The sequence below is a fragment of the Pleurodeles waltl genome, chromosome 2_2, assembly GCF_031143425.1.
Source record: "Pleurodeles waltl isolate 20211129_DDA chromosome 2_2, aPleWal1.hap1.20221129, whole genome shotgun sequence".
In the NCBI taxonomy this organism is placed as follows: Eukaryota; Metazoa; Chordata; class Amphibia; order Caudata; family Salamandridae; genus Pleurodeles; species Pleurodeles waltl.
In genome coordinates, this window is record NC_090439.1 from 828,278,051 (window position 1) to 828,560,900 (window position 282,850).

Sequence of the window (282,850 nt, forward strand, 5' to 3'; positions counted from 1 at the left end):
ATGCCACCTCAGAAGGAAGCAGTATAATGCAAATCAGTCTTGGTCCTCCTCCAATAGGAACAGTACAGCCTAAACTGCAAATCTCTGACTGGGTACACAAGCGACCCATAACCAGTTTCAGTCTATGTGGGCCTTGTCAGTAGTGCGTAGCTTGACTCCTATGGCACAATGAGCATGTGAATGTCGCCGGGACATATCCCTTGACTTAAAGAGTGACAGTGAGGAAATCAATAAAGTGGTGATGGATTGCTTAAATAAATCTTACCAAATGGTAAATACTTTGGGTCGCCATCCAATTCATTATTTTTTGCCCAATATGCAACCTCAGACAAAAAACAGCCAAATGAAAATCACTCTTGTACCTGCTCCATTAGGAGCAGTCCATCCTCAACTGCCTATTCAACAGCTATTTAGTGCCAGTGACATTTGCAATTCACATTTGTTGTGCCTGCATTTGGTATCTCAGTATGCGGTGTATGTGATGCTCCTTGAGCTGTTTCTACAACCAGTGTTTTGGTTGGTTTCTCTTTTGTGATGTGTATTGAAGATGGTGCTGCTGCACTTCACAGAAAGTTGGAATGGGAAACCCCACTTTAAACAAATAAATTATTTGCAGAGCTCATAGTGATCTTTTCCACCTTGCTGCATGTATTTATGGTAGACTGTGCCATATCTTGAAAACTTAGGGGGTCATTATGAACACAGCGGAAACAACTGCCGTGTTCATGCTGGCGGTCAAAACACTGACCGCCAGCGACCCTGCAACCCCGCCAGCCACATTATGAACCTTTCTGAGAGCCGGCGGGCAGCAACATTGTTTCCGCCCGCCGGCTCTCAGAAAGGCTTGGCCGGGACATTGACGGCAGCTGCATGGGCAGTGCAGGGGCATCCCCTCCGGCAGCCAAAAGGCTGGTGGCAAATGAAACATTATCCGCAGGGTAGCGCCGCTACCCTGGCAGGTGGTGTTTCATCCCGCCACCTGGCAGCCTGATGGCGGGAGCCTGGCGATGGGTGACGGCTGCCTCTGGCGGCTGTCACCCTGTTTATTATATGGCAGTTCGGCCCGCCATGCCGGCTGGCGGCTTCAGCGGCCACTGCCGGCATGGCGGGCCAAACCGCCATGATCATAATGAGGGCCTTAATATGTTGCATTCGTGGATGCACTAGGTTTGCCTCATTCCAGGACTCTAAAGTATGGACTCTTTAGCTTTGGGAAAATTGAATAATAATTGAGTCGTTTCACACTCTGTTAAACTATGTAAACACTTCGGTTGAGGTTCGAGGATATCTTCAGAATCTGGGTACAGGATCTGGGTGTTGCAGCAAGCTTCTTGTTCTTTGTTGTCATAGGTGCCCGATGGTTGTAAAGTGTGTTCTATCTGGAACTATTCTAAAAGTCCTTGGATCAAGTTCAGAATGCCATTTGTGCTAACAAATCCACAATACTAGTTCACATTATTGGATTTCTGAGTTCACTGTATTTACAAAGATATATTTTGCACCTGTAACTCCTTTTACTTTTGGGGAATATTATTGCATGCTTGTGTAATATTTTGTAGGATTATATACTTCTGTGTGTGTGAGTGTTGTGTTTGTAAATTACACAAAAGGGGAGTGGAGTGCATTACAAGGTGTAGTACATCTGAAAGGTTTTTGAATTCATCATTTTCTCCAAACATTGTGGTGGTGTAGAAGAAGTGGTTTGTCAATAGAAAAATATTTTCCTTGAGGACAAAAAGGAGAAAAAAAGGGCTGATGCAAAAAGTTACTGCCACTTGAAAATGTGCAATTGCAAATTGCATAAACTTTGCACCATGCACAAAATGTGTTACTCATTGTTGGACCTGGCCCACTCTGCAGTGTCACTGCCAGACTGTTTACCTCTCTCCCCCTACTTTTTGCTTAATTTGTTTTTGTTGGTTTTAGGACTCTGTGCATTTTACCACTGCTAGCCAGTGCTAAAGTGCTTGGCTTGTGCTTGCTCTTCTTCAATGCATGGCAATATTGGCTTACCTCCATTTGGCATGTACAATCTACTTTTAAGTCCCTAGACAAGTGTCACTATATGTGCCCAGGGCTTATAAATGAAATGCTACTAGTCGGACTGCGGGCACCTGTTGTGCCACCCACTTAAGTAGCACTTAAAACATGATCTGCCATTGTACAGCCTGTGTATTCAGCTTAAACTGCCATTTTGACTAGGCAAAATAAACCTTTTGCCAGGCCCAATCCTTTCTTTTTATCACATAAGTCACCCCTAGGCCCTGGACAGCCTGGAGGGCAGGTTGCAATGCATTTGAAAAGTAGGACATGTATTTTTAATTTTTACATGTCTGGTAGTGAAAAATTCTTGATTTCATTTTTCACTATTGCAAGACCTATCTCTACCATGGGATTGCAAAGGAGTTGCTGTATTACATTTTATAAGTGTAATGTCGAAATGGAATGAAATAACTCCTTCAAATTTGGAGTCTCTGGGATCCCAATTTAAAATCCTAACTTATGCCGAAGTTGAATTTTAAATTGCAACTCTGAAAATGCCACTTTTAGAAAGTTGGCATTTACTTGCCTTAGCCATTTGGTGCCTGCAGGGTGTCTCTGGTCACATGGTTGGGTGTTGTTAGCATTTGGGGTTTGTGCAGTCCACCTGGACAGCCACACAAAATGGGAATTTAGGTGTATCTGGATGGGCCATCCCAGGCAGTATGGGAGGGAGGAGCTGGACACAGCCTCACTTAAACCTGAATAGGCTGTGTCCTGTCCACACGCAAAGGACCTAATGACATTGTCACTCCAGCAAGGTTGGAGTCAGGGCAGGGAAGTCAGAGAATTCCTTGCACTTCAAAGCCACTACCTAGAAGTTTCTCCCACCTTTCAGAACAATGGCACCAGAGTATAAATACTGGACCTGAAATAACACCACTTCTATACACTTCTGGACCTGTGGGTACTCCTCCAGGAAGAAGGATTACTGTGCTGCTGAAGGACGGCCACTCAGCTGAATTGCACGCTGCTGGACTCCTACTTTGCTGTGCTGACCTGCTGCCTGCTCACCTCTTGCCTGGGTAGAAGGACTGGACCTGTAGCTCTTGAATCTAGGACCTGGAGTGACTTCCAGGGCTAGTTGTCTGGCCTCCTGATCTGAAATCTAAGGAAATAGAACACTTCAAACAACCCTCCTTCTGCACCTGGACCCTGCCAACTGTGAGTCTACCCTGCCAAGAGGGGCTACCCCAGTCTTGGACTCTTGGAAGTGAGCTTAAGGTGCTTTCCCGCAGAACTGATGCATCCTTGCTGCTGAGTGATGCTCTCCTGAGCAGAACCGATGCATCTCCTCAGCTGAGAAGCTCATTCCTGGGCAGAACTGACGCATGACTGCTGTTGCATGAATTGGACCGATTGCAAAAGACTCGCATTGCCACCACATCCCTCATCTTCAGTTCAACACATCACCTCTGGAATCAACTCTGCACTATGCTTCCCTTGAGCAGATCCTCGAATCTCTTGTCAACGGCAGCCCTACCACTCTTCAGAATTGATGCATCACCTCGACTACAAAGCGCATCCCTGACTCCAGCATTTGTATCAACAACCCCATTGACGATATTCTTGATGTCTGTGCAACAGCACCTTGCCCCTTCGAACCGCTGCATCACTTTGGCTGTGTGATGCATTTTTGATGCAGATCCACAAAATGCTCCGCAACCAGGATTTAAGGTACTTTGTTCAGTGGATCTTGTTGGGTTCCTGTTGCTGGCCTGTGCTCCATTGTGGTTGACCTGAATTTGTGACTTTGTCCCAGTTTGGTGCAACCAGATATCCTGAGTAACGCTTTGTGTTTTTTGGCACTATTTTGACTTTACAATTCAATATCCCTAGTTATACTAATTGGATTTTTGTCATTTGGGTTGTATTTTATTTATTAAAATCTACTCTATTTCTTCAGCTCTGTTTTGGGCTCCTTATGTGGTGTGTTTTTACTGTGTTGCTGATGAAGCGAAGTGTGCACAAATACTTTACACGTTGCCTTTAAGGTAAGTCTGTCTGCTCTGTGCCAAGCTACCAGGGGGTTGAATAAAGGTTCATTTAGGGTTTGCTAGTTCCTCATCCGGACAAGGACTGTGGTTACTGCTTGTCCAGGGCTCACACCCAGTCAACCAACAACACAATTTCTTACACTGATAATAATCAAACACCATGAATGTGCAACAGTGCTTAGGTGTACATGCTATCATCTGCAGAATGTTGCTGATTTTTGGGGGATGTCTTTGTACCACAGAATCATGTAGAAGCTGGATGTTTTGTCACAATACATAAGCACATTGCTACATGGCAGTCCAAATGTACTCCCACAATGTCCATATTATGGCATTATCGCCCGAACTTGGAATTAATTCACAGATAGTACCTGTAAGGAAATGGGTTATAAATTGTGAAGGATCTGAAACTTCCCAAGTAATAAAATGTCAACTTTGTCAGTTTTGGGAACCAAGTACCCCATTGTGTCACTTAAATCTCTCAGGGTAGCGAAGCAGAAGAGTGCAAGCCTATTCGGGGGCGTGAGGCCTAGTAGCTCCAGCTCAATGGTATGCAACAACAATCAATAAATAATTGTCCAGTCAGTGCTTTTTCTTATGAAAAGGACTTTATTAGACACACACTACTAAATACTATGCATTAATTTATACATATCTACAAACAGACAGCTGTAAATACCTTTGGCGGCACCCACAGAACAGTTGCCATCACAACAAACCAAACCCATAAATACAGTACACCTACACATATACATTGACACAGTATCAATGCAATTATAAAATGTCAGATGTACTGGCTTTGTTGAGGTGTCACCACAATGAGAAAAATAGAAATATGATGTTTAAACCCAATGAAAATCACATGCATGACATCATCTGATAGTATAATCTCTCGATGGCATTGATTAATATGTATCATGACTCACTGGTCATGCAAGCATCTTCCAAAAGTCATTCTGTATTCTATAACATGAGACATTACACTGGTACCACTGCGGCTGTACGACCAATCAGCACACTCCAGGGCCTTTGTACAAAAGCACAACCCCTGAGAGTGTTTAAAAACATCTCCTGGGTCCATGGATTTTGCCACCTGGGAGGCTTGGCTCATTTTCCCAAGAAAAGAAAACTGTGAAACATTTCCTCAAACAAACCACAGGATTCTACACCTGCACTAACTGCTCAATATGTAAACTGGGCACATCAAAATCTAAAGAAATTGCCTTCAATGAACAACACTTTACTATACATGATATAATCAACTGAGAGAGCACCAATACAGTCTATCTCATTACCTGCCCCTGCTTCAAGATGTACATAGGCAGTACTACTAGAGCACTTAAACTGGGAATACAGGAACATTATCTAAATATACAAAAGGACAATGTAAGACTCCCATTGGTTGAACACTTTGTCAAATGTCACCCTTTTACACGTACTTTTAAATGTTGTGGTATACAGAAACTCAAACAACATCCTCTGGGAGGGGACCTCGAATTAAAACTATGACAATATGAAAGTACTCTTATTATCCGATTTGACACAGTTCAATGTGGTCTCAACAAAGATGCAGAATGGTATTATTGGCTTCTTTGAATATTTGAAAGACTTGAATATGTGACAATTGACTCAGTCAATGTTTATCTATTATCTATGTTCACCTGTCATTTGAATTGTTTAATGTTTGAACAGGATGGATCTAACATTACACCAGGACTAGCACAAAGTATAATCTCTTAAACATACATAAAGATTGTGAGAATTATCACTCTTTCTCACTTAGACATAAAATCTCCAACATTAGAATTGGGATGGCTTAGGAGGGTCAGTTACCATAGCTGTAGACCTTCCCAATCACAACACTGATTAGTGTTTATAAATTCTTGACTCACAGCCCCACCTAAAATCTATGCAGGCAAACCTTGCAACCTTCCAACATCCATCACCCCCAGATCCTCCTTTTACCCCACCACTGTCTGTCCATGTATTCACCCCCCTACCCATGACACCGCGACCATTTCCGGCTCACCGAGCAATCATGACAACGATGCTCCACCCATCTTGCAGGCACATTGCCCACCAAACCTAGAGCTGCTGTCTAGGCCCGCAAGCATCTCCTTGATCAGGATCAGGACAAGGCTTGTTCCAACAGAGGAACATCACCAACCACCACAAGCCTCACGGGCAAACATTGGCATCAACCCATCCCTGCTCCCCCAGCCACATCTGCCAAACCAACCCCTGACAGCCAACTTCAAAAACCCCGGGCATTTAGGCAGGAAAACTCAGTCACAATCTGGGGTACGACTTGTCTCATGGAACGTGGCAGGTCTGAAATCTATTCTTCCCCTTCCATCCTTCTCCTCATTTATTGACGAACATGACATATGTCTCCTACAGGAAACATGGTCACTCGACCCACTCTTCCGAACAGGCTACTCAAATTTCCACATCCCCGCTGTGGCCAGCACGAGAGGCAGGCCCTCAGGGGGTCTGACCATCTGGATCAAAACATCGCTTAGCTGCCATATATCACAGCTACCTACCGCCTCTCCCGACCTGTTAGGCCTTCGTCTATCCTTTGGGCCTGACTCTGTGGTGAACATCTTTAATATCTACGCTCGAGGGGTCAGGGGGGGTCAAGTCTCCAAAACCCTCTGCGCCCTCGTAGCCCTCTTACAAAATTATCCCCGCCATCATAAAACCATTGTGGCTGGAGACTTCAACGTCACATTCGAACCCCTTGACTGGGACGATCTCAGGTCCACCCGCGAGGAAGATCAATTCTGGTCTATCCCCGCCCTGTCCATTCCACCCATCAAAAGGTGGACGTCGGTTGCGATTCAGGTAAAATCATTGACCATGGAGTTTGGACTCAGGGCGCTAAATGGCAGAACTAATTCAGACACCAACGGTAGTCACACATACAACAAAACGAACCACACCAGCAGAATCGATTATTGCCTATTCGATATAAGATTATGGCCTCTAGTCATCGATATGACAATCATCGAACGGACCGAAAGTGATCACAACCCTCTCTCTGTCCACACATTAGCCCTAGGTAACCTCCCAGCCACGTCTAACCCCGCAGCAGTAGCACCCGAGGGTATTAACCTGGCCAACAACAAAAGACACCTAAAATGGGACAATATTGTGGCCTGGCCCGCACTCATCAATGCTGCCAACAACACCCTAAAATCCACACTAAGGGACCTAGAGACATGTTCTGCAATACCCCACCAGGATATTAGCTCAATCCACACCTCCTGCTTTAGGGATATCGCAACCCACTTCTCAGCACCCCCAGCCCACGACGACAAACGACCCAAAGCCAGGCACCGCTGGTTCAACAAAACGTGCCGGTCCCTAAACAAGCGCCTAGTTCAAGCCATTAAATCCAAGGACCCCATCGCCATCCGCGTAGCTAGGAAGTCCTATAAATCTGCAATATGCATAGCCAAGCGTGATCAAGATAGCAAATGGTGGACATCACTCAGCGACGCTGTGCGCGAGAGAAATTATAGTCTGTTCTGGTCCCTGGCAGCGCGAGGCCCAGAAACCAGTGGTTTGGACATCACAACCAATATTGCCCCAAGAGACTGGATAGCCCACTTTAGTAGTCTGTACTCCCCTGATCATGATAGCCCCACCTCTGTTTGTACGGGCCCCCTCCTACTTCACTCATTAGCACCAACCACCGCAGCACCCCTGTTGTTCTCCCAAAGTGATATAACTTATTCTCTAAGCACTCTAAAACGCGGCAGGGCCCCTGGTTCAGACTGCGTCCCTGCAGACCTATTCTCAACAGACCTAGCATCCTGGTCAAGATATCTCACCATTCTAGCTAACGCAATAGCATCTGGGGCGCCAATTCCCGACTCTTGGAAAGCGGCCATTGTTATTCCAATCTTTAAAAAGGGCGACAGATCTCTTCCCTGTAACTATAGACCCATTAGTCTAATTGACTGTGTCCAAAAAGTCTTCTGCCACTGCCTCCTAGGGAAGATAGAAGAATGGATAATTGACCACGATATCCTTAGCCCCCTCCAAGCCGGTTTCCGAAAGAAGATTTCCACCACTGATCAAGCCCTCAGATTCCTATTATTATATTGGAAAACAGTGTTCATCGGTAAAGGCAGCCTTTATGTAGCTTTCGTGGACCTCAAATCTGCTTTTGACCTAGTACCTCGCAACAAACTGTGGGTCACTCTCTCTCGGATGGGAATCCCGGAACACATCCTTGCCATTTTGATACGACTCCACGAGGACAACTACGCACAAGTCAGGTGGGGCAACAAGGGCCAACTTACCGATAGAATCCACGTCTCTAGGGGTGTGCGGCAAGGTTGCGTACTTGCCCCGACCCTCTTTTCCCTGTACATCAACGAAATTGTCCCCTCCCTCCTCAGACTGCAGGCTGACGCACCTTCACTTGGCACACAAAAAATCCCAGTCTTACTCTTTGCCGATGACACTCTTTTGATATCTAAGACCCCTAGTGGTCTAAGGAAACTCCTTGCGTGCTTCGAGCATTTCTGTTCATCCCAGGGACTCGAAATCAACGCAACGAAAACCAAACTAATGACCCTTAATCCCCACAGATCTTTCAAAGGGAAATTTACTTTAGAGGGCTCCTCACTCGAGAAGGTGGTCATTTTCCGCTACCTGGGCATAACACTCACTGACAACATGTCCTGGAAGCCACACATAGGAAAACAAGCCCTTAAATTAAGACAAACAACTGGGGCTCTACTAAAAAATTTCCACCTCTCACACACAAAACCAATTCGCCCAGTATTACAGTTATACGAAGCCCAGGCAGTTTCCTCAGCGCTCTACGGGGCTGAACTTTGGGGTTATAGCAAAACCCAAGACCTAACCTCCGCTGAAAACAACTTCTTAAGAAACCTTGTGTCCCTTCCGCTAAGCACCCCACTGTTCCCTCTTTTCAAGGACCTCGGCATCAAACGCATTGGTCACAAAGCCCGCCTGCAACCTCTGCTGTACTGGCGACGTCTCTGGACCACTCCGGAACTTGTCATCTTCACCGAAGCTCTACAGGTCATCCTAAAAGCCGACCACCTGCACAGAATCCCCTGGCTACGATCCATCAAGGATTTACTTCACTCTATCGGGCTCGATGATCTCTGGAACTCACCAGCCACGTCAGTCTTTCCCTCGAAAAGCGAACTAAAGAAACTTTACTGGCAAAGGGCCAACAACGAAGACACTCGGGCTGCACTCCACACTACATTATCTTGTGACTTTGCCAACCTAAAAGAGTCATGCAAGTACGAAACTTTTTGGGACCTAATCACGGCCCCAAGGGAAAGGAAACTGTACTTCCAGCTCCGCATTGGAACACTCCCATTAAGACTTTTCACCAGCAGCTGGTCACACAACGAATCCACCGCATGCCCTGCTTGCAAAGCCCCCGTCGAGAATCTCCCTCACCTCCTTTTTGCATGCCCCGCGTATACTGCCCCCCGTAGGAAATGGCTGGCCCCGGCATGCAGACTACTGGGAGCACGCTGCTCTGCGCTAGCTCTGCGAATCCTTAGATCAGACACCAGGCCAACGCTAGTGATCGCTATCGCCAAATTCCTCGGAGCTAGTTGGCTTATTAGAGGGAAAACTCTCCTGGACAAAGACTCCAAATAAGACTGTCCCAACATCCTGCACAGTGCATTTCACATCATTTCATTTTATCTAATTTCATTCCATTTTATTCTATCTCATTTTTATTCCATTTTAATTTTTATTTATATTTTACTCCCTTTGATCACCATAATTACCTGCAATTTTATTTTATCATGTGCATTTATTTGTATTTATTACTGCTCGCGCTTTTTTGGCTCTTGTAGCCGCAATAAAGCTTCTTTGAATTGTTTATAAATTCAATATCCCATAAAATCTTTAAGGCAACCATGTCAACATCTAGTTCATGCTGTGAACTGTAACAGTTATCTTATGTAGGTAAATCTCTACAATCTCTATACCGCTGAGCCTCTACATTTTGAATCTTCATGTCTACAACTCATAATAATATGACGGATCACCACAACAGATGTGAACAAAGAAATAGTCGACTTAATCAAGCATTTAATACAACAGGTGCTAGCTTAAATTGGTCGAATGCTTTAAAATTGTCCTCTACCAAAAATACCTTTCAAGGTCCTGGAACGAGCCGTCAAAAAATAAACTTCCAAATGGTGGGAGGCAGCCTCACTAAAGAAATGTGTTTAACATGACCTTATACCAAGAGGCCTCAGAATTCTGATCTTTCCACCTGTTGAAACCACTTCCCAAGAGAGGCTCAAACAATGGGAAGCCAACTTACAGACAGCCTCAAACAACATGTTATGACAATTGATTGAAATAGCACAAGAGGAATTTTAAAAATACAGGGATGAAGTGGACACACTTAACAAACAAATTGAAGAAGCAAACTGGGGTGAAATCGCCAAGAAAATGACCATATTCTTAACAAAATCATAGATGAATATGAAGAAGGCATAATCCAAAGGAAAAAATAGAATATTTCACTGAGATCTTGCTCACTATCATCTTGGTAGAGTCTATACTTTTAGCAAGAAATATGACAACATCAAGACATCTAACTCATCCACAGAATCACATAGCTAATCTGAGACACTACCATCATCAGAGATAGAATCTCAAGAGGAAACAGGTACACGCCAAACATCAAGACCAGGAGTAGATTTTTACAAAGGAGTAAAAAGACATTGTACAGGCACATCTCAAGACAATCGCACAAGACCACCAAGTTCCACAATCCCAGAACTCAGTAATTCTGGCATACAGACATGGGCTCGCAGCAAAGAAGCCAGGAACAAAACTTAAACAAGGATTTGATTGTCAACCTATCTGACAAAGCTCTCTCTAAACCTCAAACTGAGATCTTAACAAAGGGTCTTTCTTTTTTTGCCACACCCGAAATTGGTACCTAGTCCAAACAAAAATAGACCTGTTAAAATTGACCAGAAAATTAAAACTCCAATCTTTTTTTGCCACCCAGATACGTAACAAAACTCACCCCCACAACAACTTACTACGAGTGATATCACGGTTCAAGACCTAGCAACTATAGAATTACTTAGCAACCTCTCTAGTACCGAGGAGCATGAACAATCATTGACTGAGATAGCTTTGGAACTCAATATTGACATATCAAATACCAAACAATCTACATTACCAATAAAATCTACTTTTACACCCATATTACCATCAGGCAACACTATGGACCCTTTCTTCACAGCTATGATGGAGGACCTCGATCCGGAAAATAAAAAATACATAAGAAAACAAAAATATCTTCCCCTGAATACCAACTTCAAAGAAAGGCAGACAATATGTGAACTACAAACAGATAATGAAATTTGGATTAAGGAAGCAGATAAAGGGGGCAACATTGACATTCCCAACAAAAGGGACTATGTTTAAGAGGCGTATCAACAAATCAACGATACCACATGCGAACAAAAACTTACACACAATCCAACACAGGAGGTTCAAGAAAAACCAGAGGAAATTCTTACCCTGGAAGAGTGGAAATTTCTATTTATCAAACACCCCATTACACCCCCCTTATATCTTCTTCTGAAAATACATAAGGTAGACCGATCATCTCATGCATCAACTCAATTTGCTCAAATTTGTTTTTTTTTATAGATTCTGAACTACAACCCTTTATGAAGAATTTACCTTCCTACAGTAAAAATACAAAGGACATGTTAGAAATGGGGATTCTGGTTGGCTAGGGTATGCACATAAGCCAGGCAGAATCCACCGACTCTAGTCAGGGCAAGGGAGTTACACATCCAAGATAACCCCTGCTCATCCCCTTGGTAGCTTGGCACCGGCAGTCAGGCCTATCCAGAGGCTATGTGTAAAGCGTTTGCAGAACACACACAACTCATGTGACGCACTATCCCCACCACAAAGGAAAGGCAACACCAATTTACATGAAAATATACTGTATTGTACACAATGCAAATATTAGACCAAACACAACATGTCAGTAATACCCTGCTACTCAGCAGTTGTCAGAACGTTACACAATAGTTACTCTGCAGAACCAGCATTTGTCACACATAACACACAGGTTACTTATTATTCTGCAACATAAGCATTAGTCAGGAATTGTAGGAAAGTACCATCTTGCCTGGCATGTTAAACCCATTTTTCACTGTATATATGTTGTTTTAGTTGTATGTGTCACTGGGACCCTGTTCACCAGGGCCCCAGTGCTCATAAGTGTGCCTGAATGTGTTACCTGCGTAGTGACTAACTGTCTCACTGAGGCTCTGCTAATCAGAACCTCAGTGGTTATGCTCTCTCATTTCTTTCCAAATTGTCACTAACAGGCTAGTGACTAATTTTACCAATTTACATTGGCTTACTGGAACAGCCTTATAATTCCCTAGTATATGGTACTGAGGTACCCAGGGTATTGGGGTTCCAGGAGATCCCTATGGGCTGCAGCATTTCTTTTGCCACCCATAGGGAGCTCTGACAATTCTTACACAGGCCTGCCACTGCAGCCTGAGTGAAATAACGTCCACGTTATTTCCCAGCCATTTTACACTGCACTTAAGTAACTTATAAGTCACCTATATGTCTAACCTTTACCTGGTAAAGGTTAGGTGCAAAGTTACTTAGTGTGAGGGCACCCTGGCACTAGCCAAGGTGCCCCCACATTGTTCAGGGCCAATTCCCCGGACTTTGTGAGTGCGGGGACACCATTACACGCGTGCACTACATATAGGTCACTACCTATATGTAGCTTCACAATGGTAACTCCGAATATGGCCATGTAACTTGTCTATGATCATGGAATTGCCCCCTCTATACCATCCTGGCATAGTTGGCACAATCCCATGATCCCAGTGGTCTGTAGCACAGACCCTGGTACTGCCAAACTGCCCTTCCTGGGGTTTCACTGCAGCTGCTGCCAACCCCTCAGACAGGCATCTGCCCTCCTGGGGTCCAGCCAGGCCTGGCCCAGGATGGCAGAACAAAGGACTTCCTCTGAGAGAGGGTGTTACACCCTCTCCCTTTGGAAAATGGTGTGAAGGCAGGGGAGGAGTAGCCTCCCCCAGCCTCTGGAAATGCTTTCTTGGGCACAGATGTGCCCAATTCTGCATAAGCCAGTCTACACCGGTTCAGGGGACCCCTTAGCCCTGCTCTGGCGCGAAACTGGACAAAGGAAAGGGGAGTGACCACTCCCCTGACCTGCACCTCCCCTGGGAGGTGTCCAGAGCTCCTCCAGTGTGCTCCAGACCTCTGCCATCTTGGAAACAGAGGTGCTGCTGGCACACTGGACTGCTCTGAGTGGCAAGTGCCACCAGGTGACGTCAGAGACTCCTTCTGATAGGCTCCTTCAGGTGTTGCTAGCCTATCCTCTCTCCTAAGTAGCCAAACCCTCTTTTCTGGCTATTTAGGGTCTCTGTCTCTGGGGAAACTTTAGATAACGAATGCAAGAGCTCAGCCGAGTTCCTCTGCATCTCTCTCTTCACCTTCTGATAAGGAATCGACTGCTGACCGCGCTGGAAGCCTGCAAAACTGCAACATAGTAGCAAAGATGACTACTGCAACTCTGTAACGCTGATCCTGCCGCCTTCTCGACTGTTTTCCTGGTGGTGCATGCTGTGGGGGTAGTCTGCCTCCTCTCTGCACTAGAAGCTCCGAAGAAATCTCCTGTGGGTCGACGGAATCTTCCCCCTGCAACCGCAGGCACCAAAAAGCTGCATTACCGGTCCCTTGGGTCTCCTCTCAGCACGACGAGCGAGGTCCCTCGAATCCAGCAACTCTGTCCAAGTGACCCCCACAGTCCAGTGACTCTTCAGTCCAAGTTTGGTGGAGGTAAGTCCTTGCCTCACCTCGCTAGACTGCATTGCTGGGAACCGCGACTTTTGCAGCTACTCCGGCCCCAGTGCACTTCCGGCAGAAATCCTTTGTGCACAGCCAAGCCTGGGTCCACGGCACTCTAACCTGCATTGCACGACTTTCTAAGTTGGTCTCCGGCGACGTGGGACTCCTTTGTGTAACTTCGGGTGAGCACCGTTTCATGCATCCTTGTAGTGCCTGTTTCTGGCACTTCTCCGGGTGCTACCTGCTGCTAAGAGGGCTTCTTGTCTTGCTCCACGTCCCCTCTACCACCTGGTCCAATTTGCGACCTCCTGGTCCCTCCTGGGCCACAGCATCATCCAAAAACGCTAACCGCATGATTTGCAGCTAGCAAGGCTTGTTGGTGTTCTTTCGGCGGGAAAACACTTCTGCACAACTCTCCACGGCAAGAGGGATCCGTCCACCAAAGGGGAAGTCTCTAGCCTTTTTTATTCCTGCAGAAACCTCAGCTTCTTCTGTCCAGTCGAAGCTTCTTTGCATCCACAGCTGGCATTTCCTGGGCATATGCCCATCTCCGACTTGCTTGTGATTTTTGGACTTGGTCCCCTTGTTCCACAGGTACCCTAGATTGGAAATCCATCGTTGTTGCATTGTTGGTTTGTGTCTTTCCTGCATTATTCCTCTAACACGACTTCTTTGTCCTTAGGGGAACTTTAGTGCACTTTGCACTCACTTTTCAGGGTCTTTGGGAGGGTTATTTTTCTAACTCTCACTATTTTCTAATAGTCCCAGCGACCCTCTACAAGGTCACATAGGTTTGGGGTCCATTCGTGATTCGCATTCCACTTTTGGAGTATATGGTTTGTGTTGCCCCTATCCCTATGTGTCCCCATTGCATCCTATTGTAACTATACATTGTTTGCACTGTTTTCTAAGACTATACTGCATATTTTTGCTATTGTGTATATATATCTTGTGTATATTTCCTATCCTCTCACTGAGGGTACACTCTAAGATACTTTGGCATATTGTCATAAAAATAAAGTACCTTTATTTTTAGTATAACTGTGTATTGTGTTTTCTTATGATATTGTGCATATGACACTAAGTGGTACTGTAGTAGCTTCACACGTCTCCTAGTTCAGCCTAAGCTGCTCTGCTAAGCTACCATTATCTATCAGCCTAAGCTGCTAGACACCCTATACACTAATAAGGGATAACTGGGCCTGGTGCCAGGTGCAAGTACCCCTTGGTACTCACTACAAGCCAGTCCAGCCTCCTACATTGGTTGTGCAGCGGTGGGATAAGTGCTTTGAGACTACTTACCACTCTTGTCATTGTACTTTTCATAAGAGAAAAATATACAAAACAAGTTCAGTGTATATACACATAGCCAAAAAGTTTTGCATTTCCTCTTTTCACTCTTTTCTAAGTGCTGAAAAGTACTTCTAAACTTTCTAAAAAGTTCTAAAAAGTTTTAAAAGTTTTTTTTCTCTGTCTTTCTAAAAGCTCTGACAAACTTTTTTCTCTTTTTCTATCACTTTAACTCTCTCTAAAAATGTCTGGCACAGGCCAAAATGTTGATCTGTCCAAACTTGCATATGACCACCTTAGCTGGAAAGGAGCAAGGAGTCTCTGTGTAGAGAGAGGTTTGAGTGTAGGGAAGAATCCTTCCTTGGAACTGTTACTTAACATGCTTAGAGAACAGGATAAGGCTAGAAGTGCCCCATCTGTAGAAAAAGTAGCTAATGGTTCCCAATCTGATCCAGGGACTCCCCCAGGAAAAGATTCAGGAAAGAAACTCCCTAGCCTGCCCATTACTAGACAGTCTAGCATAGTTGGTAATGATGGAGAGCCACACCATACAAATAGTGTTGTCTCACATCATAGCAAAAGCATTTATTCTCACCACAGTGGTACTGATGTTTCTGTTAGCCAAGCTGTTAGGGTGCCCTCTGTAAGGGACAGGTCTCCTTCTGTCCATTCTCACCATACTTCTGTTTCAAGACATGTCCCTCCCACCCACCCTGATGACAGATTGTTAGAAAGGGAGCTCAATAGATTAAGAGTGGAACAAACCAGACTGAAGCTCAAGAAGCAACAGCTGGATTTGGATAGACAGACTTTAGAAGTAGAGAAGGAGAGACAGAAACTGGGTTTAGAAACCCATGGTGGCAGCAGCAGTATTCCCCATAGTCATCCTGCAAAAGAGCATGATTCCAGGAATCTGCATAACATAGTTCCCCCTTATAAGGAGGGGGATGACATTAACAAGTGGTTTGCTGCACTTGAGAGGGCCTGTGTTGTACAGGATGTCCCTCAAAGGCAGTGGGCTGCTATCCTATGGCTATCATTTAGTGGAAAAGGTAGGGATAGGCTCCTTACTGTGAAAGAAAGTGATGCCAATAATTTTACAGTTCTTAAGAATGCACTCCTGGATGGTTATGGCTTAACCACTGAACAGTACAGGATAAAGTTCAGAGAGACCAAAAAGGAGTCTTCACAAGACTGGGTTGATTTCATTGACCATTCAGTGAAGGCCTTGGAGGGGTGGTTACATGGCAGTAAAGTTACTGATTATGACAGCCTGTATAACTTGATCCTGAGAGAGCATATTCTTAATAATTGTGTGTCTGATTTGTTGCACCAGTACTTGGTGGACTCTGATCTGACCTCTCCCCAAGAATTGGGAAAGAAGGCAGACAAATGGGTCAGAACAAGGGTGAACAGAAAAGTTCATACAGGGGGTGACAAAGATGGCAACAAAAAGAAGGATGGTAAGTCTTCTGACAAGGGTGGGGACAAATCTAAAAATGAGTCTTCATCAGGCCCACAAAAACACTCTGGTGGGGGTGGTGGGCCCAAATCCTCCTTTAATCAAAACAAAGAAAGGAAACCATGGTGCTATTTATGTAAAGTAAAAGGCCATTGGACAACAGATCCCAGTTGTCCAAAGAAAAGCACCAAGCCTCCTACCACTACAACCCCTACTGCTACCCCTAGTGTCCCTACTAATAGCAGTGGTGGTGGGAGCAAACCTACTAATAGCCAATCCAAGGGAGTAGCTGGGCTCACTATTGGTAACTTAGTTGGGGTTGGCCTTGTTAGGGTGGCCACAGAGGCTGTGTTAGTCTCTGAGGGGGCTATTGATTTAGCCACCTTAGTTGCTTGTCCCCTTAATATGGATAAGTACAAGCAGCTACCCCTAATAAATGGTGTTGAGGTTCAGGCCTACAGGGACACTGGTGCCAGTGTGACTATGGTCATAGAGAAACTGGTCCACCCTGAACAACACCTACTTGGTCAACAGTACCAAGTAACCGATGCTCACAACAACACACTTAGCCACCCCATGGCTGTTGTTAATCTCAACTGGGGGGGCGTTACTGGTCCAAAGAAAGTTGTGGTAGCCACAGATTTACCTGTAGACTGTCTACTAGGAAATGATTTGGAGACATCAGCTTGGTCAGATGTGGAGTTGGAGGCCCATGCAGCAATGCTGGGCATCCCAGGGCATATTTTTGCTTTGACAAGGGCTCAGGCCAAAAAGCAAAAAGGACAGGGAAGCTTGGATCCTGGAACAATGGACCAAGTGCTCCCTAAAGCTAGGGCTAGTAGAAGCAAACCACTTCCTACTATCCCTCCCTCTACAGTGGATTCAACTTCTGAGGAAGAAGAATTTCCTCCCTGTGCAGAACCTACACCAGAGGAGCTTGAAGCAGACACTGCTGAGCTTTTGGGTGAAGGGGGGCCTGCCAGGGAGGAGCTGAGTGTGGCACAGCAAACCTGTCCCACATTAGAGGGTCTGAGACAGCAAGCTGTCAAACAGGCTAATGGGGATGTTAGTGACTCTCACAGAGTTTACTGGGAGGACAATCTCTTGTACACTGAGGCAAGGGATCCTAAACCTGGAGCTGCCAGGAGATTAGTGATCCCTCAGGAGTACAGAAAGTTCCTCCTAACTCTTGCTCACGACATTCCCCTAGCTGGACACCTGGGACAAATGAAAACTTGGGACAGACTTGTTCCCTTGTTTCATTGGCCTAGGATGTCTGAGGACACAAAAGAATTTTGTAAGTCCTGTGAAACCTGTCAAGCCAGTGGCAAGACAGGTGGCACCCCAAAGGCACCCCTTATCCCACTGCCTGTGGTTGGGATTCCCTTTGAAAGGGTAGGGCTTGACATAGTTGGCCCCCTTGACCCTCCTACTGCTTCAGGCAATAGGTTTATCTTTGTGGTAGTGGACCATGCCACAAGATATCCTGAAGCTATTCCTTTAAGGACCACTACAGCACCTGCAGTGGCAAAAGCCCTCCTGGGAATATTTTCCAGGGTGGGCTTCCCAAAGGAAGTAGTATCAGACAGGGGAAGCAATTTCATGTCTGCATACTTAAAGGCCATGTGGAAGGAGTGTGGTGTAACTTACAAGTTCACTACACCCTATCATCCACAAACAAATGGACTGGTAGAGAGATTTAACAAAACTCTCAAAGGCATGATTATGGGTCTCCCTGAAAAACTCCGCAGGAGATGGGATATCCTTCTACCATGCCTCCTTTTTGCCTACAGGGAGGTACCCCAGAAAGGAGTGGGCTTCAGCCCCTTTGAACTTCTTTTTGGACACCCTGTTAGGGGTCCACTCACACTTGTAAAGGAGGGTTGGGAACAACCTTTAAAAGCTCCTAAGCAAGATATTGTGGACTATGGCCCTCATTCTGACCCTGGCGGTCTTTTCGCAAGACCGCCGAGTTACCGCCGCGGTGAAGACCACCGACCGCGGCGGTATGCCGCTGTGCGCATTCTGACCGCTGGGAGCGTTCCGCCGGAAAACCGCCAGCAGCCACACTGGCGGTCGGCGGGAAAGTGGAGACTGGTCAACCTCCACCGCCACGCCAGCAGAACACCGCCCACAGAATTACGACCCACATTTCTGTGTGGCGGTCTTCTGTTGGCGGTCTTCTGTTGGCGGTCACCTCCCCATGGCTCCTGACACCTCCCGGAGGACCAACGCACAAGGTAAGTTGATCGTCCGTGAGGGGAGGGGGTGGGGGGGTGTTGTGTGATGTGTGCGTGCATGGGGGTGTGCGTGTGAGTGTGTAGAGGGGGTGTGTGAGTGCGTGCATGCGGGCGGGGAGTGCTGCTGTGCCTATGGGCAATGTGTGTAGTTCGGCGGGTGCGCATGTCGGCATGTATGTGTGCGGGTATGTGTCCCCGTTGTGTATGTGTGTGTGTAGGGGGTGTGTATATGTGCATGTTGGGGGTGTGTGCATGTCGGGGTGCGTGTATGTGCATGTCGGGGTGGGGGTGGGGAGGGGGTTCGTACCACCTCTGGGGGGTGGCAGGGGGGTGGAGGGTGTGGGGGGAGGACTCGGGGGGGCACTGGGGGGTGGGGGAGACCCCTATCAGTGCCAGGGAAGGAATTCCCTGGCCCGATAGTGCCTACCGCCATGGTTCGCATGGCGGTTCCCGACCGCCAGAAACCGCAGCGGTAATCAGGGTCATGATACCGTTGGCGGTCTTAAGTCGACCGCCGGACCGGAGTGCGCAGACTCCAGCACGTCGGTCATGACCGCCGTGGCTGTCGGAGTGGGGAAGTGGCGGTTGGTCGCGGCGGTGACCGCCGCGGTCAGAATGCCATTTTTAATACCGCCGGTCTGTTCGCGGTCCGACCGCCGCCTCTCCGCCGACCGCCAAGGTCAGAATGAGGGCCTATGTACTTGGCCTCAGATCAAGGATGGCTGAGTAAATGAAAAAGGCCAGTAAAAACCTTCAGGCCAGCCAAGAGCTCCAGAAGCAATGGCATGATCAGAAGGCTGTTTTGGTTCAGTACCAACCAGGGCAGAAAGTGTGGGTTTTGGAGCCTGTGGCCCCAAGAGCACTCCAAGATAAATGGAGTGGTCCCCACACAATTGTTGAAAAGAAGGGAGAAGTCACCTATTTAGTTGACTTAGGCACTGCCAGAAGTCCCCTTAGGGTGCTCCATGTCAATCGCCTGAAACCCTACTATGACAGGGCTGATCTCACCCTGCTCATGGCAACTGATGAGGGACAGGAAGAAGACAGTGATCCTCTACCTGATCTCTTCTCTTCCACAGAACAAGATGCTCTTGTGGAAGGTGTAGTTTTGGCTGATTGTCTTACTGCTGAGCAGAAAGACCATTGCATAAATCTCCTAGATCAATTCTCTGAACTCTTCTCTACTGTGCCAGGTACCACTTCTTGGTGTGAGCACACTATAGATACTGGAGACAGTTTACCTGTCAAAAGTAAGATCTATAGGCAGCCTGACCATGTCAGGGACTGCATAAAGCAAGAGGTGCAGAAAATGTTAGAACTAGGAGTGGTTGAGCACTCTGAAAGTCCATGGGCTTCTCCTGTGGTACTTGTACCAAAACCCCATTCCAAAGATGGAAAGAAGGAAATGCGGTTTTGTGTAGACTATAGAGGTCTCAACCTGGTAACCAAAACTGATGCTCACCCTATACCCAGGGCAGATGAGCTGATAGATACACTGGCATCTGCCAAGTATCTAAGCACTTTTGATTTGACTGCAGGGTATTGGCAGATCAAATTATCAGAAGATGCTAAACCTAAAACTGCATTTTCAACCATTGGAGGACATTACCAGTTCACTGTAATGCCTTTTGGATTGAAAAATGCACCTGCCACTTTTCAGAGGTTGGTGAACACAGTCCTGCAAGGGCTGGAAGCTTTCAGTGCAGCATATTTGGACGATATAGCTGTCTTTAGCTCCAGCTGGGATGATCACCTGGTCCACCTATGGAAAGTTTTGGAGGCCCTGCAAAAGGCAGGCCTCACTATCAAGGCTTCAAAGTGCCAGATAGGGCAGGGGAAGGTGGTTTATCTGGGACACCTTGTTGGTGGGAAACAGATTGCGCCACTACAGGGGAAAATCCAAACAATTATTTATTGGGTTCCCCCTACCACTCAGACTCAGGTGAGAGCCTTCCTAGGCCTCACTGGGTATTACAGGAGGTTCATTAAGAACTATGGCCCTCATTCTGACCCTGGCGGTCGGTGATAAAGCGGCGGCCAAGCCGCCAACAGGCCGGCGGTCTAAAATATGCAATTCTGACCCTGGCGGGAACCGCCAACACAGCCCGCCAACTTAACACTCCGACCGCCACAGCGGTACAAACAAACAGCGCGGCGGTTCCCGCCAACAGCCCGGCGGCAGACAAAGTACCGCCCACCCTATTACGACCCACCAATCTGCCACCTTTTCCGGGGCGGGAGCACCGCCGATAAGAACACGGCGGAAACAGACTACGAACGGGAAAACGCTCACCTCTACGCACTCCACGCGAGATTCCGGCAGTATGGAGCCAGAGTTGCAGGTCATCCCCGCACTCCTATTCCTGCTCATATACCAGGAGCACGCCCGGCGGCGCGGAAGACATCGGTGAGTACGGCACCTACGACACAGGGGAGGGAAAAGATTACCGGCACACACCCACCCACCCACACCCACTACAACACACACATCAATGCATTCCCACAGATCACTGTCACAACCCACAAACCACCCCCCTCCGAAATAATGCAAAGACCAAAAGAAGAGATCATAAACGGGCAGATATATTGAAATATGGACACCAGTAATCCCAATAAATAACTAAACTATGTACAAAATATATACAGCTACTAAATGTAGTCCAACCACTGTCCGTGGACCACAGGGGTCCTGAGCAAAGGGGCAAGGCCCAGTCCCACGACAAGAACTCCACGGAGAGAACACTGCAGGGGCATCAGAACGAAAATAGGACAGGCACCTCAGGGGGAAGGGAAGGGGGGGCACCTCAGCCACTTGAGTACACGACGCCAGATCCACGAGGGGACTCCATGACCACTGGGCCATCCTGGGGAGAGCAAAGCCACAGTCCATACAGTCCATACAGTGGGTGGCCTGCCCACTGGCCATCCTGGGGAGAGCAAAGCCACAGTCCAAACAGTCCATACAGTGGGTGGCCTGCCCACTGGCCCATCCTGGGGAGAGCAAAGCCACAGTCCATACAGTCCATACAGTGGGTGGCCTGCCCACTGGGCCATCCTGGGGAGAGCAAAGCCACAGTCCATACAGTCCATACAGTGGGTGGCCTGCCCACTGGGCCATCCTGGGGAGAGCAAAGCCACAGTCCATACAGTCCATACAGTGGGTGGCCTGCCCACTGGGCCATCCTGGGGAGAGCAAAGCCACAGTCCATACAGTCCATACAGTGGGTGGCCTGCCCACTGGGCCATCCTGGGGAGAGCAAAGCCACAGTCCATACAGTCCATACAGTGGGTGGCCTGCCCACTGGGCCATCCTGGGGAGAGCAAAGCCACAGTCCATACAGTCCATACAGTGGGTGGCCTGCCCACTGGCCCATCCTGGGGAGAGCAAAGCCACAGTCCATACAGTCCATACAGTGGGTGGCCTTCCCACTGGGCCATCCTGGGGAGAGCAAAGCCACAGTCCATACAGTCCATACAGTGGGTGGCCTGCCCACTGGGCCATCCTGGGGAGAGCAAAGCCACAGTCCATACAGTCCATACAGTGGGTGGCCTGCCCACTGGGCCATCCTGGGGAGAGCAAAGCCACAGTCCATACAGTCCATACAGTGGGTGGCCTGCCCACTGGGCCATCCTGGGGAGAGCAAAGCCACAGTCCATACAGTCCATAACAGACCCCACTGCCACTGGAGGAGGCAAGTTGGCCAGAGGACATCCTGCAGCCCTTCCCGAGATAGATCCTGCCCTGCCACGTCTGCCAAAGCGCCAGCGGTTCTTGCCCTGAAGGGCCCAGTTCAGCGGTTCTTGAGACGGCGGGGCCCAGCGGAGCGGTGCTTGAGACGGCGGGGCCCAGCGGAGCGGTGCTTGAGACGGCGGGGCCCAGTTCAGCGGTTCTTGCCCTGAAGGGCCCAGTTCAGCGGTTCTTGAGACGGCGGGGCCCAGCGGAGCGGTGCTTGAGACGGCGGGGCCCAGTTCAGCGGTTCTTGCCCTGAAGGGCCCAGTTCAGCGGTTCTTGAGACGGCGGGTTCCAGTTCAGCGGTTCTTGCCCTGAAGGGCCCAGTTCAGCGGTTCTTGAGACGGCGGGGCCCAGCGGAGCGGTGCTTGAGACGGCGGGGCCCAGCGGAGCGGTGCTTGAGACGGCGGGGCCCAGCGGAGCGGTGCTTGAGACGGCGGGGCCCAGTTCAGCGGTTCTTGCCCTGAAGGGCCCAGTTCAGCGGTTCTTGAGACGGCGGGGCCCAGCGGAGCGGTGCTTGAGACGGCGGGGCCCAGTTCAGCGGTTCTTGCCCTGAAGGGCCCAGTTCAGCGGTTCTTGAGACGGCGGCCGGTCTATGGCCAACTGCTAATTGCCTGGTGGTGCCCTCCTGGGCAGCGGGGATGGTGCTCCTTCACTGCCCACCTGGGCTGTGGGTGGTGGGGCCCTCCTGGCCAGCTGGGCTGGGTCCTCCCTGGGCAGCGGCTATGGGGGTGGTGGGCTCTCCCGGGGCAGCTGTGCCGGTTCCTCCAGGGGCAGCGGCTATGGGGGTTGTGGGCTCCTCCTGGGCAGCAGGCCTGCTGCCTGACCTCTCCGACTTGCTGCCCTTGCCCTCCTTAGTCGTCGGCCTGTGGCCCTTGCCTCCCTTTGGAGCTGTGGCTGGTGACTGTCTCTGGGTGGTGTCTGGGGGGGATGTAGAAGGCGGGCTCCTGCGGCGACCCTTCCGCCTTCTGCTCCTCTTCCCAGGGGGTGGGCTGGCTGTCCCCTTGCTGCTGGGCGAAGACCCAGACATGCGGGCTGGCGGGCTCCAATACCCCTGCACCCTTGTCAAGGGGGCTGCAGGGCTGGTGGTGGCTGAGGTGCTCTTCTTACCCCGACGAGAAGGAGGGGGGGGCTCAGGGTCAGGAAAGAAGTTAGTAGTGGCGAGGAAGAGCTTCTTGGGACAATGGAGAGTGGTAGGTACAGTGGGAATGGGAGTGGAGGGAGAGGATGTGGTTGTAGGTGAGTCACGTTTGCTGTCTTTGGGTGCAGGTGCAGGAGGGATAGGCTGTCGTGAGGTGGATGGCTGTTGGGTGGGTGGGTGGCTGCGTTTGTGTGGTGTGGAAGAGGGGGTGACAGACACAGTGGGAGAGGACACAGGGGACGTGTAAATGGCAGTGGGGGTGGTGACTGCACATGTGCGGACTGGAGTGGAGGGTGTGCTGGTGATGGAAACACTGGCTGATGGTGAGGTGAATGGAGGTGTGAGTGTAGACGTCACAGGGAGGGAGGAGGGAGACGAGGAGGTGGGGGTCACAGAGGTGGTAGTGACTGTTGGCATGTCTGCATCGGAATGTTGCGTGTGTGAATGTCTGCGTGATCTGTGGTGCTTATGTTTGGATGAGCTTCTCTTGGGTGTTGAGGTGTGTGCAGGCTGGTCTGATGGTGTGGGTGGGACAGGCAGAGGAACAGGAGACTGGGAGGAGGGAGTTAGTAGAGGCAGGCAGGAGACAGGGACAATGGCTGCCGTCAGTGCTGAGGCCAGAGCCTGGAACGATCGCTGATGGGCAGCCTGACCCGAATGAATGCCCTCCAGGTACGCATTGCTGCGATGAACCTCCCTCTCCACCCCCTGGATGGCATTCAAAAGGGTAGTCTGCCCAACAATGAGCGTCCTCACGAGGTCAATGAGCTCCGCACTGAGGGCAGCGGGGGTAACAGGGGCAGGGCCTGAGGTGCCTGGGGCGAAGGAGATGCCCGGCTTCCTGGCAGAGCGGGCACGGGGCGAACGCTGAGGGGCTGCTGGGAGGGCGGAGATGGTGCGCTGGGTGGTGGCTGTACCTGTAATGGCGGGGGGCACGGATGGTGCCACCCCCGCAAGGGAGCCCCCTTCCGAGGACGTGTCCGTGTCGCTGCAGGCTCCAGTCGTCCCCGTCGTGGAGCTCCCCTCGCCCTCCGTCTCACTGGTCCAGTCTGACTCTGTGGCATGGCCCTCCTGGGCCATGTGAGATGCAGCTCCCTCCTGCCCCGATGCCACTTCTCCTCCGCCTGATGATGCTGATGCACACAAGCACAGAAAGACAAACAAAAAGGGGGGGGGAGAGAGAAATAAAGGGATGTTGAGTACATGGATCTCCGGTACAGTTAGCGGACATGACAGACACAGATGCCCCCTGCACTAAGTTGCGCACTTGGGGTCCGCTACGCATTCCGTGGAACATGCCCTACACGCCTAGAGTTGACAACTGCACCCATGGATGACACGGCCCAGGGATGGCTGTACTGACAAACTACTGAGGGTGGTGGCTGGGGACACAGGGGCTTACGGGGGTGCCCAGCCTACAGATATCGCCCTGGCCTAGGGGGACCCCCAGCCCTCCTCCCCCACCCAGACACCTCCACTGCGCGACAACAGAGTAGATAATGCTTGTACTCACCCCCTTGTGTCTGCTGTGCTGCCCTCACGCGCCCATCCAATTCAGGGTAGGCCACCGCCAGGATCCGGAACATCAGGGGGCTCAGTTGACGGCAGGCACCCCGCCTACGTTGGGAGGCCATCCCCAGCAGAGACTCGGCGGTCTTCTTGGTCCCGCGGCGGATGTCCTCCCACCTCTTGCGGCAGTGGGTGCCCCGTCGATGGTGGACCCCCAGGGTCCGGACTTCCTTGGCGATGGCACGCCAAATCCCGATCTTCTCATGGGCGCGGACCTATGTGACACGTACAGGGAGGGAGAAATACCACGTTCAAGTTTCTCAGCATTTTCCTTTCCAGTGGCCCAACGCCCCCCATCCCCGCCAGGCCCCCCGCCATGCCCCCCGCCAGGCCCAACATGCCCCCCATCCCCGCCAGGCCCCCCGCCATGCCCCCCGCCAGGCCCAACATGCCCCCCATCCCCGCCATGCCCCCCGCCAGGCCCAACATGCCCCCATCCCCGCCAGGCCCCCCGCCAGGCCCAACATGCCCCCCATCCCCGCCATGCCCCCCGCCAGGCCCAACATGCCCCCCATCCCCGCCAGGCCCCCCGCCATGCCCCCCGCCAGGCCCAACATGCCCCCCATCCCCGCCATGCCCCCCGCCAGGCCCAACATGCCCCCCATCCCCGCCAGGCCCCCCGGCAGGCCCCGCGCCATGCCCCCCGCCAGGCCCAACATGCCCCCCATCCCCGCCATGCCCCCCGCCAGGCCCAACATGCCCCCCATCCCCGCCAGGCCCCCCGCCATGCCCCCCGCCAGGCCCAACATGCCCCCCATCCCCGCCATGCCCCCCGCCAGGCCCAACATGCCCCCCATCACCGCCAGGCCCCCCGCCATGCCCCCGCCAGGCCCAACATGCCCCCCATCCCCGCCATGCCCCCCGCCAGGCCCAACATGCCCCCCATCCCCGCCAGGCCCCCCGCCATGCCCCCCGCCAGGCCCAACATGCCCCCCATCACCGCCAGGCCCCCCGCCAGGCCCCCAAGCCAGCCAGTGTCCCCAAATCCAGATTGAATTAAACTCACTTGTTGGTCTGGAGGACCGTAGAGTAGCGCATACTGGGGGAGGACCCCATCCACGAGTTTCTCCAACTCCTCTCCAGTGAAGGCAGGGGCCCTTTCCCCAGGTGCAGCAGCCATTGTCCCTTCCAGACCGAGGTCACAGCAACACTTGCAGTATAGGTCCTCTCCTGTGAAAGTTCAAGTCGCAAGTGGATAAGTAGATAGAAAATGGCGGTGACGTCCGCGGCGGTGCGTACCGCGGCGGTGCGTCCCGCCACCGCCGGCGCCCTTCGCCATTGGCTCCTGAAACCCATAGGCTTCAATGTTAACCAATGCGGCTTTGCGCCGCGGTCTTCGCCCGCCGCCCGCCGCGGTGTGCCACGCCAGCGCATTGACCTCACATCCCATTGTCACACTTCACAGGTCAGGCAGCCGCCATTTCCAGGGCCCACATGGCTCAATTTCAACTGCGTCACACAGGCCTAGGCCTTGCATAGCCACTCAGACACGCCATTCACTGCATAGAGAATCGTTTACTGTGCTAGCTGTGAGTACGTACCTGTGGGTTGCTTGACTGTGTGCTCCATGTTGTCCTTCCTAGGCACCGTCCGCTGGGTTGGGCGAGGAGACGGATGAATCCTCCCGTGTACCGACCGCTGGTGGACCTGTCGACAATGGAAGAACGCCACATTATCCTGACCTACCGTCTTAACCGTGCCACTATCCATGAACTGTGTGCCCAGCTGGAGCCCGACCTGATGTCCCCCATCCGCCAACCCACAGGGATTCCCCCTCTGGTGCAGGTCATGTCAGTACTCCATTTCTTGGCAAGTGGGTCATTTCAGACAACCGTGGGAATTGCTTCCGGGATGTCTCAGCCCATGTTTTCGAAGGTGTTATCCAGAGTGTTGTCTGCCCTGATGAAATCCGTGAGGAACTACATCATTTTCCCTGAGGTGGGCGAATTGGCTACAGTGAAGGGTCATTTCTACGCCCTTGGACATATTCCCAACGTAATTGGTGCCATTGATGGGACCCATGTGGCTTTGGTTCCCCCAAGAGACAGGGAGCAGGTGTACAGGAACAGAAAAAATTACCATTCAATGAACATCCAGGTGGTGTGTTTGGCTGACCAGTACATCTCGCATGTAAATGCCAAATTCCCAGGGTCAGTGCATGACGCCTACATCCTCAGGAATAGCAGCATCCCTTACGTGATGGAACAGCTACAGAGACACCGTGTATGGCTAGTGGGGGACTCTGGGTACCCCAACCTGTCGTGGCTACTGACCCCAGTAAGGAATCCCCGGACCAGGGCAGAGGAACGGTACAATGAGGCCCATGGGCGTACTAGGAGGGTGATCGAACGCACCTTTGGCCTCCTAAAGGCCAGGTTTAGGTGCCTGCATATGACAGGTGGATCCCTAATGTACTCACCTAAGAAGGTGTGTCACATCATCGTGGCCTGCTGCATGCTTCACAACCTGGCTTTGCGTCGCCAGGTGCCTTTCCTGCAGGAGGATGGTCGAGACGGTGGTGTTGTGGCAGCGGTGGAACCTGTGGAGAGTGACGAGGAGGAAGACGACGGGGCTGAAACAGACAACAGGACAGAATCATTGAACAGTACTTCCAATAGGACACAGGTAACATTTCAAAGATAATTTAGTAAATTTTAACTACTCTCCTGCATCTCTGCTGCCTGTCTATTTGCCCCAGTGTATGATGACTGAGTTTTGGCTTTTCCCTCCCTATTTCAGATCTGGGGTCCCAACTACGAGTCCTGTGCTTCGTTTCCCCATGGACTACAGCTTTGTGGCAGCTGTTTGTTGACTTCACCATGTACAAGGACATATTTGCACTGTCATGTCAATTACAATCTATTGAAATCACAGCCAGACTCCAGATTTTTTGGTGCAAAATAGGTGTTTATTTAAGTGCTCAAAATGGGATGGGTGGTTTCAAGTGGGTGGGGGCTATGGTGAAGGAATGTCCATGGCAGAGTCCAGAGTAACAGTCACACAGGTGCATTGTCCAGAGGCCTGTGGAGAGATGGAGCATGGGCAGTTCAAGGATGGACAGGGTGACAATGTGGGACAGTGGGATGACATCAGGTGGTATCCATTGCTGGCGGGGGTCTTGACATCCTACTCTGTCTTCTTGCGAGATCTCAGGGCCCTCTTGCGGGGTGGTTCTTCTCCTGCAGGAGGTGGGGGTCTGGTGGGCTGCTGCTGTGCAGGGGCCTCCTGTCCACTAGCGCCGGCGGAGGTGGATGGCTGTTCATGGTCCAGGCTAGTGGCAGGGGCCCTTGGGTGTTGTTCAGTGTCCGCCCTGCTGTTTACGAGGTCCTGCAGCAGCCCTACCATGGTAACCAGGGTGGTGTTGATGGCTCTGATGTCCTCCCTGTACCCCCGATAGTGTTCCTCCTGCAGCGCCTGGATCTCCTGGAACCGGGCCAGTACCGTCGCCATCGTCTCCTGGGAGCGGTTGTATGCTCCCATGATGGTGGTGAGGACCTCGTGGAGAGTGGGTTCCCTGGGCCTCTCCTCCCCCCCCTGTCGCACAGCTGCCCGCCGAGTTGCCCTGTTTCCCTGGGCCTCTGCCCCCTGGCCGGTGTGCCCACTACCACTGCCCCCAGGTCCCTGTTGTTGTTGGGGTGGTGGGTTATCCTGGGTGCCCTGTAGTGGTAGACACACCGCAGATTGACGCGCCCTGGAGACAGAGGCATGGGCCCGCTGGGTGGGAGCTGTGCTGGTGTTCCCAGAGGGGTTTGGGTCTGTAGTGGCCTGGGCCTGTGTGAGGGGAACCGACTGTCCAGAGGTCCCCGATGGTCCGGGCTGGTCATCGGTGTCCAGGTCGACAGAGCTGCTGTCATCGCTGACGGCCTCTTGGGTGGGGGGTGTGGAGAATTCTGGCCCCTCCGCCGCGGTGTGTTGACGGTCGGGTCCTGCAGGGGATAGAGGTATGGTTATAGTTTCAATGTGTGGCATATGGGTGTATCTGTGGGTTCTCGTGTCCCCAAGTGCTGGCATTCGTGTGTGGGGGCTTTGGTGAGGGTGGCTTGTGGGGGGGATGTGTATATGCATTGGGCATGCTTTGGTGATGGGTGTCCATGCTTAGTGGACGCATGCAGGCCTAAGTTTTGGGATGTGTGGGTTGTGATGGTGAGACATTGGCGGGGAATAGGTGTGCTGGGGGTGGGGGTGAGGATGGTGGTGGGGGTGAGGATGGTGGTGGGGGTGAGGATGGGGGTGGGGGTGAGGGTGGGGTTCGAGGATGGGGGTGAGGTTTGGGGTCTGATTTGGCATGCAGGTGGGGGGGAAGCAGCATTGAAGCTTCAACTTACCAGTATCCATTCCTCCGCCGACTCCTGCGAGGCCGTCAGGATGCAGGATGTTCAAGACTTCCTCCTCCCATGATGTGAATTGTGGGGGTTGAGGTGGGGGTCCTCCGCCAGTCTTCTGCACGGCGATGTTGTGCCTGGATACCATGGAACGCACCTTCCCCCGTAGGTCGTTCCATCGCTTCCTGATGTCTTCCCGATTTCTGGGGTGCTGTCCCACTGCGTTCACCCTGTCGACAATCCTCTGCCATAGCTCCGTCCTCCGGGCAATGCTGGTGTATTGTATCTGTGTGCCGAACAGCTGGGGCTCTACCCAAACGATTTCCTCCACCATGACCCTGAGTTCTTCGTCTGTGAAGCGGGGTTGTCTTTGGGGTGCCATGGGGTGGTGTGTATGATGTGTGGGGTGGAGTATGTGTATTTAAGTGAGTTGAGTGCGGTGGTGTGTGTTGTTTGGTGTGTGGATAGTGTGTGGGTGATGGTGTTGAGTGGCTGTGGTTGTTATTTTTTGGATGCTGGTGTCTCGCTCTTGCCTTCTTTCCGAATTTTTTAGCGTAGGGGTTTGTGGGTGATGTGTGTGTGTGTTTTATATTGTATTGTGTGTGTGGGAGTGGTGTGTGTATGTGTATCAGGTGTGTGGGATTCAAATCGTCCAATGTGGCTGAGTTTTGTTCGTTTGTGTGTATTCTGACCGCGGCGGTGTGTCCCGCCAATGGAATACCGCGTTTGAATGACCGCCGCGTGGATTCGTGGGTCGTAATGGGATGGGCGTATTTCTGTTGGCGTGGCGGTGGAGGTTTGGTCACCTCCACCTTTCCGCCGACCGCTGGTCTGGCGGTCTGTTGTGGCGGTCGGATTTTCGGAGGTTTGCCTTCTGCGGGTCAGAATGACCGTGGCGGGTTTCCGCGACCGCGGCGGGATTATGGAGGATTTCTGACCGGCGGTAGGCGCCTTTTACCGCCGAGGTCAGAATGACCACCTATGGCTCCATTGCAGCCCCTCTTAATGACCTCACATCCAAGAAAATGCCTAAAAAGGTATTATGGACAGCAAACTGTCAGAAAGCTTTTGAGGAGCTGAAGCAGGCCATGTGCTCTGCACCTGTCCTGAAAAGCCCTTGTTACTCTAAAAAATTCTATGTCCAAACTGATGCATCTGAATTAGGAGTAGGGGCAGTCCTATCACAACTTAATTCTGAGGGTCAGGATCAACCTGTTGCTTTTATTAGTAGGAGGTTGACCCCTAGAGAAAAGCGTTGGTCTGCCATAGAGAGGGAGGCCTTTGCTGTGGTCTGGGCTCTGAAGAAGTTGAGGCCATACCTGTTTGGCACTCACTTCATTGTTCAGACAGACCACAAACCTCTACTTTGGCTAAAACAAATGAAAGGTGAAAATCCTAAATTGTTGAGGTGGTCCATATCCCTACAGGGAATGGACTATACAGTGGAACATAGACCTGGGAGTAGCCACTCCAATGCAGATGGACTCTCCAGATATTTCCACTTAGACAATGAAGACTCATCAGGTCATGGCTAGTCTTATTGTCCTTCGTTTGGGGGGGGGGGGTTGTGTAGGAAAGTACCATCTTGCCTGGCATGTTACCCCCATTTTTCACTGTATATATGTTGTTTTAGTTGTATGTGTCACTGGGACCCTGTTCACCAGGGCCCCAGTGCTCATAAGTGTGCCTGAATGTGTTACCTGTGTAGTGACTAAGGGCCTGATTACAACTTTGGAGGACGGTGTTAAACCGTCCCAAATGTGACGGATATACCACCTACCGTATTACGAGTTCCATAGGATATAATGGACTCGTAATACGGTAGGTGGTATATCCGCCACTTTTGGGACGGTTTAACACCGTCCTCCAAAGTTGTAATCAGGCCCTAACTGTCTCACTGAGGCTCTGCTAATCAGAACCTCAGTGGTTATGCTCTCTCATTTCTTTCCAAATTGTCACTAACAGGCTAGTGACTAATTTTACCAATTTACATTGGCTTACTGGAACAGCCTTATAATTCCCTAGTATATGGTACTGAGGTACCCAGGGTATTGGGGTTCCAGGAGATCCCTATGGGCTGCAGCATTTCTTTTGCCACCCATAGGGAGCTCTGACAATTCTTACACAGGCCTGCCACTGCAGCCTGAGTGAAATAACGTCCATGTTATTTCACAGCCATTTTACACTGCACTTAAGTAACTTATAAGTCACCTATATGTCTAACCTTTACCTGGTAAAGGTTAGGTGCAAAGTTACTTAGTGTGAGGGCACCCTGGCACTAGCCAAGGTGCCCCCACATTGTTCAGGGCCAATTCCCCGGACTTTGTGAGTGCGGGGACACCATTACACGCGTGCACTACATATAGGTCACTACCTATATGTAGCTTCATAATGGTAACTCCGAATATGGCCATGTAACATGTCTATGATCATGGAATTGCCCCCTCTATACCATCCTGGCATAGTTGGCACAATCCCATGATCCCAGTGGTCTGTAGCACAGACCCTGGTACTGCCAAACTGCCCTTCCTGGGGTTTCACTGCAGCTGCTGCTGCTGCCAACCCCTCAGACAGGCATCTGCCCTCCTGGGGTCCAGCCAGGCCTGGCCCAGGATGGCAGAACAAAGGACTTCCTCTGAGAGAGGGTGTTACACCCTCTCCCTTTGGAAAATGGTGTGAAGGCAGGGGAGGAGTAGCCTCCCCCAGCCTCTGGAAATGCTTTCTTGGGCACAGATGTGCCCAATTCTGCATAAGCCAGTCTACACCGGTTCAGGGGACCCCTTAGCCCTGCTCTGGCGCGAAACTGGACAAAGGAAAGGGGAGTGACCACTCCCCTGACCTCCCCTGGGAGGTGTCCAGAGCTCCTCCAGTGTGCTCCAGACCTCTGCCATCTTGGAAACAGAGGTGCTGCTGGCACACTGGACTGCTCTGAGTGGCCAGTGCCACCAGGTGACGTCAGAGACTCCTTCTGATAGGCTCCTTCAGGTGTTGCTAGCCTATCCTCTCTCCTAAGTAGCCAAACCCTCTTTTCTGGCTATTTAGGGTCTCTGTCTCTGGGGAAACTTTAGATAACGAATGCAAGAGCTCAGCCGAGTTCCTCTGCATCTCTCTCTTCACCTTCTGCCAAGGAATCGACTGCTGACCGCGCTGGAAGCCTGCAAAACTGCAACATAGTAGCAAAGACGACTACTGCAACTCTGTAACGCTGATCCTGCCGCCTTCTCGACTGTTTTCCTGGTGGTGCATGCTGTGGGGGTAGTCTGCCTCCTCTCTGCACTAGAAGCTCCGAAGAAATTTCCCGTGGGTCGACGGAATCTTCCCCCTGCAACCGCAAGCACCAAAAAGCTGCATTACCGGTCCCTTGGGTCTCCTCTCAGCACAACAAGCGAGGTCCCTCGAATCCAGCAACTCTGTCCAAGTGACCCCCACAGTACAGTGACTCTTCAGTCCAAGTTTGGTGGAGGTAAGTCCTTGCCTCACCTCGCTAGACTGCATTGCTGGGAACCGCAACTTTTGCAGCTACTCCGGCCCCTTTGCACTTCCGGCGGAAATCCTTTGTGCACAGCCAAGCCTGGGTCCACGGCACTCTAACCTGCATTGCACGACTTTCTAAGTTGGTCTCCGGCGACGTGGGACTCCTTTGTGTAACTTCGGGTGAGCACCGTTTCACGCATCCTCGTAGTGCCTGTTTCTGGCACTTCTCCGGGTGCTACCTGCTGCTAAGAGGGCTCCTTGTCTTGCTCGACGTCCCCTCTACCTCCTGGTCCAATTTGCGACCTCCTGGTCCCTCCTGGGCCACAGCAGCATCCAAAAACGCTAACCGCACAATTTGCAGCTAGCAAGGCTTGTTGGCGTTCTTTCGGCAGGAAAACACTTCTGCACGACTCTCCACGGCGAGAGGGATCCGTCCACCAAAGGGGAAGTCTCTAGCCCTTTTCGTTCCTGCAGAAACCTCAGCTTCTTCTGTCCAGTTGAAGCTTCTTTGCATTCACAGCTGGCATTTCCTGGGCATATGCCCATCTCCGACTTGCTTGTGACTTTTGGACTTGGTCCCCTTGTTCCACAGGTACCCTAGATTGGAAATCCATCGTTGTTGCATTGTTGGTTTGTGTCTTTCCTGCATTATTCCTCTAACATGACTTCTTTGTCCTTAGGGGAACTTTAGTGCACTTTGCACTCACTTTTCAGGGTCTTGGGGAGGGTTATTTTTCTAACTCTCACTATTTTCTAATAGTCCCAGCGACCCTCTACAAGGTCACATAGGTTTGGGGTCCATTCGTGATTCGCATTCCACTTTTGGAGTATATGGTTTGTGTTGCCACTATCCCTATGTGTCCCCATTGCATCCTATTGTAACTATACATTGTTTGCACTGTTTTCTAAGACTATACTGCATATTTTTGCTATTGTGTATATATATCTTGTGTATATTTCCTATCCTCTCACTGAGGGTACACTCTAAGATACTTTGGCATATTGTCATAAAAATAAAGTACCTTTATTTTTAGTATAACTGTGTATTGTGTTTTCTTATGATATTGTGCATATGACACTAAGTGGTACTGTAGTAGCTTCACACGTCTCCTAGTTCAGCCTAAGCTGCTCTGCTAAGCTACCATTATCTATCAGCCTAAGCTGCTAGACACCCTATACACTAATAAGGGATAACTGGGCCTGGTGCAAGGTGCAAGTACCCCTTGGTACTCACTACAAGCCAGTCCAGCCCCCTACAGGAATCACATTACAAAATAAATGCACTTGTCATGAAAGTATCATCAATGCCTTTACCAAGAGCATTATAAAACACATGGCAAGTCATAAGAATACATCAGCAAAGAATACCCATAAAAGGAACATTAGCAACCATGTTTGAAACACCTCATAAAAATAGGCAGTTTAACATTTAGACCATTAATGTCCATATAAGGAATAGTTAGAAATGTTTGTGTCTCTTTAAAAGTACCTGTATTCTGATGAAGAGGCACTCCCAGTGCCAAGAAGAATAAAAGGGGGCCCCCAGGACTCAATGCGCTCACTCTAGGGGCCAGGCTGATGATTGGGGGAAGAGAAGGGTGACACGCACCCCCTCCGGTTTTATAACAGACCCCTACTGGGGCCCGTGATCTCTGTGGGCCCCCCTGGGCCTCAACTGGCCCTCCAGTGGGGGGGGGCAAAGTCAGCGAACAACAATTGAGGCAACCAATTGGGGGCCTCAACAGACTCTTGCCGGCCCCCATAACACAAGGGAGGAGCATACGGTACAGGATGCCTCCGGCGAGGCTTCCACCCGGCCCGTGTCCTCGAGAGATTGCTCAGGGCTCTGCTGGGGCAGGTGGAGCCTCCAACGAGGCTTCCTTCCCCCCTGCCTGTCCTAGCAACCAGAGATAAGGGTCTCGGGTGGGGCGGGGTGCCTCCAATGAGGCTTTCTTCCCCGCCCGACGTCTTCTGCTTCCAAGAGGCCTGCCCAGGCCGCAGTGGTGTGCAGGCCCCAAAGTAGGTGCCTGCTTGTGCCCTGGGGCGCTCCTCAGAGTGCACTTTGCCCCAGGGGCATGGTAGGAGCACTCTCACTCCTTTTCCTCAATGGATGGTGCCCCAGGGGTCCCAGTAACAGCGCGTCACTCGTGCTCAGATAAAACAGCCTAGGTCACGGTGGTAAAGTTTTTTTTAAGGTAACAGCAACTCGCTTGCAAGCGCTGGGGCAATTCCAGAAGCCCGGGTCACAGCAGTGATTCTGGCAGCAGAAAAGTGCTTTCAAGCGCTGGGGCGATAAAGCAAGGTGCATCACCAAGCGCACGGGCACCACCAAGGACACGCTTTGAAGCACAAAATGCACCATCAATGAAGCACTTTCAAAGTGTATCAGGGAAAAATGGCAAAGCATTCTCCAGGTGCTCTGGACATGTTGCAGGGGTCCAGGGCCACAGCACCCAGCCCCTGGGGGACATCAATAAGAGAAAAGGAGCACAGGCGGCAGGACACAGCTGCAGGCCAGCGCAAGGGGAATGCAGGCAGATGGCAGTCTCTCCTAGTGACCCAGCAGGTCACAGGTCAGCAGAGCAGCAGCAGTCCATGGTGGTTCCTGGTAAGACCCTCCAGGATTCTGTGTCTAGTTCAAGGTAAGTTCCAAAGTGTCTCCAAATTGTGGGGAAAACTCCCCTGTACTTATACTCAGTTTTACAGTGTGTTTACAAAGAAAGGGGAGAGGAGGTTCCAACCAGTTACAACTGGTTCTAAGAGTACCCCCTCTCCTCCAAACATCAGTTGAGGGTAAACGGCCCTATTGTGTGAGGCCAGGGCACAGCCTTTACAAATGCAGGTGTGCCCCGCCTCTCCCTTCCTTCAGCCCAGGGGGACTATTCAGTATGCACGTGTACCTCTGTGACACCTCCACCCTCCCTGTGTACAGGCTGTCTGAAAAGTATGCACAAAGCCCATCTGTCACTCTGCCCAGACGTGGAGTCATAAGCACAGATAAATGCTCACTTTCTAGAAGTGGCATTTCTGTAATCGTAATAAAAATCCACTTACACCAGTAAGCAGCATTTCTCACCACGAGTACAAGCATACCAAACATGCCTACGTTACCCCCCATAAATCGGACAATACCCCCTAGACATAAGGTAGGGCATTTCCAATGGATCCTATGAGAAGGCAGCACTCACAGCAGTGTGAAACCAAATAGGCTGTTTGTCACCACCAGGACAGGCCATGCTACTAGGCACATGCCCTGCCTTCTACATACATAGCACCCTGACCATAGGGCTAGCTGAGGACTACCTTAGGGGTGACTTACATGAAGTAAAAGGGGAGTTCTGGGCCTGGCAAGTAAATTTAGATGCCAGGTTCCTGTGGCAGAAAACTGCACTCTCAGGCCCTGTGCTAGCAGGCCTGATACAGGTTTGAAAGGTTACTTCAGTGGGTGGCGCAAGCAGTGCTGTAGGCCCACTAGTAGAATTTAATTTACAGGCTCTGGGCACAGAGATACCACTTTACAAGGGACTTGCAGGTAAATTAAATATGCCAAATAGGTATAAGCCAATCATACCAACTTTAGAAGGGAGAGAACCTGCACTTTAGAACTGATCTGCAGTGATAAAGTGTTCAGAGTCATAGACCAAACAGCGAGAGGTCAGAACAAATAGGAGGAAGGAGGCAAAAAGTCAGGGGATGAACCTGTCACAAGGGCCAGATGTAAGAGACTGGCCTGGTTTGTAATGGGTACCTAAGGTACTTACAGCTTGTACCAGGTCCAGCTATCTACATTTCACTTATTAGTGAAATGTAGGCAGTGTTCTAGCAGCTTAGGCTGTCGTGAGGTAGCTGTAGCAGAGCAGCTTAGGTTGAACTAGGCGACATGCAAAGCTCCTGCAATACCACTATAGTTAGACAGTACTTATACACAATAAAAGACAATACTCAGTGTTACCAAAAATAAAGGTACTTTATTTTAGTGACAAAAGGCCAAAAACATCTTAGAGGCAATACTCCTTCTGGAGGTAAGTACTATACACAATATATACACTAGTAACCAAAATCAGGTAAGTAAAGTCATAGAATAGTGCAAACAGTAGAACATACATTAGATTGCAATGGGATTAGGGGCAACACAAACCATATACTAAAATAGTGGAATGTGAATAAAAAATTCCCCCCTAGGCAAGTGTAGTGTGTAGGGGGTGCTGGGAGTGTAGGGAAACACCAAAGGTAAGTAAATTACCCCACCCCGAAGCCCAGGAAAGGAGGAGTAAAGTACAGCAAGTTTCCTCAGGACCCACTACAAGTTGTGATAAGAGATTTAGCAAGAACCAAGCAAGACTGCAAGCAACAAGCGATGGTTTCCTGGACCTGAAGACCTGTGGAGAGAGGAGACCAAGTCCAGAAGTAGAAGAAGAGTCCAGGAAGGACAGGAGCCCCTGACAAACTAGAAGAAGGTGCAAAAGTGGATTCTCCGGTCAGAAGAAAAGTACAGAAGAGCACCAAAGAAGATGGCTGCGGGTTCCTGCTTGGTGCAGGTGATGTCCTACGTCGGGTTGTTGGATGTAGGTTGTTTGCTTTGCTGGATTCTGCCAGCAAGCCTTGGTTCAAGCAAGTATGTGGTTTGCTTTAAAAAGGAGCTGCCTGGACCCAGGAGGGACCTGGAGGTCTCAACTCAGACTGAGGAGACAGAGGAGGCTCTCAGCACTTCAGAGAGCCCTCAGAAGACCAGGCAGTATCCACAGGAGTCCCAGAACATGGGCACAAAGAAGATGAAAAGTGCAGTCATCGCAGCACTACACTGGAAGGTCCCATGTCACCTCAGGGAGCTGTGCGGAGCAGAATGGAGTGCTGGGGACCTGGGCTATGCTGTGCACGAAGGACTCTTGGAAGAAGTGCAAAGGAGCCCAAGGAGCTGCAGAAGATGCAGTGCACAGGGGTACTGTCGCAGCACAGGGAGGCAAGCTCTTACCTCCACCAAATTTGGACAGCTGGACTTTTGGACAGTCTGGGTCACTTTGGTCCACCACCTGTGTTCCAGGGAGCACACTCATCGTCAGGAGAGGAGTCCCAGAGTATCGGTTATCATCGCAGAAGGGTGCCTGCAGAAGCAGGGAAGTGACTCCGTCACTCCACAGGAGATTCCATCGGTTCTTCTGGTGCAGGGTGAAGACAGTCCTCAGAGTATGCACACCTTAGAAACTGTTGCAAAAGCTGGCTGGAGCTGAAGTTGCAGGACATAGGAGTCATCCTGGATACTTTGTTGAAGTTACAGTGGTTGTTGGAGCAGTCTGCGGTTGATCCGACAGTCAGAAGCTGAAGCAGAGGATGCAGAGGAGTCCTGGAGGAATCTTGCAAACTGAATCTGAGGAAACACCCAGAGGAGAGACCCTAAACAGCCCTGAGAGGGGGATTGGCTACCAACCCATGTATACACCTATCAGGAGGGGTCTCTGACGTCACCTGCTGGCGCTGGCCACTCAGAGGTCTCCAGAGGGTCCCCACACCTTGGAATCCAAGATGGCTTACACCAGGGACACTCTGGAGGAGCTCTGGGCACCACCCTTTCCTTTGTCCAGTTTTGTGCCAGAGAAGGGACTGGGGGTCCCTAAATTTGGTGTAGACTGGCTTATGGATGGAGGGCACCATCTGTGTCCTTCAAAGCATTTCCAGAGGCTCTGGGAGGCTACCCCTCCCAAGCCTGTAACACCTATTTCCAAAGGGAGAGGGTGTGACACCCTCCTACCAAAGGAAATGCATTGTTCTGCCTTCCTGGGATTGAGCTGCTCAGTCCCCAGGAGGACTGTCTGTGAGGCTGCAGCAGCTGGAGCTGCAGTGGAAACCTCAGAGAGCTGGTTTGGCAGTACTGGGGGTCCATGGTGGAGCCTCCAGGGTGCATGGGATTGCCCCCCCCCAATACCGGATTTGGATTGGGGGAACAATTCCATGATCTTAGACACCTTACACGGCCATATTCGGAGTTACCATTGTGAAGCTACATATATGTATTGACATATATGTAGTGCACACTTATAATGGTATCTCAGCACTCACGAAGTCTGGGGAATTGGCCCTGGACAAAGTGGGGGCACCTGTGCTAGTGCAAGGGTGCCCTCATACACAGTAACTTTGCACCTAGCCTTCAGCAAATAAAGGTTATAAATATAGGTGACTTATAAGTTACCTTAGTGCAGTGAAAATGGCTGTGAAATAGTGTGTGCACTATTTCACTCAGGCTGCAGTGGCAGTCCTGATGAGAGGTTTGTATGAGCTCCTTATGGGCATCAAAAGAAATGCTGCAGCCTATATGGATCTCCTGGAACCCCAATGCCCTGGGTACCTAGGTACCATATACTAGGGACTTATAAGGGGGTTCCAGAATTGCAATATGGATTCACTAAAGTGTAGTGACAAATTTGGTAAGTAGAGAGAGCATAAGCACTGGAGTTCTGGTTAGCAGAACTTCAGTGGCACAGTTAAGCATTCAGACAACACACATAGGCCACAAACTATGAGCACTGGGGCCCTGGCTAGCAGGATTCCAGTGAGACTGGCAAAACATTCTGACAAACAGGCAGACATTGGGAGTAACGTGCCAAGAAAGATGGTACTTTCCAACACCTGGTCCAACAGGACACCCTTTGGAAACTTTAAAGTATCGATTGACAACCAGATTATATACTTGTAACTATAGATGTGGTCAGCCTCTACACCTCAATTAAACATCAAGATGGCATCGAAGCAGCCCAGGGATGTTTATCCACCAGATCAGTACACTTTCTCAAAAGAAATGAAATGATTATAACAATGCTGGCCTTCTGTCTCAAAAAGAGCTTTTTCCTCTTCAAAGGCGACTACTAACTTCAGCTACAAGGAACCGCGATGGGAGCTCGCTTTGCTCCTCCGTATGCATGCATCTTCATGGGAGAAGTAGAAAGACACTGGCTTTGGAATGAAACCGAGGAGGGCTTCTCACAACACCTGATCTTCTGGGGCAGATATATATATACGATATTCTCCTTACCTGGCAAGGCCAAGAATCCCTCCTTCAACAATTCTTAACCACTCTCACACCCAACAAGTGGGGTATTGAAGTGACCTATCAAATTTCAAGGAACGCTCATGAATACTTGGATCTCATACTCTATAGAGATCAGAACCGGTTGCATATCCGGTTCCATAGAAAAACAACAGCAGCCACCTCTATTCTTCATGCAACCAGTTGCCACCCACAAAATACAATACGCAATATTCCAGCAGGGGAATTTAGATGGGCCAGACGTAACTGCAGTAATACAGAGGACTATGAGACAGCGGCATTAGAAATTTCAGCACATCTATCCAAAAGAGTGTACTACACATCTGGACTGAACATACCAAACAGCACTTTGCTAAAATTGACCACAATGATATTTTGAACAAGGGAAAATCTATTACTAATCAGACACCTCTATGTTTCATCACCAAATTCTCCAATGGCCAGCAATATATCAGCAAATTGCTCCACAAACATTAGTATCTCCTTACTAAAAAGCCCTCAATGCACAGAATATCCAATCAGTCCCACGGATGGGCTTTAAAAGAGCAACAAATCTTAGAGAGAAAACTGTGAAACATTTCTTGAAACAAACCACAGGATTCTACACCTGACCTAACTGTTCAATATGTAAACTGAGCAAATCAAAATCTAAACAAATTGCCTTCACTTTACTATACGTGATTTCATAAACTGTGAGAGCACCAATACAGTCTATCTCATTACTTGCCCCTGTAACAAGACGTACATAGGCACTACTGCTAGAGCACTGAAACTGAGAATACAGAAACATTATCTAAATATACAAAAGGACAATGTAAGACTCCATTTGGATGAACACTATGTCAAATGTCACCCTTTCACACGTACTTTTAAATTTTGTGGTATACAGCAAGTCAAACAACATCCTCTGGGAGGGGACCTTGAATTAAAACTACGACAATGTGAAAGTACTCTTATTATCCAATTTGACACAGTTCGACGTGGTCTCAACGAAGATGCAGAATGGCATCATTGACTTCTTTGAAAATGTGAAAGACTTGAATATGTGACGATTAACTCACTCAAAGTTTATCTATTATCTATGTTTGCCTGTCATTTAAATTGTTTAATGTTTGAACAGGATGGATTTAACATTACACCAGGACTAGCACAAAGTATAATATTTTCAACACACATTAAGATTGTGAGAATTATCACTCTTTCTCACTTAGACATAAAATCTCCAACATTAGAATTGGGATGGCTTAGGAGGGTCAGTTACCATAGCTGTAGACCTTCCCAATCACAACACTGATCAGTACTTATAAATTCAATATCCCATAATATATTTAAGGTATCCATGTCAACATCTAGTTCATGCTGTGAACTTTAAGATTTATCTTATGCAGGTACATTTCTATACTAGTTACTAATATTTTAGGAGCTACCCCAACATTGACACAACTATTAATATAAATGTTCATGAACATTTTACCAGCTTCTGTTATAATTAAGAAATGGTATCCTAATTTTTTCACAAGGCACATATTTGTATTCCAATTTGGCTGTTATAGTCACTAATACAGGCTACAATGCCCAGTCAGCCCAAACTTTTCATCCGCCATAGACAAGAATCTTGTAAATATGGCTGCGATTATAACGCCTCTCTACCTCACTACCCCTGGGGGTTATAATACTAACATTTCTAATTTACTAATCCCGTTCATAAACAATCTTGACATTTCAATAAATTACAGGGCTGACATATATATCAATTTAACGGTGATTACGGACACCGTTGGCAATCACAATGTTCAGTGAGCAGGAACACTTTATCCGAAATACACAAGTTACTTTGTAAATATGGCCGCGATTACCACGTCTTCTTCTGTCTGTCTCTCAGGACGATAATAATAAAAGAAGGACAACATTTGGGAACCAAACAAATATGACACTGGCATGAGACGGAGCAGCGCACCGAGGGATTCAGCCCGGGACATCTAGGCCCATATTTATACTTTTTGACGCTAAACTGCGCTAACGCAGTTTAGCGTCAAAAAGTTTTGCGCCGGCTAACGCCATTCTGGAGCGCCATGCGGGCGCCGTATTTATTGAATGGCGTTAGCCGGCGCAAGCAGACCGGCGCTGCCTGGTGTGCGCGAGAAAAACCACGTACACCAGGCAGCGCCGGCGTAGGGGGAAAATGGCGCATGGGCGTCTTAAAATGGGGCAAGTCAGGTTTCGTCGAAAAAATCGTCTTAACCCGACTTGCGCCATTTTTTAACGACGCCCATCCCCCATCAACATGACTCCTATCATTGTAAAGATAGGAGTCATGCCCCCTTGCCCAATGGCCATGCCCAGGGGACTTCTGTCCCCTGGGCATGGTCATTGGGCATAGTGGCATGTAGGGGGGCACAAATCAGGCCCCCCTATGCCAAAAAAAATTATTAAAAAAAAATAAAAAAATACTTACCTGAATGTCCCTGGGGTGGGTCCCTCCAGCCTTGGGTGTCCTCCTGGGGTGGGCAAGGGTGGCAGGGGGGGTCCCTGGGGGCAGGGGAGGGCACTCTGGGCTCATTTTGAGCCCACTTGTCCCTTAACGCCATGCCTGACCCAGGCGTTAAAAAGCGGCGCAAATGCGCCGTTTTTAGCCACGCCCACTCCCGGGCGTCTCTTTTGCCCGGGAGTATAAATACCACGTAAAGGCCTGGGAGTCATTTTTTAGACGGGAACGCCTCCCTTGCATATCATTAACGCAAGGAAGGGGTTCACGCTAAAAAATGACGCACATTCCGGGAACTTTGGCGCTATTCGCCTCTGACGCCATAGTATAAATATGGCGTTAGTTGGCGTTAGTTTAGCGTCGAATTTGCGTCGAAAAAAACGACGCAAATTCGGCGCAAACGGAGTATAAATACGGCCCCTAGTGTCTCCGCTAACAGGCAAGTAAGTGGCCCGATTACAAAGGGCCCTGAGCATCAAACGTTCCACAAGCTCCTTTCCTAACACGGACTGAATAAGCAGTCTGTGTCATACAAGTTGTAGTCTGTTTTTGATATTTATCAAAACGCCCTAGTTAATGAAACAACTTGTTCAACTGGCCTCTTCCTTAACCTATGTGAGCGGCAGCTAAAATACGACCTTAAGAGAAATCTTGTCATCTGTCCTGACTCAAACCAAACTATTCACTAAACTAAACACCACTCTTATCTTTACTAATAAAAGGATTTATCATGCAGTAATTGCTGTTAACAATCATTCCCTCCTGAGCTATAAGCCTGTCCCTAACTTTCTGTGTATGTTTGACTGGCTACTCTCGAAACTTCCTTTATAATGTACTTCACACTTGCGATTGATTTAAATTATGGGATCCACAAGATCTTTTTAAGAGTTGTCGTGAACATATCAATATGTACAGGTTTTCTCTCTTGGGACTATATCAGTCTGAAGTATTATGCATATATCTAAACATGACATTTCTGTAACTCCTAAAAATGTACACAACAGTTTTGCTTACCCCTGCTTAATACTGGCTACACTATTGTCTATGACTAGATATACAAATGAACATGTTATTATCATTCAATTACATACTTACCTGTAATATGATTAGTCCTACAATACCATTATTAATACCATATTTTAAATATTATTGTTTTAAACAGATTGAATATAATGACCAACCAATAAGTGTTCTTAAAATGGATTTACTTTGATGACGCCTATTAGGTATGACTGGTTCATTTGTGTCACCTACCGGTAATATAATAAAATATCACAAAAATAATTCTGTAATATTGCACCCACAAGGAAATAGGTCACTAACCATCCTTCGCCAGCATCTGTTTTACTAATCCATAGCACGTGCATGTTTTATCCATAATTAGTCAAGTAAATCACCATTTTGACTAGAATTCATCATACCAGAGTCATCGACAATATGGGTTGGAAAGTCTCTCCTTTTTCTTGAAATTAGTGGATTGTATTCCTCACAAAGTGGTATTCTCAACTACACCTTCCCTTTTTATATAACTGCACCGAATTCACTGGGTACCTCAAGGCATTCTTTCTTTCTATATCACACCCAAGAATTTGATTGAAATATAAATTTTAGTCCTTATAATAGCTTCCTCACAAACTGAATCTTTACTACCTATATCTTGCAGCCCTAAAAAGCCTTAGGTTGATTCAACAAAGTGGGGGAAACACGTGTCGGCTCTTTTGTCTAAAATGTCTACACCCTAAGTTTGAAATTGACATTTAAAATAACCTTAGACCTTAAGGCTCTTCATTCAGTTGTCTACAATTTCTGTTGAAAATGGACTTTGATACATAACCTTGAATTCACCAAGTGGGTTTTCAATCTTTTATCACTTGGGACAACCGATGTGAGGCATTTTCTTGTGGGCTGCTGCACTACATAGACCTCTCCAAGCACACTCTCGTCAAAAAGTAAAAATACATACAGGGAGATTAAATTGGAGGAACCCATTTCCAAAGGTACCTCAAGGTAATAGGATATATTGACCTGACCTGGAGCTGTTGTGTGATGTCCACTACTAGCAAAATACAGACACTGGCATTATGGTGTAAATTCTTGATATACCTTAGTTACCTATGACATGATGATCTATCCGTGGTCTTGAAGATCCTTGCATACTGGTGGTAGTTTTTGCCATTTTGTGAGCCTCTATTGTATGATAATAACGTATCACTCCAGTTGTAATTCCTGGCACTGGAATAATGGTGTAATTGCTGGTATATTATAGGGATCTAAAGCATAAGAATGCACCTTTAGTGTCTTGATGGCCATTGAACAAAGGTGGCTATTCCTGGTGTATTGTGGGAAGAGATTTGCTAAGATGGTGATATGTGGGCATATATTGTAGAATTTGTATATGATTGGCAGTACTACACCTAAATGTTTGAGGAAGATGGCAAATTAATGTGTCGGCATCCAACAAGCATTTATCAAAAATAAAGAGATAATATTAGAGGTCGACAGTAGATTTTTCCACGATATTATACGCTTTTGTCTTGGGAAGTTGTTTTTGTTTTTCCAATAATGAATAGTTTGTAATAAATAGCAACATGTCTGTTTTCATAAACTGGTGAACTAAAGTGTACAAACCAAATTGTTGTATTTCAAAAATACATCTAAAGCGAGTATTTGAGTGAGAGACACAACTACCGTCTGAGACCTTACACTATAAATGAGACGTAACTTGTCTGCTCTCAGAACTTTTAAAATCTCAGTTACCGGATTGAAATCACTGTTCTATTAACATTTAAAATCTGTCTTGGTCGCCTGTCCACTGTCTGATGTTGTACAGTCTGATCACTGTTTTCCACCCCAGTCCTTCCAAAGATATCGCTGGGCATAATTTATGATTCAAAATCCACCTAAGTGAAGCAAGATGGAATAATGAAAGGAAGTGAAACGGCATATAATAGATGCTCTATGTTTGACTTTTCATCCTTGGCGTGGTCTCCCTTGCCTTTTTGCCTCTGTTCCCCAGGTTGTTGATGTGTGCTGGACTCTGATTTTACTGTTTTTGTTACTCTGGGCACTTTACCACTGCTAACCAGTGCTAAAGTGCAAGTGCTCCTGTTTAAAATGTGTACGTAATTGGTCCTCCATGATTGGCATATTTGTTTTACTGTTAAGAACACTTTATCCGAAATACACAAGTTACTTTGTAAATATGGCCGCGATTACCACGTCTTCTTCTGTCTGTCTCTCAGGACGATAATAATAAAAGAAGGACAACATTTGGGAACCAAACTAATATGACACTGGCATGAGACGGAGCAGCGCACCGAGGGATTCAGCCCGGGACATCTAGTGTCTCTGCTAACAGGCAAGTAAGCGGCCCGATTACAAAGGGCCCTGAGCATCTAACGTTCCACAAGCTCCTTTCCTAACACGGACTGAATAAGCAGTCTGTGTCATACAAGTTGTAGTCTGTTTTTGATATTTATCAAAACGCCCTAGTTAATGAAACAACTTGTTCAACTGGCCTCTTCCTTAACCTAAGTGAGCGGCAGCTAAAATACGACCTTAAGAGAAATCTTGTCATCTGTCCTGACTCAAACCAAACTATTCACTAAACTAAACACCACTCTTATCTTTACTAATAAAAGGATTTATCATGCAGTAATTGCTGTTAACAATCATTCCCTCCTGAGCTATAAGCCTGTCCCTAACTTTCTGTGTATGTTTGACTGGCTACTCTCGAAACTTCCTTTATAATGTACTTCACACTTGCGATTGATTTAAATTATGGGATCCACAAGATCTTTTTAAGAGTTGTCGTGAACATATCAATATGTACAGGTTTTCTCTCTTGGGACTATATCAGTCTGAAGTATTATGCATATATCTAAACATGACATTTCTGTAACTCCTAAAAATGTACACAACAGTTTTGCTTACCCCTGATTAATACTGGCTACACTATTGTCTATGACTAGATATACAAATGAACATGTTATTATCATTCAATGACATACTTACCTGTAATATGATTAGTCCTACAATACCATTATTAATACCATATTTTAAATATTATTGTTTTAAACAGATTGAATATAATGACCAACCAATAAGTGTTCTTAAAATGGATTTACTTTGATGACGCCTATTAGGTATGACTGGTTCATTTGTGTCACCTACCGGTAATATAATAAAATATCACAAAAATAATTCTGTAATATTGCACCCACAAGGAAATAGGTCACTAACCATCCTTCGCCAGCATCTGTTTTACTAATCCATAGCACGTGCATGTTTTATCCATAATTAGTCAAGTAAATCACCATTTTGACTAGAATTCATCATACCAGAGTCATCGACAATATGGGTTGGAAAGTCTCTCCTTTTTCTTGGAATTAGTGGATTGTATTCCTCACAAAGTGGTATTCTCAACTACACCTTCCCTTTTTATATAACTTCACCGAATTCACTGGGTACCTCAAGGCATTCTTTCTTTCTATATCACACCCAAGAATTTGATTGAAATATACATTTTAGTCCTTATAATAGCTTCCTCACAAACTGAATCTTTACTACCTATATCTTGCAGCCCTAAAAAGCCCCAGGTTGGTTCAACAAAGAGGGGGAAACACGTGTCGGCTCTTTTGTCTAAAATGTCTACACCCTAAGTTTGAAATTGACATTTAAAATAACCTTAGACCTTAAGGCTCTTCATTCAGTTGTCTACAATTTCTGTTGAAAATGGACTTTGATACATAACCTTGAATTCACCAAGTGGGTTTTCAATCTTTTATCACTTGGGACAACCGATGTGAGGCATTTTCTTGTGGGCTGCTGCACTACATAGACCTCTCCAAGCACACTCTCGTCAAAAAGTAAAAATACATACAGGGAGATTAAATTGGAGGAACCCATTTCCAAAGGTACCTCAAGGTAATAGGATATATTGACCTGACCTGGAGCTGTTGTGTGATGTCCACTACTAGCAAAATACAGACACTGGCATTATGGTGTAAATTCTTGATATACCTTAGTTACCTATGACATGATGATCTATCCGTGGTCTTGAAGATCCTTGCATACTGGTGGTAGTTTTTGCCATTTTGTGAGCCTCTATTGTATGATAATAACGTATCACTCCAGTTGTAATTCCTGGCACTGGAATAATGGTGTAATTGCTGGTATATTATAGGGATCTAAAGCATAAGAATGCACCTTTAGTGTCTTGATGGCCATTGAACAAAGGTGGCTATTCCTGGTGTATTGTGGGAAGAGATTTGCTAAGATGGTGATATGTGGGCATATATTGTAGAATTTGTATATGATTGGCAGTACTACACCTAAATGTTTGAGGAAGATGGCAAATTAATGTGTCGGCATCCAACAAGCATTTATCAAAAATAAAGAGATAATATTAGAGGTCGACAATAGATTTTTCCACGATATTATACGCTTTTGTCTTGGGAAGTTGTTTTTGTTTTTCCAATAATGAATAGTTTGTAATAAATAGCAACATGTCTGTTTTCATAAACTGGTGAACTAAAGTGTACAAACCAAATTGTTGTATTTCAAAAATACATCTAAAGCGAGTATTTGAGTGAGAGACACAACTACCGTCTGAGACCTTACACTATAAAATGAGACGTAACTTGTCTGCTCTCAGAACTTTTAAAATCTCAGTTACCGGATTGAAATCACTGTTCTATTAACATTTAAAATCTGTCTTGGTCGCCTGTCCACTGTCTGATGTTGTACAGTCTGATCACTGTTTTCCACCCCAGTCCTTCCAAAGATATCGCTGGGCATAATTTATGATTCAAAATCCACCTAAGTGAAGCAAGATGGAATAATGAAAGGAAGTGAAACGGCATATAATAGATGCTCTATGTTTGACTTTTCATCCTTGGCGTGGTCTCCCTTGCCTTTTTGCCTCTGTTCCCCAGGTTGTTGATGTGTGCTGGACTCTGATTTTACTGTTTTTGTTACTCTGGGCACTTTACCACTGCAAACCAGTGCTAAAGTGCAAGTGCTCCTGTTTAAAATGTGTACGTAATTGGTCCTCCATGATTGGCATATTTGTTTTACTGTTAAGTCCCTAGTAAAGTGCACTAGAGGTGCCCAGGGCCTGTAAATAAAATGTTACTAGTGGGCCTGCAGTACTAGTTGTGCCACCCACACAAGAAACCCTGTAATCATGTCTCAGACCTGCCACTGCAGTGTCTGTAAGTGTATTTTTACACTGTAAATTCGACTTGGCAAGTGTACCCACTTGCCAGGCCTAAACCTTCCCTTTTCTTACATGTAAGGCACCCCTAAGGTAGGCCCTAGGTAGCCCAAAGGGCAGGGTGCAGTGTATGGATAAGGTAGGACATATAGTAATGTGGTTTATATGTCCTGACAGTGAAATACTGCCAATTTCGTTTTTCACTGTTGCAAGGCCTGTCTCTCTCATAGGATAATATGGGGGCTACCTTTAAATATGATTAAAGTGTAGATTCCCCTAGAGAGTAGATGGACATGTGGAGTTTGGGGTCCCTGAACTCACAATTAAAAAATCATCTTTTAGTAAAGTTGATTTTAAGATTGTGCGTTTGAAAATGCCATTTTTAGAAAGTGAGCATTTTCTTACTTAAACCATTCTGTGACTCTGCCTTGTTTGTGGATTCCCTGTCTGGGTCAGTTTGACAGTTGGGTTGTTTTTCACCTCGCACTAGACAGTGACACAAAGGGGGCTGGGGTGTAACCTGCATTTCCTGATTAGCCATCTCTGCTAGGAGGGAGGGGTGGAGTGGTCACTCTCATCTGAAAGGACTGTGCCTGCCTCTGACAATGCCGGCTCCAACCCCCTGCTGTGTGTCTGAGGCCTTGCCTGGGCAAGGCAGGATTTCACAAGTAGGTGTGAGTCCCCTTTGAAGAAAGGTGACTTCAAAGACTAAAATGAGTATAAGAAGGGCACCCCGCCGGTTTACCACTGCCCGTTGGAATCCTCCAAGGCGGCGCAGCTTGCTGCGCCGCCAAGGGGATTCCGACCCCCCCTACCGCCATCCAGTTCCCGGCGGTCCGCCCGCCGGGAACCGGATGGCGGTAGGGGGGGTCGCGGGGCATGGGCATGGGCCCCTGGCATGGGCACTGCAGGGGCCCCCGTAAGAGGGCCCCTACAAGTATTTCACTGTCTGCTTGGCAGACAGTGAAATACGCGACGGGTGCAACAGCACCCGTCGCACCTTCCCACTCCGCCGGCTCGATTACGAGCCGGCATCCTCGTGGGAAGGGAGTTTTTCCCTGGGCTGGCGGGCGGTCTTTTGGCGACCGCCCGCCAGCCCAGGGGAAACCTCAAAATACCCACCGCGGTCTTCCGACCGCGGTACGGTATTTTGGCGGCTCCCGCCGGGCGCGCGGTGACCGCGTCCGGCGGGAGTCAGAATGACCCCCTTTGTGTGCCTTCCATCTTGTGAAGAAGGGCTTGAGTTAGAGCTTGCCTCCTGTTGTTTGAAGTCTCAGGGACAGCAAAGAATTCTCTCTGCCAGCACCTGGGGTCTCTGGAGAGACTCCTGCTCTGACAAGTGGTGCCCTATCCAGTCCCTGGGCCCTTGAAAGAAAAGCTGGTGGAAATCCAAGGAAATCGACTTCGGACAACTCCGGACCGATGCCGCTGCTGAATCCGGTGAAGCCACCTGCACCCGACGCCGTGCCCTCGCTGGAACGCGCCGCTCTTTGCAGGCCCGACGCTGCTGCAGCCCCGCTGAAGTCCGCGACTCCGTGGAAGTCGCCGCACCACGTCGTGACTGACGCCGCTCGAAGTGCAGGGATTCAACGTTTCGCACAAACGCCGCGATCCCCGACTTCGCACATCGGCTTGTTTTCACTCTTCACCAAAGGTACTGTACTTGGGGGTGTACACGACTCCGTGTCCGGCGCCGCTGGTGTCGGTTTGTTGGGAATGACTCCGTCACGACGCCGTGTTAACATCTCATCGAAGCATTTTTGTTTATAAGCGCTATTTTTGAGTTTAATCTTTAAAAATTCATAACTTGACTTGTGTATGTTGGATTTTTGTCGTTTTGGTCTTGTTTTGTTTAGATAAATATTTCCTATTTTTCTAACCTGGTGTTGTGTCATTTTGTAGTGTTTTCATTAAGTTACTGTGTGTGTTGGTACAAATACTTTACACCTAGCACTCTGAGGTTAAGCCTACTGCTCTGCCAAGCTACCAAGGGGTAAGCAGGGGTTAGCTGAGGGTGATTCTCTTTTACCCTGACTAGAGTGAGTGTCCTTGCTTGAACAGGGGGTAACCTGACTGTCAACCAAAGAACCCATTTCTAACACTCTATGTTGCCAACTTTTTTCCAAACATTTGGGGCGGTAGAACCTCCAACTCTCCACTAGAGGATTAAGCTTGCTTGGCCAACCAATACATATATTATTTCATGAGTGACAACTTTTACCTTTGTAGAAAATGTATGTCAAATTTTACATAAAAATGCACTACTTTTTCCTATTTATTAGATTTTCTAGGACGTGAACATCCAAGCCTCCTGTATGAAGTCAGGCTTCACGCTTGGTTTGCTCAGTCAAATTTGTTGTGGATATATTTGCCCCGAAACATTCACAGATCACAAAGCTGATACCAATGTCCATACCATATGGACCTCTTTCTACTTCTGAAAGTCAGTGAAACAATAGGAGCACTTCGACTCCGCGCGTTGCCTTGCCAAGTCCCTGCTTATTGCACATGCACGGAGTTGCCTGGATTTCATGCCTTCCTTTCTTTCAATCTAATGTGAAAATCTTATAGATTTGACAAAGAAATATATTTCGACATCTGTACGAGAGACACAGAGCGAGGGTACTCTGTAAAGACATCTTTATGCACACGGAGTGATAAAAGATAGGCAACATTCTTCACAGCATCACTTGCGATTTAATCTCAAGAATCAAAAAGGGGACACTCAAAGAAATTCGTAGTAACATTCGTTTTGAGGTGCTCTAATAATCAAACATCAACCATCGTCATCAGGTGCCTCAGTTTGTCCTATTGGACGACTTCCTAAATAGCCTTAGTATAGGAAGGTGGTGCCTCTCCTGGGGGGGAAGCCGCACACGCCGCTGCCGGTGGATTCGCATTCACGTGTGGCACTGGTATTTCATAAGGTGTTCCCATGCCTTGTCCTGCTGGTATCCCTTGGATCACACCTTGTGTAGCTGGCATCATTTGGGTCACGGGCATGCCTTGGACTACTGGTATCCACATTGTTTGTGCTGTATGGAATCTTGGGTCCTGTGGGTTAGCATTTTGTATTATAAACACGGGCTGCAAAAAAAATAGGTATGTTTATTTTTATTAGTTAGACTGCAGAGAGATCCCCGACATTAAAAATTGCAGACCAGTAAAAGCTGGGCCAGCTGTGGCGCCTGGAGCCTCGCTGTTTTGTTGGAGTCCTTCCAGTGGCGTCCTTCTCCACGGATTCACTGACTACCAACCTCCAACAGGGACCCTCATCTATCCACAGCCCCTCTCTCATGCATTTAATTTGTTTTATAGCGCTGCTCATATCAGTGTGAGGTGTCGGAGCAGTTTATATCTCACACGCATTATACAGAGACAATGAATCATAGGTGTTACATAGCACAATGAGGATCACGAGGTGTAGTAATCAGGTCATCCATACCAGTAGGCAGTATTTTTAAGAGTGTTTGGTCTCGGGAAGCACAAACTCAGGATTAAAACGTACCACAGTGGTTGTTGCCTTTACTGATAAGAATGCATTTTTAAACAAACAGATCAATTTTAGCAACATTAGAATAATCGTAGCCTGAGAAAACAAAACAAACAGCCATCTACCTAAAATACAGTTCTGTTATCTACAAGGTATACGCTCTTTTCAACAGGCATATTACCCTCTGCACTACTTTATGATGAGGTAAAACTGCAAGTAGACAAAGCTCATATCTCTCTCCAACAAGAAAATGAATCACCAGTTATCTTGATAATTTTATCGTTGCCTGAAAACTGCTGGACACACAAGGAACTCTTAAACCCATGCATTGTTTCTAAACACAGCGTCTCCCAAGCTCAGCGCCTGGGGCAGCTGCAACAGTCGCCTGTCCCTAAAGCCGGCCTTGCGTAAAAGGTTGCAATACTGCACGGAGTTATATTAAATTTGCTGCAGTTCATTGGGCTCATATGTATTTTTATATAATAGATATTTAGTTTGATTCATGCAGGAGGTTTAAGGATGTGCATTCTTACCAAGCAAATCAAATGAAGGGAGTGGGAACTGTTCGAGCTATACAATAAAACCCAACAACAGGTGAGTATGAGATCATGGTGCTTTTTTATAGATCAGTTTTGTACAGTGGGTTTAGAATAGGCTGGAGCTCATCCTGAGGAGTACAGATTTATTGCTTGTGTATGTGCATGAGTGTGAAATTTTTAGTAAGCCACAGGAAGGCCCAGTCTACCCTGTCAAAGGCTGTTTCTGCATCAAAGGAGAAGAAAATCACTAGAATACCCTTGAGGAATTACCACTTGATGGTTATAATGTGCCTGGCGGCCCTGTATAATTCCACTCTGGTCAGAATGTACAAGAGTGGGTAGCATGTCATTGAAGCATGTGGCCAAGATTTTTGTAAACTGTTTCAAATCTAGGTGGTATTGCCACTACTGGGTGTTTCTAATCTGAACTTTCGTAACTTTTAAATAATTGATGCGTTAATTCTTTTATACACACATGGTGTAGGCATTCCGTTATCTTACAGGAATATGATATATGGTCAGTTGGAATAATGTAATTGGTTTATGAGTATATATCCATTCTTATTCTCTACAGCTTTGAGAAAGTCACATGATGACGAAACACGTGTTGGCTGTCCGACTGTCAATCAATAAACTTACATGAAGAAGTGTATCAGAAATGAATGAGAATGCAAATTTACAACAAAGAAGATTTTAATTGCAAGAAGGACTAGTCTTGGACTTATATGACCTCAAGACCATTGGTTGTCTCTTTGGACTGAGTAGTGTGGGTATGTTGTATACCATGTATCTTTCAATACATGCTTTGAATACATACCTTGGGGTAATAAAGTAGCACCAATGGTAGGAGTACGAAAATAAGTTTGTCCTACCTTTATACTGTTGGACACTTGTAGGAGGAGTATTTGAATTGCCACTACTACCCTTGTTCGGGTCAGAGACCCAGTTTATAGACCCAAAGATACCTTTGATGTGGGGGACACTTCAAAGAGTGGTTTTGAAGTGCACAAGTTCACCGTTAAGTACAGGTCTGTCTGCCAGGGTCCCAGTACGGTGTTTGGAGTCCAATGTGTGAAGGCAGGCCACTAGCCTTTGAAATGTAAGTTTCAGGCCTTCCTCCCTTCCAGCCCAGGAAGACCCATTCAGTATGCAGGTGAGTGCAGGTGTGACTGAATGTTCTGTGTTTGTCTGGGTGAAATGCAAAAGGTAGAATGCAACCAGCCCAGCCCAGACGTTGATTGGAGACAGGCTGTAAGGCACAGATGGATTTTAAGTGCAGAGAAATACTCACTTTCTAAAAGTGGCATTTCTAAAATAGTAATATAAAATCCAACCTCACCAATAAGCAGGTTTTTGAATTAACATTCTGGCTATACTATATATGACCTGGTTACCCTTTTCCGATCAGAATCTACCACTCAAACAGTATATGAGAGTAGCCCTAATGCTATCCTATGAAAGGAGCAGGCCTCACAGTAGTGGAAAACAAATTTAGGGATTTTCCACTACCAAGACATATAAAACACATGTGCATGTCCTGCCTTTTACCTACATAGCATCCTGCCCTATGGATTACCTAGGGCCTACCTTAGGGGTGAATTATATGTAGAAAAAGGGGAGTTTAAGGCTTGGCAAGTACTTTTAAATGCCAAGTCGAAGTGGCAGTGAAACTGCACACACAGGCCTGGCAATGGCAGGCCTGATGGTTAAGGCGCTACTTATGTGGGTGGCACAAGTAGTGCTATAGGTCCACTAGTAGCATTTAATTTATGGGCCCTAGGCACATGTAGTGCATGTTACTAGGGATTTAGTAATCAAATATGCCAATTGGGAATGAACCTATGTTACCATGTTTAAGGGGGAGAGCGTATGCACTTTAGCAATGGTAAAATGTGCAGAGTCCTAAAACCAGCAAAAACAGTGTCCGGAAAGTAGAGGGAGGCAGGCAAAAAGTTGGGGGATGACCACCCCAAGGCTGTCAGGTCTAACATGTGTCCCCCCTGCTGAAAGTGGGGAGAGCTACCCAACCCTTTGGGAGCTCTCATCGCTAAGACAGAAGAATCTGGAGAGACCATCAGCATTGGCGTTGTCAGTCCCTGGGCGATGCTTCACCATAAAGTCCATCCCCTGTAGGGAAGTGGACCATCTCAAGAGTTTAGAATGTTCGCCCCATATCTCCATGAGCCATTTGAGGGGCCTGTGGTCTGTCTGAACCCAGAAGTGAGCTCCAAACAGGTATGGTCTCAGCTTCCTCAGTTCCCAGACCACAGCAAATTCTTCTCTTTCAATGGCACTCCATCACTGTTCATGTGGTAATAGCCTTCTGCTAATAAAGGCTACTGGTTGGTGTAGGCCCTCCTCATTCAGCTGTGCTAGAACCACCCCTGTGCCATGCTCTAAAGCATCTGTCTGCACAATGAACTCCTTGGAATAGTCTGGGTCCCTGAGCATGGGTGCCATGCACATAGCTTCCTTTTGAGAGTCAAAGTCTTTTTGACAAGCCTCTGTCCAATTCCCCAACCTAGGTTGCTTTTTGGATGTTAGTTCTTTTAAGGGGTCCACTATGGTGCCATAACCCTTAACAAACCTTTGGTAGTACCAAGTGAGGCCTAAAAAGGTTCTCACTTCTGTTTGGGCTCTAGGCAGTTACCAGGCTGACATTATCTCAATCTTGGCATGGAGGGGCTGCACCTTGTCACCAACTACAAGGTGTCCCAAGTACACCATGGAATCCTTCCCAATCTGGCACTTTCTGGCCTTGATTGTCAGGCCTGCCTGTTGCATGGCCTGGCGCACCGCTTGCAGGTGGAGCAGGTGTTCCTCCCAGCTGGATCTGTAGACGACAATGTCGTCTAGATAGCACACAACACATCCTTGTCAGCTAGGAACCCGTTAAACAACCATTGGAAGCTATTTTTCAACTCAAAGAGCATTACTCTGAACTGGTAATGTCCCTCAGGAGTGGAAAAAGCAGATGTATCTTTGACCCCTTCAGTCAAGGCGATCTACCAGTACCCTGATGGAAGATCAAAAGTACTAAGGAATTTGGAAGCGCCTAGCCTGTCTACGAGCTCATCAGCTCGGGGGATGGGATGAGCATCTGTCTTTGTGACAGAATTGAGTCCCTGTTAGTCCATGCAGAACCTAAGTTCTGGCTTAGCATCGAGTGTGGCAGCCTTGGGTACCAGCACCACAGGGCTGGACCAGGTACTGCTGGACTTCTCAATCACCCCAAGAGCCAGTATCTTGCCAACTTCCTCCTTGATGCTGGCCTTCAGCCTGTCTGACAACCTGTAACTTTTGTTCTTTACAGGGGGACTGTCTCCCGTGTCAATGTCATGGACACACATGTGTGAGTCCAGGGATGAGGGAAAACAGGGAGGAATACTGCTCCAGTAACTGATAGCAGTCCCCTCACTGTTCCAGGGTAAGGGAGTCAGAGAGATTGACACCCTCCACTGAACCATCACATTTCCTTGGCTCCCCCTCCTCCCCCACACCTTCATCTGTCACCAGAAGCATGCTGACCTCAGTCCTCTCAAAATGAGGCTTATGTCGTTCACATGGAGCACCCTTAGAGGTTCCTAGGGGACTGGAGGTCCACTAAGAAAGTGGCCTCCCCCTTCCGCTCCTTGGTCTCAAATGGGCCAGTCCAGCGGCCCTGAAGAGCTCTAGGCTCTACTGGCTCCATTACCCAAACCTTGTCTCCAGGCTGAAATGCCACCAGGGTGGCCTTCTGTTCGTACCAGCGTTTCATCACCTCTTAACTGGCCTCGAGGTTGCTCCTGACCTTTTTCCAGAAGCTTTGCATCTGGTTGCAGAGGGCCAGCATGTAGCTGACCACATCCTGAGGGGGTGCCTTGGGAGATTTCTCCCACCCCTCTTTTGCAATGCTTTAGGGTCCCCTGACAGGGTACCCATAGAGAAGTTCAAAGTGGCTGAACCATACCCCATTCTGGGGTACCTCTCTGTAAGCAAAGAGAAGGCATGGCAAGAGGAGATCCCACTTATGCCTCGGGCTTCAAGGAGGCCTGTGATCATGCCTTTCAAGGTCTTGTTAAATCTCTCCACAAGACCACTGGATTGAGGATGATAGGATGTGGTGAACTTATAGGTCACCCCACACGCATCCCACATGGACTTTATGTATGCAGACATGAAGTTTCAGCCTCTGTCAGACACAATCTCCTTTGGGAATCCCATAGGGGTAAATATCCCCATCAGAGTTCTAGTCACCACCAGTGCAGTCACCGTCCTCAGAGGGATTGCCTCTGGGTAGCGGGTGGCATGGTCCACCAAAACCAGGATAAACCTGTTGCTTAGGGCAGTTTTGGGGTCCAATGACGTTGATGCCCCCCCCCTTTCAAAAGGGGTGCTAACGATGGGGAGTGGGACCAGGGGGACCTTGACCCTTTTTCCTATCTCCCCAATGGCCTGGCAGGTGGGACAGGACCTACAAAATGCATCTGAGGCCGTCCACACTGGGGGCCCAAAAAAGTGGGTGACAAGCTGGGCAAAGGTCTTGTCTTGCCCTAAATGTCCTGCCAGGGGAATGTCGTGACCCAGGCCCACTAAGAAGGCCAGGTAACACTGCGGGACCACCAGCAGACATGCTGGTACCATAGGCTCACTTTAAAGGGGACCATTCTCCCAATATATAAGGTGATCACCAGAGGCTTCACCTGCTGCTTGAGCTGAGGCCTGTTGCCTCAAACACTCAAGAGTGGGGCACTCTTTCTGCGCCTTGCAGAATTCTTCCCTGGAGGGCCCACCCTCAACTTGCCAGCCAGTAAGCTCAGGCAGGTCACCTAGGGCAGCAATGTCCTCCCCAGTTGGCTCAGGGGCCTCCTTCTCAGGGACCCCGTTAACCACCGCGGGAACTTCTGGGCCCGGTGTCCCACGCCCCTTGCCCCTCTTCTTGGCAGCTGTCTGGACCATTCCTCCAGTCTCCAGACGCCCTTGAGTCTCCTCCTGGGCAGCCATGGACCTTGTGGTCAAGCAGACCCACTCAGGCAATCCCAACATTTCCAAGTGAGACCTTAGCACTACCTCCTTCCAGGTAGTGTGCTCAAGGTCATTGAATAGACAATCTACAGGCATGGCAGGACTCACAGCTACTTTTAGAGTACCAGAGACCTCCCCCCCACTCAAAGGTAACCAGAGCTACCGGTGGGTGGCTCTCACGATTATCTGCGACTATGACTTGGTGGAATGTGTTTGGGAGGACCTGCTCTGCCGACACCAGCTGCCCCTGACAGTAGTCATGTTGGCTCCTGTGTCACGCAGAGACTCCACCCATTACCCATTGATGGTGACCCACTGCCTATACTTGGAAGCATTTGCAGGCATCTAGGCTTTTGTCACCATCCCTGCATCCCCCAGAGACACTATGGTTACCTCTATCTGTTCCCCAAAACAAACTGGGAATACCTCCTCCCCGAGCGCTACACTTGCCAACCCAGGTGTCTGCCCTCCAGTGGGGGACTGTGCCCACTTGGGACACTTGGAGTCACCCTTAGAGTGACCATACTTGGAGCACTCTGCACATTGGGGTACAAACCTCCCTGTCTTATGGTCAAGGAACCCTTTCCTCTTGGAATCAGACTTGGAATGATTACCACTATTCCCTTGGGAATTATTTTGGGGGCCTTTTGAGAACTCCTTATTTTTAAGTTTTTCTCCCTCCACCCTTCTTCTGATGAGAAATCTGACCACCTTTGTGCGTGTCCCCCCCAGATACCTTTTGGGACACTCTGGTGCTAGCCCAGAGGTCTGCCTCCTCAGCAAGCTTCCTGGGATCAGTCAGCTTATTGTCAATCAGGTGCTGGTGCATCTCTGTAAAGCAAATACTGAGCATATGATATCTCAGGATCAAACTATAAACCACATAATCACTTACTTTACTGCCCGCACCCATCCATGCAGTGCCTTGCTAGAAAAATCTAAAACACTACCCAAGTTTGGTTGGAGAGTTTGGTACTGTCCCTGAATTTCTAGCGATACTTTTCAGGGGTCAGTCCAAACTTGGCAAATAAAATAGCTTTTCTGAGTGGGTATGTGTTCTGGTACTTAACTTCTAAGGTGAGAAGTGTGTCCCTCCCAATGATCGGTACATGTTTCCACAAGCCCGCCCCCCCATTACTCTTCAGGAACCACATGACCCCTTATTGGAACTTCATAGGCAGCAAACCATTTGCCAATGTCATCTCCCACCACATAACTTGGCACCACATCTCTATGTATACAAACCTCTTTGTCTCCAGCAGGTCCTGTATGTATGCTACCACCATCACTACTGGATTCAGTCTGCTTAGACTTGAGCTCCAGCTCTTATAGACTCAGTTCATGAGCCAAGGTGAGTTTCTTTTCAGCCAAGGCTCTCTCAGCCTCTCTTTCTGCTCTCCTTGCTCTGCTCTCCTCCATTTTTAATCTGGCCAACTGCAGTTGAAACTCTCTCTCCTCCCTCCTTTCCTCTGCGGTCAGGCCGTGACTTGAGTCACTGCTCCCTGGTTTAACAGGGGGCACAGATCCAGGGGTGTCATCCCCCACTGCTATTGGCAAATCCTCCTGAGAGCCATCCTCTGGCTCTTCCACCTCAACATTATCTTGTGAACGGGCTTCTGCCTAGGCCATCAGCGCCTTTTAGTACTCCTCCTTCTTGGAGGCTCTGCCGGTAGGTACTCCCATCCCCTTGCAGAACCCTTTCAGCTTGTTGACAGTGTATGCCTCCAGCTTAGCTAGGTCAAACTCTCCTGCTCCTCCTTGAGATCCAGCCAGAGACATGTTGTTTAGGATTAGATTAAAATGTCAAGGAAGAACAATTGCAGCAAAAAGAGAACAAATCAAATGGACCTTTATCTGTGGGTAGGTAGTGTACACGTGGCTATTGTATGTCACTGCACAAACACAAGTCCTACTCTCACTGCTGATCACCAATGTTAGAAATGGGGTCTCTAGTTGGCAGAGGTATACACCCTTATCCAAGTAGGGACTCATATCCTAGTCAGGGTAAGTCACACACAATCCAAATTATCCTGTGCCCACCCTCTGGTAGCTTGGCCCTGAGCAGTCAGGCTTAGAAGGCAATGTGTAAAGTATTTGTGAAAAAAATGATACAGTAACACAGTGAAAACACCACAAAAATATACCACACAGGTTTAGAAAAATATATGATATTTATCTGGTTAAAATAAGGTCAAATGATAAAGATTAAAAAAAAACAGGTTGAGACATCACTTTTGATGATCAACAGTTATCTCTTCATTACACTGGTTTGCGCCAAAAGCAGAGGAGGAGATGCATTGAAAAATAAGGTGTGCGTCGGATTTTCCGATGCGGCACAGACGATGCATCGTTTCTTTTCATGCTGCAAGAGGCTTAGGGGGTCATTCAGACCTTGGCGGACGGCGGAGGCCGTCCACCAAGGTACCGCCGACAAATGACCGCACCGCGGTCAAAAGACCGCGGCGGCGATTCAAACATTTCCGCTGGGCCGGCGGGCGCTCTCCAAAAGAGCGCCCGCCGGCCCAGCGGAAATGCCCCTGCAACGTGGACGCCGGCTCAGAATTGAGCCGGCGTAGTTGCAGGGGTGCGACGGGTGCAGTTGCACCCGTCGCGTATTTCAGTGCCTGCAAAGCAGACACTGAAATACTTTGTGGGGCCCTCTTACGGGGGCCCCTGCAGTGCGGGTTTCCCGCCATGAACAGGATGGCGGTAGGGGGTGTCTGAATCCCCATGGCGGCGGAGCGCGCTCCGCCGCCATGGAGGATTCAATGGGGCAGCGGTAAACCGGCGGGAGACCGCCGGTTTACCCTTTCTGACCGCGGCTGAACCGCCGCGGTCAGAATGCCCTTGGGAGCACCGCCAGCCTGTTGGCGGTGCTCCCGTGGTCGGTGACCCTGGCGGTCACCGGCCGCCAGGGTCAGAATGACCCCCTTAGTGTTGTTTCTTGGTGCGCAGTCTTGGTTCCTCACTGCGATGCAGGGATCTTTTCGATGCCCAGGGACGATGCAGGGAAATCCTGGTCACGTTGGAAGAAGTCACAGGTGTTCCATTGATTCGGTAGGGCGATGCGTCAAATGTTCTGTCGCAAGACAGATGCTGCATCACATCTTCACCCGGGAAGTCGGGCTACTTCGTTCCAGTTCGGCTGTGTCGCAAAACAGCTGTGAGGCGTTTCCGGCAGGCGGTGAGTTGATTCTCGGCACACAAGGATTCCCCTGAAGAGATGAAGTCTTTTTGGCCCTGAGACTTCAGAAAACAGGAGGCAAGGTCAATACAAGCCCTTGGAGAGCACTTCTCAGCAAAATCAGAGGGCAGCAGGGCAGCGGTCCTTCACAGCAAAGCAGTCCAGATGAGTCCATTGGGCAGCCAGGCAGTTTCTCTTGACAGGTTACAGGTTCAGGTCCAGAATCTGGTGGGGTGAGAGACCCAGTTTATATACCCAAGGATGCCTCTAAAGTGGGGGAGACTTCAAAGAGGGGTTTTGAAGTGCACAAGTTCCCCTTTCAGTACAGGTCTGTCTGCCAGGGTCCCAGTAGGCTGTTTGGCAGTCCATTGTGTGAAGACAGGCCACTAGCGTTTGAAATGTAAGTTTCTGGCCCTCCATCCTTGCATGCCAGGAAGACCCAATCAGTATGCAGATGACTGCAGGTGGGACTGAGTGTCCTTTGTTTGTGGTTATCTGGATAAAATGCACAAGGAAGCTGTCAACCAGCCCAGACGTTGATTGTTGACTGGCTGTAAGGCACAGATGGATTTAAAGTGCAGAGAAATGCTCACTTTTTAAAAGTGCCATTTCTAAAATAGTAATATAAAATCCAACCTCACAAATAAGCACGATTTTGTATTACCATTCTGGGCATACTAAATATCACCTGACTCCTTCCAATGCTGGCTTAATTGTTAGAAAAACACATTAATGAAGAACTTGCTACTTTCTTGGTGGCACACGACCTACTGGACATCTCTCAACATATATTCAGCAACTTCATAGCACTGACTCCACCTTACTGGTCACCACTGATATTATAAGAAAACAGGTAGATCAAAAGGAATACACTATGCTGATTCTATGAGATCTATCAGCTGCATTCAACACCAAATCGCCCCAAATTCTGATACACCGCCTATCCCAGGCAGGTCTGAGGGGCTCAGCTCTGAGCTTGCTGGAGACGTTTCTCCAGGCGAGCATACTGTCAGTTAAGTGTGGGGATTTCTGCTCAGCCCTTTACAAACTCCCTTGTGGGGTTCCCCGGGGATTGTCTCTGAGTTCGACCCTTTTTAATTAGTTCAGTCTTTTGATTTCCAGGTGTCCTCATATGCTGATGACACCCAAATCACTGTTACTATGCAAGATAGCACTGACATCACAGCTGACAGGTTTCAAACCTTTATGAGAGAATTCAATAAGTGGATGAACCAGAATTGGTTAAAACCGAATGGGGACAAAAGTGAAGTCATAGTCTTTGGCACAAACCCTCCATTTGGAACCTCAACTGGTAGCCTGAGACTTGTGGGTCCCTACCAACTCCAACAGCTGCTGTTAGGAATCTTGGAGTTAACTGTGATTCAGCATTTACCTTTAATGCCCAGGTAAACAAAATCACAAACACATGCATCTGGCTGATTAAAATTCTTAAGAAAGTCCTGCCTTTTATCCCACAGGAACGTAGAGTGATGGTAGTCCTGGCCCTCATTATGTCCAGATTGCACTGTTGCAATGCCTTCTACCTGAACATCACCCAACATTCTCTAAATTAGCTACAACTTGTTCAAAACTCGGCTGCTCGATTGGTGCTTGGGATACCCAGGTCCGCCTCCAGTAAGGAGGGCATTAGGGAACTGCACTGGCTTACAATTAAGAAACATATCACCTTCAAGACTCTGTGCTTGGTGCACAAAGCTCTTCACTCCCAGGGCTCTGAATACCTATTAAACCCAATCAACTGGTACATACCAAGTTGCTCACAATGAGCATTAAATCTTAGATTAGCGAAGATTCCGAAGACCCATAAAGTTAAATTGGGAGATAGGGCCTTCTCAACAGCAGCCGCTAAACTATGGAACTCCCTTCCAAATGAGATTAGAGCAATCACATCTGTGTTTCTTTTCATAAGCAACTCAAGACGTGGCTATTTTCCCTCTAGATCTATGATAGCTTTGACTCCATTTACCCGCGTAGTGCTTCGATACCTATGGTCTGAATGTGACCCACAGAAACATAAATACAAATACAAATACCTGGCTACCCCTTTCTGATCAGAATCTACCGCTCAAACAGTATATGAGGGTAGCCCTAATGCTACCCCATGAAAGGATCAGGCCTCACAGTAGTGGAAAACTAATTTAGGAGTTTTCCACTACCAGGACATATAAAACACATATGTACACGTCTTGCCTTTTACCCACAAAGTTCCCTGCCCTATGGGTTACCTAGGGCCTACCTTAGGGGTGACTTATATGTAGAAAAAGGGGAGTTTTAGGATTGGCAAGTACTTTTAAATGCCAAGTCAAAGCGGCAGTGAAACTGCACACACAGTTCTGGCAATGGCAGGCCTGAGACATGGTTGAGGGACTACTTATGTGGGTGGCACAAGCAGTGCTACAGGCCCACTAGTAGCATTTAATTTACAGGCCATGAGCACATGTAGTGCACTTTACTAGAGATTTACAAGTAAATCAAATATGCCAACTGGCAATAAACCAATGTTACCATGTTCAAGGGAGCGAGCATATGCACTTTAGCACTGGTTAGCAGTGGTAAAGTGCACAGGGTCCTAAAACCAGCAAAAACAGTGTCAGAAAAGTGGAGTGAGGCAGGCAAAAAGTTGGGGCATGACCTCCTTAAGGCTGTCGGGTCTAACACCTCTTAAATGTTAAAGTCAGATTTTAAGTCAAAACTCTGAAAATGCAGCTTTAAGAAACTTTTCATTTTCGCGTCCTTACTTTGTGGAGCCTTCTGTCAGTGTTCTGGTTCGCATCACCGTGCTGTTAGACTTTTTGTATTCCTTTCTGACAGAAAAACGACATGACTTAGGTGTAGCCAGGATGGGCCATCCTGACAAGATGGGTTGGGGCAGAGCTGTTCCCTCCACACTTACAGGTCAGTAGGGGCTACCTCCAGCATACACAAGGAAGCCTAACACTAGTATTTTGTCGCCCTAGACTTCTTGGAAGCTTAGCAGAGAAAGGAAGGCTTATTTGAGAACCAGATGTGGAGGTAGCCTAGAAGTTTCTCCTACTTCAGGCTGGTACCAGGCATAAATATTGGACCCTCTGAACAACTTTTCAGTATATTCTTGGACCTGCTGACATTACAGAGGAAGAACTGCCTTGTTCCCCAGAGGACTGCCCTGATGCTTGAGGCCTGCCCTGCTTCTCACAGGACTGTCCTGCTTCTTCCGGAGGATTGTCCTGCTGACTAAAGCTTGCTGTGTTTCCCAGCGGACTGTCCTGCCTTGTTCCCCAGAGGACTTCCCTGCTGCTTAAGGCTTCCCTTCTCTCTTCAAACCAGGCTACCTGAGGACTCCAAGGGTCAGTTGGATGATCTCTTGTTCTGAACTCCAGGTAGCTCCAGAGGCCTCCATGCAAATGCACAGCTGGCCTGCTGCAATTGTGACCAGCAACTGGACCTGCCTGAGCCCTGCTGGATTTAGTTCCTGATTCCCAAAAGGTGCCTCTTCAGCCTGCTGCAACTTGACCAGCAGCTGGACCTGTGTGAGCGATGCTGGATTTAGTTCCTGATCCCCAAAAGATGACTCTTCAGGTTGTAGACCCTTAGCTGGCATCAGTGGAGCTCCTCCTGTTTAGGAAAGGAGAAATCCTGAAATTGTGTGTTGTCTGGAACTATAAACAGGCCTGTTCATGGCAGTACTCTGCCACCTATGATAACCACCAATGCAAAGCTTCAGTGAACCCCACTCTTCATGCTACAGCGACCACCAATGACAACTACAAACACAAGATCTGACTTTGCGCTACAGCAATAGCAGCCAGCTTTGACTGCCAACGCAAAGCTCCAGCAAGGACCTTCCACAATGCCCGACCAGATCTTTGCACTATAGTGATGACAGTGATGACCATCCACAATGACAGGCCTGTTTTTTGAGAAACGGTGATAACCATCCATTTCAGCTCCTCCCAGCCTCCTTCACTGCCTAAATCGGTGACTTTCCGCTGTCTGGCATAACCAGATGACTACGAGGGGCACTGTTAGACTTGTCAACTCTTGGTGTGGTTTCCACTGTCTTTTGGCTTCTGACCTCCTGTTTTTGATCCTGTGCTGATTTTCATATTTACTGGCATTATGACTCTGGGCACTTTACCGCTGCTGACCAGTGCTAAAATGCTAGTGCTCTGTGTCTAAATGCTATTGGTGATTGGTTTATCCATGTTTAGCATACATGATTTACGAGTAAGTCCCTAGTATAGTGCATCATGTGAGCGCATGGCCTGTAAATCAAATTCTACTAGTGGGCCTAAACACTGATTGTGCCACTCACAGGAGTAGCCCCATAAAATGTTTCAGACCTGCCACTGCAGTGTCTGTGTGTGGAGTTTTGACTGCCAGTTCGACCTGGCAAGTGCACCCCCTTGCCAGGCCCAAACCTTCCCTTTTTCTACATGTATGTCACCCCTAAGGAAAGCCCAAGCAGCCCCATGTCAGAGTGCAGTATATTTAAAAGGTAGAACCTGTACTGGTATGTTTTACATGCCCTGATAGGATGATGTAGGAGGGACTGCTGCTCTGCCTGTTGCTTTGCTGTGCTGGCCTGCTGCTTCTGTCTTGAGAGTGAAAGGACTGGATTTTGCTTTTTACAACCTGCTTCCAAAGGTTGTCCAAGGGCTTAGAATAAGCTTATCTCCTGTTAAGAAGCCTTAAGGACATCAAAGACTTAATCTACCAGCACCTGAGCTCTCTTGCTCAGAGCCCTGACTCACCAATTGGTGCCAAATCTAGTTCCTGGGCCCTTGGGACTGAGTTCTGGTGAAAGCAAGAAGAAGCTGAGTACATCGACTCCAGAGTGACTTAGGAACAGGAGCCGCTGTCTGACTCTGCGCCGCTGCCTGCACAAGGCTGATGCTGCTTCAGCGCCTATGAGTACCGCCACAGCATGAGTCTTGAGTGCCGGGTCCCCAACATCTGGGACACCCGACTCCACAGCAGCACCTGTGGCCCTATGCTGTGATCACGACACTACGAAGTCGATGCCTTGTGTCTTGACCAGTTGGATTCATTGACCCCCCCCAGATCGTAAGGAACTGATGCCTCGCCACCAATGCCACATCACCTCTCCTGCAACCGTAAGGAATGGATGGCTCACCTCCACTGCCTCGCAGTAAGGAACCAATGTCTCACCTCCCCGGTAGCACTAAGAAAACAATGCTGCATCGGTTCCAGTGATGTCTCACCTCCCCAACTCCATGCAATGTCTTTGTTTCCACATTGTTTACGCAGGTACTGTGCCTGGGGTCCCTGCAACTCTGTGACAGGTCCACACTGCCTTGTGAGTGGTGCCAGGCAGTTGGGATTGACTCCGTCACTTTACTGAGATTTAGCCCCTCGTTATGACGCTGGCGGTCAGCTGACCACCATGCCGGAGATGGCGGTAGTACAGCCACCAGGCTGGCAGTGAAGACCGACATATTATGAACACGGCGGTGATCCCTCCCATATACAGCCAATGGACCGCTTGAACCACCATCACGAAAAGCCTGGCGGAAACTACCAATATAAAAGGAGACACTCACCTACAGGGACACAGAGGAGACCGCAGGTGCCATGGAAGCCGAACTGGAAGTCCTGCCATGATGGGAGTCCAGGGGCAGCAACGTAGGAAATGACAACCATGAGTAAAGCAGCCTAGCACGCAAGGGAGGGAGGGGAGAGTGACACACCCACATGCACAACACACACCATACACCCATACCACACATGGAGAACAATCCGCTGAAAAATACAACATCCATATAAGCCATAATAAAAGAAAGTCACAACAAATACCTGTGAGGCAACCACTGTATTCAGCCAGGAATATCACCCACAACTATACACAACAGGTAAAAAAAGGGCTATTGGCCAGTCCAAAAGTGTCAAAGCCACTACACAGGGCAATGTGAGAGGTCCAACTTGACTTCTGACAGCCAAGGTGACTCCACTGGGCAGGGACATCAGTGTTGGAGGCAGGCACATCAGGGGGCTGGGTGTGGGGGGTTTACTTTGAAGGGAGGGTCCTTAGACCTGCGTTTGCTTTCTCCTCTATTTGGGGGCAAGGGAGAGGGTCCAGAGCTGGGGGTCGGACTGGCTGCCCTGTGTCACGGAGTGGAAGCCTTCTTCACGGGGATGGGACATTGGAAACACTACAGGGGCCATAGGAGGACTGGGAGCTGGAGGGATTGGACTGGGGGAGCGGGACCTTTCATTTATGGACAAGGCAGGCAAGGAAAAGTTTCTCAGGTACAGTGGGGTAGACTGCAGGAGGAGATGTAGGTGTGTCATAGGATGTGTAGGTGTGCTGGCATGGGTTGTAGGTGCATGCAAAGTGCACATGTGTGAGGTGGACGACTGCAGAGTGTCTGAGTGGGAGGAGGGTGGGAAGAGAGGGAGGGAGAGGACAAACAGGTCGTGTGCATGTATGTTGGGGTGGTGTCTGCAAGTGAGGTGGGTGTGCTGTATGTGGTTGTGATGGTGGTGTGGTGACTGTGCATGTGGTGAATGGGGTGCTAGTCTGCATGTCTGCTGTTGTGGTGACTGTGCGCAAGGCTGAAAAGGTGGCAGGATCTGGGACTGCGGGTGCAGTGCTTATAGGTGTGAGTGCTGATGTGACTGTGATGGAGGAGGTGGAGGGGGAGACAGTGGAGGCAGTGGCTGTTGTGTGTACTTCTGTGTTTTGGCTGTGTGTATGCTTGTGGTGTGATCTGTGATGCTTGTGCTTGTCTTTGCGAGTCTTGTCTGTTGTTTTGAGTGCATGTTCATCTGAATGTGTGCTTGGGGTGGGTGGGCGAGAGCGCTCGGGGACTGGGTACAGGTAGTTAGAGGGGGGACGGAAGAGCTAGGACATTGGCAGCCGTCAAAGAGGAAGCCAGAGCCTGAAACAATCTCTGTAGGCCAGCCAAGCCAACGTGAACGCCCTCCAGGTAGGCATTGCATTGCTGCATCTAGGATGCCAGCCCCTGGATGGCATTCACTATAGTTGACTGCCCTACAGAGATGGATCTCAGGAGGTCAATAGCCTCCTCAGTGAGGGCAGCAGGGTTGACTCTGGCAGGGGCTGAGGTGCCTGGGACGAAGGAGACGCCCACTCTCCTGGGTAAGCTGGCACGGGCAACGGGGTGGGGACTACTGGGAGGGCGGTGATGGAACAGGGGTGGTGGAAGATGATGCAGCCGGGGTGGTCCCAGAGGGGTCTGCCACCACCAGGGAGCTCCCATCGGAGGAGGAATCAGAGTCAGTAGTATCAGCTTCTGCCTCCCCTGTGGTGCTGCCCTCTCCCTCCAGCCCACTGGTTCGCTCAGCATCAGTGGACACTGCCTCCTGGGTCCCATGGCTGCAGCTCCCCAAAGTCGCTGGTGCCCCTGCTCCTTCGCCAGATTATGCTAATCCATGCAAGGACAGGAAAAGAAAAAGGGGGAGGGTGGGGGAGAAAGAAAGGGAACACAGGGTCAATAACAGCAATAATAGCACATATGGCAAACACATCAGAATAACTCACTGGTAATTAACCCTATGACAACCACAATACCACACCATTGCCTGGGATCAACAACTGTAAAGAACTCAGAAGAAACTATCATCTGCACACCTACTGTGACTCACTAATTCATGTCTGCCTGTTGACAAAGGCACAGCTACACTTACTCCGTTATAGCGTTTGCACAACTTGCAATTGCCAGGTCACACCACATAGACAGTGGACATCAGACCATCACTCCAACAGTGGTGAGTCAGGATGTAGGCCCTTACATAAGCAGAAATCTCAGGAAATGACTGATAATAACTGTACATGACACTCACTATAGCAAGGCAGAGCTATAAAATAATACCTACAACGGCATTCTGAGGCATACACTGACTATTACCTTGGCATCCAAAAGTCATGGCAGGCATTAGGAAGCAAATGTATACAGTGAATACTCACCCCCTTGTGGCTGCTGTTCTGCCCTCAAGCGCCCCATCCAACTCTGCGTCGGCCACCACCAGTATGCAGGCTATTGGGGGTCAGGGTCCAACGGGCATTCCTCCCTTGTTGGGAGGATATCCCCAGCTGGGCCTCCGCGGTCTTCTGGGACCAGCGTCTCAGGTCCTCCCACTGTCTTCTGCAGTGGGTGCTCCACCGTCTATGGACCCCCAGGGTCCTCACGTCCTTGACGATGGCACGCCATAACCCCTTCTTCTGATGGGCGCTGACCTGCCTAGGAAACACAGACAGAAGGACACCATTGACTGCACACTACATACAGTTACAGCACTGGACTACATACTACATTGACCCAACAATCATCTTACACATCACTCGTACCTCTGTGTCCACACTGCTTGCAGCAAACAACACTTCCTAAAGGGCACACTGCATGCACACACATCCATCAACATACAGCCATGTTGCAAAATTACCTAAAAGGTGCTCACCTGTTCATCTGTAGGCCCATACAACTGTCCATACCGGGGTAGGACCCCATCCACAAGCTTCTCCAGTTCTTTGGATGTTAGGTCTGGCACCCTATCCACTGTAGCACGGGCCATTGTGGGTTCCAGGACACAGAAGCTCACGCAGTGGAGTTCTTGATAGGGTGTCAAGTGACAGGGGCTCCTGAAAATGACGGTCACGCACATACCACATACCGGTAATCACTGTCACTGCCGTCGGTGATCATCATTGACCCCTGTGCTCCATAGACTTCATTGTTAACAAATGAGGAGTTGCACAGCGGTTCAGACCGCCCTCCGCCATGACATCTAAAGCCGGCGGCTGACGTTTCCTGAGGATTGTAATCATGGTAGTCAAAAAAATGGGCATCATCGGCTATGTTCCCTCCAGGCTGTGCGCCTGCGCGCACGCGCACCCTGCTACACTGAAGTGCCCAGAGTCCTTCATAGAGCGCACAGGTCACGTCACAAACCAGGAGAGTCTTTGTTGTAGCCGCACATCTTTTACAATAGCGCATGAAAACTATTATGTCGCTTGGGGATAAAGGAACCCAGCTGGGAAGGAGATCTACATACAATTAGCCTGGAGGAGGTGAATATGCATTAGTCTTCACGGGTCTTCTGAGAGATTGAAAAGGATTTCTCACTAACACCACTTCATTCACAGATAGCCTGGGGCTGCTTTTCTGATGTGTGCTTTTCCATTGCCCATCAACCCCACCCACAGCACTCCTGAGGTGTGCAACCCTAAATGTTTTGCTTAAGGGAACAAAGCACAGAGAGAGAGAAAACAGGTGGGCGTTTGGAATAGCGCTTAATGGCCAGAAAGCCATTCTAAAAATAAATAGCAAACCTGACAATGCGTTCTCCTACTGCCCAAAGCTTCCCTGTTTCAGAACATATTATATTATTACATTGAGACACATTTATCAAAAGTGAAAGTTATTAGAAGTGAAGTTTTAAAACATGAACTTTGACACACTTAGGACTTGGGCTCTGACTCTGTGCAAGAGGCAGGTCAGTATCTTGTGTAACCAGTTTGTGGTCCATATTCTTCCTACACTTTGAGCAACATAGTGGTGGGCGAGTCAACAAATTAACAAGGATAGCAGAGTCCAGCCAAGGGTGGGCTCATACAATAGACACTATGGTCGTCATTACAACTTTGGCAGTAAGTACCACCTACCGCCACAGCAATGGCCGCCAAAAGACTGTCGCCGTGGCTAACATCTGTCCACCATTATATGACCACAGCGGGATTTCCGCCACAAGCAGGGCGGAAATCTGGCTCTGGCCATGTTGGCGGACAGTGTTAAGGTGGTGCTGCTACCAACAGCAGTGCCATGCCAGTAGACCGTCCTCAGCCGTATTATGAAAAATGCTGGCGTGCGCTGCTGCCGGTAGCAGTGCCCCGTCCCGTCCCCTGCCAGAAGACCCCCTGGATTCAGGTAAGTCGGGTTTCCGACAGGGAAGGGGAGTGAGGGGTGTTGTGTGTGTGGGGAGGGTGTGCATGAATGTGTGAGTGTGTGCATGCATGCGACTGAGTGTGTAGTATTGCTTGCGTCTGTTTGCACATGTGTGAGACTGCGTGTATGAATGCAAATGTGAATGCGTGTCTGCATGTGAGTTTGGATGTGTGTATAGATGTGTGAATGAATGAATGCATGTGTGTATGACTGCATGTATGCCTGTGTGAGTGAGTGTGTGAATGCGTGGTGTGTGCCTGCGAGTGTGCGTGAATGGGGGAGTTTTGTAAAGGGGGAGCGTGGATGGAGGGGGAGGTGGTGGATGTCTGGGGAGTGTTGGGGGGTGGGCTCCTACCAGTGACAGGGAAGGAATTCATGCCATGGCGGTAGGCAGGGTTGTAATGCTGCCACCGGAACAATAGCGGCCGCCGGGTCGGAGATTGTTATCTCCAGCCCGGCAGCTGCTACTGCCATGGCAGTCGGTGTGGTACATTGGCGGGTTGGCTTCAGCCTACCCGCCAATGTCATAATGTGGCGGTGTGTACCACCAGCCTGTTGGCAGTACTACCACCACATCTGCACCGACCACCGGGGTCATAATGACCCCGAAAGTCAGAATGGGATAAGGTGTCTTTCTTTAACACATGGAAGTGTTCCACCTTTGTCAGGGCCAGTGGAATTATGCAGCAAGGGAGGGTCAAATTATGTGGCAGGTTTGAGTAAACTATATACCAGGAAAAGGTAAATTATGTGATAGTATTACTTAATTGTTTTGTCATTTTTTAAGCTCTTTAGCACTATCTGTGCATTAGTTGACCTCTTAGGTAACAATTTAACACCCAAATGCAGCAATAAGCTACAGACAGATGACCAGTCAACCTTTGCAAAGGGTCTTCCACTTTGAAACAAAATGTGTCTCAGCGATTTTAATAACTTTTGAACAGTTTGAGCTGAAAACTTTTTTTTTGTTAAAAACTACAGATTATGCATCAGATGATGGATCATCTGGCAAATGCAGCAAATCTACATCTATGCGTAAATCACTGCTGCTGCACAAGTTGCAGAACTCTAGTGGCCCTGTTCTTAGTGCATCAGATTGGTTTTACAGTATTTATTAAAAGTGAGTTTTTAAACATGCACTGAGAAACTTTTCTGCCCCGCCCTGATGACAATGCAATTAGCATACAAGGAGACAAGTCAGTTGTCATGTGTTCTTTATACATGGACTAGATTCTTATTATAAGTAGAGCAACATTTTAAGTTATTAATTCAAGAGGCTTTTGTACAGAGCACACCCTGAATGGACATATTCAAAAGTGTTCTTTTATGTTATGATGAACAAAAAAGACGTTTGCTGAAATAAAATATTTACCTTTGATCACAGCATTAGGAAAACCAGGGTAGCTGTGATTGATCCCAGATTTTCCAGTTTCACACTGCAACCTGACTACTAGATCCGTATCTCTGACATCAAAAGTTAATACTTTGTCATTCTTGGAAGATGAGATTATGGAGTATAGGACAAGCAGAATCCACTTTTAAATTTGCCATGTTTACACAGCACATATCTTGAACCTTACCCAAGGACATAAGCATTTTCGTCAGAACAGAAACCGCCTGCTAAAAACTTTTTTTTTTTTCAGCACAGTGAAATTGTCAAAGATTTGAACCCTGTTTCCCTTGTGACATGGCAGGCAGCTATAGCTACGAGGCCACATTGCCTCCTGCAGCTGTTTGGCTCATTTTGGGCTTGAGGGTCCAAGAGAACCTCAAGCTGAGCCAGAGCTAGGCACCTGGATCAAGCTTTCAGTGACGTACCCACCTAATAGGGCAAATAGGGAAGCTGAGATTGAGCCCAGGATTTCTAGATCCACATTGCGCAGTTCAGCCACAAGATGGATGTATCTTCCTCTTGCCTGCTTTACAGTAGGGTACTGCTTTATTTTTAACTCTTGGTGCATGAGGTTAGAGCATTTTGGCAGGCAGAAACCACATAAAAGTATGGCTCATTTTTGGCACCAAAGTCCAAGAGGACCTTGAGCTGAACCAAAGCCTGTCATCAGGCTTGAACCTGATTTGAGCTTTCAGTGGCTTCTGCCTCAGATCACAAAGTACTAGCCTACCGCAGTCTGCAGAGGGGAGACAGATTGTATAAATATGTGGTTCAGCTTTGGGCCAGAGAATTCAGAAGCCACATAGAAGGGGTTTCTTAAGTGAGGTAAAGAAATCACAGAGAGATGTCTGTGCCTGTGCTTTCTTTTGCAGGGTGCTCTGTTGTATTGGGTATTATGGAGACTTTGTGGCAGGCTAGTGCCTTTCCTAAGTCCAGTAGTCATGGTTGGGATATATCAGTCAATGGTCTGATACACTGTCAGACTTAGCCTCACATGTGACTGTCTCATCCCCGGCACTTCTGGCCTTTAAAACATGCCTGTGGTACACGTAACCTTGGCTGTGCCGCACACAGAGGAATAAAATTAGAGGGAATATTGGTCATTGGTACTGATGGTACACACCAAGGCAATTTCTACATGTCAACATATTACATTTGATGAGAGAATCTGGCTTTCCAAAGAAAGTTCATACCAGTGCACTGCTTGCAGAAGAGTAGTTCACAAAAAATGTAAAATGTGATGGTAGTTATCACGTTCCACCATTGCGAAGACATCTGTGTATCAGTACACAGATCAATGAGAATGTCTGGTATCAGAAGTCAGTTTGCATGTAGAGTTCACCAGAGCAGATCCCAATCATTGGTTGCCTGCAATGTATGAGACAGCTCCAATTACTGTGATGTTGTATGTTCCTATCATTTCTGCTACCACACACTTGTGATGTTTTTGTGTACAGATATCAGCCACTGCAGAGGAGGAGGCATGCACCCATGTACAGACCCCTAGTTGACTTGGCTACAGTGGAGGAACGGCATATACTACTCACCTATCGTCTGGACAGGGCCACAATCACTGAACTGTGTCAACAATTTGAGCCAAATCTTACTCCTGCTCTTCGTAGTCCTACTGCTATTCCTCCTACAGTACAGATGCTGTCAGTGCGTCACTTCCTGCCCAGTGGATCATTTCAGGTGACCGTGGGCTTGGCTGCAGGTATGTCCCAGTCAATGTTTTCTAATGTGCTGAGTAGAAAGTCAATAGGACACATTCCACATGTAACTGGGGCCATTGACGGGATCCATATTGCTTTGGTCACTCCCAGGACAAATGAGCAGGTGTTCCAAAATAGGAAGAGTTGCCATTCTATAAATGTGCAGATGGTTGCTTTGTTGATCAATATATTTCCCACGTTACTGCCAAGTTTCCAGGATCTGTACATGATGCCTACGTTATGGGGAACAGCAGTGTCCCACAGATGATGGCACAACCACAGAGAGAGAGAGAGTCTGATGCATTGGTGAACAATGTATGTCACAGTATATTACCTGGAGTTGTCCTCTGTGCTATTGTACACATGTAATGTGAGTTTCTCACTATTTCCAGATGACTCCAGCTACCCAAACCTAATCTGGCTGTTGACACCAGTGAGCAATCCATGGACAGGGGCATAGAATCAATACAATGAGGCACATTGACGGACCAGAAGAGTCATCGAAAGAACTTTTGGACTAAGAAAGCCAGCTTCAGGTGCCTCTATATTTCAGGTGGATCCCTACTCTACTCCAATGGAAGAGACTGCCAAATAGTAGTGGCCTGCTGCATGCTTCACAATTTGGCCCTCAGACAGCATGTGCCATTCCTGCAGGAGGAGGGGGGAGACAATGCACCTGTGGCAGCAAAGGAAACTGAAGACAGTGATGGAGATGGGGAGGAGGAGGATGTGGACAACAGGACACATCTTATACACCAGTATTTAAATGACAGTGAGGTAAGACTGTAGTTCTGTCCATACCACCATGTCAATGAAGAGCTGTGTGGCAGCTATGATGTTCCAAGCTCAAACGTGTGTAATCTGTACCCTGACACTGTTCCATCTGTGATAAGTTGTGCCAGTGGTATGATGATTAGAAAAGGCTGATTGAGCCTATGCACTGTGTCTGCTGTTTAGCAGTTTCAGATACATGCCCACGTCAAACTATGTCCTCATTCCATACAGTACTTTGCATTTGTTGCTGGGTAGTGTGAGTTTCAATGTGCTTACACAATGGCTCTGTGACTTCATTGTCCCTGACAGTTTGGCCTGGATGAGGTATACCAGAGGAGGGATTGGCATACTGACAACATGGCATGGAGAAAACTGTGGTATCTTGTCTGCTGCCATTACATCAATTGCTTCTTGTCACTACTAGTTTATGGTGTCAATTGCAGTGCAAAATATTAAGTTGATGTGACCAGATGAAATATGACTGTTATGTCACAGGGGCTCATGTTGCTTTCCTTCCCTTTACTGATCATTTTTATGTGACAAATGGGTTCTCTTTTTTTAGATGTTGGTGTGGTCACTACAGTGAAATCATGGAATCGCCAACAGGCTGTTTTCACACAGTTTGGTGGATGATGACTTGTGGCAAGCACACTGGTAATGTGTATCCCAAGCTGACTGTATATTGGATGGATTCACACTTTACATTACATTTGCCTAGGATTATAAGGGCGAAGACATTGCATATTGATAATATAAAAGTACAAAACCTTCAGTTGTGTATAAGTGTGTTTACTGAGATTAGAAATATGAAGGGATAGTGCAATAGAGTGGGGTGATGGTAGACAAAATCTTCAGTGTAGTGGCCCAGTTAGATTGTTGAACAGGTCCAGTATCCATGGGGCTGGGGGACAAAGGAGCAGTGGCAGTTCAAAGTGCACAAGGTGTCTCATTGGCACACAAGGGAGACATGTTGGCAAGCCTCACTTCCTGACAGTGTTTTTGGTCTTGGCTACAGTCTCTGGAGGATGTCTGGTTCGCAGGGAACATTTGTGGAGTGGTTCTTCTGCTGCAGAGGGAGGGGTGCTGGTGGTCCGTGAGTCCTGAGGAAGGGCCTCCAGTCCATTAGCTGCAGCAGATGTGGAGGGCTGGTCAGTACACTGGCTAGTGTAAGGGGCCGGCTGGTGTGTTCTGGACTCACGCATGATGGTGGCAATTTCACTAAGCACCCCAGCAATGGAGGCCATTGTGGCATTGTGGGCCTGCAACTGTTGCATGACCTCCTGGTGGTGTCCTCCTGCAGCCTCTGGTTCTCCAGCAAGATGGTAAGTACCTGGCCCATCCTTTCCTGGGATTTCTGGTATGCTCCCAGGACATGTGACAGTGCCCCCTGGGCAGTCGTTTCCCTGGGTTGGGCCACCCCTTGGGGCACAAATATCCTCCCACTTGCCCTGACCCCTTTTGCCTGTGTCCTATGAACTGTGTGCCCACTCCCACTGACACCAGGGCCTTCTTTGTCTTGCCTGGGAGGTGTTGACTCCAGTCCCTGTACAGGTGGGCACACTGTTGATTGACATGTCCTGGGGACAGAGTTTTGGGGACATTGGGTGGCTGCTGTTGTCCTGGAGTCCATTGTGGGGTGCTCTGGGGTGGACTTGGTGTTGCTGGTGGTGTCTGACTGACCATTGGTACCAAATGAGCCAGTGAGATCTTCCTGATCCAGACATCCAGAGTAGCTGTAATCCCTGGGGCCTTCTTATGGTGGAATATTGGGTTGTTGTGGCACATGCAGCCAGCTGACATTGGCTGTGATGCCTTTGGAAATGTATGATAGTTGTATACTTAATTCTCAGATACATACTCAGCATTTGTTGGTTTGCCTGTGGGATGGGTAACGGTTTTCCACCTTTTGTTTGTGATTGGTGATGTATTGAGGGATTGGTAGTGCTTCATGCTGACCATGCATCACTCAGGCATGTGACTGATGACCTTGGAGAAGTGTGCTTTCAGTGAGTTGGGCATGTAGGGGAAAATTGTTGAGGGTGGTTATAGGGGTAGTTCTAGGTTTGGGATGGAGTGGGTTTAATGGAGATAGAGTGACGGGGAGACATCCCATGCAGGTGTACAAGGTGGTAGGGTAGTAATGGTAACTTACCAGTGTCCAGCCCTCCAGTTATTCCAGTTAGACCCTTGGATGCAGGACAGCCAAGACTTTGTCCTCCCATGTTGTCAACTGTGGGGGAGGTGGTGGGGGTCCACTGCCAGTCTTCATGATGGCACCGTCCCCTGTAGGTCATTCCACTTCTTTCTTATGTCATCTCTTGTGCATGGATAGGTTCCAACTGAGTTAATCTTGTCCATGATTCTCTGCCATAGCTCCATCTTCCTAATGATTTCCTCTACCATGACCTGCAACCCCTCATCAGTGAAACAGGGGTTCTTTTGTGGGGACATGCCAATTGTGTGATCAGTGTAATGTGTGTGTTTTGCAGAGGGTGGTATGTTTAGTGGGGGCGTAGGGTGTGTGAGAATGTGAGATGCCATGACGTACTGATTGAGTGCAGTGGTATTGTGTGTGTTTAGTGTAGTGGTATGATGTGTGATGCATGTAGGGTGTATAGGTGGTTGCGGTTTGTGTGTGCAGTTCTGGTGATATGTGGGCTGGCAACGTATTGCAGATTTTTGGCTTCTGCAAAGAATTGTAGGTTGTGTGGGCATGTGTTTTATAGTGCTGTTGGTGGGTGTGTATGGTGTGTATGTGTATCAGGTGTGGGGTTTTCAATTTGGCCTATGTTGGCTTCTGTTGTTGTGGAGTGTTCCCACTGCCAATGAGCTGCCACCGTTGAGGGACTGCTGTGGATGTATTTTGAAGGCCGGTTTCCTGTGGGTGTGTCGGTTTGGGTGGGGTGACCGACTCTCTCCCGCCTTTGTTGGCTCTGGAGATGTTGAACTTATGGCGGCTTTCGGGCAGTTTTGTCGCTGTGGCTCATGATACGGTGGGCGGATTGCCGCCTCCGCAGCAGTCTTTTGTCAGCCGTCACCATGGCAGTCTTCGTTAATGACCGCCAAAGTCATAATGAGGGTTTTAATCTTTAAAATGTGTATCTTTGTTTTTGTATGTTAGACTTTTGCCATTTTGGTCTTGTTTTACTGAGATAAATATTGGCTATTTTTCAAAACTGGTGTGGAGTTGTTTTGCGGTGTTTTCACTGTGTTACTGTGTGTGTACAAATACATTACACATTGCCTCTAAGATAAGCCTGACTCCTTGTGCCAAGCTACTAAGGGGGTGAGTAGGGGATATCGTATTTGTGTGACTTTCTTACCCTGACTAGAATGCGGGTCCCTACTTGGACAGGGTGCAAACCACTGTCAAATAGAGACCCTATTCCTAACAGGCACTTTGTGTTTTTAGGTGCTATTTGGACCTAAATGTTTGTAATTGTATATCTCATTTTTTTGCAACTTTTTTCTCATTTCATGTATTATAATCTACTCTATTTTTCTACATTAGTATGGGATTTTTATTGTGTGGTGTTTTCACTTTATTGCTGTTTATGTGTTGCACAAATATTTTACACTTTGCCTTTAAGTTACGCCTGACAGCTTCGTGCCCAGCTACCAGAGGAGTAAGCAGAGGTTAGAAATGAGTGACTTTTGTGGTTTTCCCTGACAAGGATTGTGCTTGTTTCCTGAATGGGGCTTTCAACACCCTCAACCAATAACACAATTTGTTACATTGGTGTGCAGGGGTGATTTTGTGTAATGCTAAAATCCCATATATATATTCTGACATCAGATTCACCCTCCTAAAATTCTCCTTGATTGGCTTATTTTGCTTTTTGAACTTCCCTTTTGCCTTACTTTGTGTGCCTGTGACTCTACCTGCAAACATGGAGTTTGAGCTTGAACCTATGGCTGAGCTCAAGGCATTCTACACAGAGGTGGGGCTTCCAGTAAGCATGAGTTTCAAGATGCAGGAGTGCCATAAGGCCCACCAGTTACAGTCTATAACAAGAGCGGAAAGAGGAGGAAGGTGTAGATGAGCAGAAGGAGGAAGTGACTGAGGAGGAGGGAAAAACCTCCGGAACATGGCCACAGAAGAGAAAGTGGGAACACAAAGGAGTGAGATTCCCTGCCAGATGCAGAGCAGGCAGCAACATCTCTTCTGGCAACGCGTCTCAGGATGAGCTGGGGGACAGGAGGGCTGAGAGTGAGTTCAGGCTACAGTTGGCTAAGCTAAAAATGGAAGCAGCCAGGGAGGAGGGTGTTGCAAAAAAGGCTGCTGAGGAGAATGACGCCCAGAGGACCTTGGAAAATAGGAAGTTGATCTTGACTCTTAAAGTGAGTCTTAAGGAGCTGTACCTTAAAGTAAGACAAGCAACAGAGCTCAGCAGTAATAGTGGAACTTTTATTACAGTGCCTAATGAAGGAAGGAGGGTGCATATTCCCAAGGACATGCTGCCTAACTTTGTCGTGGGGATGATATTTGTAAATGGCATGAGGCCAAAGACGGTGCCCTGGAGATGAACAGGGTCCCTGAGGAGGACTGGAGAGGCAGTGTTTAGAGGCATAATCCAGTGAAGGAAATCATGCATTGTTGATCCTGGGGGACAGGATGAGGTATCTCCTCATGAAGGATACCCTTGTCAGGAAGTGTAGTGTCACATCTGAAAACTATAGGCAGAAATGTAAGGACAGCCAAAAGATGCCCCAATAGTGGTGGGTGGATTTTTTGGATTACTTGTGCAGAGCCTGGATAGCTGGGTGAGGAACAGTGATGTGATTACAAGGGGCTGTACAATGTGATTGCCAGAGAGCCCATGTTGTAGAGAGCTGCCACAACACCTGGTTGATAGCATGTTTACTGACCACGGAGGCTTCCTAAGAAGGCAGACAGCTGGCTCAGCACCAGGGTCCATAAGAAGGAATGACACCAAGAAGGGTGGCTCAGGTTCCCCACAGAAGAGTGAGGGGAAGGTCAAATGTGAAACAGGCGCCCTACAGAACAGGTTGGGGAAAAGGATTTCAATGGACTTTCTAAGCAACACACAGGAGGAGGTTTTGGTGGGTGTTGGCCCAAGGTGCCCCATTTCCATCCACAGTGGTTTAATCGTTCTGAGTTAGGACACAAGAAGGGGAACTCTTTCCTAAGAAACCACCAAATGGTGGGATCTCAACGGGGTGTGGCCATTGTGGCTTTACGGGTTGGTAGTACCAAGGAGCAGAGGGTAGAACATGCCCTGGTGTCCTTTGCTGTGAGGCAGAGTCCAAAGTTAAGCTTGTGATCCCTGAGGGTGGGAGTTGTCACTTTCATTAGGTCAGAGTTCATGGCACTTGTCACTGCTCTAAGGGATACTAGTGCCAGCCAGATCATGGTGGTGGAAAGGCTGGTTTCCCCAGATCAGTATACCGCCCAGGTGTAGAGGTTCACTCAGGCGCAGGACTTTTTCTGCCCTTTGGCCCTGTGTCCCATGAATGGGATGAGGAGGTGACCTAGAGAGTTATTCCCCGGATGCCCATTGACTGCATTCTGGGAAATTAGTTCCCACCAGTTTTGGAACAGCTGGGAGGGGTGGCCACCCAGGGTGCTTTAAAGGCTCAGGTTTCTGGGGGTACCACTCCCAAACAGAGGATATGGGGCCCAGAGGGCTGAGGGTGGAAATGCTCACCCCTCATATCTGTTCAGCCCCAAGGGTACAGATCCCGGGCTGGTTTACCAGTCCCAGGATACCACCCCTGGACCAGCGGGATGTAGAATGGATGTAGGTTGTCTAACACTTGGGGCAGCCTGACTGCTTTGTGCCCAATTACCAGTTACCAGTGGGGTATGCACAGATTAATTTAGTGACTTTTGTTGTTCACCCTGACAAGGACTCTGTTGTTACCTGAGTGGGTCTTCCACCCTCTTCAACCAATAGCCCAATTTCTTATAGGCACATCACTCTATTCATGTAATAATCATGCTTATATGAAACCTATTTTTATATGGAATAAAATGTTCATAAACTCAATGTTGTGCAGAACAATTAATTTATGATTTTAGTTGCATAACACCTCACAATATAGCAATCAGATATATTGTCATGATTCCTTTTGATGCTAAAAAGGTCAAAGCATCATCACAAATAATCCTACAATAATGTTGTTACAGCAATTACCACCAACGGTCAACATGATTTACTCACTGCCATTGTCCCCATAAAATATATCAAATCTATTCTTGTGATGCCCACAATCATTTGTTTCCAAGCTATTCAGGGTGTTCTTACAGAAGAACTGTGTGTCTGTTGACTGGTGCAGGCACATGGAAAGTTGTTTCGTGCCCACAGAAGTTAAAAGACAAAATAATGTGTTTGTATCACATGGTACAGTGCATGGTACACACATCCTTTGAGAGCCCAAGACTTTTGTAGTAACACGTGTTACACTGTAAATATTTGCTTTTCTTTGTTATTCTATGGTCTATGAGCCCAATTCAAGACATCAAGATTAGGACACTTATGCCCTCAATGTGACTTTGGCGGTCTATAACGTAGGTCGGCGGTGCAGTGGAGGCTGCTCCGCTTGCACCGCCACATCATCACAACGCCGCCACGCCTATTACAAATTGGTAATAGGCGTGGTGGTGTTGTGGTGACAGGGCGCTGGCAGCGGAGCAGGCCCCAAGACGACCACTGTAAAAAGGTGAGTGCCCGTCCGATAGGGGCGGGGTGATGAGTGGTGTGTGCGTGGATGGGGGGGTGCGTTTGTGTGATTAAAGGGGGGTGGGGTTTGTGTGCACGTATGTGTGTGATTGTGGGTGTCTGTATGAGTGCGTGAACGCATTATTGCATATGTGTGTGTGTTGTGCATGCATGCTTCGATGAAGTGGGGTTGGGGGGGTTCTCTAGGGACTTGGGGGGGCCCGTGGCTGTGTGGGGGAGGGCTGGGGGATTTGTATACTGGTGACAGGAATGTAAATTCCTGTTGCCAGTATCCTTTCCGCCAGGGATTTCCTGGCGGGATTGCCGCCATGAAATCCCTGGCAAAAAGGAAGCTCCAAATAACGTTGGCGGTCTATGGTGGACCGCCGGGGCAAAGGTGGTCCACCTTCGCCTGGGCGGTCTGACTGTCCTGGTGGTATAGAAGGTGAACTGGCTGCTTTGCAGCCTGTTCACTGCTGTGGTCATAATCTGGTGGTCCAGCACCGCCATGCCGTCGGCGGTGTTACTGCCACTGCCAACGTGACGGAGCTGGATCGCCAATGTCATAATGCAGGCCTTAGTGGCACACAAATAAAAAGCCTCCAAAATGCTCTTTTGTGTCTTGTTGGAGCAGCCAGGAATAGTCATAAGAAAGGAGATAAACCCTAGAGGGGCGCAGCCTGCAAACAACACAATACCTTCCACACTGGAACCTAACCACAACATTTTAATGTACTATACACACTCTGCAATTTATCATCAGTGATCCACAGCTGCTTAAATATCTACATTATCACTGTAATGCTCATTTACGTCAGCCAGCACCATCGGAAAGGCTTTTACTTCAACAACATTCATTTAAAGAAAATAGCACTCAGGACTCTCTATTGAATACAGAATGTGAGCACTCTACTTTTTGAGGAGAACGTGTAGTAAAGCTACAGTAGATCATTGGGGGAGTCAACCAATAGAGTGCTGCTGGTGCTGGAAGTATGTTTCACTCAGAATATCAGACTTTTTCCAGACATGGCTGAGGATGACTTTTGAGAACATATAGAAAGTGTATCCTCATTTTAGCTTTTCTAAAATGCTAACCATCATTTCTATGACATAATGAAACCCCTAATCGTTTCATTTACTGCAGTTTCCTCCATAAGAAATGCTTCAAATTCCACAGCCCTCACTCCAGCCACATGGAGTTCCAGTGTGCCTGACATTGGTCATGAATATAGAATGTTGACACTCTAGTTTGTTATTAGTACTCTGTGGTGAAGCTGCAGTAGCACGCCAGGGAATCAAATCATAGACTGCTGCTGCTGTTGGAAGCTAAAAGATAAAAACGATGGATTAAACCCAGATCTTTGTGACTGGGGGTGAATGTCTGCATTTTTCAGCATTCTGTCCATCATCTGTTCTTTCTGCTTTTGTCCCCCTAAGTGGGAAGAGTATGCTCAGACCTGAGTCCCATGCTCACTATCCAAATGGATTCAAGCTAGCCTTGCTGTTGAGGGGTGCTATCTTGAAACCAGTCCCAGGATGCCTGTTTCTGGTCCACGGACGACCTGGCTTGGCAGTTTGGGCTGGACTGTTCCCAAGCGAACAGGATCAAAACTGATTTGCACATGGGTAGGTCCAAACTGGGGTGGCGTGGTGGATAAAAAATGATGGATTAAACCCAGGTCTTTGTGACTGGGGGTTAATGTTTGCATTGTTCATCATTCTGTCCATCATCTTTACTTTTTGCTCTGTCACCCTAAGTGGGAAGTGTATGCCCAGAAGTGGGTCCCGTGCTCACTGCACCACTGGATTCAAGCTAGCCTAGCTGATAAGGGGTGATACCCCAAAATCAGTCCCAGGATGCTTGTTTCCAGGCCAGGGAGAACCTGGCTTGGCAGTTCGGGCTGGACTGTTCCCATGTAGAACAGGATCAAGACTGATTTACATATGGCTGGGTCCAAACTTGGGTGGCGCGGGGGTCGAAAAACAATGGATTAAACCCAGATCTTTGTGACTGGGGTGAATGTTTGCACTGTTCAGCATTCTGTCCATCATCTGTTCTTTTTGCTGCTTTTGGAAGCATACATTTTACACAGCATATCAGAATTGTTTTCTCATTTGACTTAGGAACATATTTGTGAATTTATAGAAAGTATTTCTTTAGCTTCTGAACCATCTTCCACACCTTCCACAAGAAAATAGTGAGAGAAAAATGCTTCTCTTAAACATGGTTCATCAAATTCCAGCAGACTATCAGCATTTTTCACAGGGTAAAAACGCCTTAAACTCACCACAATTCCTAAAATTAGTTTGATGCCACCAATAAATGATTTATATTGCTATTAAAATCTGCCATCATGATTTATCTTGTTCATTTTTGTGACCCTCATATCCAGACATTCACTGCAATGGATTTCAGTGGGCCAAAAAACGGCAGAGCCTTATCATCCAAAAAAAAACAGCATGAATGCTTCTTGTAATGTTCCACCTTAGAAGGGCCAGGAAAAATACACCATCCAGCAAAAAATGCTGTGCGTTTCATGACAAATTTTAAGAATATGATTTACGGCAGCAAAGTTACCAGGCATTAAAAGGAGGCAGATCATTATATATAATGGGCCTCAATGCGCTTTGCAGGATTAGCGTCAACATTTTTGACTCTAATCTTTAAAGGTGCCAAACTAGCATCAAAAATGTTGATGCTGGTACTCTAACTACTGTCATGGTGCGCCATATCTTAAAAATGGCGCACATATGGTGGCGTTAGGGGGGGTGCTAAGGGCCACAAGAAAAGTGGCGCTGCACTGGATGCAGCACCACTTTTCTTAAATCTGCCCCTAAGTGAAACTTGCATTTGCTCCAGACTTTGAAAATGCAGTTACTACCAACTTGCAATGAGGCATGATTTTCCATGAAATTTGTTCGGCAAAAAGTAATAACATGACCAGAACATTAGCAAAAACAAATTTTGTCACAATACTTGACGTTCATTGAACAATGCTATAATCGGTTTAAAAAAACACAGCTCCTACGCGATCTAACCGGTACTTGTCTTACTTACACCAGGACGTTTTTGCGCTTCTTACAACTTCATGAATGAAACAACCATATTGATATTGCTATTTCATTTTGTTATACTCAATTAAAATTTGTATCATAAGACTAACTGACCCATTTCTAGTTTTACTTACAAATATATACAACACACTTAGGATACAACGCTGGGATAACATTACTGTTACAGATCTTTACCTGTGCTGACTGTAGTTCTTCCTGTGAGCAGCAGGCACAGCAGGAGCACCCAGAGTAGCAGCAGCATTCACGGTTGCTGATAGATTTACATCCAAAAGCAGAGGTGGAAATTGAGACACAAAACTCCAATATCGAGAGGATCAGAAGTGCAGCCAAAATTCCTTTCTGCTAGCGCTAGAAGAGAATATTGTACAGGAAAGCAAAATGTAGTTATGTCATTCTCAAATATTGAATTAAATTTTGGCGTTTAAAAAAATAATAATCGGGAAACAATAATGTGGTAACCTGAAAAAAAAGAAAATTTGGCACCTCACAGATTGCATATAACAATTACTATACACAAAGAAACAACTCTTTAAGTATCCCAAGGTCACATTTAACCCTGCCTATGGTATGTTGGTTAATCTAAACGTCAGATTTTCACCTTCTTGAAGAATTTAGGAAGAGAGGAGGAGATTCTGATGTGGAGTGGGAGCCCATGACATGCTTTAGGATTGATACATGAAAGCGTCCATGCCCCTGATCTGGTTCTGTGTATGCGTGGTTTGTGTGCAAGAAGAAGTCCTGAGAAGCAGAGTTGTCTGGGTGGTTTTCCAGAAGAAGATGCAACAGTTCAGGTAGCTGGGGCCTAATTTTCAGAGTGCCTTGAATGTGTGTGAGCGGAGTTCAAAATGAGCGTGTGGGTATCAGGAGCGACTGGAACTCCTGGATATGTGGTATGATGTAAGTTATCTGTGGGAAGCTGAAGATGAGTCTGGCTGACAAGTTCTGAATGGTTTGTAGTCTTCTAGTGAGTTTCTTGGTGATCATGGCATAGAGCATGGTCCCATAATCCAACTAGCTAGTGACATGGGTGTGAGTGACAGTTTTTCTATTGTTACTTGGGAGCCAATTAAATACCTTCCTTGGCTTCTTTAGGGTGTGGAAGCAGAGACGGCGTTGACTTGTGTGGTCATACCAACTTTGCTGTTGATAATTATCTGAAGTTCTTGGCATGGGTGCAGGCTGTGTGCCCAAGTTTGTCCAACTACCAGCTGGAGTCCCTTAGTCAGGTGCTTAATCTGAAAATCAGTACTTCTGTCTTGGAATTATTAAACTTGAGACAGTCTGCCTCTCAAGTAATGCTTAGCAAAGAGACAATCTCCTAAGAGTCATAGTCCGTAAGAGCCAAGCTTTTCCAATTTTACCCATTGTATACATCCATATACGAGGGAAGGTCTCAATCAGCATTGCCAGCGGCTCAACATAGATAATACATAGGATTTTGGAAAGTGTAGATGCCTAAGGTACAAACAATAAACATCTCAGCAAAGTAAAATGGAGGAAGGGCTATAGTTTAATTTTGTCTAATGATGAAAGATTAAACCAGTTCAGTACTGAAGCAGACAGACCAACCTGTACTGAACCAGACAAAACCAACCCCTTTGAGACCACTGAACAAAATATTATGAACATGAACACCTGTATCAAAGGCCACAAATGATGTAGTAGAAGCAGGTTGGTTGGAATGCCAAAGTTATATCATCACTGATAATGAGGATCTTGGTTTCATGAAGGCATGATTTATAATTCCTAAGTTAAATCTTAAATAACAATTGCGCTTCTTCAGAATAGCCTGTTTCACATCTTCACTCTGCCTGTCTGGTTTCAAAGTAGGCTTTCCTGAGCATGGGGTATACCACTGAATAGCGTATTGTTTAGTAGATGAAGACTATGGTATCTTGGGACATGTTGGTCCTGGTGTTTCATCACATCTCCTATGCAGTTTCTATGGGAAATTACTTATACTAAATCAAACAAAGATACATCCACACAAAGCTTTCTCCGCATAATACATCTTTTTTGAGACAAGAAGGGGGCTTCTGAGACTGTTTAATTACAGGGCTGACCCCTTCAGAATTCATAAAGTGATGATCAGTCCAGGTGATTCGAAGACTCAGAGCTATTGATTATTTGTGGATGTCACAAAAACAAAACTAAGGACGTGCCCAGCTTTATGGTTGTAATAGGTAACCTACTTAATTAGGCTGAAAGGAGCCAGCTATTGCAAGACTTGCAAGTAGTAGTATCTAAGAAGTCACCCTCGTGGAATTTGAATTCACCTCTGTCAATACTCTTGGTTATAGGGTCACCCTACCACCCAATCTAAGAAATGTGCATGACAATAAGTGAGGATTATTGTCAGGAAGCTGTGTTATGGTACTCCCTACATAAGCTCATTTCCCTCTTAAATCCATAGCAACTAGGCTACTGAGTGAACACATGCAGAGCACACCTCCTAGATGACACTTGGCAAACAAACAGAAAAACACATCTGCACAGGTGAGAAACCTCCTGACAAGCCAAAGTGGCAATCACTTGAAAGATGTTGCATCAATCGGAAAATAGAAGTAAATGTAATTAAAAGCATTGGGGGGGGCTTGGGCAAACCGGAGAGCTCCCTAATCGTCAGCTGCCTCAGAGTGACAGCCCTGACTGCATGAGACAGTGCATGCTTCTAAATAGGTGTTTGTGGCCCCACATCCCCAGCAACTAGACTGCTTACTGAGCTCTTTGCAGAGGATGTGACCAAGACACTGTTCAAAGAAGAATTAGAAAGACACCTCAGCTCAGGTGAAACAATTCGAAGAGATGAAGTCCCACCAGAGTGTAATAAAGTCAACATCAATTTAGGGATGTTGCATAGCCAAAAAATATAAGTAAAAGTAAGTAGTTTCTATGGAGAGCTGGAAAGTTCCATACTGAGTAGACGGGAGAAATAGAGATATAGGTTGAGGCCCTTTGAGACACTTCCAGAATGCCTATATGTTTGCTTCTGAAGCATGCATGCCAGGAGCACCTTTGAGTAGTACATTGGCCAAGACACATGAAGAGAGAATGAGACAGGTGCTTAATCAATCAACTATTAGCCAATGCCTTCCAAAAACTGTTGTGATGGGGCTACTATACTCTATAGTAATAAAAAGGTGTTTTGTGTGCTGGAAGTAGCTTCTTGTCTACCTCTTTATATGCACTCTCGTCTTCCCTTATTTCATTTTTTTTTTTTACAGTTTCTGGGTCTGTGTGCTCATACCTGCTGCCTCTGCTCGTTTCCTATGGGCAAAATATCTTCCCATGAAAGAGGTCTGAGTGGCCTCTATTTGCAGGAGCAGAGCATGCAATCCAGGCCAAAAAAGCCATATAGTCTTTCTAGCTGAATCTCAGCGTTGTCTAAGTCTTGTTCTGAGTCTGTCAGAGGTGGAAGAGTGAGACTTGAAAGCCACAGAAGTCAGCAGAGTCATTTGGATGATGCAGTGATACCACTGGTGGGGCAAAGAGAAAAGCAGGGGCACCGTGATTTTGACTTAGTTGGCACCTTGTATGACATTGACACAAAGGTGCCAATAAAGAAGTGGTTCGGTCCAGTGCAAATTGAGGCATCAAATTGGAGAAGCGTCTCTACTCTACTTTTCCAGCTGCTGCTCTGGACTAGACAAGGACATTCAAGCACCAATGCCTAAACTTCCTTCTCCAGCTATTACTACCATCAACTGCTAGCCACCACAGCCAGACAAGGACATTCAGGCACCAATGGCTAAACTTCCTTCTACAGCTATTACCACCATCAAATGGTAGCCACCACAGCCAGACAAGGACATTCAGGCACCAATTGCTAAACTTCCTTCTCCAGCTTTTACCATCATCAACCGCTAGCCACCACAGCCCTGAGCCCCTAATACTACAAGATTTTGATCTTTCCTAAACAATTTCCTGGGTTTGCCCATAATCAAGTTCTCAGCACCTCTGCCTCCAAACAAGTACTACCACCAGGTACTTGGAGAGATACATTCCATTGCATATTACCACCCCAGACACTGTGCCCCATATGATTACCACTCTGTTAACATTGAAAAAGTTGAAGTTGATCTGTACCATGGTAGGTTCAAATAAAATTGCATCACTATTTTAAAATTCACCCATCATGAACTCTCCATCAATCCTGACTGAAAATAGCCAGCAGACAAATGCACAAACTGGAAACTTGGCTCAATCCCTCAGGTAGACGCAGCGACACCACAATGGTTCCAGGAGATTGGCCCCAATAAATCACATATGGTTGGAGGTGTGTGCACATTCTCATTTAGTCAGATGCCACATGAAGTTAGGAACACTCAGCCAATCAGAACACAGCACGCACAGTAACAAGCCTCAACCACGTGCCTCTCATGACAGACATCTGGACACGTTACCAACTGGACCTCATTGTGTCCTTGTGTTGGAAAATGGGTTATTGGTAAGGGCAGGTAAGTACCTACACTTAGCAATAGCCCACTAACCTCTACTTAGGTCCGGTTAGGTCTCAGTAAATTAAACCCAGCTCAACCCTTGGTAGCTTGGCAACGAGCGACAAGGCTTAACTTAGGAGACAGAGTGTAAAGCATTAAAATATCACAAAACAGTAATTAAATAAAACACAGGAAACAGTTTAAAAATCCAAAATCAATTTATAAAAATAGGAAATATTTTTAGCTTTAAAATGACACCAAAACAAATAAAATCGGATAAGGGGAACCGGAAATATGAATTTTTAAAGAATTATTGCTTTCTAGCGCATAGAAACAAAAAGTGCCAATCTGGTCATCTGGTCCCACCTCGACCGGGTCAAAGTCAAAGTTTAAGGCCGACCACGATGGAGCCCGGCTCGGCTACAGCCCGCGGGAGGCCTCGGTCAAAAGTTTACCTTAGTACTTAGTCATTTTTCTGAAGATTTTCTTCAGCGGGACGAACCTACCAGTACAATCTGACCTCCTGGAACTCTTCCTCGGATACGCGTCAGGGGAGCCCTCGGAGGAGATTTTTACCTTCGGACTTAGTTGTTTTTTCGAGGTGAAAATCCTTTCGACTGGGGAAAACCGGAATCTTGATCCAACGTCCTTGGAGCCCTCCTCGGATATGCTGGCTAGGAGGTCCCGGTCAACTTCCTACGTTTGGACTTAGGTGGTCATTCTAACCCTGGCGGTAAAAACTGCCAGGGCGAATGACCGCGGTAGCACCGCCAACAGGCTGGCAGTGCACCGTTAGGCATTCTGACCGCGGCGGTTCAGCCGCGGCCAGAAACGGAAAGTCGGCGGTGTACCGCCGACTTCCCGCCGACTTCCCGCTGCCCTTGAGAATCCTCCATGGCGGCGGAGCGCGCTCCGCCGCCATGGGGATTCTGACACCCCCTACCGCCATCCTGTTCCTGGCGGGTCTCCCGCCAGGAACAGGATGGCGGTAGGGGGTGCCGCGGGCCCCCATAAGAGGGCCCCAAAAAGAATTCAGTGTCTGCCTAGCAGACACTGAAATTCGCGACGGGTGCTACTGCACCCGTCGCACTCCAGCAACTCCGCCGGCTCCATTCGGAGCCGGCTTCATCGTTGCTGGGTCTTTCCCGCTGTGCTGGCGGGCGGCCTTTTGGAGGTCACCCGCCAGCACAGCGGGAAAGCCAGAATGGCCGCCGCGCTCTTGTGACCGCGGTGCGGTCATTTGGCGGTAACCGCATGGCGGGCGGCGACCGCCGCCCGCCGCGGTTAGAATCACCGCCTTAGTCTCTTTATTTGGAGATTTTCTTCACCGGGAGGAACCTGCAAGTCAGGACGGGACGTGGTTGAGGAAAGCCGGCTAGAGTTGCCGCTGTGGGTCAGTCCCTCAATGGAACTTTTTTTCAAAAGTTCTTCAAACTTTTCCAAACTTCTGGATCTTCTTCCAGATGTTCTTTTAAGGTTCTTTTGAGGTCCACAGCTCACCCCAAGGTTCCAGGAGCTCTAAGATGCTCCTTGGGGGTGTGGACTACAACTCCCAGAATGCACCTGGTGCAAACACCTTTTTGGCCACTGGACAGTGGTCAGCTGGTTGGGTTCTTCAGGAGTTGGTTCAGGGGACTCTGGTTAGCAAGTTTTCACCCTTAGCAAACAGGGAGTCCCTCCTTGAACCAGTTGAAGCCAGGCATAGTCCTTCTTGTGGTGAAGCCCAAGTGTGCAGCTGGTGCAGTCCTTCAGAGTGCAGGGTCCAGGTGAAGGCCAGGGGTCCAGCAGGGCAGTCCTTCTTCTCCTGTAGTTCTTCCTTGTTGGAATCTGATGGGGATCTGAGGTGTGGGTGCATGTCTGCCAGTTTTATCCCTGCTCCTGGGTTAAAAATATGGGGGTCCTGGTTCTCCAATCAGGTGCAGGGTCCTTCCCCCTGTTATGACCACTTCCTGGGAAATGTGGCAAAAATCAATCCCAGGGATCAACATTCCTTAAAAGTCCATCATGGCTGAAAGTGATTTTTGGAGGTGACAGCTGGCTGACCCCACCCACTGGTGTGGCTAAAAATCCTAAACACACCCCTCTCCTGCCCTCTCCTAATCTAATCAAGGGGGCACCTAATTGGCTGGGTTTGCAGGATGTGAGGGTGTTGCTGGGTTGCTCCAAATGTCCTTCTCTGCCTTTAAAGACAAGTTTGGCAGCCTTCCCCCTTCCTGCTTTCCCATCTGCTGAGGGGAGATCTCCTCCCCCAGGCACATCTCTTTGTGTGGAGCCAGGCAACTTCACACCTCATCAATGCAGCCTGGCCAGGCTGCCAGAGGCTGGCCAATCAGAGCCAAGCACCAAAAACACTGCAGAGCTGAAGTTGGCAACTTTGCAGGTAAAGTTTAAAACTCTTTACCTGAACAAGTTATATTAAATCCAACAATTTGAAATTGTGGGGTTTATTATAACAACTAAATTGATACCAAACGTCTGGTATCTGTTACTTAAGGTGATTTTTAAAATTAAAATAAAGTCTCCCCATTCTAGCCTATGGAGGCCATTCACTACAATGAGGGAAAAAACAAATTTGGCTGTTTACCGCACCAGGGCTTATACAACTATTTTTATAAGGTCCCTGCTTATAGTTACATGGCACCCAGCCCTAGGGGCACATAGGGCACACCTTAGGGGTGACTTATATGTAAAAATAAGGTAGTTTAAGACTTTGGAACTACTTTTAATTCCAAAGTCGAATTTGCATGTAAAGTTTTATTTAAAAGCAGCCAGCAAGGCAGGCCTGCTTTTAAAATGACACTGGGCACCTCAGCAGTGCACCTATAGGGGCACTACCTATGCTGGGGTCCCTAAACCTCCATGCCCTACCATATATTAGGGACTTATAGGTAGGTCAATTTTGCCAATTATAATTAGCCTAATTTGCATATCCACTTTACACAGAGCACTGGCCCTGGGACTGGTAAGCAGTACTCACCAAGGCCTGGGATCTCAACACCTACCAGGTCGAGCAGGTCTGGCCTGCAGTCGATATCTGTCCTGTGATGTGTCAGCTTCTGGGTGGTGCGTTGGACCTTGGTGGCGGCCCTGATCAACCAGTGCATCCAAGCCCAGTGCTGCAGACACTCCTGCAGGAGGTAACCACTGCCAGGCCTGCCGCCTGCTGCCAGCATGGAGGGAGGGTGGTGCTGCACTTAAAAAAACAGTGCTGCCATCTCACCCTCGCTGAAGATCGGCTGGGGCTGCACCCCTTTACGGTGGCACTGCCCACAAGGCAGGTGGCCAGTGTTGCCCCGCTGCTCTTCCATGGTACTGGGTGGGTAGGGTAGGAGAAAAGAAACAGGAGGAAAAGGAAGAAAGAAATGAGGCAAAAATAAACAAAAATACAAAAAGTCACAGAAAATGCCATCCCCGTAAAAATAATGAGACATATAAAGACATCTTAATACAATAAAAAAATAGGGGCAGATCAAGTGTGGGGTGGAGAATTACAAAGATTGAGGACAGATTGAAGTTGAGTGCCTAGCACCATAAACAGTGAAAAACAAGATGGCCACGCCCATGCGAACCGTGCAGTGCAGTTCTTGCACAATTTTGATCGCACGTAGATACCTTACATTGCATTTGACATAAAATGCAACATGAACGGACCCAACGGAGAACTCAGCCCGCTAGTGGAACTCCATGTAGTGCGGCAGAGTTTATTAGCCACTTCGCAGAGTTCCGCTTAGCGCGGCTCCGTGCATTCCACCCAGGCCTACCCAAATTTATAGAAAGGTAAAACCCCCAATGTGAAGCATCCATTTCATGAACACCCCCAAAATTTGCTATACCAAAACTCATAAAAAGGGCCAATGAGACAAAATTAGGGATTCAAGCCTTTATTTGCGTTCAAGAAGCTCAGGGCTGCTGTACATGTATTGTCGATCGTGTATCCTCATTACAGTCTGCCATTGAGGTTGCCTGCGCGAGCCTAGGCCCCACTCTACTGCTGATTCTCCAGGGCAGGGTTGGCTGGCCGCACCCCAGTGGGAAGGCAGTCTGACAAGGGGGGGCAGGACTGCAGGGTGGCCGTAGTGTTTAATTAAACCAACTGTTTCTGTTTTGCCAAACGCCTCTTGTCTTTTGTTTTTTTCAAGGTAAATTCACATTGGAGCAACAACTCTACAGTTTGTTAAGCAACTGTGAAGCTTTGCTCACTTTACTTTGCCTTCAATCACCAATTAGATGCTCAATAAACAGTTGCAGTTGTTTAACAAAGGGTAATATTAGATAGGGTGACATCACCATTTTTATACATGTCACATGACATTACTTGGGTCAATTGAGGTAGCCCTCTTCATGACTTTTGTACATTACCGTCTATTAGCTCCAGTCCAAGTGTTATCGTACCAGAATGCAAAGATCAAACCTAGGCTGAGATGCTATTCTTGTATAGAACGGGGTCATTTGAGAGCTTCGGTGATGTCATTTTATGAACAGTTTGGCACTTACATCAAGATATCTGACAGCAGTATTTAATTCAGTCATGTTCCTGACAGTGCACTGAAGTACTTTCCTCTCTCAATTTAGAAGGTTTGAGCTAGCCATGCCTGACCTAGCACAATTGGGAATGTCTGAAGGTGCAATGCATGTTTGACACGTATGGAAAGCAACTTGCAGCGCTCACAAGTGTCAAAATTGCATTGCTGACTAGTCTAGCCACAAGTTTTTTCTATCCTTTTTTGTATTTTTCTTCCTAAATTCATGATGAGATGGACAATACTACAAATACTACAATTCAAAGTGAAACCAAAAGTGGATAAGCAATTCACACGAAATCAGCTTGTATGTGAAGGACAACAGACATGTTTGAACACAAAAGAGTGTGGCAGAGAAACTGCAGGTCAGTAGATGGTCTTGATAAACTCATTTGTAATGCTAAAACTATTCATTTGATAACTATTATTAACTCCCACCTGCATACAGAGATAACAAGTCTCAGATTGATGTTGCACTAGGTATTTTGTATGGCTGACATTGTCTGGATTATATGACACCTTCACAGGTTCCTAGAAAGACAATGGCATGTGGAATCTAGGTCAGCAGTGCAACATGTGTAATATGACCCATGTTTTTTTTATACTAGGAGAATCATCATTGTTCATGAGCCATGACTCAGGGATGAATTAATTCAAGTTTATACGTCAATGAAACTCATTCTTGGATATAGTTTCTGGGTTTACAGCATAAAACTACTAGAACACTCAATATATGCATTTTATTTTGAATAAATTCTCAGTAGACCTGTTCAGAATACATATAATTGCTGACATTATATTGGGTTTACTGCACCAAAGCAGAGAGAGCACAGGAGGAAAAGGAGCAGAAGTAGGAATAAAATGTTAAGAGATGGAATCACATCTGCCATTCCACACGATAACAGATAAGCAGATGTTTTAAAACAGACAAGTAAACATGAAGTGACACTAATTCAGATCTAGACAATGAAACAACTGAAGACACAAAGCAAGCAATACTCATGTGCGAAAGCAGAACAATTGCGTGTTATATACCCCATTTGAACAAAATGACATTAGCAACGATTGTACAACCAACCTCAGGTGACAAAGAAAATAAAATATAATTACCACAGTGGTTGTTGAGACTGTAGGACATGGCCGGGGATTGGTATAATTCCAATCGTAAGAGCTGTAAAAGCTGGAACAGGAATAATAAAAATATGGTGGGGCAGCTAAGTCAAACGAATATATAATGAATGCAGTTCCTGCTACAATTGCACTGACAATGTTCATCCCCAAACTACCTCTCACCTAGAAATCAGAAAATTGAATGCGATTAATGTCAAATCAATTACTGTTAAAAGATACCAAATGGCCACCTGTCTAGTTTTGACCATATCTCAGTAATGAAAAATTGGGTTGTTGGTTGAGTAAGGGTGTTAACCCTGCTTAAGCAACAGTCTCAATCCCTGTCAGGGCGACCACTAAAGTCACTAAATTAACCTGTGTTTAAACCTCTGTTAACTTGGCACAAAAGCAGTGAGGTTTAACTTAGAGGCAATGTGTAGAGTATTTATGCAGCACACAACCAGCAATAAAGTGAAGACAGAACACAAGAAAAAGACCACACCAATTTTAAAAAATAGAATACATTTCAATAAATTTTAAGACACCAAAACAACAAAAATTTAATTAGTAGAACCGGAGTTAAGATAAACTAGCACCTAGTAAACTAAAGTGCCAACAGCGGACACCTCAACATGTGAGAGCAGACCAAAGGCGACAACTATGGCAGAACGTGATGAAGCGCAGGTCAGATACAAAGAGTGGACTAGACCATTCAGTGTTTACCTTCGGACTTAAAAGAAATTTCAAGAAAAATGGCCTGAGAAGGTCTGGGGAAGGGGTGTCCTCATCGAGGATCTGCTAGACAAAGTCGCAGTGAGGATTTCTGTGGTCGGACTAGGACCCAATTTAGGTTTCAGAGGACAGCCCATGGGTTTGCCATGGGGATGGAGAAAATAATTATGACCCCCATGGTGAGGAGGCTGCCTACCTAATTTATAAATGATTGCCAAGGAGGCAGTAATTTTGTTTGCTACAGGGCTGCATCGAAAGGAACCAAACAGTAAAATGCATTGGCAGGAACCATTGTAACAGTGGTTCCTGCCAAAGCCTTTATAAATGACTTCCTCCTTTACGGTCATTTATAAATTCAGTAGGATGCCTCTCCACTATGGAAAGGAGAAAAAAGTAATGCTCCCTTGCTATTAGAGTCTTCTCCCAGGGTGAGGGGAGCTTTATAACCATTTTACTGTTCCTTACCGCCAGGTGTGACATGATGGTATGGAATAGTAAGAAATGGCTACATGTGCATCCATCTAAGTTGGGCCGACAAACATGTAGCCATTTCTCCAATAACCCTTACTGTCAAGAGCCACCAGATAAGTTTGGTCATGGTGGAGACAGATTGGCCAAACTTAAGGTCCATCGCAATTAAATTTGGCAGATGGAACAGTATATTGGCAGGGAAGGAACTCAGCTGCTGTTCAGCAAAGAATTCTATTCACCAATATACAAATTAGTCCCTTAGTCTCTTTTTCAGAAGTTGAAAATCTCCAGTGAGACCAGACTGGAGGATGTAGCCAAGGAGAGGTCCACTATGCCAGATACCCCTTTGAAAAGACCGCTAAACAAGATTTGCTGCTGCATAAAACAGCGTGGAGGTTGATTCCGTGAAGTCAGCCGGCGGGTGATGCATCTTGGGTGGACAGACTAGCAGCTTGGTCCCAGTCTCCTCTTTTTTGTCAGAGCAGGCTTTAGCCAACATTTTTATAAGTCTTAAGTTTTGGAATTTCGCTATCTGGGCACCTTTAGCACCACCGCCAAGGGTCCAGGACTGGAGGGGCACCATTTGGGGGCGGCGGGGTTAGGACTCACTCACACTGGATCCAGGTGCAGGCTCAAGATGTTTGGAGCATTTTCTGTCTCTAAAACTCTGATCTGGATGTCAGCCAAGTAGCCCTTCGAGTTACTCTGATAGTTCTGGGTTCAAGAAACTGAACAGGGCTCAAATAGGAGGACAGGCCTCTTAAAGGTCAAGGGAGGCTCCAGGCAGCAAAACAGTCCTTCCAGGTGCAGCAAAGCAGTCGTCTGGTGTACACAGCACACAGCAAGCCAAAGCAGTAGGCAGTCCTCTGAGAGTACTTCTGCAGGTCCAGAAATTGAACTGAAAAGTGGGTATAAGGGTTTATTCCTGATGCCACCGTACCAAGTAGGAGAAGTTTATAGAGAATTCTGCTCCTGCCTGTCTGCATGAACAATGCAGAGGTTACAAGTTCTTTGTGTGAAGGCAGAGCAGCCCATTCAGTTGCAAGCGGGCCTGGGCCAAGCTCTGCCCATCCCATCCTGCCAGCGATGGCCCTTCCAGGCACACTTAACCGCTCTAGTGTGTGGCTGTCTGGGAAGAATAAACTGCGTCGAACTGCCATTTACACCCAGTCATGTGACCCAGGAACAGGTTGCATGCACGCACATGTTTACCTGTTCACAATCAAAAGTTACCACATATTAAATGTACTACGGCAACCCAATGTTATCCCATGGGAGCGGTAGGCCTCACAGTAGTGAATAAGTAACCTTTCAATTACAATGCACCCTGCCCTATGATCTACCCTGGGGCTAACTTAGGGGTGACTTACATGCAATAAAATGGGAGTTCAAAATTTAGCAAGGGGTTATATTGCCAAGTCGAACTGGCAGTTTAAAACTGCATAACTGGGACATCTTTTAAAGGGCTTCTTAAGTGGGTGGCACAATAGGTTCTGCAGGCTCACTAGTAGCATTTAGTTTACAGACCCTGGGTACAAAGTATATCACTTTACTAGGGACTTATAAATTACATTAAATATGCTAATCAGGTGTAAACCAATTGTCCCATGTTTAAGGAGTAAGCACAAACACGTTAGCACTGGTTAGCATTGGTAAAGTGCAAATAATCCTTAAAGTCAACAAAAACAAATTCAGCAAAATGGGAGGGCAAAGGAAAACGGTGTGGGGAAGACCACTCTAAGACTGACAGGTCTAACACCAGTGATGCTAAAATTGCATTTCCTGGTTGTTTTACAGCCCACACCCGCCTTTCTCATAGTATTACTTACTGTGTACTTTAGTTCTAGATTTCATGTTTGAGGTCAAGTTACAGGCTTGCATCTTGCAATTTTTTTGTTATGTAAAGGTGGAATACTTTTTTGCCATATCCATTATTACTGCTTTTCTCCATCTTGGACCTGACATCCTTGGTGTGGTATTCCTCCAAGCATGTTGCCCTCACTGCTATTTTTCTGAAAATGCTTGTGCTCTCTCCTTCAAACATGGTAAAACTGGCATACACCTAATTGCTACGTTTATTTAACTTTACGTCCCTAGTACATGATACTACCTGTATTGAATGATGCTATGTCTCGCAAACCAATGCCATGTAAACCTTGCACCAAGGACATAGGGTAAAACTCCCAGTGGGTCGGACTTTGTCCTATGCACAGCCTGCGCTTTGTCACAGCCAGCCTGAACCTTTGACTTTGTCTCAATCCAGCGCAACTACATAACCATAATTGGTGCTTTCTACTTCTTGGCACTATTTGTGCTTAAACTGTTAATATTCAATATCTGTGGTCCTACTGGTTGGATTTTTGTCATTCTGGTATCATTTTATGTACTAAAAGTTGCTCTAATTTTCTAAATTGGTTCAGGACTTTTCTTGTGTTTTTACTTTATTTTTCTTTTGAGTGCTGCCTAACTATTGCACTTGGCCTCTAAGTTAAGCATGATTGCCTAGTGTCAAAGGTTAAGCACTAGAAGGTTATGCAGAAGAAAATGTAGTGACGTTTGTGGTTCATCCTGACAAGGGTTGTGGTTGCTGCCAGAGTGGGGCTTCCACCCCCCTCAACCAATAACCCAAGTTCTTACATTCTGGTATTGGGTATTGAGTTAGTTATAAATGGGTGTTTGTATTAGACATATTTATCTGTCTCTGCCATTCAATCAGTCAGAAGAAGAAAGGTTAATTAGCCCTGACTGGCAATATCTTATGTTGCTTTGATCCACATGTGTGGTGTATTCGCTGTCAAATACTGCTCCAAACGTGTGTCCGTATTCACAAAACATCATACAACGGTTTCAAAACATTTCATGCTGGAAAGTAACTCACTCAGCTTCAGATCTACTGCTACATTATACATAATCGTACATTTCATCTGTGATCCCCAAAGCGTCTTGTTCCTCTCCCCTTTGTTTTTCATTTTTCATGAGGGACTGGATTTGTAAAGTAGTACCAGGCTGCTGACTTATTTTCCGTGCTGAAGTGCACCTGTTTGTCACTTTATTTATTTTTTAAAATTTACTGTTCTATCCTCCAATAATAAAGGCCTTAGGCCCGTATTTATACTTTTTGACGCTAAACTGCGCTAACGCAGTTTAGCGTCAAAAAGTTTAGCGCCGGCTAACGCCATTCTGAAGCGCCATGCGGGCGCCGTATTTATTGAATGGCGTTAGCCGGCGCTAGCAGACCGGCGCTGCCTGGTGTGCGTGGAAAAATACCACGTACACCAGGCAGCGCCGGCGTTGGGGAAAATGGCGTTAGGGCGTCTTAAAATGGTGCAAGTCAGGTTGACGCAAAAAAATCGCCTCCACCCGATTTGCGCCATTTTTAACGACGCCCAGAAGCCATTTACATGACTCCTGTCTTAGTAAAGACAGGAGTCATGCCCCCTTGCCCAATGGCCATGCCCAGGGGACTTATGTCCCCTGGGCATGATCATTGGGCATTGAGGCATGTAGGGGGGCACAAATCAGGCCCCCCATGCCAAAAAAAAAAAAAAAAAAAAAAAAAAAAAAAAAAATCATACTTACCTGAATGTCCCTGGGATGGGTCCCTCCATCCTTGGGTGTCCTCCTGGGGTGGGGAAGGGTGGCAGGGAGGGTCCCTGGGGGCATGGGAGGGCAGCTGTGGGCTCATTTTGAGCCCACAGGTCCCTTAACGCCTGCCCTGACCCAGGCATTAAAAAGAGGCGCAAATGCGGGGTTTTTTGCCCCGCCCACTCCCGGCCGTGATTTCTGCCCGGGAGTATAAATATGACGCATTTGTGTCGCAGTCATTTTTTGGGATGGGAACGCCTACCTTGCATCTCATTAACGCAAGGAAGACGTTTACGCAAAAAAATGATGCTCTTTCCTCATACTTTGGCGCTAGACGCGTCTAACGCCAAAGTATAAATATGGCGTTAGTTTTGCGCCGAATTTGCGTCGAAAAAAACGACGCAAATTTGGCGCAAACGGAGTATAAATATGCCCCTTAATGCATTATGACACACGCAAGTTGCTTGCTTTGGAATTATCATCTACAGTTTACCGTTTTTGACCACTGCTTGTGGCGGGACATCCAGTCAAGGTTCTAGATAGCCCTGCTGAGAAAGGTAACCCTAACACCGATAGTCACTCTGACGATATTAATAGTAAATTACTTATGTTTAATTTGTATGTCATCACTGATCAGCTGAGAAGAGGATGCATGCCATGAAGCTGTGTGAGTACACCTCAGTGACGTCCTAGCCGACTACAACATTGATAGATGTGAAGATTGTTGTTAGCCTATGACGTAGGTCTGCAATTGTCAATGGTTCTAATTTGGCTGAGTTTTTCTCTAGAAGAGTTATAGCGAGAGCTCCTCAGTTAGTAAATTTCCATTTTTTATACTCTGGGACACGATATTTGACTGCCTGCATCATGGTGCTCCATGAGAACTTATCTGATGGATGCTCCCACAGAAGCCAGTGACCAGGCTCTGCCGCCACAATCGCAGAGATGAAGATGGCACTGAACAATACTCATTGGCACAAGTATAACCCCTGTTAATCATTGTTCACTCATCTAAAACGGTAAAGCGAAGTCAAAACTGTGCGAATGTAAGCTAAATAATGCAGCACTGAGTAGTTTGAGATTCAGAGGCTTGTAATGAGCATCCAGAGGATGACACCGAAGTAGTCTCTGGTGCTGTAATGAGCAGACAGAGAACCATCCTTCTTACAGGACTAATTCTACTGGAAAATAAGACATATTTAGACCAGTCTGACTAAATGCTCTAGGTTATTTGTGAACAAAATACCATTGAATGGATTGGCAATTTTGCATATGGTTTGATCTTGCTGTCATTATGTAACCTGCTGACTTCGGCTTTAAAGCAGCCTGTTAACATCCCTGTAATTTCCATGCTCCAGAATTACCATTCCAGGCAATTCTGAGCACTTGCAAATAAAAGGGATTTCATGTCTTTGGGGAATAACAAAAAAAGGTCTCTGGTACCAGTGCATGACCAGTGCAGTGTTGCGTGTGCACAAAACACGAGGGAGTTGGACCAGATGTGGTCTGGCCTTTTTGTTACCACTGCATGCCAGCGTTGGTTTGGTTTAGCCCACAGTGACATGAGCAGAGTAATAAAAAGGCTGGAAGCACATGGTCCTAGCATCTTTACGCCCCAACATAACCACCACAACCTGGTGCTGGTGAGCAGAAGGCCTAGTTTGGCTGCCTGTCTGTGATTTCTTTTACAGTTACTTACTTCAGGACACGGGCACTCACTACCACATACAGCCATGTGGTATAGTGTATTGTTATCCCTTCAAGCCAATGTATGATGTTCTACAGTTTCATGGGGAAGGCCAACCTGGACCAGCCTCCTGCTACTCCATCACAACCTCCTTCTCCTGATGTAGAAATGCCAAGATATAACAGACAGCAATGTCCTCCCCAGTTGGCTCGAGGGCCTCCTCCTCAGGGACCTTGTCAACCTCCACCGTGGGAACTTCAGGTACTATTTTCCTGTACCACTTACTGCTCTCCTTAGCAGCTGCCTGCCCATTGTTCCAGGCTCCAAATGCCTTTAACTTCCTTTCAAGGCAGCCATGGACAGTGTAATCATACTGACCCACTCAGGCAATCCCTACATTTCCAAGTTTGACCTGAGCTCTACCTTCAGGCAGTATGCTACAGGTCATTGCCTAGTAAACAATCAACAGGTATAGCAGGGCACACAGCTACTATCATAGAACCTGAGCCCCTCCCCCTAATGAAAGGGAACCATAGCCTGTGGTAGATGGCTCTTGAGATTGTGAGTGGCTATGACTTGGTGGAATGTGTTCGATATGACCTGCTCTGCAGACACCATCTGGCAGTTTACTGCGGTCATGCTGGCATCTGTGTTTCGCAGAGCTTCCACTCATTGCCTATTAACGGTGACCTACTGCCTATACTTGGAAGCATTAGCAGGCATATGGGCTTTTCGCACCATTTCCTTATCCCCCAGGAACACTAGGATTACCTCTACCTGTTCCACAAAGCTAACTTGGACAATCTCCTCCCCAAGCGCTACACTTGCCAACCCAGGTCTACCCACCTGTGGGCTGGGACATTTGGAGTTGCTCTTTGGAGTGGCCATACTTGAGGCACTCAATGCACTGAGGTACAAACTTCCATGTCTGCTTATCAAATAACCCCTTCCTTTTAGAGCCAGATTGGGACTGGTTCCTACTATTCCCTTAGGATTTATTTTGGAGGCCTTTTGAGAGCTCCTATGGCCCAATTCACAAAGGTAAATTTAAACCAAAAGTCTAAGTTTAGACCTAAAGTCTAACTTTACTAATAGTCAAATTAGACTTTTGGGCTAGGTTAACCTTTGTGAATTGGGACCCTAGTTTTTACGTTTTTTTCCCTTCTCTTTCTTCTGGGTTGAACCATGACCACCTTTGTGGGAACTCCCCCCACCCCCAGATACCCTCTTGGACACCCTGGTACTGACCCAGAGGTCCGCCTCCGTAGCAAGCTTCCTGGGTTCAGTCAGCTTACAGTCATCTAGGTGCTGGTGCAGCTCTGGAAACAGATATTGAGCAGGGGCTCTCTCATGATTAAATTGTACAAACCAATATAATCATGAACTTTGCTGCACCGCACCCAACCATACAGTGCCTTACTGGAGCAGTCCACAATATCTACCCAGAATTGGCTGGGGAGATTCTGGCTCTCCCTGAATCTCTGGCGATACTTCTCAGGGGTCAGCCCAAATTTGGCAATGAGAATGGCCTTCATAGGGGTGTACTTGGTTTGGTACCCAATACCTAGTGTAAAAATTGTGTCCCTTCTCACACAGGCATGTGATTCGCAAGTGCTTCTCAGGAACATTATGAACCCTCAGTACACTTCACAAGCAGAAAATCATTCATCATTCTGGTCTCCCACCACATAACTGGGCACCAGATCTCTAGGTATGCAGACTCTTTTCTCTCCTTCAGCTACTACAGGTATGCTGCCACCATCACCTTAAACTCTTTTGTTCTCCTCCTCCTCCATTTTTAATTTTATAATTTGAATTCCCTCTCATGCCTCCTCTCAGCCAGCTCATCTGGGGAGAGACCAGTGGAAGATACATTGATCTCTTCTCTGACAGGGAGCTCCAGTTCAGTGTCCCTTTCTTCCCCCTCCACTACAGGTATTTCCTAAAAGGGACCCCTCAGTATCATCTAATTCCTCATCCTCTCCTGGTGTTACATCCAAAGCAGCACAAGCTTCTGCCACGGTTCTCATTACTTTTTGCAACTCCATCTTCCTAATGGTGATATTTACTGGAAGCCAAAGCCCCTTGCAGCATTCCTTTATTTGTGCCACAATATAAACGTCATGGCTTGCCAGCTCCAATTCCATTATTGCAGGTGCAGCCATAGATGCTCCAGTTAGAGTCATGATTTAGGAAAAAATCAAAAATGCAGATCAGGGAGATTTGAAAAGAATTCAAATTGGTGTTTGATGTGGAATGGTAGTGTATACCAAGTTACTGTATGGCACTGCACAAACACAGGTGCTATCATCACCGCTGATCACCCATGTTAGAAATTGTGTTTCTGGTGGACGGAGGTATGCACCCTGATCAAGCAGGAACCATAATCCTCTTCGGGGTACGTCACAAACAAACCTTAAATTATCCTCTGGTAGCTTGGCATTGAGCAGACAGGCTTAACTTAAAAGGCAACGTGTAAAGTATTTGTGCAACACTCCAAACAATAAAACAGTGGAAACACCACAGAAAAAGATACCACACCTGGTTAGAAAAATAGAGCTTAATTTACTGAACAAAACAAGACAAAAGAAACAAAACTCCAATAAGAAGAACTGGAGTTACAAATTGTTCAAGATTAAAATGCAATAAATTACTTAAAAGTATAAAGCGCCAACCGGAGAAATCTGGTCACGCAAGACCAGCTTAAATCCAAAAGTTTCGGCTGACCACGATGGAACACCAGTCGGATACTGTCCCAAATACGTCCAGATGAAGTTTTACCTCGTCACAAATTGGGCCAAGGGTCCCGTTCATAGAGAAAATTATCATCTGGAGCACGGAAAGCGTCCCTGGTGGTGGTTCGCAGGCACAAGGAGTCATTTGGGCATCGCAAATGGGATGGCTGGAGCTTGGCAGTCACAAGCAATGATACTTGCTTAGTGAAGAGAAGAACTTGCAGCAGCTTGTGCTGATTTGTTGCAGCAGCGGCACGGTTGCGGTGCTAACAGGCTTATTTGCAAAGAGCCTAAAAGCTTGATTTCAGGAGCAAATAAAACACTTACTCCTGGTGCCTCAGAGGCACCTCGTGGGGAATGATGGAACAACAAATGCTTTATAATGCATGCCTTTCCAACAGTTTTTCGTTATAAAATCATGCCTAGTAAGGGCATGTGTGGGAACAGCATGTGTGGCTTTAGCATGCGACCCCCCCCACCTGCCCTAACGCCCAGAAGTACCCAAACCCTAAAACAAAACTTCCCCAGATAACTACCTCCCACATTAAGCCCTAAACCCTTCCCTAACCTCCCCCACCCACCCTGAAAGCAATCGACTCCCCATCTTGTCCCTAAAAACAAAACTACCCTGAACCCCCACCCCCAAAAACCACACTACCCCGACCCCCACCCCAAAAACCTAACTACTCCAACCCCCACACGCCCCACCTCCAAAAACCTAACCACTCCAATGCCCCACCCCGAAAACCAAAGTACCCTGACACCCACCCTCAAAACCCAAACTACCCCCACCCCCAAAAACCAAACTACCCAATCCTCCCACGCCCATCCACAAAACCCAAACAACCCTGACCCACACTCCACCCAAAACCAAACTACCCCGCCCTCACACTGCTGCTCCCAAAAGCAAAAGTACCTCTATCCCCCGCTCCCACCCCCAAAAACCAAACTACACCGATTTCCCCACCCCCAAAAACCAAACCACCCTGACCCCACACCCCCACAACCAAACTACCCCAATCCCCCACCCCCACAACCAAACTACCCGATCCTCCACCCCACCACCTCAAACCAAACGACCCACACTCACCCCCAAAAACAAAAGTACCCAGAACGCTTCATCCCCAAAACAAAACTACTGAGACCCTTCACCACCACCCCTAAAAACACAACTACCCCGATCCCTCTGCCCCTAAAAAACAGAACTACCCTGATCCCCCACCCCACCCCTAAACAAAAAAAAACTACCTTGACCCCTTACCCCTAAAAACTACACCCCAACCCTGCCCCAGCCCCACTTACCTGACCACATCCTCCCCCAATGCATTCTCCCTTTTCTCTGCCTTAACCACGCATGTGTGTTGTTCAGCACATGCATGGTTAAGGCAGAGAAAAAGGGAATCATTAACACAAGTGCGGTTCCGCTTGCATTACCAACTTTGTTGTGGTTCTGGCATTGTTTTTCAGGACGTGTCCTCCTCTTGGGGTCAGAAGCTTGTTGAAGACAGATCCAAGGGCTGTGGGGAGCCTTTTATGTCCCTGAGGCTTAGATCAGGAAGCGAGTAGACTAGCCCTTGAAGCCACTCTTGGGTCCTGGGATTAGGCACAAAATGGCTAAAGTAAGAAAATGCCAACGTTCTAAAAGTGGCATTTTCAGAATTACAATTTAAAATCTGACTTCATCATAAATTGTGATTTTAAACTGTGATTCCAATTACATCAAACTCAAAAAAATGATCTCTTTCCAGATTGTGAATTACACTTATAAGATGTAATAGGCCAATGTTATCCTATGTAAGAGAGAGGCCTTGTTGTTGAGAAAAACGAATTTGGGAGAGATTTTCACTACCAGTACATGTAAAACTTAAAAGTAAATGTCCGGCCTTTTAAATACACTGCACCCTGCCCTGTGGGTTGTTCAGGGCCTACCTTAGAGGTGTTGTATATGTAAAAAGAGGAAGGTTTGAGCCTGGCATAAGGGCTATTTTACCAGGCCGACATTGCAGTTTAAACTGCACATACAGGCTCTGCAATGGCAGGCCTGAGTCATGGTTAGGGGCTACTTAAGTGGGAGCACAATAAGTTCTGCAGGCCTCCAAGTAGCATTTAATTAACAGGCTGTGGGCACATGTAGTGCACTGTACTAGGGTCTTAGGGGCATACTTAATAAACATGGCTCTGCACACAGCGCAGCGCGACTTCTCTTGCGCCCCTTAGCACCCCCCTAACACCACCATGTGTGTGCGTATTTAAAATACGGCGCCCCATGACAGAATTTTTTATGCTAGTCCGGCGCTTTGCAGGATTAGCGTACAAAATGTTGACCCTTATCCTGCAAAGCACCCAGATGCCCATTGTAACCAATGGAAGTCTACTTTTTACGTCTGCTCTGAGCAGGCGTTAAAAGTCTCGAAAAAAATGATGCAAAGAAATCTCCTAGATCTCCTTTTTTTGCCCCCCCAACAGGGGAACAGACTCCTTTGCATACAGGGATAGGTCGCTCCCCCTGCCGCTGCAGCTCCACCAGCCCAGGCTCCTGAGACCTCCTAGCAAGCCCAGCGAATTCACAGTAAGTACCCCCCCCCACCGCCCAGCCCCTCGCCCTGCCCCGCGCTACTCACCTCCTCTCCTGATTCTTTTCTTCATCTCTGTTCTTCCTCTGTGCTCTTCTTCCGTAGTCTTCATCTGTACTCTTCTTTCTTTCCTGCTCCCCGTCTTCTGTCTTAATCTGTGTTCTTCTTCTGTGTGCTTCTCTCTCTCTCCTTTGCACCGCGACCTGCGTGTGCTTTCTTCTTCTCTGTCCCTCTTCTTGGCTCTTCCCTCTGCTGCTCGTCGCTCCTCTTCTTCTTTACCTTCTTCTGTGTTCTTCTGCTCTCCCGCTTCTCTTCTTCTTTACCTTCTTCTGTGTTCTTCTCTCTTCTGCTCTTCCGCTCCTCTTCCTCTTTACCTTCTTCTGTGTTCTTCTGTCTTCTGATCTTCGGCTCCTCTTCTTCTTTACCTTCTTCTGTGTTCTTCTGTCTTCTGCTCTTCCCTCTTCTGCTCCTCTTCTTCTTTTACCTGCTTCTTGGTTCTTCCCGCGCCTGCCCTCCTGCTCCTGTCTCGTCTCTCTGACCTCCCTCACTCGCCACCCCCTCTGTAACGCCCCTATATACCTATCCCTCTATCTTTCCCCCTCACTCGCCACCTCCTCTGTAACCCCCCCTATCTTCCTTTCCTTTCACTCTATCTCTCACCCTCACTCACCTTCATCTCTGTAACCCCCTATCTTCTATCTCTCACCCTCACCCACCTCCACCTCTATAACCCCACTCCCCTATCTTCCTAACTTTCCTACTAACTTTCTTCCTAAACTCACCCCCACCACCCTTAACCCCCCTCCCCCACCTCTTCTCCCCTCTACCTGTCCCCCCTCCCTCCGCTTTCCCGCCGCCACCTCCTGCACGCCCCCGCCCCCCCAGCTCCCATTCGTCGCCCCACTCCCGTCCCCCGCCCCCAGCTAACCCCTCCCCCCCTCCTCCCTCTAATTGCGGCCGCTGCGCGACAGAGTTAACGACCCTTGACCCAAGGGTAGGTCGCTCCCCCTGCTGCTGCAGCTCCACCAGCCCAGGCTCCTGAGACCTCCTAGCAAGCCCAGCGAATTCACAGTAAGTACCCCCCCCACCGCCCAGCCCCTCGCCCTTCCCTGCGCTACTCACCTCCTCTCCTGCTTCTTTTCTTCATCTCTGTTCTTCCTCTGTGCTCTTCTTCTGTAGTCTTCATCTGTACTCTTCTTTCTTTCCTGCTCCCCGTCTTCTGTCTTCATCTGTGTTCTTCTTCTGTGTGCTTCTCTCTCTCTCCTTTGCACCGCGACCTGCGTGTGCTTTCTTCTTCTCTGTCCCTCTTCTTGGCTCTTCCCTCTGCTGCTCGTCGCTCCTCTTCTTCTTTACCTTCTTCTGTGTTCTTCTGCTCTCCCGCTCCTCTTCTTCTTTACCTTCTTCTGTGTTCTTCTCTCTTCTGCTCTTCCGCTCCTCTTCCTCTTTACCTTCTTCTGTGTTCTTCTGTCTTCTGATCTTCGGCTCCTCTTCTTCTTTACCTTCTTCTGTGTTCTTCTGTCTTCTGCTCTTCCCTCTTCTGCTCCTCTTCTTCTTTTACCTGCTTCTTGGTTCTTCCCGCGCCTGCCCTCCTGCTCCTGTCTCGTCTCTCTGACCTCCCTCACTCGCCACCCCCTCTGTAACGCCCCTATCTACCTATCTCTCTATCTTTCCCCCTCACTCGCCACCTCCTCTGTAACCCCTCCTATCTTCCTTTCCTTTCACTCTATCTCTCACCCTCACTCACCTCCATCTCTGTAACCCCCTATCTTCTATCTCTCACCATCACCCACCTCCACCTCTATAACCCCCCTCCCCTATCTTCCTAACTTTCCTCCTAACTTTCTTCCTAAACTCACCCCCACCACCATTAACCCCCCTTCCCCACCTCTTCTCCCCTCTACCTGTCCCCCTCCCTCCGCTTTCCCGTCGCCACCTCCTGCACGCCCCCGCCCCCCAGCTCCCATTCGTCGCTCCACTCCCGTCCCCCGCCCCCAGCTGACCCCTCCCCCCCTCCTCCCTCTTATGGCGCCCGCTGCGCGACTGCGCAGCGGGCACGCCAAAGGCGCGCCAAAGGCAAGCCCGTCTGCGCCCGTCCGCGCCTGGCCTGCGCCCAGCGCCACGACCCCTGGCCCTCAGCACTCCCAAACCTCGCTGCACCGCTACGACCCCATCACCCTCCACGCCCTCAACCCAGGGCGCTCCAGCACCTGCTTCCAAGCTAACCCGAAACGTACCCACGGACCCTTCGCATGTCACACCTGCAAGCTTACCTTCCGCCACGAAACAACCACGACCACCAGCCCACGCGCCATCAACCACCTCAAATGCATCCTGATCAATGATTGATCCGTCCACAAGCACGCCGTTGAACTCTGGGACCTCCTGGACTCCACTGCACCAGACGTCGCCTTCATCACTGAGACCTGGATGAACGCCTCTTCGGCCCCCGACATCGCCATAGCCATTCCCGAAGGCTACAAGATTTCCAGGAAAGACCGCACCAACCAAGTAGGAGGAGGAATCGCCATCGTCTTCAAAGACTCCATCAGCGTCACCACCTCCACCGAAGACACCCCCCTCGCCGCTGAGCACCTGCACTTCCAGATCCGCACAGACCCCAGGACCACCCTCAGAGGATCCCTCATCTACCGTCCCCCCGGACCGCGCGCCCTCTTCAGCGACTCCATCACCGACTTCATCTCCCCGCACACCCTCGCCTCGACAGACTACATCCTTCTCGGCGACCTCAACTTCCATCTGGAACAGAACAACGACCCCAACACCACCGCACTGCTCGACAACCTCGCCAACCTCGGCCTCAAGCAACTGGTGAACACCCCCACCCACATCGCCAGACACACGCTCGACCCCATCTTCTCTGCCAGCAAACACGTTTCCTTCAGCCACGCCTCCGCTCTACACTGGACCGACCACAGTTGTGTCCACTTCACCTTCCGACGCGAGACTCGCCACCTCCGCACTCAACCCATCCCTCGTCGACAGTGGAACAACATCCCCGAAGAACAGCTTTTCTCCACGCTCATCGACAACCAGCCCACCTTCACCGCCGACCCTAACGACGCAACCCTCAGCCTCACGAACTGGATCACCAACTGCGCAGACAACCTCGCTCCCCTCAGACGCCTTCCAAGACAGTCCAACACCAAAAAACCTCTGGTTCTCTGACACCCTTAAGGAATCAAAGAAAACCTGTTGCGCCCTTGAGAAAGCCTGGCATAAGAACCATACCGCAGGCAACATGACTGCCCTCAAGAACGCTACCCGTGAACACCACCACCTGATCTGCGCAGCCAAAAGGAATTTCTTCACAGACAGACTGGACAAAAACAGCCACAACAGCAGAGAACTCTTCAGCATTGTAAAAGAGTTCTCCAACGCCAACGCCATCACGCCCTCACAAGACCTGTGCAACTCCCTCGCCACCTTCTTCCATCGTAAGATTACCGACCTACACGACAGCTTCGGACACCAGACCCAGCTGACCAACACTGAACCCACACCCCCAGCCATCACCCTCAACGCCTGGACCCACATCAACACAGAAGAGACCAAAACCACCATGAACTCAATCCACTCCGGTGCCCCCTGGGACCCCTGCCCACACTTCATCTTCAATAAAGCCGACGACATCATCGCCCCGCACCTCCAGACCATCATCAACTCCTCGTTTTCGTCTGCTACCTTCCCCGAAAGCTGGAAACACGCTGAAGTCAACGCCCTACTGAAGAAACCTACGGCTGACCCAAGCGACCTGAAGAGCTTCCGCCCCATCTCGCTCCTCCCCTTCCCTGCCAAAGTCATAGAGAAGACCGTCAACAAGCAGCTTACCAACTTCCTTGAAGACAACAACCTTCTCGACCCCTCTCAATCCGGATTCCGAGCCAAACACAGCACTGAAATCACCCTCATCTCAGTCACAGACGACATCAGAACCCTGATGGACAATGGTGAAACAGTCGCCCTCATCCTCCTCGACCTCTCGGCTGCCTTCGACACCATCTGTCACCGCACCCTAATAACCCGCCTCCGCTCCACCAGGATCCAAGGCCAGGCCCTGGACTGGATCGCCTCCTTCCTCTTCAACCGCTCTCAAAGAGTCTACCTCCCACCTTTTCGCTCAGACCCCACCAAGATCATCTGTGGCGTCCCACAACGCTCCTCGCTCAGCCCGACACTCTTCAATGTCTACATGAGCCCCCTCGCCGACATCGTACGCAAGCACAGCATCATCATCACGTCCTACGCCGACGACACTCAACTGATACTCTCCCTCACCAAGGTCCCCACCAGCGCAAAGACCAACCTGCAAGATGGAATGAAGGACGTCGCAGATTGGATGAGACTCAGCCGTCTGAAACTGAACTCATCCTCAGTAACACCCCGACCGCCTGGGACGACTCCTTGTGGCACACGGCCCTTGGCACTGCACCGACCCCCTCAGACCACGCATGCAACCTCGGCTTCATCTTGGACCCACTTCTCACCATGACCAAACAAGTCAACGCCGTGTCCTCCTCCTGCTTTCTCACCCTCTGCATGCTCCGGAAGATCTTCCGCTGGATCCCCGCCGACACCAGAAAGACCGTGACCCACGCTCTCGTCACGAGCCGCCTGGACTACGGCAACACCCTTTATGCTGGGACCACCCCAAAACTCCAGAAACGTCTGCAATGAATTCAAAACGCCTCCGCCTGCCTCATCCTCGACATATCCCGCAACAGCCACATCTCCGCCCACCTGAAACATCCTGCACTGGCTTCCCGTCAGCAAAAGGATCACCTTCCGACTCCTCACCCACGCACACAAAGTCCTCCACAACAAGGGACCAGAATACCTCAACCGCCGCCTCAGCTACTACGCTCCCACCCGTCTTCTCAGCTCCACCAGCCTCGCTCTCGCCGCCGTCCCTCGCATCCTCCACTCCATGGCGGGTGGGAGGTCCTTCTCCTTCCTGGCGGCCAAAACTTGGAACACCCTCCCCACCATCCTCAGGACCACCCAGGACCACTCCGTATTCCGGAGACTCCTCAAGACCTGGCTCTTCGAGCAGCAGTAACCCCTTCCCCCTAGCGCCTTGAGACCCGCACGGGTGAGTAGCGCGCTTTATAAATGTTAATGATTTGATTTGATTTGACATTATGCCTGGTGCAGGGCCTTATGTAGCGCAAAGGGTTACAAAGTGGCACAATGCATGCATTGCACCACTTTGTATGGTGCAGTGTTTTAGGCCTTTTATAACGCCACATTACCATAAAAAATGACACTAATGTGGTGTTAGAAAGGCACTAGGGGCTCTTAAATATGTTTCTTATTTATCAAATATGCCAATTGGGGATAAATCAATATTACCATTTTTAGGGGGAGAGCGCAATTACTTTAGCACAGGTTAGCAGTGGTAAAGTATAGAGTCCTGAATTCAGCAAAAACTAGAAAAGGTCAGAAAAGTGGAGGAGGTAGGCAAAAAGTTGAGGGAAAGACCGGTCTAAGGCTGTCAGGTCTAACAACAATGTTCTTTAGTTTTTTTGCACCATGAAGAAAGAGCTTGTTTTCTAGGCAATAGGTGCACAGAGAGACTTAAAGAAGCTATAAGATACAGGCAGCTTCTTTCCTGAACAATGTGTGGGGGGAATCACACATTTTGCAAGGTGAACCTGTGCTTTTTACTTGGAGAAATCTTGGTAAGGGAATGGCATTACCTTGCTGAAACTGGTGCTGTTACAAAAAGGCAATAGTTGGAAATGGTAAGAACAGAAGAGTCATTCTGAGAAAAGGAACACATGCACAAGGCAACCTGGTGTCTGGTGTTCTTCAGTGGTGAACTATTCTATTTAAGGAAGTGCAAAGGAAGGTTGTGTGCTTTGTAAGCACTAGAGTAGGAAATGTCGGGGGTCCCAGACGGATACAGGTTGAGAGATTATATTCACACTGCTTCCTTTCTTGTGACTTACTTTATTTTCTGCCTAGCTTTTGCTTTTCTTGTTAGCTTTTTTTCTTGAGTTGTATTCAATGTATAGCAACTTTGGTGTAGTATCTCATCCCCCGCCATCAGACGGAACATCAAAGCAGCACAGTTTTTAAATGTCTCCTAGTGAGCCTTTCATGAAACTGCAAAAATAGAAAACATACACATGCACTACCTACCTAAACACACTTAGGGCCTGATTTATGAAACGTTAGCACCGCCTTGGCATAATGTTTTTGATATAATTATATTTTGTGAGTTTGTGCCGCTTTTCAATAAAAAAAAAATGCAAAGACGGCACTAACTTTTCATAAATCAGGCCCTTAGTGCTCCCAATGTTAACAATGGCAGACGTGTAGCATTATTAGTGCATTGGCGAGGACCTGGGGGCCAATATATATATGAGAGCTTGCCCAAAAACAGAACCGAAGAAGGAAGTGAACAAATGTGAAATATGCAGTAGCAGAATGTATAGTCATTATCTGCCCAAAGTGACTGGCGATTCAAAAACATACTTTTTGAGTGAAGTCCTGGTAGTTGCAAAGAGAGTGGGGCAATTCAGGTCTTGTGTGAGAGACATTAAATGGCAAAAAGTTAAGTCTGAGGAGTGTAGTGAAGCTAATGTCAAGAAGATAAAGTACAGACACAAAGGATAGAACGGGAAATAAGCCAGACTGAATGAAGTGAAAATATTCTCTTAGAGGTTGGAGTGAATAGCTCGTGATAGACTGTAGATTTTGGATTTGGAGATTGATGATGGTACATAGTAATGGTGATTGGAGTGAATATTTTAATGATGCTAAACTCTGGGTCAAAACTAACATTTGTATTCAAAGCATGATCTGCCAGCAAAACGAAGGGAGCAATTAATTTGAGGTTGCTTACTACTAGACGCCGAACATGAGGTTATTCCATTGATGTATGTGAGTACTTCCTGATAGAAATTTAGGGCCAGATTCATCAAATGTTTTGCATTGCCTGTGCACCAGGGTGCCTTGCCCTTGCACCAGGGTGACGTAAAACCTAGAATGAGATTTACCAAGCCACACAAGGCATCCTTGCATGGCCCTGCATGGCTTGGTAAACCTGGAGTAATGCAATGAAAAGCAAATTGCTTCCTAGCATTACTCTGCCCCGAGAGGCGTTAAATGATTGGAGCGTGGGTGTTCCCATGCATCCACCCATCGATTTTGCCATATTCTAATATTTACCATAAGTTGTAGACCTGGGAATGCATCAAAATGTCATACCTTCCTAAGGGCGGCGTAAAGAGGTATCCGCGTTTATTTCCTCTATGTGTGCTGCATTCTTGCATGGTGCAAGGGTGCCTGATTTGGTGATAGGAAGCACATAGCGAGCAAGTGCAAGGAGAGGACTGAGATGCCCCATATAATATTAAATATGGTGCACAATGCAGCAAGGTGTCTTGCTGTGCTGCATTGCATGACATTCTGATTGCCTGCCCCCTAATTTATGTAATGAAAAATATTTGGCAAGGTAAATGTAACTAAAAAATGGGGCGGTCACACCTAAAAGTATTAAGAATAAAACTGTGGTCAAAGATAGTTGAGATTTATAGGAATTTCTACAAGTGGAGAATGAGAAGTTTGGTTAGAGATTTGTGCACTAGTTTGCAATTAAAGAAGGCAATATTCCAGTTGCACAGAAACAGATATGTTTGTGAGAAGCAGTAAAGAAAAAACTGGAGGGGTTGAAATGAGTTCCAGACTTATAAAGAGTCAGGGTGTTAATGGTCAACTCTTTCTAAAGATTAGATAGTCTTTCGATTTTACCATAAATGTCTTAAATATACATTCAGAGGTATTTATACAACTTGGAAATTAGTTTTTTGTCAGAACTAAAAGGTAATCAGACCAGACATTTTCAGCAATTTCCTATACCTATTTTCCAAATCCGTGTTTTAAAAAAAATATTTAACCCCTTAGTTGGTGAGGCATATTCAAAGTCACATAAACACTTCCCACTTAAGCTTTCATAACGTTTTTCTACACAAGTTATCAGCACTGAATGTGGGCTCCTTTTCCCCATGTCGGAGATTTGAAAGGTGGCCAGGATTTGTGGAAACAGACTGGTGTGTAATAAAGAATGTTTTTTTTCTAAAACATTGTATCAACAAAATGTTTGTTTGCACTCTCTTGCGATCTTTAGGTACAAGCAGAGCTGTAATAAATATTATTGTGTACCACCCTATTTGCTAAGTGGTTGTCAGTTTGTGTTTTCTACCTACTCATTATTTTTTTTTAATTATTATTATTATTACTAAGCACTTATATGCAGAATCCTCATGGTTCTGTCACATGCAGATATAGCTCAGACACTGACCAACCCCCTCTCCTGTGCTTTTAGACAGCTAGACACCAACTCCAGTGGGAGAGGCGTTGCCTCCAGAAGCAGTTAAAGTGACCAGAGAGGACGGGGTTTGCTCATTTCTCCAGCCACACCTCCAGCAGCAGTACAGAGCTGTGCACAGGGGAAGAAATGTTTTTCCATCTTGGTTTTAGGTAGAAAGAGGGATTTCTTAAATGGCTTTGGTAGCTCACACAGGAACTGCTGCAAAAGTAAGTAGGGTTACTCCTGGAAACATTTTCCCTATTAGATAGGGAGAGGCCAGGAGTCACCTCAACCAACAGGCTAGTGCCAGGGATAAATGTTGTACCCCTGCCACCGAATTTAGAAAACTACTGAACCAGTGGTTGTTGTGTGAGTCCTTGACCCCCAAAGTCCTCTTCCTGAGGTTTTGGAACCCTTGGCTGGTGTACTCCTCTGCTTAACCTTAAAACCTGAGACTTAGAAACGTTTTCAAGAATTGTTGCCTAGAGAACCTACAGAAGACCAGGACCAGCCTGCCAAGCCGATCTGCCGTGGGTGCATCGCCAGTGGGCCTGATTTCACTGTAACTCCCACTACTTTCTTATCCACAGCAGCAAATTTGATTCAATGGGCTCAAGGCCGACTGGCATCAGATGGCGTCAAACACTTTCTGTCTATTGCCGCAGCCCTGCCACACTGAGGAAATCCAACATCCAGAAAGAGTCTAAGTTGGACAGTAGAAATCATCATCATGACGAGAAGTAACTGTTCGACGTTGACAGATTTCTGGGCACAAACTCTTGCCTATTCCTGCTCAGAGCTTTTCCTGCCTTTTTCAACAGCTTCACTGAGACTTCTTCCAGTGTCAACCCATTATCAACAAGCCTATCTTCAGATCTGGCAAGCAGCTTTACTCCACTGAGGAAGCCACCTATTCAGAAAGTGTTTAGGTCCGAAGGTAACAGTTTGACCAGGATCAACCACGTCCTTGTATCTGACCAGAGCTCCATTACAGTCAGCCTGAGAACTTAGCTTTGTCACAGTCCAGATTGACTATCTGCCCACAGTTGGCGTTAAGTGCTTTTTGGAGCTATTTTTATTTATATTTTTAAAAAAATAATCATATTGTATCTCTGGTTCCCTTTATTGGAGTTTTGCTGTCATTCTGTTCATTAAACTATTCTCTGTTTTTATACACTGGAGTGGGATTTTGATTGCGCTGTGTTTTCCACTTTCAAACTGTTTGGGGACTTCTGAATGCTCTACACATTTTCCTAAGTTAAGCCTGTTTACTCTCTGCCACAAGGGCCTGCATGTTGAAGGAACACCAGTTCCTCTAGCACCTTATCCAGAAAAGGGAGACATTAAATCAGACTAAAATAGCTAGGATCTAATTGTGATAGATAGATGACAAAGCTTTCATATTGTTTTCCATGGTAGCCATTTTACTAATGTAATATACTGTTCTATCCATTTGACCCTGTTGTTGCAGGAATACATAGTGTTTGTTGGCTATTGAAAAACAGGAAAGATCCAAAATTAGCAACTGATTTGCAGCTTTTAATGATACATAATTTTGTACCAATCATGCAATAATTCATAAGGTAAAATGTAATGAATAAAAAGGTATGAAGGCATCCCAGGCATTTTTTAAATGTGCCATAGTTACTGAATTTAGGAATAGTGGTTATTTGTACAAGTTTGAATTTTGTGGTTACCTGTGATATTATGTACTTCTGACGCACTTTGCAAAATGTGTTCTTTCTTGCTCCCTGGTTTACATCTGGGAGTCAGAAATGGTGAGAAGTTCAATTGATAATAAAAATTGTTCTACTATTCTGTGTTTCTTACACATCTCCCAATGAATACCCTGCCCCACTGATGTGGGTGGGCCTAGAACCCACAAAAAGAAAGGCCCCAAAATGCAGCATGGAAACAGCAAGTTTTTGACTTGCAAATGTAATCAATTTGGTACTAGGGGTAGCTGTAGTATTTTGGATCGGGTTTGGACACCACCTATGGGGACCCAACTAAACTCAGATATTTCTGAAGGCTTTACAGCCTATAACCTATGGCCAAATTCACAAGTGTAACCTACTACTGCCAAACCAGAAAAAGTAGTGAGTTCAGCACCCCACATGGCCAACCACTGATACTGCAACACTCACCCATAGAAAAATAACTGCTTTACACTATTATTTATATAGTTTCAAAAATAAATAAAAAAACATAACAATAACTACATTACATTAGTATTTATATAATTTCACAAATAAAAATATATTACAAATAATAAACAATTTACTGTTAAAAAAAATCTACAAACAGTACCTATATTATTTAATTATAAAATATCTCAATAAAGTTTTTATATTCAATTATTAATGTAAGTATTATTTATCAGATTATTTTTAAATTAGTTATCAATATTTCCATTTATCATGTTTAATAAATACTAATGCTCTATTATTTATTATTGTTTTTTACTTTATCAGTAAGTCTTTTTTTAATTAAAAAATCTGAAAAATAATTTTATTGACTGTATTTAAATGAATTCATGTTTAATTCAAAATAAAGTTAAAAGTAAAGCATCATTTTTGTTATACATTTAAAACAAATGTTTTAATTAATTTACTTTAGTATTTAACATAAACATACGTTTAATAATTTATCATAAAGTTTAATAAACTTTTCACATTTTTCCTATACTTTACCACAGAGTGATCTCCACCCTGATAGTGGAGTCCCCAAAAGGTGAAGTCTAGGGAACATAAAGTTTATTTAACTCAAAAACTTGCCAAAATATTTTTAAGTTAAGTATAATGTACATTAATTGTATATAATTATTTTAAATGTAAAACAAAATTAGAAAATCTTATAGCACTATTAACTCAATTGTGAATAAAATCTTTAATTATTTAAATGTATTAAATGAAGATTTTTTTTCTGAAGTGAAGTAAATGCCTATCTTTTTATAAGCTGATTCTCCGCCCCGACTGTGAAATCTTAGCAGTTACTGTTAAATTGTAGTTTGTGAGTACCGAAAACAAGTCAACGTACACAAAAGTGTAAATTTATTTAATGAATCAGGCCCTAGTTGTTTGTTTATTAGCCCTCCGTTACTCTTCATGCGGCCCTGTACTTTCCTCTAGCCTTAGCCTGATCAGCTGATGTATCTCCAGTCCAACCCAGAATATACACTATGGGTTTTTAAATCTCGGCAGAGGGGTTCCTCCGTCACCATCTGTCACAACGGTGACGGATATCTCATCCACCGAAATCTAAATGCCATTGTTTTCTATGGTATTTAGATTTCGGTGGACGGGATATCTGTCCCCGTTGTGACGGAGTAACCCCTCCACCAAGATATAAACCAGGCCCTATGACATTTATGTACAGCACACTACAATTTCTTTGAGAAACATGTGGCACATAATTTTCCTGTATATAGTAAGCTGTCCATGTGCTGCAAATAGGAAATATCATACTTCGAATTTTGGATTTGAAGGTTGAGTGGGTAGAAAGAAAAATGAAGGCACTGGCTTGCTACATAGAGCAAAGGACAGAGATGCACACAGTGCTAATAAGAATCTGTGAGTAAGTGGTGGCCTCACACCTCATTTTCTTTCTGGAGGAAAATATAGAGAAATAAGAGTGGAAGCAATGGGGGGCACCTGGGTAATAATTTCAAACAAAAACAGAGAAAGGTGGAGGAAACAAATAGAGAAGCAAAAGAGAACCTAATTTATGCAAAGGATACCTCTGGCTCAATTTGTATTTAACCAAACCCATAACTTAACTAGTTTGAGGAACCAGCAGACACAATGATCACACAAGTAGTGGTTGGATATATATGGTGGGAGTGACAACAGAGAACATGAAAGGGAAAGCTGCTAAAAGCTCAAAATAATGTAGCACACACACTCTGTGTACATATAATTGCTCCATCTATTTAAAAAAAGACAGACAAGGGGAAGGAGAAAGAAAAGGTAAAGTACATGAAAAAGGAGGGCAAGGTGATTTTAAGCTAGGATGACATGAAAAAAATATATAATAGGGTTTAAAACAGCAGAAACACTTTATAGTATTAAGGAGCAGGACAGCAAAGTGAACTGAAGACTAACTGACAGAATTCCCTTCCTCTTGGAAGTGAATGGAAGACTTACTTAAAACCATGTGGCAGGTTAACATGACAATTTCAAAGTACCACAAAGGACTACTTGTATATTAATAAAAGTAGTGGAAAAATCAACACCCAGAGACATCCCCTTGTCACAGTGCGGTGTACTACAGAGTGGCAGTAAAGGATGAAAGGGGTCAGCCAATCAAAAGAGGTCAAAACAAAGACCAAGGGAGCGCGTGTGAGCCGCCGACAAAGATGGCCGCCTGATTACGGAGCTCCGCGCATCGTCGGGTGGGTTTCTACCGCCGGAGCTGTTTTTTTGCATCTTTTTAATGTCGTTTCACTAGGCACAACTATGGGATGTTTTGGTGAGCATCTTATCATTTGTTGGGCTGCCTAGCTTATTTCCTGACTCTGTAATTACGTTTTCTTACTTCTCCTCATGAGTGCAGCCATTTTGACTAACTTTGCTCACCATTACATTATACTTTTTTGAATATTTGACTTTCTTTTTTGTGCAAGCCTGGTTATTTACTTTTTGCTGTTTCGTTAACAAAGTTTTGGAGTTCCTGTGTCACTTGCTTTCTTATTGAAGGCTTTTTATTTTTATATGGGCAAACTAAAGAAAAGAAAATCTCTGTCGCATCAGTCCTCCTCAGCTGACAAACTTTTGCACTTTTTACAACTGGACACTTCTGCTGCAGCGTCTTCTTCTTCCATATCAAAGATGTCTTCCTCATCTTCTTCACCTAAAGTTCCTCAGAATATTTCTACATCCAGTCGTAAGAGGGTCAAACAGGACCCACCTTCACCAGTAAAATCTCCCTCGCCGATCTCTCTTGAATTTGTGCTTGACGAAATACGCACATTGCGTCCTTTTATCGAAGAAACGAATTCTCGGATACAAATCTTGATTCTAAGTGGTCTCAAATGGAAGTGAGAGTCTCTGCTTTGGAACAAAGAGTCAGCAACGTGCAGGATGAAACACATAAAATTATTAGCTTGGAGAAGGAAGTGGCAACCTTGAAGACTCTTACGGAGGATTTGGAAAGCAGAAATAGATGCAATAATCTTCACATTTATGGATTACCGGCGGGTCTTGGAGGGAGTGACCCAATTTCATTTTTTACCTCATTCTTTCCACAGTTGGTGGGTCTACCATCTTCTACAGTATTGAACATCCAAAGAGCACACCGCATTGGTCATCGTTCTCCGCATTCCTCCACATCTAAACCAAGAGGCATGATTATTTTCTTTCTTGAATTTACTGACTTATTGAGAATTCTTAACTCGGCGAAAGCCAAAAAACAAATTTCTCGGCAGGGAAGTAAAATCTTCATCTCACAGGATGTGTCCAAGGCTACAGCAGACAGGAGGAAAGAGTTTTTGGATCTTCGTCCACAGCTTCGTGATTTGGGAGCTCGTTTTGGATTATTCCATCCGTGTTTGTTCAAAGTGACATATCAAAACAAGACCACTTCATTTACCTCTCCTGCAGTTCTTTGTGATTTTCTACAACTACACTCTACAAATTCTATGGAAACAGCTGGTCCTTCTACACGTTGACTATATACGTTTCTCAATTTACTATGCCCTTTCATTACTACTGCGTTATAATTGATGGTCCTTCATATGCAGTTTATGCAGTATATTATATTGCCGTGACTACAGACCCTTTTTTGCTAATGCATTGTTTTCCTTTCACAGGTTCCTGGTGTTCTATAATCATTATTTTTGCTCGTAACTGTTGTCCGTTGATGCGTTCCGTTCCCTTGCTGTGCCGTCACAGTCTGTGCTGTCACCACCCCTCCCCTATTGTTCATTCATCTCAGGTATGTTTTTGCAGTTGTCTTTATTTGACATGTACTGTCTCTTCTTTTTTTCTTGACTATTTTCCAGCCTTTTTCCTGCTGTTTTCCCTTTACTCTTCACTCCTTTTGTTTTTTTCTGTTTTCTTTTCCCTTATGTGTATTTTCATTTATTTATGGTACAAGGCCTTTCGTGTATATATGTGGTTATGTAACGTAAATTCAGGGTTGTTTCTTGGAATGTCAAAGGTTTTAATAATCCAATCAAAAGGCAGAGAATTTTATCCCATTTATCTAAATATAATCCAGACTTGGTTCTTCTACAGGAGACCCATTTGACGGATTCTGAAGCTCTGAAACTTAAAAAGGCTGGGTGGGCAATGTGTTTACTTCACCTTCGTCTACAAAGAAAAATGGTGTAATTGTGCTTTGCCATAAAAAATTATCAGTTAATGTTATTTCGCAAGATTCGGATTCTGATGGCAGGTGGCTCTTTGTGAGGCTCAGTATTAATGGGATTACAATGACTATTGGCAATATTTATGGTCCAAATAATTCAGATTATTTTTTCTGGCCCAATATTACTAAACAATGTTTGCATTATAATGATGATTGTCTTCTTATTGGAGGGGATTGCAACCAAATTCTTGATCCCTTTATAGATAGGCAATCTGTAATTAAATTTTCTCCCCATAAAATGCATAAACAATTTAAGGCATTTTTCTCACAATGTAATTTAATTGACTCATGGAGAACTTGTAATTCTGATAATAGGGATTTTTCGTTTTATTTTCCACCACATGGCTCCTTATCTAGACTTGACCATATTTTTGTTTCTAAATCATTATCCCAAAACCTTATTAACTCCTCTATTGAACCTATGGTAATATCTGATCATGCCCCAGTCATTACAGATTTTGACTTGCTCCCGGTGCATCCCAAGTCCAATAGGTGGCATTTTAATAATTCTTTATTACTTGATTCTAAATTTTCCACTTCCTTTGTTGCCTTTGTGGATGAATTTTTTTGATTTCATGAAGATTCTCACGTTTCTCCACAAATGTTATGGGATTCGTTTAAGGCTGCAGCTCGTGTTCATATAATACATTTTGTTTCTAATAAAAAGAAAACTTTCAATGCCCAGCATCAAGCACTGCTTCTCAAAATTAAACGCTTAGAACATCAGTATTATTCTTCCTTCTCCAATTTTAATATACAAGAACTTATTCAGGCAAAACTGCAATTTAACAAAATCTCAACGGATAATGCTTCCTCTTTTCTTCTACGTAGTAGTGCCCATTATTATGGAGGTCGAAATAGAGCGGGGAAGCTTCTGGCTAATTATTTAAAAGTTCGAAAGTAACGCCATAATGTGAAGTCTATAGTTTCAGATACTGGTGAGTCCCTTTTTAAGGATGAAGATATTTTAGCTGAATTTGTTAATTATTATCAGACACTTTATACTCCTGAGTCAGTCCCGACCCCCTTACAGATTGATGATTATTTAAAGAATATTCCAAACTCTAATAAGACACTGATTGATGCTACTTCCTGAATGAATTTTAATTTAGCTTACATTTACGCCTTTTTGAATATTACTTTTTTTTTCTTTTATTTAACTGTTGAAGATCCTATGCATCTTTCGCATTGTAAGTGGTCTTGTTCAGTTTTCATTTTTATACTTTTAAAATGTTAAACAGCTTTTACAATTCCTTTTAAAATTATATCATTATCAATGTGACAGAGATCTTGTATTGTTAGTATGTAACCCATATGTATTTTGATTTTAATAAAGCTGATTTACCTTAAAAACAAAGATCAAGAACTAAGTAGAGTGGGACATAAAAGAATACAAATAATGGGATAACCTCCCCCCTTGCTGAAGTACAAACTTCACCTGGAGAGGGAGATACCACGATTAATCACCATAATAAAGTCAAAGAGAAGGCTTATAACCCTAAACAAAGCTGGAAAAGGAAATCATAGTGGAAAGGTGTTGTGGGAGGAAACGGAGGTGGAAATCGTGGAGATTGTAAATGAAGTCACTGAGGAAAACCAAGCTCCCACTAGACAAAAGTACGTTCTGTCTCCAGAAAGAACATTAATCACCAGAGTTTTTTTGACATTTTTACATTAGATGCACTCTAAACAGAAAAACGTCACAAATGGAAAGATAAAAACAGCTGTAACAGTGAGTTGAAGGCCCCGGGAGTGGCTGGACATGGTATATATAGGCCCAATATGGCTTTAAAATTAGGTTGCCTCAGTATTTAGTGCTTTAACATTTATATGCTGCAGCCATATTACTGTATAATGCTTTAAAGCTATTTTATGCTTTGAAGATTTTTGTTTTTTTAGGCCTCCAGGAATAATGAGTTATTTGTTTGAGCGCAATATTACAACTTTACTGAACTTCTTAATAAATACCTATGACATTTGTGCACTGCAGCTGCTCCCACACCCTGTGCAGACAGCCAACCCCAGCTCATGAGCTGTAGCTGCAGTCCATGTTGAAAACTGTCAGCTGGCTTTGCTGTGTTTTAACTGTGATACACTACTAATCAAGAGGTCATTCCAATGGTAATATCATAAAGTTGGACGCCAGCCCTTGGAGTAGTAGTCGTAGAGTTGTCCTGCTCCCTAGTTCAAAATGTGATTTGCTCATTTAGTTTATGTTTTTGCTTTGCATTTTGGAACTTGTAGTTTTATTTTTAAAACATGATACAAGCTGTAATCCAGCCCTTTGTGTAGTGTTCATAGAGTTGTACATCTCTGTAGTTTAGATGTGTGACTCGATCATTTAGTTTATGTTTCTGTTTTGCATTCTTGGACTTGTAGTTTTATTTTTCTAACATGATACAAGCTGCGAATATGAAGCAGAAACCTGACTAGATGAACTACACACATTTGAGTTTTTGAAACTTGAGCACTGTGTGTGTGTACTTATAAAACTAACCTCGAGGGCAGCTTACAGTTGTTTATGCTATACAATGGTCAATATTTTATAACTAATGTTTCAGTTCAAGACTGACTGAGGATCATTAATATCTTATGAGATGGCTATCCTCAAGTGTGTGAAAAATCATGGGCCTTTTGTTCGACTCCCCAGACTGCAGTAAAGAGACAGTGATCCAGGAAGCATGCATTCTTGGAGTACAATTATTTATTCATTGCTCCACGGGCAATGTCGCCTGTATCAACTGCCAAGTAAATATGTTTTGCACCTGGGAGTAGTTTGTGTTTTAAGGGCCTTATTCAAAAAATACTCCAGTAGGCCTACTAGCCCTTTAGTTACATGCAGGGCCACTGGAATTCTGTGGCAAAAAGAACCAAAGTATGCAGCAGGTTAGACCAATTAATGTGGCAAAAAAGTCTAGTTATACATTTACAATGCCAATAGCTCCAACTCAAGTAAATGCAAGACCTATTGCATTGCAAATGATTGTTTTCATTGAAAACAACACATACAAACTTAAAATCTTTTTGGAATCAATTCCTAGGAAATCAATGGTTACAGTGAAGTAGTAGTTGAAAACTAGGCCTTAGGACATACCAAATAAAAATCCTAATTAACTTTTGGAAGTATCATCAGTTTGATGCTGCAACACTTCTAATGGAGCGTGCTTTTCCAAACCCAAACAAATTCTAAAATAGAGACAAAGCAATTTATAGATAACAATATTCCGGTATCATTATTTGTTAGTTGGGATAAACAGCACTTATTACAAGTTGTTCCTCAGTAGTGGCGATCAACATGCAGATTTTGATGATGACAGAACCAAAAATAAATTCAAATGACACAATAACTACAATTCACATTTATATTCTGGCAGATTTGACCTGCTGGAATTTAACTCTGATGGTCGACTTTTACATCACCTGGTTATTAGGGCAGGGAGGCCCATTCGCGATGAAGGCCTTAATAGACAGAAAACCGGGGTGCAGCTTGACTTTAAAAGAAAGACTACATGTGAGAATTCTGCTGTAGACAGCTTCTTCATGAAGGGGAATTGAATCATGTGAAATCTTAAAAGTAACAATATTTACTTTTTCATACAATCTGCACCACAACAAAAGTAAGGAGGCCCTGAAGCCAAAGTAGTTAGTTGACTTGAGAATGAGGAGAACAGAAACTAGACAAGCATTGTGGCACTCAAATGGATAGAACTCAAGTGGTTCACGGCTTGTTATAGGGATAAATGAGAATCGATTTTCCTTCAAGGGAAATGTGGCAAGACGTCACAGTGACCAAATGAGAGATCTGTAGATTTACCTCATGCAAAACTTACCAGACAGGTAGAACCGTTCTTTCTTGCAGCAGCAGCCACAGACAGTCCTCCAGAGATGAAAAACTAATGAAGGAATAGGACATTTTTTATTAGGAATATTCCTAATTATTCAAGCTTAGTTTTTGCCACTGGAGATGACATCCCCTTTCCACCAACCATTTAAGCATGCATTTGTACATCAGAGTCTTGGTATAGCTTTAATCCCAATAAATGGAAGCCAATTTAACACAGATTTGATGTTCTTGTGCATGCAGCAGCACTTAAAAGGGAAGTTTGGATTGGTGGCACACACATCGACATCAAGGCCGGACGGGCCATACTGGGCTTCAGGCATTTCCTCAGTAGGTTGAAAGGGTGGGGGCTGCTTTTGTCACGGGGAGGGCGATTTTGTAGCCGTGCATCCGTTTTAAAAGCACTGCAGGGTTCCTTTTATATTCAACAGTTTTCAGACAATCATAAAAGTGCCAAGATAACTCTGGTGATTAATGTACCTGCAGGAGTGAGATCGGGTTTTGTCTAGTGGCAATGTTGCCTCATCTAAGGTAGAGCAATGGGTTAGTATGCCTGCTGCAAAGAACGTGTTTGATGTAGATCACAGAGCATTTTATATACATACCTCAGTGGGATACTGATTTTGTCACAAAACTCCTGCTACTGTGCAGTTTATACAATCATAACCTAACAAAGTGAGCTATGAACTGCCATCAGAGAGCTGCATGCAAACTGTATGGTACAGGTTAGAAAGTTATGTTTTTTTACCCAGTCTTTGATTATCCTGATTGTGCTAAAAAGGGTTTGTTTGGGTAGAAATAAATTGCTATTAGTAAATTCAATCCTAACCACTGTGTTATTTTCTGAATCTTGAGTTTATGCTTCCCGAGACCAAGCACTCATAAACAAAATCTACCAGTATGGATGACATGTGAATCCTACACCTTGTAGTCCCCTTTGTCAACATTTTCTATACACTGATTTACAAACACATAATTCATTGTCTCTGTATGTTTGTGTTATCTAAAGTGGTCCCTACGCTGGTAAGAGACGCTGTAAAACAAATGAAGTACATGTGAGAGAGGGTGTCGTAGTTGGACTCTTGCTCTTGGCGAGACTGCTTGTTTTTGGGTGACAGTACTTTTGTTTGTAGGCAATTGAGTCACTCCTACAGCAAGTCACAACTGTCTGCCCAACTCTCTTCGCTCAAACGCAGTACCTAAGGTGATTTCTGGTAGCCTTACTCATCAACTCTAGATGCAACCTCTCAGGGGAGTCATGGTGGAACAGAAGTTACCCTTTACTCTTGTTAGCAATAAGTCGCAGTCACACACAGGCAATGAAGGAGATGCAGAAGAGTTTTCAATATATGTATTGAAAAGACTGCAATCTGTGATAAAATGCATGAGCTGAAACGGTTAGGATAATGAGCAGTAATAAAAGCAATATCGTGAAGATGAGAGTTGTGAATATAAAATCCCCCTCCATCTTACAATAAACATGAGATATGCAATTCCTAGCGAAGAGAGCCTAATCCCTACCCTAACAAGAGCTAGATGTGATAAACCCTAATCTGTCAGTACCATGACCATGAGAAGTGCCTCCCAACCCTCGTTACCTTGGACTCTGGGTCAGACTCCATGGAAATACGAAAGCTGAATTCTGCAGCAAGGTGACTTGCAGCGTAGGTGGAATCCAGAAGGAACCCCTTTAATTACCTTGTCCGTGTGAGGTGTATTTATACGGTTCATGTAGGATCCCTGATGTAGGTATGCTCCTCAACAACTGATAATCTGGTAGACATGTTGGAATTTCATAAACAATCCCTGACAAGTGTGCATAATGTTCCTGTCCCATGTAAGTGGGGAAGGGACATGATGACAATACCTACATGTATCACTGAAAGTGATGCTAATAATGATATATTCTCAGAATGACACTGATAGTGAAAATCAAAACATTTCTAATAAAATATAAGCAATAGCAGAAAGCTGAAAGAAATAATAAAATAAATGGAACAAAACAGAGCATGCTAACTGGGTAAAAGGTCACTAGGTATGAGAGCAACAGGTCTGCAAGCCAAAAGCTAAGCTAACTCCTGTGCCCAAGGTGAAACTTAAATGGATTCACCACAATGGACTATGGAGAGATGAAATCCATTGTTAGAGGGTGACAGTGAGGGAATCATTGAAGGACCCCAATAAAGCTTGCCATACCCTAGTTCACTATACGATCATCATTTACTACTATGCTTTAAAACTGATACAATTTAATACATAATAAAATATGTGTTGTAGAATGCACCATTTTTTCCAAATTGTATTTGGGGAGAACCCCCCCTAGACCCATTGTAGAGGTCAGGCTCTCTGGCTGTGACCGATTGAGTGCTGGAATGCCAAAATTTGCCAGGGCTGCTTTGGGTTCTCAGTCCGGCCCAGATCGTCATATCGTTCAATTCAGCCTACTAAACCTCCTTCGTTCATATATTTGCTAGTGCTATATAAACAGGAGCTAATGTGTTCCCCTAAAGCTTTAACATTCCATACTTTACACTGAAACAATTTTCCACAGTAGCATCACATACCGTAAATCTGAAATCCTCAGAAACGTGGTGCTCCATGAAGAAACAATGGATGCACAGGACCAGTAGAAGCAGTGTTCTTTTATACAGAGTACGAAATTAACTTGCCGATACCAGTTGCAATGTCAGTAATGTAAGCTACTGTAAATTTGATGTAACCAAAAGGAGATGTTCAAAGCTCGTAATTATGTTTCTAAATTTTAGAGAAATTGCATGCACATTTCACAGAATACACATACTTTAACAAGTTTGGAAAGAAGAGTCAAGAAAGTTTATACTGAATGATGACTGTGCTTTGGTATTGATAAAAGGAGGGTGTAGGGAGAAAAACATTTAGGGCCCGATTCAAGAAAAAAAAACAGTAAATCTGCACTCATGGCTTACGTCTATGTGATTTTTATCTAAATTTTGTTTTTCATCAATACAATACCAAAGAAGCGATGTCAGGCACAGACTTTCACAGCTAGGAATGTCAGGTGATTCATTTAATGTGGTCCCATTCACTTTATGTAGAGTTCTCGATAGTGACAAGGGTCCAGATATATCAACCCTTTTTGCATTCGCAAACGGTGCAAATGCCCGTTTGCAAATGCAAAAAGCCCTTTCAGAATGTATCAAAGGCATTCTGAATGCAATTTTAAGGAATCGCTAAAATAGCGATACCTTAAAATTGCGACTCTGTTTAGAGAGTCGCAAATTGCAACTCTCTAAATAAAAAATCACAAATCCTTATTTGCGATTTCTAAAGCACATGTATGAAGCAATTCCTTAATGCAAATTGGGCATTAAGGAATCGCTATTACCACCAAGTTGAACTTGGTGGTAACCATGTGCAAATTTTAAAAATGCATTTAAAATGCATTTTTTAAATTTACATGTAAAGCACACATGTCCTTTTGGCATGTGTGCACCTTACATGTTGTTAAAACATGTTTTGGGGTGCAGCAGAGGGGGCCTTAGGCCCCCAGCACCCTGGACTTTGCATTTCCCAAGATTGCGAATTCCAGTTAGGAATTCGCAATTTGGGATATGCAAAATATTCGCAAATATGGGCTGACAGGCCCATAGATGCGAATGGGGGCTGTATCGCAATTTGCGATTCGGTAATAGCATTTGCGATTTTTAAGAAATCGCTATTACCGAATCGCAAATTTGATACATTGCATTTTGCAACTCAGAAATAGCGATTTATAAAAAATCGCTATTTCCGATTCGCAAAATGCATTCTTGATGCATCTGTACCAAAGTCCGCAATGGGGCTCCCTGTGCGCATTTTTTACTCTGTGGGAAATCACTTTTCCTCAGTGAGAAAACATTTACCCAACAGCCTCACCAATAAGGCAGTGCTTCCTTCTTCTTTCGCTGGAACAGGAGTTATAGCAGACGTGTGCTCGAGTAAATCTCAACGAATTTACAGGGAGGAACAATATATCCATTTCTGGCTGTTACCAAACCTCCAAGGCAACCCATGGCTTGGCCACCCCCTGAGTGGGGTGTCTTAGCTAAGGATTCTCTATTTATGACAACCGGGATCCACTTTGTTAATTTTTGCAGGGACAGAAAAAGGAAATGTGATGGTAAACTTCAATTTACCTTTGTGAATCGTGGTCTGAGGTTAATATGTCACTATATTCATGTATTACCATGTATGAAAAGGAGTAGCTAGAGAATATTTTCCTTTGTTTTTTTCCAGAAACAGTCTTTGGTAGGATTAAGAAGACAGGCTGACAATACCTGCCAGTGGCCAGAGTAGCCTAAGCCCAAGATTAAACCAATCGCTGCTAAGACTTCCCTTGCTAAGCCTTTTTTTGACTATTTGGGGTAGTCTGCACTTAGGCCCCATACATTTTTGTCGATGTAAGCTATCCATGCCCAATTTTCACCCCTTTTTCCAACATCCTGGGGATTCTAAGGTACCCAAGGTTTGTGGATTCCCCTAGAGGGGACCGAGAAATTAATCAAAATACAGCTACAATTTGGGTTTTTCCAGGAAAATGAGCAAAAAGTGCTTCAGAAGTAAGCATCTGTTTTTTCCCCTGCAAATGGCATCAACAAAGGGTTTGCAGTGCTAAAATCAACATCTTCCCAGTTTTCAGGAACAGTCAGTCTTAAATCAGAAAACAAAAATTTTCAACACAGTTTCTGCATTTTACTGGGACATAGCCTGTTTTCCTATTTTTTTGTGCTTTCAACCACCTTCTATTTACTGGTAGAAGTGCGAAACCAATGGTGGATCCTAGAAAGCTATACATATCTGAAAAGTAGACAAAATTCTGAATTCAGCAAGGGGTCATTTGTGCAGATCCTTCAAGGATTTCCCAAAGAAGGTTTAACAGTTGAAATAAAGAAATATTGAAAATGAGTTTTAGAAAAGCACAGCCATTTGTGTCTACATTTTTATATGTAACTTCTAACTATGGCAGATTCTTGAATGCAATTTACAGCTGGACCCTTCTGATTGCTTGTATATGTAGGGCTTGTAGATTTACCAAGAACCCTAGGTACCCAGAGCCAATAACTGTACTGCACCATGCAATGATTTTCATTGTGTACAGGGTATACAGTAATTCCTTTGGTAAAATATAAAGAGTGAAACATAGGTATCAAGGAAACATATGTATTTCTGAAATGGGCACAAGTTATGAGTTTATAAGCAGTGGTTATTTCCGCATCTCTGAATTTGGGGTTGCCCATACTAGCATGTAAATTAGAGGGCATTTCTCAAATGATTTATTTTTTACAAACTGTCTTACATTTGGAAGGCGCAAACAATTGTTAATAACACTTATTCTACTATTCTCTGTTCCCCTAAGTCTCCTGATAAAAATTATATCTCACTTGTGGTAAGCTTAGTGCCTGCAAAAGGAAATGGCCCAAAATACAACATGGATACATCAAACTTTTCCACGCAAAACTAGCCAGTTTTTTGCAAAGTGGCTACCTGAGGTTTTTGGACCCTACCTCAGCTGGCACCTAGGGAAACCTGGGAATCTTAGCAAACCTGTACATTTTTTTTTAAACTAAACACCCAAGGGAATCCAGGATGGAGTGACTTGTGTGGCTCTCATCAGGTTGTTCCTTCTACCCAGAGTCTCCTGCAAATCTCAAACTTTGACTAGAAAACACATTCGCTTCACATTTCTGTGATGGAAAGTTCTGAAATCTGCAAAGAGCCACACGCTTCCTTTCACCCAGCATTCTCCTATGTCTTCTGATGAAAATGGTACTTTACTGGTGTGCGTAGGCCTAGTGTCCGCGACAGGAAAAGGCAAAAACCGCAACATGCATACATCACATTTTTACAAGTAAAACGGACCCGTTTTTGGCAAAATGGTAAGCTGTGGGTATTTGGGTGCTAACTCAGCTGGCTCCCAGGGAAACCTAGCAAACCTGTACAATTCTGAAAACTAGACATTCAGGTCTCTCACCAGATTCTGTTTCCCAGAAAATTTGAAAACATTAAAAGTTGTCTAAAAACAGATTTTCATCACATTTATGTGATGGAAAGTTCTTGAATCTGAGAGGGAGCCACAAATGTCTTACCACTCAGCATTCCCCTCAGTCGCCTGATAAAAATGATGCCTCTCTTCTGTAGGTGGGTCAAGTGCTTGTAACGGGGAAGGGTAAAAAATGTGCAGAAATTGAGGGGGAACTAAAGTGGGTACAAAAGGGTAGGCTGACTCTGCTTTGGACACCCAAACAAGTGGGGCAGAGTTGTTATCAGTACAGATGGGGCAATGCTGAATAGTAGGAATTTTGTGGATTCCTGTGGACTACAGAAGTTTCCATCTCCGACATGTAGGGAAAATGAATGGGTTCAGGCAAATGTGGAGGTTTGCAGGGCGTTGTGGGTAAAAAAATGGTGTGGGGTGCATGTGAAACACACCACCCTGGACTCTCCCAGATGTTTAGTTTTCAGAAGTGCTTAGTAGATTTTTCCAAGTGGCAGCATGCCCAAGTCCAAAAAGTGCATCCGCTAACCATTGCAAGTTGGACGATATTGGGAGCTAGCTGGGCTCTCTTGGCACAGGCATAACATCAAAACCCAAAAGAGTAAAATGTCATCTTGCTTGCCACTGGGATGGGATGCCTTAGTCCGCAGCGTAAGAAAGACTGTTGCCCACTTCAGTTGGGGTGGGAGACTTAACCATGCCCGTGGTGGTGGCCAGCCCCCATCCCTACCCCCTTTTTTTTTATTACTTCCCTGGTGTCTAGTGGGTGTTCTGCCCACCCTGGGGGGGGGGCAGATTGGAGTTAATGATCCCTATCATCCCCTAGACAGACTGTGCCCATTTATTTTGGGCCAGTGGGGGTATTGCCATGCCCATTCTGGGAAGCCCCTACACTACCAAAAACAATCCCTGGTGCCTAGTGGGCGTTCTGCCACCCCTGGGGGGTGAAGGGGTCAGATGGCTGCTCATTTCCTCCATCTGCCTCCCGATGGGGCAGAAAGACTGTCTTTACTCAAAGATAAAAGAAAATCCCTGCTGCCTAGTAGCCTTTCTGCCCCTGGGGGGCAGAAGAAAGACTGTGCTGATATTTTTGGGAGGGGTGGGGCCATTACAATGCAAATTTAGTGCAGCCCCATTTCTAGATGTATATAAAAAATAAATCCCTGCCCTACTCACTTCTTGTACTGTTGTCAGAGTTATTCCCCATTCACTGGTGTCCAAGACCAGGGAATGCTCACTAGTAGGCCTCACTGAAGAGTCCACTCTGACTCCTTAGAATGTAGTCAAAGGTGTCTTTGGTGCCGCAGCACCTATTGCAGCGAGCCCCCCAGCATCCTGTAGACCTGCAGCAAGTCTTACCCACCCCAGCAGAAAAGAAGAGTTCAACATCTTACCAACAACCATAGGCGCTCACAATGCTACAGTCCTGCTCAGTCGAGCTAAGCTGAACACAGGAGGTAGTGTAGGTTCTCCATGAGCTTGTGTGGTCAGTTCCAGGAATTGGAGGTGCTCCACTACTTTCTCCGCTCTGCACTCCCCACCAGAGGAGGTAAATCCCGGGCCTCATGATCTGGTCCCAGTAAGGTTGATGCAGTCATGTGTGGGGGTCAGCAGCCTGATTCTACACACAGGAAACAACACATTTGATGCAGCAGCCCTCTCTTTACACATAGCACCAGGAGTCCTCTTGTCAGGGCTCCCAAGTGGACATCTCTCCCTCCAACACTCTCCTTCCAGGGCAAACTAGTTTTGGCAGCAGGCAGGCGCTGGTGCTCCATGCTCCAGAGCAGGGGGTCTTTGTTTTCTTGGGTTATGCCCACTCAACCCCGCAGGGAGACTAGAAGGCCTTAGTCCCCACTCCTGGTCACATACAGAAGTCTTGCAGGAGTTCCCCTCCTCACACAGCCTATCTGGCTGCTTGACAGAAGGACACATTTTTGGGGTCTGAACTTCCTCTTCTGATTTTAAGACCTCAAATGTGATTTAGAGTCTTTCAACTTTTATGTTGGGGATCTGCTTCTTTTAAAGTGCAGTATCTCTTCTTCCTCTTAAAAGACTGTCTGTTACAGCAGGAAAGACTCCAAAGCTGAAAGTCCCACAACACAGGCCATGGTAGTACTAGAGTTCAAAACTATATGTGAGTCACAATGATATGATACCCTTATCAGCCCCATCTCTTTCTTGAAATGTGCTGAGGTCCTTTCCATGTGATCTCTCTCTGAATCAAGAGTACCATTTGAAATGAACAGGGGGAGTCTCTATCTCCCATCACCAGTATGTCACACCCAACTCACAGGAATGCAACACAAATTTGTCATGGGGGTTTCTTCTACTCCGCATGCCTTCACCAGGCAGGCCTGGGCTTCCAAAAATTGAACCCAGTGCCCTCCATGTATTGTACCATTACAGGCACGCTTGCACACAATGTATGTACACGACACACACAAAGTCCAGTACTGTTACCAACATATATTGTGCCATCCCAAGCACACATACATTCAGTGCACACAATCACTGCTCAGTACTGGAGCCTTTCTGTACAGTTCCATGGTATGCCTCACGCAAACCTACACATAGCTAGTATACACATTCCCCACGTGTGTGGTGCGCAACAATTCACCTTCCATAAATTGTACTTCTTTGTCACCACACATATATCAGCACATGCTTTATGCATGTCATGCGAAGCGCTTCATCTCTCATATAATGTAACCTTCTCTGGTCTAAATACACCCAGGACACACAAACACAATACATGCACTGCGCAGCACTGCACTATCCCTGTACAGTACCCTTTTCAGGCACACATACATCCAGTACAGTCACCACTCTTAAGCTGCACAGCGCTTTACATCTAACTGATGTACATCAAGGGTGAGTTAAGCACACAGCAACAGAACTTTAAAATGATGAGACAGCCTGAAGGGCTCACTCCAGTGACACAGGTTAAAAAGGACCTATCCTTTCCTACTGATCACTATATGGTATGTTGTCACCACAGAGTCCGTGCTGCCTAACTCTTGGTGAAATAAGCATTATGTATGGGAGCAATGAATGTTCAATAAACCAGTTATACCAAATAGCCTCCTAATCAAATGTAACTTCCAAGATATAACATGCATTTCTTCATAGCATGCTAATAAAAAAGGTAGCGCCAGTCTTCATGGATACATCATATAGATTTTTACTTCTTCATAAGGAACTGTTCCAATCAGTACTAGTCGATGTTTACAGAAAACTCATCCTAGTAGATATATTTGTCTTGATGCTATTGAATGTCAATATCAAAGCATGCAGAACGATGTTCTTTATGAAGAGATTGTCACCTGACATGTGTTCTGACCCCTTCTTGGGACTTCCTCAAGGCTGATCCAATTAATAACAAATGGAAGTAAGACCAAAACAGAAAACGTAAAATTGATGATTCTTTTCTGTCAATGTTTTAGAGAATAGTGTACCCTACTACCGAGTGGATAGCATCTAATCCACTTGGGGAAAGTTATGGAAAAGAAACAAAATATAGATCCTCATCACACATCACCAGTGAAAGATACTAGTGAGTGAGGGGTGTCTTAAAGAGAAGACAACCTAAATGAGTGCCACTTACACCGAAGCCCTAAGAGTATTAGTGATATTTTAATGATAAATTATGTGCACAAAGAACCAAAAAGATTAGGAAAGATCTTTAGGAGGCATCAAGTTTGTATAGTAATAAAATTCAAAAGTGACCAGACAGTCCATGCTTGTAAGAAAGGTCAGAACCCGTGGATGGTCAGAGACTACCTCATATAAAATTGGTTCTGTTACACCGCTAATCTGTTTGCTGTGCAGACAGGCATTTCAAGGGTGCTAGCTCACTCTGTGTGCAACAACATTGCTGCTGCCTCAATTATGAGCCAGGAACAATGCTGCTGCACCTTTCCCACTAGGCTGATCAGTGGGAACCTCTGGTACTGTGACGGTCTTCTCACCACAGGGCTGGTGGGCCGATTGTCAATCCACCAGCCTAGTAATGAGGCCCTTTGTGGAGGTTAAACATGCGATCAATCAAAGCAAAAGCAGAAAGGCACCTGGCCCTGATGAGGGCCCTACTGACTTGATTAAATTTAATGTTTCTTTATGGGACCCACTCCTTACAAACATTTTCAAAGGCCTGTCACACTCTGCCTTACCTAGTTCATGATGCGTATCAATCATAGTTCCCATATTCAAAAAGGGGGACCATTCGCTTCCATAATGTTACAGATCAATCTCTCTTATTGCCAGTACTGCTAAAATAATGGGACAAGTTATATATAACAGGGTTAAGGAAATGGTGGATACAGGGTCTATTTTGCATGGATGTCAGTTTGGAGTTAGATGCAAACTAGGTACCATTGAACACTGCTGATGGATGTCAGTTTGGAGTTAGATGCAAACTAGGTACCACTGAACACTGCTGAAACCTTAAGCTTGTGCTAGGCAATTACACAGTGGCCTAACAATCTCCCATATACCTAGCATTCATGTACTTGACCTCAGCATCTGTTTGTGTCAATAGGGCAAAACTACAGAACATTCTCACTGACCAGCGACTTGCCACTGTCCTGGTACACTTTGTGGCACATTTTCATGAGGGAATGAAGGCAAGGGTTCATATCAGCCAGCAATGAGAGGTCAAAGGTGGTGTGGAGATAGACAGAGTTGTGTGTTGGCACCTCCTTTATTTATCTGATATATAAATTTTCTTCATCTCTTGTAAGCGGATGAAGCAGTGTTTTTGGCTCAGACTCCTAGGCCCATATTTATACTTTTTGATGCAAAACTCCGCAAACGCAGTTTTGTGTCAAAAAGTATAGCGCCGGCTTGCATCATTCCAGAGCGCCAGCCAGGAGCCAAATTTATGGAATGCTGGAAGCCGGCGCAAAGGGTAGGCTAGCGCAAAAAAAACAATTAAGTTAGCCAGGTGGGGGTGGCAGTATGCAAGAAGTGGGTTTTGCACCATAAAATGATGTTAGGCTGGTCAGAGGCAAAAAAAATGCCTCCAACCAGCCTGGCATCATTTGCTGACGCAAAACCATCCATACCACATGACTCCTGTCTTGGAAAAGACAGGAGTCATGCCCACCACCCTAATTGCAGCACAGGGTCCCAGTGTCCCCTTAGCATGGCAATTGCACCCTGTACCATGCAGGGGGCCCCAAGTTGGGCCTCCGATGGCACTTTAAATTAAAAAAAAAAAACCTACTTAACTGGGATTGGGTCCCCCATCCTCCGGTGTCCCTCTGACGGGTCGAACATCAAAATATAAATAAGGAGTTCGTTTTGCCCCGAATTTATGTAAAAAAAGAAATTAAGCAAATTTGGCGCAAATGGAGTATAAATATCCCCCAAGAGCACTGCATCTCCTTGTGCTTGCCTTTGCTAACTTTATGTCCTCCCTCGTTCTCAGGACTAATTTCACCAAGTCCCATATTATGTCATGTGGTCCCAAGTGTAAACCGATGTCTGCACTGGTCATTGGTTCCAATTTTTTGATGAGTAAGAGCACTTTTCTGGATTTAGGAATCCATTTCTCAGCTCAAGGTTCTTGGTCCCCTTATATTTAACATCGTATGGCAACATTTTCTAAAGCTAATGGGTGCTTATGTAGCCTCCCTCAACCTTCAGGTGCTATTCCATTAATGCCATTGCTCCATGTTTATAAATCTTAGTGTTTGCAATGCCATGTACAGTGCTGAGGCTTGGGGTATTTTGAGTTGCAATACTATTCAAAAAGAACAAAATACATTCCTTCGGAGAATGCTATCTCTTCCTATATCTGCTGCTACTTATTTTGTTCATAAGGAACTTGGGCTACCTTACCTTAAGGATGATTCGGGCTCGACCGGTCCTGCTTTGACTTTCAATTTGGAAAAGCACAGAGGCTTCTTTGACAAAGAAAACTAATAATGGATTGTCTCTCTCTGGATATGGGTTTGCAAATCTCTTGGATTTAATATGTTAATTCTGATTTCAAACACATAGGGATGGAGCATTTTGTTCTCTGATCCCTCCTCCTGTTTTTCTATAAGGAAAAGGTCTGTGGCTAATGTTTTTTACCAGCTTACTGAATCTGTGCGGCTAGGAGGTTTTGTAGGGAGAATGAATATGGGCAGATATTTTGACCTATGGGACTTCAGTTGCTCTTTTGATTACATCTGGATTGCACATAGTAGGTGGTTTACACACATTGGGGGTCATTACAACATTGGCGGGCGGCTACCACCGCCCGCCAAGCTGTAACCGCCGTGCGGCCGCCAATGCGTCCGCACTCCCGCAGTCCCCATTACAACATCCCCGCTGGGCCAGCGGGCGCAAACCTAGTTTACGCCCGCCGGCCCAGCGGGGATGCGGCAGCAACATAGGAGCCGGTTCCTAATGGAGCCGGCGGTGTTGCGGCCGTGCGACGTGTGCAGTAGCTCCCGTCGCTCTTTTCACTGTCTGCTATGCAGACAGTGAAAAGCTGCACGGGGCCCTGTTAGGGGGCCCCTGGTCTCCCCTTACCGCAAGCCTCTTCCTGGTGGTGCAAACCGCCAGCAACATGCTGGCGGTAGGGGAGTCATAATCCCCAGGGCAGCGCTGCTTGCAGCGCTGCCCTGGCGGATTATCACCGCCGGGGCTAAAACGGCAGGAAACCGCCGGCCCCGGCGGTGCGACCACGGCACTACCACCGCGGTCATAATAAGGGTCTCCGTACCGCCAGCCTTTTGCCAGTACGGATGCCACTTTAGCCCTGGCGCTCTCCGACCGCCAGGGTCGTAATGACCCCCATTGTTTTGAATCTCTGTCCTGTCGTGTGATAATTTATCCGAACAGACAGTTCTTCATTTTACATTCTTTTTAGTACATTTTACACACAATACACAAGATTGTTTTTAATCCCAGTTTTAAAGAAGTATTGTTATGATCTTAGTCAGTGCAGAATTACTTTTAGAATGTTATTGCTTTTCAACAATGAGGAAGTGATTATCAATGTTAGTTCATTTCTAAAATCTGCCTTACGCTCACGTAGAACAATGCTTTGATGTCCTTGATAATATTATCTAGTACTGTGTCATGTATTTTAATACATATGTACTTTATATTTCCTGATATTTTTCGAACTGCTAGTTGCTTAACTATTTGTATTGTGTTTGACTTTTATGTTCGTTAAATTGCTGCCAAATAAAGTTTAAAAAAAAGAAAGAAAGAAACCATATTAATAATTTATTTGATTATAACTATTTAAGCTATAGGTATGTAGCCCCACTGTATTGAATGGTGTTAGAAATGGGGTCTTTGGTTGGTAGCCAGGTTACAATCTGTCCAAGCAAGGACCCTCACTCTAATCAGGGTGAAGGAGAAACACACCTGGTTAACCCACACTCACCCCCTTGGTAGCTTGGCACAAGCAGGCAGGATTAACTCAGAAGCAAGTCGTAAAGTATTTGTACCAACACACACAGTAATACAGTGAAAACACTACAAAATGGACACCAGTTTAGAAAAATAAGTAATATTTATCTAAATCAAACAAGACCAAAACAACAAAAATCCAACACACACAAGTTAAAATATGAATTTTCTAAAGAATAAGGTCCTCATTATGACATTGGCATTAATTCCTGCTTACCGCCATGCTGACTGCCGCCAACATACCGCCGGCGGGGCGGATTACCGCTACCCATATTATGACACACACATAGCAATCTGTCACTATACAGACACACACACAAGTCCGCCAGCCCAAAGGTCAGTGATAAACAGGCTGTAGCAAAACCCACAATGTTACGCCAACAGAACTACACCCACAGCATTATGACCCACGAATCACTGCGGCGGACATTCAACCGCAGTAAACCATTGGCGGTACATACCGCCATGCTCAAAATACACACACATACAAAACAACACTACATTGGACAATTCAAACTACACACACCTGACACACATACATACACCACGCCCACACACCCATACCACTATAAAACACACACCCACACTACCCACAACCCTTTACGACTAAAACAAATTGACAACTGAAAGAGAGACACCAAGAGCACCCACAGAACCAGAGCCCAAACACATCGCCCTACACACCCTCACACACACCACTCACACTACACCCATGGCACCACAAAGACACCCCAGGTTCTCAGAGGAGGAGCTAAGGGTCATGGTGGAGGAAATCACCCGGGTAGAGCCACAGCTATGTGGATCACAGGTGCAGCAGACATCCATTGCTAGGAAGATGGAGCTATGGCGGAGAATCGTGGAGAGGGTCAATGCCGTGGGACAGCACCCCAGAACAAGGGATGATATCAGGAAGAGGTGGAACGACCTACGGGGGAAGGTGCGTTCCGTTGTAGCAAGACACCTGATAGCAGTATAGAGGACTGGCGGTGGATCCCCCACCTCATCCCCCACAACTAACAACATGGGAGGAGCAAGTATTGGCAAGCATGCATCCCGAGGGCCTGGCAGAAGTAGCAAGAGGACTGGACTCTGCTAAGTCAAATCTTTACTACTATCACCCCCCTACCTGCATGCCATCACATACCCCCACCCTCACCCTCAGTCCCATCACTCCACCACCTCCCACACACCCCACCATCACAACCCACCCCTCCCAAAACCAAGCCCTGCATGCAACACCAATGCATGGACACCTATCACAGACCTGCATGGACAACTATCACTAAAGCATGCACACTAGAGACCATCACCTAGCCTGCCAAATCACTACTCACACAAGGCAAAGCTGCCAGGGCAATAACAACTATACAGGGAAATACACCCATGCACAAGATGTCAAACGCAGAAACAATAACACTGCATTTACATCCCCACAGGTCCCCCACCCAACGTCACCGGAGAGGAGGTGCCAGCAACATCCACTCCCGCACAGAAGAGGCCCACAGTGATGACAGCAGCTCTGGACGCCTAGATCTGGATGACCAAACTGGACCATCAGGGACCTCCGGACAGTCGGTTACCCAGGCACAGACCCATACCATCACAGAGCCTCACCCCTCAGGAAATACCAGCACAGCACCCACCCAGCAGCCCATACCGCTGTCCCCAGGACACATCAATCAGCAGTGTGTCCATCACTACAGCGACCCCCGGACACCCCACAAACAAAGGATCAGGGACCTGGGGTCAGTGGCAGTGGGCACACGGTTCAGGGGATAGAGGCACAGGACAACAGGGAAGCTGGGAGGACTGCTGTGCGACAGGGGGAGGACAGGCCCAGGGAACCGAATCTCCAGGAGGCACTCAACAGCATCCTGGGAGCATACCACCATTCCCAGGAGACGATGGGCCAGATACTGGACAAGTTGCAGGAGACCCAGCGGCTGCAGGAGGGACAGTACATGGGGATCAGGGAGGACCTGAAGGGCATTCACACCACCCTGGTCACCATTGCAGGGGTGCTGGTAGACATGGCCAACACCATGAGGGAGGCAGTAGCACACCAACGGGCCCCTGACACTAGCCACACCGATGAACAGCCCTCCACCTCCGCTGCCGCTAGTGAACAGGAGGCCCCGCCCCGGACCAACAGGCCACCAGCACCCTTCCCCCTGCAGAAGGAGAACCCCCCCCCAAACGGTCCCTGCGATCCAGGCAGAAGTCAGAGACTATTGCCAATACCCCCACCAGGAAAACTGTCCTGAACGTCACCCTTGTGTCCCACTCTGTCACCCGGTCTACCTTGAACTGCCATTGCTCCACTTCCTATGCCCCCTTGGACAATGCACCTGTGATACAAATAGAGGGGGCTCTTTCCTGGACTTTCCTCCATGATCACCCCAGCCCATTGAACTACCCCTCCACTTATTAGCACTTAAATAAACACCCTTGGAAAAAATACAAGTATGGAGTCTGTCAAATGATTGAACTATGTATTTGTTTAACAATCTGTAAACATTGCAATTAAACTGTACAGTAATGTATACATAGGTATGACCTGTAGTTGGCTGCAGTCAACACACCAGGAGCCAGAGTGGGCCACAGATATCTGAAAATAGAGATGCAAAAGGGTACAGTAAATGGCCATAGATTTGGGAGAATCTGCCTGCCATGTTCAATGTCCAACACAAAACTGTCAATGTAAGGTGAAGCTACAGTGTCTTACCTGTGTGTCACTGGAAGTACTGTCGTATGATTGCTGTTCTGTTGTCCTCATCCTCTGCCTCCTCATCTTAACTGTTCACAGGGTCCACTGCTGCCACACGCCCATCTCCAGCCTCATCCTCCTGCAGAAAAGGCACCTGGCGTCTCAAAGCATGATTGTCTGGCAGACCTTCTTGGGTGAGTAGTACAGGGATCCACCAGTTAGATTGAGGCAACAAAACCTGGCCTTAAGGAGGCCAAAGGTCCTCTCGATAATCCTTCTTGTCCACCCATGTGCCTCATTGTAACGTTCCTCTGACCTTCGCCTGGGATTCCTCACTGGGGTCAGTAGCCATGAGAGGTTGGGGTAACCAGAGTCACCTGCAAATATCGAGGGATACCTGTTAGACACACACTAACCCTTATGGCCAACACCATACCCATACACCAACATACACTGGGTGCCTCTGGAGTTGAGCCATCACATATGGGATGCCGCTATTCCTCGGGTTAAAGGCATCATGCACAGACTCAGGATACTTTGCTTTGACATGAGAGATGTACTGGTACGCCAGGCACACTATCTGCACATTCATGGAGTGAAAGCTCTTTCAATTTTTGAACACCTGTTCATTTCTCCGGGGGGGGGACAAATGCAATATGTGTACCATCAATGGCCCCAATTATGTTGGGGATATGTCCCATTGCATAGAAGTCAGCTTTCACTGTGGCCAAATCCTCCATCTGGGGAAAACGATGTAGCTGTGAATGTGTTTAATCAGGGCAGACAACACTCTGGTCAGCACTATTGAGAACATTGGCTGTGACATTCCTGCTGCCAAGCCCACTGTCACTTGGAAGGAGCCAGTTGCCAAGAAATGGAGCACAGATAGGACTTGCACAAAGGGGGGATCCTGGTGGGCTGACGGATAGCAGATATCAGGTCAGGCTCCAATTGGGCACACAGCTCTTTGATTGTGGCCCTGTCAAGTCTATAGGTGAGGATGGTGTGCCTGTCCTCCATTGTTGCGAAGTCCACCAGGGGGGTCTGTACACGGGGGATGTCTCCATCTCCTAGTCATCCACAGCGGTTGTAATCTAGGGGGCAAAACAGGGAGCAGCTGGTCAGTATTTCTCATTTCCAAACACTACACTGCATTGCATGTTGTGACTGTAACAGTATATTGTTGAATAGGCCCAAATGGTGCTATGTATACTGTGATGCAGCTAGGTGCCATGGCCTGCTCCCCCCTGAAATGGCGTCCACCTGTCCTGTGTGGATGGACATGTGGAAGTGAGGTAATGCCGCTGACGTTGTGCACCGTTGCGGGAGGCGGTCAAGTACCGCCGTGCAACTCCTCATTGGTTGTCATTTGGCCCTATGGGTTACAGTGGCCAATGGTGATGTACGCCGGCAGTGATGGTACGCACCGCCGCGGAGGTGACTGCTATTTTCTATCCGTTCACTCACTTGCTTCCTGACCTTCAACAGGGGAGGGCGTACACATCAAGTGCTGCTGTGACCTGTGTCTTGAACCGACCATGGCTCAAGTCACTGGGGAAAGGGCCCGTGCCTTCATCGCTTCGGAGTTGGAGAGACTGGTGGATGGGGTCCTACCCCAGTACCGAATGCTGAATGGGCCTCCAGACCAACAGGTGAGTACACTGAGAGCAAGATGCATGGAGCATGAATGCATGAAGTGCTGTGTGTGAGGGCCTCATGTGGGGGTGGTTGGTGGAAGGGCCCTGGGCAGCGTGCTGAATGGAATTGGGGCAATGTCTGTGCATAAGGGGATGTGAGGGCTATGGTGGGACATGAGTGTAACAGTGCAGACGGTCTGACTGATACCTTTTTCTATGTGTATTTTTTTGCAGGTCAACGCCCATCAGAAAAAGGGTATATGGCGTGCCATCACCAAGGACGTGTGGACCCTGGGCGTCTATGGCAGGCAGAGTACCCACTGTCGCAAACAGTGGTAGGACCTGAGACGCTGGGCAAAGAAGACGGCGAAGGCCCAAATGCGGATGGCCTCCCAACGAGGAAGGAGTGCCCGTCGAACCCTGATCTCCCTGATGGCCTGCATACTGGCGGTGGCCTATCCGGAGCTGGATGGGCGCTTGAGGGCATCACAGCAGCCACAAGGTGGTGAGTACCGTTCCCCAATATACTACTTGGGAGTGGTGAGGTGGTCTCCGGGTGGGGGATGTGGGCCTGTGGGTGCCCCTAGGCCAGGCTGGACATTGCAGGGTAGGTCCCATGTTGGGCAGGGTCTGGTGTACACCACCTCCCACCAAGCTAGTAGGCATCCACTACTGGGCAGGGGTCTGTGGTTATCAGGTATGCTGCAATTGGCGTTAGGTATCCCTGTACGTGGGCTGGTGACTAGCATTGTGACTGTTAGTGCATTGCCTAGTGAGTGGGGCTGTTCCCTGTGTGTGTGTCATCGTGTACACCAACAGTGGTGTTGGTGCCGCCATTGACCAAGTGTATCCTTTGTCCCTTCCCCCCTTTTTGTTTAGTCACCCTGTCCTTAAGTGCATTAGCATCATTGGGCAGAGGAGCAGAGGCACCGCGACGGAGGGAGCTGCATCCCACATGGCCCAGGAGGCCGAATTCACCAACAGTGAGGGCATCAGTGGGACGGAGGGTGAGGGGAGCACCACGGCGGACACAGGAGGGGACAGTTTGGATAGTGATACCTCCTCCGATGGAAGCTCCCTGGTCTTGGCAGGCACCTCTGTGACGACCACAACTACAGGTACAGCCGCCACGCTCCTTACCAGCACCACCCTCCCAGCAGCCCCTCAGCGAGTTTCCCGTACCTGCTCACCCAGGAGGGTGGGCATCTCCTTTGCCCCAGGCACCTCAGGCCCTGCCCAGGTTAGCCCTGGTGCCCTGAGTGAGGAGGCTATTGACTTTCTGTGATCCATCTCTGTTGGGCAGTCAACCATTATGAATGCCATCCAGGGGCTGGCAGCCCATTTGCAACAAACTAATGCATTCCTGGAGGGCATTCACTCTGGCATGGCAGCCCAACAGAGATCAATCCAGGCTCTGGCCTCCTCTCTGATGGCAGCCATTGTCCCTGTTGCTAGCCTCCCCTCCAACTTAATCTACCCAACCCCAATTCCCCTCAACCTATCCCAAGCACACTGGCAGACCAGCATGCACACAAGACAACACACAGGAGTGGCTCAGGCAAGAACAATCACCACACATCATCCTACAGGCACTCACACAACACCATCCAGATGGAGACATACCAACATCCACTGCCTCCACTGTGTCCCCCTCCTCATCGTCGCCGACTCCCTCCCATTAGCGTCTACACTCACACCTGCAGGCACTGCATCCTCATCCACTACCTCCATCACCAGCATGTCTATCACTACACACCCCTCACTGGCAGTCACCACCCCCACATCCATGCGCACATCCCCTGTGTCCTCTCCCACTGTGTCTGTGCCCCCTTGTCCCAAAGTACACAAACGCAAGCACTCAGACACCCAACAGCCATCCACCTCACAGTAGCATCCAGCCCATGCACCTGCACCCAAACTCAGCAGACAGACACCTCCTACAAGCACTCCCTCTTCTCCCACTCCCAAACCTTCACCCTCTTCCCGCCCCAATGTCCTTAAGAAGCTTTTCCTCTCCACTGTTGACCTTTTCCCTACCACTCCCCCCCCCTCCATCACGCCGGGCCAGGGTAGTCAGCACCAAGGCGAGAACCTCAGCAGGTTGTCGACAACTACTGCAGGTGGGAGAGGCTCCAGGGAACCAGGCAGCTGCACTGAAAGGGCAGGTGCGTCAAGGAAGGGCAAAGAGACACCTGCAGCTGCAAAAGGGAAGGGCAAGGAGGCACCACCTGCTGCCAAAGTGAAGGGCACGGAGGCACCACCAGCTACCAAAGAGAAGGGCAAGGAGGCACCACCAGCTGCCAAAGGGAGGGGCTAGGGGGTTGCACCAGCAGGCAGGAAGGACAGGAGGCCTGGTGCTGGGACTTATACTGAGCCCCCACCACCAACCATGGCAGTTCAGCCGTCCGAGGCTGCAGGGGATGGGCTGGAGCCTCCCCCCACCACTGTCAGCTCCACCACCGGCAGCAGCAGCAGCCACAATGGGCAGCCGTCCGAGGCTGCAGTGGATGGGCTGGCCTCCCCCCACCACTGCAAGCACCGCCGCCAGCACTGCCACAAACACTGCCACTGGCAGCAGCAGCCCCAGTGGGCAGCCGTCCGAGGCTGCAGGGGATGAGCTTGTGCCTCCCCCCACCACTGCCAGTACCGCCACCAGCACCGCCACCAGCAGCCCCGTGGGCAGCCATCCGAGGCTGCAGGGGATGGGCTGGAGCCTCCCCCCACCACTGCCAGCACCAGCAGCAGCAGCCCCAGTGGGCGGGTGTCCGAGGCTGCAGGGGATGGGCTGGAGCCTCCCCCACCACTGCCAGCACAGACACCAGCACCACTGTCAGCAGCAGCAGCCCCTGTGGGCAGCCATCCGAGGCTGCAGGGGATGGGCTGGAGCCTCCCCCCACGACTGCAAGTACCGCCACCATCACCGCCACCAGCACCACCACAGGCAGCAGCAGCCCCAGTGGGCAGCCGTTCTAGGCTGCAGGGGATGGGCTGGAGCTACCCACACCACTGTCAGCACCGCCACCAGCACTGCCACCGGCAGCAGTAGACCCAGTGGGCAGGTGTCTGAGGCTGCAGGGGAAGGGCTGGTGCCCCCCCCACCACTGCCAGCGCCAACACCAGCACCACTGCCAGCAGCAGCAGCCCAAGTGGGCAGCCGTCCGAGGCTGCAGAGGATGGGCTGGAGCCTCCCCCCACCACTGCCACCACCGACACCAGCCCCACCACTGCCACCACTGAGCCGCCGTCACTGCCGGCGGGCAGTGTGTAGTCCTGCCTCCATGGGCTGTAGTGCTTCCTCGACCCTGCAAATCCTGTGGGTGTGACAACCAGGTGAGAGACTGTGGCCTTGCACTCCCCAAGTGTTGCATCACTGTGCACAAGGCCCCCTCTAGAACCAGTGGAAGAAGCCATCCACACACCCCATCTTTGCAAGGGTGAAGCACACTGGGCAGAAGTCCCCCTCCAGAAACAGTGGAGGAAGCCATCCACTCACCCCATCCTTGCCAGGATGAAGCACACTGGGCACATGGCCCCCTCCAGAACCAGTGGAAGAAGCCATCCACTCATCACATCCTTGCCAGGATGATGCACACTGGGACAAGGCCCCCTCCAGAACCAGTGGAGAAGCCACCCACTAGCGAGACAGTGGCCTTGCACTTCCAAGGACCAAGCAGTGGGCAAACCACCCACTTGAGAGACTGTGGCCTTGCACTCCCCAGGACCAAGCAGTGGCAAACCACCCACTTGAGAGACTGTGGCTTTTCACTCCCCAGGACCAAGCAGTGGTCAAACCACCCACTTGAGAGACTGTGGCCTTGCACTCCCCAGGACCAAGCAGTGGGCAAAACACCCACTTGAGAGACTGTGGCTTTGCACTCCCCAGGACCAAGCAGTGGGCAACCCATCCACTTGAGAGACTGTGGCCTTGCACTCCCCAGGACCAAGCAGTGGGCAAACCACCCACTTGAGACACTGTGACTTTGCACTCCCAGGACCAAGCAGTGGGCAAACCACCCACTTGAGAGACGGTGGCTTTGCACTCCCCAGGACAAAGCAGTGGGCAAACCACCCACTTGAGAGATGATGACCTTGCCCTCCCCAGGACCAAGCAGTGGGCAAACCACCCACTTGAGAGACTGTGGCTTTGCATTGTCCAGGACATCGCACAGAGCATGTGGCCCCCTCCAGGACCAGTGGTGTTGTACCATCTTCCGGCTGAGGTGCCCCCCTATTCCCCGTCCCCCTGAGGTGCCTGTGTATTTTCTACCTGATGCCCCTGCAGTGTTCTCTCCTTATTGTTGCAGGAGTAGGTGGGGACTTGACCTATGTGTAGTGGCCCTGTGGCCCATGGACCTTGAGGACTGGGCAGTGTCCCTCCATTTGTAAATATGTATATACATTCAGAATTTAAAGCACAAATTTATACTATTTTGTCTTATTACACTCACTTTAATCAATTCCTTTTGTCCTTGCGTTATTCGTGAGGAATGTGGGGTGGATATGTAATGTTAGTGCATCTGGTTGTGTGTATGGTGTTGGGGTGGGGGTTTTGCGTGTTGCATGTGTGTGCCACTCTCTTTCCCCCTCCCTTGTGTGCTAGGCGGCAGCACTCACCGTGGTTGTCTTCACCGCCATTGATGTTCGTAATGCAGGAAAAGGTATACAAGCATGAGGAACATGTGCAACTCGGCCTCAATTGCGTCGTGGTTGTTCCCTGATTCTCCAGAGATAAGTCCTTTGACTTCTGTGTTATGTTTCCGCCGTGCTTTTGATGTCGTTGGTACCACCCCGGAAAAGGTGGCGGATAGGCCTGTCTTAATACAGTGGGCAGAACATTGACTTCTGCCTGGCTGTTGGCGGTAACCGCCGTGGTGCTGGTTGCTTCCGCCATGGCGGTCGGTGTGTTAAAGTGGCTGCCTGTGTGAGCGGTTTCCACTGTGGTCATAATTAAATTTTTGTTACCGCCGGCCTGTTGGCAGTATTACCGCCGCTTTATCACCGACCACCAGGGTTGTAATGAGGGCCTAAGAGTCTTACTCCATAGAAACCAATAGAAACGTTGACTTTTCACAAAGTTCTTGGTTAGCGTAAAAAAATAAAGCGGCATGGGTGTGCGTGCATTAGAAAAGGCAGCGATGCATTGATTTCTTCCTCGCAAGGGAGGTCGTGTGTTGTTTTTTCTCCGGTCGAGTCGGTGATGCGTCATTTTATTCCCTCGCAACAGAGCCATGCATTGATTTCCAGAAGAGACACCTTGGATCCACTCAGAGTCAGGTTGACTTTGACGCCCAGGAACGATGCATGTAAAATACTGTTGCACTGTGTTAGAGAACCGCACTGCATGGGGTTTTCATCGTTATCAGCAGCTGCAAGCAGGTGTTGTGCATTGTTTCTCCAGCCGCAATGCATGGATCTCCCAGCCATGATGCAGGTGGAGCGTCGACTTTAGCCGTGAAGCCGGCAGTGCGTTGTTTTTATCAGCCGGGTTGCAGATGGTATGTCCATAATTTCCCTGCACCCCGTTCTGTGCTTGGATTTTCAGCTCTTGGTCTGCCAACTTCACTTATCAAGGTCCCAGGGACTGGATAGGGCACCACGTGGCAGAGTAGGAGTCTCAGCTGAGAGTCCAGGTGCTACTAGAGGAAGTCTTTGATGGCCCTGAGACTTCAAAATGGAAGGCAAGCTCAGTTTAAGCCCTTGGAGATTTCTTTACAAGCAGGAATATACCAGAAAGTCCAGTCTTGTCTCCTTTCACAGGCAGAAGCAGCAACTGCAGGATAGCCCAACAAAGCATAGCCACAGGCAGGGGCAGCACTTCTCCTCAGCTCTTCAGCTATTCAGCTCTTCTCCTTGGAAGAGGTTCCTCTTGGTTCCAGAAGTGATCTACTTTTCAGGGGTTTTGGTTACAATACTTATACCCCTTTCTGACTTTGAAGTTGGTAAACTTCAATGGGAAGTCTCTCTTGTTTGTAAGATTCTGCCTTGCCCGGGCCAGGCCCCAGACACACACCAGATAGTTGTAGACTACATTGTGAGAGGGCAGGCACAGCCCATTCAGGTGTAAGCGACCACTCCTTGCTCTACTCTAGCACAGACGGTTCATCAGGATATGCAGGCTACACCCCATCTCCCTTGTTCTCACTCTCTAGAGGGGTCTCACCAACAGTCCAACTGTCAAATAACCCAGACAGGTAATTCACAAAGAGGCAAAGCCACAGAATGGTTTAAGCAAGAAAATGCCTACTTCTAAAAGTGCCATTTTCAAACAAACAATCTAAAAAACAACTACACTAAAAGATGTATTTTAAAATTGTGATTTCAGAGACCCAAAAACTCCATATTTCTATCTGCTCTCAAAGGAAATCTACAGTTTAAAGTTATTTAAAGGCAGCCTCCATGTTAACCTATGAAATAGATAGGCCTTCAAAAGTGAAGACTGAATTTAGCAGTATTTCACTGTTAGGACATGTCACACACATCATCACTTGTCCCACCTTTCACATACACTGCACCCTGCCCCTGGGGCTACCAAGGGACTACCTTAGGGGTGCCTTACATGTATGAAAAGGGAAGGATTTGCCTGAAAAGTGGGAACACTTGCCAAGTTGAAGTGGCAGTTCACAACTGCACACACAGACACTGCAGTGGCAGGGCTGAACCATGTTTACAGGGCTACTCATATGGGTGGCACAACCAGTGCTGCAGGTCCACCAGTAGCATTTCATGTACAGGCCCTGGACACCTCTAGTGCACTGTACTAGGGACTTAATAGTAAATCAAATATGCCAATCATGGATAAGCAGATTACACATACATTTTACTTTGGAGCACTTGCACTTTAGCACTGGTTAGTAGTGGTAAGGTGCGCAGAGCATCAAAAACAGCAAAAACAGAGTCCAGCACACATCAACAACCTGGGAAGAAGAGGCAAAAAGTTAGGGGAAACCACGCCAAGGATGCCAAGTCTAACAAATGGCATGGACTGTTTTGGGTTTTGGAATTCTTTATATCAGCTCTGTACTGAGACTGGAATGGATTTGCTTGTGGCAAGTGGGTGCACAAGGGTTTCACATTGTAATGTTTGGAGCCATTTTGATAAACACATATCTTGTTCAATAGTGGGCATTAGTACACACAGGGGGTAATTTTGACCCCGGTGGGCGGCGGGCGCCGCCCGCCTGGAGGGAACCGCCATATGGCCGCTCCGCGGTCGAAAGACCGCGGAGGCCATTCTGGCTTTCCCGCTGGGCTGGCGGGCGACCGCCAGAAGGCCGCCAGCCAGCCCAGCGGGAAACCCCTCCCCACGAGGAAGCCGGCTCCGAATGGAGCCGGCGGAGTGGGCATGTGCGACGGGTGCAGTCTGCACCCGTCGCGTATTTCAGTGTCTGCTAGGCAGACACTGAAATACCCAGTGGGGCCCTCTTACGGGGGCCCCTGCCGTGCCCATGCCATTGGCCCCAGGGGCCCCGCGGCACCCCCTACCGCCATCCTGTTCCTGGCGGGCGAACCGCCAGGAACAGGATGGCGGTAGGAGGTGTCAGAATCCCCCATGGTGGCGCAGCAAGCTGGGGGATTCCCAGGGCAGTGGAAAACCGGCGGGAGACCGCCGGTTTTCCCTTTCTGACCGCGGCCAAACCGCCGCGGTCAGAATGCCCTGCGGGGCACCGCCAGCCTGTTGGCGGTGCTCCCGCCGACCCTGGCCCCGGCGGTACTGAACCGCCGGGGTCAGAATCACCCCCACAATGTCATACTGTGTTGATTGGAGTCACTTTGACAAACACAGATCTAGTTCAACAACGGACATTAGTACATTGCGTGCCGAATTGGGTGTTCTATTTGTACTTTACAAACATCCTGTTGGTTTAGACTTCGAGTACTTAATTACTAGGCCTACATTTTTGGACCCTCTCAGTACATATCGGGTCATTTACATGCAGCTTACCTTTAGATTACTCGCTAGAATTGGATGACCACCATATGTTGGTGGACACGGTAGGTCTGTCATAAGAGTCTTTATTGCATAGCATATGTCCAACTGCATGTTCAAGAGTCATTATCAGAACTTTTCCCAACAGATTGCTCTTTAGACTTATCATGGTCTGAAGACGGGAGACTGCTCTCCACTGATACACATATCTTCCATATCTCAGTATTATGGGGTGCACTGTATTTTTAGAATGAAGATGAATTTGGATACATTTGTACTTAGGGTGGGCATCATCTAGTCTGTTTTGTTAGTCATGAACCTCTTTGGTTGGACTAGGTGATTAGACTTTTTCATGATGTTTTGGTCTCTCTTGATTTAGGAAATAACAACACTGTTCGATTTTTTTACCACATATGAACGACTCCACAGAATTTGGAAGATTAGTGGTGTAACAGAATCAATCGTTTATAAGGTAATCCCCGATCTTCCATGGATTCTGATCTTTCCCACAAGCATGGACTGTCTAGTCACTTTTGAAAATGCTTACTGTACAAACTTGATGCCTCTTACAGATCTTTCCTAATCTTTTTGGTTCTTTATGCACATAATTTCCATTAAAACTTCACTGATGCTATTGGGGCTTTGGTATGAGTGGCACTAATTTAGGCTGTCTTCTCCTTGAGACACCTCTCACTCATTGGTATCTTTTACTGGTGATAGACGATGAGGAGCTATACTTTTTTTATTTTCCACATGTTTCTCTAAGTGGATTAGATGCTATCCTCTGGGCAGTGGGGTGCACTATTCTCTGAAAAATTGACATAAAAGAATCATCACATTAATGCTTACCGATTTGATCTTATTTCCATTTGTGATTATTTTGATCAGCCTTGAGGATGTCCTGTGATGGGGTTGAAACAAGTGTCGGCTGACAATTTCATAAAGAATGTCGTTCTGCATGCTTTGATATGGGCATTCAACAGCATCAGGCAGAAAATATCTACTATGATGAGTTTTCTGTAAATATCAATTACTACTGATTGGAACAATTCCTTATGAAGTTAAAGTTTATATGACATATACATGAAGATTAAGACTACCTTTTTATATCAGCATACTATAAAGAAATGTGTGTTACATTTGATTTGGAGACTATTTGGTATAACTGATTTTGTCAACATTCAGTGCTCAGCTACACAACTCATGACTATGTTGTGCTTGATTCATAATCAGGCTGAACATAAATTTGACACAAGTGTGGAAGTAGTGTTCAAGCACAAATGTATGGTAACCCTACTATTGTGTTAACAAGTAGGGATGTGTGACACAACACCACCATTGTTGTCTTTATGAAATGTATAACTCTTGATGAAGGTAGTACCCTTCTACCACTAAGTGGGTAGTGCTTTGGGTGCCTCTCCCTGGCCCAACAAGACCACAATGCATCTGACAGGACTGTGTCATAGGGCACACTCATGATCTGTGTTTGGCTAGGACAATAAAAAATCACCATTAGAGATCCAGACATCAGTACAGTTGGGCACTCAGGGCATGGCTACATGTCTTATACCCGGCAGAGGACTTTTCCGCCCCAACACATAACCAGTACCGAAAAGTGCTTGAAGTATACAGGTTAGTTTGCACTTTTCTACAGTTAGGATGGCACCTTATACGTGCCTTATTTGCCACCTATGTTAAACATGCTTTTAATAAAATGGAGATTATAAAGTTGTGAGTATTTAGGTGTGCTCATCAGGTGGTTTGTTTTCAACTTAACTATATTTGGTTGTTCAGTTGCATTCTTGGCTAAAAGTATGACTACTTGTATATAGTCACTGAACAGGAATACATTACTTACCCTGTAAGCATCTTTTCTTGGCATAGAGTGCTATAGATTCACTTGCTCTGCATATTCCTACCAACTAGTGTTGGATCCAGATGTGTGCTGGTTGTGTTTCTTCAAAGAAAGTCTTTCAAGTCACAATGTAGAATGATTCCTCCTTCTCGGTGATACTGCGCATGGGAATCAACTCCACTGTTAAGATTGTTTTCTTGCAGGAATGTGAGAATGGAGTGTAGAGTAAGCATAAGTTATGAGATGTCCATGTGAGAAAGTGTAGATTAAACAGTAATTGACACAGGTGTCCAGGAAATAGGGAGGGTGCATGTGAATATATAGCACTACATGCCACAAACAGATGCTCAAAGGGTAAGTAACATACATTGATGAGGCATTTGTGGCTGTATATACACATGCTCTGCACAGACTGTAAAGCAGCCCCCTTAAAAGTGTTGGCTGACCTGTGGGTGTTGCAGTTGTTTGAAAAAGAGTATGTAGCTCTGACTGACCGACACTGGCATGTTGGCATGCTAAAACACCCACACAATAATGCTTGGTGAAGGTTTGTGGTGTGGACCATGTAGCTCCTCTGCAAGATTCAGCTATGGGAATGTTTTCTAGAAAAGCCATGGATGCTTCTTTTTTACTAGTAGAGTGTGATCTATGAGGAGTAGGTTGAGGCCTTTTGGCTTTAGCCTAACAAACTTAAATGCATTTTACTATCCATCTGGCAATGCCTGATGTGGATATAGGGCTGCCTTTATGTAGAGGAGAAAAAGCAACAAAAAACTTAGTTTTCTGGAGATTGTAGGGCTCTTTTAACATCCAATATATGTAAAGCTCTTCCTGCAACAGAATCTGGTTGAGGGAAAAAACTGGTAACTCAATTAATTGGTTGAGATGAAATTGAGAAACCACTTTAGGGAGAAATTTGGGATTGGTGTGGAGAACCACTCCATCCCTATGTATATGAAAGAAAGGCAGCTAAAAATGCCACCTTCCAAGACAGGAATTGAAGGGTGCATGAGTGTAGGGGTTTAAATGAGGGGCCTATGAGTTTTTTGTAAGCAACATTAAGGTTCCATGAAGGTGTGAGTGGAACCTGTGGTGGGGTTACTCTTTTGAGCCCTTCCATGAAGGCTTTAATCACTGGGACCTTGGTAAAAGAAAGACGTTGCCTATTTTGTAGATAGGCAGCCATTGCAGCAAGATGTAATCTTATAGATGTAAGAGTTAACCCAGACTTTTGTAAATGAAGCAGGTAGCAGACAATGGCCATCATTATGACTTCGGCTGTCTTTTTCTCAGACTGCAGAAGTTATGCCTGCCAAATGACCGCCAGTGTTGGCAGTCTTCAGACCACCATATTATTGCTGCTGGCTGCTCTCTGCCACTTTTTGGGGGTCTTGTGTGTGTTTGTGTGCGTGTGTGTGCAAGTGTCTGTGTGCCTATGTGACTGCATGTATGCGGGGGGTGAGGGGAGTGTCATGTCCATGTGTGTGTGAATGAGTGAGCGTGGATGTGTACATGTATGTATGTGTGGTGTGTGCGTGTGTGGATGGTGGAGGTGGGTACAGTACGGGGATGGGGGAAGGGTGTACAGTTTGGGGATGGGGCGTTACTGCTTGGGCGGGTGGAGGGCTTCTGATGGGGTCGGGAGGAAGAGAAGCTCTGACATGGAGGGGATGGGGAGTCCTTTTGTTGTGGGGCTGCTGCCACGGAATTCCTGGTGGTAAGGATACTCAAAATTCCGTGGGCGGTGTTAAGAGGACCGCCGGGTTGAATGTGGACAACCTTCAGCCAGGCGGTCCTACCCCCTGGCGGTACAGGTGGTGAGCCGGCTGCAATGCAGCCAGTTCACTGCCCTTGTCATAGTTTGGTGGTCCTGCACTACCACGCTGTTGCCAGTCTGACTACGATTACTGACGGGACAGGACCGCCAGGGTCATAATGACCCCTAGTGTCTTGTACAATGGGCATGTAAGGATTGATTTGTTCTGAGTGACAGTAACAGACAAACATTACCACTCTGCTGCATAGTAAGCTCCAGTGAAAGTCTACAGGATTCTTTAAGAATGGCCATACATTCTGGTGCAAATTAAGTAACTAAACTCTAAGACCACAGGTCTGCAAAGTTGGTGACTATGCCTAGGAGATACTCTGCTATCAGGTGAACTTTTTGACGCAGAGCTTATTTCCGTATAGTCTGTGATGTTTTAAAAAGTTGTAGAGACTGTGTCCTACCCAGCACCTGTGTTTTTGGGTAATACACGGCTGTCATATTGTCTGTCCGGACTAGGGCAACCTTGTGCATCAGGTGAGGAAGTAAAGCCTTCAAGGTGAGGTGAGCAGCTAGAAGATCGAGGAAGTTGATATGGTGACCCTGGTACTTGGTGTCCCATACACCTGGTATCATGAGATTGTTCAGATGTGCACCCCATCCAGTGAGTGAGGCGTCAATACTGAGAGTTATGTACGAAACAGGATCCAGAAAATACTTCCCCGTCAACATGTTCAGATGCTGCCATTGCAGAGAGTGATAACTGTGGCGGTCTACCAACACTAGATCCTGTATGTGAACCTGTGACTCACACCACTGACAAACTAGACATTCCTGCAACAAATGCATATGTATGTAGCATGGGGTACTATAGCGATAGGGAGGCCATCATTCCCAGAAAACCTATGACTGTCTCCACTGTTATCTGCTGATTCAGTTGAAAGTGAGGTAATAGGCCCTGCAATTTGTGAATTCTAGCTGAACTGGCATAGGCTAGCCAGATTTGTGTGTTAAAAATGTATCCTATATATGGTTGTATCTGTAGAGGTTGTAAGTAGGATTTGGGAACTTTGATTCTGTATCCCAGGCTGTGAAGCAGGTCTTCTGTTACCTGAGTATATTGTTGACACAGTTGAGGGGTTGATGCTTTGATAAGCCAATCGTTCAGATAGGAAAACACATTTTTTTTGTCTGTGGACATGGGCTGCTACTGTGGGACCAAAACTGTGGTGCAGTTGTGGTCCCAAAAGGAAGGACTTTGAACTGGCAGTGCCTTCTGTTCCCCATAAACCTGGGGTATTTGTGATGTATGGGATGTATTGGTATGTGAAAATATGCATCTTTTACATCTAATAGTGTCCCTGTGGAAGTAGTGGAATCACATCTTGCAGAGTGACCACATGAAAATGACATAATGTATTAATTTAGTGGCCTTACGGGTTTTATTGCTCCTTTAAGAAGGAGAGCCTGGACTTCCTGTTTGACTAATGTTTAATGTTCGGGTGAGGGCCAATGGAAACAAGGTAGAATGTTGTGAGGTGTGGTAATGAGCTCCAGATAATAACCATGTTGGATAATATCCAACACCTACTGGTCTGTTGTTATCTGTTGCAAGATGGGGAGAAAATTGTGCATGCATCCCTGGCAGGTGTAGAATGATCAGGGGAAAGCAAAGCAAGTCACTGTTTGCTGGTAGTGCTTTTAGTGGTGGCACCACGTGCAGAAGCACTTTTGCCCCTATTGTAAGTGTTGTTTCTTCTATATTAGACACTATAGTGGGATTTTGTGGGGGAGTACTTGCTCTGCCCATGCTGTTAGGAGGTGGTGGTGGTTTGTGGAGTAGTTGTTTTGGAGACTCTACAGTAGCTGGAGTGGCAAAAGAAGCCCCTAGATGTAGGGGTTTGTAGGGCTCCCATGGACCTCTCTGTCTCTAAGTCCTTTTTTATTTTCTCCAGTGTCTAATCCACCTGGTGGCCAAAAAGATGTTCCTTATCAAATGAGAAAATGAGTATGTTCTGCTGAACATCAGGCTTGAAGGCTGACATAGGCAGCCAAGTGTGTTGCCTAAGGAGTACACTAGTATTAATTCATCTGGCTGCTTTTATCGACCCTGGGAGTAATCACACATGCCCTAACTGGGTCCTTAAAGATGGCTTCTTTATGGCAAAGCATTCCTTTCAGTAGAGGCAGGTACTGTGTACCTCTGTGTGTGGGGGATAGTGTCTTGAAAAAGAAATCCTCTTCTGGAGGTTCATTATGAAGTTGTTAGCAGCTCCTGGTATGTAGTGAAGTCATCAGGTGGTCTGAAGGTTTCTTGATCTAGAGGCGTGAGTCTCTTTGGAGGATCAACTCGAGGTTGAGGGGCAGAAGGTATTGTACTCACTGCATGTGACATCATCGATACGTTGGTGAGTCCATACTCCTTGGCATCCTGATGTTCAAAGAGGTCGGCACTGTCATTGGTGGTTCTTTGCTGCATCTCAAGCTGGCATGCTCAATATTCACAGAGCGTTTTTGCTGAGCAGTATGCTCGACAGGCCTCACAATCAGGCACCCTGTGGTCCGGAGAGAGACAAAGGTTATATTCCTGATGGGAGTCAGTCCAGGGGTCCTTTGCATGACAGAGTGGAAAGAAACAAAATGAAATTTATTCTGTCACGAGGCAGGTATCATTTAGAAATGCAACCGAAGAAGGAGCTTGAAGTCCTCCACATACATAATTAGAATACACAAGCAAATTGTTCACAAATATTCACTAAATAAGATCAGGGCATGCATTTTGTTCCATTAAATTTGACTTTACTTGGCATACTTACAGATACCGCTCCCCAGAACACCACACCACTAAAAACTGACATGGGCAGATACTGGAGGGAGCAGAGAATGCCGCCTAAAATTACATGGATAACCCAGATCATGATCTGCACCGCCTAGAAGGGCCAAATGAGATTGTGAAAGAAGGTTAGAAACACAAGAGCAAAATAAATCAACTACAATCAAGAGCCATGTACAGCCTAGGCCTGAAATTTACAATGTAATATTTACTTTTCAACAGTACTTTTAATAGTGCAAATAAAATCCATGCAGTATGTTAGAACCAACTTAGTTGGGCCAAGGAGTAAGTGGGGCTAGCAGGCCATTTGCCTCTGGTGTTCTAGGATCCATCATTACAGATATCTGCAAAATGGGTCAAGGATGTCCCTACACATTTGATTCTCAGGGTAACGAGTGAGGTATTAGAACTGCCATCCTTGATGTGGTCTTCTCCCAACCCTTTGCTTTCACCCCTTGTGTTTTCTGAAATTGTTTTGGTGGCATTAGGACTAAGCATTGCTAAGGTGCTTTTGCTCTCCCCTTAAAACATTGTAAAACTGGCTTACAAATGACTGGCACATTTAATTTACTTATAAGACCCTAGTATATGGTAATTCATATTCTTAGGGCCTGTCATGTAAATGCTACTAGTGGGCCTGCAGTACTCATGTTGCCATTCCCTATAGTAGCCTTTTAAACATGTCTCAGGCCTGCCACTGCAGCATGTAGTATGGGTTTTATATTCCAGTTCAATCTGGCAAAATAAACCTTTTGCCAGGCCAAAACATTCCATTTTAAAACATATCAGCCATCCCTAAGGAAAGGTCCTAAAGGCGTATAGAGCACAGTGAATTGTATTTAAAAGGTAGGGCATGAGGATTTATGTTGTACATGTCTTGGTAGTGAAAAACTCCTAAATTCCTTTTTGACTACTGTAAGGCCTACCTCTCCCACTGACTTACATTGAGTTGCATTATTACGTTCCTAAGTGCTAACTTTTGATTGGGAGAAGGTAAAAATGGTTTGTTTAGTTACAATTCTGAAAATTACACTTTTAAAAAGCTGGCATTTTATTGTCCTAACCATTTGTCCCTTCTGCCAGTGTCCTGAGTCACATGACTTTGAATGGTTCTGCTGTTCTGCTTTATGTATTCCTCCCAGACAGCAAGACAAAAGGTTCTAGTTAGTGGCAGGATGGGCCAAACTGCAAAGATGGCTGGGGTGGAGCTTTTGTCTGCCGTACCTGGAATGGAATTGTGAAGCACCCCCCTCCCCCCACCGCCCGAGCCAAGGATTGCCCTGCTGCTACCAGAGGGCTTCCCTGCTGCTACCAGATAACTGCTCTGCTGCTGGAAGGGGTACCTTGTAGCTTGAAGGAGAACTGGACCATCTCATTTAACACTGCACCACCAAGGGCTAATTGGCTGGGCTCCTCTGTGAGCTACAGTGACATAACAAGCTCCTGAGGCCTTGAGCCCTGTACCTGACCTCTGCGGAAGTGAGTAGTAATCCTCCAAATTGTACCCCCTAAGCCCTGGACCCTTGTAAGTGGTACTTCATCTGCCTAACCCTAAAACCTGGGACTTAGAAATGTTTTCACTGAAAGCTTTCTGGAGAACCAACAGAAGACCAGGGCCTACCTGCCACCTAATCCACCCAAGGTCCCTAACTTGTCACATTGACTAGTATTAGCTCTGGCTTTGTTCTCTGCAGCAGCTAATCCTGTTCAACGGAATCTCTCAGTAACTGTATACAGCTTTGTGGAGTCCTCTTTGGCTACAGCCTGTACCTCAGTCCCACTGGAGGCTTATGACTTCTAAAAAGTTGTGTATTTCTTAAGGTAAAAATCTTCACCAAGCTCAACAGTGACTAGCTGTCCACTGATGATGACAACCTCCTCGGCCTGGTAATCCATCTTTTCCCACTAAGAGCTTTTTCCAGCTATCATTGACGGCTTCACCGAGACTTTGTCCAGCGGCCCCCTGGCAACGACTCCCCTTTGGACACAGCCTGTTGCCTTGTGCATGCTGAACTCTCTCTTCTTCCGATCTTTTTATTCATAACCTTTCAAAATCCATAGGTAAATCAAGACCAGGCCCAATCCACCTTGTGTATCTGACCCGCACTCCACTGTGGTTGACCTTAATTTTTGACTACTTGTAGCTGGGTTTCACTAAAACATTTAAACATTCATAACACCACTTCTATTAATTGGATTTAATTTGTTTTGGTGCAATTGTATCTATTAAAATGTTCCCTATCTTTCAAAATTGGTTTAATTTTTTGTGTGTTTTGCTTTCACTTTAATACTGTTTGACTGCTGCATAAATACTATACACAGGTCCTCTAAGTTAAGCTTGGCTCCCCAAGTGCCAAGCTACCAGAGGGTTAAGCACAAGCTAATTTAGAGACTTTTGTGGTTCACCCTGACAATAATTGTGATTGTTGGTTGAGTAGGGTTTAACATTTCTCTCATTCAATTACCCAATTTCTTACAAATGGCTCAGAACTCACACAGTCAAAAAATTCTCACATTGGTTCCTTGCCAGAGCAGCTTTATTGGAATGACAAGCACTTTAATCTCACAATGAAATCAAATACTTTACACATTAATGGCACATTAATGGCAGTTCAGCTCTAGCCTTCAGACCTTTGGCAGCAATGAAAAAGATCATAGTCAGGAATCAGGCACAAGCTTGAGCTCTCAGTTGGGCTGTTCAAGTAAATACTCTGTTCATTAACCAATAGATACGTTTATAAATTATTTTTGTATTTTCTATTTATTAAATTTTTTTCTCAATGGCAATCAATAATCTCAATCTCATGTAACATGCAGAATTATCTGTCTGAATCCAATACACAGTGGCCCTGATTATGAGCTGACTGGTATATTTTGACCCCGTGTGTAAACCCGTTTGAACATGGGTCAGTATTATCAGTTGGTTGGTTTTTAATTCTGTAAATGAAATATTCCCTCTTGGTAAGTAGGAGTCAGGTAGCCAGTTCATATAGATTAGCAAGTTGTAGGTTTATTGAAGTTATATCTTAAATTACAGGTTACAAGTCACATGGTGAATATCCCACCAGGAACAACATGTTTACTGCTTAGCCCACTCTCTTTAACTGACACTATTACAGGCACTCATCAACGTTCCATGAAATCACATACCGGTCGAGCAGCAAGGAGCAGAGAATATATGGAAGGAATGCATTACTACTAACAGCAAGTTATAACACATCTACTTCCCTCAGAAAATAATAAAAATACAACAAGAAACCTAAGATACAAACTAATACAATACAATGGAAACAACATTTACATAGAAATGAATACAATACTATTGAAACAACATTTCTACCCCAGTGACACACATGTAATTCACATGCCAACTATAACAGTCACTTGCAGGACAAGACAGGTGTACTACACCTACCTCTACTAAAAGCCAATCAGTCACAAGACTGGGGATGTACAGTAAACACATTGGGGCCTGATGATTCACAAAGGTAAACTTAGACTTTTGGACTAAGTTTAGACCAAAAGTCGAAGTTTATGACTTTTTGGTATTCACAATAAGTTAGTAGTAGTATCTTTACATCTGCACTCAGGCGGAATCTCTGCTCTCGGGTGAGAGCCACTCCGGGTACGAAGATTACACACCAGGTGCAGAGATTGCACTCTGGGTGCAGAGTGGAATATCCGCACTCCGGGCAGAGATTCTGTCCCAAGTGCAAAGATTCTGCCCCAAGTGCAGAGGTAAAGATACTACTGTGACTTACCTTTCTGATTTTGTCTAAACTTAGACCAAAAGTCTAAGTTTACCTTTGTGAATCAGGCTGATATACTCCACACACCCCCTACATTGATCCCTCTAATACCTACTATAACAGGACCAGGGACAAATACTACTCATTCACCTTCTTCCGCATACTCACAGGATCAGGGACAAATCTACACCTTCACCCTTCAATGCATACTACCGCAGGACCCGGGACATGAATTACACATTCACCCTCTTCTGCATACTCTAGGAGGACCAGGGACAATCAACACCTCCACCTTCTTCTGCATACTCTTGCAAGACCAGGGACATATACTACACATTCACCCGCTTTTGCATATTCTAGCAGGACCAGGGACAAATCAACAATCCCATCATCTTTTGTATACTCCTGTAGGACCATGGGTCGTTTGGGTCTCCAGTGATCCACAACAGCGCTAGAAGATCTGAGATGACCCTTCAGATATTAGGACTGGTTATATGTTGAAACAACGAGTGCTTCAACCACCCATGGCCCAACAACGAGGTCGGAACAACAACCTCTTTGTTACCACTAATGCCTTTACTACGAATGCCTTAACAACGATTTTTCGTTCTAAAGGCATTCCTGGTAAAGGCATTAGTGATCAGCATGCATGCTTCCAGCATGCGTTCCCCCTGACTCCCCACCCCTAAAAATTACTGCGACACCCCCCACCCCCACAACAACCACAACCCCCAACCCCAAAATTACCACAACCCCAACCCCCTCCCCTAAAACCTAAAGCACCCCAACCCCCCAAACCACCCCTAAAACCTAAACCCTGACCCCCCTTCCCCTGCCCCTAAAACCTAATCACCCTGAGCCCCCACCCCCAAAAACTAAAAATACCCCGAGTCCCCACCCCTCCCCTAAAACCTAAAGCACCCCAACCCACCAACCCACCCCTAAAACCTAAACCCCGACCCCCACTCCCCTTCCCGTAAACCCTAATTACCCCGAGCCCCCACCCCCAAAAACTAAAAATACCCAAGTCCCCACCCCTCCCCTAAAACCTAAAGCACCTCAATCCCCCAACACACCCCTAAAACCTAAACCCTGACCTCTCCTCCCCCTCCTCTAAACCCTAATAACCCCGAGCCCCTCACCCCACCCCCAAAAAACAGCCCCAGTTCCAGCCCAACTTACCTCCTCCTTCACCGCGTCGACTCCCTTCTTCTGTGCCTTAACCACGCATGTACGTGGTTCACACATGCGTGGTTAAGGCCCTAAAACAAGGAAGTCGTGGAAAACAAAACCAATGTTTCGCTTTCGTTTTCCACAACTTCGTGGTTTAGGACTCGTTGTTCCGGGTGTTTCGTGTTAGGACTGTGTTTCACAGAATCCATCTGACAAATACTCAAAAGGCCAGTTGAAGGTCGTCAGTTGGGTCCTTGTTGGTGGGGATGTTGCAGGTGAAGCTTTTTTAACCTGTTGCTTTCAGGGAGTCCACTCCTTTCCTAGTTTGAAGCCAGGCAACGTCCTTAGAGCTGCAGTTCCTCAGTGTGCAGTAGGTGCAGTTATGCAGAGTCCAGTCCTTTGGGGGGCATGTGAGAAAAGGCCTCTTTTGACATGGTTAGCACAACACTTTATCCCTGAAAAATGATGTGGTGCCGAAGTGTAAGTGCCCTGGGCACCTGCTAAACTGGTTCCCAGGGCCAGATTTATTTCCCCAAAACTGTACTACGTTTGGCACTTCAGCCACCCTTGTAAGTCCCTAGTAAATGCTACCTGTGGTACCTAGAGCATGGGTACTGGAGAGGGCCCCCTCAGAACTACAGCACCCTAAGTCCCCACACCAGCCTCATGAAGAACGCCACAGCAAATGCATGACAAGTTGAACCCAAAGTTGCAAACTTGACATAGCACTCACCAGGAGTGACATGTTCACTAACACTGTATGCAATATAGGTAAGTCACCCCTCTGGCAGGCCTTGCAGCCCTAAGGCAGGGTGCAATATAATGCATGTGAGGGCATATGTGTGCATGAGCAAATATGCCCCTACTGTGTCTTTGTTGATTCTTAGACATAGGAAGTGTACAGGGAAACCATAGCAAATGCATGTGCTGCAAAGTGGTCATTACGAGTTCCCCAGCTAAATGATGGCCTTTCTGAACCCTGGGTTGTTTGAACCAAACAACTAAGAAAGATAAACCCACACTGATGCCAGTGCAGGACGTATTATAAAATGGACCCAGAAGGCCCCTTAGAGGTGCCCCCTGTAAAACCTAACAGCCCTGACATTGCAGCTGACTAGTCCTAACCAGCCTGCCACCAACAGACACAATTCTGGACTCCTGGGCTGAGATACTCTGTTTTCAGGAACCAGAACATAAAGGCACTCATCATGACATTGGCGGTAAATCCCCCTTACGTACTGCCAGGCTGACTGCCGCCAACTTACGGCCGCAGCAGCGGTTATCTGTCCACCATATTACGTCACACAAACACCAATCCGTCACTATTCAGCCACATACACAATTCCGCCAGTCCAAAGGTCAGTGATAAAGTGGTGGTATCAAACCCCACACTGTTAAGCCAACAGAACAACGCCCACCACATTATGACCCACGAATCACCACGGCGGACATTTAATGGCAGTAAACCATTGGCGGTACATACCACTGTGCTCAAAATACACACACTCAAACAAAACAACACCACATAGGACAATTCAAACAACACACACCTGACACCCATACCCACACCGCTATACAACACACACCCACATTACCCACAAACCTTTACGACTACAAACCACTGACACGGGACAGACACCACAACCACTAACAAAACCAAAGTGTCAACATCAGGACAGTGCGCGCTCTACGGGCGACATAAATGCAAAAACCCAGTCCTTATGCAAGGGCATGTTTCATGCATTGTGTTTCTATGCAGTATGTAAACCTTTTGAATTGCAGAGCTTTTGCCTTGAAAAGTCATTAATGCTGTTTGTAATACATTGTTCATTTGCAAGGCTTGTTTGCAGGATTACAGGGTGTGGTCCTTATTCTAACACATTCTAGAAGCCTTTCCTGCAGCATGGTTGGGTGTGGCTTGTGGGCAGGGTTTGGCTCTATATAAGGGAGCAAGCCCAGCTCCACGTGCTCACTATTCAGAGGTCCCGGTGCAGAGCAAAAGCATTTTCCTGAGCTCCTGTCCCAGAGGCCTATCCAGTCATTTCCAGGCCTGCCATCATTTATTTGGTGATCATCAAGCAGGGCGGTAAGGCGGAGGTCGGGTTAGGCCCCCGACTCCGTTTCCAGTGATATTCGAGTTTTGGGCCTAAGCATAACATCGTGTGTACGATTGTTTTCCTGGCATTTGGCTCTTGGCATTCAGGTCGGCAGTGTGCGCAATCATTTCATGGCAATTGCATCGTGATTTCCTAATCGGCAACAGTGTGCGCGATTCATTCCTGGCATTTAACTCTTGGCATTCAGATCGGCAGTGTGCGTGATCAATTCATCGCATTTGCATCGTGAAGTTCGAATCGGCAACAGTGTGCGCGATTCATTTCCTGGCATTTAACTCTTGCCATTCAGATCGGCAGTGTGCGCGATCAATTCATGGCATTTGAATTGTGAAGTTTGAATCGGCGACAGTGTGCGCGATTCATTTCCTGGCATTTAATTCTTGGCATTCAGATCAGCAGTGTGCGCGATAATTTCATGGCATTTGCATTGTGAAGTTCGAATCGGCAACAGTGTGCGCAATTCATTTCCTGGCATTTAATTCTTGGCATTCAGATCAGCAGTGTGCGCGATCATTTCATGGCATTTGCATCGTGAAGTTCGAATCGGCAACAGTGTGCGCAATTCTTTTCTGGCATTTAACTCTTGAAGTATAGATTGGCAGAGTGCGAGATCATTTCATGGCATTTGGTTCTTGATGTTCGAATCGGCTACAGCGTGCGCAATTCATTCCAGGTATTTAACTCTTGAATTACAGATCGGCAGTGCACGCGATCGTTTCATTGCATTTGAATCTAGATGTTCGAATCAGCAACATTGTTCATGATTCATTCCTGGCGTTCTAATTTTTGAAATACAGATCGGCAGAGTGTGCGATCATATCTAGACGTTGAAATCTTGATGTGCAGTTTGATTAAGGTGCATAATAATTCCTGAACATTTTGAGTCTTGGAACTCTTAATCAGAGTGTGACATAGCAGTGTTATTCATGATTCTAGTACAGTTCATTCATGCAGAGAAAACCAGGGGCTCTTTGATTTTTGTTGCAATGCAGTGATTATTCTAAGAACTATTTGGAGAGCTCAAAATATGATATGTTAATTCTGGAATGTTAATATGAAACTTTGCATAACCTTTCTTGATTTCCAGGTACCTAGATTCCTGAGGCCTAGTTATAGTGAAGCTTTAGGCCATTCATGTTTTCCAGTATAAGTGTTAATTCAAACAAAGCTTATTGAAAGTCATTATGATTAATCTTGCTATTGTGTTGTTTAACTCTTGCTTCCACAGGTCTCCTTCCCTGCTGTTCCCAACCCAAAACCCATTCCCCCACTTGGCCATTCTTTAACTCTGTGCTATAATAACTAATGGAGTTTGGAGCTGCCAAGAGGTGGACATGTTGGGAACATGCGCAAGCCCCGAGGATCTGGTCTCCTTGACACAAAGCCACACACGTACCCCACATCACAGACCCCAACACATCACCCTACACCCCCTCACCTACACACCCCACACAACACCCATGGCACCACAAAGACACCCCCTATTCTCAGAGGAGGAGCTAAGGGTCATGGTGGAGGAAATCATCAGGGTAGAGCCAAAGCTATTTGGAGCATAGGTGGAGCAGATATCTATAGCTAGGAAGATGGAGCTATGGCGGAGAATCGTGGTCAGGGTCAACGCAGTGGGACAGCACCCAAGAACCAGTGATGACATCAGGAAGAGGTGGAACGACCTACTGGGGAAGGTACGTTCCATTGCAGCAAGACACCAACTTGCTGTACAGAGGACTGGCGGTGGACCTCCACCTCTTCCCCGACAAATAACAACATGAGAGGAGCAAGTCTTGGCAATCATGCATCCTGAGGGCCTGGTTGGAGTAGGAGGAGGACTGGACTCTGGTAAGTCAACTCTCTACTACTACTACCCCCCTACCTGCATGACATCACATACCACCACCCTCACCCTCACTCCCATCACTCCACCACTTCTCACACACCCCACCATCACATCTTACCCATCCCAATGCCAAGCCCTGCATGCCATACCAATGCATGGACACCACTCACAGACCTGCATGGACACCTATCACTAAAGCATGCACACTAGAGAGAATCAGCTATTCCACCACATACCAACATACACAAGTGAAAACTGCCTGGGCAAATACAAACAAAGAGGGCAAGCCACGGATGCACAATATGTCAGGCACATACATTTACATCCCCACAGGTACCCCAGACAATGTCAGCTGAGAGAAGAGCCAGCAATATCCAGTCTCCCCACAGAAGAGGCCCACAGTAATTACAGAAACTCAGGACTTCAGGATCTGGATGACCAACCTGGCCCACCAGGGACATCTGGACAGCCGGTTACCCAGGCCCAGTCACACACTACCATACAGCCTCCTCCATCAGGAAACACCACCACCGCACGCACCCAGCATACCCATACCTCTGTCCCCAGGACACGTCAATCAGCAGTGTGTCCACCTCTACAGGAACCCCAGGACACACCTCATACCCTAGACAATCAGGGACCTGGGGTCAGTGGCAGTGGGCACATGGTACAGGGGACAGAGGCACAGGACAACAGGGAAAGTGGGAGGAGTGCTGTGCGCTGGGGGAGGACAGGCCCAGGGAACCGACTCTCCAGGAGGCACTTGCAGAGATCCTGGCAGCATATCAACATTCCCAGGACACGAAAGGCCAGAGCCTAGACAATGTGCAGGAGGGACAGTACCCGGGGATCAGGGAGGACTTGCAGGCCATCAACACCACCTTAGTCTCCATAGCAGGGGTGCTGGCAGACATGGCCAATATTATGAGGGAGGCAGTCTCACAACCTTCCACTAGCCAGACATCTGAACTGCCTTCCACCTCCACTGGAGCTAGTGGACAGGAGGCCCCGCCACAGGACCAACAGCACCCCTCCCCCTACAGAAGGAGAACCACCCCTCAAACGTTCCTCACAACCCAGACTGAAGCCAGAGACATTTGCCAACACCCCCGCCAGGAAATTAGACTCTCCTGATTGTCACCCTTGTGTCTCACATAGTCACCCTGTCCACCTTGTACTGCCATTACTCCCCTTCCTATTTCCCCTTGAACAATGTATCTGTGCTACAAATAGACTCCAACAATACCCTGGACTTTCCTCCATCATCACCTCATCCCATTGCCCCTCTTTGTCTTAGCACTTCAATAAACACCCTTGGAACACCCTTGAGTATGTCATATTTTTCAAACATGTATTCATTTAACCAGGTTCAAACAATGCAATTCAACTGTGCAGTAAATGAGCATATGTTAATGACTGTAGCTGGCTGCAGTGATCACACAGGAACTATTGTGAGGCACCAACATCTGTAAAATGTGTGGCATGGAAGTGGGAAATAACAGCATGCCAGTGCCACAGAAATTAAATATAATTATAATGAAATGTGAAGTGACACTATCTTAACTGTGTGTCATTGGAAGTACTGTCGGATGACTGCTGTGCTGTTGTCCTCATCCTCTGCCTCCTCACCCTCACTGTCCACTGGGTCCATTCCTGCCACACGGGCATCTCCAGCCTTCTCCTCCTGCAGCAAAGGCACATGGCGTCTCAGGGCAAGGTTGTGCAACATGCAGCATGCCACTATTAGCTGGCAGACCTTCTTGGGTGAGTAGCACAGGGATCCACCTGTCAGATGCAGGCATCTGAACCTGGCCTTCTGGAGGCCAAATGTCTGTTCTATAATCATTCTGGTTCACCCAGGTGCCTCAGTGTAACGTTCTTCTGCCCTTGTTCTGGCTTTGCTCACAGGGGTCAGCAGCCAAGATAGGTTGGGGTAACCAGAGTCACCTGCAAATATTGAGGGACAACATTTAGCCACAAACTATCCCATATGGCCCACACCATACCCATACACCAACATTTACTGGGTGGGGACCAGGGCTCACCTATTAGCCACACCCTGTACCTCTGTAGTTGGCCCATCACATTTGGAATGCTACTATTCCTCAGGACAAAGGCATCATGCACCAACCCAGGATACTTAGCATTGTCGTGGGAGATGTACTGGTCTGCCAAGCACACCACCTGTACATTCATAGAGTGGAAACTCTTACGAGTTCTGTACACCTGTTCATTCTGACGGGGGGGACTAATGCAATATGTATTCCATCAGTCGCCCCTGTTATGTTGGGGATATGAACCATTGCATAGAACTCAGCCTCCACTGTGGCCAAATCTTCCACCTGGGGAAATACAATGTAGCTGCACATGTGTTTAATCAGGGCAGACAACACTCTTGTCAGCACTATTGAAAGCATTGGCTGTGACATTCCTGCTGCCAAGCTCACTGTCACTTGGAAAGAACCAGTTGCCAGGAAATGGAGCACAGATAGAACTTACACAAGAGGGGTGATCTCATTGGGGTGACGGATAGCAGATATCAGGTCAAGCTCCAATTGGGCACACAGCTCTGTGATTGTGGCCCTGTCCAGTCTATAAGTGAATATAATGTGACTGTCCTCCAGTGTTGCCAAGTCCACCAGTGGTCTGTACACGGGGTATGTCTCCATCTCCTATTCATCCGCAGTGGTAACAATCTATGGGGCAAAAGAGTGAGGAGCCGGTCACAAACTGAAAAATCGGGCTACAATAGAACATCGCATGCTGTTAATTTGTAATGGGTCAGTGTGAACTGTCCAGTATGTCCAAATTTAAACAGTGACGCACCAATCATCCAGGGTTTGCCCCCAACCCTGAAATGGTGTCCGCCTGTCCTGTGTGGAGAGACAGGTGGAAGTGAGGTACTTCCGCTGACGTTGTGCGCCGTTGCGGGAGGTGGTCAGGAACCGCTGTGCAACTCCTCATTGGATAACATTGGGCCCTATGGGTTACAGTGGCCAGAGGTGATCTACGCTGCTTGTGACAGTCACCCACCAACCCCAGCCTGCCCAGGATCAAGAGTACAGGGCACAATACCCCCTCCAGAACCAGTGGGCAAGTCACCCACTCAAGTGACTGTGGCCTTGCACTCCCCAGGACCAAGCACAGGGCATGTTGCCCCCTCCATAGCACGTGAGCAAGTCACCCACTTGAGAGACTGTGGCCTTGCACTCCCCAGGATCAAGCACAGGGCATGTTCCCCCCTCCAGAGCATGTGGGCAAGTCACCCACTTGAGAGACTGAGGACCAAGCTCAGGGCATGTTGCCCCCTCAAGAGCATGTGGGGATGTCATCCACTTGAGAGTTCATGGCCTTGCACTACCCAAGACCAATCACAGGGCATGTTGACCCCTCCAGAGCATGTGGGCAAGTCACCTCCTTGAGAGACTGTGGCCTTGCACTCCCCAGGACCAAGCACAGGGTAAGTTGCCCCCTCCAGAACCAGTGGTGTTGTTCCATCTGCCGGCTGAGGTACCCACGTCCCCTGTCCCCCTGAGTTGCCTGCCTATTTCCAAACTGATGCCCCTGCAGTGTTCTCTCCGTGTTGAGGCAGGTGCCATATGTGGCCTTGGATTTTGGCCTGTGGCCATGTGGACATCGGACATAGCGGACTGGGCTGTGTCCATTTATATGTACATATGTATATATCCATTATATGTTGCCTCACTTATTGATCTTGATGTGTTGCTCTCATTCCATTCACTTTTTCTAAAACGTTTTGTCCTTGCATTATTCATCTGAGGTACGGGGTAAACATGTTTTATTAATGCAGCTGATTGTGTGTATAGTATTGGGGGTGTGTGTTGTGAATGTGTGTCACTCTCTTTTTTCCTCCCTCCCTCCCTTGGATTTTGGCCTGTGGCCATGTGGACATCGGACATTGTGGACAGGGCTGTGTCCCTTTAAATGTACATATGTATATATCTACTATATATGTTGCCTTACTTATTGATCTTGATGTGTTGCTCTCATTCCATTCACTTTTTCTAAAATGTTTTGTCCTTGCATTATTTATCCGAGGTACGGAGTAAACATGTTTTATTAATGCAGCTGATTGTGTGTATAGTGTTAGGGGTGTGTGTGTTGTGCATGTGTGTCACTCTCTTTTTCCTCCCTCCCTCCCTTGTGTACTAGGCGGCTGTACTCACCGTCGTCGTCTTTGCTGTCATTGGTGTTTGTGGTGTAGCAGCACGTAGAAAACCATGGGGAAGACATGCAGCTCAGGCACCATGGCGGCGTGGTTGTTCCCTGTGTCTCTAATGGTGAGTCCTTTCCCTTCTGAGCTCTGTTTCCGCCAGGCTTTTGATGCAGGCAAGGAGCCATGAAGTATGATTAAGTGATCAGCTGGTGACCAATGACCTAGACCCAGCATCCAAGCCAAAATCCGTAAAACAGCCCCTGGTGTCAAGACCTACAACTCTGCTAAGTTTTGGTTGAACTAGGACTTTGTAGGGCTGTGAAGTACTACTATCTGGGGTACCAGACCCCCTACGTCATACACTCAGAAGCAAAGTCCACCCGGACTCCCAAAATCCCAGAAGCAAGCACCAGTCGAGGGATTCAGGACACCCAGAACCCACCCCTCAGAGTGATCTTGCTGACCTGCAAGCTACCCTCCACGTTGCCTGCTCTTAACTGCAAGGACGCCAAGACACACAACACCTGGCGACCTATCTGCACTGCACCTGGACTCCCTGGCCCCTGCACTGACCAACCAGTAGTGCTCTAGGGGTCCCCAAGCCCTTGGAATCTCCACCCTCCAAGGGGACCCAGCGGACATACCGTTAATTCCCTCTGTGCAGTGTTTTTCCAAGTGGCCTCCTTCACCATTGTGCGCCAACTGCAAGACCTTCAGCCGCTGCGACTGCTTGAACCGGGAACCACTTGAACTTCATTGCCCTCATCCCAAAAAGAGAAGGTGACACTAGTGAAAGCATTGCCTGATTTTATATGCCTTTTGTAAAGACCTTTCCATTGATTCCTATGGTGTGTAATTACGTACAAAAACAGAACATTTTCTAAAATTTGAAAAATCATAACTAAAGAAGTACTTTCCATCTATTGATGATCTTGGTATTAAACATTTTATAAAACAATTCAATAATTTTGTAAATTGTGAGTAAAACAAATGCTTCGCACATCTCTTGGATTAGCCTAGCTTCTCGCCTACATGGCCACAAAAGCAGAGCATTAGGTGGTTTGCTTTTTACCTCTGGATACCAAAGTGGGGTTGCTCAGACTCTCTGCACAGTGTATATAATTTTTGTACGCTATATAGTGAGCCAGCCTCCGACAGTACAGACCATGGTTCCAGCAGGGCAGTCATTCTTCACCTTGTAGTTAGGTAGTGATCTGAGTTGCTGGGCAGCTCTCCCATATTTATTCAGCATTCCTGGACTTGCAAGCAGGGGGGTACCCTTGACCAATGGGGTGCAGGGCGCCACCCTCTGGAGTGACCACTTCCTGCGATGAGTGGCAGAAATGAATCCCAGGAAGCACTATTCTTTCAAAATCCAAGTTGGAGAAAATCCCTGCTTGGAGTTAAGATCAGTCTAAGCCATCCCACTGGTGTGGCTTATTTACCTTACCACTGCCCTTCCAGCCCCTCTGCTAATCTAATCACTGGGGCTCCCATCTGGCTGGGGTGGCAGGAAGTGGGGTGAGCCTGTATCCTATCCTTAGTGTCATTCCCCCTTTAAAGACCAGTTTGGCTACCCATCTCCCTTCCTGCCTTTTGCTCTGCAGCTTGCAGAGCTCCACCCACCAGATGTCCCATTGTCTCAATGCAGGCAACTTCACACCTCATTAGGGAAGCTTGGCTCACAATGGCAGAGGCTGGCAAATCAGAGAAGGGCTGCTGGAAGGCTGGATTTTGGCTCACAGAAAAAGAAAGTTCTATAAATTCTTTGCTGTGATAGTTTTAACAGATCTAAAATGGCAAATCATTGGATTTATTCAAACTATCATTTTAAGTCCAAGAACGCAAATTGTAGTTCATTCCTGGTGATAGTTATACTTTAAAAAAAGTTTTGCTATGTTAGCCTATGGAGCTATTGTACTACAATAGGGAAAAACAAAATTGGCAGTTTTCTCCTCACCATGGCATATAAAACATTTTTAATAATGTCACTGCTTATAGTTACAAGGCACCCAGGGGAGGCCTTAGTGGTGACGTGTATGTAAAAATTAGGTAGTTTGAGACTTTTGAAGTTCTTTTTAATCCCAAAGTCAAATTGACATATAATTTACTTTTAAAAGCAACCTGCAAAACAGGGCTGCCTTTACAATGACAGCAGGCACACCAGCAGGTCACACTAGAGAGCATTCAATCCACTGGGCCTCTAATCCTCCATGCCCTATTATATACTAGGGACTTATAGGAAGGCTCTCATAGCCAATTATAATTATGCCTAATTTGCATATCCCTTTTTCACAGAGCACTGGCTGTGGGTCTGGTTAGCAAAGCCCAGGCCACAGTCAGAGTCAGTAAGTATCAGTATCAGTCACATAAAAATGGGGGTGATCAGAGCAAAAGGATGACTTCCTCACACAGCCCCCAGATGAAAGGTGATGGGTCACTAACCTACATCCTGGTAGTCCTCATCATCTAAGTGGAAACACCTGCATAGTCCATCTGCATTAGGGAGGACATCCCCAGGTCTGTGTTCAACTGTAAAGTCCACCCCTTGTAGGGAAATGGACCACCTCAACAGTTTAGGATTCACCTTCCTTATCTGCCTGGGCCATCCAGAGGTCTGTGCTAAGTCTAAACATAGAAGTGAGTACCAGACAGGTATGGTCTCAGCTTCATTAGGGACCAGACCACAGCAAAGGCTTTCCTTTCAATATCACTCCATCTTTGCTCTCTTCGGAGTAGTTGCATGCTTATGAAGGCAACTGGCTGAACTAGGCCCTCTTCATTTACTTGCACTAACACTGCCCCAATCCCATGTTATGAAGCATTTTTCTGAACCAAAAGTGTCTTTGTGTAGCCAAGGGCGAGTAACACTGGTGCTGAACACATAGGCCTTCATTATGACTTTGGCAGTCTCTGAGTGAGACTGCCAAAGCCATGGGTGCCAGAAGACCGGCAGTGCTGGTGGTCTTCCACCCACCATTTAATGGTTACTGATGGAATTCCGCCACACTTTGTGGGGTATCCGGCAGTAGCCATGCTGGCGGGCGGTGGCCCTCTGGGGTTGCTACCACCTGCATCGCCCTGCCAGTAGGACGCCACCAGCTGTATTATGACCATTAAGATGGCCTGGCGGTGTCCTGCTGGCAGGGTGCTTCTGGCAGTAACAGCGCCCCTTCCCTTTCCCTGCAGGATTACCTCCTCGCCAGACAAGGTAAGTCGGGTGTCCAACAGGAGAGGGGAGTGGGAAGGTGGGGGGTGCTGTGTGTGTGGTGGCTGCGTGTGTGTATGAATGTGTGTGTGTGTGAATGCGACTGTGAGTGTTGTGGTGTATGCGTGATTGTATGCGTGTGAGTGAATGCGTGTATGAATGTGGAAGTGAATGCGTGTCTGCATGTCAGTGTGAATGCGTGTGAGTATGCATGTTTGGATGTTTGTGTGTATGCGTGCCTGAATGTGTGTGAGCATGTGTGAGTGAGTGAGTGTATGGATGCGTGTGAGTATGTGTGAGTGAATGCCAGTATGGATGAGTGTGAGTGAATGCGTGTCTGGAAGTGTAGGTGAATGGGTGTATGCGTGGTGCGTGAGGGTGTCTGTGTGCATGTATGCGGGGAGGGGGCGTCATGTAAGTAGGGGGCACTATGTGAGTAGGGGGTGCTATGTAAGTAGGGGGGTGCAGCACTATGTGAGGGGGTGGGGAGCGCTGTGACTGTTGGGGGGTGGGGATGTCAGGTGCTTGCTGGGGGGGTGGGGGAGCCATCTACCTGTGACAGGGAAGGAATTCCCTATCACCGGTAGCCCTACTGCCATGGTTTTCATGACAGTGCTACCACAGAGGACACCATGGCGGTAGGCCGTCTCCTAATACCGCCAGTGGACCACCGGGTTAGAGATGAACATCTCCGGCACGGAGGTTCACACAGCCAGGGCGGTATGGGTGGAGATGTGGTAGCCAACCCACCCCACTCACAATGTGGCGGTCTTCACCGCCAGCCTGTTGGCGGTAATACCGCCAAATTAACTCTGGCGGTCAGAAGACAGCCAGTGTCATATTGACCACCATAGTCTTCTGAATGTCAAAGGCCTTCTGACACTCTTGAGTCCAAATTACTTTCTTGGGCTGTTTCTTTGAGGTGTGTTCTGTCAGGGGACCCACAAAAGTCCCATAGTTTTTCACAAATCTTCTGTAATACCTAGTCAGACCAAGAAAGGCCCTGACCTGGGCCTGGGGCTTAGGAGCCTCCCAATCCAGGAAGCTCTGGATTTTGGGTTGGAAAGGCTAAACATGGCCTCCACCTAAAAGGTGGCCCATGTACACCACTGAATACTGACCTACACGGCACTTGGTGGCCTTAACAGTCAGGCCTGCCTGTTGCAGGACCTGAAGCTTCCTTCAGGTGGGTCAGGGGATCTTCCCAGGTGGAACTGTACACAGCTATATCAACCAGATATGCTGCACTGAACCCTTCCAACCCAGACAAGACCCTGTTCACCAGCCTTTGAAAGGTGGCAGGGGCATTCTTTAAACTAGAAGGTATTACTCTGAACTGCTAGTGCCTCTCTGGCGTGTAAAATGCTGGTCTCTCCCTTGCTCCTTCACTGAGGGCAAACTACTGGTAGCCTAAGGTGAAGTCAAATGAACTCAGGTACTTTGCAGCCCCTACTCTTGAGCATCAGTCTTTGTGACTGCATTCAATCCCCTGTAGTCTACACAGAAACATAACTCCTTGTTTTGCCCTTGGCGATTAGGTTTGGGTACTAGCACCACTGGCCTTTCCCATGGACTGTTAGAGGGGTCAATAACCCCCAATTCCAGCTTTTTAGCTACTTCAGCTTTGATGCTGGCTCTGACCTGGTCAGACAATCTGTACAGCTTGTTTTTGACAGGTAGGCTGTCACAAGTGTCAATATCATCTGTGCACCAGTCGGTGATACCTGGGGTCTGAGGAAATAGATGAGTAAACTGTTCCAGCACCTGCCTGCAGCCTCTGTACTGCTGGACTGTCAACGTGCAGTAGAGTACAACTTGTCCACTGACCCATCTTGCACATTGTTGGAGAGGAGTTCTGGCAGTTGCTCGGTTTATTCCTCTCCCAGTTCATCAATGAAAATTAGCATGGTCATGTCTGCCTTGTCTTGGTGGGGATTCAACCTATTGACATGCAGGATCCTGTGAGAGTTCTGGGAGGTGTTAAGGTCTATCAGGTAGGTAACCTCACCCTGCTTCTCTAGAATTGGGTATCGCCCAGTCCACTTGTCCTGGGGGTCCCTGGGAGCCACAGGCTCCGGCACCCACACAAATTGGCCTTGTTTGTACTCAGGCACAGTAGCCTTCTAGTCATACCAGAGCTTCATAAGCTCTTGGCTGGCCTCCAGGTTCCTACTTACTTTGCACATGTACTCTGCTATGCGAGATCTCAGGCCCAGTATATATTCCAGCATATTATCTGTGGCTTCATTGAGAGGCTTTTCCCCAGACGCTTTTACCAGGCATAATGGCCCTCATGCAGGGTGACCAAACAACAATTCAAGGGGGCTAAAGGAAGGTCCTTTTGTGGGGCCTCCCTGTATGCAAACAAGAGGCATGGGAGGAGAACATCCCATCTCCTCCTGAGTTTGTCAGACAAACCCCCAATCATGTCATACCTTTCCACCAGATCATTATCCTGGAAATTACACGGGGTGGTGAACTTGTAGGTAACACCACATTCTTCCTGTATCACCTCAGATAGGTAGACATGAAATTTGCACCCCTATCTGAAACCACCTTCTTTGGGAAATCCACGCTGATGAACACACCAAGCAGGGCCCGAAGAAGCAGTGACTGTCTTGAGGGGAATTGCCTCAGTATATCTTGTGGCATTGTCCCCTACCACCAAGATATATCTGTTCCATGAGGCAGTTGGTGGTTCGAGGGGACCCAAAATGCCCCCCCCCCTCACTCTCTCAAAGGGAGGCCCGACCACTGGCAGTGGTGTCAAGGGAGCCTTTGGTTTCCCCTCTGTCTTGCCACTGGCCTGACAGGTTGCACAGGAACTATAGAACTCCTTCTTGGATAGCCAACCAGTTCCAAGTCTTATTCTGACCCAAATGACATGCCAAGGGGATGTCATGGCTTAATGTGAGGAGGAATTCTCTATACTTTTGAGAGACACCTAACCTCCTGGTGACTACCTCCTCAAGGTCTCTGGCTTCAGTATATAGGACTCCCTCATCCCAGCCGACTTTGAGGAATCCACTGACATCACCCTCCTCTTGCCTAGAGGCAGTCTGTTGCAGGCCCTCAAGGGAGGGACACTGTAGCCTTCAGAAAACTCCTCTCTGGTAGGTCCACCACCTCCTGTCAATTCTGCAAGGTTGGACAGAACTTGCAGCAGTGGAATCCCACCCTCAGAGGCCAGATCCTCCCCCTCAATGTCAGATTCCTCCTGCAGCTCTGGAGTTCTCTGGGTTGGCTAACCACACATAGTGCCCTTTCTCTTGTAATAGGATGCTTAGCCCATTGTTCCAGACTCCAAGGGTACAGCCTTTCCCTTCTAAGCAGCATGTGACCTGCATACAGCACATACCCACTCAGGGAGATCCAGCATCCTTGCATGAACCATTCTCTCCATCCCTGAACAGTCAGACGCTTCAAGATCATTTCTCAGTAGAGAATTCACTGGAAGTACAGGAGACACAACTACCTTCTTAGGGCTTGTCATACCTCCCTATTCAAAACTCACTACTGCCATGGGATGGTGTAAGGCTCTGCTGTCTGCTTAGATTACCTGGAATATCTGCTCTGGAGAAACCAGCTTCTTTGTGACCATAGTCACATTGGCTCCTGTATCTCTCTGAGTCTCAACCTCAGTTCCATTGATTTGAGGCCTCTGTCTGTACCTTTCCATGCTGGGAAGCAAGGCAGACAGCGTTACAATTTACACCCACTGAACAACACTAAGGCTTCCTCTGTAAACCCCTTTCCTGTTTCTGAGACAATCTCTACCATCACACCTATACTAACAGTCTCTATGAACTGCATTCCAATGGGGGGCTTCTTTGTGCAGACAGCATCTCCCCTCTTGTGTCCTGACTGATGAAAGTGATAACACTTCCCTGCCTTCAAACGCTCAAGGAACTTCCCACCGTTTGTAGGGTCAAAAATATTCCCCTGATACCCTCTCCCCCTGAAAGTGGATTGGCTCGGGGTCCCTCCCCCCATGCAAGATTTTGTGGACCTTGTGAGTACTCTTTTGTTTTTTAACATCTTTCCCCTGGGCTTTCCTTTGGGAGGGGACCTGTCCCCCTTTCTTTTGATCACCTCCCTGGTGTTGATTGGAAACCCAGATTCTCACCAACTCATCAGTTGTCTCCCCACTTCCCTGGGACCAGACAAATGTGAGTCCAGATCCAGGATACTGGTGTAACTTCTCTTGTACACAATGAGTCAGGATGTGCTCTTTAAGAAGTAAATCATACAGCCCCTCATAAGAACTCACTTGGTTAACTTTAATCCAATCCACTAGTGCTTTCACTGAGCCATCTACAGAGTCCACCCAGGACTGTGTGTTTACCTCCTAGGTGTCCCTGGATTTCACCCTGTACTGTTCTGGAGTAAGACCATATATCCTGATTAGACTTTTCCTCATGTGTGGGCAAGATTCTGCCTCATCCCCCTCTAGGGCCAGGAGCCTATCCCTCCGAGCTATTGGGATCAGCTCTCACAGGAGTGAACCCCAATACTTAGAGTTGACCCTCCTCTTCTTAATGGCCCTTCAAATGCAGTCAGCCATCTGTCAATGTTGTCTTCCCTCTACATACCTGGGAACTATTCCCTTGGGTTGCCTACAATTAAACCCACCACCCCTGGACATCTCAGTACATTCCTTCTTGCTGCTGCCACCATTTCTCCTTTCTTCCTCCCTTCCCTACGTAGTATCTAGTTCTAGTTTCCCATTCTCAAGAGATAGGGCTTTCAACTGAGCCTGAAGCTTTCTCTCTTCAAGGGACAGTTTGGGTTCCCCTGTGGGGGAGCCTCCTCTCCCTCCCTTAGCTGGAAGCATAAACCTAGTCCTGAAAGTAATGGATATGTTGTCATCCTTCTCCTCCTGGTGAAGGTTGTTGTATATATCATCCTCCCCCTTCCCTTCACTCTCTACATCTGTCTGTGTCCAGGCCTTGGGGTACCTAATCAGTTCTGCCTTCCTAATCCTATTAGCATTAGGTAGACCCCTGGACCTGCACTGTACCCTAAGATCAGCCACTGTGAGTTTGGACAGGATAGCCAGATCAAGCTCTGTGGTATCCCTACTTTTGGGTCACAACAAAAAAACTTCTCAAATGTGAGAGAGACAGAACTATTTAGAAAAAATATGTAAATGGAATAAAACAGTTTAAGCCAAATATAAAAAAAATTAAAATCAATTTGTGTTCTAATTCATTTTAGAGGACTTTTAAAGATTTGACCTTAATTGCTTTAGGGAGTAGTTTAAACAAAAGTATGTATCCTCACTGTTAAACACCAAATGTTGAAAGTAGGTTATTAATAGTGAAAAGTAGAGACTTACTACTAGTAATAATACCACAGACACAATGAAAGGTTCAATCAGGGGCTCAGTACATTAATCCCTTGCTCAACCCCTGGTAGCTACAATGAGTAGACAGCTTAACATAAGAGACAGGTGAGTAAAGCATTTACAAACACAATTACATTGAATAAGTAAGACACAACACAGAGTAAAAATCCAACACCAATTTATAAAAATAGGAAATAGTATTTATCTTTAAAATGACACCAGAACAACAAAAATCTAAAGTAGGGAATTGGAGACATGAATTCTTAAAGCATTAATAAAAAAACAAAAGCGCCAACCAGGAACATCTGGTAGTGCTTGACTGCGACCAAGTCACAATTTGAAGCTGACCGCGATTGAGCCCTGATCGGATACACGGAACAGGAGGCCTCAGTCAAAGTTTTACCTTCTAAGTTATTTTGTGTAACTTTTTCTCTTCTTGTCAGGCCGGTATCCGATGCAACGTCATTGATGTCGTTCAGCCTGAGCTCCCGGGCAACTCCTGGAAGTCTTGTTGATGGGGAAAAGCTCTGGAGCTTCAGCGGGACAAACCTGGATTTTAAGCCAAGTCCCAGTTCGAAGTTGGCAGCCTGATTCTTGTTAACGGGTCTGTCACCTTGTGGATCTTTTTTACAAAAGTTCTTTTGGATCTCCTTACAGAGTTCCTTTGTTGGTTCTCTAGTGGTCCACATCAATCCAAGGGTTTAGAAGCTCTGAGATTGTCCTTCAGATGTGGGGACTACGTTTCCCAGAATGCACCTGGCAAATCCTCAAAAGCCCAGTTGAAGGTGGTCAGCTGGGACCTTCTTGGTGGGGGTGTTGCAGGTGAAGCTCTATTAACCTGTTGCTTTCAGGGAGTCCACTCCTTCCCTTTCTGAAGCCAGGCAAACTCCTTGGAGCTGTAGTTCCTCAGTGTGCAGCAGGTGCAGTCATGCAGAGTGCAGTCCCTTAGGGTGCAGACCAGGGTTTCAACAAAGCAGTCCTTCTTCTCATTGTAGTTCAGGCAGTGATCTGAGTTGCTGGGCAACTCTCCTATATTTATTCAGTGTTCCTAAGCTGGCAATCAGGGGGTACTCCTGACCAATAGGGTGCAGGGTACCACCCTCTAAGGTGACCACTTCCAGCGCAGTGTAACAAAAATCAATCCCAGGAGGCTCCATTCTTTCAAAATCTAAGTGTTGGACCTGGCACTTTTTGCAGGGTTATCTTCAAACGTTTTGCCTTCTTCCTCCAATTTTCTCTAACCTGTCTTTGTTGGCTTTAGGAATCTAGGCACTTTAGCACTGCTAACCAGTGCTAAAGTGCATATGCTCTCTGTCTAAATTGTACTAGTGATTATCCATGACTAACATATCTGATTTACTAGTAAGTACCTGGTACAGTGCACCATGTGTATCCAGGGCCTGTAAATCAAATACTACTGGTGGGCTTCCAGTGCTGATTGTACTACCTACGTGAATAGCCCTGTAAACATGTCTTAGACCTGCCACTGCAGTGTATGTCTGGGCAGTTTCAAACTGCCATTTTGACCTGGCAAGGGCACCCACTTGCCAGGCCTAAACCTTCCCTTTAACTACATGTCAGTCATTCCTAAGGTAGGCCCAAGGGTAGGGTGCTGTGCATTTAAAACGTAGGACATATACTGGTGTGTTTTACATGTCCTGATAGTGAAATACTGCTAAATTCAATTTTCATTATTGCAAGACATGTCTCTCTCATATGGCAACATGGAGTTTGCCTTGAAATACTTTTTAAGTGTAACTTCCCATTGGGTGCAGATAGAGCAGTGATGTGGAATTCATATCGCCTGGGACATATTGGGCCTGATTCTGACCCCGGCGGTCACGGACCGCCGGCGCCAGGGTCGGCGGGAGCACCGCCAACAGGCTGGCGGTGCTCCTCAGGACAATCTGACCGCGGCGGTTCAGCCGCGGTCAGAACAGGAAAACCGGCGGTCTCCCGCAGGTTTTCCGCTGTCATGCAGAATCCTCCATGGCGGCGCAGCTTGCTGCGCCGCCATGGGGATTCTGACACCCCATACCGCCATCCTGTTCCTGGCGGGTCGCCCGCCAGGAACAGGATGGCGGTATGGGGTGTCGTGGGGCCCCTGGGGGCCCCTGCAGTGCCCATGCCAATGGCATGGGCACTGCAGGGGCCCCCGTAAGAGGGCCCCACAAAGAATTTCAGTGTCTGCTGAGCAGAAACTGAAATTCGCGACGGGTGCAACTGCACCCGTCGCACATCCTCCACTCCGCCGGCTCCATTCGGAGCCGGCATCCTCATGGAGGGGTGTTTCCCACTGGGCTGGCGGGCGGCCTTTTGGCGGTCGCCCGCCAGCCCAGTGGGAAACCCAGAATCACTGCAGCGGTCTTATGACCGCGGAGCGGTGTTCTGGAGGGGGGAACTCTGGCGGGCGGCCTCCGCCGCCCGTCAGAGTTAGAATGACCCCCATTGTTTTGGGTCAAGGGCAACACGTTTTCATATTTATCTTGTCCTTGGGACAAGTAGCTCCCCACCTCTGCAGCACAAACACTTTGGTGACCAGATGATAGAAAACAGAACTGTCTGCAGCTGAGGTAATATGTGTGGCCATACATTAATGCTTTTCAAACTTGTATTTATAGTTCATTAATGAAAAGCCTTCATTATTAGGGTGAACTCTATACATAAACATTTTAAGGTCACACAGCACTACTGACAGTGGTTCCAGTTTAAAACAAAAAAAAAGTGAACACACATGTTTGAAACGTTTAACAGCATGAGGTATAATGCTTCCAGAATGCTCTCTGATTAGATGCAAATATTTGCAGAAGCTTGTAAGTAAGAGTGATGATTCTTTGCTTTCAAAATAAAATGTTCAGAAACAAATGCAATAAGAAAAAAAACATTTCACTACTATGAAATTTTAGGTGCTATTTCTTTGAAGCTTCATTTAGTAAAATGTATTGATGCATGCTAGTATGTCCAAAAATATTCCTAATGGAAAATCGGTGTATCCATTTTCAACAAGATTATGGAAAGCATGAAAATAAACTAGCACTGGCAAAGACAACCAATCTGACATTTTTTGTGAGTCTTGTGCTTTCGTCAATGCGTGTCTTGTTTTGACATGGCTTTTGTAACACTTTATTGTTGTGGGAGCTGCCAGTCCCTCACCATTGTAACAAACACTGGCAAAAAGTAAAACACATTTTTGGTCTCAAAAAGCACTGATTGCCACCAGTGGCATAACAAAGGCCCTGCAGCTCCCTCCAGGGGACCTCACCAGCACAACACCTGTCCTGAGTGAGTCTGGAGGGGTACTCCATATTCTTTGCAGGGGTGCCCCCTCCAGTTTTGTTACGTCACTGATTGTCACAGTAGTTCCTGGTACTGAAAAAAACTACTTTGTGTGCCAATATGCTCCTTGTGGAAGAGCAGAATGTGATCACTCACAGTAAAGGCAGTCAATAGATACAGAGAGAAATAGAAGTTTAGTAAAAACATTATGAACAGGTGGTCGCGGTTATATGGTGGAAGGTACTGCTAACGGGCACCATATTATAACATTGGTAGTTTGGCTGAAGCCGAACTGCCAATGTACCACACCGACCGCCACTGTGGCAATGGCCGCCGGGCTGGAGATATCAATCTCCAGCCCGACGGCCATCACTGTACCGCCTGCGGGATAATGACCCCGCCTACCGCCATGATTTTCGTTGTTTCCTTAATGTCACCAAAACCATGGTGGTAGGCACTTTCAATGACAGGGAATCGCTTCCCTGTCACTGATAGAGGTATTCTCCACTCCCAACCCCCTCCCAAGATTCCCCCGACCCCCCATCCTCTCCATAACCCCCCTTCATTCACGCCTTCCCTTCACACATGCACACACGCATACACACACCCATACCCACATTCATCCACGCATGCATACATCCATTCACACACACATCCGCACACTCCTTCATACATACATGCAGACATGCATTCACAGAACACAACATACAGGCACTCACACATCCATACATGCACACACATTTGACACTGAACACACACCTACATACATGCACGCACAAACATTCACCCCCCCCACACATACAATACCTCCCTCCCCAGTCTGAGCACCTACTTACTGTGTTTAGGGGGTCCTCTGGCAGGAGACGGGACAGGGCGCTGCAGCCAGCAGCAGCATCCACCAGCAGAACACTGCCAGGCTGTATTATTGGTCATAATATGGCTGGAGGCTGTCTACAGGTGGGGCTGCTACTGGCAGCAGTGCCACCTTACTGCCATCCGCCAGCATGGCCACAGCCGGATTTCCGCCATCCTTCTGGTGGAAATCCGGCTGTGATCACAACACGGCGGATGGCTGGTAGCTGTGGCAATGGTTTTTTGGCGGCCATCCCAGCGGCGGTAGGCGGTTTTTACCACCAATGACATAATGAGGGCCAAAATGTCTTTGTTAGCGCCAGACTCAATCAGGGACCCAATTCATAAAGTCACAAAAGTGTACCCATGATATATGTCTTTGAATTTGTGGCTTTCATGAATTCACAAGAAATTACAGAAGTAGACCAGGAAATTGTACTCCTAGAAAATATGTGTGAACTGTATTTTAGCAGAAGCAAATATCCATGTGTAGATTTACTCATGTGAAAATCTATTGAACATTTACAAGTTCATTTTCCCTCCAACCACTTTTTTCCTAACCTTGGAAAAACTTCTACTTCTGCCATTGTCAGGAGTAAATTTCCAACCTTTCTCATTATGGGAAAATATTAGGAAGAGCTGGTGAAAATTCTTAAACCATGCAAGTTGATAGGTTTGCATACTCAAAGGCATTCAAGCTCTGGAACTATTGCTTGCTGTTTCCTCTATTCCCATTATGTAGATCTGTGGAAATGTGGAAAAATAAGGAAATTGCTATAGTAGGGATTGAAATTGCAAGTATTTAAGCCTACTATAGTAGTAGCCCTGGCATAAACAGAGAGGCTATAATCAGAGCTCTTACATAATGAGATTACTGTCATAATTTGTCACAGCACTACATGGCACAAAAGGGACAAGTAGATTTTTTTACAGGACAAGTAGATTTAAGAAGCAACCTGTCCCACAGACAAGTAGATATTTTGTTAAATTCCACACCCCTGTACAGATATGGAGTTTGGGGTTTCTGAACGCACAATTTAAAAATACACCTTTCGCTGAAGTTGGTTTTGGATTTTTTGGTTTGAAAATGCCACTCTTAGAAAGTGGGCATGTTCTTGCTTAGCCATTCTTTGCCTCTGCCTGCCTGTGGAATACACATCTGAGTCAGGATGGCGTTTGAGCTGTTTGTGCATTCCCTCTAGATAGTCACACAATGGTAGCTGAGGTGTGCGCTGCATATCCTGATGGCCCATCACCCGGCCGATGGGTCTTCCTTTGCTAGAGTGGTGGGAGGAGCTGACACTTGCACCTGAGTAGGGCTGTGCCAGTCCTTACACAAAGCAGTCTTCAACCACCTTAAATGTGTGTGGGACCAGGGCAGGGATAGAAAGGGTCTTGTGCACTACAAGGACTTCTCTTTGAAGTTTTCCTACTTCAAAGACAGAAATGAGTATAAGTACTGGACCTCTGAAGCCAAATAGTTAGAACACTTCTGGACTGAGGACTTTCTGCCAGGGAGAAGAGCTGGATGCTGTAGGATGGACTGCTACTCTGTCTGTTTCTTTGTTGTGCTTGCCTGCTGCTTGCTGCTTCTGTCGTAGGAGTAAAAGGACTGGACTTTGCTTTCTACATCTTGTTTTTCATGGTTCTCCAAGGGCTTGAACTGAGCTTGCATCCTGTTAGGAAGTCTCAGGCCATCAAACTCTTCGCTTACCAGTGCCTGGGTTCTCTTGCTGAGAGTTCTGACTTGCCAAGTGGTGGCAAATTCCGTTCCTTGGTCCTTGGAAGTGAGCTCTGGTATAACCAAGAAGAAACTAAGCACATCGACTTTGAAACTGGCACCGCTCTCTCCGACTCCGCATCACCGCCTGCACCTGCTGAGTGCAATGGCCGAGACCAGCAACACAGGACCAATGCTGCTGCAGCACCTCTGATATCCTGCGCCTGTGTGAGCCCCGAGTGCCGTGACACCGACATCCATGACACCCGACTCCCCTGCAGCACATGTGGCCTTGTGGTGTGATCACAAGACGAAAAAGTTGACGCCTGCTGGATTCATCAACCCTGCCTTGTCGTAAGTCGCCAACCCCTTGCCACTGATGCCGCATCACATCCCCTGCAACTGCAAGGAACCAATGCCTCACCTCCACTGCCTAGCAGTAAGGAACCAATGCCTTACCTCCCTGGTAGCAGTAAATAACCAATGCAGCACTAGCTCCAGCAACGCCTCAATTCCCTGACTCCGTGCAACGTCTCTGTTTCCTCATTGTTTTCCAAGGCACAGTACCCGGGGTCCGTGAGACCTCGTTACCTGCCTGCACTCCCTCACGAGTGGCATGGGACTGTTGGACGACAATCCTTCAACAATGAAGCTACATATCGCCTTACCTGCCACTGGTAAGTACAGAGAGATTATTGGATGTCAACAGATAAGGCACAACATAGCGACTAATACATATCAATATGTAGTGCTTTTTTTACTATTAGTAAAAGCCATTTTGGTTTAGCGGGCTAACATTAGGAAAGTGACAGTGCTTTCAGAGCAAGAATCTCTCCGCCTTTTATCATTTACTGTTTATTTATATGTATCTGCATTGAATAATCTTTTTTTCAGCACGGAAAGTCAGAAACACATGTGTGAACATTGAAGAGATTTAAATTAAGTGCCCAGTGCACATATATGCTATTCTGTTTGTTTAAAACCTGCCATCGTAAAGAAGGAGAGCTTTCAGAGTAGCTGTTTGTTCTGTACCTATTCAGATCATGCACTTGTATTAGCTGCACTTCTTTGCTATTTGTGTAAGGGAGGATTCTAGTGCTGTTCCATGGCTAAGAGAATGGACAGGCATATCAGGCAATATCTGGAAAGGCTTAACAGGTGAGTAAAGCAAGCTAGCCTATTGCTCTGTTGTAAGTGGTAGGATGCTTTCTCCTTCAGAAAATGTTTAAAGCAAATGAGAACAGTAATCTTAAACCACAAACTCATAACATTGGTATATGGATGATAACTCCATTTAAGCAAAAATTCAGTGGCTGACTCAGTAAGGTTGTGGGGCTGATTTTAGAAGCATAATTAGATCTTGTTTTTCCCTATATTCGTTCAATCTATTAGCATTTTTTCTTTCTATCTTCTTCTGTCATAGGTTTCTTTTTTCTAGCATCTCCTCACCCTCTATTTGCCACTTTGTTCTTTTGATGTTTCTCACTTTATTTTTAGCCACTTTTTCTTTGTCTTTTTTCTGTTGAATGTCTTTTCACTTGAAATTGTATTTCAATTGATCTCTTTTCATTTTTCTCTTTTATTATTGCTTCACCTATCCCTTTGTTCCATTTTTTCTATGTATCTTTATCTTTCTTGTTCAACGTCTTCTGTTTTCCTTCAATTTAACACATTTTCCTTCCATTTCATGCCTCTTTCTTTTCTAATTTCCATCCATAGTTTTCCTTCTTTCATCTTAACCTCTTAGCTTCTTTTCTTTTGACTTCCTTTCGTCTCTGAATGTTCATTTGTTTTTTGTTTCTTTATTTTTTGATTTCCATTGTCCTGTGCTGCTTTAATTTCTTCTTTTTTCAGCCCTTTTTACTCTCTCTTTGCCTTTCATCCTTTCTCTCATTCTCACTCATTGCAACTTTTCTTTCTTGCTTTCATCACTATCTCTTATAGTTGCCTTTTTTCATCCTCCTTTCCTTTTTATCCGTTATTGTTCCTTGTCTTCATCTGATCCTTTAATCATTACTTTCTCTTGCTTTACTCCCTCTATTAGTCAGTCTCCCTTCATTGTCTTTTCTGTTTTCGTTATGATTCTTTCTTTTCTTTTGGCTCACTCACTCACCAACCCCGCATGTGGTTACACAGGGGTTTGGGTGCAGAGTCTTTATAGTTAGGTTCAGAATTTACTTGCACAAAACCATAGCGATGCTGCTTTTATAGTTAGAGTTATTTCAAGTAACTATAACTTATGCCGCAAAGTAACTATTACTCATGCCCTCGCCATGTACAGCTAAATACTCCACATAGTACATCATTCGTGACATCTTCTTTGGCATCGTTGATATTGTCACTGCAACATTTGCAACAAAATTATTGGTGCGATAACTGTGCATGGGAGAGGTATGGGCATCTTTAAAGTTTAGGGGTGGGTAAGGGTATTGGGTAGTAGGGGTTTTAGGGTTTAGTAGTGGACAAGGGTATTGTTTGGTAAGGGCATTTTAAAGTTAAGGGATGGGTAAGGGTATACGGTGCTAAGGGTATTTTTAGGGTTCAGGGTGGGTAAGAGAATTGGGTGGTAACGGTGTTTTTAAGGTATAAGGGTGGCTAAGGGTATTGTTCAGTGAGGGTGTTTTTAGGGCTTAGGGGTGGGTGAAGGTATTCAGTAGTAAAGGTGGTTTTAGGGTATAGAGTTGTAAGGGTATTTTTAGGGTTAAAAGGTGGGTAAGGGTAATGGGTGGTAAGGGTGATTTTCGGTTTATGGGGCTGGTATGAGTATTGGGTTGTCAGGGCTAATTAAAAAAGTGGGGTTCCCTAAAAAATCTAAACACCTTAATTATACTTACTAGTGTGGTTAAAGCATGGTAAAAGGAATTTGTGTGGCAAAGGCATGCATTGTAAGAAATGTGCGGTAAAGTCATGCATGGTAATTGACAGTGTAGGAATGTCATATAACCTTTTGGACATAACTACATGGATACCTCCAGTCCTGGAACACTGAGAAACATGAGATAAGGTTGGGATATTATGCGCGGCATCACATGGCCTGGAAGATGTTTCTTCAGTGTTCTCCACATGCAGTATGCAGAGCAGAGAGGACTCTTCTAGGTCCTTAAAAGATAAGATAACTTGACAAAGTGAGTGGGGACGGGAAGAGTGGGGTGCACATGCTAATGGTAACCATGTAACCATAAATGTATTAATTCCTTCCTTCTTAGAGTGTGACAATAGGATCCACCTGACTCTAGTCGCCATATTTATGACCCAGTTATTGCCGACCTTGGAACACGGCGTGTTCAAAGAGCGATGCAAATCTTACGTGAGATTTATAAAGCTGTGGCTTCAAAAATCTCAAGAAATGTAACGCAGCGCAAGTTGGTGCTTTACAATACTCCGTGCCAGTAAAGCATTTCCATTGGTGTTGCATGGGTGCTTCCACGTAGCATCTATGGATTTTGACACATTCCCAGATTTTCAAGATCTTGTCAACTTGGGAATGCAGCAAAAATATATTCCTCCCTAGGAGTGGTGTAACAAGGAGAAATATATTTATTTCTCCTCGTTTTTTCCTATTTTTATGTGTGCTGCATTGTGCAATAGCCTCTCAGGATTGTTTATGTGCTGGAAAGTGCATCTTCCTGCTAAAAAACTATCCTGCATGCAATGCAGGCACCCTTGCACTATGATGCAAGCCTGTCTGTGCTGGCGCTAGGCCACTGAAAGAGCACCAGCACAGGGGAAGGGACAGGAATGGGTTATATTCTTTTAAAAATCATGCATTCCTGCTATTTCCCTGTGACGCAGGGCTGCATGGCAAGGTGACTTGCAGCACAGCCCTGCACCCAAAATCCCACAAATATTGGCCTAAGACTTTATGGGGGTAACTGAGTACAAAAAAATAAGTACATTTTTCAGAAAACAAGTGCATGTGTGCATGCTATTTTCACTACAGTGTGCTTTTGATCTCACCCAGTCATGAATGAGTTTGCATAAAAACCCTGCTTTTGCATTGTGCATGAAAGCATTCTTTCCTCACCAATAAGAGTGGCATGCCGTGCTGACATCGAGTGACATTAAATATGTATATTGTAATATAATTTAGTATCCCTCTTTTGACCTTTGCATAGTTACCTATGTGGAAGTTCTTTGTTAGAGGTTTGAAAATTAGAAGGCATGCAGACAATAGCATGAATTAATGCATATTTACACTTGTCACAATTGCACGAGTAGTGTTTTTGGACACAAATACATTAGGGATCTTTACACTACCTATTAGTCCTGGAAAAAGTCATTCGACCTAAGTGACAAAACATATATGGTTGAAACATGTAGATCAAGATATTTTATGTAGGTGCTCATAGCAACTCTAATTACATTATCATTGTTTCAACTTACCCAAGGATCTTCCTCATACAATTTAGAAAAGAAGTGATACATGCAGGTAATTTTAAAGCAACAGATCCTGTAACAATATCCAGAAAAGATCTCCACTATTACATAAGCATAGAAACCGCTCAGATAGGTATGCTGGGTGAGAACCCCATGATGAAGCATGCCACTATTAGTACTAGTGGATGACAGTTCTTTTTAATACATATGTACAGCCGCAAGTGACTACTTTCATTATTGAGACAATAATAATTAAAATTATTTACGAGTTTCTTCTCTTGGTGATAAGAAAGTTAATTATTGAAAGTGGAGCAAACTAGCTTACTTCTTATTTCCCCTCCCTGGTTGAACTATAACTCTGGACAAAGGCAGCCTTGCAGTATACCACAGGAAACCTTTTTGAGACCTGTAGCTAAATTACCTAACTTGACTAGGTCCTTGCAACTGGTAAGGAAGGATATGAATCAATTGCAGGCCGAGGATTGCAAACTGAGGACCTGATTCGTAATCTGACGATCGGACCATCAGCACTGCTGCGGTGCGGCCTCCACCACGCTCCAGGCAGTGGTCTATCACCATAATATTCAGGCCCTTAATGTTTGAAAGCCATTTTGAGTTCAAAGATTTTGAAGAGGAGCTCACACAGCAGAGATTTGGCCCGATCTTTCCCGTCGCTTAGCTGTCCATCCTAGATGCAGCAGTTCCACAGTAGATTTTCTCCACATGACGTGGCAATGACCACAGGTGGTGACCTAGTGGACCGTGGTGATATGGACATTAAGGGAGGTATCAGGGGTCAGGCTGCGCAGCAATGAGTGCCACTGCTTGCTCAGTCTTCAATCAATCCAACATTTATAGAGCGCAGCAAATCACCCATGAGGGTCTCGAGGCACTGCAGCTTTATGCAGCTCTGTGGAGGAATGATCATTCAAAACCATCCAGGTCTTTAGTTTCTACTGAATCGCTGGAGTGATGGTGCAGTCCTGAGATGCAGAGGGAGGATGTTACAAGCCTTAGCTGGCAGGTGCGAGAAGGCACGTCCTCGGCTGTTGGCTGGGTGAATCCGTGGGGTGTCTGTAAGGGAGATGGAAGCTGATCGGAGATGTCTGGTCAGTTGGTGGAAGGTTAGGCATTGTTGAAATATGCTGGCCCTTTATTGTGCAGTACCCAGTGGGCATGAGTCAGCATCTTGAACTGGCATTTCTTCTCATTTTGGAATCAGTGTAGTTTTTTGAGATGAGGAGTGATGCGAGTATGAGTTTTGTCACTTTGCTCGGTATTATCTGGAGTCTCTTCAGAAGCCATGCTGTGATCCCTATGTAGAGCATGTTTCTGTAGTCCAGCCTGCTTATGATGAGAGCTGGCATGACAGTCCTTCTGGTGTCTACTGGGAGCCACCAGAAGATCTTACGGAGCATGCAAAGAGTGTGGAAGCAAGGGGATAAGACTGCATTGACATGTTTCTTCATGGATAACTTTCTATCAAGAATAATGCAGAGGTTGCAGGCGTGGTCTGTTGGGGCCGGTGTTATGTCGAGCTCTGTGAGCCACCAAGTGTCAGTTCTTGGTGAGGTGTTGTTCCCAAAGATGAGGACTTCCATATTTTCAGTGTTGAGTTTGAGACAGTTGTTTGGGATCTGTCAGTGAGGTACGAGGTGATCCATTGAGGGTGTTTCCTTCAATCCCAATGTGGTGGCGTCTGCTGAACAGCATGTGGTGGGAGACAGTGTCAAATGCGGTGGACAGGTCCAGGAGAATGAGGGCTGGTGTTTTTCCACCAACCAGGAGGGCTTTAATGTGATCTGTTGCCTCAATCAGAGATGTATTGTTGCTGTGGTTAGCTCGAATCCAGATTGGGAGGGGCCAAGGAGGTTATGGTCTTCTAGAAGAGGAGTGAGTTGTTGGTAGATTGCTTTCTTGAGGACCTTTGCTGGATAGGGGAGTGGAGAGATGGGTCAGTAGTTCTTCAATTCGGCTCGGCCCGTGGATGTTTTTTTCAGGTGGGGTTTCACTTCAGAGTGATTCCAGACCTCTAGCAAGGAGGCTGCCATGATGGAGCACCTTCAAGAGCTTGTCAGTGATTGTCATGCTTTCCAGGTTGGAGACCTGGTGGGGCAACGGTCCTTGGGTGCACCCAAATGTACAGAGTTCATGATTGAGATAGTGTCTTGTGTGGTGAGTAATTCCCAGGGTGAGAAGGTGTTCAGGGGTTATGTTTGTGTATGTGTGCTGGTTGATGCTGTCTGCAGTGGAAGGTTGGCTTTCAATTATCAAAGGTTTCACAGGTAGACAAGATCTTGTTGTGGAAGAAGTGCGCAAGGTTGTCGCAAAGTTCCTAGGAGAGAGTTATGTCATTCCCTGTGGCTGGGGGATTGGTGAACTCCTTCACAATGGCAAAAAGTTATTTACTGTTGTTTGTGCTGGCTTTGATGTGATCTGCTAGTGCTTTCTTCTTGGTTCCTTTCAAGAGGCAGTGGCACTGGGTGAGTGCTGCTCTGAAGTTGGTGCGGTCTTTCTTTTGTTTCTGATACGCCACTTCCTTTCAAGTTGTCAGGAGTTACATTTGGTGGAGTGCAGTTCCTTGGTCTTTTTCACTTCTGGGAAAGTGGCAGAAGATGGGACACAGGTTCGTACTAGTAGGCCTAGTGCTGGCCAGATGACATATGGCGATATTCACTGCCCCTCCACTCTGGCAAAAATGGTTAACAGATCTGAATGAGTGGTCAACTATGGAGGAGGGAAGACTGCGACAAATTTGTACGGATGAAAATGCAGAGTTGGACTTAGAGATCTGGGGGAGATGGTGGAGTGTCTGGGCAAGAAGGCTGGGCCCCGCGAGGAACCCCAAGTCCCTCCCTGGGCTGTCACTGGTTTCCTCCGGGATCACATGTGAATGAAAGAGTGTGTAGATTGGAGCCAGGGATCATGAAAACGAAACCAGAAAGTTCTGCGGATGAGAGTTTGAGGTGTATGTGTACCCCCCAGTAAGGTTGCCATGACGATATGTGCTGTTACCCTGGTTGGTTGGATCCAATGACCCCCTTCCTGTGATGTGTGAATGGGGCCAAACTACACTTCAAGTACCTTCCAGTGCTCACCTGCCCCAGATGTTAATTTTGCTGTATTGTTTTATTTTGTGTTCTATGTATAAGTACTGGTAATGAGAATGGAAATAAACACAAATTTAAAAAAACATATTTTAGGGAGGATGGTGTTGAATGGTGACAATAAATATAATAAGAAAAGGAGGCAGGTATCTTCCTCATGGAGCATGTGGTGGATATCCTCAAGTATTTTTAAAGTTGCTAATCCTGTACTATGGCTAGCTTGCAATCTAGATTTAGAAGGGGATAGAAGATTGTCTTTGTCAACGTGATTGCTCAATTAAGCCATGCATTTCTCAATGGATTTGCCTATCCAGGGTAGGTTAGTTATTGGTTAGTAGTTATCAAGTACGTTGGGGTTAAATAGATCAGAGTAAGCTCCGTTCCAAGACGGCCTCTGTGCTCACATCCGTTGTTGGGCCATTAAGCTCTTTTCTGTGTCTGTTGTGCTTTCACACGAGCAGACCAGAGTAGAGGAATCCATTTCTTGTGCAACTACTTGACAAGGAACTGTTGTGGTACCCACCTTTCAAGGAGCTCTGAAAGACTCAACTAGTATATCACACCTTTTTTAAATATGAGTTAGTACTGGCAGTCACCATTCCTGGGTTGTTAGCTAACTGATGCTTTTGGGGTGCCCGCCAGCTGTAACAACTATTGCATAACCATTTTAGAAATTAGATGCCATTGCTACACATAGGATTTAACTATACCTGAGAAAGTCAGCAAGACATTTTTAACGTAAATAAAAAAATGAAACAAGGCACAGTGGAAGTGGGAGTAATTATTGAAAAATTGTTGCACCGTCGGGACGAGCGGCGCCGTCTGGTCAGGTCATGGCAGGGGCCGCTGTCCATTTTACAGGGAGCGGGGCACGCCGTGCCCCCTTTTTCCGGCCTCGCGTCATCCTCGCCACTGCGGCGCGAGCCCAGACTTGGGCTTTGGTTCTCGCCACGCATTTTGTACGGCGCGCTGTAAATAAGTAAAAGCCTCGGACCCCCTCCCCCTTGGCCTTTCCCTTATCTGGGATTCCCTCTTGGGCTTTCTTTTTCTTCTCTTCTTGCGGGAAGCCATTTTTTCTGCTATCCCATCATAACTTTCCCTTCTCTGGTTCCCTGCATGCACCTGTTTCCCTTCTTCCTATGGCATTTTTTCCTATTTTGTTCTATTACCCCTTCCCAATCCAAGATGGCTGTTTTTCCTTTCCTGTTCATCACTTCTTTTTTAGCGGTATATAAGGGCATTGATTTATTTTCCCCTTGTGTTGCAACACTGCTCTGTGGTGGTTTCGCTCCAGCTGGTCTTCTCATTTGATGTCCAGTTTTTGCTCCTGTTTTTCCTGTTTTTTCCTGGTTTCAAGATCCTGATTTTTTCTTTGCATCCTCCTTTCTTCCACGGAGTTCCCATCTGGAGGTTTTTTCCCCACAGGTTTTTTCCTCAGGGACTTCTGGAGGGCACTGACTGTAGTGGCGTATAACTGTCAACAGCACCGTGGTTACAGGAAGGGGTTGCCCCTACCTCGGCCAGAGACGGACTTGCAAGAACCGAGGCCGTACCCCATCTCCCTCTGGTCTGGACGGTAAGCCAAAGACAAAGTTTGACAAAATTATATTTGAGTATTGCAGCTATAGTAGAAAGGACTGTGGGTATGCAGATGTTCTTGTGAGCTGTAAATTACATTTTGAAGGAAGCGCTTTGGAGAATAATATCAGCGGAAGTTGCAGAGGGCATTACTTGTGATTATTTTTGCTCACATACAGTTGGTCACAGTCAAAGCAACTAGGGGAAAAAAGGACCACAACAGTGAAGGTGCTATGTGCTGGTGGTGTTACATACTAAGCGAAAGAGAAACTGATTGTGTTTGTGTGAGCACAAAAAAAACAGACATATTGCAATCAAAATGGGTAGATTAATTGGAATAGGGTGCGGTGAAGGAATCAAGAGAAATGCTACAAATGTGGAGAAGTGGTGAGCCCAGTTGAGGACAAAGGATGCATAGGAGAATTATTATATGATAGAGGCTACACCTCAAAACAGTTTTCCTCTTTTCTGCAGGGTCCATGTTGTTGCCAAAAATAAAACCATGTGGCTGTCAAGTTTCATGGAACCTTAACAGCTTTTTGCTCAATATTGTCAGACAATGCCATCCATGCATTTGCACAGTGGTGCATACCAGAGTTTAGACTTTAATACTATAGCAGACTATAGAGCGGAAGCATTGTGTTATGTTCATCATATGGACAAGCCTATGTCACCACGGAGTAGAAGGGGCGTTCCTAGAGTGGAACCCATGACAAGGAGACTCAGGGATGGTTCAAATGACGTAATAAGAAAAGGTAATAAAAGTGCCCGGGTTTCTGACCTCGTGGCAAGTTAAACCAACTACAGCCTTGGGCCTCATCTGTGCTCACCTACACTTGTCACTCGTCCCGCCTTGGAGTTACACACAATTTAACAACTTGAAAAGAAGGAGGTCCTGTTCCCACCGCCTCTCTCATCTGACCCAGCGGTTTCACCCTGGAGGCCGCTGCATGCCTTGTGGCTGCCTACACTTCTATAGCCCCCCCACCCACGAGCTACTGAGTGAACCACAGCTCCTGCACACAGGAATGTGGCTCCCGCAGAAAGTGGCTCACTGCTGCGCTATCAGCTTCCCAACACAACGGAAATCTGCTCCGAAGCCTGCTGAACCGGCTTCTGACTCGGCAGCGGCCTTCTGCTGCCTCTAGAGGCACACCAGTGACACTTCAACCCCTGCCAGCCCAGCCAGGGATCCACATGTCTGCCTAGCCTTATCGGGCACAACAAAGTGCCTGCCTGCATCCTCCACCTGCCTAGGGGATAAATACACTCCAGGATTGGGTAATCCACCCTTTTTTCACAGTTTCCACTGGTGTGAAGGTCAGTGTGTGATCACATGTCTACTGATGCTGTGCCTCCTCCCTAATAGACCCTACTTTTTTTTCTCACATGCATGCTGCCACTGAACCTCATCTAGTCACCTCCTACCTGGTTTTCGTGTGCCTGCCTGCCAGAACAAATATATTCTGCAGCTCCTGTGGAGCACTGTGTCTGTGGCATTCCTGAAATCAGTGGTCAGTGGGGAGAAGAGAACGTGTCTGTCCACTCACAATCACGCTACAAGTACACATTGTAGTCAGCCTCAAACCCCAACATGTAATGCAATGCCGGAGTCAAAAGCACAGGATCTGTTAACATGATGTCTGTAGCACCCATAGAGCCATTCATGCTCGATGGGTCCCCATCTGATCAAGCCACAAGATGGAAGGACTTGGTTGAGCACCTAGAGACATACTTTGCAGCCACATCACTAGACAATGACCGGTCGTGTCCCATGCTTCTGCACGTGGGTGATGCTGCCATTCACAAGCTGGGAAAGTCCATCTCTGAAACAGGTCCACCATTCACATATAGGTCACTGACGCAGGCCCTGAATACACATTCCAAGCCACTGGCTAACCCGGACTACAAGTGTTTCTTCTCGCGCCAAGCTCAAAAACTACCCAACGAATCAGTAGATGCGTTCTACGAACACCTGAAGGATCTGGCTAGCACCTGCATGCTACCTGATGTACATGATGAAATCCAGGCTCAGTTCACCCAAGGGTGCCTATCAGTCAAGTTCTGGGAGCACCTGGAGACAGCACTGCAACATCAAGTAAAGACAGAACTGGTCAATGGAGTCACAACAGGGCCAGCTGAAAGGAAGAAGACCCAATCCAAGCCTAACCCACAAGCTGAACCACTTTGAAAAGGTATGTTGATCCTCAATTTCCCAGCGAGGACCCAAGTCGAGACCCATCAACGCCATGCACATGCCGCTCGCTCCCGAAAATGAAGAGGACTTGGACAATAATGATATCGAAGGGGCTGTGCACATCATACATGGAATGCGGCCTGGTGGACATTCTAGAAAATTAATTCCAAAATGCAACATAGTTATTGCTGGTCATCAAGTACAAGCGCTGATTGATACCGTGCCATCCATTAAAATCGGTGCTAAAGACACTCCCTACCCAACCAGTTCTGCCCCCACTTTCACACAGGCATTCACATATGGGTCAACAACTCCCCTACAACTGTCCAGAGTATTCTTGACTGAAATCACCCATGAAGCTCACTCCACTTGCACCAAAGCGTATACCACCCAAGAGTGTTTGGGCAATCTGTTAAGCTGCCGGACCGAGGAACGCCCCCACCTCGCTGCTTTCACCTTCAGTGTGCATCAGGAAAGTGTGGAGGGTCTGGTGACTGAGTTTGTACCTTTGAAAGCATAGAGTGACTCAAAGATCACCTTGTGCACCTGCACATTAAACATTCTGTCCAATTGGTCACCCTGAAACACCACAGAGTGGCCTTCCATCTCAGGCTTAAAGTGGAAGATGAGCCCAACAGGGCCATCCAACACGAACAACACCTAACACTCACTGTGGATGACATAGTGGCTGAAGTAAGCTGATCCAGGTGGTTCTCCAAGATCGATCCGTGAGTCGGACACCAGCAGTTGATGTTAGTCTCAGGCCATCACCACCTTTTCTACTCATCTAGGCCTGAGGATGTAAAAACTATTCAGTTTTGAAGTATCAAGTGCAGCCAAAGTGTTTCAGGACACAATCAGGGGTGTGCTGGCTGGACTTAAGAGGGTCCTCAACATCAGCGATGGCATCTTGGTACATGCATGGCCCATGTTGGAAGAACTCCTGGACCACCTGAGAGCAACGATTCAACAGATGAGGGTAAACGGCCTCACATTTAACCGAGAAAATTACACCTTCTTCAAGAAAAAGCTGGTCTTCTTCGGATATTGTTTTTCCCACACCTGAGTAATGCCAGACCCATTGAAAGTGAATGACATCCAGTTGGCACTGGCTCCCACCATAGTCATCAGGGTTCAGAGGCTTCTAGACATGGTCACATACTGTGGATGTTTCATTACATACCTGATCTCACAGCAACACTAAGGGAACTAACCAAGACCAACACCATCTGGAGTTGGGGACCTGAAAAGGAAAAGGTATTTCAAGCAATAAAACAGGCCTTGTCAGCAGACACCACCTTAGTCTAGCAACCAAGAGTAAGATTTGTCATTGATGCGAGCCCAACTAGATTTGGAGCAGTGCTATCCCAAAGACAAAACAATGGAGACTGGGATCCAATGGTGTACAAAAGCTGTGCATTAAGTGAGACTGAACAGCACTGCTCCTATATTGAAAAGGAGGCCATTGCTGTGCACTGGGGCTGCCATCACATTCACATCTATCTCTATGGTCAGCCGTTCACACGGGCCATAGGCCGTTGATCCAATTGTTTATGGGTTTGTCCTCGAAGCACCCGCCAAGGATTGAAAAGTGGATCTTACAATTGCAAGAGTGCTGATTCACAGCCTGGAACCCTGAATCCCACGGGCCACCTCTCAAGGCATGCCAGGTTGGAGGTTAATGAAACAAAAGAGTATGTTTGACTGGTGGTGGAACGATCTAGACCGCTACTCATATACCTTACGGAGATCACTGAAGCCACGATTGACAATGACTGCCTCCAAATGGCTATCTCTGTCATTGCATCAGAAAACTGTTACATGCTGAAGAGGAGAACACCTCCTAGGACCGAGGATGCGCGGTTGATGATGGATTCCCTGCACAGCATTCGTTCTGAAATATCAGTGTCTCCTAAGGGATGCTTAAGGAGAGAGCCTTGGTTAGCAGCAAATGATTGATCTCTCTCACCTGACTCATCAAGGAATATTATGTTCATGATATGGACGAGCCCATGTCACCAAGGAGTTGAAGGTGCCCTCCTAGAGCGGAACCCATGACATGGGGACTCGTGGTTGGTTTAAATAATGTAATAAGAAAGGTAATAAAAGTGCCTGGGTTTCTGACTTGTTAACCCATCAATAGCCTTGTATCTCATCTGTGGTTGCCTACGCTTTTCGCACTGAGCGCTTTGCAATTACACACCATTTAACACATTTCAGTGGGTAATTATCACTAATGAGAGTCTATCTATTAAGAATATTAATTCTACTGACTGAATTATTAACACTAAGATAATTCCGATCTATATGAAAAACGCAAGGAATATAATGGGATTACTTTAATTTTCTTTATCATGAATTTGAGAAAGCAAATGGTAAAAAATTGTACTTACCCCCAGTGCCTTCGGTTCCCCCGTCATGTATGTCTGCAGAAACGGTGGCAGTTCAGCCATGACTGACCTGTGCGGGCCAGGGATGGGGTTTACAGCTGGAATAAACTGAGTGACTACAAAAATGCCATTTCCTGTTGCTGATGTCATAGTGTACAGGAGCCTGGGAAGGAAAGGCAAGTAGCTATAATTTACACTCTATATATCATTCTGCAATGCTTTCAGTCATGTGTTAGAAGCCATATACCTGTTCACCTAGAATTAACCGATTTCTAGAATCATGCACTGTTAAACAGCGCATGCCTGATGCGGGCTCTGTGCATTAAACCGTATTAATTAATTTAGATTATGCTAGTTTTTGGCCTCTACTTCATTTGTGTTTTCACTTGAGTTATGCTTTGTCTTGACATGGCTTGAGATGACGAAAACATTATTCAGGAAATCAGGCCAGTGGCTAGGAGAATGCAACCTGAATTCCTGAACCTGAATTCCAAGAGGGAGAAAAGGCAGATCATTAAACCAAGAAGAAAATACATAATAGAACAGAGTGAAAAGATGCATTGTTTAAGAGTGTGTGGACATATGTCAAAGAAGGAAAAAGAAAAAGCAGCACCTAGAAAAGCAAATCAGATGTCAGATGAAAGATGGTAAATAATGGAAAAAAGACGGCGAAAAAAGAAAAATCATGCTAACATATCAGTGTGGACATGTATGCGATAAAACAGAGCAGAGAAATACAGTACCTCCCTCACTCTGTCATTCACTGGGGTGAGACCTGTTTAGTCAGGTAAACCCACTCCACACTTTGCATATTCACTATCCACAAAGTACTCAACTGATTCCTAACTTTTGCTCTACCATTTTTTCCAATAAAATTTCACAGGCATGCTACTTTGCCTTTCCGTCTTTCTGCACCTCACAGGTACCTCTAACACTGCTGACAATTCCACCGCCCAGCTCAAGCTAAGATCACTCTATGCATTGGATAACCTGTTTCCTCTCTATCCTTCTATCTCTCTGGTGAATTTTACAGCATTTCTGACACTCGTGATGACACCAACAATGGTTTCCGAAAGTGTGCCTGATGCTATCTATACACAGCAAGTCCCATCCTCATTCACACCACCTCTCTAGTGATTCATGAGGCTTAGCATATTACTACCTTTCACTGCATGAATAAAAGCAGAATCGCTTTTCTGGCTGTCTTCAATTTTAATCTAGGCGAGTACATGTGGGTAAATCCTGAAAACAGAGAAGGAAAATTTACTTTTCATTCACAGCTGTTTTATAATCAACACCACTCCCCTCACTATATTTCCACCTTCCCGTTTGCCTGTTAGTGCAAGGAACACATACTTCTTTAAAAAAATAAACATTTCCCATTTAGGAATGCAAACACGGGACGATGGTCTACTCTTTCCTACAAGCTACCATCCCTGTATTTGTGGCCAATTACTGGAGTCGCAAATAACGCCCTGCCTAATAAAATTCATTAACAGGTCATTGAGAGACCCCTTCCAACTAAAGATTTTATGATGCAGTCTATTAGTACATCAATTTCAATGTAAAATTAAAGACTAGTTGCATAAAGTCAGTGCCCACCTTCCTACCACTATTAAAAGTCTTTTAGCACATTCGTACCTAGTGCACACCACCTTTATTCTTAATGGATAAAGACTTCGGGCCAGATGTACAATCACTATGGGTTTCAACTCACATTTTGTGAATTTTAGCAATTCGCAAATAGCAAGTCGCAATCCGTAATGTACAACAGTGTCTTCAACACTGTTTGCGATTCGCAAATGAGTCGCAAGGGACATGCCTCATCAATATTCATGAGGCAGGTCGCAATTTGCAACCCATTCTGAATGGCTTCAATCACAGGGATGGTGGCCTGCTGGGGTTAGCAGATTGCTTTTTAAATGAAGCAATTTCCTTTTAAATGCAGACCGTTTTCCTTAAAGGAAAACAGAATGCAGCAAAACAAAATTAAAAGCTTTCTTTTCATTTTTTCAAAGTAGGCAGTGGTCCGTGTGACCACTTTCTGCTCTGAAAATTTTTTGGCACCCCATTCACAAAGGGTAAGGGGTCCCTTGGAGACCCCTTCGTGTTTGCGAATGAGTTAACACCAATTTGAAACTGTTAGTAATGGCGATTGTTTTGCGACCGCATTCCCAGTCGCAAAACAATCATACATCCCCTTGCGACTCTCTGTTAGAAAGGGATGCCCTTGATATGCCCCTTCCTAACAGCGAGTTGCGAACTCTGATTTGCAAGTTGGTAACAGGTTACAGATGTGCAAAATAGGGTTGGTACATGGTACAAGACCAGTTATCAGTCTCAAACTGCAAATTTAGTCGTTTGTGACAGCTCAACAGCTTTGTACAGATGGTCCTTTAGCCTGCATATTATTTACTAATTATTTAATAATGCTCGTTCCTTTAACATCTATCATGTTCCCTGGTGCATTCTTTTACTTACTTTCTCTTACAGATCATACAGCTACTGAAGGCAATACACAGAACGAGATGTCATAGGGAAAAGTTGATAGGATGGAAAGGGTGGTACTGAAGTGTCTTTGCTGTGAAGCATGGAGGCATTATGCTGGCGCAGCTACTTTTTGACTGGGAAAGAACAATAACCTGTTATTGATGGGTGAGTCATAAATAATGATGTCTGGCACCATGACCCTACCACAACTCCAACCACATCGCTTTCAAGGATGCCCTACGCAAACATCACCAACTGATCCGCACCACCAAAAGGACCCACTTCAAAAATCGCATCAACGCCAACGCTCACAACAGTAAAGAGCTCTTCGGCATCGTCAATGAGCTCTCCACCCCCAGGACCTGCTCCAACGAACCCCTGCCATCACAGGAGTTCTGCAACTCACTGGCAACCCACTTCCGTCGAAAGATAGAAGAAATTCACAATAGCTTCAAACCCCAGACCCCCAGCTGACTACAAACACCCAAGAACCCAACGCTCCAAGCAACACCCACCTCCTCAACACCTGGACCCCCATCAACATAGAGGACACCGCCACCACCATGGCCTCCATCCACTCCAGATCACCATCAGACCCCTGCCCACACAATATCTTCAATAAGGCAAACATCATCATCGCCCCCCACCTCTGCAAAACCATCAACATCTCCTTCAAGTCAGCCACTTTCCCAGAAAGATGGAAGCACGCAGAAATCAACACCCTGCTAAAGTAACCAAAGGCAGACCCAGATGACCCCAAGAACTACCGGCCGATCTCCCTCCTCCCCTTCCCAGCCAATGCTCCACCTTCGCCAGAACAAAGACCTCTTGACATTCAGGAAACGCCTCAAGACATGGCTCTACGACCAGTAACTCCCCCCAGCGCCTTGAGACCCTAACGGGTGATTAGTGCGGTCTATAAATCCTTGATTGATTGATTGATTGTGTGTGAACTCATCATATTTCACACAAAAAATGATAAATTTTAGAGGAAACTCAACCAGAAGAATATTTCCTTTTTGCTACAGACACACACATATCTGCCCCATTATCCTAAGAACAAATCTGGCTCCTTTCTGGGACACATACACATATGCCTGTGCAACACTGAGGAGCTGGACACTGGATGCATTTTATTAGGTGGGAAATGATCTTTACTATGTGGCCGGAACCATACAATACCATTAGGACGCAACCATTATAATGCATGAATCTTTAGCATAGAAAATTTTACAATGCATATGCCTTTACCACACATGGGTTTGCAACAAAAATTGCAAGTATTTTTCAGTTACATTCACACATACATATATACATATACATTATAATATATATATATATATATATATATATATATATATATATATATATATATATATATATATATATGTGTATGTATATATTCAATTAAAAACACAAAGGTTACAGGGCATTGTAGTTAGGCTCTGAATTTACTTGTACAAAACATTAGAAAATCACCAGTTCTAGTTCTAGTTATTTCAAGCAACAATAACTCATGCCTCTGTCATGCAAAGGTTTCTTATGAATAGTTTTACATCAAATGTTACAGTGATATTATCAATGATGTTATAAAAGATGTCATGATTGCTGTAAGATCTGGGGGTATTAGCAGTGCATGGGGAAGGCGAGTGGGAAACAGATGAAAACTCCGCCTTCTGCAAGAGCTGTTTGACATATATATATATATATATATATATATATATATATATATATATATATATATATATATATATATATATATATTTTTTTTTTATATGTAAAATCACTGACAAAAAACAAATGTTACGGGACATTATAGGTAGGAAACATAATTTTTAAAAAACCATAGAAATTCACTTAAAAAACAAAGGTTATAGGCTCCCGCAATGAAAATATTACATTGATATTATGGGTGTCATGAGTGAGTAATTTGTGGACAAATTAGCAGTGCATGGGGAGGGCGCGAGGTATAGTTATCTTGAGGCATGAGTTATAGTTACTTGAGATAACTCTAACAGGTAAATATCTGTGGTATTGTACGTTTCAAATGTGAGCCTAACTATAGCATTCCTGTAACCTTTAGTTCTTTAAGTTCATTTCTACGTTGTTTTGCTCTGTTTCCTAACTATAACGTCTCTGTAACCTTTAGTTTTTTTTGTGCATTCCTGTGTTTTTTAATGTATAGTAATTTTCATTACTATATATATTAATCCAACCACTGGCGCACACGGTTGGCCGCTGGGCCTGCCATGCGGCCAACACCATAACAATCCAACCCCACAATGCGCACATCCTGTGGCCAGGCCTTTAAGGCAACCCCTGATAATCACCGACCCGCACCATGTACACCCTTAGGCTGTGCACGACAGGGTTTGGCCTCAGGGCCTAGCCTGTACCCAGGCCCTACAGCCAACCCCCAGAACCACCCAATCCGCCCCATGTACAGCCAAACAGTCTGTCTCTCTTCAGGTGAGAATAGGTGTGAGAGGGTGTCTCTGGGTATGAGAGTGTCTGGGTGTGAAAGTGGGTGTGTGAGGTCTGAGTGGTTCTGTGAGTGGATACCTGAGGGTCTGAGTGGGTCTGTCAGTGTCTGAGTGGGTCTGTGAGTGGGTCTGTGAGTTGGTGCATGAGAGTCTGAGTGGGTTTCTGAGTGGGTTCATTAGTGTCTGATTGGGTCTGTGAGTAGGTGCGTCAGTGGCTGAGTGGGTCTGTGACTGGGTGCAGACCCCTTATCTCTGGTGCTGGCATCCCAGAGGTAACCCCTCAGGGCAAAAATGCATTTTTAAAAAACCTTTTGGTGCAATTTACTATGGATCCGGTGAATTAAAAAAAAAAAAAAAAAAACGGCCACCCACACCTGTGTTTATGAAGCCCCTGGGTGGGACAGGTCCCATGGCATGTTTAAAAAAAAGAAGGGAGGGGCACACAGGGCCCCCTCCTAGGCTTATTCCTGCCGCAGGGACCGCCACATCCTCAGGGCTTTTTTCAGAATATGTGGGGGGGTCAAGTGGCCACTCGCTGCCCCGGCAGCCACCACCCACCCACGGCAAACAGTGAAAGAAATGCAGGGGGTGACCTAAGATAACTATAACTTGCACCCTCTCTATGCACTGCTAAATACCCCAGATATTACAACACTCATAACATCTTTTATAACATTGAAACAGAACGGTGGTTAATGCTTGGTATTCGCACATCTGCATTCAGATGAATGACTAGTAGGTTAGAGTCACTAGGATTCTTGTGGGTGCCAGCCCAGTGTAACACCCAAACACCACGGGTGTTGTAGTGCACTGATCAATAGAAAAATTGAACTGTGCTAGAAGCTCAATTGAAGAAATACCACGGCACTCCAGGAAGTAGTCCAAAGGTACATTCCAAAGTGGAAAGAAGAGTCCAAAGTTCAAACAAAAGTGTTCTGAATGATGAAATCTATCCCTTCTGGAACAGGTACATTCAGCAAACAGCCGAAACATTCATCAAACAGCCAACACGTTTTTCGTCCAAAGGACTTTTTCAAGGCTGGGTCAGAAATCATAAACATTGAATGGTACAGTCAAAAATAGGGTAGTGTTTAAAAAATTGATTTTAGAAACTCAGATGAGAGTAAAGTGAGAAAGATATAGAATGGGAACATGAAGGGAAGGTGAAGGTGTTAGAGGAAGGAAAAAGAATGGGTATTGAGCAGCAGGGGAAAGTGTTCTGTTGAACATCCCAGTGCGCCAGATTCAAGAAAGGAAAGGGTGAACGAGTAAACTGGATAACAAGAAAAAAGATATAATAATAAACTCCAGTGGTCCGGGAACACTTGGGTCGAAAGTTGTGCACATTATGAGAGGCGTGACATAAAAAAGAATCAAAGTGAGTGGGATCATAACTGACAAGAAATGCAATGTGCTCAAAACACTTATTAGTGTGTATCAATAGCCACACGTTTAAAAATGCACCAGGACCCAGATAGGGAGGTGATGTGGTCATGCCTTGATGGTAAGGAGGCAACACACCAGAAATGTAGGTATAGGTAATTTGCATACGAGAGGCTGGACAAAGTCATATGATCCACTGATGTCCATATGGTGATTTAGGTAAAGTATTTTGGTCTGGTGATATCAGTAGTCATCGGGCAAGAAGTCGTTTATCATCATGTTTCCAAGGTCAGGTATTTTGCGAGGGCCATGATAAGCCCAAGGACGCTAGTAAAATATATATATATATATATATATATATATATATATATATATATATATATATATTTGGAGTCCAAAATTAATGGGACCGAGGAGTTAATGAAGTAGGAAACAAAGAACATTTTAATGGGATGTGTAAGGATAAAATGTATATATATATAATATAAATATATCTATATTTTTTTATGTTGCCCCCTTTAGGCTCCAAAGCCCTTTTGTCATGTGTGGCGCCGTATTTAGATTTGGCCAGGCCCTGCGCCAACCTCCGTCACGCACGTGCATGGTGCAGGGTTGGGTGCTTATAGGGGAGCTGGCCACAGGGACTGGCTGCACACCAGAGTTAGAAATAACTGTAACTATAACTGCAGAATTTCTATGGTTTTGTACATTTAAAATGTGAGCCCTAACTATAACGTCCTTGTAACTTTTGTTTTTTATGTTAATTTCTATGTTATTTTTAATTCTATTTCCTAACCATAAAGTGGGTATATATACACACACAGACACATATCAAAACACAGACTCTACAACTGTAGTTCAATCTTCCTTGCCAGCCGTGATTTATTTAAGTTGTATGGCAAAAATATAAGCCTGAAGCATTTCGGAGACCCTGTCTCCTTGATCATGTGTCAGGAAATGCATACACTTCACAGGTTTTAAATCCACCACACTGCTCTACAAAACTTAACAGTGAAAATGAATTGTCGACAATGCTCAGTATCATGAGTAAAAACAAAAATCTGCCACCTTATAATGGAATCATAGGTCACAGTTCAGCCAGTAAATATAGGAAATGCACTCAGCACATTGGGTAATATACACAGTGGCATTTGGAAGTTGCGAACAGTAGATAATCTTTCATCAACAATATAATTTACAAACAAATGCTCTACTTTCAGGATCCAATGTTAAAGTGATGCAATCCTCACATATTTATGATACATCTCAAGTATCCCACTTACAGAAATGGTGTTCCTTGTGCAATCAGATGGACCTTTACAATAAAGGTGTGATCCTTGATAAGGCACTATGGGGCATCATATGGAATCATAAATGTATGATCCTTCAATAAGGCACTGTGGGGGACCATCTGGATTCATCAAAGGTTGCTTTTGCTCAATCTGCTTATTGCAAACATCATGTCTCAAATTATCATAGCATCAAAACAAAATAAGCTAAAATCTTATAAATTCAATTAAAAAATAAAGGGTAAAGTAAAGCTATAGTTAGGTGAATTTGTCAGTGTCAACATAAACGTTTTGAACTAAAGAAAACACAGATATTCACCAATTATAGTTAGTAGTGCTCACTATAACATGAGCCCCCGCCATGCACTGCTTACAAGTCATATATGGCATCACTCATGACATGCTCTGTGACATCATTGATGACATCACTCATGACGTTCACCGATTTATGACACTTTACTAGACTGTATGCTGCACCACTCCACTATACTGCACTACACCCCACTATAATCTGTGAAATGCCACTCCACTCCATGACATTGATACCCCATTCTATGCTACCTCACTCCAGTCTACTCCACTCCACTATACTCCACTGTACTACACTTTATCCCATCCTATGCCACTGTACCATACTCTGCTCTACTCTACTCCACTGTCTGACACTCTACTGCACTGTATGCAAAACCACACTACAACATTGTACTACGCTCCATGCCACTCTATGACACTCTACTCCACTGTATGGCCCTCCACTCTACGCCACTGTACCACACTGTATGACACTCAATGATACACCATTGTACTCCTCTCTATGATACGCCACTACACTATATGACATGGCACTCCACTCCATGACACCCTGCTCCATTTTACTCCACGACACTCCAATCAATGATGCTCCACTCTACTGCACTCTACTTCACCCTACTCCACTCTATTCTACTCTATGACAGCCTTTGACACCCTACTCTACTGTATGACATGGTAGTCCACTACATAACTCGTTGCTTCACTTGACAAAACTTGACCTAGATAAGACAGCATGTCACTACACTATATAACACTTTACTACACTGTATGTTACACCACTCCACTCCACTCTAATACAATAGACTTTATAACACTCTCCTCTACTGTAGTGTACAACTCTCCACATAAAAACACTCCACTAGATGACATTGGACTTTACAATTTGAAACACATTGTTATTAAAATTTTAAAACAAACATTGAAATGTAATGGAAAAAAGTTATAGTTAGGGAAACTATTTCCCTATACAAACCCAATTTAAACTACACAATCTAAAGTTGTAGCTTTCACTTACATTTTGTTGACCACCTTCACATTATTATAAGTAGTGCACCTCATTACACACTCTTTTCAGATCACTAAAAAGTTACAAAACATTTTGTCATTCTTACAGAAAAGTCTTTAAGCATAGGATTAGCAAGTACCATCCACGCCCAACTAAAAAATGTTAAAAGACTTTTGCCATTCCAGTCACAGAATTACAGCTTTGGATTAGTAAGGTACACGGAAACAACCAGTATAAGACTAAACAATGCCCTTTCAGGCTTTGAGTGTCACATACATTATGCAAAAAAGGAAGCAGTAAACCTTAGGTGGTCACCAGGATTTAGGTGGTGAACTATTCCTTTATATGGAACACTCCATGCAAGAATTTGGGTTATTGATTGATCGGGGTGGAACCCCTACTCAGAGTGCACCGTAAAAGTCACTAAATTAGCCTGTGCTTAACCCTCTAATAGCTTGGCACAACAGCAGTCAGGCTTAACTTAGAGGCACTGTGATAAGTATTTATGCACCACACAAACAGTAATAAAGTGAAAACACAACATAAACAAATCCCACACCAATTTAGAAAAATAGAGACCATTTGTAATCAATAAAATGACACAAAAGCACACAGTGACACAGTAGAACAGAGTTATGAATGTTTAAATGTTTTAGTGAAATCTATAACAAAGCACCATCCACAGGACTCTGGTAGCAGGAGACTGGGGTAAAGTCAGATGTTAAGGCTGACTGTGATAGAGCGTGGTGTGGATACATGGGGTGGATTGGACAAGGTTTCAGTGAATCCATCAACAATTGTGGGAAAAAGCTTTGAGAAGGAGAATCCAAATTAAGGTGACAGGTATGTCACAGTCTTCTGTCAGACCTTCTGGCATTTTTTTAGTGAGGATGTTTCCAAGTCCTAAATTTTTGGGTTAGGCAGGAGCAGCATCTCTACAACCACTTCCAATCATCCAGGACCTAAGGGCATCACTTGAGGGTTAGGGCACACTTCAGCAGAGGCCAAGTACAGGGTTCAATAGCATACAGAAGAGGCCAGACAACGAGCCCTTGGAGTCACTCTGGTAGTCTTAGATTCAAGGAGATCGTCCTCTCTCCTTCAGGGAGTAAGACATGCCTCACCCAGCAAGAAAGTCCTCGGATAGCAGCAGGGCAGTCCTCAGGAGAACAAGGCAGGCCTCAAGCAGCAGGGGAGTCATCTGGAGCACAAAGCAGTCCTTCTGAAGTCTTCAATGAGTGTACTAAAGAGTTCTCCTGAGGGCCCAATATGTATACTTGTGCCAGACTTTGTAGTGGGGGTGACATCCTTGCTACCCTGACATCTGGTTCTGGAAAGTTCTTTCCTCCCCTGCCAAGGATCCAAGATGTCTAGAGTGGCAAAAGGCTAGTGTCAGGTCAGGTCATTTGTGTGTGTGCTGGAGGCAGCCCTTTGAAATGTAATTGGTGCGGGGGGCACCTCTGCCCCAACCATCCTTACAGGATGGCTACTCTCATTCTTTGTAAGGAATACACAAAGCCCAACAGCTACACTATTCACAGTCATCTGAACCAGGCAGGGCACTGACACTAGGCACCTAGGGCCAGATGTACAAAGTGTTTTGCATGGTGCAAACAGCAAATTTTGCTGTTTGCACCATGCAAAACGCGCATCGCGATGCTCATTCCCATTTTGCGAGTTGGTAACCTGGTTACCGACTCCCTAATAGGAAGGGGTGCTCCCCTTCCTATTTGCGATTCGCAATGCGATGCAGAATTGCTTTGTGACCGCGAACGTGGTCGCAAAGCAATTTGCAGTTAGCACCCATGTCAAATGGGTGCTAACCCATTCGTAAAAGGGAAGGGGTCCTAATGGGACCCCTTCGCCTTTGTAAATGGCTCTGAAAAAAGGAAACAAAAAAGTTTCATTTTCTTGAGTGTATTGCAACTCGTTTTCCTTTAAGGAAAACGGGCTGCAATACAAAAAAAAACTGATTTATTAAAAAGCAGTCACAGACAAGGTGGTCTGCTGTCTCCAGTAGGCCACCATCCCTGTGAGTGTAGCGAATCGCAAGGGGGTCGCAAATTGCGACCCACCTCAATAATATTAATGAGGTGGGTCTTTGCGACCCCCTTGCGATTCGCAGATGGTGTCAGGGACACCATCCTGCTTATGGGTTTGCGACTTGCAAACCCAATTATTGCTACATCTAGCCCCTAATGATTACGGCAAGAAAATGTGGCATTTTCAGAATTGTGGCCTTAAATCTGACTTTACCATTGAGGAAGATTTTAAATTACAATTCATTTGAGTACAAACATGACATGTCTACCTGCTCCCAACCATGACCTTCCATTATTGAAAAAGGAATTTAGGAGCTTTTCAGTACCAGGGCATATAACATCTATGAACACGTCTTAATTTTTAATTACAATGCCCTCTGCTCTAAGGGCTATTGGGGCCTACCCCACTAGTGACTAACATGTACTGAAAAGAAAGGTTTAGGGCTTGTAAAAGGTTTATTTTGTCAGGTCAAACTGGCAGTTTAAAACTGCATGCAGGCTGCAAGGGCAGATCTGGGACATGCTTTAAGGGGCTTCCGAAGTTGATGGCACACTAAGTGCTGCCCAGCCACTAGCAGCATTTAATGTACAGGTCTTGGGTACATGTAGTACCATGTTCTAGGGACTTACAAGTACATTGAATATACCAGTCAGGTGTAAGCCATTCTTACCATGTTTTAGGGAGAGTGAACAAGCACTTTAGCACTAGTTAGCAGTTGTAAAGTTCACAGAGTCCCAATGTCAACAAAAACAAACTCAGAAACAAACCGGAAGTATGAAGGCAAAAGATTTGGGGTTGATACTGCAGAAAGGGCCAAGTCCAACAGTGAGTTTATGATGAAGATAATAGTTCAGCTTTATGTGCGTTAGCATGCTCACCTTGTCATAAAGCCATGCAGCCCACTTTTTATATGTTGGTGTTCTGAACCTCTGCCAGTAGGTTTGCTGTACTTAAAATGGCCCTCTTCATACTGTAGCATCAGAATGTCAGATGCGGTCAAACATGTGGGTTTGGGCACCTGGCCCTGTCGGAAATCCCTCACCATGCATGGCCAAAGTCTGTGCATGGCATTTGCTGCCCACTTGTGCCCTTGTCATGCACTGCTTATGACCTCACACACTACATCACTCATGTCATGTGCTAAGACATCACTGATAAAATCACTTCAGTGTCTGAAATGACATTGTTGCAGCAGATATGCTAATATGAGAATATGCTAATGAGTTGCATATATTGACTAATGAGAAAATTTGACATTTGATTAACAGTAATTGAAAATAACGTGTATTGCGCAAAATGTGCCCATGGGGAGTGGTCACTATCTGTGATAACAATACTAAAATAATGTGAAATGTTTAATATTTTATAGTAATATGCTATAATGGAGGATATAGATTTATAATTATGGTGTTCCATATTCTTTAATTAGTTATTCCGGAGGCCTAGTCAGCGCTGGGCATTGCCTACTTAAACGTGGAGACGCGATGAGGTGACGCAGATTGGAATTGGAGAAAAGGTCCTTGAACTGTACAGAGTTCACCGTTGAACACTGCTAGAAAAATCTGCAAACTCACCTGCGGACAGGAGACGATCAGAACAAATTAATACAATTATGTGTAGAGTAGGCTAAATGTACTTTCCCAGGACTTGAACAATGGAGCTACAGACTAAGAGCAACAATTTTGTTACCTGAAGAACCGGATGATGTCCTTATCGACTAAAGGACCAATCATGTTAATGGAACTTGATTCTCAAAATAACGTAGACAGGTGGTAAACAAAAATTATAGGTTAGAGTCATAATCCCTGATAAGGGTGACCAGTGGGCAAATTGTGGGACGGACTGAGAGACCCTAATGAAAAGTCATGACATAAGAAGAAAGATCAGAATGGAGAGGCGAAAATTGATTAGGAGACGCTTTCTGAAGTGCTGAAACTTGGGCTTGCTCCTTGTGAGTCTGAGCCTAACTGATGACTGATGACCTGAAGACGAAGACTGACTTGCTGCTGATCTATCTTGGATAAATAGCTATAACCTGACTGACTAATGAGTGCTTTTTCTTTCTAGGTACCAACTGTGCTGTTTTAAAATGTTTTTCTCTTTTAGTTAGATTTTCCAAATGAATGATTTTTGACTAAACTGTTTTCACATGAAGACCCACATGCTGATGCTAATTGGAGATAGGTAGGCTGACAAGGGGGACTTAGGATGACTTATACTGACTGACTTATATTGCTGAATTATTCAACTGCTCATGTATTGCGATGCTTTGCTTAAAGTTGGTTGCAGATTAATAAAGTGCTGAGAATTCATTGCTCAAGTTGCTAATAAAGTTTGGAAATCATGGTTTCGCTGAATAAAGGTTTTGATTAGAATTGTAACTAATAGGGAATCAAACTAACTAACTTCCATATGAATGATGGTGGTTTCTGATTAGATTAGTTCATGGTATTTCAAGTTGATTTGATTGATTTGTGGTGGATGTCTTTTACTCACTATACTTGACTAGGATACCCTACGCGATCCAAAAGATTCATCGACCTATACGCGTCCCCTTGTAAGTTTACTTACTAAGGACAAGGCGCGCTAGCAGATTTTGGTAGCAGCTTGATGGTTAGTTTCGTTAGAGGACTAGTTAAGTGGTGAGTAAAAGGTTATGGTGGTAGTTTAAAATTAAGTACAGTTGTTCAGATTTTATGAGGTTTGAATTTTGTTTTTCCAAAATGACAATGGTAGCAAAGATGATGTTCCCTTAAGCCCAGAAATGACTTTCCCAGATCCTGGATCTCGTGAGTAAGGTTGGGTATGTTCCGGGCGTACTTGAGATAGTATGAGAGTTGTAGAATTGCACTTGCATAAGCTTAAGCAGATCGCAGGATGTTTGTGATGTATGTGAGGTAAAGAGTAGGGAGTTTGAGTACTCCAGTTTAGACCTAGTAGGAGTGTGTGTACTCCTAAAAGGTGTGATAGTAGGGAAGTCGTCGAACTTCACATGTATGTGGCGCTTTGTGCTTAAAAAAAATAAAAATAAATAAATTGACCACACGGTTGTTGGTGATGTACGGACCCTGCGTGGTCTAAGACTCTGGAGTATATTGACAAGTGTAGGTGTAGGAGGCTGGGCTGGCTTATAGTGGGTACCTTGTGGTACTTACACTTTGTGCCAGGTCCTTTTATCCCTTATTAGTAGATTAGAGGTGTTCTAGCAGCTTAGGCTGATAGAGGTAGCTATAGCAGAGCAGCTTAGGCTGTACTAGGAGACATGCAAAGCTCCTACTATACCACTTATATCATAGAGCACTATATCTTAAGAAAACACAATACTCAGAGTTACTAAAAATAAAGGTACTTTATTTTAGTGACAATATGCCAAAAGTATCTCAGAGGATATACTCCCTTCGGAGGTGAGTAATATATGCAAAATATATGCACACAAACCAAAATCAGGTAAGTAACAGTTAGAAAAGCAGTGCAAACAATGTAGAATCACAATAGAATGCAATAGGGAGAAATAGGCCTAAGGGCCATATACTCCAAAAGTAGAATGCGAACCACGAATGGACCCCAGGCCTAGTGTAGCGTGTAGAAGGTCGCTGGGAGTGTAAGAAAACACTAAGGGTGTCCAAGATACCCCACCCCAAGACCCTGAAAAGTAGGAGTAAAGTTACCCTACTACCCCAGAAAGACAGTAAAGTCGAGATAGGGGATTCTGCAAGGACAACAACCGACTGAAAAACACTGAGGATGGATTCCTGGACCTGAGGACCTGTAAAGGAAGGGGACCAGGTCCAAGAGTCACGCAAGTGTCCGGGGGGGGGGGGGGGGAAGGAGCCCTCTAAACCCCGGATGAAGGTGCAAAAGGGCTGCCTCTGGGTGGAAGAAGCCAAAGATTCTGCAAGAACAGAAGGTGCCAGGTACTTCTCCTTTGGTCAGAAGATGTCCCACAGCATCTGGAGGATGCAGATTTGTTTCCACGCAGAAAGACCGCAAACAAGCCTTGCTAGCTGCAAGAGTCGTGGTTGAAGGTTTTGGGTGCTGCCAGGGCCCAGGAAGGACCAGGAGGTCGCCCCTTGGAGGAGGAGACAGAGGGGGCGCTCAGCAACACAGAGAGCCCTCGAAGAAGCAAGCAGCACCCTCAGAAGCACCTGAACAGGCACTTAGAAGATCTGAGGACAACAGTTGACTTAGAGTCACAAAAGAGGGTCCCACGACACTGGAGTCCAACTCAGCGAGTTGGGCAATGCAGGACGGATTGCTGGGGACCGGGCTAGGCAGTGCACAAAGGAAGTCTTGTAAAAGTGCACTGAAGCCCTGAGCAGCTGCAGTTCACGCAGTACACAGGATTACTGTCTGGCGTGGGAAGGCAAGGACTTACCTCCACCCAATTTGCACAGAAGGGCCACTGGACCGTCAAAGACACTTGGACCCAGCTCCTGTGTTCCAGGGACCATGCTCGTCAGGATGAGAGGGGACCCAGAGGACCGGTGATGCAGAAGTTTGGTGCCTGTGTTAGCAGGGGGAAGATTCCGTCGACCCACGGGAGATTTCTTCTTGGCTTCCAGTGCAGGGTGAAGGCAGACAGCCCTCAGAGCATGCACCACCAGGAAACTGTCGAGAAAGCCAGCAGGATGAGGTGCTACAATGTTGCTGGTAGTCTTCTTGCTACTTTGTTGCGGTTATGCAGGCGTCCTGGAGCAGTCAGCGGTCGATGCTTGGCAGAAGTCGAAGAGGGAAGTGCAGAGGAACTCTGGTGAGCTCTTGCATTTGTTATCTGGTGAGAAACTCACAGGAGAGACCCTAATCAGCCCACAGAGGAGGATTGGCTACTGAGAAAGGTAAGCACCTATACGAAGGGGTCTCTGACGTAATTTCTGCCCGTTGCGCCACCCTTCCGCTACCACTGGGGTGGCGGAGGAAAGTGACGCATCCCGAGGTTTCTGAAACCTTGTAAATTTGGGAATGCATCAGATTCCCTGTGTGTTGCGTGGGAACACCCACAGCAACACCAATGGAATGCCCCTTTTATGCAGAGTAATGCATGAAAGGGGGGCATATTTACAAGGCCCTGAAAATCCACACAAGGTGGCTTTGTGTGGCAAAAATATGGCACTGTAGCCTGCGCCGCCAGTGCATCAAAAAAAGTGACACACCAGCAGCGCAGGCTGCTTGTAAATGAGGTCCAGGGATTGCAAGCTCCCAAGTATTATAACGTTATATTACTTTTTACAGTAGCTAAGGCACCCGTCTAAACACAGTGCAGCCTTTCCTTTTGAAGTACTAGAGATTTTCATTCTCAGGGTAATATAACAAAGAACTTGGCAAAGAAGCTGAAATATGAAAAGACATCTTTATTAAACTCAAATGAGTGAGACTACGTCTCCCAGAAGCTGACCTATAGCAACTGAAAGAGGCAGTCTCCAGAAATGGTCTTAGCTCAGACCTTTTATATCATTTATTATGCCCTAGGCATGCAAGGGGGCTGTACCAGTCACATTCCTAAACAAATGAGAAAAGCTAGAAAGGCAACATGTGAGTAGCCTTTGGGGTTTTAACAGGATTACAGTTGACCATTCACATATTTTCACTACAAAGAAATAGCAGGTTTATGATGACAAGCCCATATTTCAGTTTGTCCAGCCCTCAATCAATTACCCGACAAGGCTTAGTACTTTCATCAGATATTGACGGACTCCCAATATAAACGGGCACCTCCTCCTTGTAAAGCAAGTCATAAAGAAAGAAACAGGGACAGGTGTGTGTAAGATTAGGCATGGTTTGTGTGTGATGAAAGGTTTTATGATGTGTTGTGCCTTGATACTAATCTCATTCGGCCACTGGGAAAGAAACTGGCTGAACAGGTTTGGCTTCAGGCAGTGGAGTCAGCTTACCCAGGTCACAGAGGAGTCAGCAAAGGTGTACGTGTCCTTCAGACTTGTTTTCAGCATTAGACATTGGCCTATGTGAGGGCAATCACATAAATGGCTATCGTTCTAAAATGGGATCAATATGCAGTATCATAAAAACACTCGTACATATCGTATTTGCCATTTGCGGCTCTCTGATACTAAAATCGGCATGATAGGGCCATGCCTCCAGTGTGGTTCCGAAATTTAAAGTACCACACTTTGTTTCATAATCAAAAGAAAATTCGATACTGAACACCATGCATTGTAACTGACATGTTTCGATATTGACAATTATGGGGTGCCCAAGGAAGAAGAACAGAAAGTGATTGCCCAGAAATGGAGATAATGAGGGCAGAGATGGGATAGTAAGTGCAAAAAGATGGGCAGAGGGATGAAACTCAGAGAATGTGAGCTTTAAAAAAATGCATATGAGGTGTGTTTGCTGAACAACTGTTTGAGCTCAACCTTTCTTCTCTCAGTTTCTTTTCTACTTTTTCCCATCACTTTATTTTCTTTTTCATATTCTGCCCCATGTCACTTTCACGGGTCACCCCATAAAATAACCCTCTTAGTTGATGATTTTATTTCTGTTTTTTTTAATTTTCCACTAAATTAACATGTTATCTGATCTGAAGGGTGTAGCGTGTTCTCCTTCTCGTGACTCATAGCAAGCTATCAGTTAAGGAAAAATTGACAAAGGAAATATATATCTCAAGTATCTCTCGCACCAGTTTAAAGGTCTGTTTAGATTCTACTAATTAACCCCCTCTTTCCCTGACTCCTCATTTCGTCTCTCTCCCTTGTCCTTTTCTCCTCCTGAAGTACAGGGGCTGGATCACATAGGGTTAGCACTGGAATACAAAAGTTACAATATCACGCAACACTTTTTTGCAATGACACAGCACAGAAAACAATGGAACAGATTAACCACCACAACAAAATGGCACTAATCAAACTTCATTCTTGTCGCACAATACCAGCTACTTTCATAATATGGTGGAAAGCAGTGTTTGCACCAAGTACTGCCTTGACATGCAACCAACGACATGAAATACCACAAGTCAAAATATTTTGTGATCGCATCAAGGCGATTTCTGGTTGATGAGCAGAAGCAACAATATTTTATTACTTTAAACAGTGGTAAATGATTGCTACTGAGTGGAACTTGAAAATACTAACACAACAAAAACGTAACTCGGGGCAAAACAATAGTAAAAAATGAATGCAACAGTACAACCACAATATGACACAACAATAACAAATTGAACTAATGCAGCACTAAAAACAACACTTTCCTACAAAAAAATTTAATCCAAAAAATATTCTTGCCACACATTACCGCCTGCCAAACAGCTTTTTTTAATAATACATTGGTAAAAGCTGCTTGCGGCCTTACTTGCCACCAAGGACATGTCACAGTGCCAGTCAAAAATGTTTTGCGGTTTGGCCCTCCATTGTAATAAAGAGTTTACTCCTTAACAAAGCAGACATCAGTGTGTGTAACATAGTGTAGAGAGTGTATGTGTAATATAAAGACTCGGTGACTGGTAACTAGAGCTTGATAGTTTTTCTCGTTCATTTAACTTACACCTGTCACTTGGGATTTAAATGAAAAAATATATTTGGGTGACTTTTTCCAAAAGCAAATTTGATACAATACATAAAACAGTTCAGCAATCCAGGTGGCTCTTGAAAAAGTGTGATTTTCCCTTCTTCTGCTTCCTGAATGATGGTAGTTACCCTCGCTTATATATTTATATTGGTACACTTTCTACCTGGCCCTTTCTGCATAGTCATCCTCAAACGTTTTTTCCTTCCTACTCCTATTTTTGCTGAATTCATTTTTGTTTATCTTAGCTGTGCACTTTACCACTGATAACCAGTACTAAAATGCCTGTGCTCTCTGGTCTAAACATGGTAATATTGGTGCATTCCCATTTGGCATATTCAATTTATTTAAACGTTCCTAATAAATTGGCACTACATGTGCCCAGGTCCTGTAAATTAAATGCCACTAATGGTCCTGCAGCACTGATTGTGCCACCCACTTAACTAGCCCTAGACCTTTAAACATGTCTAAAGCCTGCCCTTGCAAAGCTTGAGTGTGCATGTTTAAACTGTCATATAGACCTTGCAAAATAGACCTTTTGCCAAGCCCAAAGGTATTTAGACAACATACTGAGTTTTAAATAGCGAACTGCAAAAATATTGGAACAAATATTGTGACACAAAAATATTTTAATGGAGAAATATTGTTGCAAAGAATATCAATTTTTGGGTATGTAATGTAATTTCCAAGAATATCTTTGTTGTTAACATCATTTTCATTAATATAGTTTTCAAAAATATTGTTTTGTAATTGTTTATTCGTTTTGGTTCATATTTCAATTTTATTTGTTATTATTGTTGTTAAAAATATTTTTGAATATAGTTTGTAATTTTAATTGATTTATTATTTTTAATTCAATTGCTAATAGTAATTTATAGTGTCATGGCAGGTTGCTTGGTATAGGGTGAGAAGGTAATTAAGTAATACTTATTTAACAACTAAGTATGAATTCATTTTAAATATTTAAATGATGAATAATTATTTAAATTGTGTAATAATTATATTTTTAGTCATCTATAGGTGTGTGTTGCTGGGTTAGTTTGGGTATAGAATGGTAAGTTAATTAAGTAATAGTTGAGTAATAATTAATTATAAATGTATTAATAATCATAGACTAGAGTGGGAATAGTGTATTATACCCCTCCAAAGCCCAACACTTTCCTTACTGTCACACAGCCAGTAGTGGGAATAGTACGTTTAATCCCTCTGAAGTCCATCACTCTCCCTGCAGTTGCACAGATTGAAGTAGGAATACTATATCTAATCCCTCCAAAGTCCAACGTTATCTGTACTTTTGTACAGACTGGAGTGGGAATAGTAAATCTTTCCCCTCCAAAGTCCAACCCTAATGTTGAATAGAGTAGAGTCAATCAATCAATCAATCAATCAAAGAAATTTGTAGTGCGCGCTACTCACCCGTGAGGGTCTCAAGGTGCTGGGGGGCGGGTAGTTCCGGCCAGGGAGGGTCACTGGTCGAACAGCCAAGTCTTGAGGCTCTTTCTGAAGACTAGTAGGTCTTTGGTTTTGCGAAGGTCGGTGGGGAGGGTGTTCCAGGTTTTGGGGGCGAGGTAGGAGAAAGACCTGGCTCTTGTGGTGGTGTGCTGGATGCGGGGGACTGTGGCTAGGGCGGGCTCGGCTGATCGGAGGTTGCGTGTGGGAGTGTCGAAGTTTACTCTTTCATTGAGGTAGGTTGGGCCGGTGTTGTGGAGGGAATTGTGTGTGTGGATGAGGATCTTGAATGTGATTCTCTTGTCTATGGGGAGCCAGTGTAGGGATTTGAGGTGTGGTGAGATTCGTTCGTGTTGGGGGAGGCCAAGGACGAGGGGCGCGGCTGTGTTCTGGATTCTTTGGAGTTTGCGTTTGAGTTTGAGTGTGGTGCCGGCGTAGAGGGCGTTGCCGTAGTCCAGTCTGCTGCTGACGATTGCATACCCATCTGTCTGTCTTTCTGGTCTCTTGGGGGATCCATTTGAAGGATTTTTTTAGGGTGCGGAGTGTGCGGAAGCAGGAGGAGGTTAGAGCATTGATTTGCTGTGTCATGGAGAGGGCGGGGTCGAGGATGATGCCGAGGTTGCGTGCGTGGGTAGCGGGGGTGGGTGCGGGGCCTAGGGCGGTGCGCCACCAGGAGGCGTCACATGTGGTTTTGTTGGGGCCGAAGATGATGACTTTGGTTTTGTTTGAGTTGAGCTTGAGATGGTTAGTGGTCATCCAGTTGGTGGTGTCTAGGAGAGAGGCGTGTAGGTTGGTTTTGGTGGGGTTGCGGGTGAGAGAGGGGATTAGTTGGGTGTCATCTGCATATGAGAGGATGGTGATTCCGTGTGCTCGGAGAATGTTGGCTAGGGGGATCATGTAGATGTTGAAGAGTGTGGAGCTGAGAGAGGACCCTTGGGGGACTCCGCAGGTGATCTTGGTAGTGTTGGAGTGGAAGGGCGGGAGGCGGACTTTCTGGGTTCGGAAGGTGAGGAAGGAGGAGAGCCAGTCTAAGGCTTTGTGGTGGATTCCTATGTTGTGGAGGCGTGTGCGGAGTGTGTGGTGGCAGACGGTGTCAAAAGCTGCGGAGAGGTCTAGGAGGATGAGTGCGACGGTCTCGCCTTTGTCGACTTTGGTCCTGATGTCGTCAGTGCATGCGATGAGGGCGGTTTCTGTGCTGTGGTTCTTGCGGAACCCAGATTGTGAGTGGTCAAGGGTGTTGGTTTCTTCGAGGAAGTGGGATAGGCGAGTGTTGACTAATTTCTCTGCAACCTTGGCGGGGAACGGGAGGAGGGAGATGGGGCGGTAGTTGGAGAGGATCTCCGGGTCGGCTTGTTTTTTTTTTAGGAGAGCGGTAATTTCTGCATGCTTCCAGGAGTCTGGGTAGGTGGCGGAGTCAAAAGAGGAGTTGAATATGTTGTAGAGTATGGGGGCGATGGTAGAGCTAGCTTTGTTGTAGATGCGGTGTGGACAGGGGTCGAAGGGGGAACCGGAGTGGATGGAGTTCACGTTTTTTTCCGTTTCTTCGTGTGTGGTAGGGGTCCATGTGGATAGTGTGGTGGGGGGGCCTTGAGAGGGGGTTGAGTTGGGTGGGAGAGGGGTATGTGTTGTGGGTGTGTGTGATGTGAAGCTGTTGTGGATGTCCAGGATTTTGTGGAGGAAGTAGTTGGAAAGGGCGTCACATAGGGGCTGTGTGTGTGTGGGGTCTATGTTGCTGGCTTTGGGTTTGATAAGTTCGTTGATGATGGTGAAGAGTTCTTTGCTGTTTTTGGAGTTGTTGTCAAGTCGTGTCTTGTAGTAAACTCTTTTAGCGGTGCGTATGAGTTGGTGATGGGTGCGAATGTTGGTTTTGAGTGTGGAGAAGTTGGTTGAGGAGGGTTCTAGTCTCCATATTTTCTCAGCTTGGCGGCATTTGCGCTTGGAGTCTTGGAGTTTAGGGGTGAACCATGGGGCGTTCTTGATATTGCAGGTGGTGATGTGTCTTCTGAGGGGTGCTAGTGTGTCTGCGCAGGTAGTGATCCATTTGGAGAGGTTGTGTGCTCCTGCGTTGGGGTCGTTGGTGTGGTGGGGGGTTATGGGCCAGTTGGGAGTTTAGTCGTTCTGTGGTGATCTTGTCCCACATGCGGTAGTGTGTGGTGTGTTGATGGAAGTGTGTGGGGGTTTGGTGAAGGAGAAGTAGACGCAGCGGTGGCCTGTCCAGAGGAGTTTGGTGGTGTTGGTGTAGGCTATGTGTTGGCTTGAGGTGAAGATTGGGTCCAGCGTGTGTCCTGCTGAGTGGGTGGGTGCTGTGACCAGTTGTTTGAGTCCGTGGTTGTTGAGGTTGTCTATGAGGGAGGTAGTGTTGTGGTCTTTTGGGTTTTCTAAGTGAAAGTTGAACTCACGAGGATGATGAAGTCTGTGGAGGTGAGGGCGTACGGGCTGATGCTGTCTGCAATGGGACTAGTATAGCTATTATTGATCCAGAGCAAAAATACTCCAACCAGGGCCCAATACCCAAGGTGGGGAGTGCATGCCAGAGGAGCATGACGGCAGGAAAACTCAAATCCACTCACTAGAAGAATGCACGCTGCCTCAGAAGGCAGTTGACACTGTTTTACTCCAAACACAGATGCATTTCGGCCATCACTGCGGCCTTGATACCTTCATTAAATAAATATATTTGTGTGTGTGTGTATATATATATATATATATATATATATATATATACACCTATATATTAGGTTTTGAAGTAAACATTTTTATCTGGATTTTAAATTTGTTATATTTTATTAATGTTCTAGTTTTTTTAAATGCTTTCCTTTGATTTGTTTTTTAAATGATATAAATATATATATCATTTAAAATATATATATAGATATTTATTTTAGTAACAGTTAAAATAAATGTTATACAGTGTAAGATATGATTATAATAATAGTGTTATATATATTATAAATATAGTATTTTTTATATATATATATATATATATTTATTTACACACATATGTGTGTGTTTATATAAGTATATATTTGATATAGTATTTAACATTAGTTACAGTTATTTAACTTACATTATATTATTGTTATACATTATTTATATTAGTGTAACATGTTTTTTTACTTACCATTATGCTTATAAGTAAACAATAATTTTTAAATCAATATTTTTGACACATTATTTTGGCTCATGATATTGTTGATTTCCAATAATATGCCAGTGATCTGGCCCAAACCTCCCCTTTTTATACATATAAGTCACCCCTAAGGAGTATACACTGGATTTTCCAGAGGGCAGGATGCTTTGTATTAAAAAGGTAAGAGATGTACTCTCAAATTGATGTCCTGGTAATGAAAAACTGTCTGAGATGACAACATTGGAGTTGCATTATTACATTATATAAGTGCAACATCCTAAATGGGAAAAAAGCTGATTCATGTTTGGTGTCTCTGGAATGCTAACTTAAAAACGTATGGTGAAGTTGCAATTTGAATTACAATTCTGAAATTGCCACTTTATAAAGGTGTCATTTTCTTGCCTTAGCCATTTGGTGCCTCCAGTCTGTCTCTGGTCACATGACTGGGTGTAGTTGGCAGTTGGGCTTTGTGTATTCCTCCTAGACTGCTCTGCAAAGTAGGAGCTTAGGTATGACTTAATGGGCCATCACCTGCAACCTCACATGCACCTGAATATGCTGTGTCCTGTCTACACACACAAAGGGCTGCAAACCCCCTATAGTTAGTCTGGAGCCAAGGCAGGGAAGGCAGTGTTGTGCACTTCAAAGGCATGCCTCTAGAAGCTTCTCCCCACTTCAATGTGCACAATTGTGTATAAAGGAAGGACCTCAGACCCCCCCCCCCTTCAGAACACTTCTGTACCTGTGGATACTCTGTCAGGAAGATGGACTGCTGCGCTCCTATAAGGACTGTCACTCTTCTGGACTGCTACTCCGGTGGAGCTGCTGCCCTGCTGTGCTGACCTGATGCTATCTTGCTTGGGGAAGAAGAACTGGACCTTGCACCCAGGACTCCAGAGTGATTAAAATGTCTAGTCTGCTGGCCGCCTGATCTGAGCCTCAGGGGCATTCCAGGCTCTCCAGATCTCCTAGACTCATCATCAGCTAGATCCTGACCGCCAAGAGGTGCCTCTCAGGTCTTGGGCCATTGATGTGGCTCTCGAGCTCTTAAATTCAAGCTTTTGGGCCCTTTGTGACCGGAAACGGTCCTGTTTACACCAGAGCTGTGCCACTCACATGGAAAATCAGCATGAGCTGCTGAAAGTCCATCTCTTTGCAAACATTGATTGCAAGCACAGTCCAAGTCCTCCAATGGGAGGCTCCAGTCCACCAATCTGCTCCACCTGACCTATTCCTTGTGCAACACCAACCACCACCAGCTAAGCTCTCCTTGCTCCCAGTGACCTTCTTAAACTTGACCTGGACACTTGGCAGAAAACTTGAGAAGGTAAACCTTCAGCGGGACTAATCTGGGACTGTATTTGACACATGCTCCATTGTAGTCAGACTGAACTTTTACTTTAACCCGGTCCAGCACCACCAGATAGCTGCGGTTGGCGCTTTATTGTTGTAGGAGCTATATTGCAGTTTATTCTTTACAAATTCATAACTTCGGTTTTACTGATCAGGTATTTGCCATTTTGGTCTTGTTTTATTTATTACATTTTACTTTATGTTCTAACCTGATGTGGGATATTTTGTGTTGTGTTTGCACAGATACTTTACACGTTGCTCCCAAGCTGAGCCTGACTGATCTGTGCCAAGCTACCAGGTGGTTGCACACATTAATTTGTGGCTGCTTGTGCCTTACCCTGACTGGAACTGTGGGTGCTACTTTACCAGGGCTCACACCCCCAATCAACCGGTAACCCAATTTCTAACAGTACCCTATTTGATGGTAAATATATTTTAAAACATATTGATTACCAAACGCTCAATATTTGAAAACTGTTTTTACAATAATTTCCAATGCATATTCATTTATGTTGTGTTATTTGTTTTGGACATTGTATTTTACGGTTTGATTGAGCCTTAGTGCTAGAGCAGAGAGATATCCTGAGTACAACACGGCAAAGCCCATAGTTGTAGTTACAATGATCTTGCCTACCAGCAGTTGGACATTTTCACTCTGTAATCAAATCACAGAGGTTCTAATCGAGTACCTTCTTGGAAATATTTGACTAACTGACATCCTCACTGACTCCACTTGTAATGCACGCTACAAGTGAATATGTCACTCACGACATCCTGTCCTGATAATTAAAATCTTGGCTAGAAACGGGGTTGGAAGCATAGGTCACCTTGATTACAAATGGATGAAAAGGTAGCATTTCAGCTCACCCATGTGCATCATGAAGATGGTGCCACTGCAGATCTTCCTGCGTAGCACTATTTCAAACATGGGTCATAGCAGGGGTCTGGAATGGTCTGGTATTGCAGTTGGCCCTGAAAAACATTAGAATGCTGGCAAGAGCATAACATGTGGATCATGGGGTGTGAGATGCAAACCCCAACATGAATATGAATGCAATGCAAAGTATTTTCAAAATCAATCTGCCCTGCACAGGAAGCCAATAAGGGTATCATTCCATTCAGAGATTCCATAATGATGAAGATAAGATGTGCAGCAGAATTCTGTACCTATTGGAACCTATTCAGTTTACATGCTGAGTGGTGGATTTAAAGGGTATTAGTGATTACACTGCCCAAATTAAGGAAGGCTCATTTCGTGGCATCTTTTACTGTCTAGGAGTTAAGGTTGAGGACACCACATTTTATTACCAAAAACCTCCTCTTTGCATTAAAGTTCCACTTTCACCAAAGAAAATAGGGAAGGACAAGAAGTGTGACTATGAAGAAGAATTGTTGCGAATATGCAAAAAAAGATAATTTCTACCGCACAGAATTAATGACAAAAATATACAGCTAGTCATCTGTTACAAAGCATATTATTTGCAATTTAATGTAAGTGCCTTTTAAAAACAGCTACAGTTCATAACGCATGGTAACATGCAGGGCGTTCCCTGCCAGAAAAGCTACTTTGTGTTTTCATTGTTGAAACAGCAGTTGGAATATTGCTCTGTGAACTCCCTTTAACACTCTGCTGTCCCTAGTAGGACACTGTGACATCTGAACTCAACTGTTCCCAGTTATTACATGTGGAGTAAAGTAACTGCTGATGTTACATATCACCAATATGTTTTTGACCTGAGCAGTTGCTTTAGACGGTCATGGGACTCCAAGATAACTTATAACATCCCTTTAACATATGACAGTGTATATTAAGCTGTTACTTTTCCCACAATCTGCTTAAATGATTGGTGTCTTACTCTTTCGTGTGAAAGAGATAGGATGGTTGCAGACATGAAGCGTAAAAATGGAAACAGTGGTGTGAAATTAAAGATCTAAAAAGCAGTTAGTAATTGTGTGCAAAAAGATGTTTGGGTCAGTTTAATATAGGTCACACTTTTAAGAAAATGCTGTACCTAAAATGTGTAGAAACATGGAGCGCAGTTGTCTCCAATGAGTAGCTTGTGAGCTACCAGTAGCTCTCCACCTCCTTGTGAGTAGCTCTCCTGTGTGCAGCCCAGCATACTACTATAGAATCTTTTGCTTAGTTGAATTATATGTATGCCACAATTAAAAAGCATATATTTGAAATCAAAATGTGTGTATTTTCAGTACTCATATGGTGTTTAAAGAAAAATGGTTGCTCTTCAAAAATCTTTAAATCTATTATTTGAGTTGGATAGATTTACTATTCACATTATTACTCTGGTGCCAGGGGTGTGTAGCTATGGCTGTTATGTAGTACCTATTTAGAGGCATTCAACTCTGCCTAATGGTCTGACGTGATCACTTCTGACAATCTTTGGATGGTGTGGTCACTACTTCATGACTAATCTTAGTAGTGCATGATGATTTTTATTGAATATATGGATCTGTTGTTACAGAAAAGGTTGGAGGCCCCTGATGTAGAGTGATTCTATATTTCCTGTAACAACGTGTAGTGTCCAAAAAATAATCATATTGCCATAAATATATTCTTTAAGCTGCTCACTGTTCATTTTAGAAAAGAACTGCGAAAAGCCAGGTATTCGTGTTGTTTAAACTGCAGCTGTAACTATGCTCTGTAAACACTTCACATTAACTGTTGACTGTGGTAGGCGATATTATGATGAACTTAACCTTAATAATGTATTTGAACACTGCAATGCATAGCTGCCAAGTGCTCAGATTAGATTGCTTAGGGGTGACACTTCCTTGAATTAGTGCAGTCATGAGTGACATTCACCTGCCAAATGTGTGACACTTAGAGTGAGACTTTCACAAGAGTGTATCAAAGCAATTAAGTGCATGGAAAGAGATAAATTTCAGAAATGATACCCTTCTGAACATGGAGAAGCTCTAAAAATATGTTGAAACTGATGCAAACCCCTGAAATGGAAGGTCGCCAGCATATTTGGGCGTCTGAAATCTAATTTAACTTAGAAGAATAAGGGAGTCATAGCGACCGCCAGGGTCACGGTCATGGTCAGACCGCCACCAAAGTGGCGATCCGACCTCGACATTATGACTGTGGCGTAGCAGCCACGGTCAAACCACCGACACCGCCAGCCTGCCACCAGCCTGCAGCCTGGTGGTCCCTGCGGTTGTAACCCGCCAGGGCAGTGCTGAAAGCAGCGCTGCCCTGGGATTTACTAGTCCCCATCCACCAGCCTACCCACGGTGGTAAACACCGCCATGGAAAGGCTGGTGGTATGGGGGCCTCGGGGGCTCCATGGGGGCCCCTGCTTTGCCAATGAACTTGGCCATCTTGTTGTCACTATAACATAATTTAACTGGAAGGGCAGCTAAGTATGTTTAATGTACATGCTGCAGCGTGATCAGATAAATAAAAACACAATTGATATAAGGTAGGAATATTAAAGATCATTTCAATTAGTTTGTAACTCTCTGCTCATTTTGAAAGTTAACAACACTTGCTTGCACACAAACTTCAGGGCAGAGTACGTCACTCACCTGACTAAGCTTGGCGGGGGAGGGCGACTTACTGAGCTGCTGCAGTTTATGGAACCTAAGGCTGTCACAGATGTAGACGGGGTGAAATCCTGACCTGACTCGTAGCTGTCCTGACGCCTGTGTCTGGATGGTCGGCACTCTTCACGCTTTCAACAGCCCTTTGCTCAGCCTCGGGCGCTATCCAGAATGGAGAGAAAACACTACCTCGAACCCCGAACCAGACAGGTGCATGTTCCAAGTTATCAAAAAAAGTATATCTATTTGGTAAAATCCAGGGGCAGCGATGGCTGGTAGGACAGAGAGTGGGGAAAGCCATGTGATTGCCCTCCTCAGCACGGGTGAACAGCCAGCGTCTACTTAGGGTTTCACGTGCATGGCGCCACTTGTCTGGACAGGCACAGCACAAAGTGAACCAAAAATAATCACAGACACTGGTGCTGCTACTTGAAGCAATAATCTGCAGCACATGCCCCAGTGTGTCACCCAGAGAGCCCAGGCCGCCGGAGCACAGATTTGCTTTTTCTTGTGCTGCAATAACAATGCATCAAAGACTCTGTGTAAGACTATTGATTACCAGAGCAATAAGTGTGTTCTCCAGGCCGGCAGGCTAAGCTGTAAATTGCCTGAGGCAGGCATATCAGGACACAGTCAGTGACACAGTCTTTTTAGTGTAAAAGGCCATTTATTTAGGACAGGATTGCAACTTGTACATAACTTAACTTATCTAACAAATTCCAACTTTAGAAGCCCCCACCCTTTTAACTTCTCCTCGATCATCCACTCATTCCTTCACTTTTTACTTCCATTCCCCCACACATCCCCTTTTTCCTTTCATGCCCTACCTGTTTTGGGCATCCCCCACACTCTCATCCTTCACCTGTTTCTTTTGTCCACTGGAAGGGTGGCCAGGCCCGCATCTGACTCTCCACCCTCCCTCATCTACTGCCACCCAGCACAAACCCTGTTGGCGTTTTGCTGCCCCACCATAGAGACCCACTGCGACATAGCATCTTTAAGCCTTCTCTCTGAGCCACATCTTCTCACCCCACAAGTCACCCACGAGTAACCTGAGGTCCGTAAGGTAATAAGCATTGCCGAACTCGGACAGGTGCACACCATCCGCCCTGAACAGCCCTTCATCTTGTTCTATAATGTCCTCATGTCTCAATACCTTGATATGATGCACCCTATGGAAAACCTGCATTGCCCGATTGAGCTTTCTCCGAGCCCTTTCCATTTCTCCCTGCTTCATAGCCCCTCCCCATGTCCGTCTAGGCAGAAACTCCATCCAGACCAAGCATAGCCCGTGCAATTTTTGTCTGAGCAATTCCAAGTCCCGTTGCATATGTTGCAGTAGGGTGAGCCCTGACAGCCTCACCAGATCATTCTCCCCAAGGTGGATTAATAGCAGATCAGGACAACCCCAATTCAGCATGATAGATGTTAGAAAAAACAGCAAATTTCCCCACCCCACGTCACTCTTTTCCCACCTAAAAACTTCATGCTGATTACTAGGCAGTGCTAAGGAGCGTTCATAAATCTGCTTCTCCACAAATAGCCATGTGACCATTTCCTGGGACCAGACACACAACCTGCAAAGAAAAAAAACTGTAATATCGCCTTTACCAGCCTTCCCAACTCCTGCCTTCAAACCCCCCCCCAGCAAGTCTACACCTGTTCCCTGTCACCTGAATCTCAAGGCCTAACATATTGCTTGCAGCACCTAGATTTCCACCTCCCAATTCTCCTAATCTGTTCCCAGTCCCATCCTAGGTGCGCTGCAGCTGTAGCCACTCCTATTGTGAAAGAATGCGTGCCATAACCTTGTGCCTGCCTGCCTGTCCGTCGCAAAGCCATTCGTAAGACCTGGAACAACTGGAAAGCTGTGAGCTTTGTTCCATTTGCATGGCTAAACCCTCCCCCCAATAGTCCTCCTCTGCGCCTGAAAAACCATCCATTCCAGAACTGGGCAAGCTGCTGCATTACCCCCTTTTTCCAACCACACCCATGTCCCTTTCCCTAGCTGATCAGTTTTTGAACATCTAAGCCATATTCCCACACGCTCCCCATTCATACAAACTTCAACAACTTTCACGCCCACTGATTTACCTACACCCAAAAGCTCAAACACTCGAAAGGCCCCAAAAAACATCCACACCATGCATAAACGAACCAGAGCCACCTCAAAAGCATCCACACAACATACTGGCAAAACATGCAATATCTCCAATAATAACTCAAACGTAATCTGTTCCCACACCACCTTAATTGACCCTGCTCTGATCCGTCCCCAACCTTTCAGCATCTTTCCCAACAGGTCGTCCCTAGCCGGATCGCAATAAAAAAACAACTTCCCATAATAGGAAAGCACTGCCAACTTGCCCCCAATCGTGGCGGGCGACAAACCCTTTTGTATCAAGAAAAGTACAAAATGTACAGCGTGCAACTCATGCGCGTAACTCATGCTCTCTCATGCTTTCTGTAACCAGAAATTCCCCCCAAAAACTTTCAAAACTCTGAAACTCCAACCATGCCAGTCGGTGGCTCCTTTGAGTGGATTCCACTAAGGACATCTTTACCAGCCCAGTGATCATCACGTCCCCCCACTCCCAAAAGTCTGCCGGTACCGCTGTCTTGTTCTGCTCTGCTCCTGGTGCCGGGCTGCGAAACCGTCACCACTGTGAACGAGACAGGGAATCTGAAATCTTGTTGTACACCCCAGGAATGTGTGCTGCTTTAAAAATAACATTCAAGGATAGACATCTAAGCATAAAAGGCTGCAACAAATGCAGTACCCTCAGATCATTTGCTCTCTGTCTGTTTACAAGTCCTACAACTGTCATGTTGTCCACATGAAAAACCACAGTCCTGTCTGCCAGTTCATCCCTCCACACTGCCAGCGCCACTAGCAGCGGAAACAATTCCAAGAAAGCAACACTACTATCCTGCTGGAGCCATTTTCCCGGCCATGTCTCCGCACACCACCTCCTGTCCCAAAAGAGCCCGACACCTAAGGCCCCAGCTGCGTCTGAGAATGTCTGCACCTGCCATGCTGTGTCTTCCTCCCGAAAGCACATGGAGACACCATTGAACTGTCAGAAAGGTTTGCCACACCCTTATGTCTTCTCTCATCCCCACTGACACGTGAATTCTGTGGTGCGGAAGGGCAACCCAAAACATGGCTAAACCGAGCCGCTTAAAAAATGTCCTCCCCCTACCCGAACAACCCTGCAAGCAAAATTGAGGTAACATAAAAGCTTCTGTGCTGTCCACATATCTACCTTGTGCAAGGACCGTATGCGTCCAAGAAACTCCAAGATCTCATCCACCTTACCAGATGGTAATCTCGCCACTAATGATTCCATGTCCAGTTCAATACCCAAGAATGTCAACACACAATTTGGTCCTTCCATCTTTTCAGGAGCCAAGGAGAGCCCAACCTGCCGTGCCAGCCTTTGAAAGGAATTCACAGCCCGCCCACAAGACCCAGATCCTGCCTTACCCACAAAAAGGAAATCATCCAAATAATGAGCCATCTCCCGATGCCCACTTGCTTTAACAAAAACTCACTGTAAGAAGGTACTAAAGGCTTCAAATAATGCACACGAGATGGCGCAGCCCATCAGGAGTACTCTGTCAACATAGATCACCCACTCAAGCTGCATTCCTAGTAACACAAAGTCTTCTGGGTGTATGGGCAGCAACCTAAAAGCCAATTGTATGTTGCATTTTGCCAACTCTGATCCCCTGCCGCACCGCAAACGAGCCTAATGGTGCCATCCACCGATGCATATACCACCCTTGTATCCTCCAGCACGATGAAATCATTTACCGACGCCCCTTCCGGCCATGACAAATGATGTATGAAGCGAAACTCACCCATGGTCTTTTTTGGGACCACGCCTAGCACGGAAATCATGAGATCTTCATTCGGCCAGTCATAAAAGGGGCCCACAATTCTGCCCAAAGACACCTCTTTGTCTAGTTTGTCCCTCACCACCTGTGGCATGTCTCTAGCAGACCTCAAATTGTCTGCCCATCTCCTCCTTCTTGGGCACTGGTAACGAAAACCTTCACTGAAACCCCATTCCAATTTGCACGCCATGTCCTTATTGTAGGAGGCTGGCCTGGTTTGTAGTGGCTAACTTGGGTACTTACACCTTATACCAGATCCAGTTATCCCTTATTAGTGAAATGTAGTAGTGTTCTAGCAGCTTGGGCTGATAAAGGTAGCTATAGCTGAGCAGCCTAGGCTGAACTAGGAGACATGCAAAGCTCATGCAATACCACTTATAGTTACACAGTACTTATACACAAGTAAAGACAATACTCAGTGTTACCAAACATTAAGGTAGTTTATTTGGGTGACACAGTACCAAAAATATCTTAGAGGCAATACTCCTTCTGGAGGTAAGCAATATACACAGTATATACACTAGAAACCAAAATAAAATAGCAACCAATAGGAAATACTATAGAATGCAATGGGAGAAAATGGGTCAAACCATCTACTAAGAAGGTAGAATGCAAATCACGAATTCTCCCTTAGACAAGTGTGGTGTGTACAGAATCGCTGGGAGAGTAAGAATACAGTAAAGGTAAGTAAATACCCCACTTCTGATCCCAGAAAAGCAGGAGTAAAGTACTGCAAGTTTTCTTAGGACACGCTACACCTTGTGATTGGGATTTTGCAGTAACCAACCAAGTCTGCAAACAACAACTGCTGGGTTACTGGACCTGAAGACCTGCAAGAGAAGGGGACCATGTCCAGAAGTCGAAAAAAGTTCCAGGAAGGGCAGGAGCCCCTGCCAACCCAGAAGAGGGTGCAAAAGAAGAGTCCCTGGTTGGACGAAGAATCCAGGAATGCACCCTAGGAAGATGCCGGCGGGTTCCTACATGATGCAGAAAATGTCCCACGATGTGAAGATGGATGCAGATGTGATTTTGTGTTGGAAATCGCCAACAAGCTTGGTTACGAAAAATATGTATTTTGCATCAAAATGGTGCTGGCTGGGCTCAGGAGGGACCTGGGGGCCTCAACTCTATGTGAGGAGGAAGAGGGGGCTCTCAGCACATTAGACAGCCCTCAGGATGCCAGACAGCACTCACAGGAGTCCCAGGACACGGGGACAAAGGAGATGCAAAATACGGTTGGTGCAGCGCAACAAAGGAAGGTCCCATGCTGCCGGAGAACAACTCAGCGAGGTGAGCATCACAGGATAGAGTGCTGGGGACCTCGGCCAGGCTGCGCATGAAGGAATTTTGCAAAGATTGCACAGAGGCCTCAGGAGGTGAAAAAGATGCAGTACACAGGGGTACTGTCGCTCTCAGGGAAGGCAAGGTCTTGCCTCCTCCAAATTGCGTCAGCAGGACCTCAGGACAGTCTTTGTCAATGGGGTCCACCCTCTGTTTCCTTAGGAGCATGTTTGTCGCTGCTAGAGGAGTCCAAGGGTATCGGTCGTCGTCTTGGAAGGTGCCTGCATGAGCAGGGGAGGGACTCCGTCACCCTACAGGAGATTTCTTCGGTCCTTCTGGTGCAGGATGAAGACAGGGAGTCCTCAGAGAGTGCACAGAGGATGTGAACATAGGTTCCGTAGGTACAGCTAAACCTCTGAACGCTTTGGATATTTTTCAGCCGTTCTCCGGAAACACAATTAGAGACTCTCTTCTGACCATTAAATCAGGGGCACCTACAGATCTTTGCCCACCTCGGGTACTTAAGCTAGCTCCTCAGATGATGGCCGAGGCATTGGAACCGGTGTATGCCGAGATTCTTCAGGAAGGAATCTTTCCGGCTATTTGGAAGCAGGCCACCGTCATTCCACTCATTAAAAAATCAGGGAAAGATGTGGCAGATCTGTCCCATCTCCGCCCAATTTCGTTACTACCAGGGCTGTCTAAAATACTAGAAAAACATCTTAATCAGGAGCTGTCTGCTTTTCTACAGGAGAATGGTGGATTAGACCCCTTACAGCATGGTTTTCGGGGAGATCATAGTACGTAAACGGCACTTATTTCCACCTCAGATATGATCCGGAGAAGAGGTGACGGGGGAGGGGTCGATTTTGGTTCTACTTGATCTTTCAGCAGCATTTGACACCATCTCTCACCCCATTGTATGCAACAGGCTAGCCCAAGTTGGAGTAAGAGGGAAGGCCTTGCAGATCCTTAGTTCTTTTTTGTTGGACAGAACCACAACGGTTGCATGCGGGATTATAAGGCCTCTCCTTTCCAACTACCCTGTGGTGTCCCGCAGGGTTCCTCCCTTAGTCCGACACTCTTTAATCTTTATATGTCTCCATTAGCTAATCTGGTGCGTTCATTTGGGGCTCAGATCGTCTCTTACGCAGACGATACTCAGCTGATTGTGCCCATTTCACACAATGTGAAGGACAAAAAGGAAAATGTTCATTGTTGTATGATAGCAATTAATAAATGGATGACCTGTAACTAGTTGAAACTCAATGGGGACAAAACAGTGATCATGCACTTTGGGGGTAAAGAGTCCCCTTGGGATAATAACTGGTGGCCACCCATGTGCGGTGGCTGCCCTTCACCGGTACCAGCTGTCAAAAATCTGGGCATTATGTTTGACGATTTATTGTCTTTTAAACTACAGATCAATCACCTGGTAAAGGTTTGCTTTTGGACACTAAAAACTCTCAAGAAAATTCTTCACCTTCTGGAGGAAGACCTTAGACGCCCGGTTGTATTGGCGTTGGTCACCTCTAGACTAGACTACTGTAATTCTTTACTGCTTAATGCTAATAAATCCTCACTGAATAAATTACAGTCTATCCAGAATGCGGCGACCCGCTTAACTTTAAATATGCCCCATTTTGCCTCTGCTTCTAGGTGTGTGGCATCCCTCCATTGGCTTCCAATCAGGAAGAGAATTATGTTTAAGACACTTTGCCTTACGCATAAAGCACTTCAGTCATTGGGATGTAACTATTTAAAATCTACTTTTTCGTTTTATCAACCTGTGAGAAAGTAGCCTCTTTCTAGCCTTGTTACCCCCACTTTTGGCCTGTTTGTGAGTGTATGCCAGGGTGTTTTCACTGTCTCACTGGGATCCTGCTAGCCAGGACCCAGTGCTCATAGTGAAAACCCTATGTTTTCAGTATGTTTGTTATGTGTCACTGGGACCCTGCTAGTCAGGACCCCAGTGCTCATAAGTTTGTGGCCTATATGTATGTGTTCCCTGTGTGGTGCCTAACTGTCTCACTGAGGCTCTGCTAACCAGAACCTCAGTGGTTATGCTCTCTCATTTCTTTCCAAATTGTCACTAACAGGCTAGTGACCAATTTTACCAATTTACATTGGCTTACTGGAACACCCTTATAATTCCCTAGTATATGGTACTGAGGTACCCAGGGTATTGGGGTTCCAGGAGATCCCTATGGGCTGCAGCATTTCTTTTGCCACCCATAGGGAGCTCTGACAATTCTTACACAGGCCTGCCACTGCAGCCTGAGTGAAATAACGTCCACGTTATTTCACATCCATTTTTACACTGCACTTAAGTAACTTATAAGTCACCTATATGTCTAACCTTTACCTGGTAAAGGTTAGGTGCAAAGTTACTTAGTGTGAGGGCACCCTGGCACTAGCCAAGGTGCCCCCACATTGTTCAGAGCCAATTCCCTGAACTTTGTGAGTGCGGGGACACCATTACACACGTGCACTACATATAGGTCACTACCTATATGTAGCTTCACAATGGTAACTCCGAATATGGTCATGTAACATGTCTATGATCATGGAATTGCCCCCTCTATGCCATCCTGGCATAGTTTGCACAATCCCATGATCCCAGTGGTCTGTAGCACAGACCCTGGTACTGCCAAACTGCCCTTCCTGGGGTTTCACTGCAGCTGCTGCTGCTGCCAACTCCTCAGACAGGCATCTGCCCTCCTGGGGTCCAGCCAGGCCTGGCCCAGGATGGCAGAACAAAGAACTTCCTCTGAGAGAGGGTGTGACACCCTCTCCCTTTGGAAAATGGTGTGAAGGCAGGGGAGGAGTAGCCTCCCCCAGCCTCTGGAAATGCTTTGTTGGGCACAGATGTGCCCAATTCTGCATAAGCCAGTCTACACCGGTTCAGGGGACCCCTTAGCCCTGCTCTGGCGCGAAACTGGACAAAGGAAAGGGGAGTGACCACTCCCCTGACCTGCACCTCCCCTGGGAGGTGTCCAGAGCTCCTCCAGTGTGCTCCAGACCTCTGCCATCTTGGAAACAGAGGTGCTGCTGGCACACTGGACTGCTCTGAGTGGCCAGTGCCACCAGGTGACGTCAGAGACTCCTTGTGATAGGCTCCTTCAGGTGTTGCTAGCCTATCCTCTCTCCTAGGTAGCCAAACCCTCTTTTCTGGCTATTTAGGGTCTCTGTCTCTGGGGAAACTTTAGATAACGAATGCAAGAGCTCATCCGAGTTCCTCTGCATCTCTCTCTTCACCTTCTGATAAGGAATCGACTGCTGACCGCGCTGGAAGCCTGCAAACCTGCAACATAGTAGCAAAGACGACTACTGCAACTCTGTAACGCTGATCCTGCCGCCTTCTCGACTGTTTTCCTGCTTGTGCATGCTGTGGGGGTAGTCTGCCTCCTCTCTGCACCAGAAGCTCCGAAGAAATCTCCTGTGGGTCGACGGAATCTTCCCCCTGCAACCGCAGGCACCAAAAAGCTGCATTACCAGTCCCTTGGGTCTCCTCTCAGCACGACGAGCGAGGTCCCTCGAATCCAGCAACTCTGTCCAAGTGACCCCCACAGTCCAGTGACTCTTCAGTCTAAGTTTGGTGGAGGTAAGTCCTTGCCTCACCTCGCTGGGCCGCATTGCTGGGAACCGCGACTTTGCAGCTACTCCGGCCCCTGTGCACTTCCGGCGGAAATCCTTTGTGCACAGCCAAGCCTGGGTCCACGGCACTCTAACCTGCATTGCACGACTTTCTAAGTTGGTCTCCGGCGACGTGGGACTCCTTTGTGCAACTTCGCCGAGCACCGTTTCACGCATCCTTGTAGTGCCTGTTTCTGGCACTTCTCCGGGTGCTACCTGCTTCAGTGAGGGCTCTTTGTCTTGCTTCATGTCCCCTCTCTCTTCAGATCCAATTTGCGACCTCCTGGTCCCTCCTGGGCCCCATCAGCGTCCAAAAACGCCAAACGCACGATTTGCGACTAGTAAGGCTTGTTGGCGTCCTTTTGGCGGGAAAACACTTCTGCACAACTCTCCACGGCGAGAGGGATCCGTCCACCAAAGGGGAAGTCTCTAGCCCTTTTCGTTCCTGCAGAAACCTCAGCTTCTTCTGTCCAGTAGAAGCTTCTTTGCACCCGCAGCTGGCATTTCCTGGGCATCTGCCCATCTCCGACTTGCTTGTGACTTTTGGACTTGGTCCCCTTGTTCCACAGGTACCCTAGATTGGAAATCCACAGTTGTTGCATTGCTGGTTTGTGTCTTTCCTGCATTATTCCTCTAACACAACTACTTTGTCCTTAGGGGAATTTTAGTGCACTTTGCACTCACTTTTCAGGGTCTTGGGGAGGGTTATTTTTCTAACTCTCACTATTTTCTAATAGACCCAGCGACCCTCTACAAGGTCACATAGGTTTGGGGTCCATTCGTGGTTCGCATTCCACTTTTGGAGTATATGGTTTGTGTTGCCCCTATCCCTATGTTTCCCCAGTGCATCCTATTGTAACTATACATTGTTTGCACCGTTTTCTAAGACTATACTGCATATTTTTGCTATTGTGTATATATATCTTGTGTATATTTCCTATCCTCTCACTGAGGGTACACTCTAAGATACTTTGGCATATTGTCATAAAAATAAAGTACCTTTATTTTTAGTATAACTGTGTATTGTGTTTTCTTATGATATTGTGCATATGACACTAAGTGGTACTGTAGTAGCTTCACCCGTCTCCTAGTTCAGCCTAAGCTGCTCTGCTAAGCTACCATTATCTATCAGCCTAAGCTGCTAGACACCCTATACACTAATAAGGGATAACTGGGCCTGGTGCAAGGTGCAAGTACCTCTTGGTACTCACTACAAGCCAGTCCAGCCTCCTACACAACCTCCGAGACTTTTGAGATCAGCTTCTAGATTTATGATCAAAGTCCCACGCTGCAAAAAAGCGAGATGGGGAGATCGCGCTTTTTCGGTGCAAGCATCCAGACTCTGGAATGGTTTGCCGCTTCCGATGCAACAAATACGGAACCATTTGGCCTTCAGAAAGTGCCTTAAAACCTGGCTCTTCGCAAACTAATTAGTAGTATCATTCTGGAATAATTTTTTCTGCATTTATGGTCTGCATAGCGCTTCGATGCTCCAGCCAGAATGCGCTCTATAAATAATTCAATACAATACAATACAGTGTGGAAACTGTTGCAGTTGCTGGTTGGAGCTGAAGTTGCAGAGGAAAAGTATCCCTTGTGGATACTTTGTTGCTGTTACAGCGGTTCCTGGAGCAGGCTGCGGTTGATCCAAGGTCAGGGGATGAAGTAGTAGTTGCAGAGGATTCCTGAAGGAAACTTGCAAGCAGAATCTGAAGAGAATCCACATGAGAGACCCTAAATAGCCCTGAGAGGGGGATTGGTTACCTTATCAGGTAAGGATTATCAGGAGGGGTCTGTGACATCACCTGCTGGTACTGACCACTCAGAGCCCTCCAGAGTGCCCCCACACCTTGCAAAGCAATATTGCTGAAGTCTGGGACACACTGGATGAGCTCTGGGCACCAGCCCTGGGGTGGTGATGGACAGGGGAGTGGTCACTCGCCTTTCCTTTGTCCAGTTTTGCACCAGAGCAGGGGACAAAGGGTTCCTGGACCAGTTCATGCAAGGAGGACACCATCTGTGCCCTTCAAAGCATTTCCAGAGGCTGGGGGAGGCTACCCCTCCCCAGCCTATAACACCTATTTCCAAAGGGAGAGGGTGTAACGCTCTGTTCTCAGAGGAAATACTTTGTTCTGCCTTCCTGGGACTGAGCTGCTCAGTCTCCAGGAGGGCAGATCCCTGTCTAAGAGGTGGCAGCAGCTGTAGCTGCAGTGCAAGCCTCAGAGAGCTGGTTTGGCAGTACTGGGGGTCCATGGTGGAGCCCCCAGGATGCATGGAATTGGCTCCCCAATGCCAGATTTGGAATGGGGGGACAATTCCATGATCTTACACATGTTATATGGCCATATTCGGAGTTACCATTGTGAAGCTACATATAGGTATTGACCTATATGTTGTATACGCGTGTAATGGCATCCCTGCACTCACAAAGTCCCCGGAAATGGCCCTGAACTTTGTGGGGGCACCTTTGCTAGTACAAGGGTGTCCTCACACTTAGTAACTTTGCACCTAACCTTCAGCAAGTGAAGATTAGACATATAGGTGACTTATTTCACACAAGCTGCAATGGCAGGCCTGTGGAAGGGTTTGTCTGAGCTCCCCATGGGTGGCAAAAGAAATGCTGCAGCCCATATGGATCTCCTGGAACCCCAATGCCCTGGGTACCTAGGTACCATATACTAGGGACTTTTAAGGGGGGGGTCCAGTGTGACAATTGAAATTGGTAAATTAAGTCTCTAGCCTACAGTGACAAATTTAAAAACAGAGAGAGCATAAGCGCTGAGGTTCTGGTTAGCAGAGCTTCAGTGACACAGTCAAGCACTACTGACAACACATACATTAGGCCACAAACTATGAGCATTGGGGTCCTGGCTAGCAGGATCCCAGTGAGACAGGCAAACTTACATATAGGTTTTTATCTACGAGCACTGCGGTACTGGCTAGCAGGATCCCTGTGACACAGTAAAAACACACTGACACACACTCACAAACAGGCCAAAAGTGGGGGTAACCATGCGGGAGCGCCCTGCATGCCCATACCCTTGGTTGTTCTCCACTGCTCGGCTGGACTAGAGAGTGAGAAACATTGAGTGATCAGATGACTGCCCACACATTTGGAGCATTCATGTTTGAATTTACATGGGTGTCTGGAACAGAAATCCTTATTGAAGTTCCAACATGCCTCTGTCGGCTTGTATACTACTGGCAAGCCACTTGCGGTGTGCGTAGATGCCGTGGACTGTGAAGACTCCATCCACTGCATCCACGATTCTGGATCTACATCCCCCCATGGCTTAACCGGATTGACACTCACCCTCGCCCTGAAGTCCTCATCATAGTTCAACCATGCAAAAAAACTAAAATGCTTGTGGGCCTTAGGTATAATGTCCATATATTTGAACAATGCTATGGCCCTGTCCTGGAATTTCTGCCAATAAATTCTTGCGAATATCAGGAATGCCGAGGTCCAATTATCCATTGTTATTGGTACTCGCGGTCAGTGAGCTAACTCCCACTCCTCTTCTTTGGAACCCTCCTTGGCCTGTATATTTCTATGCAAATACTTAAAAACATCTATATACTCGTGCCGCCATATCCTCGCCTTTGTCTTCTCTGCAATATGGGAGCCCAAAGGCATCGTAAGCCCATGTAGGGGAGGCGCTTCTTATGCCCCCCTCCTTCCTTGTCTTCCGTTCCCGTACCATCCCAGACTGCCTTGTCCCCCATCTCGCCCGTGGCGGTAATGCCTGAGTCCTTTGTCTGTGTGCTGTCACCCTCCTGAGGCACCCTTGCTGCAGGTGTCTCATGCACAGAACAATCTCCTACCCCAATAGACTTGTATGTGCTAGCCCCGACAGCACCTGCCCCTTCCCCTCACACTGACCACCATTCTCCCTTACCTTTGCCACGGGAAACCAGGGGCTGCATTCCTCTCCTTGGCCCATGACCACACACCTGTCCTCAGACCACCTCCTGCGCCTCACCACCGGCCCTGTTCCCCTGTAATACAGAAAACGAAGAGGGGGTTGCACCACTCTTGCACCTTTTCCCCCTCCCTTTACCCCCGCTCACCTCAGTGTCATGTATCTTCCCGTCCTCCCACTCATCCATCTCTTCCTCATAGTCGAGTTCCACCACATCATCCTCATCCATCTCCCACTTGCCGTCATCTCCACGGACCTCCATCATATTGGTTAACATTTCCAGCACCTGTGCCCCATGGCGTAAGCCATCTTCGTGAAGACCTCACTCCGGCATCATAGAGAAGGCCGCTGAAGACCCCTCTAATGCGTCAGGCCAACGTCCTAAGGCCGTATTGCGCCCGGTTGGCATCACCTTCTTACTGCCAGTCTCTATTACTGGCATTGACTCTCCACGCTTTTCATGGCCGTGTGCGCCACTCGTGCTCATTGCGCTGCCAGACCCCCAGCCACACAGGCCTCCTGACCACTCGCTGCCTCTACATGGGGCACCCTGACCCAGCTGCCTCGCCCTCCTGCAGGGCCCAATGGTCTCTCCATGTCCCGTAACCTCCGATGGCCTCTTTTGTTGTCATCCTCTTCCCCATGACCCTTCCCTGTCTCTGCATAACTGGGTCCACCTCTCTTCCATTTCTGCCACCATGCACCTCTGTTCCTGGATCCTGGTCTCCAAGTCCCAAGCATCCCCATCCCCAACCATGTGCTGGCCCTCTCTGCTTCCCAGGGGACCCTCCTCTGCTTCAGGTGACCCACAGGTGTCAATTGCTGCCGCTACCCCTCCCGACGTGACCCGCGTCATGCCGACCCAGGCCTGGTCTAAAACACAAGGCCTGAGGAGGTCGGCTCGGCCGGCTTTGCCCAAAACGCAAAGCACAGTCCTAACAGCCTCCGCGTTGTGGCCTGTTGCCATGGCGCCAAGGCTTCCTACCTTTTATGCACTGAAACTACTATTCCCCCGGGACCAGCCAACTTCTGCACTGCACGATAAGCTAGCGCAGAAGAGGCTGGTCCCTCCCCTTCAGCCCTATAAACCCACTCCCTTTGTCCCACCCCCACTTACCCATAGCCAATCCCATCCGCTTCCTGTCACTTCTGCTTCCCGAATGATCCAGCGGAGAGACTGGACCGTGTCGGGACCCTCCATTGGCAGTGCACAGCAAGCGAGGAAGGTCTGATTTTTATTATTAATAATTATTTCTTCACATTTGAGCACTTCATTAATCCCAAAGTGTCAAGGAATTCTGCAAATGCGTGACACAGCATTGAAGACACTAGCACTAAAATACGTTAGTCTAACTCCCAGTGCATGGTACTGGGCAGATCTAGCAATGTTGCGTGCTCCATTGAGTTCTGAGCTCAGAGCTCCGGGCGTCTAACGGCTGGTATAGGACTTTTTCTCAAACATTTCAAAGTTTGTCTTTGGGTTTCTCCCTTTTTATTTAAGTACATTACACTACCTGTTAGTAGAGGCCCTTACCCGTGTTATAGGCCCGAGCCACACAGGGCGTTTAACCACGGATATAGCCCTTGCCAGAGGGGCTATGAGGCTATATTATAGTTGAGCAGCTACTTTTGTTATCAATGATGAGTAGAGGAGTCATATTGGACTAGATTAAGGAAATTAGAGACACTTTTACACATGAATGGCAGACTCCAATCTATTGTAGCAGATTATATAAAGCATTTTATTATTACTGGTGGCTAGTAATGTCGCGGCTAGAGTGACATAAGAAAATTACAGACAGATTTTGTGTACAATGATAGCGTCGCACTATATAAATTATATATAAATATATCTAATTATAATTCCTTAAAAAGACACGCGTCATTGTTAGTTTTACTCACCCTCTCCTATGCTTGCGTATGTTCGTATTCTTTGATTCCTTTACGCCTCTTTAGGGTCCTTCCTTACAGATCCTCCTGCTGAGTGTCTTTTTCCTTCACTATTCACCTTCTAAATGTCAAATTTCACCACCTCTCTCGTCTACGTTATGAAAAGGTAGGTAAGGTGTGGCTATGCTTTCCAGCAAGCTATGAGGAAAAGAACAATTACAAAAAAATGTTTCGCAAATTCCAACCCGTGTTCAGGGTTGTGTTTTTTTTTTTTTTTTTATTTAAGGTAAACTTGTGGCACCGCCTTATTTGAAACGCTGCCTTCCTCCTTTTCATCTCGTTCTCTCGGTATCTGCCTTTTTCTGGCCTCCTCCTGAAAGTCACATGTGTAAACTGACCCTGCTCTCTAAGGCAGAAACGTGAGCGCAATGTGTGTGACGTAAGCGAGAGAGAACAGTTGTAAGACTTGTTTTGGCCCTTGATAATGAACGTGTCATATAGCTTGAAGTGGCTCTTAATAAACAGCACTGTTTCCCCTTCCTGAATAGTGTCGGCCGTCTTTGTTTCAGTTGACGAAAACGCTCCTTCATTGGTTTAATATTTGCTAAGGACATTTTAAACTAAAATTAAGTATATGTTCTAGTTGCTTGTTACAGTCATTTTAAACAAATGGTTCTTTTTCTCTGTCTATGGATGTGTATAGCGAGCAAAGACAAAAGGGAGCAAAGGTTGTAGAAGTGAGGGAATGTGGGGGGAGTTCAAGTGACAGGAATCAGGGCCTGGCGGTTCTTTAGTGATCGAGATTACGAGAGGCCAGTGTTTTTATGTGAAGCAGAAAATAATAATTGAAAATTCTTCTCAATCTTTGCATCCCCTGACTGTTGTTTTAGCGTCTTACGTGCATTTGATTGACTCGGCAGATCATACAGTGGTTTGGGCAAGCTTATGATGGGCCCTGACTTGCTGATGGTCTTTCGTTGCAAGTGAATTCCCTGCTTTCCTAATATTGGGTTTGCTTTGTGATGATGGCTTGCTTACAGAAGTTGTCTGGAAAAATTACACTAATCTGATACGAATGATGGGATGTTGAGCATGGGGAGAATGGGAACGTCTCAGAAGTGTTGTGCTTTCAGTTTAGCACTGAATTCACAGAGGGCAGACGCCTTGTGAAGCTCTAGGCGATAGGGGACTGCTATTTTAGAGGCAGGATGCTGTGGTAGAAAGTCACATGCCTCTAGTGAAGCTGCACTAACCTAGCAGCCTAAATCCAACAGGAGCAGTCCTTGAATCCACACTTCCCTGAACCTGCTGACGACCATGAAAACAATATTCATGCCGGTCAGCAATAGACTGGGGACAATGGAGTTGAATGAGAGAGAGAATAAAACAGAGGGACTGGTTAGATTCACCTCACCTTTTCATACTGTAGGAGGCAACCTGCTGCACAGAGGCATGTACATCTACCAAAATAAATAATTCCTTTATTTTTTAGTCATTGATATTACAGATCAGTATTCCCAGTTTGTCATTTTATAGATACATTGTAACAATCTTTGTATAGTGGTTCTCTGTGGTTCCTAATAACTGGGGTGGGCCGTGGACTCAGCTCCACTTGTGGAATTTGCGGAGCTTTTCCCTCTCTGCGCGCCGCATAGAGCGGATTTCCCAAAAACTCTTCAGAGAGGAATTTTTTCCTTGCTCGCCAGCACTGAGTTGGCGAGCGTGAGCTTGGAACATCTTACTCTAGATCACTTCCCGGCGAGGTTTCTCAACGCGGGCCGTCGCAGATGGTCACGACCACTCACGCTGAGAAACCTTCGGTTCACGTTGATGTGTTGCTCTGCTTTGAACTAAGAGGAACCAATGCCAAAGAATGTGGCACACTTAGTCTGAGGAATGATTTAGTTAGGCACTTCCCAGATAAGCACACAAATAGATGAAAATGAGCATTTAACTCAAATGCAGTGAAACACATGCATATGCCAAAATACTCAAAGCAATTAACCAATTACAGGCAAAAATTGGCAATACATCAGCAGTGAATATATATATATATATATATATATATATATATATATATATATATGTATAGACATTATTATATATATATTTATTTTATTTGTATTTGTTTTTTTTTTAGGGCTAACTAGTTAAGAATTAAAAATGCATCACCATGGAGGTAAAATCCATCATCCTTGCCAGCACCAAGTCGGGGAACCCTGAAACGGCTGAGCTGAGACAGGAGACTGTCCCCCAAATGGGATGTTCGTCGACAGTGCATCCCCTTCTCAGAAGAGTTCCTCCTTCAGCGTCAAGTTTCCTCATCTTTTATACCTTAAACTAACTCAAGAAGAAGATTCTAGTAATCCCCCTCCCTTCTGTTATGGAATTCAAATGCTGGCTGTACTTGGTCTGTGTTGACAACACGTGAAAGAACTGGCCAGGCCCCAATGCGCATTCCTGAGACAGAAATGTACCTTTCCCTGATGATGCCTCACACTGGTATACTCCTATCACATCTACATCCCTCATAGTATGTTCTAGCACGGTATGACCTTGCTCTGGTGGGAAGAGCGAAAATGCGTTGAGTGTGGAAAACAAGCTCTGTTTGGAAAAACCCTGCACCGCCGCTGTGAAGGCATCTGAAGCTAAGCACAAAATGGAATCGATGCTCAAGATGGAGTGGGTGGTCAAATACACATGGCATTACACTCCACACTTTGACCAGTTAGACTCATAAAATACTGGTCTGAAACTAACCCTTTTTGGTCTAAATATAGTAAATAGGTTAGGTATGCATTGTATACAGCAACATAGCAGTTTGATAATTCAAATTACTACAATGTTCCACCTAAAATAGAACAAAGTTGACCAAAATCAGGCAACCAGCTAAATAACCAGTCCCACCACCCTTTGTCTGCATCTTGCTTCAATCCCTTTACCAATTCGTGCAAGGCTTCAATTTGAGACTGTTGGAAAGTGTATTATTGGTAAGGGCAAGTAAGTACCTACATTTAGTAATAGACCACTAACCCCCGCTAGGTCCAGTCAGGAATCAATAAATTAATCCCAATGCAACCCTTGGTAGCTTGGCAACAAGCAGTTAAGCTTAACGTAGGAGATAGGCATGTAAAGCATTTGAAAAATCATAAAACAGTAAATAACACACAAAACACAATAAAAATCCAACACCAGTTTTTAAAAATAAATTATATTTTTATCTTGGAATGGCACTAAAATTACAAAAATCCAATGTAGGGAACCAGAGATACGAATTTGTAAAGATTAAAAGTAATTCTAGCGCTTGGAAGCAAATAGCGCTCTCACGGTTAAAAATGGTCACACAGGACAGGGACAAAGACCAGAGTTCATGCCACCCACAATGTAACACTGTTACACTTACTTTCAGAAGTGTTTATTGATACATAATCAATATAATGAGACAGCTGCACCCCTGGAATGACAGGTACTTCATCCAGGTGTTGACCCACCAGCTGGTGGAAGATGGTGAGGCTGTGTACATAACCCATAGGCAACTTTAACATTTTAAATTGTCTTCCAAGGTGTGCAAAAGCAAATTGCTCCTGGCTCTCAGGGGCCGATGGTATGAAAAATAAAGCATTAGCAACATCAATGGTTGCATACCAGGTCCGTTTATGTTTTTGAATCCCTTCAATCAAAGTGATGGTGTTGAGGACTGCAGCAGTCGAAGGGGATGTATATTTGTTCAATTCTTGATAATCAATCATCATTCTATTGCTCTAATCTGGTTTGCTCACAGGCCATACAGGATTGTTCCACACAGTGGTGACTTGGGCCACCACACCTGCCTCTATCAAATCCTGTATGGTGTTACTTATCTCCTCCTGCCATCCCAGGATTCCGTACTGTTTTAAATGAACCACCTTGGTGGCTGGGGACACCTTCACTGTGAGTATCTTCAGATGACCCACCTTCAATACTGCAGCTGAAATGTATCTCTTTACACCAAATTGATAACACCCATCCTCCATATATAAAGTAATTCCCTTCAGAATGTCAATTCCAAGAATACACTCTAAGAGGGGCACAATCAAAACGGTGTATCCTCTTTTTGGCTTTCTCCCTATTTTCATTTGAACATTAGTCTGCACCGCAGGGGTTTGCTTTCCACCCAACCCTGTGAGGTTGTAGAGCTGACCTGTGAAATTCTTCAGATTTCCATACATTAAAGAGGCCTCCATTTCGGTGTCCACCAAGGCCTGAACCTTTTGAACAGTTTTATTTTTCCAGTGAATTTCTAAATCAACATGGGGTTTATTATCTCTGGGAGCCCAGCCCTGTACTGGAGTTTGGCCTGTTTCCTAATCTGATTTAAACATGTCGACTTTTACCCAAGTCAAGTCCTGAGATATGCTCTCATTTCTGTGAGGAGATTCCTCTCCTTTTCTGTTTTCCTCAGTCAACCAGTCAGTATTCAAATCTTCCTTCTTATTCCCCCTCAGGTAAGCATTTTTCTCCCTTTCTTTTATTTCCTCCTGCATCTGTGACATGCTCTGATTCACTCGCTTGTTATATTGGTTATTCACCTTTCTGTTCCCCTCTTTTTTGTCCAGCCCTCGCTTGTGATACATCTCCCACAGACTCTTGGTATCTATCCCATCTCCCTGTTCTTTGTTGACACCATCCTTCAGTAATGCCATAAACATATCTCACCTAGATACTCTGTTGTTATCTGTGCGGCCCTCAGACCTAGAGGCTCTCTTAGGTTTCATCCATTCTCCCAGCTCACGGACAGCCTCTAGCACACCCCTTAAAGGATTACCTGTCTGATTGATTAATAGGGTCATTATCACATGTTTGTAGGTTGGAGAAGTGAAGCAAATTATTTTGTTTCACACTGACACAGTTGGCAGTCCATCCAACAGACGGTGAGCATCATCCAGACATATGGCAGTTTTCCAACCCTCTTCCTTAATTCTGCATTGCATCTCTTAATGTATACCAGGGCTTATCATTGTGTGGCCAGACTGGCTTTGTTGGATACTTATGATTACACCCTGTGACTGCTAACTGCAGTAGGCTGATCTGTTGGCTGCCCTGATAACCACTAAACTGCTCCTGTACAGTTAGATCAGTGCTAAGTATACACAACTTTGGTGCATCTCCTACATCTAGCATCACTCCAGATGCTGATATATATATATATATATATATATATATATATATATATATATAATAATCGCCCCATCCATGTAAACAATGTTTACCCATATCTATGTCTAAATCTGTCTATTATGTCATTTATTTCCTGTTGAGTATAGTCCTCTAGAGAATCCATGGCTGCCTCCAGATGGTTTTTGTGGTCCATGTGGTGGCTTTTGTCTGTGTATGGGCTGTACATGAATCACTTTCTGTTGGTCTGTCTCGCCCTGACCACCACTGTTTGAAAAGACTCTTCGCCAGAGTAAGAAAAGTCAGAGGAATCCCAAATATTAGCATTCCAATGATCGGGATGCCAGTCTAGCCCTGCTTTAACATTAGCTAAACAAATTTCTTTTTATTAACCCTTCCCCTGCACTTTTATATTGATACTGAGTCACACTCACTGCAGCCTTCTCTGCAACGGTTTGATAAGTATCAACATTATCTCGAAGTAATTTATTTTGACATGACAACATTGTCGAGGTATTTTTGGCTTCAACTAGCTGCCTCTCTAATTGCTCACGTTCTTGTTCTAAGTGAACACACTTCTCATGCATTTTCCTATAGGCAGTTAAAAGGATTCTGCCCCATCAGTCTAAGATAGATAAATCCCTCCCCTTCTCCACCTGTACTTTTCGCAAGCAATTTAATATCTTTGCTGGTTCAGCATCTATAATGCATGCGTCCTAATTCTCATTCAATCCATACTGCAAGCGCACTCATTTGCAAGTGCATAATAAGGTGCTTTTTCCCAAACCAGAATTTCATTTGCCTTTGATTTTTTGCCAAACATTTTCACTTTTTAATCTTTAATTTTCGAATCCTGCAAGTGAGCCAAATTGTGTTATTCTAAGAGGAAACAATATCAAAGAATGCAGCACTCTTAGTCTGAGTAATGAATTTATTAAGGCACCTCCCAGTTAAGAATTAAAATCCATCTCCATGGGGGTTAAATGCACTATCCGTGCCAGCACCAAGCCGGGGAACCCTGAAATGGCTGAGGCAGGAGACCATCCCCAAGTAGGTTTTCCTGTGCAGTGCATCCACTTCTCAGGCAAGCTCCTCCCTCAGTGCCAGGTTTCCTCGTCTTTTATACCTTAAGCTAACTTATGAGGAGGATTTTAGTTACCCCCTCCCTTTGGTTAAGGAATTCAAATGCTGGCTGTACTTGTAGACAGAAAAAACAACAAGGTAGTAAATGGCAGAAAATCGCACATCCGAATAGTGTCCGCAGTGGTAAAATATAGTGTGAATAGGTGCACGCGGCCAAGTGCCCTACTACCTGAAGGCACAGTATAGTGTATAAAAATACACAGCATATAATGAACAAGAAGTGACCACAGGACTCAACAACGTACAACTTTAAAAAGTATGAGCCTCTTCACACTACAAGGGGATATCACACTTGCTAACGGACTTGCCAAGGCCCTCTTAACCTTCGGCGTGCCTAGGATTTGCTTACCTGGTACTCTTGGATGACACTGTTTTGATTACAACATATCACTATTTACGGATCGACAAACGGAATCGGACTCCCATTTCAACACCTGTTTAAACACAGGTGCCTCCCTTACATGCCCTATTAAGGTACTCCTTCCATATACTGCCAATATAGCCTTGTTGAAGTCACAGTTGTGACGAAACACGTGTTGGCTGTGCCTGTTTGACTGTATTCTGGGATTTACGAATATTAATCTGAATAAAAGACCTACTGGAACACCAAGAGTAATACTGAACGATTTACTAACAAAACTGCTACACACAGGCTTTTACTCATAATTTTCAAAGTTGTATGTTGTTGTGGTCACTTCTTGTTCATTATATGCTGGCTGTACTTGGTGTGTGTCGAAAACATGCTAAAGAACTGGCCAGGCCCCAATGTGCATTCCTGAGACAGAGATGTACCTTTTCCTGATAAAAACATTCTCAGTCTGGTATACACATCCCTCATCATATGCTCTAGCACGGTATGACCCTGCCCTGGTGAGAAGAGCAAAAACACGTTCAGTGTGGAAAATAAGCTCTGTTTGGAAAGACCCTGTGCCACCGTTGTGATGGCACCAGAGGCTAAGCACAAAATGGAGTGAATGGTCAAGATGGAGTCAGTAGTCAAATCCACATGGCATTACAGTAGAGGAAGCTGCCGCTCAAGTAGAGAATCTTCTTGAGTGGCAGAAAAGATTGTCCTCTTGCTCTGCACGGGGTGCCGTTCACACATATTTTTCAGCATTGGACAAACAAACGGCGCAACACAACACACTCTACCGCTTGTGGATCTCCACGTATCGTGGCAGAGGTCTTTGGTTTCTTCGCGGAGTGCCACATAGCAGAACTACGCCCAGGCCTATTAACAACTCTATGACTTCTCAGAGCTGAAAGAGATAATACACCTTTGTATTAAATGCATAACATAGTCGGAACTGTAATAAATGTTCTACTAACCATGTTCAGCATATTAGAAATCAAGCCCGTGAGGTTAATACACATAGTTCATCAACTGTAAGCGCAATTAATATTTTTGACTGTTAGGCATTCAATAGCTGCAATATGCAATCACTTCACCACTGACAATACCTCAATACCATACGTGATTTCAGTTTTATAAACAAAGTGAATGATTCAAAAGTGTACTTTGTAGCACATAAAATAATTCTACATTAGTCGTACTCATTTACTACAGAATGCATTTTACAAACCTTTGCCAGGGACCATCAGCTCTTCTATCCTTACTGCATGGACATACTTGCCACATGTGCAGAGATCTTTATTTATGGAAGTATACTTTTTCGTAGTAAATCAGTCTGAGCCAGACAAAGGGGAGTGTGTAGAAAATGGGGACTAATCACTACTATATGTGAGGGGTTTAGGGAAATTGAAAGAGGAATTTAGGGAGGAACATGCTACTGAAAAATTCAGCCAAATGTAGTAGGACAATTGCTATTCACAAAATACACTACTAAATATGCTACTGCTGGAAAAGGGACAAAGGCTCAAAATATATTCTTATCAAGCCTTAGGGTAAGTCAACCCTCCCGCCACCCCGCACGGACACGAATAGTTCCTAAAGCACACTTCCATAGAAATCAATGGAGGAACCAAATAACATTAGAGAAAGTATGAAAATAATAGGACTTTTTTTTATAACTTTACCAAATTTCTAATTGAATTTTCAAAATATGTTTTAAATTTGTAATATAGTTTTCCCCAAATATATTACAAGGTTTATGAAACATGGATCACATCTGCTAATGCATGGGGCGAGGTAGTGATGATATCTAGTGATTAGGCTCATTACTACATCAACCAATCACATATGCAGTGACGTAATGAAAACTGAAGGTTCCTCTTTGCAAAGTACATAGAGGCCCCCCCTCCGGACTCTTTCAGGAGCTTTAAGGCTAGGATACTATGATGTAAGAAAAAATAAATACCTTTCTCTACATATTACCACTTTAATACAGTGGTAGTAGGTAGGGAACAACAAAAAAACCTATACTACTTATCTTAACTAAGGCCCTAACCTAGAATACAGCAAAGCACAGAACACTGAATGCAGAGCGCAGCAAAAGAGTGCTGAAAATGACATGGCTGCATTTTGCATTTTACATTTTGTAAAGACAACCGTTAACCAATCAGATACCACCTTCCCAATGGCGAAGTTACTGTGGTATACTGTGATACAATATATAACTTAGGGCCTGATTGAGAGTTTAGCAGCTGGGTTTCTCCATCACAAACAAGACAGATACCCCATTTGCTGCATTATGATTAAAGGATATCTGTCACATTTGTGACAGAGCAACCCGTCTGCTAAACTCTAAATCAGGCTCAAGGTATTTGAACACATTTAACTTTAACATTACTTACACTGTTCACACATACTATCAAAAATTACCATTTATACCTTATCATCTATATTCCTGACACGTTACATTTACATCCGTTCCTGTCTATATCACTCCGCTATACACCACTCCACTCTACGCTATTACACTGTATGCTATTGCACTCTACGTCACTCCACTATAACCACTTCCACTCTACACTAATCCACTCTACCCCACTCCACCCTACCCCACTCGAATCTACTTTAAACCATGCCACTGTACGCTATTACACTCTGTACAATTCCATTCTATGACTCTAGGCCACTCCAGTGCATGCCCCTTCCACTCTATGCTATTCCACTGTACGCAACTCCACTCTACAGCACTGCACTCTATGCTATTCAACTGTTTGCCACTCAGCCGTGCACCACTCCAGTGTACACCACTCCACTGTACAGTGTTCCACTTTATGCCATTACATTCAACACCACTCCACCTTATTCTACTGCACTCTACATGATTCCACTGTAAGACACAACACCTTGTGATATTTCACTGTATGCCATAAACTTTACACTACTCTACTCTATGCCATTCCTCTGTTTGCTATTCCACTCTATGCCACTTTACTGTAAGCCACTCAACTGTAAGCCACTCCACTGTACACCACTGCACTTTACACCCTTCCACTCTATGTTATTCCACTGTATGGCAGTCCATCGTATGACACTCCACTCAATGCCACTCTACTGTAGTCCACTCCAATCTATGCCACTCACTCTAGAATATTACACTGTATGCAACTCCACTGTACATCACTGCGTTTTGCACCACTACACTCTATGCTATTCCATTTTATGTCAGTCCACCATATGCCACTCCACTGAATGCCAGTCCACTGTAGGCCACTCTAATCTATGCCACTTCACTCTACACTATTACACTGTATGTCACTCCACTGTACACCACTCCACTGTACACCACCCACCTCAACAGCACTCCAATGTACTTAACTCCACTCCATGCTACTCCACTCTGCGCTGTTACTCTCTATGCCACTCCACTGTACTCAACTCTGTGCTATTACACTGAAGGCCACTCCAATCTATGCCACTCCACTCTATATTATTCCTCTGTATGCCACACCACTGTATGGCATTCCACTCTACACCACTCCACTCTACTCTCCGCTATTCCATTCTACACCACTCCAATGTATGCCACTCCACTCTATGCTGTTCCACTGTATGTCAGTCCAATCTATGTCACTCCACTCTGTGCTATTCCACTGTATGGCACTCCACTGTGCACGACTGCACTCTACACCACTCCACTCTATGCCAATTCACTCTACGATGTTCCACTGTACACAGCTCTACTCTATGCCACTCTACAGGATACAATACAAATCTACCCTACTCCACGGCACGCCACTCGACTCGATGCCACTCAGCTATATAACACTCTGCCACTCCACTGTACATGACTCCACTCACTGCTATTCCACTCTATGCCACTTCACTTTACACTATTCCTCTGTATGCTACTCCATTCCATGCCACTGTCCTCTATGCTGTTCCACAGTTTGACACTCCACTGTATGCTGGTCCATTCTACACCACTCCACTGTATGCAACTCTACTGTACACTCTTCCACTATATGCCACTCCATTGTATGCCACTCCATTCTACAGTCTTGTACTAAATGCTACTCCACTGTACAGTACTTCACTCAATGCCACTCCAGTGTTCACCACTCCACTCTATGCTATTCCATTGGATGCCACTCCACCCTACACTATCCCCCTAGATGCCACTTAAATCTATGCCACTCAACAGTACACCACTCCACTACAAGCTATTCCAGTGTACGACTCTCCACTCTACGCTACTGCACTCTATAACACTCCACTCTATTTCACTCTAAGCCACTCCCCTCCATGCCAGTCAATTCAACACCTCTCAACAGTATGCAACTCCACTAAAAGCTATTCCAGTGTATACCACTCCAGTCTATGCCCTTGCATTCCATGCCACTCCACTCTATTTCACTGCATGTCACTCCACTCAATACCACTCCACTCTACACCACTCCACTCTATACCACAACACTCTATGTAGCAACACTCTATGCCATGAGGCTCTATGCCACAATACTGTTCAACACAACACAGCACTGTATGGTATTCCAGTCTATGCCAGTTTAGTCTCCCCTGCTCTATAATCCTCTACTCCCCATTACAACATTCTTCCCCTTCACTCTGCCAAACTCTACTGCACCCTATGCTATGCCACTGTACAATACTCTACTTGTCTATGTTACTAGAGAACACTGTAATCCACTCTATGTCACTCTACTCTACTCTCTCATACTCTATACAACTCCCTCTCTGACACTGCAACACAATTTACTCCAATCTGCTCTTTTACACACTACTCCATTCTTCTCCACTCTACTTGACTACTCCACTCTACGCCACTCCACTTCACTCAATGACACTATATGCCACTCACCTCTACAATACTCTGTGCCACTCCACTGTGCCATACTCTACCACACTACTGTTCTCTAACTCACTCCTCTCTACAACACTGTATTTTACTCTATGCCATTCCACCCTACTCCACTGTAGACCAGTTTCTCACACTCTGTGACACACCATATTACTCCACAGTATGACACACCACTTCACTCTGTAACACTTATTTCCAGTGTATACTACACCACTTCACTCTACACCATTTAATGGCACTGTGTGTATGACACACCATTTCACTCAATACTTTACTCCACCTTATGCTACTCTACTCCACTCCATTGTATGAGATCTATCCCCATTTTAAGCCACTGTGCAATATTACACTCTGTGCTGCTCCCCTCTACAACACTCTACTCCACTCTATAGAAGTCCAGTTTATAACACTCTACTACACTGTTTGCCACTGTATGACACTGTACTCTACTCTATGCCCCTACACTCCACTGTACAACACTCTACACCACTCTATTTTACTCTATGACACTCTAAGACACACTTGACAACTTCCTCTATGCCACTCTACCCCACTTTACTCCTCTCTACTCTATGACATACTTGGACACTATCCTCCCCTGTAGTCTACTACTCCATTGTACACTACTGGACTCTACACCAGTATATGACACTCAACTCTAAAACTGTCTTTACCACTAAATGTTACCACACTCTACAACACTATATTGTAAGCCACTCCACTCTACAACAGTCTACTCCACTCTATGCCACTCCACTGTACTCCAATCTACAACACTTTCAAACACTTTACTTCACGCCACTCCACTCTAAGCTAATCCACTCCATGCCACTCCACTCTACGCTAGTTAACTCTATGCCTCTCCACTCTGTGCCACTCCACTCTCTGCTACGCCACTCTACACCACTCCTCTTTACCAAACTTGACTCCACACTACTCAACTCTACTTTTCTCGATGACACTTCTCCACTCACTGCTAGTCTATGCCCATTCACTCTACAATACAATGCCTCACTTATGGCACTCCATCATACAACAGTGCACTCCAGTTTATCCAAGTATGCACCACTCTTGTTTACTCTGTGCCACTGTACAACACTCTACTCCACTCTACACAACTCCTTCTATACCACTCCACCCCTCTCTACTGTACTCTACTCTAAGACACACTACTCTACTCTACTGTCTACTCCTGTACTATGTTCTTCACCATCACAGGCTACGCCACTCTATGGCACTCTCCTGCGCAAGACTGTCTGCCAGTCCACTCCACCAAACTGTACCACACTCTACTGTGTGCCATACCACTCCACTGTAGAACATTCTAATCCACTCTTACACTCCACTATCCTCCCAACTACAACGCTTTCCAACACTCAGTGACATGCCAGTCCTCGTACTGTACTTAACAGCACTCCACTCTGTGAAACTTTACTCCACCATTCAACTTGCTTGGTGTAAGAAATGTGGTTATTACTTGGAGAAGATGCAGGTCCTACCAAAGGACTAAGGCCCTCATTTAGTTGCTGCCCGCCAAGTTGTAACCGCCGCGTGGCCGGCAATGCGGCCGCACTGCCGCGGTGGCCATCACAACACCCCCGCTGGACCTGGCGGGCGGAAACTGAGTTTATGTCCGCCGGCCCAGCAGGGATGTCGGCCGCAACACGGGAGCCGGCGGTGTTGCAGCGGTGCAACGGGTGCAGTTGCACCCGTTGTGCTTTTCACTGTCTGCTATGCAGACAGTGAAAAGCTCGATGGGGCCGTGCCAGGGGGCCCCTGCGACTCCCCTTTCCGCCAGCCTTTTCATGGCGGTTCCTACTGCCATGAAAAAGCTGGCAGGAGGGGGACTCATAATCCCCGGGGGCAGCGCTGCAAGCAGTGCTGCCCTGGCAGATTACAACTGCCGGAACCAACGTGGCGGAAAACCGCCGGTACCGGCGGTGCAACGGCGGCGCTTCCGCCGTTGTCGTATTTTGCAAGATTGCACCGCGAGCCTGTTGGCGGTGCAATCAACAAAAAACAGCCCTGGCGGTCTTTGAACGCCAGGGTTGTAATGAAGCACTAAATCCTAAAATCCTGTCAGGTCAAGGGCACAGTTTCAATATTTTAAACCTGGATTCAACCCCTTTTAGCTGTGGCAGAGAAGCGTACATTAGGAAAATATGTATTTAGCCACATTAAAACAGTGAAAAAGTTCAAACAAAACACAAAAAGAAAGAAAAAAAATAAATTCCAACAAGGGGAATGGGGAAAAAGGTACCTAGGCACAATTTCAGGCCTGTCTTGATGGAGCAGAGTTTGGATACACCAAGCAGGTCATCTCAGTTGGACGTTTCCTTCTTAGCTTTTTTCCTTGGAACATGAAATTCCATGTGGGGAAACAATAAAGGCTGTATCCGATGAAACCCATTTGAATTTGGACATCTACCGATGAGGTCCAAGTGAAGCCATTATTTTGGTGGGAAAAGTTCTCAATGGGAAAATTCAACACTTTGCTGCTGCTGAATTCCTTCTACTGGGCAGATACTATTCATGTCTTCACCCACTCAAGATTTCTGCCTTCGGACTTAGGTCCTGATTTATTAAGAGTTGGTGCAACACAGTATACCAAACAAAGTTGCTATGCTGTGTGAACTGGAGAGAGGAGAACTGTGCTGTATCTATAAAGAAATGGAGCAGTTCTAGTCCCTCAATGCACTGACATGCTTAGAAAAGCCATACACCAAAGCAGGTACCATTCTGCTATAGTACTGGGGGTGTCTGTATTGTGGTCTGCATAGTTGTGGTCTGCAGCCTATGCTTTGAGGCTACTTGTTCTATATACGTGTGCTGTGAAAAGCAGCACACATGCAAAGAGGAGAAAATGAGGATAAAGAAAAAGATTTCTCATTGCTACATCAGCCTCATGTCAAAAATGAGCTAGCCACAACTCCAACCTGAATGCAGCAGGTGTGACATGAGGAGCAGGCAGAAATGTACCTGCTTTTGTGCCATATATATTGTTGCAGAGAGTTGGAGTTCATACCACAGTTCAGTCCAACTGGATTTTGGTAACTTTTGTTCTCTGACTAAAAAGATTTAAAATAATTGACATATCTTCATTTTTAGATTCATACAGACTTGCAACACACTCTACTGTTTAACCTTTTATGGCTTGATGTAAGTCTATAATCAATTTTCAAAGAAGAACTTTTTAGATATGTACTTTAAGCCTCTTTTAGAGAATCACTCTTTGAGCACATAGATTAGCCAGTAACTTTGATTTCATTTTTTCTTTTGCACAGTGTCCAATCACCTCAAGATGATATAGAGCTCTGAGGGTGACCTCACTGTTCAATCGTACGCCATGATTTGAAGCAACACTTAGGAGGAGAACAATGACACAGTACCCAATGATATTCTCTCCATCAATTGTTTAGATGCTTGTCTTCCCCTTAGGATACAATTGAATGGAAATACACACCCTTCTGGTACCACATTTATTACCAATTAGACTGACATAGATATGAATTCCTTGGATTATTTCCCATTAATAACTCTGCGACCATTTGACGAATCTCCAGTAAACTTTGCAGACATATTCTTCCTTCTACATTGTAAGTTGAAGCAGGGTTTTACGGTGAGTGGTCAAGTGGGTCCAAAGATAAAGAGGGGGCCCCAAAACGTGTTTTTCCACTATTACATTTTTATAGATCTATGTATTTTGCATAGCATGAAAAAGCTGAATGGATTTACATGAAATTTATCAGGATTGAACTTTATGGTGCATAGATGAGCTTTGTGGGTACTACAGGTAAGTAGGATAGATATTTTGAAGTTTTAAGCCATGTTAACATAGTGATATCCAAGGCCATGGTATCTTTGCAAAGTGCAGTGGTACTTTGAGATGACAAGTCATTATGTGATTGGCTAATGACTGCCTTTACAAAATAGTTAAAGGTAGCCATGTTTGTTAGGTACACTTTGCTTGTGTTCTGTGTTTTGCCCTTAAACATGAGTAAGTATTAGGTTTTTTTCCCCTACCTATTGCCACTATATGACAGTGATAATTGGTAGAGAAAAATCTTCCCCCCAACTTTTTGGCCCCCTCCATTTTTGCTGATCTAGTTTTTGCTAGCCTTAGGACTATGAGTACGTTACCACTGCTCACCAGTGCTAAAGTGCAAGTGCTTTCTCATCTAAACATGATAGTATTAACTTATACTTTATATGTAGTCCAGCCTTAAATACCTGGCAATAGCATCCTGGGACCAGTTTCAGGGTATCACCATTCATCTTTCAGGCTAGCTTGAATCCAGTGGCACAGCGACCAAGGGACGCACACCGGGGCATACCCTAGCCACTTATGGCAAGATTCTATTTTCCCGTCCAGGGATGACCTGGCTTAGCAGTTCAGGCTGGACTGTTCCCATGGGGAGCAGGGTCAAGATTGATTTGAATATGGCTGGGTCCAAACTTGGGTGATGTGGTGAGCAAAAGAACGATGGATGAAACCTAGATCTGTGACTGGGGGTGAGTGTATGAAAAGTTTCAGCACTCCCGCCATCATTTTCTTTTGTGGTGTCCCTTTTAGCTTTGGCAAACACAGTCATTAGCCAATCACATAGTGCCTTATCATGCATATGTACCGTGGTATATTGTGAACTCACCGCAGTATACTGTGGCACAATATACAGCTAAGTATTTTTTTAAATTATTACTTTAACACTACTTACACCATTCAGACATACTACCAAAATTACCATCTATCCCAAATATTCAGTTTTCCTGCCACACACTTACATGCTACCTCAGTATCAGTTACCACACTCCACTGTATGCCACTTCAATCTGTGACTAAGCCACTCTATTCTACGTGATTGCACTCTAAACCACTCCTCTGCACGTCACTCTGCTATATGCCACCCCACTGTATGCTAATCCATTGTGTGCCTCTCCACTCTACCCCACTCTACTCCACTCTGCGCCACTCCACTCTATGCCACTCCATTCTACACCACCACACTGTATGGTAGTACCCTCTACACCTCTCTACACCACTCCATTTTATGACACTGTAGTTTATGCCAGTACACCTTGTAGCCTTCCACTGTATGTAACTCCACTCTGCAACACTACTCTGCTCTTTTCCACTCTATGCACTCCTCTGTATAACACATCAGTATATACCACTGCACTGTATGCTATTGCTTTGTACGCCACTGCACTTCACTCCACTTCAGTTAATGCCACTCCACTATACACCACTCCACTTTCTGACAATCCACTGTACACTGTTACACTGTACATCAGTCCATTTTATAACACTACACCCTATGGCAATCAACCTACCATACTACACTATTCCACAGGTGCTACACTGTGCCCAGTAACACTCAATGCTATTCCACTCTACACTATTCCAAGGAATGCTACTCCGCTGTATGCCACTCTACTCTACACCCCTATATTCTACACTTTTCTTCTGTATACCCCTGCACTCTACTCCAGTCCAGTATACTATTACACTGTATGTCACTTCAGTCTATGTCACCATACTCTACCCTGCTCCACTCTACAACACTCCACTTAATGGTATTCCACTCCTCTCTATGCCACTATACTGCACCCCACTCTGCTCTATGCCACTCCAGGTTACGGTATTCCACTGTATTCGCTTATACTGTACTGCATGACACTCTATGCTACCCTACACTATTCCACTGCATTCCACTCCACTGTACGCTATTATACTCTACAGCTCTCCATTCTACGCCGCTCCATTTTACCCCACTCCAGTGTACTCTATTCCATTGTAGGCCACTCCAGTATAATCTGCTACACTCCAAGCCATTCTAACGAATGCCACTGCACTGTACCTCACTCCATTCTATGCCACTCCACTCAACAACACTTAACTGTACACCACTCCAATGCATGTATATCTACTGTATGCCACTCTACACTAGTCCACTGTACGCCACTGTACTGTAACATAGTCAAGTGATATCACTGCACAGTATACCACTCCACTGTATGCTGTCCCACTGTTTGCTACTCAGTGGTACAACACTCCAGTCTACACCACTCCACTGTATGCTCCTACACTATATGCCAGTGCACTCAATGCTGTGCCACTGTACGGAACTCCATTGTACAACACTCTACTCTATGCTATTCCACCTAGGCCACTCCACTGTTAGTGACTTCACCACAACCCACTCTAATATATGCTATACCATTGAACACACCTCCACCGTATGCCACTCCACCGTATGCCACTCTTCTCTACCCCACTCCATTGAATGCCACTCCACTCTATACCACTTCACTCTACACCACTACACTATATGCCAATCCAGTATAGGCCAGTGCAATGTACACTACTTCACTGTACGCCAATCCACTCTACTACCCTACTACACCCTACCCCAGTGGTTCCCAAACTTTTTTGACCCGCGCCTCCCTTGACCTATTGGCTATTGGCCACGGCTCCCCATTATGCTATTTTTTTTTTTGGGGGGGGCCGGTGGGGGGATGTGAGCCGGGCCTCAGGAGTACTTACATTTTTCACGCTGAAAATAATTGGGATAAAGCCAATGAAGGTATTATAATCATAGATGTAACCACATAAAAATATAACAGTTGTTTAATTAAAAAAATATATAATTGGTTAAGTCAGAAACAATATAAACTATGCTTAGAAATCTGTACTGAGGGAATGTCTCCAGTACTAATCCTATGCTAGACAGCATATTCTCTCCTCTGCACTCTGGTGTTTGACTGTGCGTCTCACAAAGCAGCCTATTTGTGTGCTAGATCTGGGAGTGACACCAGCAGCATGCAAAGTTTTGCATATATGGTGCTGCACTTTGTTTTCTCTTTAATGCAACAATGCACAGCAAAATTTGAAGTTTAATCACATTGTGTGAAATCTTAGTAAACTTGAGCCTGCAGGTTTTTGTGAATAGAACTAGTGTGTACTATAATTACTACCACTAGATGGTGTTTGAGGATTAAACTTCAAGGCCCTTCCTTGCTGTTTTCAATTTCTCACTCGAAATTCCACAATCACGAGCTGTGCACTCTAGACAAGGAAAACTGCTTCTGACTTTTTTTAATGGAGGGGATTATCTAAATTCTAATATGCAGCTGCAGAATTAGGTCACTGCTATCGGTAATGATGCAGCTCATGGCGCCCCTGTCTTGTTTTGATGGCGCACCTGGGCGCCGTGGCGCACAGTTTGGGAACCACTGCCCTACCCTATTTCACTGTACAACACTCCATTCTACACCACTCTACTGTATGCTATTCCACTATTTACCACTCCAATTGAGGTCACCACACTGGACGCCAGCAACTCTCCACTCTATGCCACTCCACTCTACGCTATTCCATTGTGTGCCACTCCAATCTAACACACTCAACTGTATGCCCCTGCACTGTACACCACTACAGAGTACACGATATAGTCTGTACTGTATTGCGACTCGACTATTAGGCACTCCACTGTGTGCTATTCCACTCTAGTTCCCTCTAAACTACTCCAATCCACGCTCCAGTATACCAGCTCCACTGCCTCCCCTACATTCTATGCTATTCCAGTCTACATCACTTCATTCTAGGCCCCTGAACTGTACAACACTCCACTATATGCTTTTCCACTCTTTCCCACTCCACACTATTAAACTCTCTTCTACACTATTGTTCTATATGTCACTAAACTGTACCTCACACCACTGTGCATCCCCACACTCCACACCGCTCCACTCCCACTCTATTGTACACCTTTCTATGCTGTTATACTGTACCACACTACACTTTATGCCACTCCACTCTACTCTTTGCTTTGCCACTCCACTATATGCCACTCTACTCTACTCTACTCCACTGTACAACAGTCCACTGTATGCCACTCCACTCTACACTATTCCAGTGTATGCCACTACACTATACCTCACTCTACTGTATGCCACTCCACTCTATGCGCACCACTCTATGCCACTACACTGTATGCCACTCTACTATACACCCCTCCATTCTACCCTACTACACTGTACCCGATTCCACTGTATGACACTCCATTCTTCACCACTTTACTATATGCTACTACATTGTATGCCACTGCACTCTATGCTGTACAACTCCACAGCAGTCCACTCCACACTATTCCCCTGTATGCCACTCCTCTGTTAGTACTCCAAAGTGCACTATTATACTGTACTCTACTACAGTGTACCCCACTACAAGGTACTCACCTCCACTCTACCACACTCCACTCTATAGTATTCCACTCTACAACACACCCCTCTACGCCACTCCAGACCATGCTATTCTACTGTATACCACTACACTGTACCTTACTCCACTCTATATCACTCTACTGTATGCTTCTCTACTGTACACACCTCCACACTATTTCATTCTACACCCCTCAAGTCCACTCCACTCTACCTCACTCTGTTCTATGCTGCTCCCCTCTATGCCACTCCACTGTACACCACTCCACTCTTTGCTACTCCACTGTTCACCGCTACTCTGTTCCTCAGTCCACTGTATGCTAGAAAACTCTAGAACACTCCACTGCACGCCACTCCACTCTATTCAGTGACACTGTGCACCACTCCACGCTCCACAGTATGCCACTCCACTCTATGCGACTGCACTGTAGAACCCTACACCCTAGGCCAATCCACTCTACACTAATCCACTGTATGCAACTCCACCTTATGGCACACCACTCTATGCTATTTCATTCTGTGTCACACCACTGTATGTCATTCCACTATACGCCACTGCATTCTATGGCACTCTGTTCTACCCCACTCCACTCTATGCCAATCCAGACTATGCTACTCCACGCTATGCTACTCTACCCTATGCCACCACAGTATGTGCCACTGCACTCTATGCTAGTCCACTCTTCACTACTCCAGTTTATACTATTCCACAGTATACAACTCAACTGTCACCATTACACTCTATTATATTCCAGTCTAAGCCACTGCACACCAATCTACTGTACGCCACCTCACTATACGCTATTCCACTCTACATCACGACTCTTTACAACACTTCACTGTACAACACTCCACTATACGCTATTCCACTCTACACCACTCCACTCTGCGAAGCTCCACTCTACACTTTTGTACTTTATGACATTACACTGTACCTTTCTCCACTGTCAGCGCTACACTCTATGCCACTACACTGTATGCTACTCAGCAGTATGCTACTCTACTGTACCACACTCCACTCAATGCCACTCCTCTGTTTGGCACTCCACTCAAAGCTATTCTACCACACGCTACTCCACTCTACCACACTCCAATCTATGATATTACACTTTATGCTATTCCAGTATGTGACACTCCACTCTACCTCACTCTACTGTACAACACTCCACTGTATACCACTCCACTCTACATCCCTCCACTTTACGCTATTCTACTGTACACCACTCCACTTTACCACATTCCAGTCTACTCAGCTCTACTCTACAACACTATACTATATGACAGTACAGTTTACAACACCCTCCTTCACTTCACTGTACGACACTCCACTTAATGACACTTCACTCACTGACAATAAATTCTACAATTTCCAAAATAAATTATTGAAAATAAAAAGGTATTGAAATTCAATGAAAAAACTGAAGGTTTAAACTTTGTCATACCTGGAAAAACTTTATTTATTCTTTTTATACCAAATAAACTATAAATACACAAACATTAGAAATTCTTCAGCTACAATTATATCTTAAATGCATAACTGATGTGCCACCTTTAAATTAATATTACTTTATTTATCCTTTAACTACAAAAAAAGTCACATTTCTAAACTTATACTTCTACCTTTCATTTATACTTTATGCTACTCCATCACATTATTATAACTCATGCACCTCCAAACACAGGCCCGTATTTATACTTTTTTTAGCGCTGCATTTGCGCTGCTTTTTGACGCAAAACGGCGCAAACCTACAAAATACAATGGTATTTTGCAAGTTTGCGCTGTTTTTGCGTCAAAAAACAACGCAAATGCGGCGCTAAAAAAGTATAAATACGGGCCACAGTTTATTATACTCAGTAGCCACTTTACATTAACTATAACTTGCCCCTTCTCTATACAGTACTTATACAGTTTTATATTATCTCACTTATACCATGTAAAATAATAGCATTAATAAGAACAGTTATGACATCACTAATCAAATCTTTTGTGAGAACACAGAGCATGGTAAATACTCATTTTTGTCTAGAGGGGCATTCCACTGAACAAAACAGGGTGAGATCTGATTATATCACTTTGGAGGAGAGATAGACAAAATGACCAAAAATAATGAACCCATATTTTCCACTAATAAATACATTTTTGAATGAAACACAAAAATGTGTTATCATTGTGCTGAAATTATTTCAGTTGTTTGTTTATCTTAAGCACTAATAGTCCACATATATCAGCAAAACATGGACATACAGGAGTGAAGACATGCACAAATTTAACAAAGTCATCTTAAATAACAGAAAATAAATCACATTGATAAAAAAGAATCACATTTCCATACACACCAAACTTGATATTCCTATCTGCTCCCTCTCTAAAGTTATCACTTGTTAAGTGTAATAAGGGAACTAAATGTTATCCTGTTTGAGAGGTAAGGCTCCCGGGGCTGAAAAATAAATGTAGGAGTTTTTCACTACCAGGACATGCAAACCTTAAAGGTTTATGTGCAACCTTTTCAATACACTACACCCTCCCCTTTGCCCTACCCTAAGTGTGATGTACATGTACTAAAAGGGGAGATTTAGGTCTGGCAAGATGTTTAACTTGCTAGGTCAAAATGTCAGTTTTACCTGCACACACAGGCTGCAATGGCAGGTCAGAGACATGTTTAAAAAGGTTTCATAAGTGGCTGGCACAATAAGTGCGGCATGCCCACGAGTACCATTTACTTTACAGGCCCTGAGTGCAACTAGTACCTCTTTACTAGTAAATTAAATGTGCCAAATGGGTGTAAGCCCAAGTTTAAAGTAGAGAGCACAAGCATGTTAGCACTGCTTATCAGTGATAAAATGTGAAGAGTTGTAAAAAACAACAAAAATGGTTTCAGAAAATAGAGGGTGAAGGCAAAAAGTAAAGGGACGACCCTCTGGAAAGGGCCAAGTTGGCACATATGCTATGGCCCTTCTGGAAAGATGAATATATCACTTTAGGAGTAGTCAATTTTACTGTAACTTACACAGGAGACAGGCGGCAGGACAGCAGTACCCAATGTGTAGAGTTCAAAAACCTTGCAGCATTAGTCCACAAAAAATGGGAGTGACCAGGCCAAAAAATAGGCACATTCTCAGACTTGGGTATCAGTTTTTCAGGAATGTCTATGTATGTATGTATGTATGTAGCTCAGGACATCATCAAAATGGATTCGTTTTTTCATGTTAAAAAGTGTGTCCCCATGTTGCATTTTGGGGTGCATTGTGTGGAAGGCAATACATCTAGCCTCACGAGCGTGATACAGGTTTTATCAGGAGATGTTGTGGAAGCACATTATAGTACAACAGTTGTTTGGGAAATTGGGTTGTTGGTTGAGGAGGGTATTTCCCTGATCAAGCAAAAGCCACAGTCCCCATCAGGATGAACCACAAAAGTCATTAAGCTAACCTGTGATTAATCCTCTGGCAGATAGGCACAAAATCAGTCAGACTTACCTTAGTTGCAATGCATAAAGTATTTATGCAGCACACAAACAGCAATAAAGTAAAAACAACACATGAAAAATTCCAAACCAATTTAGAAAAATAAAATACATTTTATGAAATCATTTGACATTGAAATGACAAAAATCCAATTAGTAAAACCGGTGTTATGAATTTGTAAAGTTTAAGATAAAACTAGCACCTAAAAGATCAAAGTGCCAACAGTGGATATCTAGCAGCATAAGACTGATCAAAGTCAAATATTATGCGGACGAAGATGGAGCACGAGCTGGATACAAGAAGTGGATTGGGCCAACTAGGGGCTTAACTTTAGACTTAGAAGAACTTTAAAAAAAAAAGCTAGATGCTCCTTCTGCACAGGAACACTGAACAAGATTTGCTTATGCAAGAAGAATGTAGAGGGGGCTGCTACTAAGTCAGGCTGACCAACGAAGCATCTTGGTTGGACAGAAAGACTAGTTGGTCTCAAATCTCCTTTCGGTTCGCAGAGCTGGTTTTAGGCAAAAAACATCTAGATCCCAAGTTTTGGACTTTGTCTATCTGGGCTCCTTGCCACCACTTCCAAGGATCCAGGACAGACTAGCACCTTTTGGGAGACAGGACTTACTCAGTCTGGGCCCAGGTGTGGATTCAGGACTGTTTATGCCTTTTCTGTCCCTGAGGCTCTAATCAGGAGGTAAGCCAACTAGCCCATGGAGTCACTTTGGTAGTCCTGGGTCCAATAAGTAGAACAGGGCTCAAGCAGCAGGCCACACTTTTGAGAGTTCAAGGCAGACTTCAGTCAGAAGGTCAGTTGCTCCAGGTGCAGCAAAGCAATCTACTGAAGTACACAGAAGGCCACAACTACAGCCAGTCCTCTGAGAGTCCTTCTGTAGGTCCAGAAAGTGAATTGAAAAGTGGAACTGAGGGTCCCATTTCAATACCCAGTGCCTCTTTGATGTAGGAGAAGTTTCTAGAGAATTCCCTTTGACGTGGTTGGAGCTCCTCTCCTCCCCTACCCTGGCTCCAGCGTGACTGCCTGAACGATGAGGTGGTATGAAGTGCTTTGTGTGATAGCAGGGCACAGCCTATTTATTGAAAGTGGGCTGTGCCCAGCTCCACCCCTATCCTGCCAATGATGATCCATCCAGGCACACCTGAACCCTATACTGTGTGGCTGTTTGGGTGTAATAAACAAAGTCCAGGTGCCATCTACAACCGGTCATGTGACCTAGGGATAGACTGCATGCACAAGATAGCTAGGACAGGAAAATGCCAACTTACTAAAAATTGTATTTTCAAAATTGTGACTTAGCATCCAAGTTCACCATTAAAGAGGATTTAAAATTGCAGTTTCATAGACACCAAACATGAATATCTTTCTTGCTGCCAATTAAAAGTTAGCACTTATTAAATGTCAGTAAAACAAACCAATGTTATCCTAAGGGAGAGGTAGGGCTAACTGAGGTGAAAAGCTAATTTAGTGTTGTTTACTAACAGGACATTTAAAACTTAAAGGTATGTGCTCAATATTTAAATTACAGTGCTTTTTCCCCTATGTGCTACCTAGGTCCTATATTAGGGGTGACCTATAGGAAAACAAGTGGAATTTTTTAAGGTTTTGGCAAGGAGGTTATATTGTCGAATTAGCATTTTAACACTGCATACAGGCTGCAATGGCAGACTTGGGACATGCTTTAGCAGGATACTTAAATTGGCTGGCACAGTGAGTGCTTCATGCAAACTACTAGCTTTTAATTTACAGGCCCTGTATATATGGTATACAACTTTACTAGAGACCTAAAAGTAAATTAAATATACAAAACAGGTATAAACCAATATTACCATGTTTAGGGAGTGAGCACAAGCACTGGTAGCAGTAGTAAAGTGCATAGAGCCCTAAAACCAGCAAAAGCAAATTCTGAAACATAGGAGGGTGAAGGCAAAACACTTTGGGGAAGACCACCCTATGGCTGGTAGGTCTAACACATTGCTATTATCAATTGAACATCTCTCAATTTAAGGCTTTCAGGTGTAATTCATTGTGCAGAAAAGAACACAGTTTATGAACTGCCGTCTGAATCACATTATACCATAGGTAATCCCAAATTCAGTGTTGTATAGTTAATCACATCAGCCAATTCGATAAATGCCTAGGTTTCCTTCATTAAATTTTACAAAATGAATTGCTGCATAGTTGGTACCCAATGATATACCATTAAATCTACAGCTTAGTTGTTGGCTCTGGGTGTCACCTCTGTTTGAACAACCAACAAACACTATGGCCCTCATTATGACATTGGCGGTCAGTTCCGCTTACCGCCATGCCGACTGCCGCCAACATACCGCAGCAGCAGCAGATAACCACTGAGCATGTTATGACACACACATACCAATCTATCACTATACAGCCACACACACAAGTTCTCCAGGCTAAAGGTCAGTGATAAACTGGCGGTAGGAAAACTCACACCGTTACACCAACAGAACTATGCCCACAACATTATGACCAATGAATCACTGCGGCGAACATTCAATGGCGGTAAACCATTGGCAGTACATACCGCCGCCCTCAAAATACACACAACCTAACAAAACAACACCACATTGGACTATTCAAACTACACACACCTGACACACATACACACACCCCACACCACTATAAAACACCCACCCACAATACCCACATCCCTTTATGACTGGAAAGAATTGCCACCAGAGAGAAGTACAGCAAAAGCACCCACACAACCAAAGCCACATAACACCATCACCCATACACCATCCACACACCTTTCATCACACACCCAAACACATCACTTCATACACCCTCACCCACACCACTCACACTACACCCATGGCACCACAACGACACCCCAGGTTCTAAGATGAGGAGCTAAGGGTCATGGTAGAGGAAATCATCCGGGTAGAGCCACAGCTTTTTGGATCACAGGTGCAGCAGACATCCATTGCTAGGAAGACGGAGCTATGGTGGAGAATCGTGGACAGGGTCAATGCCATGGGACAACATCAAAGAACAAGGGATGACACCAGGAAGAGGTGGAACGACCTACAGGAAAGGTGCGTTCCGTGACAGCAAGACACCAACTAGCTGTACAGAAGACTGGCAGTGGACCCCCACCTCCTCCCCCACAACTAACAAGAAGGGAGAAGCAAGTCTTGGCAATCATGCATCCTGAGGGCCTTGCAGGAATAGGTGGAGGACTGGACTCTGGTAAGTCAAATCTCTATTACTGTCATCCCCCCTACCTGCATGTCATCACAAACCCCCATCCTTACCCTCACTCCCATCACATTACCACCTCCCACATACCCCACCATCAAAACCCACTCATCCCAATACCAAGCCCTGCATGCAACACCAATGCATAGACACCCCTTACAGACCTGCATGGACACCTATCACCACTGCATGCACACTGGAGAGAATCACCTATTCCACCAAATGACAACTCACACAAGGCAAATCTGCCAGGGCAACAATAACCATAGAGGGCAACACACCCATGCACGATATGTCAAATGCAGAAACAATAACATTGCATTTACATCCCCACAGGTCCCCCAGCCAATGTCACTGGAGAAGAGATGCCAGCAACATCCAGTCCCCCCACAGAAGAGGCCCATAGTGTTGACAGCAGCTCTGCTCACCTGGATCTAGATGACCAACCAGGCCCATCAGGGATCTCCGAACAGTCTGTTACCCAGCCACAGTCCCACACCACCACAGAGCCTCCACCCTCAGGAAACACCACCACAGCATCCAGCCAGCGGACCCATACCTCTGTCCCCAAGACACGTCAATCAGCAGTGTGTCCACCACTACAGGACCCCAGGGCACCCCACAAACACAGGACGATCAGGGACCTGGGGTCAGTGGAAGTGGGCACACGGATCAGGGGACAAAAGCACCAGACAACAGGGAAGCTGGGAGGACTGCTGTGCGACAGGGGGAGGACAGGCCCAGGGAACCGACCCTCCAGGAGGCACTCACCGGGATCCTGGGAGCATACCGACATTCCCAGGATACGCTGGGCCAGATACTGGACAAGTTGCAGGAGAACATGCGCCTGCCAAGGGACAGTACCTGGGGATCCGGGAGGACTTGAAAGACATCAACACCACCCTGGTCAATATTGCAGGAGTTCTGGCAGACATGGCCAACACTATGAGGAAGGCAGTGGCACCCCACCGGGCCACTGCCACTAGCCAAACCGATGAGCATCCCTCCACCTCCACTACCGCTAGTAGTCAGGAGGCCCCCCACAGGACAAACAGGCCACCAGCACTCCTCTCCCTGCAGAAGGAGAACCACCCCGCAAACATTCCCTGCGATTCAGGCAGAAGCCAGAGACCATTGCCAAACCCCTGCCAGGAAATAAGACTTTCCTGATTGTCACCCTTGTGTCCCACTCTGTCACCCTGTCCACCTTGAAACTGCTACTGCTCCCCTTTCAATGCCCCCTTGGACAATGCACCTCTGATACAAATAGACTGGACTCTATCCTGGGCTTTCCTCCACCATCATCCCAGCCCATTGCACATCCCCCTCTACTTCGTAGCACTTAAATAAACTCCCTTTGAACAAATACAAGTATGGAGTATGTCAAATGATTTAAGTATGTATTCGTTTAACAAAGTTTAAACATTGAAATTCAACTGTACAGTAATGTATACATAGGAATGACCTGTAGTTGGCTGCAGTCAACACACCAGGAGCGATAGTGGGGCACAAATATCTGCAAATAGAGATGCCAAAGGGTACAGTGAGTGGGCATAGAAGTGGGAAAATCAGCCTGCAAGTGACAATGTCAAACACAAAACTGTCAATTAAATGTGAAGTTACACTGTCTTACCTGTGTGTCATTGGAAGTACTGACAAATTATTTCATCCTCTGCCTCCTCATCTTCGCTATCCACAGGGTCCCCTGCTGCCACACGGCTATCTCCAGCCTCATGCTCCTGCAGAAAAGGCACCTGGCGACGTAAGACAAGGTTGTGCAACATACAGCATGCCACGATGATCTGGCAGACCTTCTTGGGTGAATAGTATAGGGATCCACCTGACAGATGGAGGCAACGAAACCTGGCCTTCAGAAAGCCAAAGGTCCCCTCTATAATTCTTCTTGTTCACCCATGTGCCTCATTGTAACGTTCCTCTGCCCTTGTCCTGGGATTCCTCACAGGGGTCAGTAGCCATGAGAGGTTGGGGTAACCAGAGTCACCTGCAAATATCGAGGGACAACTGTTAGCCACACACTAACCCTAATGGCCCACACCATACCCATACACCAACATATACCGGGTGGGAACCAGGGCTCACCTATTAGCCACACCCTATGCCTCTGGAGTTGAGCCATCACATATGGGATGCTGCTATTCCTCAGGATAAAGGCATCATGCACAGGCCCGGAAAAATTTTGCATTGATGTGGGAGATGTACTGGTCCGCCAGGCACACCATCTGGAGTGAAAGCTCTTTTGATTTCTGAACACCTGTTCATTTTGCCGGTGGGGGGGGACAAATGCAATATGTGTACCATCAATTGCCCCTGTAATGTTGGGGATATGTCCCATTGTGTAGACCTCAGCTTTCACTGTGGCCAAATCTTCTACCTGGGGTTAAATGATGTAGCTGCGCATGTGTTTAATCAGGGCAGACAACAATCTGGTCAGCACTATTGAGAACATTGGCTGAGACATTCCTGCTGCCAAGCCCATTGTCACTTGGAAGGAGCCAGTTGTCAGGAAATGGAGCACTGATAGCACTTGCAGAAGAGGGGGATCCCGGTGGGGTGACGGATAGCAGAGTTTAGGTCAGGCTCACAATTGGGCACACAGCTCTGTGATTGTGGCCCTGTCCAGTCTATAGGTGAGGATAATATGCCTGTCCTCCATTGTTGCCAAGTCCATCAGGGGTCTGTACACGGGGAGATGTCTCCATCTCCTATTCATCCGCAATGGTTGTAATCTATGAGGCAAAAAGGTGAGCAGCTGGTCAGTATCTCTTATTTCCAACCACTACACTTCAATGCAAGTTGTGATTGTAACAGTGTTTTGTTGGAGAGGTCCAAATGGTGCATATGTGTACTGTGACACAGTTAGGAGCCATGGCCTGCACCCCCCCTGAAATGGCGTCCGTCTGTCCTTTTTGGAGGGACAGGTGAAAATGAGGTAATTCCGCTGACGGAGCAAGGAGCCATCCCCAGCTGCTGGCAGGAAGGGCAAGTGGCCTGCAATAGCAGGGAAAAAGGACAAGAGGCCTGGTGCTGGGACTCAGTCGGAGCCCCCACCACCAACCATGGTGGTTCAGCCATCCAAGGTTGCAGGGGATGGGCTGGAGATTCCCCCCACCACTGCTAGCACCACCACCAGCACCACCACCAGCTCCGCCACCAGCACCACCACCAGCAGCAGCATCCCCAGTGGGCAGACGTCCGAGGCTGCAGGGGAAGGGCTGGAGCCTCCCCCCACCACTGCTACCACCAGCACCACTGCCAGCAGCAGCAGCCCCAGTGGGCATCCATCTGAGGCTGCAGGGGAAGGGCTGGTGCCTCCCCCCACTACTGCCAGCTCCACCAACAGCATCACAAATGCCACCACTGAGCAGCCGTCACGGACGGTCGACATCGTGTAGTCCTGTGTCCATTGGCAGTTGTGAGGCCTGGCACCAGCAGATCCTGTGGACCTGACACCTAGGTGGAAGACTGTGACCTTGCACTCCCCAAGATCTTCATCACTGGGCACAATGCCCCCTCCAGAACCAGTGGAGAAGTCATCCACTCACCACAACCTCCCCAGGATGAAGCTCAATGGGCACAATGCCCCCTCCAGAACGTGTGGAGAAGCCATCCACTCACCCCATCCTCCACAGGTTGAAGCTCACTGGGCACAATGCCCCCTCCAGAATCAGTAGAGAAGCCATCCACTCACCCCATCCTCCACAGGATGAAGCTCACTGAACACAATGCCCCCTCCAGAACCAGTGGAGAAGTCATCCACTCACCCCAACCTCCCCAGGACGAAGCTCACTGGACACAATGCCCCCTCCAGAACCAGTGGAAGAAGTCACCCACTTGAGAGACTGTGGCCTTGCACTCCCCAGGACCAAGCAGTGGGCAAATCTCCCACTGGAGAGACTGTGGCCTTGCACTTCCCAGGATCAAGCACAGGGCATGTTGCTGCCTATAGGACCAGTTGCTTTGTACCATCTTCTGGCTGAGGTGCCCCCCCATTTCCCTTCCCCCTGAGGAGCCTGCCTATTTTCAACCTGATGCCCCTGCAGTGTTCTCTCCGTGTTGTCGCAGGAGTAAGGTGAGCCACAGGGCCACGGACATTGAGGACTGGGCAGTGTCCCTAGATTTGTAAATATGTATATACTTTTTGATTTGGATGCTTGTATTTATAGTATTTTATCTTATTACATTCACGTTAATCTATTGGTGTTGTCCTTGCATTATTCCTGAGGGGTACGGGGTACATATGTTATGTTACTGCATCTGCTTGTGAATATGGGGGTGAGGGTGTGTGTGTTGTGTGTGTGTGTCACTCTCTTTTTCCTCTCCCCCTCCCCTGTGTGCCAGGTGGAAGTGCTCACGCGATCGTCTTCGCCGGCGTTGGTGTTTGTAATGGAGCAGCTGGTAGAAGAGCATGGGGAACACATGTAGCTCGGGCTCCAATGCATCATGGTTCTTCCCTGAGTCTCCACAGGTGAGTCGTTTCCCTTCTGTGTTCTGTTTCCACCAGGCTTCAGATAACATAAGTACCACCCCTCGGAGTGGCCCTGCTGACCTGCAAACTACTCTCAAAGTGACCTGCCTCCTGCTTCCAAGAGCACCTTTACACACAGCTCGTGGCTGACCTATCTGCTCTCCAACTGGCCTCCCTGGGCCGTGCATCAGAGAACCGGATGTGCTCCAATGGTCCCCCACCCCTTGATCCCTCTAGACTCCAAGGGGACCCACCAGACTCACCTTGTGCAGTGCTTTTCCAAGTGGTCTCTGTTGTCCTGCACTAGCTCCAAAGACTTTCTACGGCTGTTCCCGCTCAAATGGGGAACAGCCCAAATGCCTCCAGCTGGTCCACAGTTCCCTTCAAAGACCTCGACCTAAAAACAGAAGGAGACATTGGTAAATGCATTGCCTGATTTTATATGCATTTTTTAAGTTTTCTCCCAGGGCATAATTACTCACAACAAGACTAATCTTTGATAAATCTTAACTTAAAAAGTGCTTACCCAATTTTTACGATCTTGGTCTTACAAATTTTGTAAAAATTTGAAGTTGTTTTGTAAATTAGTCTCAATTTATTATTTTGAGTGTGTATCCTGCTTTTTTGATACTGTGATTTAAACAAATGCTTAGCACATCTCCAAGAGTGGCCTAACTGCTCGATCAAGCTACCATAAACGTGAAAGCATTAGGTTGTCTAGTTTTACCTCAGTACACCAAGGTGGGGCTGCTTGGACTCTCTAAACAGTGCACATCATTTTTGTACACCAAATATAGGCCCTCATTATGACTTTGGCTGTCTTGCAAAAAGACCACCGAAGCCGCATGGCCACAATACCACCAGTGCTGGGGGTATTGGTAGCACCCTATTTTGACATTTCCGCTGGGCCAGCGGATGGAAACAGCGTTTGGACAGCCACCAGGGTCGTAATGACCCCCATAGAGCCAGCCTCCTACACCAGGGGCTTGTAAATATCCCCCAGGTACTGAGAGCTTACTGCAGCACTTAGGAAGCTGCCCTTAAAGATGACTGCTGTCTTAAAGCTGAGAATACTTTCCAGCTTCTGCTTATATCCACTGCTTAGCGCTAATCCTTCATGCCTTTACATTCTTATTCTCTCATAAGAACCCTTCATTTGGTTTTCTGAAACTGACACCTTATCTTGTTTACTAAACTTAAAAGCATTTATATATCCATTTTTATTACTCTAGATTGGGGATTTTCCTTTATGGAACTGCTGCTCCAATGAGAATTTATCGTAAAAACGAAAGACAAGAAGTGTCTGGCAAAACATGAAACTGTTAGTTTACTTAAACTTTATGACCGGGAGAGCAGTTACAGAACCGGGGTAAGAGGACTGTCTCTTATAGTATATTGAATTAATGCAGGTTTCATACATTTCTCTGGGGCAATAAAGTCATAAAAACATTCCATCTTCGGTAAAAAAATGTGAACAGTTGACAAGGAGTCGACAAGGACAAGGAGTCGTAAAGACAATTCCAGATAGGGAATGCAGGTGGGCCTCGACCTGATGTAGACTCTATGTGGGACAGTGAGTATGTGTCCAGATGTCCGGCCTGAGGGGCGCGTGGTCACTGTGTGTGCTGTGTGTACTTTGTCCTGATTGGCTAAGTGTGCCTATCTGCATGTGGCATCTAACTTTATGGTGTTTTGGGAATGTACACATCCCTCCGGCCTGCAGGCATCCCTCTGGACATGTGCGCTTTATTGGAGCCAATCTCCGGTGACCATTGTATTGTTGCTGCCTATCTGTGAAATCTAAGTTCTCCTGTTGGTGTGTTTGGCTGTCGACTAAGTGTTACCTCACCTGTAATCTGTCAGTCATTAATCTTCAAGCCTAGGTCGCAGAGCCCGCCTGACCACGTACCTATGTGCTGGGGTTGATTGAGAGTTCATGATGGGGGAGTCTAACAGTGTTGATGCAACTTTGTTCGTGCATGAAAATATATTGCTCGGGTATAAGAATGTTTTGTTGTCATGCACATCGTCATTAATCAGTCCACTGTTAACAGAACACACTTGCTGCATTTTTTTCAATTTTGTTTTTAATTCTCACTAACGTAGTATTTTATTGCAATTTGGAATGTCGACTTATGAAATATTTGACTTTATAACAACAATGACTAAATTTAATACTTATAAATAAGTTAATTTGATTTGAATGTAGTTGTTAATGAACCTTTTAAAACTCAAACCAAAAATCTTTGTCGATTTTTGTGAAGCCCCAGTTGGACTTTGTGGCTGGTGCAAATGATTGCTCCTTATCACCTCTCCTTGTTGACTAACAAAGGTCCATACAACCAATGGCGGGGACATTTAATGGTTATACTAAATGACTAGGCCACAAGAATTCCTGCTCCTTAAAAGTACATGTCCAACTTTTTAAATACACTGCACCCTGCCCTGGGGGATAACCAGAGCTTACCTTAGGGGTGGCTTATATGTAATGAAAAGGAAGGTTTTGGGTCTGGCAGGCGGTTACACTTGGCAGGTAACAATGGCAGATAAATACTGCACACACAGGCTCTGCAATAGCAGGCCTGAGACATATTTGAAAGTCTACTTTAGTGGGTGGCACAATCAGTGCTGCAGCCCAACTAGTTGCATTTAATTTGCAGGCCCAAGGCACGTACAGTGCACTTCAATAGGGACTCACAAGTAAATTAAATATGCCAATGGTGGATAAGCCAATATCACCATGTTTTAGAGTACAGAGCGCCTGTACTTTAGTACTGGTCAGCCGAGTGGAGAGAGCTAACCAACCCCTTTGGTATTCTCTTCACTAAAGTGGAGAGACCATCAGTAATGGCATGATCTTCTTCAGGGTGGTGTTCCACTGTAAAGTCCATTCCCTTTAGGGAGATGGACCACGCCAACAGTTTGGGATTCTCACCCATCATCTGCACTAAGCATCGGAGGGGCCTGTGGTCTGTCTGAATGCAAAAGGGAGGGCTAATCAGGTACGGCTTCATCGCCTAGACCACAGCAAAGGCTTCCCTTTCAATCACGCTCCACCTCTGTTGACTGAGAAGTAGCCTCCTACTCATGAGAGCTACGGATTGATCCAGGCCGTCTTCATTTAGCTGTGTGAGCACAGCCCATATGCTATGCTTAGAGGCATCTGTCTGAACACCAAACTCTTTGGAGAAATCTGGAGCTCTGAGAACTGGTGTTGTGCACATGGGTTCTTCAACTCGAAGGGATAACTCAGAACTGGAAGTGCCCCTCTGGTGTAGAGAATGCAGACCTCTCTTTAGCCCCCATCTGTCAAGGCAATCTGCCAGTACCTAGATGTCAAACGTTCTGCGGAACTTAGCAGCTCCAAACCAATCTATGAGTTAATCAGCTCTAGGGATGAGGTGTGCGTCAGTCCTGCTGAGTGCCCTGAGCACACAGTAGTGCACACAGAACCAGAGTTCGGGTGGGACACCTGACGGGGCAGCCTTGGTGAGCAGCATCACTGGGCTGGACCAGAGGCTTTTGGAAGTGGCAACATTTTGGAGACTTCCTCCTTAATGTTAGCCAGACAACATGTAAATGTTATTCTTCACAGGTGTACTGTCTCCAGTGTTAATATCATGGATGTACCATGTAGTGAGCCCTGCGGTAAGTGAGAATAGGGAGACAAACTGCCCCAGCAGCAGGAAGTCCCTCTGCTGACTTAGTGTCAGTGTAGGGGAGAGACCGACATCCTCCACTCACTGATGCTGCTCATTGGAAGATAAGAGGTCCGGGAGAGGTTCACTTTCCTTTTCCACTCCATCATCAGTTGCCAAGATCATGGTAATATCAGAGCTCTCAAAGCAGGACTTGATGCGGTTCACATGTAGGACCCCCAAGGGGTTCCTAGGAGCTTTGAGATCCTCCAGGTAGGTGACATTGCTCTTATACACTCCATCACCAAATAGGGCCCAGACGATTGGTCTTGTAGAGCACGGGGCTCTACAGGCTGCATGACCCACTCAGGCTGAAACTCCACTAGAGTGGCATTCTGGTCATCCCAGCATTTCATGTCCTCCTGGCTGGCTTCTAGGTTCTCCTAGCAGGCTTCCTGAAGCATGCTGGTTTGTTGCAGAGGGCCAGCATGTAGCTAACCACATCCTAGGGGGCTCTTGTGGGAGTTTGCTCCAAGCTCTCCTTCACCACATTGAGAGAACCTTCCATGGTACCACCCTGTATGTAAACAACAGGCATCGTAGGAGGAGGACATCCTACTTTCACCTCATGGGTAAGATAGACCCATAATCATGCCTTTCAGGGATCATGCAAACCCAGGTAGCTGTCTGTGAATGAATGCCTGTACCCAAACACATGTGTCTAAAACATGACTGCAAGTCACTCCATGATGCATGTCAACAGTCAGGGTGCAAACCTTACTTATTACACATGTGCAGTTCACTTTTCCACATGATGCCACATTAAGGTCATAGAGGAACATATAGTGGTTCTAAACTCTAGGCCTACCTGTCATGTCCCTCATTGCTACTGCATTTCTACATGCCAAATGACATGCTATGACGCATGAGGGAATGTGTCAGACAATAAACAATGGTGACACACTCCTTAATGTGGCACAACATGAAATGTGCCTTCATTGAACTGCACTGACCTCCTGGTTAGTGTCTGCTGCCCTCCCCAGTTCCTCTGGCTGCTGCCTTTGCCTGGGATGAATGGAGAGCCTCCTGAGTCTCAGTTCAAGACCCTCCTCCATCCACAGGCTCATCCCTGAGCTTCATCCCTTGTGGTGTAGTGGCCATCACAAGCAAGTATTTTCTCTCTGCCTCTCCTTTACTCTTTTTCAGCCTTTTTCACTTGTTTTTCCTTTTCTTGCCAGCTCGCTTCCTTTCCTCTGCCCCTCTCCCGTGCCACTCTGGCCCCTGCGGCCCTGCCCCCTCTCCCCTTCAAAGCACCTTTCCTGCCCTCCCACCTCTCAGCTGACCACTTCCCCCGCCCTTCTTAATGGTGTCCAGGTGCAGCGGGTGCACTGCTGGCTCGCAAAAGGCAAGCCTCCCTGCGCCCGTCCAAGCCCGGACCGCCCCCAGCACCCTGGATCTCTGTTGAACCACCCCCTGGCCAGCCTCCATTACGATGCTGAGACCCTCCTCCGACTCAACACCGGACGTCTCAGCAACTGCTGCACTATCTCTCCAAAGGACACCCACAGACCTTTCACCTACAGGAACTGCAACCTAAGCGCCAGCCTCAACAAGCTGAATGTACTCTCCACACACAGAGAAACCAACATCCTCCAGAAACCTCATCAACTGCCTGCTCCTGAACATCCGCTCCCTCCACAAACACACCACCGAACTCTGGGATTTGATCGATACCACCCAACCGGACATCGCCTTCCTTACGAATACCTAGAACAACCCCACCTTGGCACCAGACATCACCATCGTCATTCCCGATGGATACAGCATCCTAAGGAGGGACCGGCCCTCCTACCCCGCAGAGAACTCACCATCGTACACAAGTCCTGACTACGAGTCAAGGCTTTCCCAGGAGAACTATGCACCAGAATGGAACACCTTCACTTCCTGGTCCACGCCAACCACAACTCCTCCATCTGCAGCACCCTGGTGCACAGGCCACCTAGCCCCTGCGCAGCATTCATAGATGACATTGTAGACATCGCTACCCCCCAGGCTCTGGCATCAGATGACTACTTCCTACTCGGTGATCTCCACACCCACACACATCGCAGGACACACACTGTACCCCATCTTCACCTCAAACAACTGGATTAACATCAAGACCATCTCCCCCCAAGACTGGACCAGCCACCGGTGCATACACTTCACAATCACCACACCCCCAGGATCCCCCACAGGAAATGAAATGAAATCACCAATGAGCAACTCACCTCATCTCTTGCCAAATCCCTCCCTCCGATGATGCCAACACAGCAGTGCACAATCTCAACGTATAGATCACTGAAACCAGTGAAGACCTCGTCTCCTTCAGAGTTGCAACTGCCTCCCACCCCCGAAACATCAAGAACGCAAGGAAGGACACACTCCGGGATCGCATCAACTCCTCCACACACAACTCTAAGGAACTCTTCTCAGGCATCAATGAGTTCACAAATCCCTCCTTCGAAGCCACCAGCATCCCTCCGTCACAGGACCTCTGCGACAAACTCGCCACCTTTTTCCACTGCAAGATCCAGGCCATCTACGACAGCTTCCTCCCGGAAAATCCTACTACTGGAACCTGCGACTGAACACCCCCCCCAGAACCCACCCAGACCATCCACAGCTGGTCCATGCTCACCATGGAGAAAACAGTCAGCATCATGAACAGAACCCACTCCGGAGCCTCCACAGAACCCTGCCCACACCACATATACATCAGAGCCAGCACATCCATCGCCCAAGCTCCGGAACACAATAAACTGCTCCATCAACACTGGCACCTTCGACGTGGACTGGAAACACGCTGAAATACACCCTCTCCTGAAGAACCCCTCGGCCGACCCATCAGAACTAAAGAATTTCTGGCCCATCTCGCTGCTACCTTACCCTGCCAAAGTACAGGAGAAAGCAATCAATGCAGAACTGTGGAATTTCATCGAGGCCAACAACTCCCTGGACAGCTCCCAGTCTGGTTTCCGCAGCAACCACAGCACAGAGACAGCCCTCCTGGCAGCCACTGAGGACATCTACTCCTTCCCCTCCGGGAGGACTCAGAGGGTTAGACTCCTGCCCCACACATGCAGATCCACAGGAGTCAACTGCAGAGTCCCCCAAGGATCCTCACTGAGTCCCACACTGTTCAACGTATACATGGCCCCTCTCGCAGCCATTGTCAGAAGCCACGGTATGAACATCGTGTCATATGCTGATGACATACAACTCATAATTTCCCTCACCAAAGACCCGGACATGGCTAAAAGGAACTTCCACTCAGGAATGGAAGCCGTCACCACCTGGATGAGAGAAAGCTGTCTCATGCTCAACTTCGAAAGACTGAGCTCATCATCTTTGGAAATGCCACCTCAGCTTGGGATGACTCCTGTTGGCCCACATCCCTCAGCGCCCCCCCTGCAACGATTGAGCATGCACGCAAACTAGGCATCATCCTCGACTCCTCCCTATCCATGACCTGCCAGGTAAACTCAGTTGCCTCCTCCTGCTGGCACACTCTCCGTAAACTTCAGAAGGTCTTCCGATTGATCCCAGAATGCTGCCGCAGGACAGTCACCCAAGCCTTAGTCACAAGCAAGCTCGACTATGGCAATGACCTCTACGCCGGCACCTCGACTAGAAACATCAAAAAACTACATCTCATCCAGAATGTCACTGTCAGACTCCTCCTGAACCTCCCACTGAGAAAATATCTCCCAGCACATGAGGACCCTCCACTGGCTCCCGGTCGAGAAACAAATCACCTTCAAGCTAGTCACCCACACTTACAAGGTCATACACAACGCAGGGCCAGCCTACCTGAACCACTGTGTCTCCTTCCACACCCCACCAGATCCCTCTGCTCCGCCCAGCTAACCCTGGCCACCATCCCTCGCATTTGTAAAACTACCGCCTGAGGACCATCCTTCACCTACATTGCAGCAAAGAGCCGGAACAACCTCCTCCTGCATCTCAGACAAACACATCATTCACCATCTTCGGGAAGAACCTCAAGAGAGGCTCTTCGGATGAGGCCCCTTCCCCCCAGCGCCTTGAGACTCTCATGGGTGAGTAGCTGCGCTTTACAAAAACGGATTGATTGATTGATTGCACTGTCACTATCCTCAGAGGGATAGCCTCTGGGTACCAGGTGGCTTTGTTCACCAACACCAGAAAAAAATCTGTTGTCCATGGCTGTCTTGAAACATAGAGGCCCCACAATATCAATGCCAACCAACTCAAAAGGGGGGCTAGTGACCGGTAAGGAATGCAGGTTGCCATGCTCTTACCTTCTGCCTTGTCACTCACCTGGCAGGTCTGATAGGACTTAGAGTATGCAGCTGAGGCCTTTGTTATTTGAAACCTATAAAAGTGTGTGACACGTCTGTCCAAGGTCTTGTTCTGCCCCAAATGACCTGCCTGTGGCACATCATGAGCCAGACCCAGTAGGAAGGATCCTTGCACTGGGGGACCACCAACACGTGTTGCACCAGGCTCAGGATCCTTAGGCTCACTATAAAGACGACCATTCTCCCAGTTAATCAGGTGCTTGCCAGAGGCGTCACTAGCTGCCTGGCCCTCACCTGCCACCGAAGACCCAAAATAGTAGGCCACGCTCTCTACACGACAGCTCTGATTAGCAAACAATACCATGATGTAAGCCCTAGCAAGAAATTCCACCTAAGTGGCCCATACATGTCTCAGACCATAGGCATGCATGCCACCTGATTTAGCAACAGTTGGCCGCAGGAAAATCTGAATCTCAGACAACTGCAGTTGCATAGCTGAAGTTGGGCAATCATAATGACCATTCAACAAGTAGGAGACCTCATCACTCTCAAAGCTTTGCCCATGAAGCAGACCTCAGGTACCTGTTGGCATACAAAAGTATCCCAATGTAAAGAAAATTCCCACAGATCCCACACAAGGTCATGCACACTCATATTTGCCACATATATAATTACCCAACAATAAAGAATACTGGGGGTCATTTTGCCAAGGTACCGCCGCTGAATGACCGCACCGCGGTCAAAAGACCGCGGCGGCCATTCAGACATTTCCTCTGGGCCGGCGGGCGCTCTCCAAAAGAGCGCCCGCCGGCCCAGAGGAAATGCCCCTGCAACGAGGACGCCGGCTCAGAATTGAGCCGGCGTAGTTGCAGGGGTGCGACGGGTGCAGTTGCACCCGTCGCGTATTTCAGTGTCTGCAAAGCAGACACTGAAATACTTTGCGGGGCCCTCTTACGGGGGCCCCTGCAGTGCCCATGCTCCGCAGCCATGGAGGATTCACAAGGGCAGTGGTAAACCGGCGGGAGACCGCCGGTTTACCCTTTCTGGCCGCGGCTGAACCGCCGCGGTCAGAATGCCCTCGGAAGCACCGCCAGCCTGTTGGCAGTGCTCCCGTGGTCGGTGACCCTGGCGGTCACCGGCCGCCAGGGTCAGAATGACCCCCACTGTGGGGGTCATTACAACATTGGTGGTAAAAGCCGCTTACCGCCATGCAGAAGACCGCCAACACACCACCGCGGCTGAGGAATTCCACCACGGTCATTATGACCCACAGCTCGGAATCCGCCAAAATCCAGACACCCACATAAGTCCACCACACCAAAGGTCAGTGATAAACTGGCGATAACACAACCAACACCGTCACGCCAACAGGAATACGCCCACACTATCACGTCCCACGAATCCACGCGGCGGTCTTTCAACCGCAGTATTCCATTGGCGGTACACACCGCTGCGCTCAAAATACACACACATTTACAAAACACGACCACATTGGACAAATTGAAATGCACACACCTGATACACATACGCACACCACTCCCTCACACCCAATACAATATAAAACACACACCCACATCACCCACAAACCCTTACGTCAACAATTGTGACAGAAGGCCAGAGAGAGACACCACCATCTACAAACTAGCATCCACAGGCACTCAACACCATCACTCACACAACATCCAAGCACCTCACACAACACACCTCTAAATATCACCCCACACATCACAACACACACCACCCCACACATCACCCACACCACCCCATGGCCCCGCAAAGACACCCCAGGTTCTCTGAGGAGGAGCTCAGGGTCATGGTGGAGGAAATCATCCGGGTAGAACCACAGCTATTCGGATCACAGGTGCAGCACACCACCATAGCTAGGAAGATGGAGCTATGGTGAAGACTCGTGGACAGGGGCAATGCAGTGGGACAGCACCCAAGAACACGGGATGACATCAAGAAGAGGTGGAACGACCTACGGGGGAAGGTGCGTTCCGTGGTCTCAAGACACCACCTTGGGGTTCAGAGGACTGGCGGCGGACCCCCGCCTCCTTCCCCAGAACTCACTACATGGGAGGAGCAGGTCTTGGCTATACTGAATACTGAGGGCCTCGCAGGAGTAGCTGGAGGAATGTACTCTGGTAAATCAAACCTTTAACTACTTCATCCCCCACCCACCTGCATGCTATCACACACCCCCAACCTCACCCTCACCCCCATCACTCCAACTCCTCACGTATGTCCCAATATCACAAACCGCACATCCCAAACCCAAGCCATGCATGTAACACCAAAGCATGGACACCCATCACCAAAGCATGTCCACTGCACATACCCATACACCCCCCTAAACCATTATCACACAAGGTCCTACACAGGAATGCAAGCACTGGGGTACACGGTCACCCACCCATTGCACACCATGGCACACACAGCTGCAATAATCATGCCTTTACACCCCTGCAGGACCCCTACCCAACGCCACTGGACAGGAGGGTCCAGATATGTCCACTCCACCCACGGAAGAGGCCCACAGTGATGACAGCAGCTCTGTCCAACTGGATCAAGATGACCAGCTCGGCCCATCTGGGACCTCGGGACAGTCGGTTCCCCTCACACTGGCACAGGCCACTACAGTGCTTCCCCCCTCTGGAAACACCAGCCCAGCACCCACCCAGCGGGCCCATGCCTCTGTCGCCGGGACACGTCAAGCAGCAGTGTGTCCACCACTGCAGGGAACCCAGGCAAACCCACCACCCCAACTACACCAGGGCCCTGGTGGCAGTGGGCACACGGTTCAGAGGACAGAGGCCCAGGAAAACCGGGGAACTGGGAGGGCTGCTGTGCGACAGGGTGAGGACAGGCCCAGGGAACCTACACTCCACAAAGCCCTCTACAACATCATAGGAGCCTACCACCATTCCCAGGAGACGATGGCAACGGTACTGGCCAAGTTTCAGGA

The 282,850-nt window shown here is 46.3% G+C and overlaps 1 protein-coding gene across 1 annotated transcript; it reads right to left on the bottom strand.

Moving 5' to 3' along the window:
* Positions 1 to 51,563: 51,563 nt before the first annotated feature.
* Positions 51,564 to 241,141, bottom strand: LOC138282652 (membrane-spanning 4-domains subfamily A member 15-like). The gene is made up of 7 exons (XM_069220452.1): positions 241,001 to 241,141; positions 198,345 to 198,504; positions 157,220 to 157,333; positions 125,073 to 125,135; positions 94,756 to 94,825; positions 84,861 to 85,034; positions 51,564 to 51,990 (listed from the first exon to the last, which is right to left on the bottom strand). Exons 2-6 carry the CDS (start codon positions 198,489 to 198,491, stop codon positions 84,946 to 84,948), a joined length of 483 nt encoding a protein of 160 aa, XP_069076553.1. The 5' UTR covers positions 198,492 to 198,504; positions 241,001 to 241,141; the 3' UTR covers positions 51,564 to 51,990; positions 84,861 to 84,945.
* Positions 241,142 to 282,850: the final 41,709 nt, after the last annotated feature.

Coding starts and splice junctions, on each gene's coding strand:
- LOC138282652 (XM_069220452.1), bottom strand. CDS start 198,491: ATGACATCAGCAACAGGAAATGGCATTTTTGTAGTCACTCAGTTTATT. Junction 157,334..198,344: donor GGGAACCGAAGGCACTGGGG/GTAAGTACAATT, acceptor TGGCCCTTCTAG/GCGGTGCAGATCATGATCTG. Junction 94,826..125,072: donor AGAACGGTTCTACCTGTCTG/GTAAGTTTTGCA, acceptor TTCCTGTTCCAG/CTTTTACAGCTCTTACGATT.